The 288358-nt window shown below is 48.8% G+C and overlaps 3 protein-coding genes and 1 long non-coding RNA gene across 11 annotated transcripts; 1 reads left to right on the top strand and 3 right to left on the bottom strand.

Moving 5' to 3' along the window:
- Positions 1–20177: 20177 nt before the first annotated feature.
- RNF144A (ring finger protein 144A) lies at positions 20178–126950 on the bottom strand. 8 transcript variants are annotated; one of them, XM_072938248.1, is made up of 9 exons: positions 126782–126950; positions 101608–101757; positions 55848–55993; positions 42994–43098; positions 42798–42858; positions 37838–38045; positions 33816–33966; positions 28053–28142; positions 20178–22824 (listed from the first exon to the last, which is right to left on the bottom strand). In XM_072938248.1, exons 3-9 carry the CDS (start codon positions 55980–55982, stop codon positions 22693–22695), a joined length of 882 nt encoding a protein of 293 aa, XP_072794349.1. In that variant the 5' UTR covers positions 55983–55993; positions 101608–101757; positions 126782–126950; the 3' UTR covers positions 20178–22692. The 8 variants fall into 8 exon arrangements, with proteins under 8 accessions (XP_072794349.1, XP_072794348.1, XP_072794350.1 ...); XM_072938247.1 differs by having other exon boundaries at positions 101608–101800; XM_072938249.1 differs by lacking the exon at positions 101608–101757.
- Positions 126951–133274: 6324 nt separating this feature from the next.
- On the bottom strand, positions 133275–148858 carry RSAD2 (radical S-adenosyl methionine domain containing 2). Its single transcript, XM_072938254.1, has 6 exons — positions 148481–148858; positions 145903–146064; positions 144131–144360; positions 140431–140580; positions 137775–137807; positions 133275–135952 (listed from the first exon to the last, which is right to left on the bottom strand). Exons 1-6 carry the CDS (start codon positions 148824–148826, stop codon positions 135788–135790), a joined length of 1086 nt encoding a protein of 361 aa, XP_072794355.1. The 5' UTR covers positions 148827–148858; the 3' UTR covers positions 133275–135787.
- Positions 148859–156474: 7616 nt separating this feature from the next.
- Positions 156475–158385, bottom strand: LOC140685798 (uncharacterized). Its single transcript, XR_012059248.1, has 2 exons — positions 158170–158385; positions 156475–157095 (listed from the first exon to the last, which is right to left on the bottom strand). It is a non-coding gene; the product is annotated as an uncharacterized lncRNA (long non-coding RNA).
- CMPK2 (cytidine/uridine monophosphate kinase 2) lies at positions 157335–168800 on the top strand. Its single transcript, XM_072938255.1, has 5 exons — positions 157335–158072; positions 159483–159597; positions 160503–160704; positions 165404–165637; positions 167119–168800. Exons 1-5 carry the CDS (start codon positions 157395–157397, stop codon positions 167240–167242), a joined length of 1353 nt encoding a protein of 450 aa, XP_072794356.1. The 5' UTR covers positions 157335–157394; the 3' UTR covers positions 167243–168800.
- The last annotated feature ends 119558 nt before the right edge of the window (positions 168801–288358 follow it).

Genomic DNA, 288358 nt, shown 5'->3' on the forward strand with positions numbered 1-288358 from the left:
GGTCTCCTGGCATCTCCTCTGGCAGTATTCCTAAACGTCGTCCGGAGGCGACAGTTTATGAATCATCATCCCGCTTTCCAGACAAGGGCCGTTCGGCTAAATAAAGTAACTCGACCAAGGCCAAGCTCCTAACAGGTAATAGAGCCAGGAGTTGAGCTCAACTCAGAACAAACCTAAGGTTTATGCTCCAAATACCCTGGAAGCCACATTCATAAAGCAAGAACTGAAGACAGGACAAATAGAAGTACACCAGTGGCAGGATTTTAATTCACTTCCCTTGCGATGTAAAAGGTAAAAACAGACAAAAGACGTCACAGTAGGGACGTCTTAAATGAAATATTAATGAGGTGAGGTTAACCGATGCACGTCTGCCTATGTGCCAGGGAAACAGAAGGTATGCATTGTCAAGTGTCCCTGTAACCGCCCTTCAAAATGGACCTTTCATGAGGCCACAAGAAAAACCTCAACAAATTCTAAATGACTAGAAATGCTACATACCATGACAAAAAAAAAAAAACTTAGAAATTAAAAAAACAAAGTTAGAAAATATAGCAAATCCTAAAAGCCTCTCATAAGGAAATTTTAAAACCTTCCATTTAACAACACTGTGGTCAAAGAGAAAATCCAGACCTCAAAGCTGAAAATGTCTGGACATAAGGGCAACGAGAACACGAGATGTCAGAACCCGCAGAACACGGCCGACAGGTGCGCAGAGGGGGTCTCGGCTGTGCACACCTGTGTCCCTTAGCAAGTATAAATGGAAATGCATTACTTAATTATTTAACTCAAGAAATAAGAAAAAAACAAGAAAAATAAAATTAAAGGAGGCACAACAAAAGAACTAATAAAGGCAGAAATTATTTACTTAGAAACAAGAATAGCAGAGTTCATGAATAACTCCAAGAGTTGGTTTCTAAACATTAAAGAGTAATGATAACAAAAAAAGGGATGAACTATTCATAATAAGAACCATAGAGGTGGGGGAAGGTGAAAAAAGATACAGCATGCTTTGCTGGACTTCATGCAAATCAACGTGAAGCCCCGAGAGAGCACGTGTATTACCCGGCTGACTCCCGTGGAAAGAAAACTTCTAAATACGCCAATTAACCCGGACAGAATGAGCCTCCCTGTAAAAGAGCCCCGCGCCCAGCACATTCCCCGGTGAGGCCGCTGGGGACGAGCGAGGCTGAGTGACACCCGGAGAGACTGAGAGCAGGGCCAGGGCCCCCACCGAGGGGGATGTGTCTTTGGGGTTCCCTCTCATTCTGCTGAGGCGAAGGGAGCCTATGAGGAGAAATCGTTGGATAAGAATGAATCTCTTGCCCTTAAGAAAAAGAGAAAATGTCACGGAAGAACTTCCAAGGTGAAGGCTGATTTCTGTATCATCTTGAAAGGGGACCTTTTCAAACAGGTGTGTCCACCTGGGATGCGGGAGGAGGTGGCCCAGGTGCAGGGTGAAGGGGTACCTGTGCCCCGCCCGTCCTGGACCCCAGGCTTCCACTTAGCTGAGGTCCCTCCGGCTGAGACTAAGGACCCCGGGGCCAGGGCAGGGCAGTGGCCACGGAGGCGGGGCTCAGTCGGGGAGGTGCAGACGGGGCGGCTTGGCTGCGCGCGGTCCACACTGCCCTTCCTGAACCTGCGCCCTCCATTCCTCCTTCTTCGCTGCCCTTTGGGATGTGGGTTAATTTCAAGGGGGGAAAAGAAAGTATTCTGAAGGAAGCTGAAAGGAAGGCTGGAAGGGCAGGAGACAAGACGCAAAATTCACACTAACATGGAAAACAAAAACACCAAAATAAAAAAGTCACGAAGACCTGCTGAACGCACAGGCCCGGCCAGAACCTGAATAAATGGCGTGCTGCAGTGCCACCTTCTGGCCGTCTATGGGCACTGCATGCTTGTCAGCTTCTGAGAAACCAGGGATCTTTGAAACCCCAATGCCACAGACTGTGAGCGCCAGGCTACCCCCAGGTTTCCCTCTTGCAAACTCCTTTCAGCCTCAGTGGTCCCTCCTCCTCGGGTGAACCTTGGGCTTCCCTCCAGGCCAGTCCAGACCCCGCATCAGGTTATTCCGGCCAGCGTGCACACACACACATGTACACACACTTCCCTCACCTCAAGCACTTTGTGACGTTAATTAATGGCCAAGAAATGAGCGCATCAAGGAACGTCCCCTCCACCACCTCCCAGTCCTCTCTCTCCTCTTCCTGCGTCCATGTTTCTGGCAAGAACTAGCCAAGTCCTCTTCAGCCCTCTGTCATCGGTCATCCACCTCCTGGCGCTGTTTCCGTGGCAGGTGCACAAAGGTGGAGTGTGGCTAAGGAAACTGTGCAGCACAAATAAACCATTTGTTTTACTGAGTTGTATTACGGTGATTACGGAGCCGTTAATTCAGTGGGAAGGGACAGTCCCTCCCCATCCAGGGGCCCATGGCCAGGGCGACGGGCCCAGGGCAGGCACACCCTGGTTTCTCTGTACCCTGCTGGCTACCCACCCTGAGCCTGGCTCTGGAAGGAGACCGGCTTCTCTGCTGACTGTGGAAAGTGGGGAGACCGCTCCCCAGCCCTGCACTGGAGAGGATCGGGGTCTCAGGCCTGGATCCCCCGAGGGCAGGGCCTGTGTGCTGGCTTTCCCCATACCTAGCACCTGCCTCCACGCAGCACCAGCCCAGATGTGCTCAGACCAGCCTGGAGGCCTCTAACAGACATGCCCTCTGAGGCAGAACTTTAGAGAAAGAGTGGATGCTCTGCAGAGAAATAACAGTTCCACACTCTGGAGTGAGGACTCTGCGGTTTACCTCTCTGACACTTAGCGGGGCTTCTGGATAAACATAAGCCCCTGCACTGGGGTTCGAAGCTAACCCTCCACTCACTGTTCCCTGAGGAACCGATGGAAAGCTCTTCACAAGCACCGGATCGTTTCCCGGCTCACTTCCCCAACGTACAGAGTAATCTGTCAATGAACTGTCACCACCTGCCATCACCTTCCTTTGTCCGCCTGGCCAGCACCTCAGCCTTCGCATCACAGATGCTGTGTTTTCTACAAACTGGAAGCTTATAGCGACCCGCACGGCACAAGTCCAGCAGCGCCTTCTTCCCGGCAGTGTTGCTCACTTCACGTCTCTGTGTCGCACTTCGGTAAGTCTCTCAATATCTCAAACCCCCCACAAGCAGAGGGATTAATGCTTGCTGAAAGCTCAGAGGATGGTTAGCGATTTTAGCAATAGGGTAGTTGTAATTAAGATATATACATTTTTCAGACATGCTATTGAACATTTAATGGCCTACAGTATAAACATAATTTTTTGAAGTACGATTGATTTACAATATTATATTAGTTTCAGGCGTACAGCATAGTGATTCAATATATTTATAGATTATATCTACTTAAAGTTATCAAAATATATGTAAACACAGCCCAAAACAACGGCTATATTTACAGAACGTTTATATGCAACGGGAAGCCAAAAAAACAAACAATCCTGTGACTGCCTAAGTGGGATCCTCGCTCTATTACGTGGCCTGAAGCCGAGCCCTCAGTGTCTCTGAGGGGTGCCCGTCTAAGGCTGCTCCTTCTACGCGGAAGGTCGTTGTCTCGAGTCATCACCTTCAGGGATGCTCTGAGCTACATCGTCCAGAGAACTTGCTCCCGCTTCTGCGTCAGCGCGTGCCACGTCTCCTGCATTTTTATGTCATGGAGATGGCGTCCTTCTTTAACCCTCAGGGACCAACCTCTGCTAGTTTCGATCTTCTCTTCCGCAGCCTCCTCACCTCTCTCAGCCTCCACAGGACGGAGGAGAGCTGGGGCCTGGCTCCGGAGGAGGCTTTGGCTGGAGGGAAGGTGGTGGCTGGCTTGACCTTCTGTCCGACCACTCGGACTTGCTCCGCGTCCACAGTGAGGCTGCTTTGCTTCCGTACCATCCGTGTGTTCACCGGAGCAGCGCTTTAACTTCCTTCAGGGACTTCTCCTTCACGTTCACAACCTGGCCGTTTCATACGAGAGGCCTCACTTTGGGTCTGTCTTGGCTTTTGACCTGCCTTCCTCACTAAGCTTAATCATCTCTTGTTTTTTATTTAAAGTGAGAGATGTGAACTCTCAGGAAGTCATTGTAGTTATTGATTGGTCTATTTTCAATATTGTTGTGTCTCAGCAAAAGGGGCGATGACTAGAGGGACAGAGCTGGGGGCACAGCCAGTCAGTGGCACAGTCAGGACCCGCACATCTCTGTCAAGTTCACTGTCTTCTGAGGGTGCAGTTCATGCCACCCTGAAACGAGCCCAGCCGTAACATCGAAGACCAGCACGCTCAGTGTTCAAGAAATGTTCGCTTTTACTATTATCGCCATTACAGCCGAGAAAAAGTAACCGAGTTCCCTGCAGCACTAGACCCTGGACCGTGTCTTCCTTTTGAAATATTTTATTCGCCACCCATGTTCTCTCCCTCTGCCTCCCGGCCGCCTCCTCTGAATCTCCCTCTGTGGGCCGCTCTCCCCCCTGCTGTGCCGGGCCTCTCCTATGGTAACTCTCTCTCTGACATCTCTTTGGCTCCCATACCCTTACTGTCCACCTTTATAACAACGGTTCCAAAGTTAATCCCCTGCTCGGATCGCTCTCCTAAGCTTTGTTCCTTTATGCCCGCCCACCCTTGGACACTTCCATTGGGTGGTCACATGAGGGAGGGGATACGAGTGGACAGGCTTAACCTGTCCATCACCAAACCCACAGTCCCCGCCCCTCCCCATCCTGCTCCCACCCCGCTGAATTCATGATCCCAGGGCTCTCTGCACATTTGTCCAAGGTCTCGAGCTGACAATACCTCTGCCTTCTTCTGGTCACCTCCACACCACTACGCCGACGTAGCTGCCACGTTCTGCCCTACGAACGTCATTAAATCCATCCTCTTCTCTCCAACCCCACGGCCAGTGCCTCCATCAGGACCTTAGCATCTCCCGCCTGGATTACTGCCAAACCCAATTTTGTGTTCTCAGAGCTGGTGTCAGCGTTCCCTGCAGAGAGCTGTGCTGTTTCTAAGTCGAAAGCCAATCATGCGTCTCACCTGCTTACAACTTAACTACAGGATGAATGTTGAACGTTTTAGCTTTTCCGAATCTGCTCAGTACTTGGATCACAAAGGTTTCCAGTTGAATTGTTGTCATCGTCCTGGTGTAGTAGTAGTAGCAGTAGTAGTAGATATTTTGTTCCCCCAAAAGAAGAATTTCTAGAGGAAACAGGCGATCTGTCTGTACACAGGAGCTTTCCAGAAACTCTCCCAGCCTTAACGTGACCACCCTGATATGTGGCGTGATGGGACGTTCCGTGCTGGAGCCGGCTAAGGGTGACCTCACCACAGTCAGTCCTCTGGCCAGAGGAGAGGGCTCACCTCTAAGCCAGCAGAGACACAGAGGAAGAACGGTGCAGAGCCCTCGTCCCTCCTCCAGCCCCTCGCACACAGCGCCACGCGCTCCAGCACCCGTGTGCGCGAACCTTCCTCTTTCTTTGTTGAACTGACTCCCCACCTGAATTGTCTGCAATCAATGTGTCTTCACTTGGGGCCATCGCGTCCTCCCTACCATGGAGGCAGGGTCTTTCGCGGCCTCTCTTCGTTGAGATCGAAAGCGCCCTTGCTAACCTCTTCTTGCCCAGTTCCCCGCATCATTACAGGAACAGACCTGTGACCAGGCGTGCCCTTCACCTTCCATCCCCTTTGCAACGCGACTTCACGGCCACTCGCATCAAGAGGCAGAAGATATTTCCCTCCTTCTTAACTCTGGGACATTCTTGAGATTTGTTTTGGCATTAAAAAACAAAACAAACAAACAAACAAAACACCACCACCAAAAAAACACAACAGAATGAAAATGAAATTGTTCCACGCCAGACCTCCAGAGACACGCCTGCTTCTGCTCTTTGCTCAGCCTCAGGCCGGCCTGAGGACAACGCCCGCCAAACCTTCCAGCAACAAGAGGCCATGCAAAGCACAGCCACGTCAGACCGGTTGTCCCCACCAAGGCCCAGAACACACGAGGGGGCCTGGCTTCCGTCAGCAGGGCTGACCCTCCCCGTGACCGCCAGACTCCTGGGCAATAATAAATGCTTGCTGTTTTTAACCCTGGATTTGGGGATGATCAGCTAATTATCAGTAGCTAATTGGTGCGCCGTCTCTTGCCTTTTTTAATCCGTTACAGGGTGAAATGGGGAAATGCGTGTCATGTAGTTTGTATTTGATGGGCGATCCCATACTCGCCTCTGAAAGTCTAGAAACAGTTCTCATCGTTCTGTCGGGTAGTTGATGAACAGCTGTGGTGCCCGTACCAGAAGCAAGTGTGAGACGGAATCCCAGGCCTCAGCCTCTGGCCTGAATCATGGAGCCCCAAGAGCAGGCGTGCTCACCAACCGACCGAGTCCGCAGCGAGAGCCCTCCAGCCGGCTGCGAGGTGACGGAATTCCACCCTGGCCCACGGGGTGCGTGCAGGTCAGGACAGGAGATAAGCAGCTGTCGGGGGAGGACTTTGTGAGATCATTTTTTGCTTATCTGGGAAGAAAAAGCCACCACTAACCCCACCTCGCCGTGGGGCTTGGCTCCTGCTCTTTCCCCCCGAATATGACTCATTACTCTCTAAATAATGCACGTGTCCCAGGGACAACAGAACACTCATAAATATGCCACTGAAGCCTGGTGGGAAGGTTACACTCCCCTCAGGGCTCTGAGCTGACACTGGAAGCCAGACTCCAACTTGAGACACAGAACCATGCAGAAAAGTATTTCCATAGGCGAGCTCGGTATGAGCTGCTGGAGTGCCATGTCCTGCTTTTGCCTGGGTGTTGGGGATTAATCTGGCCCTGATAATGAAACTCAAGTTTGAAATGCTAGCGGCCTCATTTCTGTGACCAGCTCACAGGAAGGTCAGGGGTGAACGGAAGAGCGCTGGCTCCTCAGGCCCCCGTCTTAGGAGAGCCCAGGTCATCAAAACATTATTTTGTTTGTCTTTTGGTTCCATAGCTTCCACCCACCCTTTTAGAAATCATTTGGTGCCCACAAGCTAGACACTAGGAAAAACAAAGTGCAGACTCAGGCCCCGTGTCCTCCGTACAGACACATCAATCGGCCACTGCAATTCATCTCCAGCACCAGCTCGGCAATTTGACCAAATGCTAGAGGGGCCGAGGAGGAAGGAGGGGCACAGAAGCTGGTCGGGGATACTGGGGTGGGATGGAGGCTGAGCTGACAGGAAGGTCTTCATATAGGGTGGGACATCTTAGCAGGGCATCTTGGAAAAGGCTGAGGCTTCTTCCAGGTGAGAAGAGAGAGCAGAAAATTCCAGGCGTCTCTGGTGTGGTCTGGGAAAGAGTGGAATGCAGTGCAGCTGTGGTCTGGGAGCGTGAGCTGGAAAATGCAGAGCTAAGTCTGTAATAGGAATTTCGAGGCCCAGAAAACACATTGACTGCTTCATTGTTGGTTTATTCTGGCCGAAGTCTTTGCACGAGGGAGATTAGAGAGGGCATCGCAGTATTTGTCTGGCTGAATCCTTTGGAATTTGGGTGGGAACGACAGAAACAGCCAGCACCATGGGGTACCACGTGCTTCAAGCATGGCCACGTGTCGTACAGACACGCTCTCCCACTGGGGCCTCACCCACCTTCCTTTGTCGAGCTCCTCTCAGCTGTGGCCACCTCTCTGGGAGAGCAGAATGCCAGCGTAAGCCAACCGGAGGCCTTAAATCAATTCAGGTCCTCCCAGTTGTCTCAGGGTCAGCCCTTCACCCTTTGGTGTGCTCTGAGCTCCCCGGGGACAGAGCCCCGGGCGGGAAGGCCCTGAGGTCTCAGCTGTCAGCCTGCTCCTCATTATAGTGTCCTGGGACTTCCGTCCAAGCTCGTGATCTCTGGCACTGGTGGACGTATCTGCCCCTCTCCCCGGTCCCTAGTCTCCTGACTGCACTGGCCACTGTGTATCTTCATCAAAAGTCTCCTCTGAAACTTGAAAACTGACACTTGGCTCTTGTTTCCCTCTGCATGTTCGGTGTAATAACTCTACCTGGAAATCTGAGCATTGACACCGCCTCTCCCTGGCCGCCTGACTTAGGGGGTGTTGGGCTGTTGGGTGGTGCGGGAAGGATGGGGCAGAGAGAAACACTGACCAATAGACCCTCCGGTTAATAATTTACAGTATTATCCTGGTACATTCAGAACAACCTCCTCACACGCCCCTCATCTCATCTCTTCACCCACTTTACAACTCTCATTTTAAGTTCTTTAAATGCACCTCTAAGGCTACCCACCCAGTAAAAGGAAGGCAGAGGACGAGGAGCATGCTTATGGCACCATGGGGATGCAGTCAGTGAAGGCAGAGCATGGAGCTCTCTGTAGGAAACACGTACTATTTCTCCAACAGAAATAAGGCAAGGGACAATTAGAGGAGACAGAAAAATACAGAGTCGTAAGCACCAGGCTGGTGGGGGCTCCGAGGGTCAGATGCCGCAGTGCCAGGCGGGGAATGTGAGGGAATCTCAGCAGGCGGAGGCTCCCCGGAACCAAGACCCTGAGGTAAAGTTGCCCGAGTGCCATGCCGGGGAAGCAGGCTGACAGAGAGCCTGTCCCACACAGGTGCATCGTGGCCCTGAGTGCAACATGCTCCCGACAGCAATGGACGCAGAACCGAGATCAGCAGACAAGGAAGGGCCTGAAAGATTTCACCGAAGTAGGTATCGAGACGAGGGGCCCACAGGCAGGTGGGAAAAACTGATGGCCCCAAGGACAGGAAACAAGGTATGAGATGGCAATTCCCTAACAGGGGGTGGAGGTCGGGAGGTGCCCTGGGAAATGCTGCTGAGAGGATATTGAAGATAAAAGTGGAATTGGATTCAGAACTCGAATGATGTAGAAGAGACTTAGAGCCAAGACACCCTTAGGTGGACAATAGTGGGGTGGGTTGAGAGGGACAGCGGGCAGGTGGTGAAACCACAGAATGAGGGGTGAATCTGTACGTGGTTGTTGTATTGGTCAGCGAGAGCTACCGTAACAAAAGCACCCCTGGTGCAGGGGAAAGTCATGTCTCACAGCCCTGGAGGCTGGAAGTCCAAGACCGAGGTGTCAGCAGGGTTGGTTTCTCCGAAGGCCTCTGCCCTTGGCTTGTAGACGGCCACCGTCCACCCCTCTGTGTCCGCCTCTGTCCTGCTCTCCTCTTCTTCTTATTCCTGGGCCATCAGCCAGGTTAGAGGAGGGCCCCTCCCAGCAGGCTCATTCTCACCCAGTCATTTCTCTACAGGCCCTGCCTCCAAACACAGTCGTGTTCTGAGGTATTGGAGGTTAGGGTTTCAAAATAGGACTTTTAGGGAACACAATTCAGTCCATAATAGTCAGGATCTGGGAAAGGAGGAGATTTCCTGAGACACTGAGGAAAGTGCAGAATTGCTTGAGAAGCTGGTGGTGGATGCAAGGAGGAAGGAGGAGGGGACGAAGGACACAATCACAAAGTGTGCGGGACGGGGTGACATGAAGGAGGCCCAGCCTGGCGTGGAGATGCCCTCCAAGAAGCACCAGCAGCGAGCACGGAGCAGGGGGTGCAGTGAGAGCGGAACAGCCACCACAGGACTCCACGAACCACTCCACTGGTTAGTGACATTGATCTCGGGATTACTGGAAATCAGAATTGGAATTTTTAGGCTGGAAAGTGAAGACCCAATAAATGGTGCCCACTAGGGGATGAGAATCACCTGTGTAGAGATTCAAACAGGAATGGGTGTTGGCTTTGTTGAGAGTCATAGCCCTGTGGATGGTATGACAGAAGCACGCTTGGGAGATACTTAGAGGGTAGACTAGATGCGAGGATGATGGAGAGGGTAGTGTCAAGGGTGGCTTTGGGAAAGAACGATGGAGTGGATGGTGCTGCCTTTTTGAGTTGGGGAACTATGGAGAAATAGGCTAAAGGTGGGAAAATGACTTCAAATTGTGATTTGAGAAAGGCGTAACTTGAAGAACCTTTAAGATCAAGTCAAGAGGAGATGCTAACCATGAGTCATTTAGTACATGACACTGCAGGTCAGAGAAGAGGTCTGGGCTGAGAAGGGACAGGGGGCATCGTCAGGAGAGAAAGCTGAGTGAGAAGGGCCACAGGGCTCGGCCGTGAGGAGCTCCATCGTGTATCTTGTAAAAAGCTGGGAAAAGGAGGAAGAGCGTGACAGGAAGCTGAGAAAATGTGGGAAGGAAACTGGGAGAGCGAGAGACGCAGGAACACGAAGGGAGAAAGGAGGTGTCAGGAGGGAGCGTGAGCCTTGGCAGAGCTGACGAGAGGCCACGCAGGAAGCGCAAGCACTGGTGTGTGCGGAGTGGGTGGCAGAGAAGTCACTGGACATGGCAGCACGGGCTGTTCAGGCGGAGCAGTAGGTGCTGAAGCTGGTAAGGAGAGGAGGCGGACGTCCGCTGTGTCACTTGGGAAAAGTGGTTCAAATGCAAAACTTTAGGCCCTGTCACCTGGAGGATGTGGCAACAGATGAGATCTGATCATTGTTTCACAAATTCCTCTCTGCGTGGCAGGAAGACCCTAGCGCAGCACCTGTGCTCGCACCCTGTGTAACTCCCTCAGCTTGAGTAGGGCAAGACTTGCAACTTGTTTCTAATCAAGGCAAAGATGTCACTACTGTGGTTAATCCACACACACACAAACACACATGTGTACATATATGTAGATACATGCACTTACTCATACAAAGGCATATATACGCATACATGTACGTCCGTCTCGTGAGTGTACACTGGAGAGATTTTCTTAGCTGACTTGAAGTAGGCAGTCATGTCGAGGAAACCCATATGGTTAGGAATTGCAGGCAACCTCTAGGATCTGAGGAGGGTCAGCTGACAACAACAGGCACCCAGAAGAGAATGAACCCTGCTGAGACTGTAAATGAGAACAGGAGCGGCTCTTCCCCAGTCAAGGCTTCAGATGAGAACACAGCCCAGATGACACCTTTCTGGCCTTGTGAGGCTCTGAGCAGTGAACCCAGTCAAGCTTCCCACAATACACACACATAAAAACTGTCAGATAATCAAGATGTTTTAAGCTATTAAGTTTTTGCTAATTTGTTACCAGCTATAGAAAATTAATGCAATGTACTCACCAGTCACCTAGGGATCTTCCTAAAATCCAAATTCTAACTCAGTAGATCTGAGGTGGGGCCTGAGAGCCTGCATTCCTAACTGATTCCCAGGCAGTGTTAATGCTTCTGGTCTAAAACCACATTTTCAGTTTAAAGGAGGTAGATGCCTGCTGAGATTCCTTCCAAGTCTAGGAAGACACCGGCTGGAGAAGAAAATCACACGGGGATCAAAGAAAAGAAGTTATCGCCGTTTGCAAATATCTAAACTGACTTTTACGATTTCACCAAAAGCTGAAAAAGTATGCTGAGCAAGTTTAAATGCACATGGAAGTATTCCACCGAAGTTATGTTCAAGAAATACTTACAGCTCTGCAGGAGAAATGGAAAGACTAATGATGAAGTAAATGTTGGAAAGAGAAATTGCAGCGAACTGCTAGCTCTGACTAAATGCTACACGTGCAATGGCGTGTGTGGGGTCCCTGTGCAGAGTTACCCTGTTTTTCACACAAGCCAGGCATTATGGGGAAAGAGGAGGCTCTTCCCTCCTTCCCTTCCACTTCAGGCTCCCGACTGGTAGCTGCCCTGGGGTAGGCAAAGCCCGCGTCTCCTCATGTCACCAGCAGCCTCACCCACGAGTCTCCCAGTCTGGCCAAGCCTAGGGTCCCCGTCCACCTCTTCCCCTGCTCCTCCCCGTTCACGCCCACCTGCCCCCCACCCCCACCCAGCTAGGCTCTGTCCCTCAGGTCTGCTTCTGGGGCTCTGCTCACACAGGGGGTATGAAGAGGCACCCCTCCCTCCCCGTCTGTGCTCTGAGAACCCCTGTTTTCTCTGCCCAACCCCGTATCCCATCTCCTCCAGAAGCCTGCTCCGCCCTTCTGTGAGGGGTGCTCCCCTCTCTGCCCCTGGATGGGGTTTGGGCAGGTGCAACCCGCACATCTCTGCACCCACAGGGGCCGTGGCGCCCGCTGCACGCATTTTGGTCTGTGTGCAACATTCAGGAGCTGAGGGGGGAGGGGGAGACCGGCTGAGAAGGGGCCGTGGGCCAGTCTGCCTCCCTGGGCTCAGGAGATCAGGAGAACTGGCGATCTCTGAGGGGCCCTTCCAGCCCTGGGATTCTGGTGACTCCTCCCTGGGGAGCTTCCTTAGGGATCAACGTGTCTCTGAAATGTCGGTATTTGGGGTCTCAAGGCTTCCTCCCTCCAATGCGGTCCAAGGAGACGGCCAAGACTCTGTCAGGCCTTCAAAGGAAAGACCATCTGCGTTCCCTGACATCTCCGCCACACCGGAGCACTCCCGTTGCCGGGACACGTCTCAGAATTTTAACAGCATAAATAAGAAGCGGTGTGGGGGTCAAAACTTAATTCTTGAGAAATTAAAAATCCAAAAAAGTTAGAAAGGATAAGGTAACAAACACCCACGCACTTTAAAGCTAAATCCAAAAAAAAAAAAAGCAGCTGAACCCTATATAGCTCAGTTGTTTGGTGTGTGAAATACGCGTTACAGGTAAGGCTGAGACGTCTCTGATGGCCATTCCCAGCGCCGGCGTCCCCTCCCTCCCCTCGCCCTGCCCCCCTCGCTTTTCTAGGAAGTAACTGACCTCGTGGATCTGTTGGGCTCTGTCTCCGTTTGCAACCCTTTTACCAAATATATTGCAATAAACTATGCAGAGTGGTTTGTACAGTAAAAATAAATTGAAGACGGCCTGATGCTTTTAATTGTACCAAAAAAGAGATTCATATTTCCATCGCAGGGTTTGGGAATAAATAAGTAATGGGTACACAGAAAACAAACCAAGCCGAAACCTGAGGCAACTATCAAGTGCAGGGAAAACGAGAGGCTGCACAAGAAAGGAGACGTGGTTACAATCCATCACTCAGCTGTGGGCAGTGCGGGCAAAGGAGGAATAACGCAGACACTGAACTCTGATGCGAGGAACATGAGGAGACGGTGGAAGGAAAATCTGTGTGTGTGTGTGAGTGTGTGCGTGTGTGAGTGAGGGGCTACACGAGAGAGGACTCTCAGCCCCCACAGCAGAAAGTCAGTGGATAATTTCTTAATCTGCAGGCTCTTCTGAAATGTAAGTAAAAGCTATTCCGCATGGTTTATGGTAAACGGGGGGGGAGGGGAAGAAAGGAGAGAATTATTTTCTGTGGAACGTTGGGGAAAAGAGCACGGAGGTGCAGGGAGGGCTGGGGACACCATCAGCTGCCTCGCCCGCCTCCCTCCCCGCCTCCGCCCTCTGTCCTGCCCCACGTGACCCACCATCGCCGCAGGTCCTTCATCCACAGGTCCCCCCCTCACTCCTGCCCGGGAATGTGGATCTACGTGTGTGCCTCTCCGGGCGTGAGGAGGAAGCCTAGAAAAGGAGGAAGGGTCCAGTGGGGAGAGGGTTTGAGCTTTAATCACACAGGTCCTGGAGGGTCTTCAATGGTTTTTAGCAGAAGCATCACAAGAGGGAAAAGATGACATTCCAAGGACAGTGTCATGACTGGAGCAGAGGAGTGGGAGCAGAAAAGAGCCAGAGACTGAAGGGGGCCGGCCCAGCCGGAGGGGAGGGAGGGACTGACCTGTGACATCAGGACAGACAGTCTTCAAAGCAACATGTAGATTCCAAAGGGCAACCTAAGTGGAAAAGCGGAGATGGCTGTATGTTGCCCCAGGACCATTTTGCTCAGCACTCCCAGCCGGCATTTCCAGAACCCCTTGCCCTGGAGGCTCGCCCCCTAGGCTTGTGTCCGCCTCGCCCCGCCCCGGGGCCGCCCCACAGCTGCACCCCTGCAGGTATGTTTTCTGCAGGTGCATTTGCTCACATGTCGTAAAACAGAGGTTGGCTTTGTTGTAACTTTCCCTCTTTTGTGTCTGTCCCCATTGTCTGCTCTCCTAATTGGCGTTCACAGTAACTCCCAGCTTAGCATCATCTGCAGCTTTCATTAACATGCTGATTCAGCTTTGTCATTAATAAAAACGTTTAATTATTATCTAACGTTCATTGTGCACCAACGACTAAGTTAGGACTTGTGCAGAATAGAGAAGGAGATTCCACTCGGACTGCGGTCTTCTTCTCTTGTCCCCAAAAACCTCTCAAGTAGCTGCGTGTGGATCACAGGCAACCGGTTACAGGATGCTGGGTCCCTGGCAGAGCCAGCAAACTAAACCCCCAGGGCTTCGTTCTCCTAAGAGGGACATGACGTAGCCTGATCGGTTATTTCTCATCTATCACTCTTGTCATCGACTGAGGGTTTATATCCCGCCAACGTCCCCGCCAAGGATGGATATCCCCTGGACTTCAACCACATCAATGACTTACTCGCTCCTTCCGGCAACAGACATTAACTGAGCACCAGCTATGCTTAACCACCGCGCGGTCTGCCTGAAAACCCCTCACCCGCGCACTGGTTCTCACCCTGGCCTCCTCTGCCTGAGAGCCAGCCCCTCGCCCACAGCCCGCACGAAGCACTGCTAGCCGTCCAGCACCCAGGCTGGAGGGCCGGCTGGGTCCCTGAAGCGCCCAGGCCCTGCCTTCCCTCCACGTCCAGCGCTCACTCTGCCCCTCGGCGACCCCAGCGGGACGCGCGTGTCCTCTCCCGGGGACTGTGCTTTGTCCACCCTGTGATCCCTCTGGGCCCGCAACCCGGAGCACAGTGCTGAGGAGGCTCGGCTTCCGAGTGTTCTTGTCCTCACGGGCTTCTGCGGATCCCGGGACCAGTAAGGAACTGGGGACGCCAAGTCAGGTCAGCCTCATCTCAGCCTCGTCTGGGCGTCCACGCCGCGCCTCCCAGAGCCCCGTCTCCTCGCTGTGTTGTGGAGATGACAGTCCTTGCAGACGCGAGAGCATTCAGATCAACCCGCATACGGTAGTGAGCAAACTGGCCGATGTCACCCGCTCCTGACAGTATCTTTTTACACCTGGAGTGAGACTCTTGCTTCTAGACTGTACACCTCCAGTTCAAAGTGAATGGCTGATATTTTTTAACCGAATGACCCAAGAAATTCACTACCTTCCTCTACACACACACACACACACACACACACACACACACACACGGCAACACTTTAAGTCCCTCATTCGACAAGTGTCTAGTACGTGTCTATCGCGTGGCAGACAGCAGGAGGAGCCGGTGATGCAAACACGCAAAACCCATATTTACAATGTATTATAATTTCCAAAATCCCTGGAGAAAACTGACAGTCAAGTCCACTGTTGTGAAGCTTTTGAAATTTATTCCTTTTTAGATTCGGGGCCTTTCATAACGGTTGTGGTAAACAGTCTGAGAAGCGAGAACAGACTGTGCTCTCCTAGCTCGTTCTCGTGTGCGGAAAACCACGTTAAAGGCGTGGACATTCTGAGTGGGTTTTCTAAGACAATGAGAGCAAGACACAGAGTGAATGGAACTATGTATTGCAAAAGATAACTCCCTAGGGGAACGAGTGAGTGCCTTGGTTTTCCCACGTGTAGAAGTTTCACTCCGCTTCTCTCCCTGTGAGCCAGCGTCCGGCAGGGTCACCGCCAGCGCCCCGGCGGCGTGAGCTGTGATGCTGGCGGGGGGGTGTCAGACCCTGCGTGTCCCGCGGGTCCCGGAATGAGCACAGCGGCGGGGCTGTGGGGGAGGGGCCCTTCCGTGCGGAGTGGGAGGAGGGGAGTGACATTCTCGGTGGGACCATCGTCCACGTCAACGCCGGGATTCAGTAACGACTTGACATGTTGTCAGGCACCTTGCAATCTCCTTGCACTTCCTCATTTATCTTTAGAAAAATCCTTGGGGGGAAACAGAGAACCAACCAGCGGTTACCGGTGGGGGGCGGGTAGGGCCATCCCGGGGTTGGGGGAGTGGCGGATACAAGCCACCGGGTGTAAGACGGGCTCAGGATGTGCTGGACAACCCGGGGATGAGGCCAATGCTTTGTAATAATTGTAAGTGGAAAGTAACCTTTAAAACCTGTATAAAAATTAAAATAAATAAATATTGAAAAAAGCAAGTTAAAAAAGGCCCTGTGGGGCATTTTAACCCACATTTTCAAATGAGGAAAGGGGCACTCTGGGTAAGTCACATGCCTAAGAAATCACCCCCCTGGGACTTGTGTCCAGGGCGCCCTGACCGCAGGGGCCACAATCCTGGCCCCGAATCAGCGTTGGCCCATCCCTAAAAGGCACTCCTCGAGTGATGCTAGAAGGGAAGAGGGGGTTGTGAAAACCCAGTCAGGAGCAGGGGTGGCTGTTTTTAGATGGCTGGTCACTCACCGGCTTAGACAGAGCCCGGCTAATGCGGGCATCTGACGCTGTCTCAGGGTCTGGTCGCGTCAACAGCCACCTTCTCCCCGGGTAACGCCTGCACACGTGAGATCAACCCTCAGAACATCCTTCCGCCCACACACACGCACCAGTCAGCCCTGACACCCGCCTGCACCCCGCGATCTGGGTTCCCCAAGAGTCTTTGGTGTCAGTCAGTGCCGACACAGAGAGGAGTATTTTTGTGGGGAGAGTGAATACACGTGCCCGTGCAAACACCCAGGCAGACTTAGTTGGCTTAAAAGCACCTGTTTCTCAGCAGAGCATTCTCTGGGGCTATTGCCTCATTCCAGGTTAGCTCAAAGAACTGAGGTCCAGCCAGAGTGGGGGAGAGCTGTTTCAGGGGCGGGGGAGGCTCATCGACCCCCCGACACTTGGTTCTTATCCGCTTCCTCTGATTGGCTTCACTGGGTCCACCCATCACGGACCAGGCTCTCTCTTATGGGCTGAGCTGTGTCCCCCCAAAAGCTGTTGGAACCTTCACCCCAACACCTGTGAATGTGACCTGATTTGGAAATAGGGTCTTGGAAGACATCGAGCTAAGATGAGGCACACTGGACTGGGTGGGGGCTAATCCAATGACTGAAGTCCTCATAAAAAGAAGAAATTAGGGCACAGAGACAGATGGGCACAGGAGAGGACCACGTGAAGATGAAGAGAGACTGGACTGATGCGCAGACAAGCCAAGGAACGCCCGGGATGCCGGCCAACCTCCAGCAGCTGGGACAGAGGCTGGAACCGGGTCTCCCTTAGGGACCTCCGAAGGAGCCAGCCCTGCGACACGCTGATCTTGGCCCCCTGCCCTTCAGAAATCTGCGAGAGTAACTTTCTGTTGTTCAAGCCCCTCAGTGCGTGGTGCTTTGCTACGCAGCCCTAGAAAACGGACACGCACCCCACTGCTTTAGAAACAAGGTCGAGGCCCAGAGCTCTGGCACCTGCCCCTGAGGCTGAGCACTGACCGCCCAGCCCCGAGGGCCCCTCAGCCGAAACCCCTGCGCTTGCTGGGCCAGGCCACCCCCTTGAACACGCCAGCGCTCCTCTTTGCTTGGCGGATGCTTACTCGCATGCAAGACCCAGTTCACACGCCTCACCCTCCCAACAGCCTCCTCCGGCCCCCACCCTGGCTGAAGTGCGGTGCGCAGCCACCACCACACTGGTCACACCTCGCGCTGGTCGGCGGATCTGCCTCCCTCCTGACGAGGGGCCCCTAGTGAGCAGGGACACTGTGTCTGGCCACCAGCCCACAAAATGCACCTGCCCCCATCTGCACTTTGAGATTCTAAGGATGGTTTTCAAAATGTGAACCTATTCCTGATTTTTCTTTTCATGTTACAGGACGAGGTATATACGCACACTCTTCCATGAAGTTTAGATGAAGAAAATTAAGGGGAAACACTCAGCTATTATTTTTTCTCCTATTAAGCACACAGTATCCACTTACCCTTTTTCCCCACAGTGAAAGGATGTTCACTGACTTTCTCTGATGCTCCCAAAACCTTTGGCAGCTTTGCAAGTACTTGTCTCTGTGGATGGAGGGGGAGGTGCTCTCCGAAGCCGCTGTCCTGGGCTGGCTCCTTGAGGTGGGGGCAGGGAGGGTGGGAGTGGGCTCCCTCACTCCACACCCAGGATCGTTTGGGCTTCAAGGGAGTTGAGAACATTGGCAAGATGGGAAGCCTCAGAACACGGGGACGGACCCCGAGGATGACGTGCTAAGTGAACTAAGCCAGACGGTGAAAAACAAGGATCATACGGTTTCACTTCTATGTGGAATCAACAAAATAAAACAAACAAGCCAACAAAACATAACAGAACAGACTCACAGTTACAGAGAACCAACCAGGGGTTGCCAGAGGGGAGGGGGCAGGGGCTGCACAAAATGCGTGAAGGAGATTAAGAGATACAAACTTCCGCCGAGAAGGTAAGTAAGTCTGGGGATGTAATGCAACAGGGAATACAGTTCACACGACTGCAGCCGCTTTGGATGGGAGCTTTGCGCGGTAGCTGGTCTTAATGTGGTGACCATCGCATGATGTATAAAAATTCTGACTCACTACGCTGTACACCCGAAACAACATAATAGTATATATTAATCTTAACTTAATTTTAAAAAGCTGTTTTCCCAGCAGTGTAAGGCCCCCCTCCCGTCCACATCCAACCCTCACAACGTTTTCAATCTGCAAGCCAGCAGCCACCTAAGAATGTACAAAAGACAGAGCCAGACAGGATTTACAAAAGTAACCTGTATTCCAGCCAAAATAGCTTTAAAAAGAAATCCCTTCTAAAGGGGGGACAAACTACATAAGACGCAGTACACTTAAAATATGTATTGAAATTACAAATCAGACTTTTCCATATGATTCCCAAGTACAAAACACAACATTAAAAGGCATTCAAACAGCTCTATTATACATCACAGTGTTAGTGGCACAAAAATGTACTGACATTTCAAAAACAGAAATCAAACTTTTGTCTTTTTGTTGTTGTCTTTACCACCACTTGTCAAATACGTAATGCATACATGTGCATGACTCATTCATGCATATTTTTATACAAGATTAAAATACACCCACGGTAAAACGAGCGCGGAATGAAGGAAAGGTCGGGTCCCCACGCCTTCCTGACGGCTGCCGGAATCGCGGAAGACAGGATTATGCAAACCACGGGTGGGGGAGACCACGGGCTTCACACACCCAAAGGCAGGCTCTCCTGGTTAGGACGCACGCGTTCTCCTTCAATGCACCTCCTTCCTTCCCTCCGGCATTTTTGACAAGACCGGTCATAACTCTTTGCTTTGTTTATTTTCATGAAGTTTTGAGAGTTAATGAGAAGGAATACACAAGCTTTGGTGTTTTTTAAAAGAGACCTTCAGGAAGCTTTATACATGCAAAAGGGTTCCCTCGGTGACTTCACTGTGATTTATACACACGCACGGGGTGTTTGCTAACAAGCAAGAGTCTGAGAAACGCGCAAAAAGCCACCCTGGCTCCTTCCGAGCCTCTGGTTCTTGGAGATGGCCGAGGGAAAGTGCCCTCTTCTTCCCTGCTGAATGATTTCTAACCTTTGTGATGCGGGTGAGAAAGATAAAATCGCCCCGGAGTAACTTTTGCGTGTGTGATGACCCCTCCCCGTGGGCCACGCTCTAGTCAGGAGCTGGCCTGTCCTGAAACAGTCTGATGGAACAGTACTCTGTCAAGAGAACTTGCTCCCCTTTAAAAAGATGCCAGAGGTGGCAGGTCTTGGGTCCTCGGCCTGCGGCTACTGGAGGAAGCGCTGCTTTGGACAGCAGTCCGTCTACCGAAGGTTCTGTTTGTGCTCAAGTCCTAGGTCAGTCTCTGCCACGTGGATGTGTACAGTGATGCCCGTGACGATGGCAGAGCTTGGCTAAAGGAGGCACGCCAGAGCCCAGCCTAGAGGGCAGGCACAGCCGGTGAGACCGCCCAATGTGGTCAATTACCGAGGGACTAGACCACCTACCGGTCAGCGTGCCCTCTGGCAGCACCCCACCCAGACAGCGGCAGAGTCGGCCATGGTCCCTCTCCGGGTTCCTTCTCCCCTCCCCCCTGGGATTTAGAGGCCTCGAACTGAATAGACAGACACATGCTTCCAGAGGGTCAGCGTGAAAACCATCTTTAAACGTGTCATTTTCAAAGAAGACAAACCACGCTGAACAGCAGGAACAGGTCTGTCTCCTCAGCATCAAGCCCCCGGGTCTTCCTGGGACTGACAGGCAGGTCAAAACCCAAAACACGGGCCATCTTCCCACGTCCCGTTTACACCTTACATCAAGCCTGGTCCACATGCGTCCCCGTGAACTAAGGGGATGGTATTCCTCACGGAAAGAAAAGAAGTCAGATGGGGGACACGCAGGTTTATGTGCAGATCTCAGTGTGGTCCTACTGGTGTCCTTCCAGGGAACGGACAGTCTTACTTTGTCATCACAGAATCCAACTGAGCACGCCGGGCCATGTGTGATGCAAAAACTCAGGGCGAGCAGGCGCTCCTTCAGCCTCGCCTGGCCCCAGAATCTCGGTGGTCCCTACCTGGGTCAAACCACGTGCTGTGAAGGTGTCGGGGTGAAGGCACAGAGACGGTCGGTGCTGTGATGTGCATGATTGCCCATGGACTCCTCCAGGAGACGGACAGCCCAGCCACTAGGGATAAAGGGGTCTGAGCTCTGGCCCGACGGATGCAAGCTTTCCAAAGGCTCTGGTCCCCGCCCTGCAGGAAGGGGTACTGCTGTACGGACCTGGCAGTGGGCAGCAGCGAGTCCAGGCAGGATGGCCTGGGACAGGTGAAGGCCTGCCTTGTGGACCACTGGACACGGGCCACCAGCCTGCCGTCTTCCTTAGGAATTTTAAAAGACGCTGGGAGATACACGTACTCACAAGTCACAAATGAGGTCTCCAGCCTGGGCCATCGACCTCACCTTCTGACCTCACGGGGCTGTGACTCTCTCTAGAAAAGCCATCCTCCCTCCATCACATCCTCTGCAGCAACAGGGACTCAGGGCCTGGGGGCCATCCAGAAAGCTGGCCTCAGGCATGGTTTCCCTCAGTGGCCGAGCTTTTAAACTGCAACTATAAGGAAGATATTTTGCACAAAATTTGGACACAGACTGGCTTCCTAAATGGCTTCAGTTTCAAGGGGAAGAGTAGGGTGACCCTGATTCTCCTAACCTATTAAGTGTGAAGAAATAGAGACATTTCTATACGGGCAGGTTCACCAGGACCTGAGACGGATCCCCAAATGCAGACGTGGGAGACACAGAACAGCGCCACGCGGCACGAACGTGCTTGTAACACAGAACTGAGGCAGAAGCCAGGCGCTGTTTTCACTTCACTCCTCTGTGGAATGCTTAATAAGCTCTTCAAAAGTCCCACTGCAATACTACATCTACCCCACTCCCCTTTGTACTAGTTTTAGAAGTCGCAAGTTGGATGCAATCATTTTGCCCTTTAAAAGCACGTGTGGCTTTAAAAACCATATTAAAGTCAACTTTCTGTAAAGAACGCACTTTCCCCGCCTTTCAAAGTCGACTGATGGAGAACCATGTGCCTAATGAACCGGGCATCCTGTTGGCACGGTAACAGCCACACACAGCCTGTCCAAGGCCAAGAGGTTAAGACCCCAATCAACACAAATGAAATGGAAGTTGTTTTCCTTCCCCCCCAGCAGGGGTGACATGGTGAGCAACTAGACTGGGGGGTGTGTAGGACAGACGATTTCTCCACAGTAACTCAATCATTACAAAAACTGCGAAACCCAGAAGCTTCTCCCTCAGCCCCGGGGAGGCCCTGCCCCCCTGGCATCAACATCACTGCTCGCTGGGTAGCGTCCGCGGGCGGAGACTGACGCTACAGGCCAACAAACCAAAGTGAGTCTCAACAGAACTGTGTCCAAGTAAAACATTTAGCTTCTGAAGACATTAAAAAAAAATATTTGCGGATACCTGGATGAGAAGACAGGGAGCCCTGGGAGCTGAGCTGAATCACCAGAGAGAGAAAAACAAAAGGCAGATCTAAGGATGGAGATGTTTCTTTAAACACTCAGGATTCTCAAGGAGACGCAACGCTCCAGGAACCGCGTTTGTAGCAGTCCCACCACGGGCAGCGTCCAAAAAGTCTACAAGTTTCAAGAAAAACACAAAGAGCACATAAGGCTTTCTAAATCTCCTGGAAGGCGGCCGAGCCGGAAAGGCCATTTAACAACAGCTTCCCCCAAATACACGTTTCAAGAAAGGCATAGGATGGTTTAGACGCACCTTGTTGATTTTTCACTTCTCAGTTGGAAAAAAAAAAAAAAGATGCCTTCGAAAAAGGATTTTACTAAATGCCATTAGTAATAAAAAGAGCTGTCATATCCAGAGTGCTTTTCTCAAGTCAGAACACTCGGACTTGGTCTGAAGTGAGACGCGATCCTTAAAAGACTTCTTCTCTGGGCAACGTGGCGCCAGCGGGATGCCAAGGAGGAGACGGACCACGTTCTGCACAAGAAGCTCTCCGAAGCAGCCGCCACTGGGAGAAGACTGCCCGCGGTGCTCCGCACAGCACCTCCCTGCTTACGTCTGGAGAGACCGATTCTGTGGGGACGGGACGTGCCCCACCCACGCCAGCCTCGCCCTCCCCACGCCTGTGATGGCGTCCCGGGCCTGGGCAAACGGTCTGACATTGGTCCCTGAAATCACGGCATCCGGCGTGACACTGTGAAGCTCGATGGGGCACGTAAGGCAAGAAAGATGTTTGGTGAGCGGGGGCGGCGGGTGGGGGCGGGGAGGACCGCGCTTCCCGGAGCAGGGTCTCGTCCCAGTGTCGTGCCTCCTCTAGGTGGGCAGCGGGTCGTCGTCGCCTTTGCTGCACTTGCACTTGCAGCAAAGGACAAACGGGGTGGCCAGGAGCAGGAAGGGCGAGGCCACCAAGAGCAGGAGCCCAAATCCAGCAAAAATGCCCACGACCTGCAGGAAGGAAGCAGAGGAGTGTGAGGTGGCTGCCTGTGGGCTCCACAGCTGAAGTACAGCCACACAACCACCCACTCACCCATCTATCTGTCCATCATCGACCCACTGACATCCACCTAGACCCATCCGTCCGTTCCTCCATCCATTATACATGTAACATCCATGCATATTTCCATACATCTGTCATCTCTCCATCCACCTATCCTTCCATCCATCCCTCCATCATCTACCACCCATATCATCCATTCATCTCTCCATCCATCCACCCATCCTTCCATCCATCCATCCGTCATCTACCACCTATATCATCCATTCATCTCTCCATCTGTCCACCCATCCACCCATCCATCCATCATCTACCACCCATATCACCATCCGTTTATCCATCCACTCATCATCCATCCATCATCCATCCATCCATCCTCCACATATCCATCCATCCGTCCATCATCCATGCATCATCCACCTGCCATCCTTCCATCATCCAACCATCATCCACCTACCCATCCATCTACTCATATTTCCTTCCTTTCACTGCCTTCCATTTTTACCACCTTCCCTTTTTTCCCTTTCTTTTCTTCCTTTCCCTTCTCCCTCCCCTCCTTCCATCTATGTCCTCAAATATCCATCCAATTATACATCCAGTTAACCAACAAGCTGCCTCTGAGCCAAATGCCATACTAGGTGTTGCAAACACAGAGGCACATGAGATCTCGGCCCTCAACAATCACCCAGTCTGGTGGAAAGAGACCAAGATCAAAATGATAATAATGCATTTTACAAAAACTGCCATCAGGTTCCAGGGTGTAAAGAGAGCCCAGGAGCCAGACACCTACATTTGCAGGTGGGTTTGCAATGAGAGACGGCTGAGATTATAAGGATGAGGAGGTGGGTGGCAAACAAGGACTGGGATAAACCATTTCAGGTGGGAGAACAGAAAGGCACAAACACGGTGCATCAGAGAGTGACCAGACCTGTATTATTCCTGGAGTTTAAAACCCTACAATTACTGTCACACATTTTGATTTTGTTTAAAGACATAGGCTTACCCCTAGATATGACTAAATGCCGAAAGAGATGAGCCTCAGATGAGGACATGCTATCATCCAAGTCAGGCAGTGTGGACGGTCAAAGAAGCAGCGGGTTGCTCTGCAACTGGTCCCCTCCACCCTCCGCCAGAGCCCAGACCTGGAATCTGAAGGTGGAGTTAGCCCGCCACCTGGTGTTCAGAGCCATAAACACACGAACCTGAGGGGCTCCTGGTTCTACGTCTGACTCGGCGTGTGTTCCCCTCTCACTGGGCTTCAGTTTTCTCATTTATAAAATAAACAAATGAAGTAAAAGACCTCGGAGGGCTCTTATCAGTTCCGAAATACGACGCAATGTGACAGCATCACATCAGTGTGCGTTAAAGTACACCCTGACAGATTTTCCTGAAAACCATCACACGCACACAAGCACCTTGTTTATAAATTGGATGGTGCTGACGCTAAGAATCCATGTTTTCTGCCGGGCTGGCTAAGTCCATCCTTCTGGACATAACATCAACAGTGGAACTAATTGTGCTCCTACTGTCTCACTCTGCCTCGCAATCCTGTGAGCTCCCCCGAACCTGGCAGTGAAACAGGCTTGGTCATAGTTGAGTGACGATTAATATTTGTTGGGAGGAGGAAGCCAGGAGGCAGCAGCTGCCACAGGAGCCAGGACAAGAAAACAGGGCTCAGCCCCTTCCTCCTGACCCACCCGGAGAAAGCTCCCGTGTGTAGGCAGCAGCTGAAGGAGCAAGGATGCTGCTCCTCCAGGACCATCCACTTTGCAGAGGGAGCTGCAAGCCAGTCACGGGAAAAACCAACTGACCGACATGCTTGCACCCGAGTACGAGCTCAGAAGCGCCCTTCTGCCTCAGGCGCGGGCCCAGGGCGAAGTGGGTCCCAGCTGCCGAGGACAGGGTTTCTGTCACCAGAGATGAGACGCAGGTGTTCAAGAAGGGAAAGCGGGAATCGCAGTAACATGTGATGAGCGTCAGAAGACGTGTTCGAAGTCGGGGGGCACGGGAGGGAGCGCCCACCTCTGATCGGGAGAGACTTTGTGGAGGATGTGACCCCTGAGCTTGGCTGTCAGTGGCGCAGAATTTGGACGTGCCAGGCTGGGCATGGACCCGATCAGTGGAGGAAGGAGCAGGAGATGAAGACCAGGACAACGGCAGCGCCACAGCCCAGGGGCCGGGGAGAGCGACACAGCACAGCTGGGAGCTTCCGTGCCGGAGGCCAGTGAGTGAGGAGGAGAGACGGGGGGCGGGGGGGCTGCGGAGATCCAGTCAGGCCACCAAGCCAGGGTCCTGCCCGCCGCCCCGGGGCACCTGGACGTCAGAGCCCACCGTGACTCCTGGGCGCTCTGTGCACACGCAACACAGCTTTCCTGGGTGAGTGGATGGAAGCTCCGAGGCTGCCATAACCACAAGTGAAGCTCCGCTCGCAGGCCGATGATGAACACCCCAGCAAGAAGCCCGTCCCGGGGCTGAGGGAACAGAGGGCACCGAGCTGATGGAAAACCGGGAGACACGTGGGAAACGCAGACTTTCTAAGCTTCCACGCTGACGCTTTACCACTAGAAACAGACGACAAGGATGCAAGTTCCTTCCGGAAACGGGCGTTCTGCATCTTGTGTCGGGGGCGGTTCTAACTGTCAAAGCCAAAGGTTTAAGGGCAAGTCGGAGTTTCAATTGTTTGCACTGAGGTCTGCTCTGGGTGCGGCTGGTCCCCCAGGCAGTCCCTGGCCTCTGGCCTCTGCTTGTCAGCTTCTCCACCACACACGCTGCTAGTGAGTGTGACTCCTTCACTGTCCTAACACTGCTCACTCAGCTTTCACCCTTCATCCCAAATCCAACACTAACGCATGGACGTCCTCGGCCACTTTGTCTACAACCCTGCATGTCTCGGGGGCTCCTCGCATCCCAGGGAAGCGACCCCCACACCTGTGCACCTCTGTTCCATTCCACCAGCACCGAGAGGGGCCTGAGATCAGGGCTGCTTCCTTCGTCCACGTGGCCCCCGGGCATGGCTCAGAGCGGGCACGGAGGAGGTGTCCCGCAGGTGCGGACCCACCGAGGATGCCGCAAGGAGTGGTGGGAGGCGCTCCCGGCGCCCTCCTCAACAACTGTGGAGGCCCCGGACCCCCGTCCCGGTTTCTGCGTTTCTCAAGGGCCAGTTCTCTGAAGGACTGTTACCGGGAGCTCAGTGCTACCCAGGACCCCCAGGAACACGTGACTCACCCCCAGGAAACAAACAGGCACGGGGACAAGGTGTGACACCTGGCCCACGTTATCAGCCAGGGTGACAGTTCTCGCCTGCCTCTCACGCCCTCCTGGGGAGCTCGCCCATGGCCCCAGCCACCACGCTGTTAGGAGGCTCAGGCCACGCAGAGAGACACACGTTGGAGACCCAGACAGCTCCTTGTTTGGAAATGGGGCCTTTGTAGCGATCATTAAGTTAAAATGACATTACTAGGATGGGCCCTGATCCATTCTGACTAGTGTCTTTATCAAAAGGGAAGTCTGGACACAGAGCAGGTGCACAGAGGAAGGTGAGTGCTGGAGAGATGCGTCTGTGAGCCGAGAGCAAGGACAGCTGGGACCCGCCAGGAGCTGGAAGAGGCAGGTTTCCAGGGGAGCGCAGTCCTGCCCACACCTTGACTTCAGACTCCTGGCCGCCAGAACTGTGAGGGAGTCTGCTCCTGTTGTCTGGGGTACAGGGCAGAGGTGGGGGGCTGAGCCCTGGAGCGGGCCGTGCTGGTCAGGAGGACGAAATAAAACGCAGCTCAAATCGACTCTCCACCCCAAGGTCTGCAAACTGGCCCCTGGGCCAAGTCAGGTCCACAATGTGTTTTGTTTGGTTTTCTTCTGACAACTTTATGGGCCTGTAACCCATGTGCCTGACAACTCGCCCGTTTACGGTGCACAGTTTGACGGTTTTCAGTGCGCTTAGAGCTGTAGGCTACCACCTGACTTTGATGGGTGTTCCTGGAGTGCAGCCACGGGCCTTGGTTGACACAGTGTCCGCGGCGGCGGCTTCCCTGCCAGGCAGCGGGGAGCGCACGGCCTGCGGCGCCCCACCCGTGGGCGAGGACCTCAGCCGCCTGGCCACGCGGTCGGTCGGCAGTGAGGCTCCTCCAGGAAGCACAGTCACAGGTGAGCTCTTTCTGTTTCTACAAACTACCGGGGACTCAGTTCCTATGCCTCCCAGACGGGGCGACTGTCCCCCTCAGGGCCTGGTGAGAAGTGCAGGGAACGTGGTCAAGGCTCCCCACAGCACCCAGGAGCTCACACACACCCGAGGCCAACCAGCTGCCCCCTCCGTGGCTTCCCACTGCACCCAGAGCACATCCCGGACATCGTGCCCACGGGGTCCATGCTGATCATCTCTGACCAGTTCCGCCTCCCCTGCTCTGTCCACACGGACACTCACACCACGGTTCTGCCGGTCAGCCCATCTCCATCCCCCTGCCTGGACTCCCCGCCTCTGCTGGACGGTCCCCTCTGCCCTGTCCCACCGACGCCCATGGCCGGCTCTCCACCACTCAGTGCTTGGCCACAGACACCACCTCCAGGTCACACAATCTGGAAGGTCCCTCCCCAATCACATCTCCTCTAGAGCTGAAGTCACGCCACGCTCAGGCTGCTGCTTTATCATCGGTCCCGGGGTGGCAGGTGGGTTCCATGAGAGAAGGACGCACCTGTCTTGTTCACCGGAATATTTCCAGCTCCTACAACAGCGCCAGGCACACGGTGGGAGGTTAAAGCGTTTTGAAAGTGGGAATAACCCCACCGGCTACATGGACCTTGCTGCCCAGGGGTTTCCCTTCTCTGCCTGTCACGCTTCCCTGGGACTAACTCGCTCACCCCACGCCCCACGGAAAGCCCTTCCTCAAAGGCTGCGTGAGGGGCGACTACAAGCGGCTCCCTACCAAGATCACGGTGGGTGCAAGCAGCCGGAGTCTGATGCCGAGGACCCATCGCAGGCTAGACGCGGTCCACACTCACTCCAAGGCTGGGCCAGGCCCACGTGAGCATCACCTCAGTCCGGAGAAAACCCGGCGGGAACTGCACTCACTAGCTCTGTTTTCTGTGTAACAGATCTCTGATCAACCGGCACGCATTCCAGAAACCACGCACAGATGTGCTGGCTCCTCTCTCCCCGAGACCACAGTTCCAGGTGAGCAAGTCCTACCTGCGTCCGATGCCAGATGACAGACGCCCTGGAGTGGCCCAGCTTGTTCCTGCAGGGGCCTTTGTCGTAGTGGATCAGGAGGAAGTCATCCTGGGAAGGAAGACGAGAACAGAGGTGGATGGGAGATTCCTCTCCGTTTAGGGAACGGACCTGCCTGGTCCCAGGTTTTTCTTCTAATGCTCCAAATAGGGATGTGAGAAGCACAGGAGGACAACACAGGGGGAGCGTCCACTCGCCAGGGGGCTGCTGTCCCCCAGGCCCCTGCGTGCCCCCGGGGCCTCCATCCTCCATGGAGCATCCCAGGCGGACAGCTCCAGGCCACTAGAGGGAGCCCTGCTCCCGACCTCAGGCTCTGCCCAAGCTCAGCTCCCCTGGGCTCAGGGCGGCTCCAGATTTTGCAGGAAAGAGCGAATCTGCCCACTCAGGGCCTCTAACAAGTAGGTCAGAGGCTCCTGTTTCTCCACAGCCGCCCCGCGCCGTGCTGCGCTTCCCTCCCCGGAGGCCTCGGCCCGCACCTCCCTGCCGCCCTGGCAGGGCTGCTGGGGAATGAGATGACTTCCTTCACGTCTGGTCCGCCCTCCTCCGCTAGTGCCAGACTTCTCGCCCGGGAAACGCTTCCTCTCGGCTCAGACCATGAAAATGCTCTCAGCGCTCAGGCGCTGGCCGGAGACCCGCCCCCACCTCTGCCCCTCCAGCTGTCCCGACTCTCACGGCAACGACCTGCCCCCGAGTCCGTGTCCCCTGCCCCCCCCCCCGGTCTCCACCCACCTTCCCACGACGGCCTCACGGGGCTTTCAGGCTCTCGGGGCCCCCAGCCGACATCAGCCTCTGTCACCAGGGCCCTGGCTCAGGGCCTGGCGCCCAAACCCTGACTGAGGGGCGGGAATGGCTTTCCTGTACAAAACCATCTGCTCCTCCGTGAACCGGAGGTGCCCTTTTCTCTCCAATTGTCCGTAAACAGCACAAAGGAGAGGCCGAGGCTCTTTACTCATTTAACCGAGGGTGCAAGCAGAGTCTTCCAGAGAAAAGGGTAACACGCACAGGGCCCGGGGGTCCGAGGGCGGGAAGTCGGCCCTCCCAGAGCCAGGCAGAGCCGGCACGTGGCGTGGCCGGCCTGTAGGGCAGCGCCGCTGGGCGGATGCGGCCGGCCCGCCTTCCTCTCTCCAGTCAAATGGTTTCCGAGGTCGGCCTCCTGCAGCCTGAATGCACACGGGGGCATCATGAAACGCCAGTTTCGGGGGGACAAAAGGCACAAAGTCTTCAAGGGAGGTGGGAAGGCCCAGCCTGCCTCTCCCCCAGTCCCAGACCCTCATCTGGCCCAGGGAGCACGGGCCTGGATGGACGCAGGCCCCTCCTGGCCGGACCTCGTCCTCTCTGAAGCTGTCCTGCTGACCTCTGTCCACTGAGATCTCTCTCCTCCTTGCACTCCTGGTTATATTTTCTTTCACCCACATCGGCTGAGATGCACTTTTCGTTCGCAGTCCCACTCTCCCCGCCTGCCTCTCGCACAGTCTGGCTCTGGAGGCTCTCGGAGAGTCTTTGGATTTGTTTCCTGAAACACAGGCTGAATCGTGCCGCGCTGCCCAGCTGAAAAGTCTGCAGCGATCTCCACCAGCAAAGCTGGGCACCGCCGGCTGCACACAGTCACCTGGGCAGGGTGTGAAACGCAGATCCTGACTCGGGGTCCAGGAAGGGGCGCAGGTTCCAGACGCCCCATGTGGTCCTGATCAACTCACTGCTGGACCTGCGCTGGGCAGGCATGAGCACAGAGGCCCGCGCGCGTCAGGGCCCCTGCCTCGGCCAGGCCGGGGCCACGAACGGCCATGCCCTTTCTCGCCACGTCCTGTGCCCTGGAAGCAGCCCACCCCGCACACTCTGCTCTCCGCCTGTCACCTACCTCTCCATCAGCTGGGCCCGAGCCCCAGCCTTCTGGGATCCTGTGACCCACTCCGGAGAGGCTGTCAGGGACTCCACATCCATCGTCCTGAGGCACTGCTCACAAGGACCTATTACCAGTAGCAATAAAGCTTCCCAGCCGGGAGGTCACCAGCTCCTCAAGGTCACGGGCTTTGCCGGCCTCATCCCGGCAGCCCGGCCTCCAGGCATAGCAGAGCTGCCGACACTCACGGCGTACTTCCTGAACAGAACAAAGGCTCTCTTCCTGACAAAAGCACCCTGAGACACTTTGACAATATAGAAATGATTTCATCGTGACCTGAAGTTCATGGTGAAGCCCTTGGGTGGAAAGAACTACGGACGGCAGGGCCTGCCAGGAACGCAGGTGTGCGGCTGACAGCGAGTGTTTCCCGCACGTAGTTCCCAGAAGCCTCATCAGGCTCCCGGGAGGGGAGCAGGAGCAATGGAGCTGGCTCTGGAGGGTGTGCTGGGCCAGATGCGCGGAGGTAAGAACGGATTCCTCAGAGCGGCTCCACTAGGGATCCGTCAGGGCTTCCTGTCCGGCTCTTGGCCTGGTCCAGCCCAATCTGCTGGGTTTTAGAGTCTGAAAGACCAGAGAGTGGAAGCTGGGTCCGTTCCTCACCCTTCGGTGCTTTGGGGAAAGATTGTCAACCTTCCTGGACTTTTCTTTTTTTTAATTTTATTTTTGGGAGGAGGAGGTAATTAGGTATTTATTTATTTATTTTAATGGAGGTCCTGGGGACTGAACCCAGGACCTCGTGCAGGCTAAGCACATGCTCTACCACTGAGCCATCCTCTCCCCGCTGGACTTACTCTTTAAAAAAGGACATGATCACTCCAACTCTCACGGGAAGAGGGCACATATTAAATAACAGAGGTGTGCAGGGTAAAGCACAGAGGCTGGAGCATCACCATGACTTCATAAACGGGAATTACTATCCCCAAAAAATAAAAGAATGCGCGTGGGTCCCTTGCAGCAGGTGCAGCAGAGAAGCGGGAGAGAGTCCTGGGCGGGGGGGGGGGGGCACGGCCCCGCGGCAGAGCACATGCTCAGCATGCAGGAGGCCCTGGGTTCGCTCCCCAGCACCTCCTCTAACGTAAACAAACAAACAAACAAGCTTAATTCCCTTCTCCCTGAAAACAAACAAACAACCCACAGTCCCGAAAAAGAGAGCCCTGGGCCTCACCAGTGAGGCCTGGGGACGGGACCAGGCCAGGTGCGGAGGGCGGGAGAAAGAACAAGGAGGGAAGGGGACACCCTAAGATGACGGTAGCTCCCTGAGCTGCACGCGAGCAAGAGGTCGCACTTGAGGAGGAAACTTCCCGAGAGGCACGAAGAGGGACGGGTGAGGCCCGCCTCCAGCTCAGAAGCTCTGCTGCTTCCGACGTGCGTTCACGCACTTGTCTGAAGTCACGGCTGCCGTCCCTGGTCAACCGCCCAGAGCAGACGCCCCGCCCTGCAGGGTCGCCTTTCTGCGGCCACCGGGTCACTTTACAGCAGCTCGTCACCCGCAGAGAAAAGCAGACACTCTTGGCCACGAGGACGCCGACCTTCAGGAGGAAACTGCCCTGCGCTGCCTCTGTCCTTGGTCCGGGCGGAGCCGGAACACAAAGAGGTCTCTGGCCCACGGGAACCAGGCTTTAGAAGAGAGTCAGATGCTGGACAGATGGATAGACAGATGGATGGACAGGGACCAGAGAGAGAACAGCTTTGTGCTCAGAGGGTACAGACTGCGGGGCTGGCCTCCCACCCCTGTCACTCAAGGGAAGAGGGGAGGTCACAGCAGAAGCAGGGCTCCTGCCGGAAGCCAAACTTCTGGTCAGTCCATTTCTGATTCTCCCCAGAAAGAATCTACAAGGAGACTTGGTAACGCTGCTAAGGCTGGCATTTCACTTCCTTCCCCCTTTAGGAATAGTTGATAAGGAGTGAGAAATTGCAGGCCAGACATTAGACAGTGTAATGGAACCTAATGATCAGTTTTCAAAATAAAAAGAAACACAGAACATGTGAAATTATGTGTTTTATATGTATATACATATGCATAGACTACCCGCCTGCCATGTGAAGAGGCTGTGTGTACAGCCTACACGCAGGTAATTGTATATATGATTTATAGAGACTCTGAAGGACCTAAAGACTTCAATGTATGGGACATTCTAAACATCCCTTTCTCACCACAAAAAGTCAGGGAATGAAAACTTGTTTGGTTTTAAGCGAAAGAAAATTAATCTTGCCAAACTGATCTCCTAAACTTGCCTGGGGAAAGGAAGGTGAAGGTAATTAGTAATTAAAAGTTTCTGACGGGACAAAGGATTTTCAAAAGGAAAGCCCCCAAAGATGCAGTCTACCTGGTATTTGTAAAGGCGGCCTTTACTTCCAGGCCGGTCAGCTTATTTAAGACTCCATCTAGTAGAGACATTCATTTCCTTCTTAATCTCTTGGCCTGTCCTCTGTAAAGTGCTTGCACTTTGCACACCATTAGGGATTCTTTCTCCTTCACCTGCGCGGCCCAAGCAGGCCCTTCTCAGCCACGCCGCGCTAAGGTGACTCGCTCTGCGACGGCCCCTCAGTAGGGAGACTCCCGCAGAAGCGGTGCTTTGACTTTTCAGCGGTCCTCAGACAGGTGAGCCCCTATCAAGGTAAACGTAGGTCTGTTCTGACTCACCTTTAATTAGGTCTCAGTGGCTTCACACTCCTACGAGATGAGCTGGGCACACCATGCCTGCTGTCCAGACAGACTCGTGTAAATCCATCCCTTTGTGATGAGCCGTGACTCGCCTGGCTCTGCCTGTCACTAACCACCACGACTTTCACAGATGGTTAGTTCTGCTACTTGATTATAGCTTCAGAAACTGATGTACAAATAAACTCTTCTAAAGGGAACTCATAATGTCATCATTTTGCCAAGATGCCCACTCCCGAGGCGGGCGAGAAAACGGAACAGGAAGCTGAAAGGAGTTCGTTTGCATCGGGCCTAGAAGCTCCAGAAAAAGGCAGGTGATCGGAGAGGGGCGGGCCAGGCACCAGCAGCAGGGACTCTGCGTGTGCAGAGACGGCGCGGGGTACCCCAGGGAGGAGGCGGCCGTGTGAGGCCAGCAGCTCCCATCCTGCCAGCCAGCAGAGGGCTCATGAGTCCTTGTGCCCTGCAGGTGACGTGAGCTTCACCGCAGCAGCTGCCCCGCGCCCGGCATCCGCAGCGCGGTCTCCTGCCTCTGTCATCCTTGCTGTTCCACGAACGGTCCCTTCTCTGGACCATCTGTGTCCCCCCCAGATTCCTGTGTTGCAACCTGCAACATGATGGTCTTCGGAGGTGGGACCTTCAGGAGGTGACTGGATTCAGATGAGGTCTTGGGGCTGCGGCCCGCGTGATGAGATCAAGGTCCTTACGTGAAGAGGAAGACAGTCCAGAGCATCCTCGCCCCGGCAGGTGAGGCCACAGTGAGAAGGCGGCCGTCTGTGAGCCAGGAAGAGGGGCTCGTGGGAACCCGCCACGCAGCGCTGACCTCAGCTATCCGGTGTCCGGGACTGTGCGATCCAGGTCTGCAGTTCCAGCTCCCGGGTCTGCACTGTTATTCTGTCACAGCAGCCTGAGCTAAGACGTCCCCACTGACCAACCTAAGATCCTGAGATCCCATCCACCCCTTGACGCCCAGGCGGACCCTTCACTCCCAGAACCCCGGCCCGAAGTCCCACCCTCAGATACCGCTGCAGCCCGTGAGCGAGTAATTCCACAAGCACAGAATAAACACGTTCCTCCTGTGGCACGGGAACACCCCCTCGGCCACCGGGAAGCAGAGGCGCCCGCCTCCCAGCCAGCCCGGCCCGCAGCCGCAGCGCGTACTCACGTCCAGGGACTCCAGGCAGTACCAGCAGAAGGCGTGTTTGCAGTTCTTACACATCATCTGGGCGCAGCCTTCGTCCCGCTCGATGTGCACCTTGCACCTGGGGCAGCGCTTGATGGGCGCGTCGTCCCCCTCCAGCGTGAAGGCAGAGCTGCTGTGGGAGAGACTCCGTCAGGGCTTCGCTCTGAGGGGCCCGGGAGGGGCCTGCCTGCACCGGCTACGCTGGGCGCATCAGCCGCACTAGCGCGGCTGAGGTCGCGTGTTACTTAATGGAAAGTCGAAAGCAAAGAATCTCAATCACCAAAAACCTGTGCATCAGCCAGTCTGACTTAGGGAGGGGAAATCTAAAATCTACATTTAGATGCGCAAAGGAAATAGGGCAAAAGGCTTACAGTGGCGATCTCTGAGTGGTGGGATTACGGCCAAATCTTATGTCCTTATTCAATATTTGCATGCTTTCCAAAGGGTTGATAGTAAGTTATATGTTCTTTGCTATTATCAGAAAGGAAATGTTAAAACACACACACACACACACACACGTACCAATCGCTCAGTAAGACCTACATGGCTTGTCTTTACGAACTCATTTTCCCGAGAGGTCTGGGCAGGCCCCACTGTGCTGAGCGTGGCGGGGTTTAAGCCTGGGGTCAAGTGCTGGTGCGCACCGGCGTGGAGCAACCTCTCTGGGCCTCAGCCTCCCCGTCAGTGGGAGTGTGAAGGATGGTTCGGATGAAGAGCGCAGGGCAGTACCAGGCATGAGCCAAGTGCCAAATAAACGGTAGCAGTGATTCTCTGCGGCTCATGAAATGGTGACCTAGGCACCATTTTAGGTATGCCTGCAGAAGGACGTCCATCCCATGCTGTTAATTCTAAAGAGACAGCTAAAAATGTGCACGGAATCATCTGGAAGAAGCAGCGGTGAAGAGCAGTTATCGCTAATTATGGGGCACATTTGCTATGTTGTTTGAACTCACTGCATCCACTCAGTGTCTCCAGGAGAAAAATGACTTCCCATTGGGGTGAGCAGGCTTTTCAGAACCTCATGCATTCAAGAGTGTAAATTCACTGTGGCTGCCCCAACTCTGGCTTTTCGAGTGCATTCGGGCTGAAGGACCTTCCACAAGCGCCACAGTGAACGGAAGGGATAGACCCAGCACCCCTTTACACGCGTCATCTGAGCGCTAGAGGGCTTCCCGCCGACCACACCCCCGGGGTTCCCGGAGTGCCAGGCTCCGGCCCGCGAGGCGTGTGCCCCAGCTCGGCGGGGCTCTGTTGCGCTCTCCGGCACAAGGTGACCGGTTAAGACCCTGCAGTGCGGCCTCGGAGTTGGGGCGTCTGGAGTCAGACATGTGGGTCCAGGCCACGCTGCGTGCGTATTGTCAGCCTCCGTGTCCCCAGATACTAGGCAAACCGCGCCCGGCTCAGAGGGGCTATGAAAACAGCAGACAGCAGCGCGTGTGCAGGAATCACTCCCTAAGTGCTGGTCCTGACTGATGCTGTTACTGAAAGATTATAAAACTGTCTCTTGTTCAAACTCACCTCTAATTTAGCAGCAAACAGCAGGCCAGCCTGGCCGTACAGAATGTGATTTACAAGTCGGGGTTGTCACAACCCATGTAAGGTGTCTCCACAGGGAAGGGCACAAGGCCACTCCCCTACAGACACAAGCCATGTCCCCCTGAAAGGAGTCTGACCTCTAACAAGAGCCGAAGTCAGGAGGCACCAGTCCCGTGACTGAGGCCGACTATCAGGTTAGATAACATCGTTGTGGTTCGAAAGCCAGGTGGGACCTTAAAATAAGGAAACCAATTTTCCCACATGACTCACAAGCTAATTTTGAAGGAAAGGCCGTGAGCAGATGCAGCGGCAGTGGACAGTGAAAAGCGTCTGTCAGGGAGACTTTTCAAGCAGAGACAGTTAAAATATGGAAGTTCTGGTGCACTGTGGCATGAAATTTATATGGTAGAGACAATGGTTTTCAAACACTTCCTGGTACCTGGATTAAATTTCAAATGATGATTAGTAACAACTCTGTCAGCTCTAATTTGTGAAGGCAGGTAGGAGTCCTTTGACCATTTCATCACAACCTACAAGTTCTAACGTCTTTAAGGAGCAAATACACAACAGAAATGCATGAAGCTGGTCAGCTGAAGGGTGGAAACAGAGGTTAAGGGAAGATTTAACTTAGAGGAAAAACACTTACTGTATGATACTAGCTGAGGGTGCGCTCAGTTAGTTATAAGTGACACTGGACAGTCAGCCTCAGGACCAGGGAGACAAGAGGGAGTGGTGAGGACTGTGGCAAAATAAAGATGCAGAAAGCTCTTCTAAAAAGGGGGCTGCTGCCAGCTCCAGCCGACTGTCTGCAGGTGGGAACGCATCTCTGTGCAGCTGGATAAGCTAGAAATTCAGGATTTTTATGCCAAATCTTTTGTTTTTAAATTTTCACAAAATGAGATTTGTGAACTTGTACAGAAATTGCCCTTCTGTTTCTTAGCACACAACCTGATTTTTTTTTCATTTTGTTTGCTCTTGTTCTTTCTGAGGTGCATCACGGATGATTTAACCACGCGTACGTTATGACATAACTGCCGCCCTTGAGCAGGGACCTACATGAGGCCAGGACACCTTGGATGAAGAAATACTAACTCCCTAGGCACCAGCACGTAAGGTTTTATGGGTCCCTCCACCGTCCCACCCAGGAGTGGGACGCTGGCTCTTTCTGACTCCTAGCTTCCCTGTTTCTCAGCAGGTAGGAGCCCCTCCCTTGCTTCACGGGGGCTCCCCTTAGCAGTAACCCGACTGCTTCACAAGTGCTCCTGCCCCCGCCTGGAAACCCAGCCCTCCCAGTTATGTGTGACCCGACACACAGAGTGTGGTACTTCTCGCAAATTATGAAGGATCAAGACCCTGAGTATAAGTTAAGTGATCATTCTAGCATTTGAGCGCCTGCTGTACGCCCAGATCTGGGCTGTCAGTGTTCAAACACAGGAGCCCAGCCTGGTGGAGGAACCGGACACTTAACACCCCGCCAGGCTGGTGTCGGCGTCAACACAGGCGGTCTCCGGCGGGACACAGAGGGTGGGTCACCAGCCCGGCCCTGGGAACTGGGAAGCTTGACAAAGGCGGGGGCGTGAGCCACGTCTTCAAGGGCAAGGAGTCTCCAGGGAAAGCAGGAGGGCGGAGAAGGGACATTTCAGGCACAGGCACAAAGCCGGAACGAGAGGGAACAGGGATGTGTCCTGAGGTCTCCAAGAAGGTCCCTGTGCACAGGCTGAGCTGCAGGGAGTGGGGCGGGGGCAGCACGATGCGGGCAGAGGAGACAGGCTGCCGCGGGCGGCCCTTTGGGTGGGTGGTGGGAGGTCTTTTTCCAGGAATGTCACCTCAACAGGCGCTGGGACACCTCCGTCTAATTGAGCCAGACGCCCTGCAGATATTGTAGGACAGAAAAACTGAATATTACCAATTTCTTCAGCTCAACCTACCAAGTTTCAAGGCACCCAGAAGGATGCGCAGTGTTCACCTGGGCATCCAGCCTGAGGGTCTGGCAGGGAGACGGGGGGCGCAGTTGCTGCAGTGATTTCCCACAGCCTTCCTGACAGGTCCCCACCCGGCCTCAGGCCCCCGGGACCTGCGTCTGGCGATCCTCCTTGTGTTCTAACCACTGCCCACCTCCCCGGGTTCCTGCTCCTGCACCCCGATTCCAGATCACCTTCAACAGCCTTGGAAAACTCCACGCATCACAGGACTTACACCTGTGCATAGTAACTGACCGTTCGTACGTGGATCTTTCTCGATAGGCAGAGCGCACCCAGCTTCTTACGTATCTTTATGTTTCCAGAGCCTTGTACAGTGCCAGGCACATAATCAGTTCTCAAAAATAAATAACAAACAAACCAACCCAGGTCTGAATGAGGTTCAAGAGGAGAGCGTCTGCTGAGGCGGACGGAGGCACCTTTGGGGGTAGCCTGCTTCCTCTCCAGCCCTCAGCCCCGCCTCCGCGGCAGCCTGGGCGCTGAGCATACCTGGTCTCCCCGGGAAGGAAGGTGACTGGCATGGTCTCAGGGCAGCCTTGGCCGGGGTGCCAGCTGGCTTTGCAGGCGGAGCAGAATTCCGTGTCGCAGGCTTTGCACTGCACCAGCTGCGGGGTCTGCAGCCCCATCTCCTGCAGCTGGCACACGGCCTGGCAGGTGGACGCTGGGCACCAAGTCCGGCACGGGTCCAGGAGCACCTCTGGCACAAGGAGAAAAAATGGGCAGGTCAGACTGCAGGACAGGGTCTGGCAGGCTTCGGACTGACGGTCATGCGGGCGCACGGCTTCACATACTTAAGGGAGAACAGACCATCCAGACCAGACAAAGGACACCCGTGGGGACCTGGGGCCGCTGGGCTCTTTCCTCTGCTCCAGCCAGTCCCCACTGCCCGCCCCACCCAGGTCCCCAAACAGCCCCCGAGTCCTTGCGGCTCGCGCGCCCGCATCCTGGAGGCCTGGCGGTCCAGGCACTGCCTCCTGCCTCCTCGCCTGCCTGCCCTGGGCCGCAGCTCCGCGCGGTCGGGCCCATCTGCAGGCCTGGAGCCCCCCCACCGGGCCCGGGGCGGGGCAGCGGCGGGCGCTCCCAAACGTGCGTTAAGGATGGAAAGAGAAGAAGAACAGGGTGCCGGCTGTTCTCATCAGAGGTCTCGCCCGCCTACGACTGTCTCCCTCCCAAATTTAAATCTAAGCCCTGAACAGAGGACTGTGGGAAACTCATTCCTCAGCAGCAGGCTTTCCCTCTGAAGCGGGGCTTCCATTACTAAGAAGCCAGATTTAATGAAATTAGGAGGTTCATTCTGACTAACAGGATGCCATGACACTCCCACGCCTTCACATCTGCCTTCACGCCTCGCGTTTCTTTGAACAACGGTCCCGAGCTGCCCTTCTCGTGAGCCTGGTTACTGGCTCCGTGGACTCTCTTCCACGACAGGATTCTCAATGCTGGGCCACGGGCGGGAGAGACGGACAGGAAACCCCACGGGTGCTGACGTGGCCCCAGACCACGGTGGAGGCCAGAGGATCACGGGGTGTTCCAGGGGCATCCAAGCTGGCCGCTGAATCTACGCTGTTCAGCAGGGTCGCTCTTGAGAAGGAATCAGCTGCACCGCACCGGGAACTTGGAAGCCGTAAAAGATGCCGGCAGGCTTCTAGGCCCTGCGACAGCCAGGCTGGGTCGGCTCACCCGCGTGGAGATGGGCTTTGTAGGCACTGGGACCTCCAACAGGCTGGGGCTGCCACGGGCTGCCGTTGGGCCAGGCCACACCTCAACAGGCCCCATCAGAGGCGGAGTCAGACTCAGCCCTCTGCGAACCAGCTCGAATCAGGTACAACCTGACCAAAAGCATCTCCTCGTCTAGTCCAGGGGCTGACGGTGGGCACCTCAGCCTTTGAGGGCCATGAGGTCTCTGTCCAACTGCTCAGTCCCGCTGTCACGGCGCAAAGGCAGTGTGTTGACCTGTAAATGACTGTTCTCGTAAAACTTTATTTACAATGCCAGGCCGGGGGCCGGGCTGCCTGGCCCACTGGCCATGGTTGGCCAACTTCTGATCTAATCTCTTTTTAAGGCAAATTAATCAATAGCACAAAAGTATCAGAGTGGTGGATCTGGCAGAAGGTTTAGAAGACTTGAGAATACACAGGAAGTCTGGCATTCAGAAAAATCTGATACTTTCAAATTGACTTTCATGGTAGCAATCTAGAATCTTTCCCATGAGCCTAACGGAGAGTGAATGAGGAAAAGGAGTTCTTGTCCTGAGTCGAGAGTCACAGTGTTTGGTTTTCTGAGAATGTTCCTGGCTGTCAGACCCGAGGAGGTGGTTTTGTGGGAAAATGCAGCTGTGGCCTCAGAGGCACACGTGTGGGGACAGCTCCCTGTGGCTCCCCGAGCTGAGGGGGCAGGAGAAAGGCGGAGGGGGGCTGCAGGGGCGGCCGGGGCACGGGGTCCTTCCAGGGCACTGGGAAGAGCCCAGCGTTGGGAGGAAACGCCAGAGGCCGGTCCCCCGGCCGTCCTGTGCCTTTTCCCTGGCAGCCCTCCCCCTCCGCCATCTGCTTCTGCTCCTCAGGGGTTTCTCTGCTGGCCCTGCCTCCGGGCGGGTGTGCGAAGGGAGAGCCCGGCTGCGCCCCGGCTTCAGCAGGGCCCCAGTGTGCTCGGCACCCCGGGACGGCTCTGCAGGATGTGGGCGCTCGGCGTGCAAACAGGTGCGAGCCGTGCGGACACCCGCAGCAGGTCCGCTTCCTCACCAGCTGGACAGGGAGTTCAGCGCTCGTCCATCTGCACGCCTAACGGGACAGCCCTGCCCAGCTGAGACCCTTCCGTTCCCACTGCTCGCCCCCCTTCCTTCTGCACTGAGGAGCCTGTGACATCAGGAAAGGACCAGCTTTCCCAAGGCCCCCTCCTGCCTTTCCCAGGCCCAGCGCCGTCGCCCGTCCGCTCCTCCTAGAACAGCACGTGTAGCTGGTGGGCTGCCGACCGTGGGAGGCCCAATTTTGCAGCACAGGGCAGAGGAGACCTCGTTCAGGTCTCCACGGTAACGACCTAAACTGTGTGACCTGCGTCCTCGTGGAGCTGCTACGTGGCACCGCCCGTCCCCACGGGAGAGATCCCCCATGGGAGAGGCAGAGGGCAAAGCCTCCGGCCCACCCTTCTGCCAGCCCAGGACAGCCTCCCCCAGCTGCCCGCACATATCCCCCCCCCGCAGTTAACAGAGCCCGGGCGGTGCTCGAGGACGTCTTTAAGACTCCACAGCAGCACCCCGCTGCTGAATCCTGCCAGCTGGTGTGCAAGGCGGGACTCCGTCAATAAGAAAATCCACACCGGGCAACATCGGAGTTTTCCTTTCCAGGATGTACGTTTGCACATCTATCTCTGCCTGTCTGTCTGTCTGTCACGTATGTATCTTATACTACACATTAGGTACACTGTATCTTACACACTGTGATGTATTATAAGTATTGTATCTAGCATTCGTATATGCACATATTTGAATATATTTTCAAACAAGGCAGTGTTTCTGGGACACTAACCTTGGCTCCCACCTCCCAAAGATCTATTCACAGTAGATGAATGAAGCAGGGCCCTAACAGCCCTAGGTATCAAACAGCCCAGGACTCTTTAAAAAGGGCTTTTCTTTCTTAAACACGGTTGGTCCTTTGAGGAGCAAGTCAAAACATGCTTCAGTGATCCTGTCTCACAATTTGCTCCGTGACTAACTGAAATCAATGGCTGTGCTTCAGCTCTAACATTTTAACATTTCTTTGGTCTCATTAAAGTCTGAGTCCTATTTTGTGTTTTTTGTTGCTTTTAGCATAATGTTAGCAAAATGTTTTAAAGTGACAGGTTTGAGAGGTATTTTTTTAACCTAAGTCAAGTTGGCTTCATTATTATGCAAAAGAAAAAAAAAAACCTTCTTTGACTAAAGCCAAAGTACTGAAGAAATAACAAGTTAAAATCATTGGGTAAGAACATTTACCCAGCTGCATTTTTAAATTCAATGTCATAGAAAGTTCATTTTCTTGTAACCCAAATAACAGCCAGATTCTGTCAAGATTCTCTGTGGAAAATGTTTTCAGAAGAGGCTCAAAGTCTCAGAAATCCAAATTAATCAATTTTATAGCTCCACACACTGACTCTCCTATCACACGGTATCATATTTCAGCTACAAACTGCCCCAAACCAAATGATTTAGGGCATTTAAATAAATAAGCTCTTGAAAACAAATTCCAATGCCATAAAAAATCCTGTTTGATTTTTCTTTTTAAGTCGGCAATGCATTGCTTTTTTTTTTTTCCTGAGAAGTGAGCCTCAAGAGGAAATGCAGCTATCTTTAGCATTTCTTTTAAAAAAAAGAAAAAAAGAAAGAGAAAACTGAACATTCAGCTAAACCCAGAGTCTCTGGACCCTTTCCTCTGGTCTATTTCGCATTCCATCCCTACCCTGATGGGGTTTTCCTGTAAACACGCAGCCCAGGGTTGCACAGGGTTGCATGTCTGATAAATGCCAGACCCAGGGGAGTACTGAGAACCAGTCCGGGAAGAGGGGAGGGTAGACTTCAGTGATCACAAGGCAAGCTGAAAATTTTAGAATCCAGATGGAGTATCTTCACAAAACTTCCCACAAGGAGCATCATGTATGTGTGTTATTCTGCTTCCTTTCAGATGAGCCCACGGTCCAGAATGTATATGAGAACAAGGCCGGTCAGAATCCACAGACTCTTCCGACAGCCTGCTCCCGGCACACTTGGGAGAGCAGAGAGAGAGAGACCTGCCCGGGACAGTCCTCGGGTGCCAGTGCTCTGTGAGGCCGTCTTGACCGTGACGTCTGCAGTGCTCTGTGCACCTGGGAAATCAGGTGCGGGGGGCCCAGTCCACACCTCACCCCACCACCCACTAAAGATGGAGATCAGGGCGCACCAGTTAGCCTCTGCGGGTGTCAGGGTAATAGACTGTCGGGCTGTCACGAGTCTTAGTGAGCTGTGGGCTCAGCACCGCCTGGTCTAGGCCTGCTCGGGTGGACAGAGAGGGTAGCGGACATGCAGTCAGGATGGTGGGCATTGTCCACCAAGCTTGGCCTGGGAACCTCCACCATGCCTTTGAATCTTTCAAATTCTGTGAAGTCCTAAGAGCTAGTCCTCAAACTCTTAAGCCTCAACCTGGCCGATGAATAATCCCCAAGAGGGTCTCTTTAAACCACCCCCTAAGCCCAAATTCCAAACTCAACTTGTTTTATGCATCCTTCCTGCTACCCCGGGTCCCCAGCAGAGAGGCCTTCCAAACGGGCTCCGCAGAGAACTCGCGTGACAGCCCGACTTCAGAAGCCTAGTTTACATCGTTGTCTTCACTTCTGCTGTAGCCAAATGATGTGCAATCGTAGCCACCAAAAGCACTTGCCCAGGGGACTCGGATTCCGTCACAGGAACTGGAACCAGAACTGACTCCTACACCAGGTCACCTACCTCTTTCAAATTGTAGCTTTTTGTATCTTTGCATAATTTCGGCTGCAACCATGCACTCAATCTAAGGGGAAAAAATAGAAGAAAGGAGTATGAATCTCTGAGGGCAAGAACACCATGCCCAGTCACCCTGGGCAGACCCCACGACCCCCGACACCGCACGGGAGCACTCAAAGCCCACTCCTCCAGCGGCACGTGCCTCGTTCTCCTGCAGGTGGCCCTGCCTAGGGCAGGCGGCATCCGGGCAGCTGATTGCAGTCTCCAATCCTTCTTTGATCAAGAGCTCCACATACTGTTTCAGGCACTGGGGGAAAAAGAGAGAGAGAGAGAGAGAGAAAAAGAGAAGTATCTTTAAACATCTTTACTTCCTTAAGGCTGAAGGAGCAGTGATGCATTAAAAAAATTTTTTTAAAGTCAAATCAAGCACATTGTTCCAGTCTGGTTTTTGTATCTTTGCTGTGTAGCCATAGCAGCCCCCAAATTAGGGGTTTGATTCACTCAGCAAGTATTTGCGGGGTACCTCTTCTGCACCAGGACTAAAGATGTGGGTTGCATCCCTGAGCACGACCTCAGCCAACGCCAGGCCAGTGAGCCCAGCGGGACGCACAGAGCCCGCAGGGGAGGCCGGGAAGCCGTGCCCCTTGAACACGCAGCAGATGGTGGGCTCTGAACCCGGTCGTCTCCATTCCTCTGCTTCATGTGCTCCTTAAGACATTCTTGCAGGAAAGGACGATCATCCACATGTGAGAACTGGGTCACCACCAAGAAGGAACTTGCCAGCTGGCCCAGACAGCAAGGGTGGAGCCCAGATCCCAGGGCAGCCTCGCCTGACTCAGAGATGCCCCTGCATGCCGCACGCAGGACCCAGGTGCACACGCCCATCCCCTTCAGCGACCCCTCACTCACAAGGCAAACGCATACTCCCACCCTTCCCCCCCTGGGGACACGGCTGAACACCTGAAGTAACTCAGACAGATCCGTGGGAGACACAAAGCTGAGTTCACACCAAAGCGAGGCGGCCTTTCACACGGCCGACTTCACTGCCCACCAATCTTGGAAACCCTGTGCTTCCTTGAAACGCACACAGTAAACAAAGGAAAGAAAGGTGATGGCCTTTCCCAGGTACGCTCGCTCCCAAACCAGCCTGAGACAGACTCTGACATGCTCACGTCAGAACTCGAGGAGCACAGCAACCAGCCCTGCCCGTGAAAGGCCAGCGAAGTAAAACATCCCACCAGCATCTCTCAGCCCAGTTTCAGCCGCATCCCCCGCACACGCCGGGGTCACAACACCAACAGAATCGCCCTGCTGTAACCTGAGCGTCAGAACAACGCACCACGGAAAGCAGTGAGCTGTTTGCCAAGGCTCTTCAGCCCCCAAGATGCACAGCACATCTCATTATAAGAACGCACGGCGGTCAGGAGCGAGTGAGCCGGCGCCGAGCACAAGTCTGCCCCTCTCTCTGCCAGCCTCGCTCTCCCGATCTGCAGCTCAGGGAGGTTCTACGAACCGTCGGGTCCTACGAATGTTACACAAGAGGAAGAGTCTAGAAGACAACGTGGAAAATAGCGTACGCTCCACCTGTACATCACGACGCGATCTAAACGTGTAATTCTCACTGCTCTAGCAAACCAGGATATTTCATTCACTAAAGGCTCTAGACGGCAATTCCTTTAAAAAACAAAAACCAAGATCACCCTCAAACGGACCCATTTCCCATCGCTTTGTCAGGAGCACTGAACAGATGCTCCGACATCATGGGGCCCCCGGAGCGTCGGGGCCTCCGATCCGGGGCCCTGCCTGTACCCCTCTGTCCTGCCCAGGCTCCCGGTAACCACAGAGGCCCTGAACTTAGATCTTTCTCAGATCATCTGTGTGTCGTCAATGCCATGATGATGGAGTGAGCTCCAGAGAACCGAGCAAGGATGCCCCTTTAAGGCCTAAAATGACAGAGGTTTCAGAGGCAAACGTCAAAACCAACACGCCTGCTCCCCAGAACGAGGGAGGGGCAGAGGAAGAGCGGGGGTCGCACGGAGCCTCCATCAGGCCTGCACCCGCACACACGTCTGGGGAGTCAGTGCTGTGGATTAGTGGGGTGCTGTACCCTTTACAGTGAGTGACTGTCCTCAGCTGGGAGGTAACTGGAAATGGAAGTCCTGTTTGGGGCTGGGCGCAGCATGAGGAGGAGCCACACAGCCTCCTGGACCCTGCCCTCCGGGCAGAGGCGCCGGCCCGTTCCACGGTGAGACTGGGCCACAGCTCCCGCGACTGCAGAACAGAGGTGCCCATCTTGCTGGGGTTTTGCGACAGTAAGAAGCTACACGGAAGCACCTCGCGTGATTTCCAGCACACAGCACCAGCTCAGTAAGAGCCACTGTTGTTCCCGCCGTTTGCCTGTCTGGGTGATACGTGTCTTACAGCCAGTCACAGGTGTAAAAAGAAAAGAATCAAAACCTGAGCAACACAATCATTATTTTACTTTTTATAAAGGAGTTTGTCTAGACCGAGTCTCCGGAGGACACTGGAAAGCCATAAACTGATAAAATGCCAAAAACACATACTACTGTGCAGAGAAGCACTTGATGAGAGAGGATTTACAAAACACAATTAGAGCGGCTGTGACACACCCCCAGGGGACGTCCACGACTCTAAACATAACACCGCTTGCATCTATGAACCAGGACCCCGCACGTCTGGTGAGGGCCACCCAGGAGTGGACGTCCTATGCTGTAAGCAGGCCTCTGCGCGCATTTTGCAGAAGACTGTGTTCTGGGAGCATCCGTTTGTTTACTGTGTTAAAAGACATGAGAGCCCCAGTGTCTGACCGAGCACCCGCTGAACACAGGCCCGGTCTTCTTCCAGGTTAAAGTGGCCGTGACTCACAGGCCGTGTTTCTCAATCTAATAGCAAAAAGATGTCTTGAAATCAGCACACAAAAATGCCAGAGAAACCGCTGGAAAAATAAACACAGGGTACAAAGGCAGACGCTGACACATTCCTCACCATCCTGTTAATGCCAGCTAATCCCTGATCAGATGTCTCAGGACCCTGGGTTGATCACTAGCTAAGTCAGCCAGCTAGACCACCCCAAGAACCTCAAGAGGTGTCAGTCACTCCCATCGTACGGGGGAGAGAACACAGGCGCGGGGGCGTGAGGAACCGGCCCATCATCCGCGTCTGTAAGCAGAGGAGCTGGGGCTCAAACCCACGTGTGTCTGACTCCAAGGAGATGGGGCTTTCCGTTTCTTTAAACTTTGGTCTCTTTCTCCCCCATCAAGAACACTTTCATCAGCGATCATTTAGTGCTGATTTTCTGTTACCTCAAGTGTCTTTCATTAGCACGAAGAACTGAAAATGAGTATCTGTAGGTATGTGCATGACGGGGACGCTGTGCTGTGCACCAGAAATTCACACACTGTCACTGACTGTACTTCAATAAAAAAAAAAAATTAGGATGCCTCTTAAAGAGCTGACTGAACAACAAAGTTAATCATCACACAGTTTATATCTGACCAAGTAACTCAAGTTAAAAAAAAAAAAGAATTGTTTGCACTTTAAACTAGCGACGTCTGAGTCAACCCAGAGCGTGTCTTTCCCTGTCCCGGATTCCTGGATGCCAAGACCGTCCACGACATCAAGACCCCCACTGTGGGAAAAGAGGCGGGTGCAGATCCTGATGACACACTGTGCTGGCGCTCCGGGGGGTCCTCCTGGAAGGGGGGCGGGGCAGGCCAGGACGGCGCCCCAGAGCTGGAAAGCTGCCCAGAGGGACAAGGCACCGCAGGAAAGCGGCACCCACTGCACCAGGGGCAGGAGAAGGCAGGGAGGTGTCCAGAGCCGCAGAATGTTCCTGGCCTTCCATTTTCCATTTTGCCGTCCAACTCTTTGAAACCCGGGCCCGGAGATGCGGGGGCAGCACGGCTGGTCTGCCAAGGTAGCTCCGTTGTGTCGGAAGCTTCCTGCCAAGGAGAAGGGGGCCACGAGACACGGCTGCCTGCCGGAAAACAGCAGCAAGGCTGAATTTCGTGTTTTCTCCCCCGGAGGCCTGCCAGCTACTGATGATGCTAACAGCTGGAGAAACTTCCAGAAACTGTGCTCAGAGATGCCCGAGTCGCTCCCGCCTATCAGGGGTCCTCTGTTTACCACTGTTACGTGCAGGCAGGTCCAAACAACTGCGGAGGGACCCTGGGAGCAGCGTTCAAAGAGCAAGGAGCTGGAAGCGGGGCCCTGGGTCTGAATGTCAGCTTGCCTGCCTGCCAGATGTGTGGCGTGGACTTCCTGAACCAGATGTGCTGCCTGCACCTCTCTGAGCCCCCGCCCCCCACGGCGCGGGATGAGACAAGCCTGGCAGACGGTGCCGCCGCAACAGCTCGGTGCCCGGGGGCCACAGCGCTCCCCCCCCATTGTCACACCCACACCATGCGCTGCGTATGGCGTTCCCACAGCCTCAGTAACCCAGGTCTGCTTGCATTTCCCCTCGGTGAGACGGCAGACTCTTTGAAAGTAAGAACTGTTTATTTATCTTTCCAGTCCCTGTGCCTGACTGAGTGCTGGTAACCAGCAAGGGATTAACAGCACCGCAGGGAGAGACAGACGCCGCTGGCTGGGGAGCTGTGGGGGCGGCAGGCAGCACAAGCCGACCCCGCACGGACACGGGCACCCTGCCTCCCCGCAGAGGAGCGGAGGCCGCGTCCTGGGCCCCTCGGCAGGGGGGAGGCCGAGCCCTTCCTCGCTGAGCCGGCCGCTGGGATGCTGGAGCCGTGGGCGTGGGCGTCGCCTGGCGAGGATGCTTCACGCCAAGCCCGGGAGGCCGAGCAGGCCACCCAGCAAGCCCCGTGCTGCGCGCTGCCAGGGGCGCTCCTGCCCGGGCTGCGGGGACGTGACTTTACCCAGCGCTGGGAGTCCAAATCGTGAAGGCCTCTTTTGTAAACTTTTCCAAAGGAAAAAAAATTCCAAACTTTCTTTCTACCAAAAAAAAAAAAAAAAAAAGCTCTCATCTACATGTACTCGGTGCTCTGCCCTTGCTAAACCGCTGGATCGGATCCCCTGTCTCCTGGACTCACCTCCCCTGCACTCTCAGAGCCCAGGGCTTTGCTGAAGACCAGGAGCAGCAGGGAGACAGGAGGCCCCTCGGTCAGCCTTGCCCCCGGGAGCCTCGGCGCTCTGCTCCCCGAGAATCCTTGGGCCTTTCCCTCAAGGTCCTAAGACTGGAACCGAGTCACGCACAGCACAAGCACAATGACCTTCCTTGCAGGCAGTGTCCTTGCAGGAAGGATTAAATTGGACCCGTACAAAGCAGGGTCTCGGGGGAGGGTGCAGCTCAGTGGGGGAGCACGTGCTTATCATGCACGAGGTCCTGGGTTCCATCCCCAGTACCTCCTTTAAAAAATCAAAATAAAACAGTATTAAAAAAGTAAACAAAAATAAAACACAAAGTAGGTTCTCAATGGTACTAGTTCCGGCTGCTTCCACCCTACTGTGCCCATCAGCCCAATTCTGCCCACGTGGAAGTCCCGCCACCAAGACCCCTTCCAGCCTTGAGTTCAAACTGAGGCGGTCACAGGCCCTTGCTCGGGCAGGAGCCTCACCCCTTCCGTGGAACCCCTGACCTGCAGCCTCGTGTCTGATGCCCCGGAGAGAGCCAGTGCAGCCCTGACCCCACACGCTGACAGGGCAGAGGCGATGCCCCTCATAGTCTCTGTCGCCCGCAACGGCCCTCACCCAGGGGCTTGTGACTGCAGATGCACAGAAAGATGCGGGCTGAGTGGTCTGGTGTTCAAAGCTGTCCTTCAAGGTCACCAAGGGGGAAGTCCTCAGCTGTGAGTTTGCCACCTGCTTGGGATTTTCAAGTCAACTCAGCTGGTAGGCACTGATTTTGTGAGGAGGTGCGAGGCGGGTAGGACCTGGGGGGACCTCCCTTCACCACAATCAATGCAAAGAGACAGACGAGCCGGAGCTGGCTCCGGACGCTGCTTTCTCAGTCTCTTCCCACAGAGAGGAAGTTACCCATCCCGGTGCTGGGTCCACCCAAGGCAGAGAAACACCAGGAGACAGGGTGCGGGCTTGACAACACGTGATGTGTGGAGAAGCAGAGAACGTGGCGCTGACGGGCTGCAGACACCGAAGAGACCGGAAAGCACCCGGGGCCCAGCTGGGCAGCAGGCTGTCCTTCGCAGAGGGCTTGGGTTCACAGCGTGCCTGGAGTGGGTTTACATCATCAAAAGGGCTGCTTTACAAGAACTGGTCTCTGCATGTGTAGGTGGACCTGACGGAGCAGGAGACCAGTTAAATTATTCAAGACAACGGTTCCCAGTCAGGGCTCTGGGTCTTCCCGGCTTTGGGTGGGGAACTGGGCACGGCCTCCACGTGGCCAGCAGCTTCGCCAGGATCTAAAAAAAACTCAGCCTTGAAATGGACCTTTCCTGGAAAGCCCTGCCTGTGCGGTCACTCCCGCTGATAGAACGCAGGAGGACTGCTCTCTGTTCTTGAAGGAAATGCCCTGTTCTGAGAACCGGGCGGCGGTCAAGGTGACCAGCAGGATTTGATGATGACTGTACCGGGGAGCTGGGCGCAGTGGAAGGCCGGGAGGGGAACAGAAGACGAAAGTTAGGGAGCCCTGAAGGTGACTCAGGGCCCAGCTCTGGTGACCTGGGGAGCCCTCTGGGGACTGGGCTGGGCCTGCCCATGGGTCTGCCCGTCCGCAGCCCCACAGGAAGGGACTGAAGGTGATGCTATGCTTTCTGCTCCTCCCCAGGTCCTCCTGCTCCAGGGACCACCCGCCCCCTCCTCCCGAGCTGAGCTGCCTAGAAGGGGAGATTCGGGGAGAAGGCGCCGTCCTCTCCTCTGCAGGGAGGATGCGCTCCTCACCCTCGTGCTTCCAGACAAGCTGCCGGAGAACTGCCGTGTGGAGGACGGCCTCTCTGCTCCAAAGTCACGGAGGACCAAGCGTGAGCATTCAACCAAACCCCGCCTCACCACCAGCACCTCCCGACGAAAGGCAGGACAGAGGCGGTTGTGGCAGGAGGGGTTCACGCGCGGAGCCCGAGTGTCAGGTGTCAGGAACACGAGGGGCTTCTGCTGCATCCACTCAACAAACACGCACTCACTCCGCCCTGACAGTCTAGGGGACCAGAAGCAGAGGACCACGCATCCTGCGGAGGACTCTTCCTGGAGGTGGAATGTGTTTCTGTGTGGGCGTACGGCACCCGTGTGTGCGCAGAATTTACGAAGGAACGTGAGAGAAGGGGCTGCAAGTATTCGACGTGTGCAGGGTTTGGGGGTGACGAAGTGAGACGTGTGCGACTGCTCAGAATCGGGGACACTGCGGGTTCATGCTAACAGCCAGACACTGTCCCTCCAGCCTCCTCAGGCTGGGCTGTCTCCATCCCAACCCCTGCAGATCGTCCCGTCAAAGGGAGAATCCAAGACTTGCGTTTGCTTTTTATCTCATGATTGAGAAGGGGCCAGGGAAGCCGAGAAGACTACCTATCTGGGTATCCTGGCAAAATCGGGGCAGGGTTCCAGGACCCCGACTGCAGCAGGACCTAGAAGGGCCTCCTGGGAGAGAACAGGGAGGTCGGATTCAGAGTCCAGTGCATTGGGGAGGGTCTAGCTCAGTGGCAGAGCATGTGCTTAACATGCACGAGGTCCTGGGTTCAATCCCCAGTACCTCCACTAAAAAACAAAGGAAAAATAAAGTACGCAAAACAAGGAGAGAGGAAGAAGGTCCCTAGTGTCCTTCCTAGGTAGGAAGGTGCTGGGATCCGGGGGCGTGAGAAGGAAGCCTGGTGCCCGTGACCGAGGGCCTGACCTGCAAATGCCTCCCGGCCGCCCTTCAGCCCTTTGCTAAGTTTCTCAGCAGAGCTGACCCCAGGAATCAGTGTTTCCTTACACGTGGTTAAAAGAGAAGCATCAGGTTTCGTTGCAAAAACCAAGTGCACGGGAGTCGAGGCACACCCAGAGGATGCTCCAGAGCGCTCCTCCCCTTTCTGGGCTGCAGTGGCCCGTTTATGAGTCGGAGCCGCCTGCCCACTTCCCAGGATTTATGGAAAGCGAGGTAGCGTTGACGGGCGTCACTGCGTCACCGTCAATCAGCAGACACCGCTCTTTCACCACGAGGTGAAGCTTTACGGGGACCCTAAATCCAGGGATAAAAATGAAAAGCGTGTGGGTGGTGCCTGTGGGCAGCGCTGGTGGAGGACCTGAGGGGGGGCACCTTGGGGACACAGTAAAGACCTGACAACCCGGTCCCTACGCTGCTGTCACCGTGGCAGCTGGAGCCCAGCCCGGTGATGCGTTCTCAGCGCCGGACCTCAAGCCAGCCCCCCTGCAAGCCTGCCTTTCTCATCTAAGAAGCCCAGTGAAGGACACACACCTTCTAGACCCAAAGCTTTCTGCTCCTCGGGTGGCTCCGGCCTCACACAGGAGGCGCACGGCCCCAGGCCCTTCCCTCTGCACATCACCACTGAAGCACTGCTCCGTAGCCCCACCTTTCTGGCCTGGTGCCCTTCTGGTCCCTGCCAATTATGTCGCTGTGGGAACCTCAGCAAAACCCTCCCATTCCGGCCCCATCACACGGCACCCCCTCCTTTGCCTGCCCCACGCTGATGGCTCCATCCATCACGCTTTCTTCAAATGTCTCCCTAAAGCCTGCGGGTAGAATTCACGGCTCCTGTCTCCCGGCTGTCATCCCTCTGTTTATACTGTAAATACTGCTCTTTCCACCCCAAATACAGCCACCTAGACCCACCTCTCCCCTGCCTGGGGATCGGAGAGCAGAGACTGAAATCCTTCACCCCCCCACGAGGTGCCCAGGGCACTCGGCACAGACGGGCATCTGATAAGGGCCGGAGAACGGAAGTGACTAACATCCCCGCTGGGCTGTTTTACAAAATGCAAAGCTGACGGGGTTGAAAAGACAAGGAAGTGGAAGCCCATCTCCTCACCAGCAGAGTTTCTGGGTGAGAAAACATAACTAAGGTGAAGTTCTGGGTCTTGAAAAACAGACGTTTCACCCTCCTGATCCCTGGGGACCCATTTCTTGACGGGGGAGCCACAGTGCCTCACGTCTTTGAGCCCCAAGGCTCCTCAAACTTTGGAATCAGGAGATCCCTTCCAATGATGGGAGCTTCAGGCTGGACACTGCTTTGTCAGCAATAAAACCACATAAACATTTTAACGCTGCAGAATGCTTCAAGTACAGGGAGACCACGATGGCCTGGATATGTTTCAATTAAGCATAAAACATCTTGCACATTTCAGACTCTGGAGCACGGGGGACCTCCCAGGCCACCAGACACACGGGTCGTGTCACAGACTGACACACTGGAAATGGGACTGGCTCTCCCTGGAGGCACTCAGCTCACTTTGACATAAGTGCCAGCAACCCTTTCTCTCCTCCCAGTACTTCTGCAAAGAAGGTGTTGGTTGAATTTAACACTTTGTATTTTTGCACACAAATCTGCATGTTTAAATTCGGCCCTTTAAAGTTTTGTTTTCACTCTCAGCCAAAACTTGACTGTTGGCGCTACCAGCTAGCTGTCACACGCCCAGGCCCCTGAAACGTAGTGTCACACCTGGAACGCACACGGGGCTCGGAGGGTCCCTGCAGTCACGGAGACCCTCAGGCTGGGGCACCGCTCTCCCTCCCCGCTGACCCCAGTGCATGACCTCCATGACCTCTGAACTCACCCTAAAGCCACCAGGCGCCCAATAAGCAAGGGAAACGCCTCGGAACACGTGTCAGGATTTTGCCACATCAGTAATGATAGGCTGACATTTCTCACGCTCGAGTAATCTGGGGAGATGCAGGTGAAATCAGCGCTGTCCCCAGCGTGATTTCTTGGGGTTTTCTTCCTGCTCTTGGGCACCTGGAGGGCCCTGGTGGGGGTACAGAGAGGCCCATGGCATGCGGGGTTCAGCAAACCCACTGAACCACAAGGATCGTTTGAGTGCATCCTCGAGAACAAATGTCCCTCTGGATACACACCTGGGGAAGACTCCCCGAAGCTCTTTTTGGTTCCTGCGGCTCTGAGCCCAAAGGTAGAAGCAAGAGGAGAAGGGTCTGGGCCTGCACCACGCTGGCCACGTGGCATGTCCTTGTCACACACTGCTCCACGTGAACCTCGGGGTGAACCACATTTGGCTCCACGATCCACATGAGGCCCGGGAGGGCGGCCGGGTCGGCAACGGTGTCTCCTTCCCAGGTCTGACCCCAGGAAAAGGACAGTGGCGCTCTGTGGGCCCTGGGCCGTGCCTCTGCCCAGGCTGGGGGCCCCGAGGCCGACACGGAGGGGAGGCAGGAGACGGAAGCGCAGGGGCGCCCCCCCCGCCTGAACCCCACAGGTGTTTCCTGCGCTCCCCGCTGCTGCGAGCTACAGACGCAAGCAGCCCGGTCTCAACATCTCGCTTTTTAATAAATGGTTGTGAAAAAAGAATCCCACCTGCATCTGGAGCGCCCGGCCACCCCTCTTTGAGAAAACAGGGTCATTTTCCTCTTCACAGTCCCTGACTTAAATTAAGCGTTTGATCTGAACTGGCCATGCTTTACTTTTACTCCGATCCTCTAGAAATAGAAACCCAAACAAGGGCGACAGTAAACGAAAGGCTGCGTGAAGCCAGGCGGGGAAAGGACAAGTCCTGGTCTCGAGAGGCCACCCCTCCCCCGCGACAGCTCAGAGGGGACAGCGGGGAGTCAGCTCGCCCACAGGCACGTGAGGGAAAAGCCGGGCCGGCCTCCTAGTAAATCTAAGTGCAGCAAGTGTCGGATTACTGACCTGCGTTCTGCTGGGCTAACTCGTAAATCGAAGTTAGTAAGTGTCGGTTTGCTGATTCCCTGCTCATGTTTTTTTTGCAAGCCAGCTGGATTCTCGAAGAGACGTATCTGGCCTTGAAATGCTGGTTTGCTGCCTCCCGGCCTCCACTTTTGTGATGATGCTGCTGCTAAAGCTGTTCCATGCCTACTGGCCGAACACCCCAAGCTTGGACTTTACCCTATAAAACCTCATGCGCACGTCTTGGAGGTGCTCAGAGCTTCGGAGCAGAAGCCCCTCTGAGCCCGCCGGCGTAATACATCTGAGTACTCCAACCCTCCGAGTGGTGCTTGCTTCTTCCTGGCCTGTCACTTCCGTAACAGGCACACCTGTGGAAGGGAATCCATCCGCCTGGTTCACTGCAGGGAAACTTCCCTTCAGGCACGAAGGAGGCACTTTTGCACAATGGGAATTGTTTAATCCCGCCCCACATGCTAGACCATCCCGGCTCATCCTCTAGAACTGAGAAGCCCCACTGTGTGCACAGCGGCAGGCTCACCCGCCCACCACCCCTGGGGCTCTGTCCCTCCCATCCTTCCCCACCTCAGAAAATGCCCAAAGCCATGTCCTGTGCAGAGATCAAGCTGCTCTCCTGGGGCTTTAATGAGGCGCATTTCCTGGCTGCCAAGCCCGCTGCTGAGGCTGACCCAGCAGCCTTGACTGAGTATCTGTCATGGGTCCTGCAGTGAACCAGGTGTTTGGGGGACAGAATTCTGCCCTCGGAAAGCCGGAGTCTAGCATAAAGGGAGATGCAGACTTAAATGCCTGCAAAGCTCTGTCTCCTTATCTGATAAATGCAGATGAAGGTATGGGACGTGCCCACGTCCCAAGGAGACCAGGAGACAAGTAGAAAAAGGTTGCAAAGTTTGGGCAGGAAGGAAGAAGTCTCTGAAAATCAGGAGGAGACTGTCGGGGCACAGAACCTAATCAGACTCTGAACAACACACAGACAGGTCGTCCAGATGGTCCATTTATAACAACACTTCTATTCAGGAACAACTCTTTGAGTTTTTTATAGTTTGTGGAAAGTATTTTTTCCTGGACTTTTTTTGTATTCTTTGAATAGGAAGAAAAATCAAGTAAAACTAAATGAGGCAACCTTAAAATAAATCCTATACTCCCATTTTTTTTTTCTGATGGGTAAAATGTTGGGTCTGAGTTAGGCCTGATGCAAACAGAAGTCCCTCCCTGTACGCATGGAGAGCAGGTCATTTGGCCCCAGACAAATTCAAACATGATTTCAAGATGCATATTTTCCAGTTTAGCACCAAACCAGTGAACGCTAACATGGACTACAGGACAGTATGCGGTTAACACTCAGCCGTAATCGTTCAACTGAATTTAAAGTGAGTTGTTTCTAAGATAGGCATTACCATATACAAAACAGATAAACAATAAGGACCTACTGTGTCGCACAGAGAACTATATTCAATCTCTTATAATAATATATAATGGAAAAGAATCTGAAAATTGTGTGTGTGTGTATATATATATGCATATATACGTATAACTGAATAACTTTACTGTACACCTGAAACTAACATTGTAAATCAACTACACTTCAATAAAAAATAAAATTAAAAAAAATAAATAAGGAGGGTGAGGGTGTAGCTCAGTGGTAGAGTGCCCAGCATACTGAGGTCCTGCATTCAATCCCTCATACTTCCACTAAAACAAAAATGAATAATATAATTACCTCCCCCCAAAAAAGATAAATAATAAATAAAAATTAAAAATAAAATTGTTGCACAGAACAGTTAAAAATAAATAAATAAATAATAAAAATTAAAAATACACCACAACAGGAAACTATATTCAATTTCTTGTAATAACAGACAATGGAAAAGAATATTAAAAAATGCATGTAAATGTATAACTGAATTGCTTTGCTGCACACCTGCAACAAACATTGTAAATCAAGTATACTTCAATAAAAAGAATTTTTTAAATAAGTAAAATAAAAATCATCTTCCCCTAAAACGTGAGTTCTAAACTACGTTACTAACTTCCAAAATTCTGTTTAACTGATTACTTTTGCACCAAGAGCACCTGCAACAGAACCTGCCTGGGGAGCCTGACTGGCAAAGAGAATCCCTCCCATTACTGCGTACACGCATCACAAAGGGGCGCCCTCTCCAGGCAAGAGGGCGGGCGGAGGGTTGCGTGGTGTTGCCAAACGTGGCCGACCGCAAAGGGCTCATCCCGAAATCAGTTTAAACCGATGTTTTTCTCCAAGACCCACCAGGGTACAGAAGACGCACTGGCACTGGGCTATGGTCGTCATCTGCTCCACCGGGTACTCCCCGAGACACAGCTTGCAGGACACCAGCGGGTCGAGGGCCAGGTCCCACGTGGGCCGGTACCGCGCTGTGGTCATGGCAGAGCAGTCTGAAACGAGAGCAGCACAGGCCGTCAGCCCCCTCGTGGCCTCCACCACCACCCCGGCGGGGATCACCTCCGGCTGAAACTGGGGCCCTGGGGGAGGCCAAGTGACCCCCGAGGGGCCGGGGTCTTACGGTCCTCATCTGGATCCCCTGAGAAGTTCTGGCCAGAGGTCTCCGACCTGGGTCTGTGGGTGATGCCTTTCCCACACGGATGGTAATATTCATGTTCACACTCAGAATGGCCAGTAATCCACCGTCTACATCCTTCCCTCCACCCCTGTGATGAGGACGTGGAAGACGCCTCCCACCCACCGCGCACCCAGCTCGGGAACCTCAGCAACCCAGCAAGAGAAGCTTCTGTTAAAACAGTTACTGATCAGATCAAACTGGGGGTGGGGAGAGTACCTGCCACTCAGGAAGAGACTGTGCGGTGATTCTGAGAACACACAGAGGAGGGAAGACAGGATGACATGTGACCTGGGCATGTGAGTGGTGTGAGGGGGAGAACCGGACCTATCAGAGCTCACGCCAGGGAGGGAGTTATTGAATTTCAGCTGGAATTGACACTGGGGTGAAGGAAAGGGAAGCTGCGTTCGGGGCTGGGGCTGGGGCTGGGGGGTGAATCCAGCCCCCTCCCCGGCCAGTTAATGACTGAGCAACTTAGCCTAAAGCAAGTGCACTTTCTGCTGTTAGAAAACAACTGACACAAATTCAAGCAATTTTTGGATCGGTCGGAGCCTTCCAGACAATTTAAACAAGCACCATAAACTGACCTGAAGCCAAAGGGACCAGAACACTTCAGTGATTCAGGGGGTCACTCGGCGATCTGGGGTGCAGTGGAATCGACACTTCTCACCTCCCTGAGTCCATTTTCATTTGGAACACCTCCCTGCACCATGAATTCACCTTTATTATTATTATTCTAAATCTCTGCAGGGTTTTCTGGATCCTGGGCTCACGGGCCAAGACTTTTTTCCTTTATATTTCTCTGTACCTTTTTCTGTTTTAATCCTTAATAGCTCTTCAAGCTCACAGTACAGGGTGCTGACTGTGTTTTGATTAAGAATGGTAGCTAGGCCTCACAGGGATCACAAACCTTTACTGGAAGCATTGAGAAATCGCTTAAGGTTGGAAACGGCCCCAGGTGGGCAGAGGCTGCTCGACTGACCTCTCCGACCTGGAGAGCTGGGACCAGCGGCCGCGAGCACTGCCCGGAAAGCCTGTGCTCCAGACGCCGCGGGGCACCAAGCAGCAGAGGCCACGTTCTGTCACCAGCAGACCTGAGTTCAAACTCCCGTTCTCCCTCTTGGCCGTGTGATGCTGGAGAAATTACTCAGCCTCTATGAACTTGAGTATTTTCCGCTGTAAAACTTAGGCACCATGGCCTCCCATGGGCCCTTGTGAAATATGAGTGAGAAATAACATATTTAAAATCACCGGGCCATACTAGTTGCTTGGTAAGTAGAGGTCGTTATAATACGTCGGGTTTAAGAACCTGGACATTAACCCACATAGAGAGGGAAGAAAGAGAGGGGGAAAAGACAGGTGAAAAGTTGCTGAGCCCAGAGACGACGTGATGGATTCAGTCTCCTAGGAAATGCGCACCGACGGCCGTTATCTTTGGAAGAAGCAAACACCAAAACCTCAGAGGCCTCCTGCTTCATCATCCGCTGGGCAGTGCGCTCAGAGGCTGGGCATCACCCCAGACGTGCTGCAGAGTGGCAGAAGTCTGGGCTCGCCCCTTCAACACAGTCCTTGAAGCCTGAGCCCTGCCCTCACTGTCAGCTCCGGGCAGGGGACATCACCCCTCGCTCTTCTGCCCCCTCAGCCACTTCCTGCCTCTCACCTGGACCCCAGGCAATCCTCCCTCCTCCAGCTTCTAAGCTTGGCTCCCTTTCCTGTTTACAGCCTCTCCAAAGGCATGACCCTCGGCTCAGCCTGCAGGGCCTGACCTCTTGCTTCCTTTCTTCCTGGACCGTGATTTCCATTTGACTTCGAGACAGCGCTGCTTCCCGCTGGCCTGGGCGCAGGTCAGCCTCGGCCCCTCACCTCCCAGCCCCGTGAGCGAGCCTTGAAGCAGGTCAGACACGACTTCCTGGCATTTGTCAGTACTCTTCCTCTGCAGAGCAGACATTCTCGGAGGTGAGCTCACAGTCAGGATTCAGCGGTAAAAACAATAGGAGATACTTTACACAGTGCACATTGTCTAAGCCCACCACGACCTTCCCTACTCACAGGATGGGCCGGTTATGATTTTGCAAACACTGAGCAGCTGCAAACTTGAAATAGGAATTTGCTATGAGAATCACAATGCACAATAAGGGGGAAAAAACTGTCTATGTTTTCCTAACGTGAATGTCAAGTCAAATGAAACAGCAAACTATTTTAAGAACATCTGGTCAATGATAAGTATTATTCAATCTAGGCAACTCAAAATGTTTACAAGGCAAGTTACTTATTAAGCACGACCGGGTTATGCAAAGAGGGGGAACTGTGATGAAAGAGGTTTACAAGGATGAGAAAGAGCTGGAAGGGAAAGGAGTCCACTGAGGGAGATATTCTTAAGGGTGAGATGCGGTTGTCTAGCCAGAACCATCCCACCCCTGGGCCCTAGGGCTGTGCCTCCTGCAGGTCCCTATTCGCCACCTTCACCCCTTCAGAGCGAAGCAGGGAAGGGAAACCCAGCCAGGTGTCAGCCAGTCACCGCCCCCTTCCACTCTCAGGACTTCCCCCAACAAGCCCCTGCTGTCCCAAAAGGGCCAGGGCATGCCCGTGGGCCCTCCCCAGCCCAGCCCCCTCCCCTTGCTCCCCTCTTCTCCAAACCCTCCCGACCCGCCACTCCCAGCATCGTCCCAGTTTCTCCAAAACTCAACTCTCACCCCTTTCTTGGAGTCTCTGCTGCCTCCCCCAGAGGAGGCGATGCCTGCAGCTCAGTGGTAAAAACAACTGCTTTCAGCAGCTAGACTCCCAGGTGTTCACCCACCAATGTGACCCCTGCACGTGGGTGCGCATGGCAGCGTTATTCATGATCGCCAGAACACGGCAGCAGCCGAGACGTCCTTCAACAAGGAAATGGAAAAATAACCCGTGTTACATGCAGACCACAGAGTACCTTTCAGGGCTACAAAGAAATGAGCTATCAAGCCACGAAGAGACACAGAGGAATCTTCAGCACGTGTTACCAAGTGCAAGAAGCCAATCTGCAAGCCGCCAAACTGTGGGATTAAACCTCTGTGACATTCTGGAAAAGGCAAACTTAGGGAGACAGTAAGAAGATCAGTGGTCGCCGGACGGGGAGAAAAAGATAGACAGGCCTAGCACAGGGGAGACTTTAGGTCAGAGAAACCCATCAGCGTGAGGTTGTCACGGTGGAGGCGTGACATCAGACGTTTGCCAAAACCACAGAATGTACAGCACCAAGAGCGGACCCCAGGGCAGATGGCGCGGACAGCACTGTGTGCCCCTCCGAAGTCCACACGTTACAGCCCACCCTCGAGGTAACTGCATGTCCTGGCGAGGCGATTAAGGTCAGATGAGGTCCTAGGGGTGGGGCTGTGACCTTTTAAAAGAGGAAGATCTCAGTGTCTCTCTGCTACACGGGAGGATTAGGGTAGAAGACAGTCACCTATCAGCCACAATGACAGTCCTTACCGGAGCCTGAGGAGAACCCAACCCTGCGGGCACCCTGATCTCGGGCTTCTGGCCTCTAGAATTGTGGGAAAATAAAATTCTGTGCTTCAGTGCCCAGCCTGTGGCATGTCGTTATGGCCACCCGGCAATGCAGCGAACTACGGCTCCAAGTGAGGGCGATGCGTCAAGGCAGGGTCATCGAGGTGACAGACGCTCCCTGGCGGGGGGCGGGGGTCAGTGGGGGTGGGGACTGCCTGTGTGGGGATGGGGGCTATGGGGGGGAGCTCTGCACCTCCCCCTCAGCTTTGCCCTGAACCTGAAACTCGTCTGCATGGTAACGCCCTAGACTTTTTGCATCTTTCTGCTTCTTTCTGAGTTTTCTAAATCTCCATCCAAATCTGCTAACCTGTATCTCAACTGAAAACCAAATCTGTAAATCTAAATGTAAACTGCCCTTAGAGGGGAGGGTACAGCTCAGTGGTAGAGTGTGTGCCTAGCATACACGAGGTCCTGGGTTCAAACCCCAGCACCTCTGTTAAAAATAAATAGATAAATAAACCTAATTACTAACCACCCCCCCCAAAAAATAAAATAAACTGCTCTAAAATAAAAAATTTATTTGAAAAAATGTACTGTTTTCATGTAAACCCAAATAAGCCTGTTGAAATGCAGAGTCAACTGGAATCTTTCAAGAGTCTAAGATTTTAAGATTTTCATCTGTTTTAAGCCCAGGCTTTCCCTAAATAGTACTATTATTAAATGTGATACTAAAATCTGAGCAGTACTGGATTAAACATAGTTGAGCAGGTTTGTGCGTTTATTTTTTTTAACCATCAAACTCCGCATGGGTTTTCATATGCTAATGAACACAGCCACACTCCAAGAAGGGTGGACGGTATTGGTTCCCTCCACAGAGCAAACCCACCCCACTCCCTCTGCCCCTCCCAGTGCTCTGAGTCTGCACTTCTCTGGCCAGAAAAATGTCTGGGCTGCTGCGAGGCCAACAGAGTGAGACTTCCTGCAACAGGACCTGGCACCCCCACCACTGTCCGGGATGTGACCCCCCCGCACAATACAGAGATTCTGCTGAAAATGACCTTGGAGGAACGTCCAAGGTCAGCCGGTGCTACGGCCTTGAGACACTTCCTCCCCGGCCTGGGCGGGCTTGTGGCTCGTGGACTTGCTGCTGGGAGCTGCTTCCCTCACAGGCAGCTTGGCTTAGGAAACAAGGGGCTTTCATGGCAGAGAGCAAGCTCACTCCTTCCTTTCGAAGACTGATAAAATACTGTGCAGGCGAGCCTAAAATGTCCCCGCAGCTTCCACATCACAGGCTGCTTCCCCCAGACAGCCCAGACAAGCCTGGCTCTCTGACCAACGTCCAGGGATGAAATGCAGAGCAGGACACAGAGGGACTGTTACTCCAACCTGAACATCACACCCCAGCTGCCAGGGAGCGACTGCTTTAAAAATCAATCTTAAATTCATTATGTTTTGCTAAAAATAAGACTTACTATATGAACCAGCCATCCCACTCATGGGCATATATTCAGAGGGAACTCTAATTCAAAAAGACACATGCACCCCAATGTTCACAGCAGCACTATTTACAATAGCCAAGACGTGGAAGCAACCTAAATGTCCATCAACAGAGGACTGGATAAAGGAGATGTGGTATATTTATACAATGGAATATTACTCAGCCATAAAAAAGAAAGAAAGAAAGAATGCCATTTGCAGCAACATGGGTGGACCTGGAGATTGTCATACTAAGTGAAATAAGTCAGAATGGGAAAGAAAAACATCATATGATATCACTTATATGTGGAATCTAAAAAAAAAATAAAATAAAAACAAATGAACTTGGTTACAGAATAGAAACAGACTCACAGATACCAGGGGGGTAAGGGAGTAGGAAGGGATAAATTGAGAGTTTGAGATTTGCAGATACTAACTACTATACATAAACTAGATAAACAACAAGTTTCTTCCGTGTTGCACAGGGAGCTCTGTTCAATACCTTGTAGTGACCTAGAATGAAAAAGAACATGAAAACAAATACATGCATGTATCTGTGTGGATGAAACATGAAGTTGTACATCAGAAATTGACACAACATCGTAAACTGACTAAAAAGTCATGTCTTAAGGCTGAGGGGGGTCTTCAGGCTGTTTGTCCTTTTAGAGATGGTTTCCTTGCTCCCAGCTGTCTAGGGGTTTGCTAAGAGGCCCCACAGCGACTCCCCCAAACCTCACCACCACTGCCTTCTGCTTGATCATGAACCACCTAAATGTACTATTGCCAGACTTTGTCATGACACAGCTAGTCACTGCGTCCACTTTTTTTTTTTCTTTTTCAGGTAAGGACACAACACAAGAGCAACAGGATATGCCGTCTACGATAGAGCGTGAATAGCCGTGGGGCCCCCAGCTCCCTGTGCTGAAGGACCCGGATCACACTCTGCCAAGCCAGGAGCCGTCTGTGGGCACACGTGTCATCTGCATCCTCCAGCTCTCTCGTCAGTCCCGGTTGCTGGGAGCGCGCCCTGGCCAGCTCAGACGGGGGCAGGAGAGACACGCGGCTCTTTCCTCCTGGGAGACAAACAGAGGCCATGCTGCCAAGACAAGGAGCCTGGGAAATTCCTGGGTGTGGGGCTCGTCAGGCTCTGGAATTAACAGAACATGACGCAGTGGAGTGGGGAGCATGCAGTGGGGCGGACACAGGCCTCTGTGAAGAGTCCAGAAACCAGGGCTCCCCTGTCTGCACTGCTGCCCACCCACTGTGAGACCCTCAGGGCCTGTCCTGGACCTCCCTGGACCAGCGGCCTCGGCTGGCTCCCAGGATCCCCCAGGCTTCTGAACCCTCCCTCCTCCCACCCGCCTGGAAGGGTGTCACCCAGGTCTTAACGAGAGGCCTGGCTCTTGTCGCTGCAGCAGCTGAGAGGGGTTTTGGGGAGGTGGGAGATGCAGTTCAGAGAGAACGAGCTAGAGGATAAACCGTGCTTTCCAGCACGGAACCCTCCGCCACAGATCCATTTCAAGCCCAGGCACGCCTGTGGCCACGAGCCCTGCTCTGTCCATTAAATCATCTGAACACTCACCGCCCTTCCTTTCCAAGAACTCGCCGCAGCACCACCCCGAGAGTCCCTCCCATTCCTCTCCTGCATTTACACACCTGATCCTCCGCCTACTCAGGACCGGTAGCTGGCCAGCCGGCGTCAGGTTTCTGTAGTGATCTAACAGCTGTTCCAGACACCGATCACAAGAGCTGACAGTCAGAGGTGCCACCCACATCGCCCTGCACAAGGAAGTCTGCTAGCCCCTGATTTCAGGTCAGCACCCTTGATTCTATGTGTGGAGCCAGCTAGGATTCCTGGATGAGGCTCAGAAACAGTCAGGAAATTCCTGCAAGAAGTCAACCGGGAGAGCGGGTTCGAGGTCAGGACCAAGGCCAGGGTCTGACACCCCGCATCCTGGAAGCGTCACTTAAAGTATGCCTCACCTCAAGCAGCCCTCCCACATCTCCCGAGATTTGAAGACAGAGAGAGAGAGAGAGAGAGAGAGAGAGAGAGAGAGAGAGAGAGAGAGAGAACTAGAGGTTTGAGCCTTCTCTCCCACCACACATGACAGTGACGTGTGAGGGCCGGAGGCTGGATGCTGCCTGGACATGACAGCTCTGAGGGCCCTGTCCTTGGCGTCCAGCTCATCGAGACCCTCAGGCTTTTGAGAATTTGTTCTAGAAAGACCACAGCATGGGGCCAGTCAGAAGGTCCAGGGCACACATTCAGCATCCCGGACACTTCTTGTGGGAAAGCGAATCAAGGCCTTCAAACTCCCTTCCACCTGGAGCCTGCAATGTCAGCAGTTCACATGGGGACCAGACATGTGGGAAGGGCAATCGGCTCGTGGTCTGAGCCACACCCAGCCTCCACGTCTTTAGACCTGGAAGCAGTAACCTCTGACATCTGCCTGCACAGGCATGGGACGCGCAAGTCCCATCCGAAGAACAGGAGTGGTCCGCGTCCTGCCGTGGACACGGTAACACTTCTCCGATAAACATCTTCCCTATGCTAGCTCCACACGCGCATTTCTACCCCAGGCTATAATCAGAGCTCACTTTTAATCACCCACAGATGAGAACCCCCGCGCCACGAGTCAGGCAGAAGCCTTGTCATTCTACTCCACCGGGGCTCAACTATATTCTCAACGTGATAATGGTCTAAGAATTACTAAAGGATCCCCACCCCCGTGTTTAGAAAACGAAAGCTTGTACGGAGCCTAAAGAACCCCGTGTCACTCCATCGGGATGATGGTTGTGACAAGAAGGTCACTAGTCTTAATGTCCCCAAAGCACGGTTGCCCATGGTTCACCCATCTCCCACCTTCTTTCAGTCATCAGATCACCTGTATAAAACTGCCTGCACCCACCCCTCCACGCCCAGCCCCCTGCCCTCTTTATGCTCCCCCCAGGCTCCCCGACATACGCTACAAGCACGTCTTTATTTACTTACTGTTTTCTCCCCCTCAAGAAAGTAAGTTCCGTAAGAGTCAGTGTTACCAACCAACATTTTAAAAAAGACTCAAATTAAACATGGCCATCTTTTGTTCTTTCCTTTACTACCCAGTTAACGAGGTAGAAAAAACGTCGCCTCCACGGGGCACTGCCTGTCTCACCGGGACGAAGAGGGTACACCTGTTTTCTGATGAAGTAACGCTGGCGGGCATCTCGGGAGACCCTTGCGATCAGCTGCGATGTCTCCCCAAAGCCCCCTCTGCTGTGCAGCGGATCGATCAACACTGCAGAGACGGGAAGTCAGCTCAGTTGTCTTCACTGCATAGACTAAGAACGGAGGCTGAAGAAGGTAAACCAGTTGCCCAAAGTCTCAAGGTAACAAATGGCAAATCACAGATTCGCACCCAGTCTGCCGACTTCCCAGTCACGTTCTCTTCCTGCGTCAACGTTCCCACGATCCTCAGGTCCAGCAACTGGACCCTCTCACCGTGCCCACTGCTCAGATGGCTGGTGGGGCGGGCGGAGGCCTCCCTGGGGCTCAGAGAGGCCCCTTCCTTCACAAGAGCCCCGCTCACGGCCCCGTACCCCGTCCACTGCACACAAAAGCACAACTCCCCATCTGGCTGTTACACCTCTGGACTACTCGAGGGCACCCAATGAGGAAGAATAAAACAAACTGATGCTTTAAGTGAAGAATGTTGAAGGGGCCATGCTTTGCACCTAAAAATATCTTTTCATCACTGAGAGTCCCCCTTTATGAAATAAGGCACTTGACCTAATGATAGTAAAGACGGTCCATTTAGTTGGCTAAGAGGCTGAAATCCAGCACTCAGCCTCCCCAGTGAGAAGATGAATCATAATATCAACAAAAAAGCTCTGGTCTCCCCAAGGCCCGATGCTAGAGGTTGTGCTTTCTGGGGCTCAGAAAGAAAACCCATCGTCCTGCTGTGACTCCTAACCTCTCCGTGGGGAAGGCTGGGTCGTCAGGGTGCCCTGGTGTGACAGGGCTGAGGACCATGGGTGCGGGAGTGTGACCGAGACGCGGAGGTCAGGAAAGGTCCACCAGCGATCGCACGCAGTCCTGAGCCCACACGCCCAAGCCCCAGCCTCAGCCCTGCCCACTCGTCTAGACCTCCTACCCCAGTGGGGACGCAGAGACCACCACGCCGCTCCAGTCTCTCTTTTCTGACCCTGGCTGAGGAGACCCCCAGTGCAGGCGAGCCTACTGGACGGAGAGAGAGAAACCCAAACCACGACAGAGAAGAGGATCGTGGCGATGCCGCAGATCCTCCTCATCCCCCCTCATCCCAGTACCTCACCCGTCCCCACCCTGGAGAGTCTTTAACTAGACAACACTGGAGGTTCTCTTAGATATAAAACCCACGAAACTTACTCAAAATCAGCTCTGACATGGCAGCGACGATCCCCCCAGGGGCAGAAACAGCTTTAGTTTAGAGCAGATTCAGAGAGAGAAGGAAAGCCCCGGGGCTCTGACCGCAGAGCCCGACCCTCTGGCTCCTGCGCAGGAGGCTTTGTTGGAGGCCCACCCGGTGGGGAACTGGGTGGAATCAGAGACACTGACGCAACCTTTCCTGCAGGGAAACAGAACCGAACTCAAAAATTATTCCCGAGGAAACACCAGCAACCAAGGCGGGGCGCGTTCCCACTGGGAACTCCCATGATAACGCAAGTCTAGGAAGCGTATTCGCTTCCAGCCCAGGGTGGCAGGGTGGCAGGCTGGCGGGACGCCTAGGACCAGCGCCCGGCGCCCCTGGGCGGGGGCCTTCCTTCACGGAGAACAGACGTGGAGCAGTCTCGGAGGTCTGCTCTGGGGAAGGACCAAGTTGTTGACGTGATAATGAGTCTAATGGGACTCCGTTCTCTCAAGGATGTAAAACTCTGGTCACATGAGAATCGTTAGCACAGAATCACAGCGCCAAACAGAACAGAGCCACGTCCAGCCTCTGCTCTCCCTTTCCACAGGTTCTCCTCCAGGGCCGTCCACCAGTGTCCTGACATTCCAGAGAGCAGGCCCACGCGCTCCGGGGCTGTGGGCGACCACCGGCCGCCTCGTACCCCGGCGCCCAGGTCTCCTCTCCGGGTCTGCTGACCCCCGTGCACAGATGATGGTCGGGGGGTCTGGGGAGATTCTTCTCTGGTTCCCCAGCCAACCTCGTGTCTGCAAGACTCTACTTCATCCGATCTCTCCCACTTACAAACTTCCCACCACTCCCCAGTGGAGCAGGTTAAATGCAAACCCCTCCAGCCCCATGTGCACACACCCTTCGTCCTCTCTCCTCGCCAGCACTCCTCACTGTCTACAGCTGAACTTACCTTGTTTACTCTCTGCTGCCCTTTTCAAAACACACTCTCCCCCAGGAAACTGATTTTCATTGGCTTTGCTCACTCTTGGGTCCAAAGGCCCTGGCATGGAGGAGGTGCCCCATAAAAATGGGTCAGCACGATCTGACCCTCTGAACTCACGCCTGGGGAAAAGCCAGGGTGACCCTGCTCTGCTAAGCTAGAAGCTTCCCAGGAGCAGGGAGAGTCTCACGTCCACGTCACAGGGGCATCGGCAACCTGGGCGCACGTGCTGTGGGTGGAAAGTAAATGTTGGCCAAGCGGACGTCTCCATCACTATCAAATTAGCAACTAGACGTGCTTTTCTCTGTAGTGAAAGAAAATCGCTTATTTTGGCCAAATTAAACGTATGTGAAAATTGCCCAAAGAACCATGTCCAGTCACCTGTGCTTTGGTGTGAGCTCATGGACAAACGTGCCAGCATTCTCCTCCCAGGAACCAGGACACTGGCTGCAGGACACTGGACTCACTCTGATCCTGTCACATCTCCAAGGCTCATTGCACCCAAATGACAGGGCTCATTCTCCATCCATAAAATCAACTGCACTTTTTCTGAATTATAATAATTTGGTTAGAGTCCTGGAGCCAGGAATAACCAAGCCTGGCTAATGGTAATGAACAATGACAGAACACTACAGAGAGGCAGCCGGCAGTATTTAGCAAGGACCCTCAAAATGTTCAAATCCTTTGATCAAGTCACCCCAATTCTGGGTATTCATCCATAAGAAAAAAAAATTGAGGGCGTGAAAATGCTCTTCACAGCATTTCCCACAATATTAAAAAGGTTTTCAGTGCATAAATGTAACTTTTTTTAAAAAAGAAATATCAAACCAGTAAAAGCAGAATGGAAAAGTGGGGGCCACAGAAGGGTATATTCTGCAATTGTACACAATGACACAATGATTTTATGGTATAATTTCTTGGGTGGAAAGTGAACATAAAAACCATATGTTCACTGTGTGAATCTCTACAAACAAAGGCAGGACACACACTCACACAAGTAAAATCGTTGTTTGGCTAGAATGAGGAGCCGTTACGTTTCTTCCTGCAATGTTCCTTCATACGTGTAAGGTGCAAAAACTTCCGCAAAGCAAGTCAAAATAAATAACAAAATTAAAAAAAAAAAGCTCGCAGAATGTATCCCAAACAGTTAATCTCCTTCATACAGTTTTAGAAATTAAGAAATAAAGGAGCAACAGTTTAATAAAAAAAAATGATCAAAGAACAAGAGACAGTTCACAAAGAAAGACCAGCTCTCCTCAGGTGGGACACACTCAAGAGACAAGAGAATTCCCCACACAAGATGCCACTCCTCACCTCTCCCCAGGCAGACACTCAAACGCTGGGCCAAAGACTCTGTCCACATGGCTCTCGGTCAATAATCGCTCTCCTGCCCGAAAGGCTGGAGTTCAAGATGACACAACACATGAAAAGGGTTTTTTATCAAAATCTACCAATATTTTACCTACATTTACCCGATGATCCAGAAACCCCACTTCTGGGGCATGTGATCGGTGTGTGAAGCTTGTCACTGCGGTCTTGTTTGAAATATCAAAAGATTAAAAACGATCCAAGTAGGGGACGGGTTAAATACACGAGGAAATTAACCACGGAGTGGAATACGAGGCTGCTGAAGAAAGGAGGAGAAATATTCCATGTGTTAAAGTGGAGGATCTGCGCAATGTAGTTAATTAAAAAAGCCCAGAAGAGAACGTGCATATTATACAGTAAATGTTGGGTAAACTTTGTGTACATTTATGCTTGTTTGTATTTGCACAAAGAACCACTGGATGAATACCCCAACCCTAATTACAATGGTTACCTAACGAGGCGGGCTGGGCCGCAGGCTGGGGAGACCGGCCAGGCCCAGAGGCAAACAGGACTTCTCCAGTGTGACCTTCAGACAAACTGACTGTGAACTATATGGATAATCCTGTCTAAAGATGACAGAGAGTTTAATAAATAAACTTAAATATCATAATAATAGTAATTCAGAATAAATAGAGGGTCTCTCTTCTAGCCTGAATTCAATCAAGGCATAGTGCCTACCTCAAGTTAAAGGATGCTTTTCAATAATGTATAAACTAAGAGAAAACTTCCAAATGATATTTTAAACGTATTTTTCTTCTCTGAGCTAGCTCAGAGTTCCAAAAATGTCAGCGTATATCTATTCTCCTACACGTGTCTTCCAAATTTAAAATCTGGCATTAATTTCATTGTCAAAGGTTCAACATCCTCCGAGCAGCTGCCTGTCAGAGCTCAGGTTTTGGACAAGTGCCTGTCAGCTCACGGAGTCATAAGACTTTCACAGTGTCAGCCTTTAGGGGAAGGTTTTATTTTTCCTACAAGGAGGAAAAAAAGCAACGTTAATTCAAATAAGGACTAAGAAATAATAATCACAACTAACGTTTACTGAGAACTTGCTAGGTGTACGAATTCAGGAGCCACCTCATCAGCCGACAGCTCCGAGAAGCAGGACCCGCCATCATCCCTCGTCTGCAGGAGAAGCCTGGGCACCGGGAGGAGAAGGGGTGGAGACAGTGCGGGTCTCTGCTGGCCAGGACCCGTCCTGTTCTCCTACCCACAAGGCTGTGTGCTATTTTCTGAAAAGAAATAAGGCTTCGGGGAGCACCGGCTGTCGCAAGGCAGCTATCATTCTCAGCAATGAAGGACTAGGCTTCAATCACCCTCCTCGTGTCTTAAGAACCCGCTGCTGCTCAATTACGAGACTCCCGCGGAACTGATGTGAGTGAGTTTTCACACCCATTTTACAGACTATGAACGAGACGGAACGGGTGAATGAGCAAGCCACAATCTACAATAAATAAATGAGCACTAAAAGCAAAAATAAACAAACGGGACCTAGTTAAACTTAAAAGCTTTTGCACAGCAAAGGAAACCATCAAAAACAAAAAGACAACCTATGGACTGGGAGAAAATATTTGCAAATGATGTGACTAACAAGGGCTTAAATTCCAGAACATACAAACAGCTCATACAACTCAACAACTCAATCGAAAAATGAGTGAGAAGATCTTAACAGACATTTCTCCAATGAAGACATACAGATGGCCGATAGGCACATGAAAAGATGCTCAATATCACTAATTATCAGAGAAATGCAAGTCAAAATTACAGTGAGGTATCACCTCACACCGGTCAGAATGGCCATCATTCAAAAGTCCACAAATGACAAATGCTGGAGAGGCTGTGGAGAAAAGGGAGCCCTCCTACACTGCTGGTGGGAATATTATTTGGCACAGCCACTGTAGAAAATGGTATGGAGATTCCTAAAAAACTAAAAATACAGTTAACATGATCCAGCAACCCTACTCCTAGGCACATACCCGGAGAAAACGCTAATTCAAAAAGATACACACACCCCAACGTTCATAGCAGCACTGTTTACAATAGCCAAGACATGGAAGTGACCTAAATGTCCATCAACAGATGACTGGATAAAGAAGATGTGGTATATTTATACAATGGAATACTACTTAGCCATAAAAAAGAATGAAATAATGCCATTTACAGCAACATGGATGGATCTAGAGATTATCATACTAAGTAAGTCAGACAGAGAAAGACAAATACCATATGCTATAACTTTTATGTGGAATCTAAAACAATGATTCAAATGAACTTACAAAACAGAAAGAGACTCACAGACATAGAAAACAAACTTCTGGTTACTGACAGCAAAATGGGGGAGAGGGATAAATTGGGAGTTTGGGATTAGCAGATACTAACTACTGTACATAAAATAGATAAACAACAAGGACCTACTGTAGAGCACAGGGAACTATATTCAATAGCTTGTAATAACATATAATATAAAAGAAATTGAAAAGGAGTATACATATATATATATATATATATATATAAAATATATATATGTATAATTGAACCACTATGCTGTACACCAGTAACTAACATAACATTGTAAATCAACCACACTTCAATAAAGAAAAAAATAAAGAAAAAATAAATGAGCACTGACCATGGTCTAGAATGCCATGGAGTCCAGAATTCTTACCCAGTTGTAACTTCTACATCCTTTTTCCCACGAGTGAATAATGTGCTATTTTCAAGCCCAGTAAAGCTGTAGACTAGAGGCCAGCAGATGTTACCCATTAAGGGACAGACAGTTCCGGTTTCAGGCATGTGGGCCTCAGGGAGTCCCTGCAGCAGAGCAGCCAGAGGCAGCTCCTAAACCCTGGGGCAGGTTGTGTGCCAGCGAAACCGAGGACCACATCCTGACCCCGTCAGTGCAGGTGCCCTGGTGGAAAGCGCCCCCACCACTCTGCCCTCCCTACTTCTCTAAACAGTATTAAGTATTGTAACAAAGGTTTTGTTGCGTTTTTTTCATTTCCACTCCAATGCCTGAGCCTGGTGTGAAGACATTTCGCGATCTGACCCTCAGCCAATCACCGCCCGCCTGGCCTCACGCAGGATGCGGACCCAGTCGGTGTGGAGAGAGAACCTCCCCTTCAGGCCACGTGCTCGAGTGCTTCCTTCCTGAAGAAGCCCCAGCCTCCCCGTGGTACAGCCTCTGCCAGCTCTGTTCCCAGCGCAGGCGCCCACTCCTCTCCTCTGCCTGGTGACTCCATGCCCCTCATGGTCCTGCTCAATGGCATCTCCCGGGACCACGGCAGCCAAGGCTTCAGGACTCTCCCGTGAATCTCCCCACGTTTCAGGCACCCCAACCACAACTTAGACTCAGACACAGAATCTTATCTCCACTCCAGGTGGATAGGATGCTCAGGACAAAGCCGCGCCCTCTTGCCTCATGCCCTTGCCCCTGACGTAAGCGTCTGCATGGCAGGCTGACGGCGATACAGTGGCATTGCCGCCCCAAGGTGCACGGGAGAGGCCGAGGGGGTGCAGCACATTAACCTGGCTCGTCTGTGGCTGAAAGCCTAACGGCAGTTCTGGAAGGAGACCCAAAGTCCCTCCACCCCACGAGCCTAAGACACCACAGGGACCCAGGGTACTAGACCGTGCCTTTACTGCGAAGTGGACCATCCTCAGGGCCAGAGGCTGCTGGGTTTGAATCCCAATCACGGGACTGCGGCAAATCAGTTCGACTTAACCACAGCTCAGTTACCATGGCACCATCTCACACTGTGACAGATGCTTAGTGTTTCACTGAATACTTTCACCAATGGGGAAGCGTGCACTCTGAGCCCCATTTTATAGATCAGAAAACTGAGGCACTGAAGTTCCAACATTCAATGTCAGAGCCTAGTTCCAAATCGCGGTGATCTGGCTCCGGAATCCCACCCTTCCAACCATAAACCCTGTGGCCCTCTGGGCATCACCGGCGAGGGTGTCTGCTGTTACTGGTAACTCGATATGAATCTTCTATCGCCACTGGCAGGGGATGCACACCTCTCGAGCCAAGGTGGGTTGGAGAACCGACCTCACCAACTCTTTCCTGCCTCACCATTTCTGCTTTGCCAGCCACAAGCATCGGGAAGAGGTTTTCCTCTGGGAGTGTGTGCTAGACACTCCCAGAGTGTGGCACCCCGACCCCAGCCTCAGTAGTGTGCACAGTGCCCCCACCGAGGGGCAGACACACCCTGGAGACACAGCTGGCTGTCTTGTCAACCAAGGTCACAGAAACATTGTAGTGAGCAACTGAAGTCTCCGGTTAGATGGCTCATGAGCTGGAGAGGCCAGGAAGTGGGGGTGGGGGGAAACCTAGAAAGGGGAAGAGTTACCAAGGAGTCTGATCCCACGTTCCCACCCCGAGAAAAAGCAATTAACCCACAGAAGAAACCACCTGGGGCTGCTTCCGCTCGGCCCCGCCCACTGGAAAATTCTTCCAAAAGGAAAAAATCAGCTACAAACATATGAACACTTTCAGTTTAAGAAGATGGGGCGGTTGAGAGGCGGGGAGTGGACGTCAGAAGTTATGTAACATCCCTCTGGAGGCTGGGGGAGAGTTGTCTCCCCAAGTTTGACAAAGGAACAAAGAAATGTGGCAGCACTTCAGACTGTCACCCACTGACGTGCCCACAAGCAAGCGCGTCCCAAACCCCAGCTTGGGATGAAGAGGAGGAGGAGGAGGTGGGGAGGGGGCGGAAGACCGTGTAAAATTAGCACCTCTCAGCTGCGCGCTGTTGCCCGGGCTTCCAGGATGGTGGGTGGGTTCAGGTGGCTCCAGCCTGATTTGCGGTTACTTGCGTAAGGGTGTGGGCCCTGGGGGCAGGAGCGACTCCTCCCCGGGGGGCCCTGGCACAAAGAAATGAGGTTCCTCCTCCAGGGCCCACCGCCCACCCGCAACCAGGCCGCAGTCTCCACTGTGCGCAAACCGGTCAGAAAAGACCGGAAAGAAACCTGTGTAAAGTTCAAAAGAAGCAAACCAGGAATCTAGAAATGTGTGTTCTGCACTGTCTTTACCTACAGCAGAGAAGCACTGAAGGCTTCATTCAAAGGCAGAGTTGCAGTTAGGACACGGGAAGTTTAATCCACACGGTTTAATCCTTGCCGTAAATACGGTCAGAGCGTGGGGAAGCCTTGGGGATCACAGGGTCCAAGCTCTCTTCTGCATACGTCACTCAGGGACAAGCGACTTCCACAGCCACAGAGTAGGGGGCAGAAACTAACTGGAAGACAGGAACCCCTAATCCCCAGGTCACTGGAGCTGCCCCTGCACCATCCTGAGGTCTGAGGGCTGTCTGCGTTTAGAATAACGTGTTCACACAGCTGAAATGAGGGGCAGAAGGCATGAAGCCTGCAAGAAAAGGGCCAAGGGAAATCCTCAGTGGCCCTGACACTGTATCTTGTTCTTAGCCAGACCTGCCTAAGAAAGCACTCTGTTTTTCCATCTTAACCATCACATCACAGGGTTAGCTCCATATGTTAATTTTGCAACATGCACCATCTTCCTGGCACTGACGCCGAACAAGATCGGACTCTTGTGTATCAGGTGCCAATCAGCCAGACCTGCCCCCCAGCCATCCCCACCCCTGAGCCGTTCCCACCCCACATCCCCGGCTCACAGCCCCAAAGGAATCAGGCTGACGGGAGAAACCAGACAGCCGGAGGAATATTCAGACTGGTTCACGATGCTTCACAGACTCTTGGAAATCGGGGAATTAAGAAAACACTGAACACGGCCCCGCCCTCCCCAGAGGCCCCGCGTGGCTTCCGGGCTACAGGGAACCTCAAACCAGCTGGAGCTTCTGCAGTGAGGACGGCAGAAAAGGCCCCTGGGAAAACCAGTGACACCGGCGATCAAGTCGAATGAAGTGCTAATTGGTGTTTCTGTTTTTCTACATTTGCTGGATATTTGACAAAAATATATTTTATTCTTTATATGAAGAAAAACAAGTAAGAAAAATGTGGCGAAAGAGAAAAACGTTTAGGAAAGTAAGACAGAGCTGAGAGCAATTTTACTGCACAAAATTCAAATCCTCAAGATTTTCGTTTGTTTGTCCTTGTGTTGATTTGTTTAACAAATGTTTTCCTGCACTAAATTTTGTGCAGACTGTGCTTCAGGGGCAATAAATTAAGCTGAAAATTTTGAACAGGGATAAGGTCTCGAGAGAAAGGCAGGGAGCCCTGCGCCGCTGGAGAAGTCATTGCGGGGTCCGGAAACTCAGCCCCTGAGGTTACGCAGAAAGGCTCCATCGCCTGACCCCCGGGCCTGGGCGTGGAGAACACACGGTAGGAACCGGATGGCCCTGGGTCACTCACCCGCAGGGCCTGCCCTGGAGAACTGGGCAGGTGACTCCACCAGTCCAGCCTCAGTTTCCCATCTATACAATGAGGATAAGAAGACTTGCATGAATTAACTAAGGCTGCCTTCACCAAGGACCACAGACTAGCAGCTTGAACAACAGTAATTTGCCCTCTCACACCAGAGGCCGGAAGTCCAAGGTCAGGGTGGCAGCAGGATTGGTTCCTTCTGCAGCCTCTCTCCTGGGCACATAGACGGCCATCCTCTCCCCTCTATCTCTCCACAACACCGTCCCTTTTCATGTGTCTCTGCAAATGTCCCGTTTTGATGAGGACATCCATAATACTGGGTTAGGGTCTACCGTGATGACCTCATGTCAACTTAATTCCCACTGTAAAGACCCCATCTCCAGACATGTGCAATTCTGAGGTCCTTCCTGGCGGTTAGAGCTGGAACACGTGAATCTGGGGGACAGGGTCCTGCTCCCAACAGTCCGTATCTCAGTGTTGCAGTGAGGACTAAATACGTTAACAGATGTGACTCTGCTGAGGGGCCTGCACTCAGTCCGTGCCCTGCGGGGAATGACTGTCACTGTCCTCATCACGCCCGGAGCCCCATCCCTGACGATGTGCTGTCACCAAGGCCGCATCCAAGCCCTGGACCAGAGGCAGGAGGCAGGAGGCCCGAGGCACACCCCCCCATCCGTCCAACAGGACGAGTCACGCTCTGCCAGCATGACACTTTCTCTGCAGGGGACAGGGCAGCGCTCAGGGAGACAGCCAGGCCACCATCACCCTTTCTGATGCTGGAGGAAGATGATTTGTGGAGACGTTGCCAACGGCCCCATCGAGTTCAGAGTGCCTCCGTAGTCCTGAAAAAGAATTAATTTGCTTTCCTGGACGCTGTGGCTAAATTGATTTCTCAAACACAAATTTACAAGTAAGTCTGGGCGCTATTTTGGATGGTTGGAGAAAACGACCATTTCTGTCGAGCGTGTTTGTTTCTTGCGATGTGAGCAGGCTGACCCTGGCGCGGGAGACGCGTCTCCACCGCCAGGAGCCCTGCTGGTCAACCCGGGGCCCCTCGTTCCCGCCATTGCCGCAGGACACACTTCAGCTCCTGGGCTGGGCTCGCTCTGCTTTCCCAGAATAAACCACTGGCTGGCTGGCTATGGGGGGGAACAGAACTGGGCTCAGCCGGGCCTGCCAACCAGGGCGTGCTGCGGCGTCAATTCTGACCTGGCTTCCGCCTTGTGCCCTAAATGCTCACCGTCCTCCTCCTGTGACCAAAATAAAGTAACAATGTACTTTGCCAGCATATTTTCACTTGTGAGTCATCCTGGAGGGTACTGTCATTCTGTGTTTTCTGATGCAAAGAAGGAAAGCCAGAAGGCGCTAGAATGTCCCTCTGCCAGCCTTGGTGGGAGTGGCCCAGAGCGGAAGGGACTGGACAAAAGGGCCACAGTCGGGGCTGGCAGGGACCGGCTGGCGGGGACCGGCCGGCTGCCGACGGTCAGGTCGGAGCATCTGCCCCTGCAGAGCCGTCCCGGTGCACACCAGCCTGTCTTCACAGGAAAGCTCACTTTGCTCCAAGTCAGAGCACAAAGCGGGCGGGGCAGCAGGGGCAGTGCAGGTGGGGCACACGGCCGAAAGCAGCTGGCAACAAACCCCCAGACTAGGAGTCCCTTCAAGAGGGAACCACTCCTCTGACTCCATAGATGTGAGCAACTCCTGGCTGGCAGTGACCCATTTCTGAAAAACATCGTGTTTTCCTTGAAATGCTCATAGGAGCTCTGCCAACACACGGATTCCAAATTCACACAGGTCAGTGCTTTGAGTTTAGAAGTGCATTCATGTCCTTTAATTCATCGGACGCTCTCAGCACACTCTTGGGTTTCTCCTCGTTCCGCACACAGGAAAACAGAGTCTATGGAAGCATCTCAACTTGACTTCCCCAGAAGCAGAAGCAGTTTACCTGGGACGTGATCCCGGAGACAAATGTAGACGTGCACAGTGAGGCAGGCGAGGAAAGGCAGCCAGTTCAGGACTTGACCTCAAGCAGTCGCCGCTGTGGTGAGCGAGAGCTGAATCCCCAGGGGAGGTGGGGAGCCACAGTCACACCCGGTCGTCACCCCATCCTAGAAGCAGGCACTGGGCAGCTGTCTCCCTTCTGTCACCCATCGGCCGGGAGGTGGGGGCTCAAGTCCACACCTGCAGCCTCCAGGCAGGTCAGGCCGGGGGCTCCTCGGAGGAGGTTCTCAGGCAGGGAGGTGCAGGTGCCCGCGGCTGGGTGCTGGGCACTGCAGGGGGTGGGGGCAGGGACGGGCCACCACAGTCACAGCAGACCCGGTCTCCGTGCCCACACTGCAGCTCTTTGGGAAGATTTCCTGGGGCAGGTGACACACGAGCAGTATCCTTCTGTACATGAGGAATTACATGTTTCAGGTAACATTTTCAAAGCTTGATTTGGGGTAATTTGTCAGATAAATTAGACTCTAATTGGAGGCAGAACAACCTAAACGCACAGAGATGGGTTAGAACTGATTATAATACACGGATGAATAGATGGGAACCTGCATCCAGGGAGTGATGATGGGAAAATGATGAAGGAGCAAAGGATGGGTGGGACGTCAGGGAGGGAAGACGCCGCAGGAGTGCAGGGAAGGATATGGGGGGAGACAGAGAAGTTTCCCCCTTATGCCCCTCACAGGTCCTGAAGAAACCAGTGACACAGAAGTCAAGAAAGCAGGGGATTTGGGAACAAGAGTCCATGCAGGGCAGAAGCACGGACGCTCCCAGGATAGAACGGCTCCCAGGCGGACGCACCCGGGAGGTGGAACCCAGGTCTGGCAACGGGGAAGTGGGCAAATCACATACCGACCTGGGTACCCACAGCCCAGGGATCTCCTGACACGCAGAACCTTGCCCAGCGGCCGTAACTGCCGACTTCCGACCTGTCCTGCTCACAGAACAACCTCCCCCCGACTGTTCCACTAGACAGACTTGGGGTTCTTCAGATCAGCTCAAAATAGCTTCCCGACCGCTCACCCTCACAGATCAATATTTACTGTCCTCCCCAAATGCAGCTACTATTAGCCTGTACCCCAAAATATTCTTTTTATAACAGGCTTTCTTGGGATATTTTGGTGATGGGGGATTCCTCCAGTGGCAATTTACCCTTCTCCCAAAAAAACAAACCTCAGAGCACAGTCTTTCCAGGCTCTGGGAAGACCAAGCCCGCCGCCGTGGGGTGGTTTGGATGCTGCACCCCAGCCGGAAAGCGAAGCAGACGCCCAACATTGAGAGGACAGCCCCGATGCAAAACTGTTCCGGAGCTTTTCTGGCCAGTTTGTCTCGAGTAGACTCAATTAAATCACCTCTTTTCGTGCTAACTCTGTGGGTTAAGACACGAGGCAAACTCATGCCTCACAAGACCGGGCACAACTGCTTGCAGAGTGAGGACGTCCCTGATGCTGAACAAAGACGGGCTTTGGTTTTGGGGGAGGTTCCTTTTTCCTTCTCTTTTCTTTCCCCCTACCATTTTTTTCTTTAAAGTAACACTACACTTTTAACTCTCTCAAAACTAAAATGCAAATCCTGTTTAAAAACTGGAAACATTAGTATCCACACACCCTGAACTCCCAATTTGTATACAAAACAGTTGAACAACAAGGTCCCACTGTATAGCACAGGGAACTCTACTCAATACTTCATAATGGCTTTTAATGAAAAAGAATCTGAAAAAGAACATATATACTTATTTATGGAGAACTGAGTCACGATGCTGTGCACCAAAAACTAACACAACATTTTAAACTGATTATACTTCAATCAAAAAAAAATGGAAACGTAATCAATGAAAACCCCAATAAACACATACACCATTGGTTTAAACAGAAACTTCCTTCTATGTTACACAATTACTTACAAAAAAAAAAATGCTGTGCTCATTTCACTAGTTGCCTGGAAATGTTAGGGAAATGGCTTCATCTGTGAACCCCGAGGAGGGAATCCTACCACATTTTTCAAGAACTGGTGTCCCTGGCCTGTCAGCTCTGCACGTCTGTGCAGTCCCTGCACACGGAGCAGATATCCGAGCTCACATGTTACCTCCTTGTCCTAGACTTCGGGAGGTTCTCTCTCTATAAGACACTGGTCCCCAGAACTTTATAAAGGCCCTAACTGTACAGACCTTTCTATAACTGAGACAAAACTAACCTCTAGGGGGGCTGCCAGCACACAGCCCAGGGCCCGAAGCACTCTTGGCAGGTGCGGGAAGGGGCGGGGATGGCCAGCTGGGAGCCCAGCACGACCCCTCTGAGGACCTCAGCCTCCCCAGCAGAACCAGGAAACCTGCCATGCCGCCGCCTCAGACAGATCCTCCTTCACAGCCAAGGGCACATCCTCTCTTCCCACCGGCCTGTCCACAGCCCACTTGTCCGCACGGTTGACCTATCTCTTGCATCATCCTCACAACAGCCCAGCCAGCTAAGGCGAGGGAGACATTTCCCACCTGGGCGCCCCTGTCCGCATCCAGGTCCACACCAGCGCCCCACATAAACACGCACGCGGGCTGCAGGCCCCATTTTATGCAGAAATCCCTCTTTGCTACCTCATCTCCTTGCTGCCGCCTTGATCTCAAACCACAAGCTTTGTTTCGAAGGAGGAGGATTCGGGCTAGAAGCCAGTGCGCTCCCCTGCCCCTGTTTTTCGCTTGTCTTTTGAATCCCTGCTACTCCCACAATGGTCCTTCTTTAACCTCCCCGCTCAAAAGAGAAAACTGAGCCCCTTCATCAGTTCTTCTGCAGCTCTGCCTCCAGCTGAAGATGGGCCAGTCGGTGAGCGAGGAAGATCCTTGACTAGACGAACCATGTCCCAGCGCAGCTGCCAGTGATCCTCCTTCAGCGCAAAGCCGCGTTCCTGCGTGCAGACCGGGCGCCTCCACCGTCCTCTCAGGGGAGGATGCTCTGGACCAGGGACTGAATTACCTGCATCTCAGTGACCCCAGTTCCTCATCCAATGACTGCACATCAAGGCCACCTGAGCCAGAAGCTCTGAGTCTTATCCACAAATGTGTCATTAACCTGCTGGAAGATGTACTCATCAATTGGAAGGAAAGAAGGAGAGAAAGAAAGAGAGAGAAAGAGGGAGGGAGGAAGGGAGGGAGAGAAAAGGGGGTTATTGAAACCACGCGGTTTATCTGGTCCTTGTCTCTTGCAAAGTTCTCTCATTCTGTTACTTTCTTTTCAGATGTGGGGCTCAGGCAGATGACACCCAAGTGGACATCACATTTGACTCCACAGATTCACTCCGAGAAAGGGAATGAGGCAAGACAGGGGTTGGACCCAGGAGAACGAGGCACCGAGGGGCGGTGTGACAAGTGGAGGAGGGCGGAGGGGGCGCGGGACGGCCGCAGGACTCAGTCTGGGAAGTTGACGGAGCCAGCGCGGGGAGTTTACCTGATCCGAATGTGCTGCTGGTTAACTATGGGCACCCTCAGCACTGAGTGGAAATTCTTTTCTCTCTAAAATGCACAGGCAGAGTTCAACTCAAAGACGCCTGGCTTGGCCAGTGAGGGTGGAAACACGCTTGCCCAGAAGTCAGGCTTGCAGAGTCAGGCATTTCACGTGTTGTTATCCGAGAACTGGTGATGCTGCCCTGATCCCGTCTCCCCACACCCCAGGGCCTCTCTGTGGGAGATGCAGTTCAGAAAAAAATGTCCCCCCAGCCCTCCAACACGGGAAGCTGGGTCTCACGAACCAATCTGCTACTCCCCGACTTGCAAGCCTGCGTGCAGGCCACATATAGCTCTTCCCGGCCCTCTGCTTCTCTGGGCTAAGCATGCTTCCCTAATCCATCATCTTCTAGAATCACCATGACGATCATGTGGTCTCCCCTCCATGGCCAACCCTGCCACAGTCAAAGACCCCAAGGGTCACACTGACCTCGGGACGGCACAAAGCATAGAGAGGGCAGAGGGCAGAGGGCAGTCTGGTCATGAACTGAGGACCTCCTGTGTGTGAGGGTCAGTGCTGGGCACCAGGTGGGACAGCGCTGGTCTCAGGAAGTTCACGAGGATGCAGGTGATAAAGCCAGACCAGTGCCCAAATAACCACACGAAGCAGCAGGGGAAGTGGGACGTCTTGCTGGTTGCCCAGTAACTCCCAGGCGCTTTGCCTGTTTACACTGATTCAGCCATCAGCACAGTCCAGCGCAGTCTTTGTTACCCTGACTTTGCACGTGAGGAAACCGATCGTCAGAAAGTTACAGAGCTCTCATAAAATCTTATGGTGCTTCGTAAACGACGGGGAGGTGCCCACACGCCAATCAGACCCCGGGGCTAATGCTGCCTCCACAGCAGCGCCCGCCGCCGGGACCTCCCGGAGGAGACACGGCATTTCTGGGTGAACTCATCGTAAAGCCTCACGGAAGAGGCGCTGTGTGTGCCGGGCTGTAGGGCTGGTAGGACGCTGCTGTGTGAGAGGAAAGAGAGGCCAGGAGGGCCAGGCAGTGATGGAAAGTCACAAACCACGTGCTGGAAATGGAAGCACAACTCTGCCGGAGCCCCCCTGCGGTCAGATCCCCCTCAGGCGAGTCCCCGTTTCTTAGTGTCTCACGTCTCTTGAAACAAAGTATCAATGATGCCTTTATCAGGCTCGGCTCATCTCTCCAAACGCACAGAAATCTCTGCAAAGCTACATCTACGTCAAAAACCTTTGGATCCCAGAAGCTCTGCTCACAGAGTGTAGTCGACACTCGATGCAAATCTTAGCTGGACAGACCGTGTTTTGAGACACAGAGTGTACTTTTACATGAACGCAGCCGCAAAAATAAAATGCCTCCACCCCTGAGAAAGTAACTTGTTTGTTCCTGGTCAGATCTGTGCTGCCCATTATCACTTTAACATCTGAGAACAACTAAAGAAATAAAACGTAATCTAAATACAAATCAAAAATACCTATGAAGCAGCCGACCTTTTTTGCAATGCAGTAAGAGGCAGTGAGAAACCCACGGACTGATTTAACATCACGCTTAAACAAGAGAAAAGCATGTCATTGTTTCTTTTCCAGTTGCAAAAGCACCGCTTGATGTTGCAAAGGAGAAAATACAAGAAAGGGCATAAAGAAGACAAACGATAAAGCCACAAGCCAAGAGAGACATCAAAGGGGGCTGGGTTTATTTCAAACACTTAAGCCGGTTGTTTTAAAGCTTTCTCCAGTAACGCACACACACACACCCCCAAAACGGGCGTCACACTGACCAGTGACGACACACAATCCCTTCACTGCCAAGTTCAGAATAATAGGCAGACAGAACTTTCTTCTGTTCTTCCTTTCACGCTGAAGGAAGAAAACAAACCACTTGTGAATGTGAACCCAGCAGAGTTCCCGACACCCCGCCTGCAACATACGCACCCGCCCAGGGGACGGGAGTAAGTGCACACTCAGCCGCGTGCCAGGGCCCCGAGGGTTTCGACAGACACGAGCACCAGCACCTGCTCCTTTTATAGATGAGGAAGCTGAGGGCCGGTGAGAGGAAATAAACACCAGGCAGCGGGCAAGGGGACGGCCCCTCTCATTGGCAGCGACATGGATGCACCTAGAGACGGTTATACTGAGTGACGCAAGTCAAGTGGAGAGACAGATACCATGTGATATCACTTACAGGTGAAATCTAAAAAAAAAATTGATACACATGAACTTATTTGCAAAACAGAAACAGACTCATAGAAAACACACTTATGTTTCCAAAAGGAAAAGAAAGGGAAGGGATAAATTAGGAGTTTGGGATTAGCAAATACAAACTACTATATAATAAAATAAATAAACAGAAAGGTCCTGCTGCAGAGCTCAGGGGACTGTATTCAATACCTTGTCATTCAAAAGTCCACAAATGACAAGTGCTGGAGAGGCTGTGGGGAAAAGAGAACCCTCCTACACTGCTGGTGGGAATGCAGTTTGGTGCAGCCACTGTGGAAAACCGTATGGAGGTTCCTCAAAAGACTAGGAAGAGACTCACCATATGACCCAGGAATCCCGTTCCTGGGCATATACCCAGAAGGAACCCTACTTCAAAATGACACCTGCATCCCAATGTTCATAGCAGCACTATTTACAATAGCCAAGACATGGAGACAGCCTCAATGTCCATCAACAGATGACTGGATAAAGAAGATGTGGTATATTTATACAATGGAATACTACTCAGCCATAAAAACCGACAACATAACACCATTCGCAGCAACACGGATGCTCCTGGAGAATGTCATTCTAAGTGAAGTAAGCCAGAAAGAGAAAGAAAAATACCATATGAGATTGCTTACATGTGGAAACCCCCCCCAAAAAAAGAACATAAATACAAAACAGAGACAGACTCATAGACATAGAATACAAACTTGTGGTTCCCAAGGGGGAGAAGGGTGGGAAGGGACAGACTGGGATTTCAAAATCTGTAGATACTGACAGGCATATGCAGAATAGATAAACGAGATTATACTGCGTAGCACAGGGAAATATATACAAGATCTTGTGGTGGCTCACAGCGAAAAAAAAGTGACAATGAATATATATGTAGGTTCATGTATAACTGAAAAATTGTGCTGTACACTGGAATTTGACACATTGTAAAATGACTAAACTCAATAAAAAAAGTTAAAAAAATACCTTATCACAACCTATAATGAAGAATATATATATATGTGTGTGTGTATAACTGAATCACTGAAACTAACACAACTTGTAAAGTCAACTCTACTTGTATCAGAAAAAGCGATGACCGCTCCTCTGGCTCCCACACCCTCCCCTGCCCTCCAACACGCCCGAGTCATGACTGCATCTCTCCATGTTCAAGACCAGGTCAAGTGTCTCCAGCCCCACAGCGCATGCCTGGCCGCTCTCACTGCCAAGAAGAAAGAGCCGCGCAGGGAGACCCTGCTGGACCTGCGCCCCCTGCGCTGCTCTGGAAAAACAGAGGCAGAGGCTCCCTTCCCAGTGTGCCATCCGAGCCTCAGAGTAAACTCCTGTCAGGCTAAGCTTCAAAACATATGAACACGGGCCAGTGTTGACCTGGAAACCTCAGAGGGCTTGGCTCTGCGGTGAAGACCTCCTTGCAAAGGAACAAACGTCTCCAACAGGGCTGTCCATCCTCCCAACCCGTCCCAGGGGAGAAGGAGGAAGATAGAAAATTAAAGGGCTTCAATGAGCAAGAGACCGAAACAGAACGCAGTGTACTTTTCTACCTCCCTTGCTCCCATGTCATCTTCCAAAGTCCCCAGTGTCACAGAGCTTCCTCTCAAACACGAGGCCTTCTGTACTTTCCTAAAGAAAAATCAACTCTTAGAGTCACAGGGCTGGGGAGGCCTTAGGAAGCAAAGGGTCACATAAACACACCACATCCTAAGTGCACGTGTTTTTAAGAAGTGGTCCACAGGGCTGGTCACCCCTCACGGTCCCAGGTGCTGACAAAGTTAGCCCTTTTCAGCACAGGCAGCAGCTCTGGCCCAGGAGGAGAAAAGTGAAGCCTCAGCTCCCTGACAGCCTGAGGCCACCAGGACCCCAACACCTGGGCCACCGGCCGTGAAGGCGGCACAGAGCTGGTGACTGCTTGTGACCAAGCTGGGTGTATGGACCGCAGGCGGGAAGACAGCGGACTGGCCTTCCTCCTTCATGCTGCACTTACCCCCACGGGTGTCCGGACAGCCCGCCAGGCCCCTCGGGCCTCCGCCCCCCGAGTCTGCATGTCTGTCTGTCTGTCCGTCTGTGCATCTGTCCATCTGTGTGCCTGTGCAGGTAAGCAGGCTGGCCAGGACCAGGAAGGGGTCCCAGGGGCTGCCTGGGATTCAAGGTAGAAGGAAGAGGGTTCTGCATCCTCCAGTTCAGCTCAGATCACACACGGTATTTGGTCTGGGGGAAAAAAGTTCCACTGACAAAACAAAAGCGTTTTGTAGACAGGTGGCCTCTCTCCGTTGCCGCGGCCCCTGCGGGTCTGAGATCCTCCGACTTACCCTGAAGCTGTGGACAGGCCTTGGGCCTGGTAACGCCGCCTCCCCGACGGACAAAACCAAGGACCGAGAGGCTCCGTATTCCTCCAAATCCCGTATTTTCAGGCACGTGCACCCGGAACCTGGGGTCGGGACACGGGTATCCCTGTGCTGCCAAGCCACTCGCACATCCTGCCGAGGTCCCCGGGAAGGACTGGGAGGGAGCGGCCAGCCCGGGACCCCGTGGGAAGCCAACTGTGGTCACATGGATGTTCCCAGAATAGTGGACCCTGAGGCCCTGGCCTGGCACGAAAAGCCACATCAAAGTCCCACGAGCTTGCCGCTCTGATTCAGGAGAGAGGCCGCCGCAGAGCAGTTAAAGGTGCGAGTCACAGCCTGGCTATGCGACGCCCCGGCCCCGGAGCTCCCCAGGGCGCCTCGGGGAGGGGTCCCTGGGCCACCTTCACAAGGGCTGTGCTGAGGGGTCTACAGGGAGCTCAGGAACTTCCTTTGAAGGAGGCCACTCCACCTGTAACAGGACGTTTTACCCTCTCTAACCAGGTGATGGTTAAGGTGGGGAAGGAGCACGAGGGAGGCTGGTCCTTTCTGTCTGTCTGTCCATCCTGTCTCTGTCATGGCAGCTGGCAAGTTAGCTGGGGTCTATCCTTAAATTTTTCCATTTTACCTTCGGGACATTTCCCAGCCTCCACGGGAGCAGCAGGCTGGCAGGGTCTGGGGAGGGGTGGCCGGGCAGGGCGGAGAGGGATGAGCCCCAGCCTCCTGGGAACAGTGTGCCCGCGCCCAGCAGCCACACCCCAGACCGCTGGGTGTCCATCTGTCAGCTTCCCCACAGGACAGAGGCCCCCAGGGACCCATATGCTTCCCAGAACCTCCCCTGCCTCCCCCACCCTCCAGCCTGTCCCTGCCTGACTGGGCACAGCCGAGACGAGGTGGCCTCAGTCCAGGAGAAAAGCTGAGGACCCAGGATCGGGCGGCTGGAAACAGACAAGTCGGGACTGGGCGCTGGGGGAGCGGGGGGCACGGCCCCCACGGTGCCCCCAGGACAACACGGTTCAGAGACTGGGAAGGGTGGACACAGGGACATTTCTTTTACTGAAAATGAAAGCATTTGTAGTCAGTGCTCATTAAGTGTTCTCTAGGGTTTATGAGAGGCCCCAAACCAAAAGGGTTCAAAAAGTCTAAGTATTTAGAGAAATTACAGTGTTATTCAAGCCCATAAACACGTGGAAGCCAGCTCTGTGTCACAGCGCATCGCAGAGCTGCTCGGGACCACAGAGACCAACCACGGAGGGGCTCCCCCCACTCCCCACCCCGGCAGAGGCCACAGCATCCTCTGTGCATCGGGTACTTTGAGCAGGACCAAGGCCAAAGTGGACATCAGGTAGACCAGGCTCCCTCGGCGTCATCCCCTTGTCAAGCTCCCCCTTCTCCGTCACATCCTTCCAAATAGCCACACTTCACTCACACACGCATGCGCGCGCGCCAGAGAATTCAAAAGGGAATTTTTAAAAACGCAGTTCAGCAGGGAAGGGGCAGCTTAGTGCTAGAGCACATGCTTAGCACGCACGAGGTCCTGGGTTCAGTCCCTAGTACCTCCAAAACATAAATAAATGAATAAACCTGATTACCTTTCCCCGCAAAAAGTTTTAAAAACAGAATTCTATAGCTATCTTAAAAAAAAATGCAGTTAATTCTCGCAGCAAACATGTACAAAGTGCATGCACACCTCCAGGCGACCTCAAAGCCGGAGGAGATGCAGGGCTCCCGCACTGAGCTCGCAGTCCACTCACAGCGGGGCAAGTCTGTGACTACAGGCAGGAAGGCTGCGGGCTGCGGCCAGCCCAGGGCACAGGGAAGGGGCTCCCCCAGCTAACTGGCTCTCAGGACACGCTTCCTGAAGGCACGTGATCCTGGGAGGAACCACTGAGCCGTCAATCCTCGGACTCCGGGCAGGTGTGTGCTGAGGGCCTGAGTGTAGACGAGGCTGCGGTTGGCCAGGAGCTGCCTGGTGAGGTCAGATAAAGACTCTGAACTTGGCCCTGGAGGCTCTGGGAGCCACTGCTGGAGTCTGGAACAGAGAGCATGTTTGTCATTTGAGCACGACTACTCCACAGCACCAGGGGCAGAGGAAACAGTCAGAACCTTGCTGCAGATCAGCAGTTCAGGAGTGCCCGCCTCACCGTTTTCCATGGTGCACGTATGTAGTGAAACATGTAATGTACGAGGAACAGACTGTAAACCACCAAGCCTTCCAGGAGCCTTATGCTGAAGCTGAGCAGCGCTCCCAGGAGATGACAACGGAGCATTTTGAGGATATACCAGCAGAGAAATGGAAAGAATCCCTAAGAGTCAGGAGACCCGGACTCAAGACCCGACTGCATGTTAAATCCATGAGCTCCTGAATGATGCCACAAGCCCCTGGAAGCCTCTGTACCATCATCCTTCATTTGGGATTAATAACAGCTGCCCCACTCCTCCCAGGGCGGTCATGGGGACGGATGAGATCACTTACATACATGAAACACCAAGTCATCAGGGTGTATACGTGGGAGCAACAACGCGGGGGCTGACGCCTCCTCCTGCTCTCAGCATCTTGACTCTCCAGTTCCGCCAGTTCACAGCTATCTCAGGTGCATACATGTGCCAGACATGGAGGATACCAAGACAGTTAAGGAAGGCGCTGTCCTCGAAGAATTTACAGGAAAATAAATGACCATTACTGTGCATCCTGTCCCAGAAAACTAAAAACAAGAAAGGAATTTGCCAGTCCGCAGCCAAGACTCCTTGCTGTCAGATTCAATCCTCTGTGAATCAGACCCCGCTTGCCGTGTAATCTGGGCTATTTGGGGACAGCCATAAACCTTAAAAAGGTTCAGAGCCATCTCCTAGTTGTCAAAGGTCTCAGAGGACCCACAGCCACGTGATATTTTTATAGCTTCTTTCGGAGTCCAGAGCCACGTGGATTCTGGGCTCACTCTGAATTTAACTAGCATTTAAGTGTGCTGATTATAGCTGCAAACACACTTCTTATTCCAGCGTGTGGTTGGCGAGGTGGCCGGGAGAGAAGACTTGGAAATTTACAGCACAGAAATAGCATGCGGTCTGTCTGCTTGAAGGAATCGGTCCCTCTGTGACCAGCAGCGAAGGGCCTGAAGCAGACACAGGACAGAGAACAAAAGGAGGCTTTCTGTCCCCGTCCCTGTTACCGGCCACCTTTTCCACAGTCTGGGAAGACCCCCAGAGCAGGCAGCAGTCCCAGGGCTGGGGTTTAAGAAGAGATGGGACATGGCAAGTCTAGGTGGAAAACTGGGGTCACCCACACAAAACAACTAGATGTGGTCTGAATATAAAGGAAATAATACACATGGACATGTGGGACTCGCTTCCTAGTGACTTTGTACGAAGGAGCAGCTCTGCCTGGTTGTAAATGAACAATTGGTGGTGGGAGGGCCTAGAAGGGGCCGCAAAGACCGGAACTCTGGTCCAGCTGCCATCCAGCCTTGTGACCCACCGGAGCTTCCTGCTTCTCCTCTGCTGGACTGGGGGTTAAATGGAAAGGCCTTTTGTGTGGGTCCTGCAGTTCCTGGCTTTCCCTGGAGGGCCGGGGCAGCAGAGGGTAGGGGTACTTAGGTGGCAGGGCACAAGGACCCCAAGCTTGTTCCAGTCTGAGCCTATTTATTCTTAAAACATCAAGCTTCCACAAGACATCTCTGAAGAAAGGATTACTAAGCCACCTCAAATAATTTTGGAAACCGCTGTGCTACGTGAGCAACGTGGCTCCTTCCAAGCAGAACGTCCTGTGACTCTACATCCAGACACATCGGGGCTGCCTTGCAGGGACACAATCCAGAGAGGAGGAAGCTCTGACCTCGCCCTCCCAGGGTTGGGCATCGTGCCTTGGACACCAAGTACACACATCTGATAATGAAACCCTGGCATGTGTGTCCCAGAACTCCACGTCACCGAGAGAAACAAGCGACAGAGATTTCTTTTTTAAGAAACACACTCTTGGCCTCTTTTTTTTTTTTTTTTTTGAGGGGAGTTGGTGGGACTCTCTTTGTAAATGTTGAAACACTATAGAAAATAAGGGTAAATGAAATCATAGGAAATGTAAGTGTCTAGAACACCATGCTAATAAGAACTAATTTGAACACTGCTGTGTCCTTTCTATTCGTTTGCAGAATGCATGAAGGGGCCCCTCTACTTACATACAGGTTAAGCTGGGGCCAGCCATCCAGTCCACACTGACCAACAGATATTTCTTTACATCAGCACCTGCTGCGCCCACTTCGCTGACCATCTATGTAGGAGCCATGAGAACCTCCCTAGGGGCAGGGAAGGGTCATTGCCTTCTGCGATGCTGAATACTGAAATGGGCTTGGAAACTATCCGTATCTTCACTAGCAACGAAGATGTAATTACTTAAAAACAAAACTGGGACAGATCGACTTCTTTCAGTATGATGCATTAGAGTCTATAAAGGTCTCTCACCCTGAAAATAACTGAAGTCCGGTTAAAATATTGAACTAAAAATTAAAAAAATAAGCACATCTAGCTGATAAATTTCTAAGTCAATTACAAGTGTTCTAAGGCTTTTGTGTATTTTGAGAACAAAGGAGTTAAAACATTCATTTTAGACCTTAGGTATTCATGGTAAAATTTCAGCAGTATCCACTAAGAGAAGAGAAGTTAAATGTGTGGCCTCCCGATTGTACAAGGACAACCATGCACTTGAAAAAGAAGTTTTAAGAAGCAAGGAAGAAAATAGTATAAAGAAAGCAAGAAAGAAAATAGTATAAAAATAATTTAGAGGAAAAAATCCAACTCTATTAAATAGTATAAGAAAAAAACTGATTAAACTCAACAGTGAAAAGAAAGAAATGATAAAATTGAATTTTAAAAACAGAGATGCACACAAAACCATAAGAAACTGGAAAGATCGGAAGTCAAAGGATGGAGAAAGGTGATCCAGGAAAATGCAACCAGAAGAAAGTTGTCAGATAAAAGAGGATTTAAAGCAAAAATCGTAACTAGGGTAAAAGGCAACTTCATAATAATAAAAGATCCGATTCATTATGTGGCTATAATAATCCTAAATTTGTATATAGCAAATAGCCTCAAAATATAGAATGCAAAAATGATACAGTTTCTGAAAAAAAATGAAAAATCTGAAAAAAATGACATCACAGTGGGGAACTTCACTATATAGTTTAATTTAGCAACCAAAAAAAATGGGGAAAAATACAGAAGATATGGAAAGTGCTACTAACAGTCTAAGTTTAATGGACCTAGGTGACTCTCATAATCAGCAAACTGAAAATCCACAATCTTCTTAAAAATACATACAGTATTTACAAAAGTTGACATTACACAAGGACATAAAGAGTGAATCAGCACATTTCTGACAACTGGTATCATACGGATCAGTGCAGTTAAGACAGACACCAATAATGGAAAGATTCTCCATGCTGGAAAACTGTAGAAGACTAATCAAGAAACTCATGGGTTTGGAAGAAAACATAGAACTTTAAAAACATATCTAAACAATGCTGAGAATTTTATGTAACAAAACCTATGAGATGCCATTAAAGCAGTGCTGAGAGAGAAATTCATAAACTTAAATGCTTATGTTTTAAAAAGAAGTCTAAAAATTACTGAGCTGTCTCTAGCTTAAGAAGTTAGAAAAGCAACAGCAGAATAAACACAAAGCAAGCAGAAGGAAAGTCCTATTAACAGATAAAAACAAAAATAAATATAACACAAAATAAAGTTAAAATAAAGAGTCAAAAGTATTTTTCTTTGAAAATAATAATAAAGCATACACTATCTGGCAGGTTGGTCAAGGAAGAAAAAAGAGATATGGCCCAAGTAAACTATATTTTGTAATGAAACAGAGGAGGGATTTAAAGCTAAACAAATAATTTTATGCTTATTTTAACTTGAAAAAGAGGGAACTATGATTATACTCCTAGAAAAACATAATTTAAGAAAACTGAAAAAAATCAGTTAAAAAAGAAATGAGTTCAAATAATTTTATAAGCCTAGAAAAATTAGTTCTTGTTTTTAGCTGAGTACTACCAAAATTTCAAGAGCAGATAATTCAAATCATACACAAATCTTGCAAGAAATAGGAAAAAGAAGAAAAATAGGGCAGAAAAATCCTCTGAATCAGACAAAAGCAGTTAAAGGAAAAATATAGGCTAACCTCACTCATGAGTAAAGAAACAAAAATTTAAAAGAAAATAAGAGCAAATAGAATACAGATGTGCATCAGACATGTATTTAGGGGAAAAAAATTAAGTTGAACAGGCTAGATTTATCCTAGGAGCTGAACAGAGTCTACCATTAGACTAAGTCATATGTGTACTCTAACATAGTAAGAGGAAAATGGTAGAAATCATATGGCCGTCCTAACAGATGCAGAGCAGCCTTTGATAAAACTCAACATGCACTTAGAATAAAAAAGGAAAACAAAATTCTGCAAAACAGAAACATAAGGGAACATCCTTAACCAATAAAAGGTAACTGGAAAAAAGTGACAGCAAACATCATTCTTAACTAAATTAGAACATTCCTTATAAAGATCAGGAACAATGAAGAGCTATCCTCTATTGTTTCAATTCATTTTTGTACTGGAAGTCCTAACTCAAACAGGAAACACAGGAAAAAGAAAATGTGAGAACTGAAAAGGAATAAGCAATACTTTAATTACTGACAAATGACTTTTTACATATAGGAGGATCTATAGACAAAATGTTAGAAATACTGAAGTAACTGGATGCAAGATTAATCTTTAAATGTCAATGATGCTTTCATCCTCCAGCAAAGATGCCATCTCCAAAGGCATCCCAAAACTAACGTGGCTAGGAGCAAACCTATGTTATCTGTACCTAGGAGGACACAGAAAATGAGTAACATCTATCTACAGAAGAGGATAAACTTCCCCAAAAACATGTGGGGAAAGATAAATCTATAGTTGGTGATACAATGTTCATGGATAGGCAAACTCAATATCAAAAAGAGTCAATTCCTTCTCAAGTGAGCTACAGATTGAATGCAGTCCAAGTAAATGCCACACAAGTCTTGTTATTTTGATTATTGCTGTTGCTGTTGCTGTTCTATAAACTAACTCTAAAACTTCTATAGAAGGACAAAAGCCCAAGTAGAGCCAAACATTACCCCCTAAGAGGGAAACGGTGAAGGGACCAGATACGAAGAACGCAGAGAGCTGCAGAAAGTCAGAGCAGGCTGTGTGACACGGAAGCGGACAAATAAACCACGGCACAACTACAGAAGACACAGAAACAAACCCATGCACCCAGCAAACAGCACATTACAAGTGTGTTATCTCAGATCAATGGGAAAAAAAGGATTATTCAATAAATGGTATCAAGTGAATGATTATGCCTTGTGGATAAAAATAATATTGGATTCCCTCTCACACACAAAAATTAATTCCAAATAATTTAAAAGCTGATAAAAAGAAAGTTAAGGGAGTAACTTATAACCCTGGGATACAGAAAAGTATCTACAGAAAGACTAACTATAAATAAGCAAGGCTGATACACTAAATACATTGAAATCAAGACCTTCTATTCATCAAAAGTCACCTTGTGAAAATACATGGCACACACTAGAAGGTAATGTTTTTAGCACATGAAACCAACAATACAAGTCTTCAGAATATAAAGAGAATGCTTTCAGATCAATGGAGGAAAAATATGCAATCCACTGGAAAACTAGAAAAAGAGATACACACGCCTTTCACAGCAGGTGAAACGATGGCAATTAAAAATGTGGGAAGAAGCTCAAGATCGCTGGCACACTAAATTCGCTTCATTATTCATTTGACAAAAATCAAAAAGTCCAATAACACCAAGCGTTGGGGTAAGACCGGTGTGAATCTCAGAGGAAGCTGTCACGCACCGCTGACGACAACGTGGGTTGATGCAATCACTATGGACACTGTCTTCTAAAGCTGGTCATGGATCAGCCTTCCGTTGGGCCTCAATGCTCCTCCTAGGTACACAACCAAGAGGGAAAAACGCGTATGTGCAGCAGAGATAGGCACCCACGGGCAGGAGGAAGCAGGAATCGCCGGGGGTTAACCTTATCACATACTATGTAAGGGAGATGAATAATGCTAGCTACCCAGAACAAGCTGCTTAAACCTTAGACACAAGACACTGAGTGCACAAGTCTACCCCCCGCAGGACGCCATTTTTAACGAGTAATATGGTACATACTTTAGGGACACAGGCTACCAAGAATAGCAAGGGAAGATTAAATGATCGTGCGGAGGAACGGCAGTCAGATGAGGGAGAACCTCCACGTCCTCCCAGAGGAATGTCACAGTGTTGATGACGTTTCTGTTGAAGAGACATGTTCATGGACATGCATTCATTATGTTTCATAAAAAGGTTCCTACCTAATACATTTCTTCAAGAGCTCTGCTAAGAATGGCATTACAGCATAAATCTGGCTCAGATTTAAAATGGGTATCTTTTCATGTGCACTAGATTTTCTAGATGACTAAACTAACAAAAAAATTAAAAGTTAATAGTGGTTTTCTCTGGAGAGGACAAAGAGAGAAAGCATTTAAATTGGTATTTAAGAAAATAAATTCTCTATAGTTACAGTTTAACAATTTTACTATATGCACATGCATATTTAAAAAAAATTAAGGAACCAGCTTAATGGGTAAGCTTTAGGAACTCCAACTTGGAGGTGAAGAGTAGCAACAGCTCCTCCGTGGATCCAGAAAGCCCACTGTTGATTCACTGTTAATGAATTTAAAGACAACACGGATGTTCTGGCTGAGGTGGTGCTCAGATCTCTGAATGGAAGTCCTGGACGATGTCCATGCCCTCCCCACACTGCCATCTCCCTGGCCAGAGAGGCAGCTGTGGGCTCAAGAAGTCTAGATTCAATTCCAATACCTGCTCTTGAGGTCTATGGATTTTGTGATCCTTTTAATAAAGAGGACCACCTTTGTATCCTGTTCCATAAGAGAATAAGAACCTTCCTCAGACCGTGTACTTATGATTTCTCCTCTGCTCTGTTGGAAGCTTTCTGATTCCCTACAATAAAAGAAAAAAAAAGGAAGAAAAAGGACTATGAAATGCTTTCCCATGAAATCTCTTCAAAGATTATGAAATACGATTATTCCCCATCTTGGAACAATTTATAAACAAAACATCCTGTTAATCCTCACATTTAGTTCACTCACTCACACAGTGGAGAAACCGCAGTAAGCTCTCCATTCTGACTTTTCAAAACCCCAACTGCATTTGGTCTTCTTTCTGAGTGGCGTTGCTGGTAAGATGACACCCTCTGGTACTCACGTCGGCTTGCTCTACAGTGTTGAACCTGAACTGGGCAAAGGGATCCAGAATAAAATGACAAAGTACCTTGTGGTCATCTTGCGTGGCTAACACTTCCAGGGCTAGATGTCCCTGGCCCCCCGGCCTCTCCTCTCCCAACACCAACCCTGCCCATTAATGGACTTCACAGTGATGCTTCTGAACTCCGCAAATAATGCATCATATTTCAATTTACGCAGCCCCTCCCATAGCTGCGCAGTTACTATTCGCACTCGAGGCATCTTTAGAAGCCCATAAAGCACAGGTCAACCTCGCTTTATTAAAGGGGATCATTGTCTTCCAAAACGCCAACATCCAGGGATGACCACCCCATCCTGCTGCCACCGCCTCCTTGCCCACGGGGATCCTGTAGTTGTCTTGCAAACCTAAATGACGTTCATCCTGAACCAAGACTTCCGAATCCTCCCTGTTCTCCTGGTGCCAAGAGTCCATCTAAAACCTTCTTTATCAGCAGGAAGGTCAAGTGAGATCCGGAAGCTGGGCGTCCTGGGTTTGTTGCCCTCCATCAATTACCAGTTGCATCATCGTAAACAAGACACTTTCCAGGCTTAGTTTTCTCGACTGGACGATGGGCAAACAGCAGCTGTAACGCCGGGAGAGCTGAGTCAGCCGGCACAGCCGCAGTGCGCTCGGAGGTTCACGTACGGGCTCCAAAGCGACAGACCCAGGGCGGCTGGCGGCAGCCCCCGCTACTTCGTCTCCCCCTAGATCTTTGCACAGTGGCTTCAGGAGCCCGAGAGTAATGCAGATTCCTCCAAGGCTGTGGCTTCACCCTCCACGCTGTCGTGGAAAACATCCCTTAGCCAGATCCTCCAAATTCCCACAGCCTCCTGGTAATCAGGATGTCTCTCCTCAGAGAACAAAACGCTGGGCCCCCCTCGCAGCTGTGAGCAGCGTGCTTCCCGTCACCCTCCTGCGTCTTCTGCGGTTCCAAGGTTTGGCCACACGCACGCCCACATCCCCCTCACTGCGCCTTCCCTCGGGTCCCAGGAGAGCTGCAGGTGGTCATTTCATTTGCATCTGGTTCTCAGCCAGTAACTAACAGCTGGACATTGTTTACACATCATGAGAAACTTCCCCATCCTTCAGGCGCATCTGCTCCTCACGAAGGACTTCCAGAGAGGTGGGAAGCACCGCCGTGGTTCCTGTTCTACAGTGAAGGAATCCGGGCCCTGCGAAGTGAGTGCCTCTCCCAGGGCAGGAAGTGGTAAGGCTGGGCCGGACCTGCCTTCTCACTCCCCGTGTCTCTCCCTTCCCACTACACCACAGAGCCTTGAATTTGTTCTCTGTGGCCCAAAGCAGAGAACTTTTGGGTTTTTTATGTCTGGGCTACAGCCAAAAATAACTTTTTAAAAGTACGTAGGCCTTTAGCACACTCCTTAGTTGCCATTAAAAATTATAGAAGAATTTTAAATAGTTGCAGAAGATGTAACTTCTGACATACTGGAAATTCTGCCTTTTTAAAATAAAGCAACAATAGTTGAAAAAACGCAATGTCTAATATATCACTTATTTTTTAAAAATATGCATGAATAGTGGAAGCAATCCTGAGAAAGAACAAAGCTGAACACGTCCTGATCTCAAACTATATGACGAAACTACAGTAATCAGAGCAGTGCGATATTGGCATGAAAAGACACACAGATCAATGGAACATAATAAAAATCCCAGAAATAAACCCTTAAGTACATGATCAACTAATTTTAATCTTAAAAAAAGACTCATAGAAACAGAGAGTAGAACGGTGGTTGCCAGGGCAGGAGTGTGGGAGAAACAGAGAGAAGCTGGTAAGAGTGCAAACTTTCATTTATAAAATGAAGATCTCAGGGTCTAAAGTATAACATGCTGATTATAACTGATAACGCTGTACTGTATACATTTGCTAGGACAGTGGAACTTATGTGTTCTCACCCAAAAAAGGGCAAATATATGAGGTGATGGATACAGTAATTATATGATAATTAACTAGACTGCAGAAATCCTTTCATAATGTGTATCAAATTATTGCAATGCATGTTTTAAATATATTATAATTTTATTTGTCAATTATACTGCAATAAAACTAAAAAAAAATAAAGAAGGATTAACAGAACTAATTAGTAGATCTCAAAGCAAAAAAAAATTTGGTTTGGATTTTTTTCCCCTGGAGTCCGGGTATCCATAGATAAATATCACTTAGAGTCATAACAAGATCTAGTTCAAGGTCAGTTACATTCCAATTTCTCATTTTTATAGACATAATAACTTTACTGCCTGTTGACTTAAGTAGATAGATGAGAGCAGATGGTGTTTTATAAAAATGAAACTCAGCTCTTTGCACCTCTTCACATATATGCCAAAAGTCACATTGTCACCAAGTAAAAGCTAGTTTCAGTGATGAGGTGACAATTTAATCAGTGGGTCTTCCAACAAAAGAAAAGCGCTGGAAACCACCTGATCTGCAGCAGAATGAGTCACCAGGACACCGGACACTCAAGGCCCTGTTCTGAGAAGCACATCACACGACGGACTAGGATCTGGAAACCGCTCAGTTGGGTTTGTTACTTCTTCCCTTAGAGGCACCTTTTTAAACCAAGACAACTCTCAGAAAGAATCTGAGAAAGGATATATTCATTCAATGCACCGGGCAATAGAAAATACCTTAACACACGATTTTGACATAACTATGTTTCGACTACATGCTTGTCCACATTATTTGCATATTTTGCTCCTTCCAATAACTTACGAGATGAAGACAGTCTTTCTTGTCAAACCAGTGAGCCAATCAGAACTCCTTTTTATCAGAAAAGTTCTTACCTTATTTTTAATTTCAAGTAAGTGTATTGGTAGATAGACAGATCCATAGTCACTTGATAAACACTGAGAAATACATCATGGAACACACTCATAAAGTCAGTTACTAAAATAAGGAAAGTCAGGATTAAAATGAGATTGAAGCAAGTCAGTTCTGTCATCCAGCTGAAAGTAAACCATAATGACCCGATACCACTGGTCTCCTCATTGATATTTAATCAAGCAATGCAAATGCAGCCAAAGTCCTATGTATGGCAGGAGGCATCTTTCTTGGTCAATGTGTTGCTTGTGTTTGTGAAGCTCTGTTGTTAGGCCCTGGGGAATAACCACAGAAGCACTGTATTTTTTAAACGGCGGGGGAATTCCATTAATTTTGTGAAGTCACATGATCAAACTTTTCGACTCTTTTCTCTGCTTTCAATGTTTTCTTTGCATTGGAAGCACCACAGGGCCCAGTAAATCTGTCCAGGCCATTTTTCTTTTCTAACATCCTATCACTACCCTTCACAAACCCTAACGGTTCCCCAGGGGCCACAGGACAGAGTCTCACTCCAAATCTGCAGGGTCCAGCAGGAGTGGCCCGAGCACTCTTAACCAGCTTTCTCTCCACTCAGCGGTCTCGGCCGTGAGGGGTCCTGGTACTCAGCGCCCATTTCTCACAGCCTCAGTTCTGCTCTGCCCTAAGCTCATTTTGGGAGCCGGAGTTCCACCTCTTCTGCTTGTTAACATCAGTCAAGGAAAAACGCCAAAGCAGAGGCCCGCCCTGTGTCTCCTCTTCCATCCCTCCTGGACCAAGAACATGACCTTGCACATAACTGATGCTCATTAAGTGCCTGCTGCTTGGCCCTTCTGGAGAAACCCGCACTGTCCGCAGGAGCAGGTCCCCGTTTTTCCTGGACCAGCGGTCCCACTGCTGCCAGAACTCGGGATGTGGGAACACCAAGAACACTTATGGAGGCTGACCCAGGAAACAGACTGGCTGGACAGCATGGCCCAGAGGACAGCGAGCTCTCTAAACAAACAAAAACAAGAACAAAAAATAAAATGAAACAAAGAAACTGCAACTGAGATAAATGTGGGAAGTTGTTATGATTTAGCAGAACCTTCTGCCATAGAATCTCAGAGCAGCATCTTTATGTGTTTCTGCTTTTAAAAATATTGCTCGTGTAACCACCTCAGCCGCCCTGAAACCACAAGAACTAAAGCAGGGTATTGCTATCTGCGATTCTAGTTAGTGTTTTAAATGACCTTTGCCTTAAAGCCTCACTGCCCCGGAGAAGGGCTGCACCAAGCCCGGCCGCCAGCTGCAGCTCCCCGGGCCGGCCCTGCCCCGCGCTGAATGCGGGCCAAGGCACCGTTACAGCTTCTTAACAGAAGATTTCTTTTCTTACCGATGACATTCTCCACTTAAAAAAAAAAAGAAAGAAAAGAAAACTGTCTTTCAGATTTAGCTACTTCAATCACAGAAATGTGAATCGGGGCTGGTTTGCATTCTATGAAGGCTGCTTCGCTTTATAAATCCTAAACATTTAAAAATATCTTTGCTTGCTCTGGAATGTCATTTTCTGGTATTTTGGCTTCTTCAACATGAATCTTTTGTGCTTGTGAAGCCATTTCAGTTCTTGGAATTTGCTGGAGACAGATTCCCAAACAGACTGTCATGAGAGGTGACTGTGGGCAGATTCTGGGAGGAATGCACCATTCCCTGGCCTTGCCCTGCATTTTTCCAGGTGCTTTAATGTCTCCCTCAGACCTGAGGAGACTCGATATACCTCTGGACCAGGAAATGTACTGCAGAGAAAGATGCAAAAACTTTAAAATGTTTAAAAAACAAACAAACAAACAAACAAAAAAAACACAGCGTCCAAGGCATTTGGAGAAGAGGAGGAGCAGTTTCAAATCTCAGTTGTCACATTTCCTCTTTCCTACTGCACGGATGGGACGGCCGCAGACTTCCCTCTGCCTCAGCAAAGAAAGGTGTCAGTAAGATATCAGCGACAAATTGCCAGCATCACCGGAGGCGCACGTTGGTAATATTGGTATAGGGCTGGGGGTTCAATAAGATTTCTCAAGTAGGTCCTTTCAAAATGCAGGCAGTGAAAAGGCAAAGGGGGGTGATGAGGACCTGAGACTCAGGGGCAGGAACACTGGATTTAGGTTCCAAAAACGCCCAGACCTCCAGGTCCGCGCACATGTCAGCCCACTGCCTCCATCTCTCCAGCCACTTCCTCCAGTGTCCCCAGCCAGACAGCACCGGCCCTCCCCCTGCACCTCCAGTCAAACCCATCCATCGCCCAGCCCGACCTCCTCCTCCCGCCGGCATCCTCTCCGCACGTCACGGTGCTCATCTTCACGTGACCGAGTCATCCCTCCCCTGCAGACGCTGTCACTCGGGTTTCTCTCTATTCAGCCAAACTGGAATTCCATTCTGGAGCTACTGTGTGTGGGCCTTCAGCTCCCCAGCTGAGCTCTCTAGAAACACACAGTCTCACCGATGGGGGCTTTCAGCCTGTGGCCAAGAGCTTCAGCTGGACTCTTACCGCTACCAGGTGATCTGGCCGCTCTGCGCCCCCCTCTCTAGAGGACTCCTCACTCCTTGTCTCCCCAGGCTGACAAGCCCTCCAGCCGGTGATGGAACAGGGAGGAGCAAATCTGACCCCACACTGTGTCTGCTTCTTTGCCTTTAACCTTTGTGTCCTGCTATAAGGTAACCGCTAAAGGGATGTGGCCCATCTCTGGGAAGCCTGCCTCCCAGGGGATGAGTGCTAAGATAAAACACCTTTGCTGAGCTCCCAGGGAACAGCCTGCCCAGGCCCGGCTGTGAGCGGCTGCAGGCAGGAAGCCCTTGACACCTGCCCTTGGGAGGCTGACTGGAACAGGAAGTGTTTGACTTCACTCCCTCCCCTTTGGGTATAAAAGAAGCCTGAATTCTAGCTCAGGCAGGATGGCTCTTTGGGACACTAGTCCACCACCTCCTCGGTCTGCTGGCTTTCCAAACACAATCACTACTCCTTGTTCCAACAACTCACCTCTCGATTTACTGGCCTGCCGTGTGGCAAAAAGGACAAGCTGGGACTCGGTAACAGTGACTTTATTTCCTACTTCACAACGGAAACATAAGCAATCAGAAGAAAACTCCTTTTCTGAGCGCCGCCACCCAGGCACCCATGTATCTGTCACAAGTCTGTCCCCATCAGTAACTACATTTGCTCTTCCCAAAGCAAACAAGCCCACTTGTACACAAGCACACCTCTCTCACCCACTCAAGAAACGGTTCCAGCCACGCTCTGTCCAACATTACCAATTTTTACTCTCTGTTGAATCATTCCCATTGGCATATAAATAATGCTAATGCTTCCAACTACAAACTAATTCTCCTGGCCTGAATCGCCCACCAGACACCACCCACATCCTGCTCCCCTTTGCAGCAAAGCCTCTGTCCCAGGTCCGCTCCCCACACCGTTCCCTCCACACCCACTCCCACTGGGTTTGGTTGCCACAGCCGCAGGACCCACCTGATATTTTGCTGTTTTTACCAAAGCCACCAGTGACCTGCATGGTGCTGATCCAAGAGTCGGTTCTCAGTCCTCCCCCACCTGCGCATGCCCACACTGGACACAGCCCATCACTTCCTCCTTCTCAAGTGATTTCATGTGGCTCCCAAGATGCGCACCCCTGGTCCTCCCCTGCCCCCCTGGGGGTTGCCTTGAACTCCGTCACTGGCTTTTCCTCTTCCCTTGCTCCCCACATGGGAGGGAAGTCCCAGGGGCCGATCCTGAGCACTCTTCTCTCCCTGGGGCTCTCATCTGACCTTACTCCTTTAAATACCCATCACGAGCCAAGGATCCCACCGTATCTCCAGCTCGGATTACCACCTTCAACTACAGATCTGGGTATGCCTGCCCACCCAGCATCTCCGTGTGGGTATCTTATAACCTCTAGCTCAGTCTGCTCAGAACTGAGCTTCTCACCTCTTTCTGCACCAAACCCTCTCTGCCTGCAGACTTCTCCATCACAGTTGCTCACAACTCCCTCTAGGTACACATGCTGAAGTCCTCGCCTTCTAGGATGGACCTTCCCTTCTTCTCAAGTCCCACGGCCATTCTGCCTTCAGGGCTCTACCTCCAAAATATGCCCAGAATGGGAGCTCGCTTCACGACTTCCGCTGCCACCAGAGGAGCAAGACACCACGATCGCCTGTCTGAATTACCAACAACTCTGAGTGCTCTCCCGGTCCACACCCCCCATCCTGCACGCGCTGCATTCTGTCCACATCCATGCCAGCATGAGCCTATTACCATGGACCCTGTCCCTCCTCTGCTTAAAACCCTGCACTGATTTCCTACCACAAAACCTGGAATTCTACCCAAAGGTCCACAGAGCCAAGTGCACGGTCAGGTTTCTGTTACCTCCTGACCGCACCTCCCTGCTACCCTGTACCCTTGGTGTTTTTCCAAGATTCTGGGATGCACAGACCCGACTCTGGGCCTTCGCACCCACTTTCCCTTCTAACTACAGTTCTCTTGTCCCAGACTCTAAACGCCTAGTTCCCCTAGTGCCTTAAATCCATGTCCGGATGTCAGCTTTTTACTGAGATCTCCCGGAGCACTGGATTTCAAACTCCACCCGTCTACACTCAGTTGCTTTGTATCTTCTCTGCAACACTTACGCCTGGCAATCAAACATACCATTTCCCTGTGGCGTGTATGCAGTCTGTCTCTCGGTGCCGGTCCTTAACCTCCCCACTCACGTCCCCGCTAACCCAGAGTCACCACGAGAGCAGCCTGCGTCTGCCATGCTCACCCCGCGTCCCGAGTCAGAACAGCGCCTGGCACAGCGCAGGTGCCCCATCCACGTGTTCTGGGTGGATTCATGAATCCTAGGCCTTATGGACGTCACTGTGACCTTCCAAGCCCGTTTCCTGGACTACGAGCTGAGGCCAGCAACATCAACCCCACAGGGTTGCCATGGTCAGGAAATGAGGACCCGTGCGGAAATCTTTGTAAAATATTTTACAATTTTTGTAAAGTTATTAATAGTAAAATAATTACTATAATTGCTTAACCTAATGTGTTCAGGACCATCCTTAAAATTCTTTCAGAGGAGGCGAAGTAGGTAACTGCGTACATAGTGTGATTTAAGAGATACAGAGAAACCCATCCAGGAGGGTCTATGGTCTTCCCAGGCAATGGCTTGAGATTCCACTAAGACCTAAATGAGGGTTTTCGAGCCTTTGTTTTCCAAACTCAATGTTACCTCCGAGAAGTCCTGACGGGAGGAGAGGAACGGTCTTCTGGTCAAGTCCCGGGGTCCTGGGGGGCGTCCGTGCTCTCAGCTGGCTCCCCCGCTCATGGCCGGCCGCCCGTCGGGAGAAGCGCGGTCTCTGGCCCTGGGGTCCCTCCAGATCTGGGGGTGGGAAGGGTACCAGGCTCAGCGGGGTGCCGGGCACCTGGGAAACAGGAGAGGGTCACAGGAGCTCAGAGAGCAGGTCTGGGGGGAGGGCGGCTGAGACTGTCATGCAGACTTAGCACCCCCAGCCTGCGTCCCCCACGTCTCCAAGCCGGGAGGGGAAGCTGCTGATATAACCACTAGAAATTTTATCACATCTATGTTTGGAAAGCATCCCAGTTCACTGAGATTTATGGAATAAATAACCAAATTCCACCAAGAAGGTCACAGATAAACCCACCAACACAGACAAGTCTCAGGTGACAAAGTGCCCCTGGGTCTCCCTTTCTGTCCTCCTCCTCTTCCAACCACAGCTGTTCACGTTTGCCCCAATGGGACTCCTACAGGGAGAGGTTTAGGTCCAGGAAAAGCTTAAAAATAAGGCGAGATCACGCTAACTGTAATCCCCAGGGCAAGCACTAAGAAGATAACTGAAAAATGTATAAAACGATGAACAACAGCAGAATTACAATGGCACGCTCGTAAAAGAAAACAAAACAGAAGAATAAAGGATCACAAAAGACACAACACCCACGGGGGAAGAAAATAGCAAACTGGCAGACATACATTCTACCTGATCAGTAATTACACTGAAAGGTCTAAACACTCCAGTCAAAAGGCAGAAATCGGTACAATGGACAAAAAAATGTATGTTGTTAGAAGAAACCCACTTCAGAAAAGCATCAAAAAGAATAAAATGCTTATAAATAAATGTAAAAGGATACGCAAGACTTGTACGTTGAAGACTACCAAAACCTCATTACAAGAAATCAAAAACAATAAAGAGAAAGATATCCTGTGCTCATGGGCTGGAGGGCAGTATTGTTAAAAGGCAGCAATGCTCCCCTAATTGATCTGCAGACTCAATGCAATCTATATTAAAATCCTCACTTTCTTTTTTGCAGAAATTGACAAGCTGATCCTAAAATTCGTACAGAAAGCCAAGACAACGCATATAGCCAAAAGAACCCTGACAAAGAAAAGCAAAATTGGAGAATTCATACTTCCTACTGTCAAAAGAAACATTTAAAAAGCTATGCCTTCAAATTAGTGTAATATGGACATAAGCACAGACGTACAGAGCAACGGTTTAGACTCAACAGCCCAGAAATAAACCCAGACGTTTATGGTTAATTGATTCTTTTTTCCAAGAGTGCCAGAGTGTAAATGACAGCTTTTCAACAAACGGTACCAACATTCAAGAAATGAGTCTCTACACAGACCTTCCACCTTTCACAAAAATTAACTCGAAAATGAGTTATAGACCTAAATACCAGGGCGAAAATTATAAACCTCTTGGCAGGAAACACAGCAGTAAGTCCTTGTGACCTTAGATTAGGCACTAGTTTCTTGGACATGTTGTCCAAAGCACAAACAACAAAAGGAAAAAAGACAAACTGGGACTCCATCAAAATTTTAAAATTCTGTGTGTTATCATACACCACCAACAAAGTAAAACCAAACCAAAGAAGGGTAGAAAATATATACAAATCACATATTTGATAAGGACTTTGTATCCAGATTATATACAGAACACCTTCAAATCAGCAATAAAAAGACAACCCAAATTTTTTCAGTGGGCAAAAGATTTCAATAGACATTTCTCTAAAACAGTTATCCCAGTGTACAATAATCACATTCAAAAACGCTCAGCAGGGTGACTCGATTAGGGAAAGGCAAATCAAAACCATGACGAAGCACCACGCCCCCTGCGCCAGGATGACTAGAGTCCAAGACAGAGGATTAGACGTGCAGGTGCGGTGTGGAGGACGCTGAGCCTCACCATCACTGCTGGGACCCAGAGTGTTGCAGCGGCTCTGGGAGACTGTGTGGCAGCTCCTCCCAGCGTTGAACCTGGAGTCACAGACGACCCAGCGATTCCACACCCAGGCACACGCCCAAGAGGACGGGAAATAAATGTCCACACAGAAACCTGCGTGTGAATATGCACAGGGCAGCGTGGTTCCAAAGTGCCGAAAAGCAGAAGCAACCCTAATGCCCATCAACCGGCGACTGTGAAAACAAGACGCGGTGGGTCCCCATGGTGGGTTTGGAACAAAGCACTGAGGCATGACACGGTAAGGATGGACCACGGACACATCAAGCCAAGCAAAGCAGGTCAGACGCAGAAGGCCACACACTGCAGGAAAGTGTGCGTATGGAATGTCCACAACAGGCAACCCCACACACAGGCAGAAACAGGTCCGCGGGCTCCAGGGGTTCGGGAAAGAACTGAACACGTTCCGGAACTGGGTGGTGGTGATGCTCGTACGTGACGACACCCTGAAAACCGCAGGGTCATATATTTCAACATGGTGAATGTTATACTGTGTGAATTCTATCTCAGTGACATTATTATCAAAACATACACACATCCACGGGAGAAAATGTAAAGGCATAGTAACGCCAGAATTTCCCCGGCTCCCTCTGCGCAAGTGCAATATTTGCTCATCAGAAAAGCAATGCCAGCCTCTGAACCTGGCTTATTTTTAAGCATCTCTGGTCGGGAAGCAAAGAACAAAATCAATCCTGTCCTTCCAGTCACTTCAAAGTGGGGTATCTGAGAGCGGCAGATGTTTCCATCCGAGCAGACGTGAGACACATCCCAATGGAAAACTGCGCGCATCCCCTGGGTGGCTAGGCTCTCCTCGTGCGCCTTTACTAAAATGACAAGCTTTGCCTGCAGGCGGCCTGAGCAAGTGAGTTCTTCTCCTGCAAAGCTCAGGACCAGCTCCTGAAGTCCACGGCCTTGCACGTGGAGGCTGAGAGCTCCGAGTGACCTCGCCCCTGGCCCGGCCCCTGCCCGGAGCAGCCCTCTCCCCCTGCAGAAAGCGCCTCCTCCATCCCAAAGCATCAAGGTACCCACTCCAGAAAATGTGATCCTGGGTTTTGCACATCTTTTCTCTGCCTTTGCTTGGCAATACATTTTAATCCTTCAAACAAAAGATAATACCACACAGTCTCTTTTACTGTGTTTCGGCCATTGTCCCCAGGTCTGAAAAGCCAGTGAATAGAATTATAATCTGTAGCGAGAAAGAAAAGCTCTCCACGAGCTGGTACACTGACAGTAGTAGACCTTTTTAGCCGCATTATTGAAAGGTTTACAAGGAAAGGCTGCAGGCTGGGCCCCTCTGCGCAGAGCTGTGCTGTGAGCCTGTGCCTTTGCAGGCTGCCGGCAGCTTGCAAAGCCCCCCAGCCCACCTTCCAGAGCCCTGCCCAGGGGGCTGCTGTGCTCTGGCTTTGCCTGGGCACCACCAACAGGCATGAGTGAAAGCATTGAAGTTCTTCACTCGCACATTTACTACAAGCGGTGGCCGCCTCCAGCCAGGGCTCCGACCTCCGGGTGCTCAACTCCGCCCTCCCTGGGGCCCTGCTCACAGAGCTGCGCAGAGTGTGAGCGGTCAGTCCCCGCCCCACCTCCCCACGAGCCCAGCTAGTTTTAGTGCCTGACGCTGCAGAGAACCAGGGGTGCACGTGGTGGGTTTTAGCAGAAACACCTATAGTCAATGTTCATCTATTATTACCCTTTTTTTCTTTTTTGCATCCTTACCATCTGCTGAGATGCTGGGTAGGAATGAATGGATCTGACATGATCCTGCTCTCAGGGAGACCAGACTGGGTAGCAGTCTTTATGCCCACACATTACTCTCTGAGTGATTAAACATGAAAAAAAAAAAACCAACAAAAAAAACACTACTGTTTGTCCCCTGAAGCAAATGTGATGCACTGCAGCCTAGGACCAGGCTTCTTGTCTTCCAGACTTAAGCTCTTCTGGAATCCCAATTTCATTCTAATAGAATTGAATCAGTTCACCCCTTTATATGACCAGGGCTGCAACATCAGATTGTGAACAAAGGACTCAACTGTTTGGATACCCTCAGAGCCAAACTGGTGCAAAAATCTGCATTAAAGAAATTATTTCACTCATTTGCTTCTTTCACCAATTATACGTACTTCAATATATAAATGGATCTGATTAGTGAGTTATATGTAAGATTATTCCCTGTTAAATTAGTTCACCAAGCAAAGAACAGCTGGGATCACTAAAATAACAAGGTTTATGAGAAAAAACTGAGGTTAGAGATAATCACTCAAAACCTTTAGGGCTTTGTAAAATACAGACACAGACATACTATAGATATGTACACACACACACACACACACGTATGCTTAGATCCATACTGCAGGACTGCGGGGCCTGCTGAGAGAGCACTGTGGTCAGAACCAGGGCCAAGCACTCCCCCAGCCCCACAGAGCAGCTCGGGTGCAGGTGCACAACAGCAGGAAACTGGACTCAGCCAAAGCCGTGTTTTGTCCGGTGATTAGGAGAGTGGGAGAAAGGACTGCATTTCAGGAAAAAAAGGACTGAGGACATAAAGGTGGCAGGGAGCACTGAAAAGGAAGTAGGGCTGGCGATCCCGTGGGGATGAAGTATTTCTGAAGACCAGGAGCAAAAGGATTAGGGGCAATGAGGAAGGATGGTGATCAGAGTGGGTACTGGATGTCGGATGTCAGCATAACCGGGTATCGTTCTGGAACGTGTTGATGACAGAACACTGCGTAGCGTTCTTTGTAAAAGTGAAAACTGGAAAGTGACTTAAATGCCCATCAAGAGGGACACATTGAGTAAATAAGACTTGTCCTCCATACAAGTAAAGGACCTGGACCTCTAATTATTGGTATGAAGAGATGTCTAAGACATAACAGCAAATACAAAGGCGTAAAACAAGACATTGTATATATCCAAATTGTGAACATACATTTAAGTTATACACTCACACACACACACAATTTTTCTATAAGAATGTAGAAAAGAAAAAACCGGTAAATCTTCCGTATGTACTTAAAGAAATCTCACTCTTCATTTTAGTCCTAATTGAACATTTATTTTTAATTTCTGCATTTATAACTCTAAGTTTTTAGAACTGAAGATTTTTGATGTCGTATATTATCCATAAGATACTAAACACTGAGAGAAAGTAATCATTTTTCTTTGGCCTCACAAAAGGACCTCGTAAGTGGAACACACTGCAGACTCTGAATTACAGTCCTTCCAAAATGCCCCATTGCTTTGCGTTCCAGGTTCCTTGAAGCAAATCCTTAGAGCAGCCTGACTTGGGCACAAGGATTAGAATTAGTGGAGGCTCTTGCTTCTTCCTCTCTCTCCATAATGAATGGGGATTGAGACTCAGCTAATGAGCACAGACTCCAGCTCGCAGAGAGAGATCCTCCCACTTACCTGCAATTCCATACACACGAGGACACAAAAGAGGTCCGAGGGCAATCCTTCTACTCTCCCAAGCTTCCGATTTCCAAATCAAGAACTGTCTTTTGGTTGCTGCTGACCTTGCAAGTTCAAGAATTCAAATTCAGAAATTTTAATTCAAGAATCCATGTGGCTCTCTGTGCGTTTCAGCATTTGCAGCCACAGTAAGTGGAGGTTTTCGTGTGTGTGGCTGCTTGACTCTGCTATGAATAGAGGTCTTGTCCGGCTTCTATAAAGCCATCTCTGTCTACGGGCATTGTACGCTAACAGTCCTACACACTGGGGGCCAGAGGGACCCACAGTCATCCCTTTAGAGTTGTCCTGCAGCTAGTGATTTCACATTTGTCTTCTCTGGGGGAAAATAAAACACATTCTTCAGCAATGGAGATATCTGTCAGATTATAGCTATGGAACAGATTCATTGGCTCATTAACTATCAATTAATTAAATGAGTTTCCTTTTCAATTCTCTTGTTGTGATAAAAGGCATTTGGCTAATACCATCATCCTTGAGTCTAAGAAATGACTCATAAAAATGAAGCTAATTCTTAGGCTTAAACTTGCTCACAAAGAGCTGATTGATTTGCCTAACTGGATACTGAACTAGGCACAAATTAAGCAGCTTGTTATAGCAGAGGCATTACTGCAGGGGAAAAAAAATAGTTTATTTAGAAGGATGAGATAAAACACACCTCAACTTGAAAGAACTTAGAAATTAATTCCTTTGACTATGTAGCTTTGAAAAGGAATAAGGTAGATGTTTATGTGCTGATAAGGACAAAGCTCCAAATTAAGTAGGAAAAAAGAGCAATATGCAGCATTTTCCAAAAAAGGAGATGAGGGGACTGGTGTGAAAGTATATGTAAGAAACTGACAGCAGATGCCTCTGGTTCAGGAGACAAACAGCCTGGGGGCAGAGGGAAGAAGTGCTTTGTAATGTAAAAGTTTTTGCACTGCTAGGCTTTTGAATTTTTAATGTACTATATGTATTTTTTATTGAGGTGAAATTCACATAATACAAAATTACCCATTTTAAAATTCACAATTGAGTGCATTTAGTGCATTCACTATGCTGCGCAGGCAGAAATCTATGAAGTTGCAAGGGATTCCCATCGCCCCCAAATAAAACCATCTCCCACCAAGCAGCTGATCTCTACTCCCATCCGCTCTGTCCCTGGCAGCCAGAAATCTGCTTCGTGTCCCTGTGGTTTCACCTATTCTAGATATTTCATATAAATGAAATCATACAATCGGTGACCTTTTGTGTCTGAGTTCTTTCTTTTGTACTTCATTTTTAAAAAATATAATTTAAATAAAATATTTCCTGGAAAAATTCCATGCAAGTCATTCATTACATTTTTCAAAATTCTTTGAATGTCTAATACCTGTAAATCAATTATATCAAATCTCATAAATGACAGAAAGATGAAATTAGCCAAGAAAAGATTATCCAGCTGATGATGTTCTGCTTCATAAGGCAAAATCTTATCAGTCTATTGAAGGAAAGTTTGAACATCCACCTTATGCAGAATATCCTGCAAAGTGTCACAAGTAATTGAGAAGAAAGAGAAAGTTATCAGGCTCAAAGCTGGTAGGGAACACAGGCTTCGTTCACTTACAGGTTAGAAAGTCAAGGCCCAGACCCACAGAATCGCCCTGCTTCACACTGCAGGCACCTGTGTCTCCATCGGTGCCCTCTTCAGGACCACGGCAGACGCCTTCACAGGGTTTGTCATCGAGCAAAGGAGGGTGAGACAGAACAGCACAAACTTGAGGGTGGAGGCCTGAGGTCTCAGCTCTGACACACGAAGAGCCATCACTCCCATCCTCACAGGGAAGGGCTGCACAAACCCATCCTCAGCAACTTCTTGGCCCCAGCAGAAAACTGACGGCGCAGGACAAGCCAAGCCCCTGAAACCTGGGGAGGCGAGGTCCAACGGCCGCAGCCGAGGTCTGCTCGCCAGAAGAAGCCACTGGTCACCTGTGTGGTCACTATCGTCAACTGCTGGAGGCTGAGTATGAACCGGCCTGACTGAGAAAGAAACTGTGAGGGGCCATCGTCTTGAGGGGGGTGCACACTCTGGTGGCTCTGACCTCCAGGAACCCCACCAGGTTCTCACGGTGAAGGGCCAAGAACACGCATTCCTGGCTCTGGCCAGGGTGGCGGAAGAGGGAAGAGGAACCAATCGAAATGTGCCAGGACGGTCTGCACAACAGAGGCCCGTCCTGCAGGCCTCACCCAACCCAACAAAGGGCAAGGACCCCACTCCAGTCCCTCTCACCTCCCCGTCTCACACAAGGAGGATCAAAATCGCTAGGGAACTCTCATGAAGGCCAGAGCCCAGGTACACCAGCCTGCTTAAAGACTGAGGTTTAATCTTGAGAGTACAGAACGGTCCCCTGCCCCTCGACTCACAGCCTCGTTAGAGGGCCCCAGTGCGGTCACGGAGAGTTACAGCTGAGGGGGCAGCAGGAATCAGACACTCTCTAAGGGGGAGCTCCTAGGAAAGTTCTTAGGAAACTCCAAAGACAACAGGGGAAACAAAAAGTCACGAGAGGAATTTGAAGCCTCTGGCACCTACAGCTTCAGCACACATTAAACATAGCTCAGCTCCGACCAACAGCAACATAAAACCTCTCCCGAAAGGCCTTTTACCTCAGTTCCTACTAACAAGTACATCGCGTTCAGCTATCAAGGCAAGAGAATTCACAATCTGAAGAGACAGAACAAACATCAAAACCAGACTCAGACATGACCAGACACTGGGATGATCACACAGGGAACTAAACTAGCTATGGTTAATACATTAAAGGTTCTTTGAGGAAAAGGAGACAAATTGCAAGAGCCAATGGGTCATATAAGCAGAAAGATGGAATTTTTAAAAAAGAATCAAAGGAAACCCTAGAAAACAAAACCATCGTAAAAAATGAAGACTGTCGGTCAGGCTCATCAACAGAGTAAGCACAGCCGGGGGAAAAGCCAGTGAGCTTGAAGATGGGGCAACAGAAAGTTCTCATACTAAAGTGCAAACAGAAAAAACAAAATAAAAATTTAAAAACTCAGAACAGAACATCCAAGAACTGTAGGATACTTTCAAAATGTATGACATAAGCATAATTAGAATACCAGAGGGAGGAAACAAGAGAGAACAGAGCAGAAAAATATTTGAAGCAAGAATGGCTGAGAATTTTCCCAAATCACTTATGAAACCATAGATTCAGGAAGCTCAGAGAACATCAAGTACGACAAATACTAAAATACATACTCCTAGGCATATCATATTTGAAGGTAAAAATCAAAGGCCAAATAAGAATCTCAAAAGAAATCAGAAAGAAAAGAGAAAAAACACTGTACCTGCAGAGAAGCAAGAATAAGAAATTAGATCTAACTTTTCTTCAGAAACCAAACAAGCAAGAAGAGAGTGGAGTGAAATATTTAAAGTGTCAAAATTAAAATACCACCAAACTAAAATCCTATTTCCAGGAAAACTGTCCTTCAAAAGTGAAGGAAAAATAAACACCTTCTCAGATAAGCAAAAATTGAAGGAATCCGTTACCAGTTGTCCCACCTCAAAAACAACGCAAAGTTCTTCAGAGAGAAAAAAAAAATTATGTAAGTCAGAATCTCAAATCAGCATAAACACAGGAAAAGAGATTGAGAAGGAATCAATGAAGGCAAGATATAGTATTTCATTTTTCTTTTAATTGATCTAAAAGAAAATACTTAAAGCCAGAACAGTGACGATGTATTGGGTGACTACAGAATATGGATAAGGGAAGTGAGTAACAGCAGAGTCACAAAGGAAGAGAGGGGAGAATCAGGAATACTTTGCTAGGCACTTTTCCTACATATCAACTGGTATAGCGTTATTTGAAAGTGGATTTAGTTTAGTAAAATATATATATATGTATATATTGCAAATTCTGGAGCAACCACTGAAAGATGTTAAAAACTGTACTTGATATGCTAATAGAGGAGATAAAATAGAATTATACAAAATACTCAAAACCAGAGAAATCAGGAAAAGGAGGAGGGGAAAAAAAAGAACAGATGAATAGAAAACAATTTCAAATATGGTAAATATTAATCCAACTACATTAATAATCATTTTAAATGTACCTCATCTAAATACACCAGTCAAAAATTGGAGATTTTCAAAGTGGATAAAAAAGCAAGATTCAACTGTATGCTTTCTAAATAAACCCACTTCAAATAAAAAGATTCAAGTTAAAAACAAAGGGATGGAGAAAGATATTACTTGTTAATGCTAATAAAAAGGAAGCTAGAGTAGCTATGTTAATTTCAAACAAAACAGACTTCAGACCAAGGAAAATTATCAGGGATAAAGAGGAACATTATGCAGTCATAAAGGGGTCAATTCTCCGAGAAAACATAAAAAATACTAACGTGTGTGCACCTAACAACATAGTGTCAATATACAGAAGCAAAACCTGACAGACCTGTAAGGAGAAATAGACAAACCCACTATTATACTGCAGTTAGAGGTTTCACCACTCCCTTCAGTGACAGGCAGACTCAACAAGTACACAGTTGACCTGAAGAGCACTAAACAGTCAATCTGATTTACCTGACACATACAATATTCCATCCAACAACAGCTGAATACACACTCCTCTAGTTCACATGGAACACTCTAGGCCATAAAACACACTTGAACACATTGACAAAAACAAAAGGAATCGTACGAAGTACGCTCTCCCATCGCAATGGAATTAAACTGGAAGCCGGTAACAGCAAGATAGCTGGAAAATCCCCAACTATCTGGAGATTCAACAGCACATTTATAAATAACACATGGGCCAAAGAAGAAGTCTCAAGATGAAAATTAAAATATAACTTATCAAGATGAGCAGAATGTGGCAAATACAGTGCTTACAGGGAAATTTATAGCATTAATATATAATATAGCAAATATTCCAGAAGAAGTGAGGCTGCAGGGAAGGGGGCAGGGCACAGCCATTAAAGGAAGGACGCCGCAATGAGCACCAAGACGGCAGGAGATCCAACTCCCAGTGGACCTTGAGCTTCAATACGCCTTCATTGTCACACAAAGGCTGCTAAGTGGCACACCCACCGGTGCCATGACACTTTCAAGACTGACCATAAAAGGTCAAAAAGTGGGCAATGGCCCAATTCCAAAGGCCCAAAAAGTGGGAATACCCGCCCCTTCCCCACAGTAGTTGGAATAGTCCTCCCATTTGTTAGCATATGAAGTTACCGAGCCCATGAACGCTAGCAACCCCACACCTTGTGGCCAATCTCACTTTCCTAGGTGACCCCACTCTCTGAGGCCACCACCTCTAGCCTCTTGAGATGGCCCGGATTCTGCCTGTGGAATGTGTATCTCCTAGGCCTCTCGGTCGCGCTCTCCGTCCTTCGGAGACGCCTGCACTCTGTCTACGGGGTGCATCTCTGTAAGCAAACCCACCTTCACTCAACTGTGGCTCTCTCTTGAATCCTTTCCTGTGCACAGCCAAGGACCCTCACCTGGCGGGCGCATCCCAGGGACTCACACAAGACCTGACCCAAGTCCCAAGACGCGACCATTCTGCATCAGAAGAAAGATCTAAAATCAGTCATCCAAGCTTCCTCTTTAGAAAACCAGAGTAAGAGCAACTTGGCCTAAAACAAGCAGGAGAAAAGACGCAGTAAACACTGGGGCAGAAGTCAATGAACTCATAAACGGAAAAGCAACAGAGAAAAACAAAAACTCACGAGCTGATTCTTAAAAGACCAATGAGGCTGATAAACACCCAGTTGTGTTAGGCAGGTAGGTAAGTGTGGGCACCGGCAGACAGGGGGCGGAGAGGGAGGATGGCCCGGAAAATGACGTTCTGCCCCACCTCCAGCAAAAAGAAACTTCACTTCTTCTAAATGGGTCCCAGCAAGAAATCAGTTAAAACCCAACAGCCACAACTGACTTCACCGGACGCAACTCAATGTTCATGATATTTTAATTAAGTGAGGTTTAGCCCATTCCCCTTGGGTTTCTGTGTGTTCACCATGGGGGAGGACACGCACAAAGGGGGCGACTAAGCACTCCAGGGGCAAGAGCCGTCAATCAAAAGACCACCTCTAAGCGAGGCTCTCAGAGAAAGGGGAGATTTGGAAAACACCCCTTCTCCCCCCTTGGATCAGCCCGCCTCCCGTTCTTGAAGGCGTATTTTTCCTTTTCTAAGAGTCTTTTAAGATCTTTCGCTACACAACGCACCATCTCCCAAGTGTGAACATCCTTCAGGTATGACACGAACTGTGGTCTTCTCTTTTCCAGGGGGTAACAGGCTAAAATTGTGAAGGTTAAGATGAGCACATAAAACTGTGAACAAAAAAGACTGCAGACCGTGTCAGTAAACAAAGAATGCTGAAGCCATCAAGTCATCAGTGGCTGCCACCACCCCCCAGTGAAGACAAGCCTGCAACCCATCCCTGCAGCACGTCCTCTGCAGCCACTCACAGTGGTGCCCTCTGAGGGGACTCTGAATAAGAAAGGACAGGACACTGGCCCTAGATAGCTAGGTGCTTGTCAAAGGAATGAATTCAATGAGCCCAAGTGTTTGCTTCCTCCCACACATAGAAAAGCACTAAATTCTTTTAACCTGAGATGCCTGGTTTTCTTTAGTTAACAAGTAATCTTTTAGTGTTCCAACTCCCTGGTCTTCGTTGCAAGGCTCCTCTATATCCCAGCCCGTCCCCTACCTCTTCGGAGCAGTCCTTCAGAGCCATCTGAGAGGCTGTCATCTCGGGCTGAGTCCTCAGAATTGTCCACCGAATAAAACAACTCTCAGCTTTTAGGTTGTGCATTTATTTCAGCTGACAAAACATAAGGGTGTGAGCTTTCAGTAGGAAAGGCAGGTAGGACTAACCTCGGCCCAAAGCCTCGTATGTGCTGTATCTGCCAGCCCTGGGGTAGTCTGGGGCACTTTCACGGGACACTTAAAGGCAAAATAGCAATCAAAAGAGAAAAATAGGAGGGAGGGTATAGCTCAGTGGCAAAGTGTGTGCCTAGCATGCGTGAGGTCCTGGGCTCAACCCCTGGTACCGCCATCAAGAAAAATAAATAAATAAACCTAAATACCCCCCCCAATTAAAAAAAGAGAGAGAGAAATAAGGGAAGGAAGAAACATGGCACAGTTTCACTTAGGCTGTTCTAAACAGAAACAGCTGAAGAGCTAGAGACAATACCAGCCCTGATGGGTCTAATACTTCCCATTTTTGTGGACCAGGAAGGCAGTATTTTCTTCAAGTGGGATGTGCTTTTGAGATGGAATTTGAGCGCATTAGGCAGTATTTGTCCCAGTTCCCAGAGCCCTCACCTCTTCCTCACGCCTCACACCTGTCTGCCTCCCTCCCTGTGGAATTCCTTGAGAGTTATATGTGGATCTGCCCTCTGGCTAGGATTTAAATGTTTTTCTTTAAATGTTCTCTTTTGCGACGTAGGTCATCTTCAGAGGAGACCTGAAAAAGCAGCAGCCCTGGGAACATTTACAGCGAGGTTAAGGGTCTTTGCAGAGGTTTCTGATGGGACATGAAGTCCGGGGCAGGACTGTGGCTGCTGTCCCCGTGGCCCTGCTCCATGAGGCTCAGGTAGTGACCACAACCACAGGGGCACGGGGAGCCTGGACTTCGAGGGGCCACAGTGTCATGGTTACGACATCAACTGTCACTGCGCAGGTGCAGGGACGTGAGCTAGAAGCGGGCCTGAAAGAGCACCCCTGCAGGAAAAACGTCTGTGTTTGCACCTCTCTGTCTTGTTTAACTAACAGACAGGTGTTTCCTGATTGACCCTCATGTCTCTTCTAGCCCCTGCAGCAAATCATCCACTGGGGATGCAGGGTTATTTGCTAAATACCTATTTGTCGTGGAAGAAACAATCAAATGTGTTCTTGGAGGGGGCAGAATGTACAGTCAAACACATTTTTAACTGGATATAATTTATTTCACTATAAAATTATATAGCACCACAATTTTTAAAAATCAAAAATAGAAAAAAAAAGTCACAGTCCTTGTGAGTTACGATTCCTTTCCCCAGGATATTGTCCACATCTGTGCATATTTTGTGCATCCATTTCAGTCTCATAATTGAGACATTTTCCCACTTTCCCACTTTCTCCCATTTTTTCTTTTTTTTTTTAAATGAAAAAGTTCCCTGTAACGCCTCACCTCACCCAACACAAGAGTGATTTTCACTTTTACAAAGGGCTTTTAACACAATCTCCAAAAATCTTACTGAGTTAGAGCAGAATATTTACTTAACCACACTGAGATGTTTTCCTTTGGGCTGTTATTTAGAACAAACAAACAAACAAACGAAGAGGAGCATTTGTGCTACAAAGCACTTCTTTTCCCCTACATTTAGTATCGTGTCTTTGAGCAAAATTCTCCGAAGTGCAACCGTCTGAAGTAATCATGCAGTTGCAAATAAAAATCATGCATTTATCTCTAAGTCATCCCTTCCCCCAGCTCAGGCCTAAAAATTCATTCCTCCTGCTGAGGCAACATGATTTATATTTAAATACTTCCTGTTCTTCAACAAGGGCCCACTTCATCATCTGGGCGAACGTTCCTGGTAGCTAATTTCTCTAAGAAATTTTCTTTTAATTTGAAAAATTTTAAACCCAGACATTCTTTCTCTTACCACTCAAGGTATTTATTACCACCTAATGGTGGATGTACTATAACTAGACTGATTTCTAGATAAGCAGCGTGATGGGGTAAGATACACAGAATCCTCATCAGGAGAAATCCCTGGGGAATTTCAACTAAAATCACAGAAACTCCATTTGCAGCTTCCGGATGGGTTGTTTTTATTAGCAGCTCAGCTAAGGGTTTTTGTCATTTGGGGTCAGTTTATAAATGTCAGTGGTTTTAAAAACCACCATATGGTAGTGTTTCAGAAAAAAGAAAAAAAGAAAAGAAAAGAAGAGGGAAGGGAAGGGAAGGGGACGGAAGGGAAGGGGAGGGAAGGGAAGGGAAGGGAAGGGAAGGGGAGGGAAGGGAAGGGGAGGGGAGGGGAGGGGAGGGAAGGGAAGAAACCCTAAACCTTCAGGCAGGGGCGTCACGTCCTTTATTTATTTATTTTTTTTAATGTACTGAGTTCAGCTGAAAGTTTAACACACTGAAGCTGCCTGTACCAGGCGCCATGCAGGGAATTCAAAAATGGGTGACGAGTGACAGAAAAAAAAAAAAGTAGGGGGAGCATATAGCTCAGGCGTAGAGCATGTGCTTGGTGTACACGAGGTCCTGGTTTCAACCCTCAGTGCGTTCCTTGAGGGGGAAAAAACAAAAAGAAATGTCATAATCTCATTACGGGGGAGGGTAGAGCTCAGTGGGAGAGCACATGCTTAGCAAGAACGAGGTCCTGGGTTCAATCCCCAGTGCCTCCATTAACATAAGCAAACAAACAAACAAACAAGTAAATAAACCTAATTACCTCCCTCCAAGAGAAACAAAAAAGAAAAGAAAAATCTTGAAAGGCAGAGCTTAATTTAACTCAGGGATGTTTTACTTACGGAGAACTCACGGCAAATCATGCCAAACACTCAAAAGCACCGTCATTTCGGGTTGAATCTAATTTCTGTATAACTGTGCCTGACTCTCAGCTGACTAAGTGACAGTTATATTTTGTTGACTGACACGATCCATATGTTACTATCAATTCAGTTTTTTTTTTACTACATTAAAGCTAATACTTATTTCCAGGATTTTAAAATACTCAGTTTTGCAAAGCTCACAGTCCCCCGGGAGGCACCGTGCCTGCTGCGTCCAGGAGTAAAAGGATGCTGACTCAATTCCACGCCATCCACAAAATGCCAGGGCAGTTCAGGGACACGATGGGGTCTGAAGGGGCCACGAAGAGCTCCCAGGAACCGGCAGGAAGAAGAGCAGCAGGATGACCCCAGGAGAAGGCACGGTGCCCCGTCAGGAATGCGGCAATGCGCCTGGGATGCAGGAAGAAGCAAGTGATGCGGGGGCGGGGTACCCTGCGATGCCCTGTGATGGCAGGAAGTGCAGCCGGCCAGGGACAGCAGGCCAGAGAACAGAAAGGGCCCGAAAGAAACGCATCTAAAAATGCAGAAGAAAAGATTGGGCGGCTCTGACAGCAGGGATGCAAACAAGGAAGGCGCCTCAGCCAGGAACGAGGGGCACGGCGTTCAGGAGGTGAGCTGGAGAGGGACCCCTGGGGTGGGGCTGGACGGCCAGAGGAGATACCCTCCAGGATTCCTGGTCAAGACCTGCGGACTCAGGCCGGGGGCAGGTGGCAGGACTCCCAAAGCAGGGCACACGGGTGGGAGAGGATGCTCGCAACCCATCTCCCTCGGGCACCGGGCGGTGGAAGCCTGGTGGATGCACTTGACCTGATCCTTGATGAGGGGCAGTGAAAAGCCAGTGTTCGAGGGCAGACGGGGTGGACACCATGAGACAGGTGGACTTAGGAGGGCCTGCAGCAATTAACTGGAGGCACAGGTGAAACTCAGTGCAGATTCCAATGATCTAGGAGTTCTGTAAAGAAAAACGTTCAGTCACCCAAGCCAAGCCGAGCCCCTCATCTTACATATGAAACATCAAAGTCTGAGGACTTTTGCATCTGAGTTGATACAGAAAGGAGTCAGCAGGATGGTCGGATCTGAATGACACAAGCTGCAGAGAAGAGGCTGGCCAAGCTGGGCGGGGACGTCCAGCATCCACGACTGAACTCAAGTGGGAACCGCGCAGCGACCATGAACTCCGCACAAGTCGGGCCCAGCCCTGCTCCTGGGCGGCCCGCCGCGGGGCCGGGCTGCAGAAGGGGGCAGGGCTGGGCACAAGGCCTGTTAACCGCGAAACAAAGGCACCTCTCCAAGCCCCTTCAGACCAGCAGCCCGAGGAAGTAAAAGGGGAGATGCTTCTGTAATTTTACATCTTCAGGTGTCCACATTAAAAAAAAAAGAAAAAGAAGCAAGGGAAGTTAATTTTGTAACGTATTTTATTTAACTCAGTATAGCCAAACTGAAATCACTTCAACATGTAATCAACTTAAACATTATTAATTAATAATGCACTCGACTTTTCACACTAGATCTTGGACACCAGATGCTTTCCACACTCATGGCATCACTCACCTGGGACTGGCCCCAGTTCAAGGGCTCAACAGCCACAGGGGGTCAGGGGCTACCGCCCGCACAGCCCAGCCCTCCATCCCCACCGCCCTCGACCGGCCTGCATTTGGTTTGCAACTGGTGTACGGGGAAGAGGTCCTGCCCTCCCCAGGTGTGCTCGGCCCCAGAGAGAGAGGCCTTACCTGTGAGGCCTCAGGACACGGCCCAAGGCCTCTGCCCCGAGGCCCTCTTGGCCAGCAAACAAGGAAGGAAGGCTGGACCAGCCGCACGTGGCTGGGGACCGGGCGAAAACAAGGTCACTATCCAGGAAGTGTGGCTCTGGGCCAAAGGGGAAGAATCCTAGGAGCGATTAAAGTATTAACAGATAAGGACTGTTCCCCTGGCCACTCTGCCGCAGGAAGGGCACCTTGCTTTACAGATAAACTGAAAACATTTCCTTCTGAGGCTTACTTACACTTGCACATTCGAGGGCCCAGTACCTGGCCGAGGGCAGGGGCTCAGTATATATCAAAAAGCAGGCAGCTTAAGCTGGAGCTATTTCACAAGCAGGAGGAACGAAGAGCAAGCAGTGTTGCTGGATGGAAATTCCTGCGTGTCCCCACGGGTTGTTTTCACAAGAGTTTTTACTATAAACTTGCAAAAGTTTAAGTGGTTGGCACCTGTCCTGTTGATTACAGAACACCATATTACCTACCTGGTTCTAGAAAAGCCTCACCAGCCCCTCCCCGCCCTCTCTCCACGCCCTCCCCCTCACTGTCTACTCCTTAATCTGCCCTTGAACTGCCAGCACCAAAGAGGTTTTGCCAAGTGAATGAATGAAGTGAACCAAAAGGAAGAATGAATGAATGAGATTGTTTCTGGACTCGAATGTCTTTGAAGGGAAAGGGTGCCCGTTAAGTTTAATAACTATTTCCTGAGCACCTACTATGTGCCAGACAGGGTACAGAAATGAATGAGACAGGATGGTGATTCCCTGCCCTCACTGCACCCAAAACACAAGTATTCATGGGAGAGTCAGGTGTGTTGGCCCTGCACCCGTAAGACACCAAGGGCACTGGAGCCCAAGCCCATTGGTTTGGACGTCAACCTGTATGGAGTCTTGCCTTTCAAAGAAGAGCAGCTAAGAGAAGCAGATAATTCAACGCTCACGCAGGACGGGGCAGCTACAGTGGAGGCCCTGGCGTCTGAGAACAGCACGGAGCAGCTGAACCGAGGCCCCCACGCTGCGCCTTCTGTGCCCCGTCACTGAGGACACAGAGGCCATTCTGCTGCTGGCCGGACACACAGTAACATGCTAGCACACACAAACACACACCACGTGGCACTGGGAGACACGGGTCATGGGCTGAACTGTGAACTCCCAGCACCCAGTGTCTGGGAATGTGACCGTATCAGGGAGTCTGAGAGTGACCACGTCGTGATCCGCACAGCAGCTCACCCCGTATGACTGGTGACGAGTCACGTTCGCCTACCTTAACCCATCCAGACTTCCCTAACAAAAATTTCGTAGACTGGGGGGCTTATAAACAACAAACATGTATCTCTCACAGCTCTGGAGGCTGGGAGACTAAGACCAAGGTGTCTGGCGAGGGCGCTCCCTGGGGCCTGCTTTTTGAGGGCACTAGTCCCGTCTGCAAGGGCCCCGCCCTCAGGGCCTCATCTCACCCTGTCACCTCCACCCCCTAGCAACATCACACCGGGGTTAGGGCTCACCCCGTGACATCAGAGGGACGCAAACCCTGGGTGTATAGCATCGCCCCTCTGCCTGAGGACAAGAGAGACGTTAGGAGGGTGTCAGCGAGCAAGACTGGGACGAGGGAAGATACACCCTGAAAGAGAGGCAATTCCTTAGGGTCCCATGAGCCGAAAGAATAAAGATAGCTTTTTCTTCTTTCTACTCAATCCAGCCCACCCACCACTCTGCCTCCTACAGCCAGACCCTCAGTGCTCAGGGCCCCTGGCCAGTGCTTCACAGAGACATAAAGAAGAAACTGCCAACTGTGGCCCCGGCAGGGAGAGCCGGCTCTGCCTCGGCCACACCAGGATGGGGACCACCCCGCCCCTGCCACGTGATCAGGAAGAAATGCAGTTTTGCCAACAAGTCCGGGCCCCGAGGCGCCCGCTCTGCAGGTCTTCCCAGCCCTTCCCATCCCGTCGTCCTCACGCTGTAAGTGCTGAGCGGCAGTCGGGCTGTCAGGAAAAGTTAGTTTATGGGACTGTTTTGTTTCTCTTCCTTCTCCACGGCACAGCCAACGGCCAGCCTCCCAAGGGCCCTGCAAGCCTGTGCACTTCCCAGAGCAAAGCTGCTCCTGGAACACACGGCCCGCGAGACGCTTCTGAATGTGCGCTGCCACCGTGGGCCAGAGGAGGGGGTCAGGCAGTCAAGACAGACACCCCGAGGCAGAGCTCGCTCACCACCAGGGACTAGCCCTCACGCTGCTCAGAGCACCTCCAGCGGCGGCTGTGCTCCCTTGGCGATCGATGGCCCCCTCTGCGTGCCCCTGGCAAACGCTCCTTCCAGGACCTCCGACCACCTCCTTACCTGGAACACCTCTGTCTTTCATGAGAAAGAGCCAAACTCGAAAGGCAGACGGGGTCTAACGACCAGCCCTGGCTCCCCGGCACCCTCGAGAACAGATCCTCTGGGCCCAAATGTTCGCCCCCTTCTGCCAGCACAGAGCACCCTCCTCCCCACTGTCCCCCGTCTCCAGTGTCTACCCAGCTTCTCTCCAGTCTCCACCGGTCACTCCCTCACCTGGATGGGCACATGCTGGCCCTGGGGCATCACTATCCCCTCACAGAGCCTCCCTGCTGGACCGCGAGCACTGCCGGGTGAGGCCCACTTCTCAGGCCTCGTCCTCCCCCGCATCAGCGCTGACGCCACTGGGTCCCCCGAGGTAGCCCACGCAAGACTCACCACCGCCTGACTCTGGGCCTGGGCTGTCTGCCGTCTACACCGCCAGGGTCCCAAGACTGTCAAGCCCGCCCCACTACACCCCAAGCTGCCAGGCCCCCGTGCGGGGTCTTTCCTTCCAACACAAGCCAACACCCCCATCCACTTCTGCTCACAGTCCTGTGGTGACCAGCTCTGTAGCCTGACCTCCCCAAAGAGAGAGCACCCCTGGATTTGCTCAGATCTTGCTGGAGAACAGAATGCGAACCCTGATCCCATCTCCTCATTGATAACCTGCCCCAGGGTCCCTTCTGAACCAGGTTTCTCTACCTTGGATTCACTCGGGCAAAAATGCATTCAGAAAGAGCACGCTAGGTACTAAGGGAATGCAAAGAACGAAAAAGTTCCTCCCCTAGAAGGGCTTTTAATTTAGTATGAGAAATGACGTAGTTATGTCAAAATTAGAGAGGTTTCAGTGCAATTATAGATTCTGAAAAAAAAGTTGCAGTGGAAGCACGTGGTAGAGGAAAGGATCCCCAGCCCGTGGGTGAGAGCTCAGGGCTGGAAGGAGGGGGCCCGGCAGGAGGGGGCCCGGCTGGGGCCCTCGGGCTGCAGCTCTGTGCTCTCTGCTCCGTGCCTGCATTGCCTCATCCGTCAGAAGCCAGTGCTGGAAAAGTTGGCCTCCACACCCCTCCCACGTTAATGATCCCAGAGCTTTAAGAAAAAGTCAACATGTGTGCCGAGTCTGGAAGGATCATTAGGAACCTGGCACATGGAGGTGGTGGGAGAACGTTCTGGGGCTCATGTGTGGAGGCTGCAGAGAGATCAGAGCTGGAGAGACAGGGTGGAACCAAGTCAGGAAAAACCTGGAAAGCTCAGCTGGGGGCACACTCGTGACTTTACAGGCAACGGTGTCCCAGCAGGAAATGACAAGAGGTCAGTGGCGAGCAGGGGAGAGACACCACTGGGACCAACACAAAGTGTCCCAGGGAAGATACACAAGATCTCCATGATTCTCCTTAAGACACTGTTCAACTTGGGGTGGAAGAGGTCCCTAACACGAGGTCTGCACACTTCCCAACCACAAGCAGGGAGAGAAAACAGTCTCTCTGACCAGCAGGTCCTTCCTGCAGGAAGTGTGGGCAAGCCTCACTAGGGAGGCGGCGGCAGGGGGTGGCCAGCGGTGCTGTTCTGGAACACGGGAGAGCCTGCGGACAAGCCAACCACAGGGCGCAAGCAGACGGGACTCATATACCACCCGCCGCTGGCCAGGTAACAGGACCGGGAGGCAGGCAGGACATAAAGGGACAGCCACAGGCTGCCTGCATGGCTAGTGGGTCAGTGCAAGTCCAGACGCATTCTCTTCTCCTCTGATGTGGCGGGCACAGCCCCGCCTCCCTCCAGATAACCTTAAAACACTGCCACCCCAACATCAAATGTGCCCAGTTTCAAAGGACTGCTTGAAAACTGGCGCTTGGGAAGCCAACAAATGTCTCAGGAAAATCACGCTGCAGGAGGCGTTCGAGGACAGACATAAAGCCCTGTTTAACCAATAACCAGCCTGAGAGACAGAGTCAGTGTCTGCCGTCTGGGTTTGGAACCCTCTTCTGCCCGGCCAGGTCTGCCCGGGTTCCAGCCCACAGAGCCCTGCCATCCGTGCTGGGGCTCACTTCCAGCTCAGCTCGGAGGCTCCCCCCTGCCACCCAGCTGCGATCACCCAGGGCATCGCGGCAACCTTGCTCAGTGCCCCTGAAGTCATAGGACAGCAATCGTGGATCATAAAAACCGTGGTGGTTGCCGGGTTCCTCCTCATCTTCCCTGAACCCTCTCTCTTCCACCAAGCAAACTAGGGGTGGAGAGGGGAAAGGAGGGAAGATTTCTAGGACAGCGGCCCCAAAACCCAAGAATGAAAGTCACCACGTTGGCGGGACCATCTAGAAGATTCCAGAAATGGAAGCAACGTTCTATCTCTGGGAGGCTGGGTTGGAATGGCGTTCAGAGAGAGCCGGGCCACCCTCCAACACAACAGGGGCAGGCCTGGCCCAGACCCACAGTGCTGGCTGTCAGTTCCCAGGTCCCGAATTTGACCCTGACTGTCTAATTTGCCTGGATAACTGGGACACATCCTTCAAGTCCCAGTCCGGCATCACCGGATCCCGCGGGCAGGCTCCTCGCCATGCCCCGCTGCATGGCGCACACCAGCCCCAGTGCTAGAACAATTTGTGACTTTAGCCCCCAAGACCGTAGCCTCCTCCAGGTCACAGAATATCTCCTTTTCCACAGGATTCTGGGTCCCCGGCAGCTTCAACATGTGCCACGTGCCGGGCCTTGGACACCGTAACTGCTCTTCCTCTCCTCCTCTGTAGGTCGGGGACAGTACCGACGCCTGTCCTGGGGGCTGCATGAGAACTGGGTCCTCCGTAGCATGCACAGCACTTCCTCCCGGCACCTGGTGATGGGAAACGCTACCTGGGCACCCATTGCTTCCTGGCTCCCCAGAGCCGAAGTCCGGGAGACTACAATAAACACACAGGCTGGCACGCTTCCTATGCCATCCAGGAACTTATTCTTTGTAACACTGCAGCCAGCTTGTCAGCTTAGAGGAAGCCCTGCTCTCTGCGTCTGTGGGCCATTCAGGAAACACAATCCAGCTCAGGCTTTATATTCCAAGAAAGAAGGAAGATGCAGCTTTTATCACCCAGGAACCGCCCTTTTCAAAGCCTCATCTCTCATCATCTTTGAAGAAAGCCATTGTGAAAATTAAAAAAAAAAAATTCTTCTTGCAAATAGCCTTAAAAATGGTTGCACTGGTGAGCAGCCCTGCAGTATTGATTTTCCTGGAAAAGACCTTTAAAGCAGCACATTTTTCTTTCTGGATCTTGGAAACCACTTAGGCCAACACCTTAGTTTCGCTGTTGAAGGAACTGGGGCCACGTAAGGAGGTCAGGACACTTGCCCAAGGTCACAGAGCTGGGTCAGAGAGCTGCACAAGCTCTGTCCTCCCGCCCAAGTCCCCAGCAGGTCTGGGGACAGTTGCTTCAATCTACTTTCTCCATCTAATTAAGAAAAGGTATTCATGTGTGTCCATAATGCAGAAACCAAGGAGAGAGGAGACTGGCTCCAGAAATGATTACCTCAAATGACTTTTTTAGTCTTAAAGGAAAGAGAAGAGCCTCTAACTTAGTTCTCGGATCTCCCAGGCAGGAAACTACCCAAGTGAACACGGGGAGGTCCATCTCCCTCAGAGGCACTTCATTCTATTCACAGCCCCTCAGCTGCGGCTGCTATTCCACAGCCCAGGGGTCCAAGGGAGGTCCTTGCTGGGCCACATGCCCTGGAAGAGTTTGAGGCCTCCGCACATCACCGATCCCCAGGGCAGCTGACCCATCTCCATCCTCCCGAGTTCAAGTTTGGAGCAAGAGAACAGCAGACCGTCCAGAGAGCTGATGCCACAGCCTTCTGTGTGGCTGGGATCCCGGACCCTCCCCTTCGAGTCTACAATGTCCCAGTGTCCTCATAGTCCCAATGGGCAGGCTGGGCTAGGGATCCGTGATGCCATCCAGCTCTGTGGCTCTCAGCCTACGTGACAGACGGGCAGACCTCCTCCTGTCTCTGTACCAAAGGGAAAGGCTCCCAAGAGGGAAGGGAAATTTGAACAAAAGGCAGTGGGGCCAAATTATGAACCACAGTGGAAAAAACAGGCCACGTGCCTCCTAGCTCCAGGCCCTGCCGCTGTGTGGCTCTGGGCACGTTCAAGCGCTGGACGCCAGCAGCTTCAGCTGAAGGGTGTGAGGTCCCTTCCAAGTCCCAAAGCACACTGAGTCCCCGCGACAAGCCCTGAGCTCAAGTAAAGAGGTGGGGGCAGCAACTACACACGATCAAGCCGAGGGCACTGGAACACTTCTGTAAAACGCGGATGTGAAAGCGCTCTTGTGGTCTTCAGACCCCCAACTGCATGGCGCAGGGCGTCTGCACGATTCATCCCCTGGCTGAAGCTCCGCCCCCAGCACCTGAGTTCACCCTCATAGGTTCCCCTTCCCCTATCAGTGCCATCCGGGCAGTGACATTTGAACCAGAGTTTCTTCAAACAAACTTTCAAACTCCAATTTGCTGGATCTAGAAAACTCCCCTTCCGTTAAAATTAGGTCATTTGCATCGTGTTTTTTCTGAGGTTCTCCAGGCCTCAGATAAGGGGTCCAGGTGGGAGCCCCTGCTGGGGGCTGAAGACCACACACCTCACACTGGAACCCCTCAACGCAGCCTTCATCACTCTAAAGCAGGGCCCAGCTCACTTTCTTCCTCCAAAACCATCAACAGCTCCCACTGCCACAGGATCAAGACCTAAGTCGGCCTGGAATTCCAATTTTCAAGATCGACCCTCACCTGATCGTTCTAGTCATAATTCGTTTGCACTCTTTACAAAATAATGAAAACAAAAATCGAAAAGTTGCCAGGAAACTGCAGAATACCAGGTCCCCATTCTCCGGACCAGGGCAGGCGCACAGTCACTGGAGCACGTGGGCTGCAGGCCCGTGGGAAAGCTCAGAGCAGGCCCCTCGTGTCCCCTCCCCCTCCCTCTGCCCCGCTGCTCCCTCTGGCCTGGGCCCTTCCTGCCACCCTGCGCCTGCGCCACCTGCAAGCTTTGACTCAACATCCCTCCTCACACACCCGCCTCTCCTCTCTGGCCTCTCCCGCCGGGGAGCTCCCGCAGCTCCAAGGCTCTGGACCGCCTCACTTTCAGCCTCACACTTTACTTGTCAGCACAGCTCATCTGCGGGCTGCCCCTCCAGCCAGATTCACTGGAATGTGTCCTTGTTGGATCCCCAGGCCCCACTCCTAGGACAGGGCTTCCTGCCCACAGCTGTTCAGAACTAGGTGTGGGGTCGGTTTTCGGCGCAGGGACCAGGCTCCCCTCCACTTCCAGGGCAGGAGCCACCGGAACACCCCCTGGGGCCTTATTTAACTCTCTCCCTTACCCGGCCGGCGGCCGTAGGCCTGGCACAAAGCAAGCTTGGGATATCCGCTGAGGGGGCTTTTTAGTAGTAGTATGCACCGGGCAAAGGGCAGGGAGAAAGAACTTTGGAGAGACCACCTTGAGCTCTGTCTAGGGAGATTCTCAGGGTGCAGTTAAGTAACGCTTTCCTCCCCGTGACCCCGAGCCTCCAGGCTTGCCTGAACCATTAGAGCCGGGCTCCCAGGATGGTGCCCAGGAGCCGGGGAGCCACTGCTGGAAGATGGGTTGAGGAGACCCGCAAGGAACTTTCGGCGCGCCCCTCGGGAGGGGCAGGCGTGGAGGGAGGGAGGCGGGCGGTCGCAGTCGTCACTGGGCGCTGGGATGTGCATCGCAGAGGACCTGGGGCAGCGGCCCACCCGGCCGGGCTGACCTTCCCCCCGCCTCCCCGCGGCCCGGCGGGTCGCCCTTGCCAGACAACGTCCACCGCGACGGTCACACGGCCCCCAACCCGGAGCCGCCCCCGGCCACCCTACCGGCTGGAGCGCAGGGACGCGGCGCTGCGGACCCCTGGGGCCGCGGAAGCGGGCTCCGGATCCCCAAGGGGCCGCGGCACCGGAGCCACCGAGGCGCAGGGCCAGCGCGGCGACCTCGGCCGGACCCCGCCATCGCCCCCGCCCGACCCCACCCCCCTCGGGTGCCTCGGCCGCGCCCGGCTCCGGGGAGGCCGACACAAAGGGGCGCGCGTCACCCACCTGGTCCCGCGCGGCCGGGGCCCGGGGGCCGCCGCTGCTGCTCGCCGCGGGCGGGGCTCCGAGCGCGGCGCCGAGGTCCGCTGTGCCGGCCGGGGGTCCGCGCCGCGCGTCCGCCGCCCGCGCCGCCCCGCCCGGCGCCGCCCTCGATTCCCGGCCGCCCTCCAGCCGGGGCGCACCGCCCGCGGGGGGAGAGTGGGCGGCGGCGCCGAGCGGCACAAAGACGCGGGGCGCTGAGGCGCGGCCCGAGCGCAGCGCCCCCTGCCGCCCGCCCTCGGCCGCGCAGGCCCGCCGAGACGCCCGCTCACCCAGGGCCACCCGGACCTCACGCCGCGCAGCGGAGCACGAGGTGCCTCGTCGCGTGGCGGCCAGGAGACGGTCCCTGATGCCAACACTCTGCGGCTAAAAGCGCAGCAAGCTGGGGACGAAACGGTGACCCCAGAGCACGCTTAGCCAGCGCGCGGATGGAGGGCGCCCTGGGCTGGGCCAGCGGGGCCAGGGCTCACTCCAGCCACGGACCAGGCGTTGGGGGCGGGGGAGGCGGGCTTCCCGGAACCTCCGCTGGATGCCCTGCCGTGTGAGGACCTGGTGATGAAGGCTGAGGGCCCTTCCTCGCCAGCGTCACGTGAACTGCCTCTCCATCCCACTGCCTACCTGATGGCTTTGACGGATGGAAGCGAGGAGGCGACTTGTCTGATCCCTCTGTTCTGTGGATTCCCGAGATCCAGGCACACCCAGATACTTCCTATTCTTAGGGTTTCTAGCTTGTTAGAGTCAAAGATCTTTGAAGGTGGAATTTTCCTGTAAGAGTTATTTTGGCCACTCCTTCTGGGAGCTGGAAGTTAAACAAGTGTTAAATTATATGTCTCCGGCAGGCACAGCTGAACAAAACCTATTGGTATGTATGAAAGAATGCCTCCTTTAATGGACAGACTCTTTTCTTCAAAAGTGTGGGAAAACCCAACATCATATCTTTCCTCCTCAACACCAAGCCCTCCGCACTGTCTGCCCTGAATTCTAGTGCCGTCACCTACCAGCCCAGTGACCTTCAACAAGTTACTGAACTTCCCTGTGCTTCCGTTTTCTTATATGAAAAATGCAGATGGTCAGAGAGAGCTTGTTAGGGATTAAATAGGCAAATATACATAAAGCCATCTCAAAATAACTGCAAAGTTGTAAGGACTCCATAGTCTGGGCTCTTATTTGTTTCATTTTCCCCCAGTTAAACTAGAAGATTCTTAACTATTCTGGCAATCTGTATAATTTGTCTTTCCCCACTACATACACATATTAAAAAAAAACATAAATCTGTCTCATCCACATTGAGAAGCTATTCTGGTAAATATTTCCCCTCCCTAGATACGAATTCTGATGTCTCTGTCAAATTCTTTGTGCAAATGTCATCGTTCAAGAAAAAGGCACTACAGGAAAAACTCTCACAGCACTGCGTTGCTCAGCCTCTCACTGGAAGATGAAAATGGTTCCGAGTAAAGGCCTGAGCTTTGCAGCAAATATACTCTCGCCTCCCTCCTCTGCAGTGGTCGGGACGCCAGGGAAGTACTGGTGTGATGCTGCCTATGAATGAAGGGCTAAATGAATGAGGGATGGACGGCAGGAAGCACACAGGGAAGACGATGCGGGCGTTTCTGCGGTGAGCAGGGGCACAGGTTTGAAGCCAGCGGCTGGGGCGGAGGATCGGGGGCCGGCAGGGAGAGGGCTGAGGTACAAAACCAACGCCTCACCTCTTGCCCAGCTGTGGCACTGAGACCTATGAGTGCTTATGCAGTGACGCGCGTGTGACTTCATTCCTATGTTTGTTTTTGTTAATACGATTGTTGTGGGAGAGATGGGGAAAGAAGACCTCATCGCCGATAGTCCAGTTCGCGGCAGGCTGCACGACGTCGCTCTGTGCTCTGTGAAGTCCTCCTAACCCATCGCTGCTTTCCCCATTTCCAGATCTCTGAGGTTGTGCAATAGTGTGCCTCCACGCTGATGGTGGCATGTTACACTTCGTATTTTGGATATTTACTGTCTGATTATTAGGTCATAGGTTCTGTAGAAGAGCAGTGATGTAACTGTATGGAATTTCCCGTAAGGCCTTGAGCACACTTGGTGCTCAATAAATAAAGACTGGAATCATCTGCTCTGGGCTGGGCCACCAGGCAACCTTCCTGGTCTTCTCCAGTAAGCTGCCTGTGTCTCTCAAGGTCACATCCAACCCATCACTGGTTGGTGTTCAGTCCAGCCCTCTGCGCAGGTCATGGCTCTCAACCATCTCACCCAGTGGTTTGTCCTGTCAGGTTCATTTAAAAGCTACCCATTGTTCCTGAGTGTTTGTGCCCATGGACATGTGACATCGTTCACTTTCTGAACGAGCGTCTTTTTAATTACCTACTAAGGGCGAAACTCTGTGCTAGATGGTTATGGGCCAGGGCATCAGTGCTGCCGCAGTAAGTGGTCCCGAGGCTGGAGAAGTGGGAATCCACTCTGAAGTTCCTTCTCTAGACACAAAATTGAGGGAAGCTCTCAATTCACACTCGTGGCTTAAAATTAAAACTCTTTAGACAATGGAATTTGTATGAATTTGTAACCGGACATTCTGAATGCACAGAAAATTCACATTTCTTTAACTTTTAAAATTAACTTAAATTAAATGCCAGCTTTTGTAGGGGGGCGTAGAGCTCAGTGGTAGAGTGCATGCTTAGCATGCACAAGGCATGCACGAGGTCCTGAGTTCAACCCCCAGTACCTCTGTTTAAAAAGATGAAAATTTGAAGAAGCAGTGATTTCAAATTTCCCAAATGTGTTGAAAATAAAAATGTAATTCTACATACTACAACCTTCGGAGCAAACACTAAAACTATATAAAGAGAATTAGAGCAAAAGAAAAAATGGAAGAAGCAAGTTGAGTATTAAAAAAAAAAAAGATTAAATGTGGGTTATTTTTCTGATTGCCTCTCCCCAGAGACACGCGAGAATCTGGGGGACTTTGCAGTGCTGGGAAGTGGGATGTCACCTGTGATTCTTAGCCCATCGCCTGGTCCGCCGGCAGTCTCCTCCTCCAGGCACGCCATCCCTTTCAAGCAGCCATGCTCAGTTTCTCTTTCAGGGATGCAGGGATGCAGCTTCCAAAGGGGGCTGAGAAGCTGAGAGCTTCTGCATGTCCCAGGGCTATGCCAAGTCCCTGCCACTCTCAGGGCTTCTCAGGAAACCTTCCTCTGTCCACCTCCCACCTCCCTTCCTTCAAAGGCTGCCTGTCTTTCTCTCCCAGCTAGATGTCCCAAATAAGCTCTTCACGTAAGACAGAAATTCAGGGAGACTGCCTTCTGCTCCGCAAACACTCCTGGAGCTAGAAAAATTGCAAAGCTCAAGATATTTTCTCAGGACACCAGGAGAGAAAATGCAAAAAAGCAAACCTACCTCACTATCCAATAAAATATGTAGCCGAAATAGCAAAGCATATAACCATCAAATTGTGCGTCTGAAATATAAGTAGTTTACTGTACACAAATCACACCACAGTTAAGTTGTTTAAGGAAAAAAGGCATAACAGCTTAAGGAAGAAAAACGAAAGTTCAGGAAAGAAAGGGCAAGCGAAGGAGGAAATCCGTCCTTGCCGTCAGTCAACAACAGCACTGCTGGGGGTGTTGAATGGTGTCCCCCAGGTTCGTGTGTTGAAGTTCTAATCTCTACCACCTCCCCACATGACTTTTTGGAAATAGGGTCATTGCGGGTGTAACGAGTTCAGATGAAGTCACGCCGGAGCCGAGTGGGCCCTAACCCCATGTGACCGGTGTCTTCCTACAGAGGGTACGTTTGAAGACAGACGGCTGCCCGAGCTGACTGAGACAGGTCAGTTCAGCACAAACAGTGTTTGAGTAAAGGGACATCTGAGTTGTGATGTAAGGAGCAATGAGATTTCCCTCCCAAAAATACCCAGCTCCAACTTCACAGATACACACACAGGGGTCTCCTGGCTCCTCAGTAGCAGCTTGTGGGGAGAAGTTCTAGGAAACGTTGTTGCAGCACAAACGTCAAGAGAGAAGGGACAGAGGTCGCTCTAGTCAGGCGTGGCGCTAAGGGGGGTTCGGGGTGAGATATGGTGATTTTTTTCTTTAGTGGAGGTACTGGGGAGTGCACCCAGGGCTTCATGCGTGCTGAGCATGTGCTCTACCACTGAGCTAGACCCACCCCCACCGGGATATTATGATTTATAACAAAAAAATGTATTTTTGGCCCTTATCATTCCTGACACAAAGCTCCTAAAACACTTGCAATTTCTTTGGAGTGGGTGATGACACCAAAAAAGGTATCTTTTGCTATGTTATTGTGGGGACTTCTGGAGAGCCCCTAGGTCACTTACGGTGGGGCTGATTGCCAGGGCACCCAGCCATGTGATTGTAGGGTTAGAACTCTCGTTCCCACCCCTAAACTTCCAGGTGGGGGAGGGGGTTGAAGGTTGAGTCCAATCACCAAGCGTCAATAAGTTAACCAGTCATGCTCATGTAATGAAGCCTCCGTGAAACCCCCAAAGGACAGGAGTTCAGAGAGCTTCCGGGGTGGTGAACACCTGGGGATATGGAGAGACAGGTGCATCTGGAGACACTGGCGAACCGGGTACCAGTGCATCCTTTGCCCAGACCTCGTCCTGTGCATCTCTCCCATTGGCTGCTCCAAAACTGTATTTTTGGGTAATAAACCGGTAGTCTGCTAAGTGAAATTTTCTCTGAGTTCTATGAGCTGGTTCAGCAAAGTAACCCTGTCCTGGGAGGGGGTCCTTGGATCCTCGAGTACAGCTGATCAGTCAGAAGCCTGGGCAACAATGTGCACTTGTGATTGGCATCCCAGTTGGGGGTGATGGGGGCGGTCTTGTGGGACACAGCCCTTAATCTGTATAATCTGATACTCTTGCCAGGAAGAGTGTCAGAACTGAGTTGAACTGTAGGACAAACATCCAGCTGGTGTCGGAGAATTGCTTGGTGGTGCGGAAAAAGCTCACACATCAAATTGGGAGCAGAATCTGACAAGGACAAGTCAAGATGGCCCTGGGTGAAAAAAATACATCACTTTTGGGCAGTTCCCTCGGTCCCCCAGGAATGAGCCTGCAGAGAAGCTTTATTTTTATCATGATATATAGTTTTTTCCAGATAAAGTGAATTCCCAGAGCTCGAATTGTACTCATATCCATAAACAAATATGTAAACAATCCAAAAACCAAAGTTAGTGATTTTTTTCAACTTAACTATGGTTTTTAGAATGTCACTGAATCTCCTCTCATCTTTTAGTGTGAATTGTTAAGAACTGGCTGTTCTCATTAAAGTATAAGGACGCTAATTGGCTTTAAAAAGCCTTGAGAAGATACTGTGTGGAAAATAAAATACAGTATGAGTTGAGTTCCATTAAAAATATACACAGCTGGAAAGACGTGAAGTGAATTAACAGTTATCCCTGGGTGATACAACTATGAGTAATTCTTCTTCTCTTCATTTTGTTTTACTCTGTTTTTCATGTATTTCCAAATGCATTTCCTTCTGGAATCACGGGGAGAAGTGTGGTTAATCTTCTTCTGATCTTTCAAATCCATCTCAGTGGCATCTGAGTTGGACTTGCTATGTGGGTTTTCTGAGTAATTTCCCCTTCTTTTGCCCTGACTGGTAGGCACGCTCCGGCAGGGGCACGGCACTGGGTTGTGCAGCCCAGACGTGCTGGCTCTCCGCGGGCCGGCCACCGTGATCGCGGACCTGTGCTGCCCCTTGAGTCTCTTTCACTGTCTTCAAGCCCCTGGATCTGCCCCCTGCCCTGAGGGCTGGAGCCCAGGGTTGGGCTTATCCAGGATGGGGAAAGGCAGTGAGCCCATATCCTTCCTGTAGAAGTGAGTACTTGTAACCAGAGGTCAAGTGCAAGGATGTGCCAGGGAGAAGGCTGCATGTCCCGGGAAGACCGATCTGAGTCTGGAGGGCGTGAAGCAGTCACTGGAGCCAGGCATGCAGAGCGCTTGGCTCCGGGAGCCGGGAGAGGGATGACGGCGAAGAAGAGAGGCTGACGGTGGAAGCAGATACCAGGCTGGCCTGGTGCATCCAGGGTGTCAAGGACTGAGTGGGTGACTCAGAACTGGGGCTCTTGGGCTGAGACGCCCGCTGTTTGGATTGCTGATCGGGTCACACGGAGAACGGTGGTTCTCGGCCCACCCGTATGCTGGGCTGGTGCCCACCTGCTGCTGTCTGCAGCAACTCACTCCTTCTGAAAGGGCCGGGTTTGGGGCACTGGGTCCCCAGGATGCTGGCTTTCACTTTAGAACACAAGGAGTACTTTCCCCAGTGGCTCATCTCTGCCCCATCTTGCCGAGAAGGCTGTCTGAAATGTGTGTATTAATTATTGATAACCTTGTTGATTTTTAAAGTGTACTTGCCTTGAGCAATGGTGGTTTGTAAAAGCATGCAATTACCTTAAGCACACGCCAAGGAGAGACTTCACTACACTGACCCACTGAGAATGAAGGTAATCTACAAAAAATACTTTAATATGTTACAGCACCTTATAATACAAGAGACCAATAGTCAACAGCATCACATATGGAGAAAAAAAAATATATATATATATATTTCCTTAAAACTGAGGCCTATAAACACTCAAGACAAAGCTTTAAAATCTTAGTGAATTAAACAGTCCTTTCAACAGAGGGCGATGAATTATTGCCTAAAACAGCCTCACTGAGAATTTGTCCGCTTGTTTTAGGACCATGATTCTCTCTATTAACCCAGCAACCAGACTCCAAACTCGAGACAGTCAGACTAGGAGCCTCCATTTCTGATGAGTCAGCCACACGATCTCACTCATCTTCCAACTTAAAACAGGTGACTTTCATGTCATTTACCACTAAACAACAGAGGCGAGTCTTACTTTTTAAACCATATGCTATCACTAATGTCTGATCTCTGTTAGGTTTCGTAAGACAAGATTTCATCCATATTATTACAGCCTAAACTAAGCAAGAGTTGAAATCACCGCAGAATACTTGACCTTAACACCTAAGTTGAGATACCTCGGTTAAATTGCCCTTTGTTTTTCTAATGAAACGGAATCTATCTCATGAAGCTGACACTCATGTTTAAAAACCAGGAAGAAAAAAAATAGCACAAAATGTTATGTAATCCGAACTTGAATTTTACTCTAATGCTAAAAGTTCCTATTTCAGCCCCTTTGGAAAAAATGAACATTGGAATATTTGAAACATTAAGGCTATGAAAATCCTGACAGTGCATAAGGAAGGGGGCAGTGGTGTAAAAACACCTGGAAAATGTATTTAAATAGCTTATTTTTCAAGTGCAGTTTATTATTTATACTCCCATCTGAGGAAAGAGAAACGCAATTTCCCTCAGATCGAGTGAAACTGACTTCAGCTCAGGGGATCTGGGCTTCAGATCCAGGCTTTGTTTCAGATCATAATGATTGGACACCTACTGTATGCCAGACAGCATCTCTGTGCTTTCCCATACGTGCCCTTTCTCTGTTGAAAAACGTTGCCGATCAGCAAAGTACACTCATTCTAAGTTAAAAAAAAGGAACCTTATTATGTTTATACTGATTATATCAAGGTCATCATTACTTAGATATGCTCAAGAACCCGCAAGGGGAAAATGTATTCCAATTCTTTTTCTTTTCTTTCTTAAAAACATAAAATAAAATGAAAAATAGATGGCAATCATTCTTTTGCAGACAGGACACAATTCAGCTGAATTAGTGTGACTTAAAATTTGAAGTAGGAATATCTTTTCTGAGGGAAAAAAAAGAGGGAAAAACCAAACTTTCAAAGTCACCAAGTCTCAAAAATAGATTTTGAAGCAGAATTTCTGCTGGGGGCTCAACGGAATCAGGCAACATTCAAACGCCACCTAGTGACCAACGCTGGAATGGCAGCGGGATTAAAAATTCTTGAGTGAAAAATCATCCATGATACTGCTTTTTTAAAACCAGGACAGAGAATTATTATTTTTCTAAGCAATGGGATGCTATCTAGGTTACATAAATAATAAGTTGCAAGTGATATTTTCGCAAGGGAAGGATTTTGTTCCTTGACCCAGTTCAAGGGGCATTTTCCGTCCAGCTTTATCTTCTTGCGAGAACAGGCAGACACTGGATCCTCCCACACTGGCCGCGATAATAGGCGTGTCTCAGGCGATTCAGAGTTAATTGAGGAATGCTATATTGTGCCACGGCTTCGTTTACAGAAAAAATTCAGGCACACTCTACACTTTTCATCACGCTCTTTCCTCCACGTGTACCCCGTGCTTTTACAAAACAGCTCATGCCAATCCAGTAAGCTGCCCCTTTCCAGGGGCATGGGGACAACCATCTATGTGAATAAGCTTTCATGTTGTTGCTGGACAGATTCAGCAGACTCACACCACAATCCAAGCCCTGACTCCGTGGCCGCTTCATCATGAAACCTTGTTTTTGCTAAGAATCTCGGAAGAGAAAGGGGACAGTAGAGATCACTCACATTCCTGGGATAACCTGCACGGGCCGGGGCCCTGCAGAGCACCGGCAGGCAGGCTGTCTCCTCCTGGGTGCTCACTGAAGATGAGTAAGATTATCATCTCTCATTCCTTGAAACATCCGTGGACTATTTCTAAACTTCTGGGTAAAAAGTCCAAGATTGCAGCCATGTAAAGGCAGCTCCCAACAAGCAGAAGTCATTGGGGGAGAAAATTTGTACTTCTTCCAGATGTGCAAATAACTGAGTATCAGAGGAAGAGACTGGGGAAATGACTTCAAAATGGAAACACAGTAGCCCCAGGAAACACGACTCAAACGTCAAGCCCCGAATAAGCTGATTAACGAAGCCAGTGGGCTTGCACGACCTCGGGATTTCAATCATCCAAGTTATTTACGGGTTCAGTCACCACAGGCAACCAGATTCCACGTGCAACTGAAAATCGGATTTGGGGTCCCTGAGCAACGTTGGTGGGAGCGTGGGGTCCCAGGGGGTCCCCACAGAAGAGCTGGGCTTCACCAGTCCAGCTTCAGGTCCGCCTTGCTCCACACGTATTTCCCGCCTCGCTTCAGAAACATCTTCTCATCAAAGCCACTGAATTTGATGGCTTCTTCTACGCCAACATCCAGGATGGACTTGGAAGGATCCTTCCGCCCGTTTCTACAGTTCAGGAAGCGCATCTAGGAATTGATGACAGAAGGTGTGATATTTCTGTGTAATTTATCCTGTAAAACTCAATTTTGGGGACTAACACAAAATGATTTTTTTTTTTTAGTAGAGGTGCTGGGGATTGAACCCAGGACCTCTTACACCTTAAGCATGAACCCTACCACTGAGCTGTACCCTCCCTGCTCAGAATGAGTTTTGATATTCCAGTCATTTCAGCAAATGTTTCCCATGACCTGTGCACCATCTCTAGTGAGGATGCTGAATTCTGTGGACGTTCTCTCTGTACTCATCCAGCTGCCGTCACCGACATAAACACATCAGGCCAGGGAAGTGCATGACAAACACAATTATTCACTCATCACAGGACATGAATGTCCCTCCACTGGGGGCCGGGGGTGGGTAATCAGGAGAGGCTTTGGAACAATGTTGACATTCGAATTATATTCTGAAATTTTCAGCTGGAGAGAAGGGTATCGTAAAAGCCCAGAAGCACGTAATACCACAGTGTGTCTGGGAGACTGCGGGCAGATGATAATGCTGGGGTGAAAACTGTGTGCACAAATATGTAAGTGCAAATATTAATGAAAGCTTCTTTTAAGAAAGAGAGTAATAAGGAAAGAACTACAGAGGCAGACAGCCTCCCCATCACGAAGCGTCCCACATGCCCTGCTAAGGGCCTTGGTTTTTATCCTAAATTATGCATCTTACAGGTGGGAACCAGGTGCCCACACTCCCTATGCCCTACCATGGCACAGAACATTCTGCAGTCATACCTCTTGACTCAAAATGTTCTTAAATTGCCAAAAGTAAATTTTCTTTCCACTGTACTTACTCCAGCTGTACAGAGACCAGAGCGTTTGGGGAGGGACAGTAGTCAAAACTCCCAAAATGAATTCCCTTTGCCTCTTCCTCTCTGCCTTGCACCCACAAACTGAACATTCATGTTATCACCTTTCCCCCCATGCCCCCTAAAGAAAGTTCATATTGGAAAAAAAAATAAAATGATGGTGAAGCATCACTGATTAACTTGAAAATAGTAAAATATCAAAAGTCACAATAAGCATTTCTCGAAACACCAAATCCAGTGTAAATATGGAGAAGCCAATGTTCTTGTTGGAGCTCGTTTCTTAAAACCAGGTCTTTGAATGGAATTATTTGTCCTGTGCTAGAAATATTGGCAAAGATTTATGAATTTGGACCAAAAAAAAAAAGAAAAAAGAAAAAGAAAAGAAAAAGTGACAGGGCAAAGGAGAAGTGATTGTGTTTCAATTTTGAGAATGGCTGATTATCTTTGCCTTTGGAAGGCGGTGAGACAGAGACGTGTCAGTGGCTTTTGGAGAGGAACTGTAACCTCTTCTCTGCAAAGCCACGAGTTATCTGTCAGAGGACCAGCTGGCAGCATCTGAGGTGTTAAAGGCAGTAATGTGAAGTGCGGCATGCCCTTCCCACAGAGAGCCCTGGGCGCCCCGTGACCAGAGAACCCAGCCAAAGATGGCAGGACAGAGGAGTCTGCCTTGTGTGATGTCACCTCCATGTGACATCCATGCATCCATAGCCACATGGGAGACACCATCAAGTGTGTGTGTGTGTTGGGGGTGTCAGTGCAAACACAGGGACCGAGTCCAAGCCAATACCAGCCCAAACACTTAGCTCAGAGCTCGACACGGTGAAGTCTCCATGATATTAATGCTGCTCAGTGACAATACAAATATGAAATGCCGGCTCGGAAGAGCGAGTCCGGGCTGAATGGTTATGCTCATTAGAACTCAACGCTGGCATTGCTGCTTGGTCAGTTTTTAAGGGATCATTTTATAATTCATGAGAAATACTCACATATTCATCCAGGATGAGGTAGGAATCTCTCATCTGCAAAGGAGAAATTACACACAAATTTAGCGTCAAGCGTGCTTTTCAGGGCGTACGCTCAGCAGCCTGTCTGACAACGTTTGGGTTTGATTACTTCTGGATTCAGCGCTTCTCCTCTCTCCTGAGTATCCCTGGGTGTGTCCCTTACAAGCTGAGCCACCTGCCAGTGCCCCATCCCTGCCTCACACCCATCTCCAGGCGATCTTTTTGTGTCTATTCAGATTCTCACAGATCCGAGCAGGCTGGATTCTGCCCCATGCTGGACGGGGGACTCCAGAAGCATCTCTGACAATGAAATCCTCCGGCTGATTTCCCCATTTCCTCCGGCCCTGTCCCTCACTGTTCAATATCCCCCGTGTCCGCCACACCTCTGATGCCCACCTTGTTCAATGCATAAAGCAGAACTCCACTAATGCTGCTACCTCGGAGCTTGCCTGAGGATTTTAATATTGTGTTACTTGTAACTAGTTATGCCTTTTACAGAGGGCGTACCTACACATCTATAGGAGGGTATTCCTTCACTGCCTAACCCTATTCTGCCAAAGTTTTTCTGTAAAGGACCACATGGTAAATATTTTCAGCCTTGCTGTCCGTGTGGTCTCCATGGCAACGAACAGCCCCTGCAGGGATCGCCACTGCAGACAGCACTTGGAGAGCGGGCGTGGCCGTGTTCCACTGACACTTTCCTGATGGGCCTTGAAAATTGCATTTTGTATAATTTTCATTGGTCACAAATGCCACTCTTGTTTTGATTTTCTTTCCCCAATCATTCTTGGCTTGCATTCTGGATTTGTCCCACTGTCTGGAGTTCGCTAACTCTTGTGCACGGCTAGGTCGGGACTTTGCTTTCGAACATCTGAAGGTGGCCCGGTGGCATCAGCGTCACCTGGCAGCTTGTTAAAATTTTGAGTTATGGGTCCACCTCAGACCTGCTGGTTGGTTTGCAAACTCAGGAGTTCCCTGGGTGAAATCTGAAACCAGCCCCTCATACGTGGAGGGCAAGGAGAGACAGAGAAAGAGGCAGCCACTGCACATGGGCAGGCGGTGGGGTTAATAAGCCGGGGAACTTCCAGACAGGGCTTGTCTTGGGTGGCCTGCAAGACAAGGGGATCTCAGCCCTCTGCCAGAGTCTTAAAAGCTTACAGAGAAGCCTTAACTGGGTTCAGTTACATGTACCGTCCAGGTGGCCTCAACCACACACGCTCTCAAGGGTGCATCTCTGGAACAGATCCCAGTGTGGGAGCGGGGCAGGAGGTACGTGCCAAGGACAGCGGAGGAGCGAGGAGCCTCCAGTCGCCTGGGTTCAACTCTGGTCCATCCTCATCAGATAATTTCTCCTCCCACTGTGCTGAGTCAAAATCTGCATTTTAACAAGCGTCCTGGGGGTTCGTCTGCACAACGAAGTTGGAAATGAACTGACTAGTAAGTTTCCCAAGCTTTGGGGTCATCCAGATCCTCGTTTGCCCCCTGCTGGGCTCTAAGTGGGGTCACTGAACCTGCCTCTGATGGGGATGAGGTCAGCTCACTTGCCTCTGATCGGTGAGGTCAGCTAACACTACGGCTCAGCCTCAGTCTTTCTAAAATGGGGGTAATGACGTCTGGCTCAACAAGTAGCAATACTTACTATGATGTCTATTTTCTTTGATTTCACATTAATTACATAATTGAGACAAATTTTAAGAAGTCAAATTTGATAGTGCATTGATACGAGAATTCTCCTCTACCCTTTCTCCTCTTTTCCGGAGCTGCCCTGCCTCCCATTCAGAGATGCTCTGGTCAACATTACTCAGAAGTTCTAAAGTATAAAGAATGAATCTTTGTTCTGCAGTTCCTACTAGGATGTAAGCCTGTGAGGGAGAGACTTTGCTGCTAATGGGTTCTTTGGCGGAAGATGGGAAAAGCTTTTGATTTTTAAATGCTTTAAAAAACGATAATACAATTTATCTTAGGAAAATGTAAAGTCCAAACAGTTATCAAGGTAAACAGAAATTATTGGTTCTCCCAATACCCCAGGATGACCCTGGGACGTGTACTTACTTGCACACTAGGATTAAAGGTCATGACCAGAAAGTGACACATTGTAACTGACTACTGTACTTCAGTTTAAAAAAAAAAAGGTTAAATGAATTTTGCCTATTGTTCTTCATTTGCGCCTAAAAGATCATGGGGATTTAGCCTTCTCCCTAACAGCCTTTGGAATATGCTATTTGATCAGGATGACATTCCATGCTGTGAACACGAGTTTACCTGTTTTCTGGATGATAAATACCAGGAGACTTTTTACTACCATCCTTAACACTGCAGGAAGGTTGCTTTGAACAAGAAATTCTTTTTTTTCCTTAGCTTCTCAGAACACACCAATTATTTACCCTGCCTCTGGAAACACCTGGAAGCTCCGCAGTGTAGACATGCTCTGGCGAACATGGTTTGATCTACGTAATATATACATTTGGACCAGCAGGACTGACCCAACTCTTCACATTAGAAACCTAAAGATCCCTGAAACGCTGCTTCTGCCTCCGCCCTGAGGCTCCCCCCAGCTCTCTAGAGCCCTCTGAAGTAAGTTCCCTCTTTGGACAATCTACTTTGTGATGGGGAACAACGCAACTTTGCTTCGTACAACCTTCTGGTTAGACTCGGGCACCAGGCAGGGCACGTCTTTGTGGCGCTCCAGGAACCCTTCAAACTGTTCGTCGCTGATGACAAACCGCTCGGCTTCTCTCAGGGCGTCTTCTCCGGAATTCTCACCCTCAATCAGGAGGCACTGGAAGACCTGGAACACAAGCGTAGTGTTGGCTTCGTGAAACGCTTTCAATAAGTTTTTGCCCCAAATTTCACTTCCCCCAAACCAGGCTTCATCTTTCCAGAGCAAAAAAGATTCTCCCCTCTAAGGAACATGCTAGAAAGACGTTGCTCCAGGGAAACGAGATTGTGCCCCGAAATTTAGAGATATGATACTAGAAGCCCATTCCTAAAATACACGTTTTTAAAAACTGATCTAGATGGTGTTGATCCAGTCTGAGAAGCTATTTTTTCAGACTGCAAAACAATCGAAGGAAATATGAGCTATAGAAAGGCATCAAGAAAATAAATCAGTTTTCAGCCCTAAACCGAGAAATGAGTATTTTCAAAATGTTGTGTCTACTGATTTTTGACACAAGCTTATTAAGGCTGTTAGAACATGATTGTTTTTCAGGGAATAGGAAAGACAGCTTTCCAAAGCCATTAATAGCCTTTTCCAACACCCTTGTAAGTAAATCAGTTCGTGTGTGTAAGACGCATTGTTCCACCACAAGGGACACCTTGCACCTGAACAGAACTCAGCCCCAGGCACTTGTCCAAGGTGACAGTAGGTGGCGCTGTTGAAGGTCAGAGCCGCACAGAGCCCAGGTAACGGTTTCGTGCACAGAAGCATTTAATTCACACTGTGGTCGGCTTAGAAGTAATTTTAAGTGCCCTAAATATCGCCTTCTTTGCTCATTCTCTCCCCCACTCACCCCTTCTCTGCCCCCACCCCCTCTTTTGGCTCTGGCCACGTGATAGTTTTCCCATTTGCTTTCGTGGCTGTCTTCCTCGGCAGGCTGTCTTGGGAGGGGACACCACTCATTTTGTCCCCAAAGCACCCATCCCCAGTCCAGGCAGAGCGGGAGGAGAGAGGCCTGGCAGGGGTGGGACTTCCACGGGGGTCAGAATCCCACGCTCACTCCAGTGTCAGGCGGGGAAGACACACGTGGCATCTTCCCTGGGGAGGGGTCCAGGATCCACCTGCTGGAACGGAGGGCCTCTCGCGGAAAAACCCACGTCACCGGAGCGGGAAGGGGAGTGAGCGGGGCGGAGGGGTGGGGTGAGCGGGAGCGGCTGGGCGCCGCAAGCCTGAGTTGGTTGCTGCCCTCTTGCTGACGAATCCCGGCCTGCCGGACGCTGGGGTGCTGCTGGCTGTGGACGCAGCCTGCAAGCCCGGAGCCTCCCGCGGCGGGGGCTGCCTCCCGGGACCAGGTCCTGACGCACGTGGGTGATGGCGCACCTGATCCAGCTATAGGGCAGTTTGCAGCCCACAGACCTCAGCGGTCGGAGGAGAACACTGTTCCCCAGACAGACAGCAGCTAATCCTCTCCCTCCAAAGCAAGTCAGGGTTTTGAAAAGGCAATTCTGGAGTGAACCAGACAAGTGGAAGCCAGAGTGGGGGGGGGGGGGAGGGAAGATGGAAGAAAAAAAGCCATGAGGTAGAGAAGAGGGGACAAGGAGCCGTGAGCAGACCAAACTATGAGAAAAAATATATATAAGTACATTAATGTGTATATACATTATAGAAGTGGGCCAGAGGTGGGGAAGCAGGACAGGAGAGTGGTGTCTGGCCGGTGGTTCTAGAAGGAAAATCTAAGAGCCTGGAGCTCAGCCCCCTGGCTCTCACCCGTCCCTCCCAGCTGGGCCGTAGCCTGGGGTCCTCTTGTCACCCTCTTTCTGTCACTGTTTTCGGTTCCTCCTGGGCCTGGGAGAGTGCCAGCATGTAACCAGAGTTCAAGTTCAATATACTAATTACATTTTTTTTTAAAGGAAGAACCATTTCTAGCTTCCCCTAACGCATTTCCAAATATTACAGGATAACCTCAGGAAAATAACACAATAACCCCATTCCTCGTCTGCCCAGCCCTGCTCTGAACGCCTACGTGGGATTTACAGCACATCCTGGGCAGCTTTGACAGGGAAGATCTCCTTTGTGTCTGGACAGGACTCTCTTCCCTACCTGTGGAAATTTCGTCCACCTGCCAGAGCACAGCCAAACGCCACCTCCTATGTGAGGTCTTCATGGCGCTTTGGCAGAATTAAACCTGGCCTGTTTTGCCCTCCCACGGTATCCGAGCACACATAGCTTTATCTTACATGAGTTTTGCTCGCCTCTTTCCCTTGCTGGAATTGAAGTCTACATCTTCTCCTTACTTGCGTCTACTCTGGGGTCCAGGCACAGACTTTGGAGAGCCGCGTAACGATCGCTGGGGTAGCTTGTTAAGACCCCATATTCACCCAAGCTCTTGCGCTAATCTGTTTCAGGACAGTGGGTGTGGGATAAAGCCTAAGGAGCTGTTTTTAAATAGTCCCCTGAATTGATTCTGAAGGACAGTTGAGGTGGAAATCTTCAGTTTATAATTGTTTGCTAGAGGCTGCACATTGTAGATGCTGTAAAAACACCCTGGACTGGCTTACGTGGTATTTGAACTCTGTACGTTTTAGTAGCTGATAAAGGGGCCAAGTCTTAAAGCATGCAACTGGGTGAATGCATTTTGCTACAATTCGGAGATGTCCTTGCTCACAGTATCTTCTAGTGATTCAATGAAAAAAATAACTAACAATTTATGAAGAACATATATCCATTTATAAATAAGCCAAGATTTTTTGAGATGAAATCAGTCTTAGTATTTTAATGAGCATATCTGAGTTAGGCTTCCTATGAACATAACCTTCAGAGCATCTCCAAACACTTGGCGTATTTTTTTTTTAATATTTACTTTCACAGTGTTCCAGAAGGGAATCAGTTCCAGTTTGAACAAGGGTAGTTGAGGCAGAGAGAATGTAAGTGGTTAAAATTTAGCAGAGCTGAAAGACGGACCAAGTGAGGCAGGAAGCCCCATAAAAAGACGAGAAGGACCCCCAAACAGGGGGTCCTGTTACTACTCTCCTGCCAGCACCATCCAGTTCCTTGGCCCAGAGGCTCTGTCTCACTTTTTGCCTCTGAAATAGCTTACTTACACATAAAATTCTATTGATTCCCTGAGCTCACTCCTGATTGGTTCATTTCCTCCACTCCTGATTGGTTCATTTCCCTAACTTCTGATTGGTCCATTTTGTAGTACTTCATTTGCATGGAGCTCACTCCTGATTATTTCTGTCACTCCTGATTGGTTCACTTCCCTCACTCCTGATTGGTTGTTTCTCTCCCTCCTGATTGGGCCACTCCTACAAAGCTTGTTCTTAATTAGTCAATTTTCCTTATACCTCATTTACATATGATGTTGCAAAGTGTAAACTGGCAGCCTATAAAAGCCGGTGTAAACTTACAGACGGGGTCCAGAGGTTGGAGAGTTAACTCCTCTGGGCCCACTGTTGCAATAAACCTGAGTTCTCCAGCTCTCCATGTGCTGTTTGGTCTCTAGCCCAGATCCAGATTGCTGTCTCAACTGAGCTGTAACATATTTTTCCACAACACAAGGACCCACTTTCTTGACTGGCTCACCGTGTCCAGAGCTCTCTGTACCTTTAGTTTCACTCAAGCCAGTCTCTTCTGAATGTTCTCTTAACTACAATCAGAAAAGAGATATGGTGCTTACCTTCCAGCGGACAGGGTTCAGTTCTCTAATTTGTTCCCTCATATCCTCGTCTACGTTGAATCGATTGATGACAGAATTTATCTTGAAGGCCACTCTGTAATCCCTACACCAGGTCCTCAATTTTTGGAGATTTTCCACGTGGTTCTTCTTTCCTTGACCACGGCCAATAAGGACATTGACTTGCTCGTCAAAGCTGTCACAGGAGATGGCGAGAATGTCCAAATATTCACCTGAGGGAAAACGACCACTTTAGTCTTTTCCGTCCTAGGATCAGATATCAGGTCTTTAAGCCAGAGGATTAGGGACCACATAGGGACGCATCATCATGTTTGCTCCTCGTGACATCCGACAGTATTTCAGAACGTTTGCAAGTGTTCTTATTTGGGAGATTTAACACAGACTGTAGAGCTATTATGCGTCTTTAATAACGGGAGCGTATGGCAACGCCAACCCTGAACTCCGCTGTAGTGTGAAAATCGGTGGAAACTCACACCTGGCTGTCCGCGTGTCGGCTCTGAGTAGACCTCCCACTTCCGGATTGTCTCCCCACCACTAACGCTGGTTTTCCTTACGCACTTCCAAATTTGCTAACATGCACCACCTCTCCCATACAAGCATCTGAGCTTTTGACCCTCAGATACAGCAGTCCTCTGGCCCCCAGTCTTCACACCACACTGACAAGCGTGTGGACCCCATTTTGGAGGGAGAGTGGCGCCTGGGGACACAGCTGGCAAACCCAACTGATTATTCTCTGCTCACATTTCTCCCTAACCTGTCTTCTCTCTCTGAATACGGTTCCAAAGCTTCCTTTTAAACTTCTGAACCCCTCTTTGACTGAGTGACTCCCTTCCCAGATGGTTTGATGTTAACTAACTGCCTTCTGGTCTTCCTGTGAACCTTCATCCAATAGGATATGCTACCCACATCCACACCTGCCCTCTCCATCCTCCCACCTCCATTTCCTCACCATCTTCACCAGCAGAGATTTTCTGTGAACTTCCTCAACAGATCATAAATGCAACTCCCCTTTGAGTGATTTCAAGGCTCAAACAGCTCATACAAAGCAAGAACAGAACATTTTACTCTAAGAGTGAAGTAAGAAGTGTTTCCTAAAACAAGAGCAGTAATAATAGCTAACATTTTTCAAATACTTCCTAAGTTCCAGGTACTGCTCTCAGGATATTAGCATCGACCATGTAAAACTTAGCTGTCAGTGCCCTCTGCAACCTTAGGATCAGTGGTTCATGACCTGGCTGCGCAGTGGAACCCCCTGGAGGACCCCACATTGGTCTGTCCACATGCCACGATGTAATTAGCCTGGGGTTCAGACCCAACACAGATATTTTATTTAAAGTTTCTCAGCAGTCAAATATGTAGCCAGAGACAAGAACAACTGTTTTAGTCCAAGCAATTAATTTATACATGAGACTACCAAATACACTTATTTCCATAAATATTTTAAAAATTCAACATGAATAGCAAACAAACAATAAGGTCGGGGCTTGCAAAACTGTAAAGTGTGTTCATCTGCCCCGCTCGTGGTTCCGCTAAACACTTGCTCCATTGATAGCGGACATACTTGTTTACCCAGAGCCCTACAGAATGAAACCCACCAAAACCCCGTGCACAGCTTGCAAAGAGAAGAGAATAAGCACATTTGTCTTTCTGTCCCTCCTGATCCCCAGCAGGCCTGGCCGAAGGCCCAGGATGGAAGGAAAGAACGCACTGGACCACGGTAGCGGCCACAGTCCAGTGTCACACGCAGAGCTCACCGTAGTTCCTGAACCACCTCTCCCGGATCAGGCTCCCATTGCTCACGATGCTCACACTGGGCAGCTGCAGCTCCTCTTTGCAGAATCTCACCAGCTTGCCGAGATACTCGCCCCGGTCGTGGATAAAGGGCTCTCCACCCGAGAAGTTGATCTTCTCCATACCTGGGACAGACAGCACATGGATTTTCCTTCTCTTTTTCCACTTGGCCAACTTCCATTATTACTTTAATGGCAACAGAGAATGAGACTAGGGAAAAATGGGGCTGGGAGGTGTCCCTGATCTCCAAAGCCCTTGGTCTTTTGAGGTCTCGTCACCCTCTATCCTAGCTTCCCAGGGACGGTCCTGCTGTCCTGAGAACCACATCTCACCAGGCAGTCATCTCTAACACCCTCTTTTACTCTCAGATGTTTCTACAGTGGGACGGTGATACATTACATCACCTCACTATTCATCAGCTAACCTGCGAGGACGCAGCTTGTGTGACGATCATTATTATCAAATAAAAGCAGTGTCCCCTAAAAGTGTGCTTAAACAGGGGCAGGTAGCTGGAGAAGGTGAAACGGTGTATTGGCCAGTGGTGTAGCCAGTGATGAATCTGAGGGGCAGGTTTAGAGGGGATGGAAGAATGAGAGAATGGAAGGAACAGGATGTAGAGACATAGTTAAGAGCTTAGAAGGGTCAAATCGTTTGCAGATATCTTCTCCCATCCATCAGCTGTCTTTTCATTTTGTTGGTGGTTCCTACTGTGTGAAAGCTTTTACACTTATTAAAAGTGTCCACCAACAGGTGAATGGATAAAGAAGACATGGTATATATATAAATATATACTATAGAATACTATTCATTTATAAAAAATAATGAAGTTTTGCCATTTGCAGCAACATGGATGGATTTGGAAGGTATTATGCTAAGTGAAATAAGTCAGACAGAGAAAGACAGACACTGTGTGCTATCACTTATGTATGGAATCTAAAAAAGTACCACAAACTAGTGAATAAGCAAAAATGAAGCAGACTCCCGCCACTTACAGACCAGAGGTTACCAGTGGGGGGAGGGAAGGGGGAAGGTGGGGGGGGAAAGGTTTATAATGGGATTCTATGAAATCATATAGGTGAAACTTTTGAAAATTGAAAAGCATTAAAGAAGAGTCTTTCATTCAATTAAAAAAATAAAACCTGCTATAATATGCATTTGTAACAAGTGTCATGTGATCACAAATGACACAGAGAGGGATTCATCCTGCATGAAAAGGACCAGGAATAATTCTAAAGAGCTTGGAAAGTTCACCAGTGGAGACTGGGGTGATGGGCATCCCAGGAGGAGAGAACAGTGCTGTTACAGGCTTGATGGCTCAGGTTTTGGGGGGGATGGGTATGACATGACATGCCCACAGCATAGGACCCTTAAGTCATTGGGGCAGAGCGTGGCTGCACTGAGCCTGATGGCTGTGCTAATGAGTTTGGGCTTGGAAACCATGTAAGAGAGTTAAGTGGGGGAGTTAAGGCTTCAAAAACATATTTTAGTAAGGTAACGTGCTTTCAGTGGGGACGCAGACAGTGAGATGAATGCAGCAGACCTGGTGAGACCCTGAGCTAGACCCCTGGCAACTGCGAGACGGATCAGTCCTTGGCTGAGCTCTTGTGGGTGACTGAGCAGACATAAGGGGGAGCAAAATAAGTCAGATCCAATCAAGGGCAAACATGCGATTTCATTGTAGGAAGTACAAGACGGGGCCAAACTAGTCTGCATGTTAGAAGACAAGTGAGTGGTTCCCCGGGGAGGAAGGGCAGGGCGGGAAGTGAGCAGGCGCTCTGGGCACCCTGTTTTTTGTCTAGATCTCTGTGCTGTGCACCTGGGTGTGGTCCCTCTGTGAGATTCAGGATGTCTACAGGTCTCTGCCTGTGTGTTGTCTATCTTTTAAAAAGTTAAGCAAGTTGAGAAAAATCGGGCGATGTTGCTAGTTTAGGAGGGGCCCTAGGAAAGACAAGGGGAGAAGGAGGGACAGATGTGGAGTGGAAGATGCCACCTTAGAACTGAGGATGCCCAGCTCTCTCTGAGACACCTGCGCGTTACTGATGCGGCGACATTCAGTGAGCAGGTCTTGCGAGCAAAGTCTTTCCCTTGTTCGAGTTGTGAATAGTTTGACTGTCATAGTAAAAGCACGTAAATAATCCAAAATAAAAGACTCAAACATTGCGTTTCTTAAGACAAAGCATTTGTATTTGTTTAAAACTTTCCTCATTAACTGTTGCTGGAAAATCCCAGCCCCTTAATGCTTTGGACAGACCCAGCGCAGCAGAACTTCCCCCGACCTGGCTCATTCCACACGCAGGGCGGACAGACGCCCAGCAGGTGCAGGAGGATGGGTTTGCCCCACGGACCCGCCAGCCAGCCGGCTCTGCGGTTTAGGACGGTCCAGGCGCCCGTCCCCAAGCTCACCTTCCCGCCCTCCGGCAGGACGGCATCCTCACCGTGCCCCGGGGAACGGCTGACGTTGCGGGGAAGCTCTCCAGCGGCGCGCGCCCCCGGCCCCTCCCCGCAGCCCGGCGCGCGGCGGCCCGGGGGCTGCGGACTCACCCGCCTCCTTCAGCAGCAGCAGCCCGCGCTTGGCCTCCTCCAGGGGCAGCACGAAGGACGTCTTGGCCGTGTGGAAGCAGAAGCCGCACTTGTAGTTGCACTGCCGGGTGAAGTGGTAGTTGACGCTGGTGGGGGTGGCGGGCGGCTCGCTGTCCGCCTCGCCTCGCCCGCGGGTCTCCCCGCGCTCCCTCCGGGGCAGCGGCCGGGCGCCGCCGCCCCCCGCGCGCCGCAGCGCCGCCCGGAGCCAGAGCAGCAGGGGCCCCAGGCCGCTGCACAGGGAGCCCAGGGGCTGCACGAAGGCGCCCAGCGCTTTCAGGGCAAACGCGACGGGCGCGAGCGTCCACATGGTGGCCGGCGCCCTGAGGCTGCCGCGCGCCTCCCGCCTGCCTTTATAGGTGTCCCGGCAACCTGTCCCGGGCGACGGGGACGACGGACACGCCTCCTGTGACTCACTCTCAGCTGAGTACAGTTTCGATTTTCCTCTTCATGGAAATGAAAGTGGGAACAGGACCAAGGCTGAGGCTCAGCAGTGGGGCCGTCGGTCGTCGGCTGACCTCTGCCTGCCGGCGCAGACCGCAGCCATGCAGGTGGAGGGACTGACGCCTCATCCAGACCTCCACCGCAGGCAGCCCTGGGCCTGGCCGCGGCACAGCCACCTCTGAGCCGCTGTCACTCACGCATCACATCCGTGATGCAGCTGCTACCTCGCACCCTGAACACGAGGCCCTCGGGGGGAGTTTGTTAGGAAAGCGTGCCTGACCCCGTGCAGGACCCCCGTTCGGACCACAGTCAGAATGCACAGGATGATAATACTTCAATAAAAAATATATGCAATATACAAAAAATGCGTCGACGCATAATGACACGATGCCGGCATCTTTCTTTAGTTATCCTTGTCTTAATTTATGCACTGGCAGTGTTAAAATTTAGGCATTTATATTTTCCTGCAGGTCTATGGATTTCTGTATCACTTTTAATAGACAAGAGGGAAAATCAGATACTTTTCGAAGATGATGCTTTTTTTAAAATTGCAGTAAGGTTGATTTACAATGCTGTGTTAGTTTCAGACACACAGCACAGCGATTCAGTTGTATGTATTTACATATCTGTTCTTTTTCAGATTCTTCTCCATGATAGGTTATTACAAGACACTGAATATAGTTCCCTGTGTTATAGAGTAGGACCTTGTTTGTCTACTGCAAATATGGTAGGTAGTTTGTATCTGCTGATCCCAAACTCTTAACTTACCCCGCTCTTTCCCCTCTTTGGTAATCATAAGTCTGTTTTCTAGGTCTGTGAGTCTATTTCTGTTTTGTAAATAAATCTATTTTTATCTTTTTTTAATTTTTAATTTTTTATTGAAGTACAGTCAGTTGCAATGTGTCAGTCTCTGGTGTACAGCATAAATGTCCCAGTCATGCATATGCATACATATATTCGTTTTCATATTTTTTTCATTAGAGGTTATTACAAGATATTGAACATAGTTCCCTATACTATACAGAAGAAACTTTTTAAAAATCATTTTTATATAGAGTGGCTAACATTTGTAAATCTCACACTTCCAAATTTATCCCTTCCTTTTCCCTTTCCCTGGTAATCTTAAGATTGTTTACTAAGTCTGCAAGTCTGTTTCTGTTTTGTAGATAAGTTCACAGTGTCCTTTTTTTTCATTTTTATCCTTTTTTTAGATTCCACATATCATATATTCGTCTTTCTCTGTCTGACTTTCTTCACTTAGTTGAATAATCTCTAGGTCCATCCATGTTGCTGCAAATGGCATTATTTCATTCTTTTGTATGGCTATATGTATATAATACCACATCCATCTATCTATATATAGAGTACCACATCTTCTTTAGCCAGTCATCCATCGATGGACATTTAGGTTACTTCCATGTCTTGGCTGTTGTAAATAGTGCTGCTGTGAACATTCAGGTGAGTGTGTCTTTCTGAATTGGAGTTTTCTCTGGATGTGCGCCCAGTCATAGGATTGCTGAATTGTATGGTAACTCTATTTTAGTTTTTTAAGGAACCTCCATACTGTTCTCCACAGTGGCTGCACCAATTTACATCCCCACCAACAGTGTAGGAGGGTTCCCTTTTCTCCACATCCTCTCCAGCATTTATTGTTTGTTGACTTTTTGATGGTGGCCATTCCGACTCACGTGAGGTGAAACCTCATTGTTGTTTTGATATGTATTTCTCTAATAACTCAAGTGCTTCCTCAGTGGTAAGAATTACTGTGGCTTTTTATTTAATTATTTTTAGAGTTTTCCTAGAAAGTGTTGCTGCATTCCGTACTGAAATGCCCTCTCTCTTAGCCTCTCTAATCCGAATCGTGTTCGGTCTCGTGTGTCGTCTTAGGCTTCCATGAGACTTGCAGGAAGTTGGCATAGCCCTAGTGGTTAACCTTATGGAACCACAGCTTAGCTCATCACTTGCTAGCTGGGTGGCTGGGTAAGTTACTTCATTTCTCTGGATCTTCAATGCCTCATCTGTAAGTCCAGGTATCCCAGGGGATATTTGTGAAGACTGAAATTCTAATTAATGTGAAGCACTTAGAAGTGGTGCCTGGAAAATCACTCCGGTGGGGTTAGCTGTTGTTATTCTACTGCTGTTATATTTTGAATGGAAACCAAGATAACTTTCATTTCACTAAGAAGGAAACTGAAAGCAAATTCAGCAAAACAGCAAGTGTCTGCTTAATGATTACCGGTTCTGCAATGATGGAGATGGTCCAAGGCCTTGACATCTTAGCCCAAAGCATTATTACAAACTGACCTCAGTCTGGCTCAATTAAGAAATACTTTTTGTGTGCTTGATCACATGTGAATGAAGAAATGAAGACCAAATCAGTTTCCATTTCAAATCAAGTATCAAGTATGGCAGAGAGGGTGACCCTGCAGGCTTTTGAATCCAAACATTTTAAGAGTCTTGGCTGAATTGCCAATATTGTTTAATTTTGGGTAAATTTCTTTACCTGCCTGATTTTTTTTTGCCTGTATTATTTATTTATTTATTAGGTATGTATGTATGTATGTATGTATGTATGTATGTATTTAACCTGCTTGATCTTGTTATCACATCTCAGATATACAGGTATTAATGTCTAACTCACCCAGAGCATTTTAAGGATTAAACAACATGACATATATTCAGCACTGGAAGTAGTATGAGAAATATCTAGCAAACGTGCAGCATCGTGTGACAGGGACCGTGCTGTACTTTGCAGGCGTTAACTCATTTCACAGCTGGGGAAACATGTCACATCACACAGGGAGTGAGGGTTTGAACTGGGACTTAAACACCTGCAATACTGCTCAGTAATTGATAATTGCTAATAACTATTTTATTGTTACATCCTCAGTCTGTTCTATCCACGTCAGTTCTCATACTCATTCATTTGTTCATCCATCCATTTTACTCCTTCATTCATGCAGGGATTCTTTTTTTCCTTCCTTTCTTCTTTCCTTCAACAAAGATTTATTGAGAATGTCCCATGTATCAGATAAAATATGAATAAATATGAATCCAATTGAAATAAATAAGGGCAAGTCCCTTCTGGCAAAGATCTCACAAAAGTCAACAGTGCCTTTGGTATCCTTTGAAAATGTGCGTATTCCTTCAAAACTTGTCTTTCTCCACTCATCTAAGAATAAGGTTCAGCTGTGGTAGACTTTCTTCTTCAAAGTCCTGGCTGGCAAAGGTCAGGGAGGGATTTCTTCTTCCAACTGCTCAAGATCAGGGTAGGCTGGAGGGAGGTCAAGGCAGCCCCCTTATAGGTTTCTGCTCCTTGGGAGCTGGCTGTCTCTAAAGGTATCCAGACACAACTGGATGGCAGCCGAATGTCACCACCATTTTTATTTAGCCAGGGACTTTTTTGTCTGCCTGACTCAGTTCATTTACTAGGATAATCTCTAGGTCCATCCACGTTGTTGCAATGTCATTATTTCATCCTTTTTTATGGCTGAGTAATAGTCCACTCTGTGTGTGTGTGTGTGTGTGTGTGTGTGTGTGTGTGTGTGTGTGTATGTACACACCACGTGGGCTGCAGCCTCCAAACCACTTGTTTGTTCTGTGTATCTGGGAATCTGCTTCTTTTCTGCTTTATGCACTAGTTTGTTGTATTTTTTAGATTCCACATATAAGTAATACTATAGTCTTTGTCATTCTCTGATCAGAGATTTCTTGTGAGCTTCCTCAACAGATCATAAACGCAACTCCCCTTTGAGTGATTTCAAGGCTCAAACAGCTCATACAAAGCAAGAACAGAACATTTTACTCTAAGAGTGAAGTAAGAAGTGTTTCCTAAAACAAGAGCAGTAATAATAGCTAACATTTTTCAAATACTTCCCAAATTCCAGGTACTGCTCTCAGGATATTAGCATCGACCATGTAAAACTTAGCTGTCAGTGCCCTCTGCAACCTTAGGATCAGTGGTTCATGACCTGGCTGCGCAGTGGAACCCCCTGGAGGACCCCACATTGGTCTGTCCACATGCCACAATGTAATTAGCCTGGGGTTCAGACCCAACACAGATATTTTATTTAAAGTTTCTCAGCAGCCAAATATGTAGCCAGAGACAAGAATGGCTGTTTTAGTCCAAGCAATTAATTTACACATGAGGCTACCAAAATACACTTATTTCTGAAAAGTTTTAAAAACTCAACATGAATAGCAAATAGACAATAAGGCCGGGGCTTGCAAAACTGTAAACTGTGTTCATCTGCCCCGCGCATGGCTCCGCTAAGTACTCGCTCCATTGATAATGGGCAGAAGAGCCCTGGCGTTAACGTGCTCCGTTATCCGCCTGGCCATACTTGTTTACCAGCGCCCTGCAGAACGAAACCCACCAAAACTCATGGTTTCGAAAGAGATTAAGATAAGCACGCTTGTTTTTTCCTTCCTTCAGATCCCCAGCAGGTCTGGCCAAAGGCCCAGGATGGAAGGAAACAGCACAATAGACAGTGGTAGTGGCCACAGTCCAGTGTCACGCTAGGAGCTCCCCGTGGTTCCTGGACCACCTCCCCCGGGTCAGGTTGCTCCTGTTTTCTAAAACCACCCTCTAGGTTTGCCCGCTTTTGAAGTCCCTATGGATGGAATCCCACGGTATCTGCTTTTTTCTGTATAGCTGCTTTCACGCAATACGTGTAGATTTCTTTCCATTTTGTTGTGTTTAGCAGTACTTTCCATTTTCATAGCCATCTGGGAGTTCATTGGTTGAATATACCACAGTCCATTTGATCATCCTATTATGACGAGCATTTGGAGAATTCTGCTATTCTGCTGTACCTTTTCTCGTCCATGCCTTTTGGTCAACATAAGTATGCGTCTGCGTGGGGTGTACACCCAGAAGTGGGATCAGTGGTCCATACAGTATACACATGTCTCCCTTTAATACCTCCAAAGAGTTGTCCAGAGTGCCAGACCAAGTTCCACTCCAGCCAGAACAATGTCAGCATTCCAATTGCTCCACGTCTTCTTCCTCACTCGGGATTGTCCCTGAAAGACTTCTGTTTTGTCTGGTTTAATTTTAGTCATCTCAGTGGGTGTGGAGTTGGTCTCACTGTGGTTTTACTATCCGGTTTCCTGATGACGAATGATGTTAAGCACATTTTTTATATGTTTAATTAATAGCTATTTTGATAATCTCTTGGTGAAGTGCCTGTTTGAATCCCTTGCCCTCTTTTTTTTTATTGGGTTTTCTGCATTTTTATTATCGATCTGTAGGAATTTATTGCATAGCGTGTACTTCCTTGGTTATATGAATCACAAATATCTTCTTTAACTTTTTGTCTGTCCTGTTCACTCATTTACTGGTTGTAACTTAATTCATTTCATGTGTGTAATTTCACTAAATTTACTAATTTATAAAGAGCTGTCACTGTGCGCATGTGTATTTAAATAAATAAAATGGAAGATCAAAGTACTTCTTAGTAAGAGTTCCTTGAACATTTTATTAAATTTCCGTGTGTGTATGTGTGTGTGTGTATTGTGTTGTGTTTCAGGAGTCTCGGCACCACCCACAAGGACTTGTAGGACTTGGGAGCAGTTTACGCTCACAGCCAGGGTTTATTCCAGGGAGAGGATGCAGAGCAAGGACACCAGGGCAAAGAGGAACATCAAAGGAGTCTTGAGAGGTGGGCACAGACCTTTGACTCCGTCCCCATCTGGGGTTGCACTCTCTCTTTAGCAGTGCCCCCACCCCAGGACAGGTGTGGGATAGCTGGTCAGGGAAGCCCGCTTGCGTCTCAGGTCTGCCCTTATGTGGTGAGCTGGACATGTAGGCACATCCTGCTGTGACCAGTCGTGGTCATTTAATCCCAGGACACCACCTGTCAATGCAGTGCCCATCATCAGTCTTGATACTTGAGCAAAGCAATCCTGACAAGCTGGTGTGGTGTGTTCGATGCTCCAGGTGTATACACAGAACCACAGAAAGAAGGTTTTAAGGGCATATTTCTAGGATTTGGCCAGATTCGATCGTGACTCCAGGCTCCTGAGAGAGACGCCAGGATTGTAAGCACCTGCACCTGCTGTGTTAACTCTTCTCAAGTATCTACATAATCTGTATCTCGTAGTGAGATCAGCTCCACAATACAATAGCAACCCCTTCAAATCACAAACCCCCAAACGTGCCCAAAAGAGCTTTTATAAATGAGAAACAGAAGGCTTATATAGTAGAGTGTTTATCTATTCCTTGATAAAACAGTTACTTATAAAACTTGTCCAGTACTTTTCAGATCCTTCATCAATTACCGCCTTGAAACTTGGATTACAGAATCTATAACTCTTTCCTGGGTTTATTTTATTAAGTCTTATTTTCCAAGTTGATTATTTATTTTGTGATGTTTGGATTTATTGATGTAGAATTGTATGTAATACTCTCTCCTTTATCTGTCCATTTTACTCTGTAGTTCTTTCCTCTCTTGCATTACTATTATGCTGATTTTATTTCCTTTTTTTAATCCAGTTTTACCTACTCTGAAGCACATCTACTTAAGCAAGTTTTCAAAAACCAATCTTTTCCAAAATAAATACTATTTCTCATTGTATTGTTTATTATTAATTACGTTTATATTAGTTAATTCTCCCTTTCTGCTTTTTTTCCCTATGAGCAGAATGGCTAGAATATTTCATATTTCCCTATTTTTTACAGTATAGTTTTTTATTGTAGTATAGTCAGTTTACAATGTTGTGTCAATTTCTGGTGGACAGCATAATGTTTCAGTCATATATTATATATATACATGTATTCATTTTCAGGTTCTTTTTCATTATAGGTTACTACTTATTTTTTCCTGTTTGAGGCTGTAAATTGAATTCTGACTGAAGAACCTGGCTTTTTATGTGAATAAAGCTGTGTTGTTCTTTCATTGAAAGACTTCTTTGGAACGTCTTTCCAGCTCCCAGCTTCTCTCCTCCACACCCACAAGCGCAGGTTACTACAGGCAAGTTTATTCAATCTAAACATCGAGCCCAGCTGGGACTATCAGAGTCTCTGTTTTAGGAAATTATAATTGGAATTATAATTTTTTTCCTTTATGAATGAAAATATTTTATCTTCAGTCTTCAACATAGTTAAGACTGACTGAGCCTCGATCTTGCACTGCCATGAATTTCACAGTCTCCTTATAGCAAGGACGGGAGTGAAAACGGAGAGGGAAACTTAAAGTAAGAGCAGCCATAATGAGGAGGGGCCATGGGAAAAAAGGTCAAGAAAGGCTCACGGAAGGATACAATACTGTCCCAATGAACAAAAAGGAGCTTGTTTTTCTGTTATCTTTCGTGCCACACAGGTGACATCTCTGCTCCCTAGAAGGTCCAAATGTCAAATTGCTCATAGGGAATAAAAAACGACCCTCTTCTCAATGAGCTTAAAACATCCTAATCTCAGAATTACCCTTTCCCTGTTAACGCATACTTCAACCACATAGCTGTCACAGTTCACGGGTTTTCTTTCAGAATTAAACCTAATCTCACACTCAATGCACACTGATTAAATCATAAAGTTTATTTTCTTTCAGTGCATCTAATGTTTTCCATCTTCGTCTCAATTCTAAATTTTTTGGGTCTGCTTGACAATCATTTTCAAAGGTACCAATCAATGAGTAAAAACAAAATAAAACATCCAAATAATGTAACTGCTTTTACTCCTCGAAGGCCGCTGCTGCTGTCCGTGTGACGCCCGCTGCTGAAAGGCGCTGTCAGGCCGTCCAGCTGCTGTCTCCTTGGACCCGCAGGCACCGCTTTTATTTGGCCTTTGTAAGGCAAAGGAGAGGTGCCAGTCTGGTGACACCAGTTTGAGAGTCATTTAAAGGTGTGTGTGCGGGGTGGGGTGGGGTGGGGGGTAATCCCAAAAGAGGGAAAAGCACGTGCAAAGCCGAGTGAAAGCGATGCAGCAGCTCCTGGGACTCGAGTCCGGGCGAGGGCGCGGCGCTGAGGTCGGGGAGCGGCCGCCGGCTCTGCGGGACCCGCAAGTCAAGCTCAGGTGAGACGTCAGCGGAGCGCGAGGGCGATGGGGAGCCGGTGAGGGTGGTGGCGCCGGGGGGACACTCCGGTCTCAAAGGCAGAGGTCTCACGTACCGCCTCTGAGACAGGCACACCATACACTGGGCATAAGCAACACCAAGGGAATTATTCAAACCGTGGCCCGGGGCCACCTGCCCGCTTCCCATCGCAGCGCGGGCCCGGGTCCCCATCCGAGCCACTCTGCCGCCGGGCGCCCGCGGGCGTCCCCTCCCGGCGGCGCGACCTCGCCGCAAAGAGGAGGCGGAGGCCGAGATCGGGCAGGGCGCCCGGGTCTGGAGCCCCGCCCACCGCCGTCGCTTCACTTTCGGTTCCCCGCGGCGCCGCCCGCCGATCCCGGGGTTTCGTTTCCCGGCGCGCGGGGCGGGACCGGGAGGCGCCCATGGCCTTTGGCCGCCGCCCGCGCGCCCCGCTGCTGCTCGCGCGCCTCCCGGGACTGCGGCGCGGGGCCTGCGCTCGGGCCATGGCGCCGCCGCCGTGCTGCTTGGCGCTGGAGCTGCCCGGCTGCATCCTGGCTCACTTCGCCGTCGGCGACGAGGCCCCGGGCGCGCGCCCCGACCCCCGTGTGGCCGCGCTCCTGGGCCCCCCGGGCCGCAGCTTCTCGCTGAGCGTGCCGGTGGCGCCGGGCGGGGACTGCGCGGCCCGGGTGCGCGCGGCCCGGCTGCACCAGCGCCTGCTGCACCAGCTGCGCCGCGGCCCCTTCCAGCTGTGCCAGCTGCGCAGGCTGCTGTGCTACCGCCCGGGCGGCGAGGCGGGCGACCTGCAGCACGGCTTCCTGCTCCACGACCCGCGCGACAGCCCCGACACCCGGCGCGCGCTGCTGGCGCTGCTGGACGCTTACCCCGAGGCCCCGCGCCCGCGCCTGGCCGAGTTCGTGGGCGACCCGCTCAGCCAAGTGTGGCGGCGCCCGTGGGAGCTGCGGGACGGCCAGGGGTGGCGGCAGGTGGGCCGCGAGCGCGTCGTGCCCGCGCCGGAGCCCGAGCTGCACCCGGTGGTGCCCGACCTGCCTAGCTCCGGGGTCTTCCCCCACCGGGAGGCCGCCCGAGCCGTTTTGGAGGCGGTAAGAGTCGGCCCCTTCCCAGCGCTCAGCATGGACCGCTCCCCCCGCCCCCCCCCAGATCAGGGAAGTGGGTACAGTGTGCTCCCGGGGGTTCTACCTGTCCAGACCTCTCTTGTCCCGTAGTTGCTTCACTCCCCTCCGCAAATCCGGCAGTGAGGGCGGCCGGAGTGCCAGCCGCTGGTTAGACACCGTGGCTCTTAAGGGATTCTTGCCCGCCAGGAACCCCCAGCCTGATGTGCGAAACCGACGTGCCAGCAGGAGCAGTGGGGGGCCGGAGGTCCTGGCGGAGGGAGGGGGCCGCTGGGTGTGGGGGAAGACAGTGCCCTCTCTCGGAAGGGATGACCCCACCTGGGGAGGTCGGGATGTAGAGAGAAGAGCCTGAGTTTGGGGGTTTAAGAAACTTGGACTTAAGCAGTGCCTGCTACTTACTGGCTGCGACCCAGCCACTTAGCTGCTCTGCCTTTGTTTTGCTTCCTTTCTTCTGGAAAATACCTGTCCTGCAGCGTTAGGACCAGGAAACATGTGACACACAGCAGGTGCTCAGTGAAGAACAGCTAAGATTCTTTCTGCCTGCAGCCCAGGCTGGTCCTGAGGCTGGGCTGTGGCTCTTGGATAAATTGTGTGGGATAGGATTTCCGAGTGGTTAAGATTACAAGACCTGGCTTTGAATCCAAACTCTGACATTTATTACCTGTGTCACGTTCAGAAAGTTTCTTAAACATTCTTTGCCTCGGTTTCCTGAACCCATAGGTGGGGAAGATAGCTGCACGACTCTCACGGTGATCGTGAGCAGTGGCCAAGTTAATACTCTGAAAACGCTTAGAACATTGCCTTGCACAGCGCAAGCAAGTAAGAAAATCAATGCCGGGCCTCTCTGTAGAGATGCTGTGAGAGCACAGTGATGTCACACACGGTTAAGAACTTTGAATCCTCAGGAGCCCCTGCCCTGCTCACGTGGTAATGATGGGCAGTGCTTGGTGGTGGCCAGTGCTTGGTGCTCTTCTGAGCCCCGAGTGCTTAGGGAAAGACAGGATGCGGACTGCCCTCTTTGGTGTGGCTGATTTCCCACATCTGTGACACATGGCACCGGGCAGGTTTTGTGGCTCCACTGTCGCTCTGTGACACTGCTCCACATTTATGCATCTTTCCTGTCCTTCCTCGTCTCGGGGAAGCTGGTCGGTGAAAGTTGAAGGCTGGGTGATCCCGACAATTACTGCCTTTTTGAGCCTCAGCGATGCAGCATATCATAAAGCGATTCAGTCCTTGTCAGGTTCAAAATACTGTGTGTTCTGGCACGGTGCCAAACATAACACACCTGTTAGCATCGTGCAGTCTTGCTCCCAGCAATTAGGTGTGGCTTCTGCCGAGGTCCCGTTGCTTCACTGCTGACGCCTGGGTGTTGTGTTACAGTGTACAGCCTTCATTCCTGAAGCCCAAGCGGTGCTTGATCTGGCTGACCAGTGCCCAGAGCAGGTCCAGAAGGGAAGGTTCCCCGTTATTGTCATTGAAGGACTGGATGCCACAGGTAAGAGAAGTGTACCTTTTAGTTATAGGCAATGCAGTTAACCAACCAGCTGCATGAATAGTAGACAGGTCTTGACAAACAAAACTGTGTACAGGATTCAATCCATAAGCCTCCTATGAATCTCTAGTGTGTGCCAGGCGTGGAGGGAGGCTGGCCAGGAAGATGGATAATTTCTATGTAAGGTCATGGAGAGATGGGAGAGCTCAGGTGCCCTGGGAACACAGGAAGGCACAGGGTGCATCCTCGGTGTGAGAGACGAGGGGACGGAGGCACCGCGGGGAGAGCTTGAAAGGGTGGGCACCTGGATTGTTTTCAGCAGATAGGAGCTGCTCAAGAGAGGAAGGCAGGAGAGATGCTCCAAAAGAAGAAATAGCAGGGTGAAGTTGGAGATTGGAACCACCTGGTGTGTCCAGGAACTACAGGCAATGCAGAGGCCCCTTGTGGAAGCAAAATGTGGAAGAACTAGGGAGAGGCGGGCAGGAGCCTTTGGAACTGCCAAACGAGCATCAAAATCCAATGGATGTGCCCACATTTAGCCCAGAACACAATAGCAGAAGGGAGGCTCCGAGGGCAGCAGGGAATACCCAAGGACAGGGCGGATCTTGGACAACAACAGTGTCACATGTGTCAGCAGAGGAGTCAGAATCTGGGGGCCAATACAAAGTCTCTCATTAGTTTGTAAACAAGATGACTATTTTGTTTTTTCTCCCAAGCTTGTTAACACCCAACGGGGGAATCCTAAGTTCCTAAGGGTTGGCATCATTTTATAAAGAGTCATATTTAATCTGCTCCTTCAGTTGACAGGTGGAAATGTATGTCTTTGCTCTTTCTGAGTGAACAGTAACTTTGGGGAGTGATGTGTTGGCCATGGCTAAGATGTGCTCTACTTTGTATATGACCTGCAGGTAAAACCACGGTGACCCAGTCAGTTTCAGATTCACTCAAGGCTGTTCTCTTAAAGTCACCACCCTCTTGTATCAGCCAGTGGAGGAAAATTTTTGATGATGAACCAAATATCATTAGAAGAGCCTTTTACTCTTTGGGCAATTATATCGTGGCTTCTGAAATAGCTAAAGAATCTACCACATCACCTGTGATTGTGGACAGGTGGGTATAAAGGTGCCTTCAATTTGGCATTTTCTTCCTAACATATGAGTATGATTGTATGTGTGTGCATGTGTGTGTGTGCATATATATGTAAGGACACAGTGGTGTTTAAGTGAAACTGTATTATAATAGTAGGAATAATGTCTATGATTTGGCATTTGGCTAAGAGCATTACACATACTATACTAATATCTGGAATAATTATTGCTATGTGGACACTAAATTTACTGATGAGAATGTAGGTCTTAGAAAAGTCAAGTAACTTGTCACAATGGCAGAGCTGGACATAGCGTATTGGGGAGATTAATAAAAGTCTCTGCTTTGTAAGTCGAACTTTGACTTCGTTGGTTTAGTGGCTAATCCAGCAAACATTTATTGGGCATCTAACACTTGCCAAGGACTGCTCTCAATTTAGGGAATTTGATGGTAAATTCCCAGGGCTGGACAGTGCCCTGCTTTCATGGAGCAGACATTCTACTGAAGCAGAAGGGCGTAATCAAAAACGTGGACACATAAGATGATATCAGAGGAAGACAAATACTGTGAGGAGGGGAGATCAAGGTCACGTGGCTGAGGATGGCTAAGCCCCCACTAGATAGGGTTTAGGAAGACCTGAGTGAGGAGGTACCGTTGGCCTGAGCTCTGAATGACCACAGAGAGACACACGTGAAGATTCTGGAGTAACAGCAGTATGGGAGGGAGATCAGCAGAAACAAAGCCTAGACATGGGAAGAAGTGAACATATTCCAGGACCTGATTCCAAAAGGCAACTGGTCACTTGCGCACGCCCAGTTGCAGGGTTGCTGGTCCCAGCCAGTCCTAACCCGCTGGAGCTCCAGCTGGACAACAGCTGACTCCAGGTTCCTGCAGAACAGCTTGGGCAAGCATCTTAAGACTCCTGCATTGGAGATATTTCCTGTCTAGAGGTGGTGATGGGGTCTTGTCACTTCTTGTTTAGGCTACGTGGTGCTTATAGAATACGCAAGTTTTTGTAAAAACAATTAAAGTGAGCTTGATCAGTGAGGCAGTTAAAGTCCATTATTTATTAAGCAAGTTACAGTTTAATGGATCGAACTGCCGACTACCCGTGGGTTCGCGTGTGGACTCCCGGGAGTGGGACAGCAGGGCGTCGGGCTCACGAGTGCTCGCCCTGAGTGGGTGCTACAAAGAGTTTTCTAAAGTGGTTGAGACTGTTCACAGCGCCCTCTTCCACGCACATCCTGGTCAACATTTAGCTCCGCCAATCTTTCACTTCAACTTGTCTTGCTTTTCCGCTGTTCCCTGTGGGAAGGTCGGTCAGTTAAAAGCCAGTTGCTACACCTGGAAATAGAACTTCTAGCCCTGTCTTGAAATATCTTTCTGAAATACCCCATAGAGAGATACTCAAGAGTGTTTGTCGGGAATAAAGTGTGTGGTGGTGAAAGGGATGGGGGGTGGAGGGAGCAAGATGAAAATAGTAAACATTAGTTAGAAGGCCTGTGCTGTCATCTCAGCTTTAATGCCAGGGGGCCCTTTTAACTTTGGGGATGGCAAGGCAGTCATTTCAAAGCTGGCAAGTGGTACAGAATCTTAGAGGAAGGGGAGACACTGCCTTCCCTTGTGGGACTTCTTTACCTGTGGGATGTTTTCACCCTACTGTTAAAGTGCCTGCATTTGCCATATTGGCATCTTTTTTTGATCCAGTCCCCTTTATTTCAAGGAAGAAAACCTAAACTTGTCCTGATAAAGTGTGACTTCATCAGGCACATTCCTTTTTTTTTTAATTTTTATTGACATATAGTTGATACAATGTTAGTTTCAGGTGTACAGCAAAGTGATTCAGTTATGCACATACAGACACATATATTTTCTCTTCAAATTCTTTTATTGTATGTTACCACAAGATATTGAATATTGTTCCCTGTGCTATCCAGTAGTCCTTGTTGTTTATCTATTTTATATACAGTCATGTGTGTCTGTTAATCCCCAGCCCCTAATTTATCACTCCCCTGCCTTTTCCCCTTTGGTAACCATAGTTTGTTTTCTGTGTCCGTGAGTTTTTTTTTTTTTTCTAAAATGTCCAGAAGCCCTGGAGCGGCACTGGCTTCTGCATGCAGGTAGACACTTACCCTCTCCATCCCCGTCCCGGTCTGTTAAATGGGGGGAGTCCTCATTCCATCCCTGCTGCCCATCAAGACTTGTGATGAATGGCCCATTAGTTGGTACAGGTGGGACTACTTTGAAAACAGCAAATGGCTATTAAAATATAAAGCCTTATTATATAAGCTGTGTATAATGCATCAGCAAATTGTATTTGATTTGAACTAATGTGGTTTCCCTGATGGCAAGGAATGGAGACTTCAGAATAGTAAAGAGTCTAAAATTGATGGCCAGGGGGTATGATTATTTAAAATGAGCCCCAGTGTTGTCAGCGAGAGAACTCTGGCTTTGCAGAACGGGGCCCCCATTGTGCCCCGATTTTCCTTCTTTGTGCCTGTGAATTGCTTGCAGTTTTGTTCTTTAAAGAGATAATACTGCATCACCTTGTCAGATGAGAAGAAAAGAGCGGTTATTTGTTGTCTGAGTGGGTTTTGTTCATGTTTAAAGATTTTAACGAAGTCCGTTTTAGACAACACCATCATCTAGCTGAGAAAATAAAGGAGACAGAGTAATTTTTGATGGTGACTGCAGTTAAGGTTGGCAACTTAGTCACACTCATCACCTTAAAAGCCTGCTCTGGCTGACGGTTCTTCTGCGATCAAGGAGCCTTCTTACGTTTAGATGATCGCAGCCTCCGTATTCAGAGCTGAGCGTTTAGTTCAGTGAACGTGCAGCGTGTGTAAAACTGCAGTTCTGTTGCCACGAAAAAGATAGCCTGGACCCTGTGAGGATGTGTCCACCCGACAGAGAAGATGGAAGTACAAGTTTGTAAGTGGTTAGGAGTCCGGTAAGTGACCCGCACGTGTGGCCCGAGGCGGAATTCAGGGAGCTCGCAGGTCCCGCGGCCTGAGGATCTCAGAGCACGTTTGTGGGATGGAAAGGGGCTTTGAAGGATGAGCGATGTTAGAATTGGTCTCCTCCCAGATTCCCGTGTTCTTTTCAGACCTGTTTGTACTTTGTTATCATAACCTTAGTTATAACCTGTGTCCAATAAGAATTAAATTTTGCCTCATAATGACCGTGTGACACTTTTTTTTTTTAAACGCACTTGCTGTTTTGCAACAACTGTGGAAGGAAAACAAAGCTTTCATGATTTTCATTTTCCAGATGAGGAATTTGAGCCTAAACTTTGTCCACAAAGCAAGTAGGTGGCAGAAGGAAAAACAATACACGGCTTGGGTCACACTGTGGATTTATTTCGTAGATAAAGGACCAGCATGTCCTCTTCACTGTGGAAAGAAATTCAAATCTAAAAGGATTAAGAATTTAGGATTTTAAAATAGTGCAGACAGTAAATTGAAAACACAGACGTGGATGGAGCTTTGCGTATCTGTCTATATTGGGGTGTTTATAACTGTTTCATAAATATTTGTTGTAGCTGATAGACCTTTAACACTGGATTGGAGTTTTGCATTCAGTCACTTAGAATTGGAATATGATATGAACAGGGCAAACGTATAATCAATTACGCCGTTATAAAATAATTCTGTCATTCATTCATATACCCAGAGAACATTATTTATTGTGCACTTATTATGTGCCAGAAGCTGGTCTCAGGTTTTGGAATACAGAGATGACTCAAAAAGGAATTATCTACTGGAGGAGACAAAAGAGAGAAACTTGTAAACAGGTAGCTCCAAATTACAGTAAGTCCTTCCACAGAGTTGGGTGAGTGTGAAGAGCACTGAGGCTTGGGGGCTTCATCTGGGGGTGGGGGCGGGAAGGAAGAGGAGGCACTTTGCTGCCCGAGACCCTCACTCCAGCTGCAGGAGAATGTGGAGACAGACCCCCCTGGAGGAGGGTGCCCGGGTCCACGCTGGGAGGATGTTCTGTTCTTAGACGCAGGCTGAACGTTTTCTGGCAGGTGGCCAAAAGCCATCAGGCTTTTTGAGAAAGAGGGCAGATTTGACCTTCCTTGAGGGCTGTGATTTTCTTTCCTCTCCCTGAAATATCTTTAAGAACAGCCAGTTGAGCATGACCAACTTTGCTCAGGAAGGACATCCACAGATTCTCACAGATCGTGCGTGGGTTTATTTCCCTTCTTGATCGATAATGGATGCAGTTAGATAGATGACTGGGGAGCCGGGAAGGACAGAGGCCTCCTAGCCGGGGTTCCCAGAACGTGGATTTCGTCAGCAAAGTCAGTGTTAAAACCAGGCAGGAACTGAATGCACCTGCAGATTTTCATCGGACCAAGACACGGTGCTAAATGCAAACAGACTATTGAACAAAGCTACCACCCCTGCCGTCCTGCTGACCTGAAAGGAAACACCCTACAAGGCCAGGGCAGCAGAGGAGCCTCTCCATACACGTGGTTCCCGCAGAATACGTGATGCTCTGGGAAGTGCCCACTGCATTCTTATTGTGGTTGCTTTTAACTTATTTTTAGATTTTATAAATGCTTTTAAAGATGTGATTTAGTTTTCTCTCTTTACTGTATACAGTTCTAGGCCAAATGCAGCAGAGTCATCCCCAGTTTCCACCTCCTCAGCAGCTGATTTTCAGGTGTTCCCTTGACTTCCTCTGCAGACGGGGAGCTCACTACTCCTTTTTCCCGCAGGTACTGGCACAGCACGGCCACCTATGCCATAGCCACTGAGGTGAGTGGGGGCCTCCAGCACCTGCCCCCCGCCCATCACCCGATATACCAGTGGCCCAGGGACTTGCTCAAGCCCGACCTGGTGCTGCTGCTCACAGTGAGCCCCGAGGAGAGGATGCAGAGGCTCGAGGGCCGGGGCATGGAGCGGACCAGAGAGGAGGTGGAACTGGAGACCAACAACGTATTTCGTCAAAAGTAGGTGTCCTGACACGCGATGTGGGGGGCGGGTCCCTGGCCCTGGCGGTGACCCGGGATCCGCACTGACTTGAGTGGAGGAAGTGGTGTGGTTCCCACTTTCCAAACCCCAGAGGCTGGATCCCCCAAGTTAGTCCCGCTCCGTCCTGCGGGACTGTTGCCTGGCACTACAGCCTGCTTATTCTACAGCCACGGGGTGCCTGACCAGGGATCAGAGCTCCGTCCAGCGCCGGCTGTGCCAGGAGCAGCGAGAACAGAGTGGGACCACGTGCCTTTCTGGGGCTTGGCTTTCCCGGTCATGGTAGAATGGTCACGGGGACCGTCTGATGAGCTCACAGTGACCCTCACTTGTTAGGGCTTCCTGTGTGGCAGGCCTTTGGCTTCCGATGCTCTGTAATCCTTGTCAGACAATATTAACCATATTTTACAGTTTACAAAACGGAGGCTCAGAGGATGGAGTGACGTGTCTACACTTGCATAGCTCCCGAGCAGTAACACTGGGATTAAAATCAAGAGCTTTCTGATTTTGAGGCAGTCCTTTCATTTTCCTTAGAAAACCACAAATACAGTAGCAGGAACGTCTGGGCTGCGTTACTGCTTCATGGCTGAGGATGAACCAGTTCTGTGCGACTGGTTCAAAGAGCCAAAACAGAGTCGTTTATATAAATAAACAATGATTGCACTTTATCATGACTTAATGCTGTTGTGACATAAATAAAAAGCAACTCAGCTGTGTGCAAAGAAACCACGTCAAGGAGTTTGCTGGTACTAATTCAATTAAACCTCACAGCAAGGAAGGCATTATTTCCATCCCCTCACTTCACAGATGAGGAAACTGAGGCACAGAGGGGATGGGAAAGAAATGTGTCAGGTTCTCATAGCTGGGAAGTGGTCTAGCAGTGCTGTGGACCCAGACCATGGACTCCAGGCTCTTGTTTTAAGAGAATTACAGAATTCTAGTGCTTTGGTTATATGCTCAGCCCAGTCATTCCACACGCACCAAGGCTCCCTCACCCTGGAAGGAGATGTAAAATTCCGGGGAAGTTTTAGATGACGCCTAAACAAAAATACCGTATGTGCTAAGGGCCTCTGGCTGGTCTGAAATCCCTCAGGGCACAGGCTCTGCGGGATTCCTTAATCTCCTTGAGCCTCTGCTGCCTTCTCTGCCAAATGGGGATGGATGGTAGTGGTTCCCCACGTAAGGTTACTCTGACCATGAAACGAAAATGTGCAGAACGCTAACCCTTGGCAGACAGTAGGTGTTCAATAAATGCTGGCTATTGCCCATTATGTTTAATTTATCATTTATTAACTTAATGTACCAGATGTCTCCCATGGGCAGAGCAAACTGCGAAAGGGGCAGGGAAGTAAGCCAGATGGGGACCTCGCTTCAAGCAGTTTCTATGATGGAGGAAAATTACCTTCGCATGAAGAGCTGTGTTTGCAAACAGGCCAACTCTGTGCTCTCTGCTGGTCTGCAGGGTCGAGGTGTCCTACCAGCGGATGGAGAACCCTGGCTGCCACGTGGTTGACGCCAGCCCCTCAAGAGAGAAGGTCCTCCAGATGGTTTTACGCATAATCCGTAATCATTGTAGTGCGTTGTAGTTACGCCAGGCCGGGCGCCACATCTGACTAGACGGAATGCTGTTTGATCCACCCACAACAGGTTCTGAAATTTTCCCGGGATTCAATTGCATAAGCGTGTTGTGTGGCAGAAAATTGGAGACTAGACTTTCCAGTTTTACCTAAAACATTGTACTTGCTTCTGACCGATGGACCCGTTAAGACTGAGACTGGGCACCTTCCAGTGAGAGATGGTGACTGCTTTCTGCCAAGTACAACAAACGTTTTCTTGGAAAATATTTTTAGGCACATCCCCATAAAACCCCTGCAGGGTTTATCTCCTCTAGAAAGCGTGAGGGAGACAGAAGCAACCAAGAAGACCCTCCAAGTCAGTGGAAGAGTGACCAGCCTCTCCCATGCCTGCGCCGGCTCACTGATGACACCTTGATGTGCCCGCAGTTGACTTCCTGTCAGTTTTGCCTCACTCTGTCTTTGTGAGCTCGGTCCCGCACCTTAGAGCCCAGTGCTCCCAAAGATTGCGTCTGCGTGTCCCAGCTGCTGGAAGACTCTCCCACTGGCCCATCTCGTGGGGAGGAGGCACTTACCAAGAAGGCATCTGACTCGTGTTTGAGACCAACAGTCCCTGAGAGGGTCCTCTTGGTTAGCACTTTAAAGTCAAACACAGAAGAGGCCAACTCAGGGTGTTCTAAACACAGACACACCCACAGTCCTTGAATTCTGTTCTGATTATTTATATTTCTCTTCTTTCCTCTGAAAACATGGGTTTGGACAGAGCGAGTGTTTTGCACTAAAGGAGCTGCATGAATCGCAGCCAGTCCAGCAGTGTGTGTTTCTTGATGTTTACATCTTGTTTGTCCTCCGTGTCGGGGCTGGGCTTCACCAATCAAAACTGAAGCCAAGAAGCTGAGTGCAACGCTTGTTACATGTTTTCACTGGACAGATTTCATTTCTCCTGCTAAGGAAGCGCACTGGTTCCCGGAAGGGGATTTCTTAGCGTCTTGCTGTTGAAAGGCTTCTCATTACACATGAAATCAGCACTGAGAGCTGAGAAAAGAGAAAACTTAGTAGTTATTTGACCCTGGGTGAGTCACTTAACATTAATAGCCCATGTAACTTGATCTAAAAATTGATAATAATTCTTTGTCTTAAGGAGTTGGCTGAATCAGGTGATTACCTAAAATTCCTTCCAGTTCTAAGATAGATAAATCTGTAAATTATTTTAGGGGAATGTCTCGAGAAGACATTTCCCCGAGATAGTTAAATTTAAGGTGTTATCAGGTTTATCACGTGGAATCTTACAATAGAGCTTAGTATTAACTATATCATACTATTTTTCAAAAGAACTATAGGTAATGCATACATAATATATGTATGCATATAAATATGTCATTTGTCTCAGTTCAAAATATTTTTTAAGTCTGATAAATCACGTTCAGTTTCTTTAAGATGTGATATCTAACTATGCTATTGGAGTTACTTACTTTGAACATTCTGGAAAGTTTATGCTGGCAGCCTAGAAACACAGACATTTAAGTCATGACCCTTGCAAATGAATAAACTAACTGTAATTTTCTAATCTACGCTACTGTCACAGTGTGTTGATTTCTCTGAAGAGGCTCCCCCTGTGTGGCTCTTGTATAGGAAATTATTTGTGGTTAAGGAAGTGAGAATGGTTGAATTTGCAGTCAGAGTGCTTTCAGAGAAACGGGAGGGCATTTTTGTTTTGTTTTAAACATCATTTCAAGAAAGTGAAATCCCTTCCTCACTGCAGACATGACAGAGAATTTTTTTCAAATCCAGTAAGAAAACAGTCTTCATTCCCCTGGGCTCTTCCTACACTGACAGGTATATAAGATGTGTGACTATGCGGTAAGACAAGACCTGCCCAGAAACGGATGGCGCGGGATCATGTGCTTGGCTTTGATTCATTCACAGTCCAGGAGCACTTCCGTTCCTGTGATGGACCTTCAGTGTCCCTGGTGGTGGTTCTTCCTCTCCTCCACAGTAAAGGAGCTTTGAGCTCAACCAGGGCTGCCGGGAATGACATTTCCAAGGCTCCCTTGTAGCTGGAGGGACCCAGTGGCCACTTACAGGCTCTTCAGGTCATGTGTGAGCAGAAGTGACGTCAGGAACGTCAAGGGGGAAGGGCGTCCCCCTCCCCCTTTAACCCTTCACACTGCTTGGTATTCAGTGGTGGTGGTGAGGCATTTGGGGACCAAGAGACTAGGGTGACACTGTGTAGATGGAGAAGCAGCAGGATGAATGGAGACGACCTTCACTTATGAAAGATAAGGACTAGGAATGAAAATGTCAGTGTTCCACTGGAGGACGTGTCCACCTGGGGAAACTGCCATGATGCAGGCACAGCTGACACGCACAGCCTCAATTTCTTCCTTCCCTGTTTTCTTCTCCTCTTGGTGGCAGGTGTCTGGGTTGGTTGGTTTGTTGGTTTGTTTTCTACACCAATCTCCTTTTTCACTAACTCTTCTCTCCATGAAACTTCTCTCTTCTAACAGCAATTGTAAAGCATCTTAAAGATGTTTCCACCCTGAGCTCTTTTTGGAATATATACCAAGGAAATGATCAGAGATACACGTAGAAGTGTTTTATCATATCTGCATAGTGTACTTCGAGTAACTGGAATATATTTATATGCAGGCAGACCTTGCTTTATTGCCCTTCAGAGATACCGTGTCTACAAACTGGAAGTTTGTGGCAACCCTACATTGAGCATGTGTGTTGGCGCCATTTTTCCAACATTTGCTCACTTCATGTCTCTGTGTCACATTTTGGTAAATCTCTCAGTATTTCAAGCTTTTTCATTGTTATGCTATTTGTTCTAATGTTCTGTGATCAGTGATCTTTGGTGTTACCACTGTAACTGTTTTGGAGTGCCATGAGCCACACCCACGTCAGACAGTGAACTTAATCAACGGATGTCCTGTGTGTTCTGACTGCTCCACCAGCTAGCTGTTCCCCGTTTCTCTCCATCACCTTGGGCCTCCTGATTCCCGGAGACACCAGAATATTGAAATTAGGCTGATTAATAGCCCTACCGTGGCCTCTAAGTGTTCAAATTAAAGGAAGAGTCACATTATCTTCATTTTAAATCAAAAGCTAGGCATGATTAAGCTTGGTGAGGAAGGTGTGCCAGAAGGCTAGACGGGTTGACAACTAGGCCTTTTGCACCAAACAGCCAAGTTATGGATGCAAAAACAAAGTTCTTGAAGGAGGTTAAATCTGCTGCTCCAGTGAACACACAAATGATAAAAGAGTTAAACAGTCTTATTGCTGATGTGGAGGAAGTCTGGGCGGTTTGGATAGAAGATCAAACCAGCCACCACATTTCTTTAAACCAAAGTGTCATCCAGAGCAAAGCCGCAGCTCTCTTCAATTCTATGAAGGCTGAGAGAGGTGGGGAAGCTGGAGAAGAAAAGTGTGAAGCCGGCAGAGGTTGGGTCCCGAGGTTGAAGGAAGGAAGCCGTCTCCATGACATAAAAGTGCAGGTGAAGCGGCACGTGCTGATGCAGAAGCGGGAGCAAGTTCTCCAGATGATGCAGCTCAGAGCATCCATGAAGGTGGCGACACTGAACAGCAGATTTTCGAAGTAGATGAAACAGCCTTCTGTTGGTAGAAGATGCCATCTAGGGCTGTCATATCATAGCTGGAGAGGAGACGTCAATGCCTGGCTCCAAAGCTTCACAGGACAGGCTGACTCTCTTGTTAGGAGCTAATGCATCTGATGACTTGAAGTCAAAGCCAATGCTCATTTACCATCTGAAAATCCTAGGGCCCTTTAGAAGGATGCTAAATCTGTTCTGCTTGTGTTCTAGAAATGGGACGACAAACCCTGTGTACTGGGTATTCTAAGCCCACTGTTGAGACCTATTGCTCAGGAAGAAAATTCTTTCAAAATATTACTGCTCACTGACAATAAACCTGATCATCCAAGATCTCTGATGTAGATGGACAATGAGATGAATGCTGTTGTCATGCCTGCTGCCACAGCTTCCACAAACATACATATACACATACATACATACACATATATATTCCTTTTCATATTCAGCAATCCATGGATCAAGAAGTAATTTTGACTTTCAAGTCTTATTATTTAAGAAATATATTTTATAAGGTTATACTGCCATAGACAGTGATTCCTCTGCTGGATGTGGGCACAGTCAGCTGAAAACCTTGTGGAAAGACCTCACCATTCTCGATGCCGTTAAGAACGTTATTGAGCAAAGGGAAGTGGCAAAATATCCACATTCACAGAAGTTTGGAAGCAGCTGATCTCAACTCTCCTGGGTGACTTTGAGGGGGTTCAAGACTTCAGTGGAGGAAGTAACTGCACATGTGGTGGAAACAGCAAGAAAACTAGAATTACAAGTGGAGCCTGAGGACGGGACTGAATTGCTGCATCTCATGGTGCAGCTTGAATGGATGAGGAGTTGCTTCTGATGGATGAGCCAAGAAAGTGCTGTTCTGAGATGCAGTCTCCTCCTGGTGAAGAGGCTGTGAAGAGGGTTGAAATGATAACAAAGCGTTTGGAATGTGACATGAACTTAGCTGATACAGCAGCAGCAGCGTTTGAGAGGATGGACTCCAATTTTGAAAGAAGTTCTGCGGTGAGTGTAACACTGTCAAACAGCGCTGCCTGCTGCAGAGATGTCCTCTGTGAAAGGAAGACTCAATCCATGCGGCAGACTTCATTCTTGTCTCATTTTAAGCAACTTGCGCAGCCTCCCAGCTTCCAGCAACTACCACCCTGATCAGTCAGCAGCCATCAACAGACCCTCCACCAGCAAAAAGATTAGACTCACTGAAGGCTCAGGTGAGGGTGAGTGTTTCTATTTTTTAGCAATGAACTTCTTTTAAATTAAGGTCAGTATATTGTTTTTCAAAATATAATGCACTTTCAACAAACGACAATATAGTGTAAGCACACTTTTTATACCACTGGGAAACTGCAAACTTCATGTGACTGGCTTTATGGTGATATCTGCTTTATTGAGGTGTTCTGGAACCAAACCCACAATATCTCTAAGGTGTGCCTGTGTGTATAATGTGTGCTTGTGTAGAATATGTCCTGATTAAGTACATTAGGGTCAATCCTTTTAATGAAACGCTAAGCAGAATGCACCTAGGAAGGTGTGAATTACTAGAATCGCTTTTCTCTCAGTGATGGCCAGTGACTTAAATTTCAGCAAAAAATGAAGATAAAGCAAAATGCACCCCACCCCCTACTTTTAAATTGAAGTACAGTCAGTCTACAATGTTGTGTCAGTTCCCGGTGCGCAGCCCAGTGCTTCAGCCCCTTTGAACCACACACAAGGTCGGCGGACTGAGAACGCAAACTCCTCTTAGAACTGCAGGGTGGCTTTGGATGCGCAGACAGTCAAGAATGTTTTATGCCTTTGGTGGTCTTCATTTTCAAGCTGTTTTTCTTTAAATTCTGAACCCCGGAGCCAGACACTAAGCAGTGCTTCATGTTGGAGTATATAACCACTAGCAAATTTATTTAATCTTCAGGCTTCTGTAAATACAGCTTTGTTCATATACTGAATTTTCTTAGTATGAACAGGAAGAGGAGAAATGGGTGCCGGCCTTTTTTTTTCCCCCTTCACTTTAAAAGTGCAGCCATTTCATGAAATGCTTTCAGCCTACAGCTGTAATGTCCCTTTGTGTTGTTTATAAATAATCTGGTCTTTCTCATGAGCAGCATAACTGGTTAGTAGACATAAAAATATTCAGTCCTACCCGATTTAAAACTTAGTATAATTTGATCTTTTAACAGGCCCTTAAGGCAATGCATGCTCTTTTTTTTAGAGAGAAGCTCAGGGTTTCAGATTTCTCAGCCTTCAAAGGTCCACGCTGACTGGCCTCTCCCCAGGATGCCATCTGGGTGCCTGGGGCCAAAAGTGTCATTTAAGCATCCCTGGTGAGGAGGGGAGGAGGGTCTGCGGTCACATTGTTCCCTCTGACTGGGCATGGACTGCCTGCCTGTGTAGCCAGTTCCAGTCTGTTTTTTGTGGACATTTCTGACCAACTTGGGTCTCCTTGGTGCTCGGATCTCTCGAGTCTTTGTCTTCCATCCAGCCCCGCCCACTGTCCTTTTCGAGGCCAGCCCCAGTACCACGTCCACCCCTGGGGTCCACACACTCTTAGGGCATGTTCAAGTGTCAGGGAACTGAGAACAATCAAGAAAGCAGATGTCAAGACCTCCTTTCCTCATCATGCTGCCCAGGCACGTTTATTCTGGCTTGACCTGGCTCCAAGCTGGCTCAGAGTCACTCAAAATGCAGGGAGGGGTGCTGTCCTCCCCATCTCCGAACTGCTGCTCTTGGTTCCAGGGCAAAGCTTAGGGACCGGAAATGGCGGGGCATGTACCTCGCCATCTCACACTTCACTTTTTCCCTTAGGAAGCAAACAGTCTTCCATCTGCCTACCAGTTTCTGAATTTCACAACAGTGTAATTTGGGGGTCTGTTTCCATCCGTTTTTGCTGGATCCTTGGTGGGTCCTTTGAGTTTGGAAACTCAGGTCCTTGCACTGTTACAATTTTCTTGGGTTGTTTCCTGGATGAACTCTACTGCTCACTTTTTTCTTTTCTCTTTTTCTATGTTGTCTATTATTCCGATGTTGGACACATTAAACTGGTTTCCTAATTTCCTTAGCTTTCCTCTCACACATTACTTCTTTGTTTTGTTTTGTGTTCTTTTTTACTGAAGTATAGTTGTTTTACAGTGCTGTGTTAATTTCTGGTATACGGCACAGTGATTCAGTTACAAATATATATCCTTTGTCACTAGCTGTATCATTCTTTTTCATTATAGGCTATTACAAGGTACTCAGTATAGTTCCCTGTGATACACAGTAGAACCTTGTTGTGTATCTTTTTTGTCTATTGTAGTTAGTATTTGCAAATCCTGAACTCCCAATTTATCTCCCCCCTCCCTCCACTGGTAACTGTAAGTTTGTTTTCTGTCTGTGAGTCTGGTTCTGTTTTGTAAATAAGTTCATCTGTGCCATTTTTTTTAGATTCCACATATGAGCGATCTCATATGGTATTTTTCTTCTTCTTTCTGGCTTACTTCACTTAGTATGACAATCTCAGGCCCATCCATGTTGTTACAGATGGCATTATTTCACTTTTTAATGGCTAAATAATATTCCATTACATATATAATGTATGTATTATATATATTATAACGTTATTATTATTATATAATATTATAATGTTATATATTATAATTATATATATTATAATGTTATATATATATAATGTGTGTGTATATGTGTGTGTGTGTATATATATACACACACACACATATACACACATATACATACCACATATTCTTTATCCGGTCATCTGTTAATGGGCATTTAGGTTGCTTCCATGTCTTGGCTGCTGTACATAGTGATGCTCTGAACATGGGGGTGCAGGTATCTTTTTGAATTAGAACTTTCCTCAGATATATGCGCAGGAATGGGATTGCTGGATCATATGGTAAATCTATTTTCAGTTTTTTAAGGAACCCCCATACTGTTTTCCATAGTGGCTGCATCAAACTACATTCCCACCAACAGTTACAAGGGTTCCCTTTTCGCTACACCCTCTCCAGGATTTGTCATTTGTGGACGTTTTAATGATGGCCATTCTCACATATTTCCTATCTATTTATATACCTTTACTACATTTTATAATATTTTTTCAACTTTGTGTTTAAACTCTTCTACTAAGATTTTCATTTCTGCTATCAAGTTTCTAAGCTTCTCTTTCTGCCTCCCTTTTTCTTTCCTCTTTTCTTTGTCTTGTTACCTACACATTTTTAAAAATAGTATCTTTGCTTTTTCCTGGGATGCAATATCTTCACTTATTTTTCTGAGACTTCAACAATGGCTTTGTTTAAAGTTCTTCTTGCAAAGTCTTCATTTTCTCTAAGGGGGATTTTTTTAAACATTTTTTATTGATTTATAATCATTTTACAATGTTGTGTCAAATTCCAGTGTTCAGCACAATTTTTCAGTCATTCATGGACATATACACACTCATTGTCACATTTCTTTCTCTGAGTTATCATAACATTTTGTGTATATTTCCCTGTGCTATACAGTGTAATCTTGTCTATCTATTCTACAATTTTGAAATCCCAGTCTATCCCTTCCCACCCTCCACCCCCCCGGTAACCACAAGTCTGTATTCTCTGTCCTTGAGTCTATTTCTGTCCTGTATTTATGCTTTGTTTTTGTTTGTTTGTTTGTTTTTGTTTTTGTTTTTTAGATTCCACATATGAGCGATCTCATATGGTATGTTTCTTTCTCTTTCTGGCTTACTTCACTTAGAATGACATTCTCTAAGAGCATCCATGTTGCTGCAAATGGCATTATGTTGTCGGTTTTCATGGCTGAGTAGTATTCCATTGTATAAATATACCACTACTTCTTTATCCAGTCACCTGTTGATGGACATTTAGGCTGTTTCCATGTTTTGGCTATTGTAAATAGTGCTGCTATGAACATTGGGGTGCAGGTGTCATCCTGAAGTAGATTTCCTTCTGGATACAAGCCCAGGAGTGGGATTCCTGGGTCATATGGTAAGTCTATTCCTAGTCTTTTGAGGAATCTCCACACTGTTTTCCACAGTGGCTGTACCAAACTGCACTCCCACCAGCAGTGTAGGAGGGTTCCCCTTTCTCCACAGCCTCTCCAGCATTTGTCATTTGTGGATTTTTGAATGACGGCCATTCTGACTGGTGTGAGGTGATACCTCATTGTAGTTTTGATTTGCATTTCTCTGATAATTAGTGATATTGAGCATTTTTTCATGTGCTTTTAGATCATTTGTATGTCTTCCTTGGAAAATTGCTTGTTTAGGTCTTCTGTCCATTTTTGGATTGGGTTGTTTATTTTTTTCTTATTGAGTCGTATGAGCTGCTTATATATTCTGGAGATCAAGCCTTTGTCGGTTTCACTTGCAAAAATTTTCTCTGATTCCATAGGTTTTCTTCTTGTTTTACTTCTTGTTTCGTTTGCTGTGCAGAAGCTTGTAAGTTTCATTAGGTCCCATTTGTTTATTCTTGCTTTTATTTCTTCTAGGAGAAAATTTTTGAAATGTATGTCAGATAATGTTTTGCCTATGTTTTCCTCTAGGAGGTTTATTGTATCTTGTCTTATGTTTAAGTCTTTAATCCATTTTGAGTTGATTTTTGTATATGGTGTAAGGGTGTGTTCTAGCTTCATTGTTTTACATGCTGCTGTCCAGTTTTCCCAACACCATTTGCTGAAGAGACTGTCTTTATTCCATTGTATATTCTTGCCTCCTTTGTCGAAGATGAGTTGACCAAAAGTTTGTGGGTTCATTTCTGGGCTCTCTGTTCTGTTCCATTGGTCTATATGTCTGTTTTGGTACCAATACCATGCTGTCTTGATGACTGTCGCTCTATAGTATTGTCTGAAGTCTGGGAGAGTTATTCCTCCAGCCTCTTTCTTTCTCTTCAGTAATGCTTTGGCAATTCTAGGTCTTTGATGGTTCCATATAAATTTTATTATGATTTGTTCTAGTTCTGTGAAGTATGTCCTGGGTAATTGGATAGGGATTGCATTAAATCTGTGGATTGCCTTGGGCAGTGTGACCATTTTAACAATATTGATTCTTCCAATCTGGGAGCATGGAATATCTTTCCATTTTTTAAAGTCTTCTTTAATTTCCTTCATCAATGGTTTATAGTTTTCTGTGTATAATTCTTTCACCTCCTTGGTTAGATTTATTCCCAGATATTTTATTACTTTGGGTGCTATTTTAAAGGGGATTGTTTCTTTACTTTCTTTTTCTGTTGATTTATCATTAGTGTAAAGAAATGCAACTGATTTTTGAACATTAATTTTGTAACCTGCTACCTTGCTGAATTCTTCGATCAGCTCTAGTAGCTTTTGTGTGGACCTTTTAGGGTTTTCTATATATAGTAACATGTCATCAGCATATAATGACACTTTTACCTCTTCTTTTCCAATTTGGATCCCTTTTATTTCTTTCTCTTGCCTGACTGCTGTGGCTAGGACTTCCAGGACTATGTTGAATAGGAGTGGTGATATTGGCATCCTTGTCTTGTCCCAGATTTTAGTGGGAAGCTTTTGAGTTTTTCACCATTGAGTACTATGCTGGCTGTAGGTTTGTCATATACAGCTTTTATTATGTTGAGATATGTTCCCTCTATACCCACTTTGGCGAGAGTTTTTATCATAAATGGATGTTGAATTTTATCAAATGCTTTTCTGCATCGATTGAGACGATCATGTGGTTTTTGTCCTTTCTCTTGTTGATGTGATGTATTACATTGATTGATTTGCGTATGTTGAACCAGCCTTGTGTCCCTGGGATGAACCCCACTTGGTCATGATGTATAATCTTCTTTATGTGTTGTTGGATTCTATTTGCTAAAATTTTGGTGAGGATTTTGGCGTCTATGTTCATCAGTGATATTGGCCTATAATTCTCTTTTTTTGTAGTGTCTTTGCCTGGTTTTGGTATCAGGGTGATGGTGGCGTCTTAGAATGAGTTTGGGAGTATTCCCTCCTTTTCAATCATCTGGAAGAGTTTGAGAAGGACTGGTATGAGTTCTTCTTTGTATGTTTGGTAGAATTCCCCGGTGAAGCCATCCAGTCCTGGACTTTTATTTGTAGGGAGGTTTTTAATTGCTATTTCTATTTCCTTTCTAGTGATCGGATTGTTCGAGTGTTCAGTTTCTTCTTGATTCAGTTTTGGTGGACAGTATGTTTCCAGAAACTTGTCCATCTCCTCTAGGTTATCCAGTTTGGTTCCATATAGTTTTTCATAATATTCTCGTATGATATTCTGTATTTCTATTTTGTTTGTTGTAGTTTCTCCATTTTCCTTTCTTATTTTGCTAATTTGTGCTCTCTCTTTTTTCTTCTTTGTGAGTTTGGCCAGAGGTTTGTCGATTTTATTTACTTTTTCAAAAAACCAGCTTTTGGTTTGGTTGATTTTTTCTATGGTCTTGTTAATCTCTATTGTATTTAATTCCTCTCTGATCTTTATTATTTCCTTCCTTCTGCTGCTTTTTGGGGCTTTTTGTTTTTCTTTTTCTAATTCATTCAGGTGGTGGGTTAACTTGTTTATTTGAAATTGTTCTTCTTTTTTGAGGGAGGCCTGTATCGCTATAAACTTCCCTCTTAGCACTGCCTTTGCTGTGTCCCATAGGTTTTGAGTGGGGGATTTTTATTTGTTTCTTTTATTTGCACCTTCCAGGTAAGGTGCTGTCTTCAGATTCTGGTAACACTTAGCGGTGGCTCGTGATTGGTGTGAAAGATTACAAACTCTGTGTGTAGCTTTTTAAAAATTTTCTTTTTTTAAAGCTTTTGTCTTGGTGGGAGGGGGTAATTAAGTATTTATTTATTTATACGAAGGTACTGGGGATTGAACTCAGGACCTCATGTGTGCTAAGCACCTGCTCTACACTGAGCTACACCCTCCCTTCCTGTGTGTAGCTTTTGATCTCACTGAGTGAAGCTCTGTTCTCCCGGATCATCGCTGTGGACCCCAGCCGACCTCCGTGATGATCTTCCCTGTACCTGGTTCATTCTTTGCAGCGCAGACCTAACTGCAAATCTTCCCTGGGGAGAACCTCTCACCCCTCCCAGCACCAAATGGCTGTGGCTGGATAGGCTAGCAGGCTGAATTCAGCCAGCACAGTTATTTGACTTTACCTAAAAAACAAACAAAATAAACCCCACAAAAGCCTCACAAATTTTTAGCACAATAATTTTTACACAATTGAATGTGAGTGACATTGAAGTCACAGTCCCTCCAGCTGTGTCATAGCCCCCAGCACACTTGATTCCTCTTCAAACGTAAGAAGAGAAGACGCTCCCTTTAAGAGCTCACCGCCCAGGCAGAGAGGGGACATGCACACACACCATCATCTCCGGACTTTCTGTGGCTGGAGTAGGTGTTTACTTTGCCTGCGGTTTTGAGAAATGTTTCAAGGGGATGGAATCAGAAGATACTCACATAAAATACATGTCTACTATTACAATAGCCAAGAGATAGAAACAACCTAAATGTCCATTGACAGATGATTCGATAAAGAAGTTGTGGTATGTGTATGATACATACAATGGAATACTACTCAGCCATAAAAAAGAATAAAATAATGCTATTTGCAGCAACATGGGTGGACCTGGAGATTGTCAAACTAAGTGAAGTACGCCAGAAGGAGAAAGAAAAATTATTATATGACATCACTTATATGTGGAATCTAGAAAAATGACAAAAATGAACTTATTTGCAAAACAGAAACAGACTCACAGACATAGAAAACAAAACTGCAGTTACCAGGGAGGGACAGGGGTGGGGTGGAGGGATAAACTGGGAGTTTGGGATTTGGAGATACTATTATATGCAAAATTGATGGTAAGTTCCTATTGTACAGCACAGGAAACTGTACTCAATACCTTGTAATAGCCTATGAAGAAAAATAATATGAAAAGATATATATATGGATAAAGGTATATATATATATATATATATATATATATATATATATATATATATATATACACACACACATATGGATAACTGAATCACTATGCTATACACCAGAAATTAATGCAACATTATACACCGACTACACCTCAATAAAAAAATAAATGTGTCTAAATGTTAAACTGAATTGAAATGGACATTTCTTGCCAAAGCAATCTGTCTAGTAGCTCCCCTCGCTTAGCACTGTGTCCTTGTCCTGCTCAGTGACTGCCTGGACTCAAGAATTTCCATCAATGATCTGACTTTAACATTCTTGCGAGCATGAATTAAATACAGGACGTTAATTTGGACCTGCGTATTTCATCTGCAGGCCCTGATGCGTCTAAATCTACTTTGGAGGTTTTCATTGTTAATTTTGAAATTTTTTTTAACAAGTGAAATATTTAAGACATCTGTGTGGAGACCCTGTGCCACATGGCGCTTGGCTTGATCCCAGGTTGCGGCTCAGTCATGCTAACTCTTTTTCTATTTTGTTTGATGAAGACCTAAGTCAATTCCCTTTGGAGCAAATACATGATATTTCCACTAGAGGGCGGAGACGGGCTAATTTTAAACACTGAGGAGGGAGCTGTTCTTTCTGCGGAAATAATCGTCCCCCCCCCCCCCCCCATACTGTGCCTGGATAAGCAACGGTGTTTCCTTTCATTTTTATTTAAATCTCTGCTCTAATGGGAGAACAAAGGACCATGTGGAACGTTTCTAGGTCAAAGGAGAAAGTCTTTAAAAGTGGCTAATTTCTTGCTTCAGGAATTCTAAATACAGCCCTGGGGTCAGAAACATTTTCAAAGAAAGACCTTGGTGATCAGAGAACTCCATCTCTTTTCTTAATTGTTGTGGAAAATGAGGCCCAGAGATAGTCCTGCTCTGCTGAGGGTTGGAGGATTTGCTAGTAGCAGACACAAAAATAGAAACGTTGCCCAGTTCTTTCCCTCGGGCTCTTTATAATACAATGGATGGGGTCAGCATTTCTATATTTATGCACAGGTACATGTACGCATATGCTTTCCTCCCTCTGAGGTTTGTGATCTCAGCTCTGGCATTAAGACACATGGTGGAGCTTTCATGTGTCCTGGTTTATTTGCTCTTAAATCCTCCCCGCCCCAGCTCCCAGAGTATGGCTAATGGACTCAGCAACGTCCAAATCTTGTAATTACTGACCAATCACCGACATACCTTGGTTTACAAAACACATCATAAACCTTCCTGTGATGTCTCCAACATTTTTATTAACGTGCACGACCTCAGTGGCTGTGTTTATTCCGCCATAGCTGAGGGTGTGTCCCGTTTCTTTAGAATAATAAGGCATTTGAGGGAGCTCTCAAATGTCACTTCTGGCTGAAGCTGGTCTGTAAGCTCTTACAAATGTGATCCATTCTGCGCTCATCTTCGAGGTAGGGAAGATTGTTTTCTGAGTCTTGACTGAAAAAAAAAGCATACCCAAATCTTCTATTCTGAGATTGTTAAAAAAAGAAAAAAAAAAGCAATTAACCAATGTGTGCTCTTTGAAGCCGTGAAAGAATATTTCTTTCAACATTTTCTGTAGTCAGAACTTTCACTAAGGAGTTTCCCCTCTGTCTCTGAATAATCTGACAGCAGCCCTGGTCTATTTCCATCAGGAAAGCGCTTCGTCTAAAGTGAGCGTTAGGGTTAGTGTTAGGAAATGTGGGGATATATTTATAGGAACTGTCGTCATTCTGAGGAGGGAAGAATCAGACAAGGTACCCTTCCCCGCCGCCCCTGTAACATAGCTTGCTTCTGTTTGTGTAAACCGCTGCTTCCTGCAACAGTCGAGTGGAGACTTGCTGCACCTAAGCTGGAAAGTCCCAAATACCTGGAAGTGTTCCAAGTTTAAGAGACACTCAGATCCCAAGCTCGGAGCTCAGCCTTGGGAGGCGACTCCGCTGGGCCAGCGCCAGTGTGAATAAAACCAGTCTGTTCTGATCCTCTGTGTGCGTGTCTTCTGTCGCTTCCCGCCAGGCTCATTCTTCTGTTACATTTCTATTTTTTCCTTCCAGTTTTATTGAGATGTAATTGACACACAGGCAACGTGGAGATATATTTACAAGAACTGTGGTCATTCTATCATTTTCCTCCAGTTTTATTGAGATGTACTTGATACATAGCATGTATAAATGCAAGGTGTGTGCAGCATAACGATGTGACTTAATCCATCATGAAACGACTTCCACAGTAAGTTTAGTGAACATCCATCATCTCATATAGAGACAAAGTTAAAGAAATAGAAAAACAATTTTTCTTGTGATGAGAACTCTTAGGATTGACTCTCTTAACAACTTCCATCTCTAACATACAATGGTGTCGGTTCTGTTTATCATGTTGTGCATTACATCCCTAGTACTTATTTATCTTATACCTGGAAGTCTGTACTTTATGCTACCTTTATCCAGTTCCCCTCCCTTCAGCCCCTGTCTCTGGTAAGCGCAAATCTGATTGTGGCTATTCTTCTAATGGAAAAAATGTATCTTCTCTTGTATGTGCATAAATACAAAATAAGGAATGAAAGCTCTCTTGGCTGTAAGCAGATGTGTCATTCCCAACTGAGTGAGTCAGTTACCCTCTCTGTTTGCAAAACAAGACCGTCAGGCTGGGAGAGGACCCAAGGATCCTCCACTTACAGTGGCCATAGCTTCATAATCCTGTAATGAATGGAATTCACTTATAGCCCGAACTCCCTTATAATTTTTAGCAGGATCATAACACAGGGTGTGTTGTTTTTATATCATTTTGTTAATGTTTCAATAACTTGGGGTGATTATGGAGGGGCTATATAGTGTGATATCTTATGTGTTGATTCCTACAAAATCTTTACGTAAATTAGTCTTTTGTAAAAGAAAAAAAAAACAGCTTTAAATTCCTTAGGGGACTCTAGTGTGACATAATGTGACTAAGAAGGGAGCACTCCTCTGGCTGCCCCTCCCACACAGTGGAACCCCTAGCTTCCTCCCACCAACGCTTGAAATAATCTCATCACTGGTGTTTCCGCCGACACTCTACTGCCCCCTAGAGTCTGCTCTTTGCACAGCACCCAGCGTGATCCTGAAAAGTCACCTCCTGTTCCTCACACTCAGGGGTTTTCCTTCAAGGCTCTGGTTAGCGTTTGTCCCAAGAAAGGTCTTCCGCATTACTTGGTCTAAAATACCCTTCTTCATTCTCTTCCGTTTTGCGCTAACTCATGACTGTGTCTTCGTCTATATCCAGTATATTTACAGCCACGTCAGTAACTGTGTATCTCTGCCCGTAATTATACATTCATGTCCATGACTGCACCTCCATGCTCGTGACTGTGCCTTCATATCCATGACCACATCTGAATCCGCATCCATGTCCACATCTCCAGCTGCATCTCTGCAGCGTGTGCACGTGTACCTGCGCTTCTGCACCGGAATGTACTCCCCATGAAGGCAGGGGCTCTGTTTTTGCCGTGGCTTTAATCCCAGCCTCTAGAACAGTGCCTGGCCTATAATAGACACAAAATTAATATATGTCAGACGGACGAACGGATCTCCTGCCTGTCGGCCCCGGACTGGGCTTCGGGGTTTGGCTTTTCTAGCTCTGTGGACAAGGTACTCAACTTCGATGTGACTCTATGTTCTCACTTCTCCATCCAGGATGCCATCATTTCTCTCAAAGATCTGGTGTGAGAATGAAATTAGATCCTGTATGAAAGAGGAGCCCCAGTTCTGGCCCAGAAAAGGCACGGAGGTAAGGTTGGCTCCCTTCTTCCTCCATCTGCCTTGCTGAGCACATCTTGACGTTCAGAGGTCTCTGGGCTCAAAGGGAAACACATCTGTTAGTGTTCACTGCTGAGGCATTTTGAGTGTGGGCAAACTGAGGCTTCCCAGCTCCGGAAGGTTATAGACATAAATGCTATTTTCCGTGGGAGAGATCGCCGAAACACAGAGCTGATTTGCCCACGAGTTTAAGTGTGGTGATGGCAAATAAGTAAATAAATACATAAATAAGTAAATAAATACATTTTAAAGTCGAGAACAATGGCAGCTTATTATTTAATTTCATTCATAGACAAAAATTAAGAGTTAAGGTAACTTTTGTTACCTAAGTCACATGAGCTTAAGCATTTACCCTGTCACCCAACAGAAGAGATCGTATTTTATCAATGAAAAACTTTCAAGGCCTCCTTCCATTTGTATTTAAAACTCAAACACGTTTGCAAGAGAGAATTACCTCCCTTAGAAATAGAAGCCAATAGTCAATAATAACATTAGGCCCAAGCATCTGCTGAGAGTCTCACATGCCGTGTTGCACACATTGCTCACGTTCAGCCTATGAGTCAACTGCTCTTACAGTCTGATGCCTGGTTTGAAGGTACACAACCAGGCGGAGGTCACAGGACAAGCTAGCGGCGGAGCTGGAATCATGCTGTGTTCGTCTGCCCCTGGAGCTGCTGAGGACCCCCAGCCACTCTGCTTGGATGCCCAGGGGACAGCAAGCCAGTCCCAGTGACAGTTCAATCTAAGGATGTAAACAAATTAAGACTAAAAGTGAAAACTGAAACCCAAATATACCCAGGTTTGTGTAGCTTCCTCTTTACTGTTTACAAATGGTCCCTTTGCAAGTCATCTCCAGCCACCCTCTGAGGACTGGGTGAGACTTTGTATCACTTCACAGATGGGAGAGGGGACGTCGTATGACGTCACCGACTGCCCCAGTTAATCAGGAGTAGAGACCAGAGCTCCACCTTCCGCCTGTAGGTCTCCGTTCTTTCCACTTACCTGCCTGTCTAGGCGGAAAGCTTCTGGTCCAGAGTTAGAGTCTTATTTGTGCCTTTACAATTGTCTTCTAAGCGTCAGCGACTCTAATAGCGATTGTGAGTACACAGCTCTTAGAGAAACGCAGACACAATCCCTTCCAGCTGGAGGAGAGAGACAGATAGTAAACAGATAAACACACAAAATGTTAGTGCCACGGTGGTGTTAGTCCCACAGACAGAATGAAAAGATTGGGAGAACCATGTTGGGGAAAGGGTTGAGATTTTAAGTTGAGTGGAGCAGAGCTGCTCTGCTAAAGAGATATTTGAGCACCTGAAGGAAGTGAGAAAGCCAGCCACGTGGGTATCAGGAGAGACGGGGTTCTAGGCAGACACAACTGCAGGTGCAAAGGCCCTGAGGTGATGGGAGGGTTCTTTTTTTTTTTTTTTTTGACATATAGTCAGTTACAATGTGTCAATTTCCGGTGTGCAGCATAATGTTTCTGTCATACATGTACCTACATATATTCGTTTTCAGATTATTTCTCATTATGGGTTACTATAAGGTATTGAATATAGTTCCCTGTGCTCTGCAGAAGAAATTTGGTTTTTATTCATTTTATATATAGTAGCTAATATTTGCAAATCTCAAACTCCCAATTTGGGAGATTCTTGCTGAGCACAAGGAACAGGAAGGAGGGCACTGGGGCTGCATCAGCCAGGGTGCAGATCAGTCTACCACTCCAAGGGTCCTGTTGCCTACCGAGGAAGCTGAGGCCTGGCAAGTTCAGCAAATCCCGGGCTTTGGTGCTGACCGACAGGCACGTGGAGGTGGCCACACCCACAGCAGGCTGAGAAGGAGCCCTGGAGTAGCGGGCATCAGAAACGATTCAGGCAGCAATTATTCAGTCTCAGAAAAGTCTCTCTGGAAGGACCAGTTCTGTCCTGTAAACGTGAGGAGCATTCGCTGAGGTCGGGGCCCACGGGGGGCACGTCGGTTACGAGCATTTGAGGAACGCTCATCAGGAAATGGCCATCCTTCTCCACAGACTAAAACCTTCCTGGCAGAGACCACACATTTTGATCGTACTTCCCAGAAGGTCTCAGGTTCTCTGGGTCCATGTGTATGAATTATCTTGAGTGTGGTCAGATGTCGCCAAGTCACACGAGCCTCCCTAATTAACAGGGTTCGTAAGTGCTCACTGCGCGTCAGCGCTGCGGAACCAGCTTTTCCTCTGCTTGGCTTTTGTGTAGCTCCCTTTACCACTGCGGACAATCCGTTATTTTATTGTCACGACAAGACTGTGGAGAAGCTGAGTATGAGAGACAGCGCGTCTTTCTCTCTCTTTCTCCTTTCTTTCCTTCCTTCCTTCCCTCCTTGAGGAAATGGAATGTTAAACAGTGTTTGATATGATAGAAAGAGCTGGAATCCCAGCGACCCAGGCAGCCTCCTCTGTGTGGTCTGGTCAGACCCCTCCAGACAGGGACGTCGGCACCAGGTCCGGCTGCGCTGGTGTTGGGTGGGACAGCTGGGGGCTGTGTCCGGATCTGCAGACCCTCTGTGGGGTCCCGGTGCCTCCTGAGGACACGGTGGTGATGGAGGGAGAGCTCGGAGACTGGCGTCCAGGCCGGGGAGAGTCATTAACCAGCTGCGGAAACTTGGGGAAATCAGTTTCCGTCTCTAGCCTGCCGCGGTCTCATCTGGAAAGGAGAGACGTTACGTTTCGTTGATTTAAGCGATATTCCTACGGCTGCCATCTCCTGCTGGTGCTGGTTCTGAGCGCTGTACAAACATCAGCTCGTTTAATGCTCCAGACCGCCCTCCAAGGTAGGTAAGACTGTCCCCATTGTACTGATCAGGAAACGAAGACACAGGAAGGTGAAGCAGCCTGCTCAGGCCCAGGCCGGAGCTGGCAGAGCCACTGCAAGTCCAAGCAGGCGGGCTTTTAAGTTCCCCACGCCCCTGCCTCCCAGGGCGAGGTGTGTAAGTTCCCTCCTCGCTCACGCATCTGATGAGTGTGATTTTAGGCGGTGAGATTTCAGCCTGTCTGGAACACTCCTGCTCTAATCCATTAAATCAAACTGCACGCAGGCATTTATAATCCTGCCCCTACTTGGGGCAGAGCCCCCAACAGACGCAACCACTTGCGAGCTGGCCTGGACGCTGGCTTACACCCAGGGTGGAGAATGCACCTCTGTGTGCACTGATACCCCAGTGATTCATGGTTTTAAACTCCTGGAAAACTGTAGGTGCTCACGTAGGCGGGGTGGCTGGTCCTGAGCCCCCCTCTCTTCTCAAGAGTTCACCTGCTCCCCTGAAGGTTCCAGTCACCTCTGCTTGGATGACCCCAAACTGTCATTAGGTGAAGTTAGGTTAAGAAGGGGCCACAAGCACCTCTTCTCACCTGCTCCCCCGTTTCCCACCCCCTCCCTGGAGGCTGGAACTTCCCACAGCCCCCCCCGTACAGAGGTGGGGGCCCCTGTGTGTGAGCCCAGAACCCACCCTGAGGCCGCTGGGCTGGGGCTCCCCTCCAGCGCCTGGCTCACCACCTCTGGAGGGGCCCGTGGAAGCTCCTCTGGGGGACCTCTTGTCCCTGAGCCATTGTGTTTCCTACGTGCTCTCAGACTCCTCCCCCCCCCAGCTCGGACTCGAGCTAAACCACTTCCTCATCTCTCTCTAAGTCCATCTCAGGGGACTCAGGTCCACGGTTGGTGGCCCCTCTGTCCTCGGGGGCCTGGCTGCCTCGCCCCTGCGGTCGTGGCTCTCAGTCCTTGCTGTCCCCGACCTTCCTCCCCCGACGTGACCCTGTGTCTGTCTCCCACTCTCTGTCTGGTGTTTCCTGTCGGTGACCCTGACCCACGGAGCTGCAGTCCTCCTGTCAGTACGGGACCAACCTCCCGGAAAACGGCCTCGCCCGTTGAGAGCTCTCATCAAGTCCCTTTTCTTCGTCCATGCGTAAAAGAACTGTCCGTGCGCATATCTTCTGGGTTTGGTTTGGTTTTGCTAAAACACAGGGAAGCTTACAATGCATTTTTTTACACCTTGTTTTTCTGCTTAAAATTAGATCTTGTAATTTTTTCACACGAGACCAGAGATATCTACTTCCTGCTTTCATGTCTGTATAGTGTTTTATTATATACACAGATCGTAATTTATTTAACAGAGTCTTGACTGGTGGACAGTTGCTTCTGGTTATGAGCTGTAACAGCAGATGCTGCACATAAATGCCAGTGTGTCTGCACGTGTGTATATGTGCTTATGAATACATGTGTGTTTGCACACGTGTATACGTGTGTGAGTATGTGTGTACAACCTACATATGTTCGTGCATCTCTTTGAGTATATTTGTAGAATAAATACATGACAAAGTAACCCCTGAGGTGAGGAATACATTCATTTTATTCGTTTTTAATGTATTAAAATTGATTAATTTAGCATCCAAAAAAGTTGCGTTGATTTAGTCATAACAAAACTGTTTCATATTCCCTTTTAAATTGTTGCATGTTGGGTGGGTAAACAACCCCATCGCATCGTTTTAATTTGTATTTTTTAAATGTGAGTGAGTCTGAGGATCAGTTTGTATTTCTAAGCCTCTTGTGTTTCTTTGTCTGTCTGTTTACGTGCATCGGTGGGTGTTCTGTTGGGTCTTTGTCCTTTTAGGATTGACTCGTAAACTTTCTTTATGTTTTTAGGCATCAGTCTTATGTCATATGCATTGTAAGTATTTCCCCAGTTTTGTTTTATGCTACTTTTTTCCTGAAAATGTGTTCAATTTTTTATGTATTGAAATCTGTTCCTTAATGTCTTCTTTCTTTTGTCTTTTCTTTTCTTTTTTTTTTTTAAGACGTTATATATTTAGAGAAGTTTTTGGTTCCCAGCAAAATTGAGAGGAAGGTACAGAGGTTTCCCATATGACCCTCCTGCCCCAACTCCAGCGCCCCCTTTATCAGCATCCTTCACCAGGTGGTCCATTTGTTACAGTGATGTACCTCCATCAGCACATCATGATCACTCCAAGTCCACGGTTTGCATCAGGCTCGCTCTTGGTGCTGCACACGCCATCGGTTTGGACAGATGTACAATACGATGTACACACACCAGCGTAGGACTGGACGGTATAGTTCCCTTGCCATAAAAATCCTCTGTACTCTGCCTACTCCTCTCCACACCTTCCACCCTAACCCCTGGCAAACACTGATCTTTTTACTGTCTCCACACATTTGCCTTTTGCAGAACGCCATGTAGCTGGACTCACAGTGTGCAGTGTTTCCACACTGGCTCCTTTCACTTGGTAACATGCACTTCCGTTTCCTCCATGTCTTTTCATGGCTTGCTAGCTCATTTCTTTTTAGTGCTGAATAATAACTCACTGTCTGGATACACCACGGTGTATTTATCCGTTCACCTACTGAAGGACATCTGGGTTGCTTCCAAGTTTTTGTGATGACTAAAGCCGCTATAAATATCTGAGCGCTTCCAATTTTCTTGTTTTGCTTTGAAAGTTTGTCTCAGTTCCAAGATAAATTTAAAAAAAAATTTAGATCCTAATTTTCTTCTAGGTTGTGATTTTACTTTTTGCCCTTATTCTTTAATCCATTTGAAATTATTTTAGTGTTAGAATAGGTATTAATGTGTTTCTTCAGCTGACTTTGGACTTATTTTGATGGCAAGGGTTACATTCTGCTCTTCTTTGAAGTCTATCTAAGATGGAACAAAATGTATGGCATATATGGCACTAAGTACTCTACCTGTTAGCTGCCATGATACGTACTTGCTTTAATGAATATGTTGCCGTACCGCTAGCATGTAGGGACCATTAATGTAGTAATGACAGCTACCAATTATGTGCTGGGTAGACTCTGCAAATTTTAACCATTTTAGATCCAACAACCTTGTAAGGCCTGTTATACTGTCTCCACTTTATTGATAAGAGCATGGATGACCTCAAGATCACACATCGTCAGAGTGGCAACGCTGGGGCTCGAACACAAGTTGGTGTATCTTCAAAACACCAAGGTTCCCCACATCCACTACTGCTGCTCTCAGCGGCGAGAGGAGGTGAACGATGTGTGGAAATACGGAGTCACCTCTTTCCTGTCCACTAGCTGGAATTTACAGTTCTCACGGTTCAGTCTTCACATCAAATATTTTATTGAATTGGATTTAAACCTTTTTACCGGCTACTGAGCCCGATGAGGTAAGACTTAGTAAGTGCTGTGTGTTGGCTTCTGTCCCAGCGCAGCGGCTACAAGCACTTTGCAGTGATAATTTCCCCCTAATTGGTTGTCACTAATGCACTGCCATTCTGGAATTTGTCACTTACCGAAATGTGCCTTAGCAAATGGACCGTGCTCTCCACCTGAATGCACATTGACACACGCTGAAAGCAGCTCGGCGAGAGGCAAGCGGGATTAAGAAGAAGAAGATGACTTGCAGGATATGCTGGGTGGGCAGTAGGTGACCTAGTGGGTAGCCGCCTTCTACGAGATCTCTTTTTGGACGAGGGAGTATGGCTGGAAGAACAGGGACTGGGGATCAGGAGACTGGTGGAGAGACGGGGCTGGACCAAAGTCAGCGTTTGTCTCCAGGGTTCGTCTTCCTTCCTCAGAGACCCATTTTCTCAGAAGCAACACGGAGAGACTTGCTTGGATCTGTCGTTTCAGCCTGTGCTCTGCGGCTACTTGGGGTCATTGTGAGTAAGAAACCGGAGGGAGCCAGGAGGGGTCTGAGTCCCCTGCGCCAGCTCAACCTCACAGCCCCCTGCTTTGCCCATTTTCACATCTTACGTTTCCATGGTGAACGACATGCCGACCATCGGAAGGGAGGCTCCCCCAGGAGGGCTCCAGTGATGACATTCTGAGGTCTTACTCCTCGTATTCCATCTCCAGCAGCCCCCAGGGCGCGTGCTCCGATGAAGGTTAGCAGGACAAGCACAGCGCAGGCTGCACGTGTGGTTTCCCAGCAAATCCCACCGGCCAAGGTGAGACGGAGGTGCCAGGACGGTGGCACCAACGGGAAGCTGGTGGGAGTTACCCCGGTTGGTCTCCGCCCCAAGAGGAGCACATAAACACATGTGCGCCGGCTGCCAGACCGTCCCCCCGTGAAGGGAGTCAGTGTAGCAGAGGGTGGCTCGGGGCATCTGTGTCACCACGAAGAGCTGCCGGGCCTGGCAGGGCTGGGGACACACGGAGGCCCAGCTGCCCCAGCTGGCCGGCTCTGGGCAGTGCCGGCTGCAGCCAGGGGCAGCTTTCTTGGGCCAGGGAGACACCTGATTCTCAGAAGGGCAGGCCAGGAGCCTCGAGGAGAAGGCACACAAGACATTTCCAGGAATGGAGGTGACAAGAAGCCTTCAGATGAGGAGGCACTCTTAGCTTGCTTTCTGTTAAAGAACCAAACGATCAATGAACTTGTCTCTCTGTGTATCTCAGTCTCCCTGCCCCTGTCTCTCATCTATGTTCTACTGAGCTGTGACTTTCAGTACCCCAGGGACCTTACGGTTTCCACAACAGACACAGTAAAATTGCAGAAGAACAGTTGATGTCAGTGTGAATTCTCTTTGCCTGGGGGCCAGGCTGGAACCCACAAGCTTGGAAGAGCTGGACTTTGTAAGAGAAGCAGTTAGGGGAGAGAGAGAGGGAGAGAGAGAGAGAGAGGGAAAGAGAGAGAAAGGAAGGAAGGAAGGAAGGAAGGAAGGAAGGAAGGAAGGAAGGAAGGAAGGAAGGAAGAAAGAAAAAGAAAGAAAGAAAGAAAGAAAGAAAGAAAGAAAGAAAGAAAGAAAGAAAGAAAGAAAGGGAGAAAGAGAGAAAGAAAGAGAGGGAGAGAAATAGCGGAAGAACAGACGAATTCATAAAGATCCACAAGGGATCTCATTTCTGGCTTTTGCGAGCTGGTGGGAAATTAGCAAATGACTTAACCAGTCTAAATGTCATTTTGCACATCTGTTAAAAGGGGATTTCGATTAACTTTAGGTTCCGAGGGCTAATAGTGATACCTACCTTCCAAACCTGTTTTGAGGATTGTTAGAAGAGTGCTTGCCTCTCTAATATTTCCAGAACGTGCCCTGCAGGTAGCAGCTCTAGCTGTGCACAGGTGCACACCAGCTCCAAGGGCGTTACTTGCCTGTGGTGTCGCTGTGATCAGGACCGTGCTGTGTTCTGTCCCCTCTGGGCAGGCGGAACCCTCCCCCCCCCCGCACATGCTGTGCTGTGTCCGCTTGTCATGCTTGTTGAAAAGGTCAAAGGAGACCAATACACAAATTTGGAGAAAAAGTTAAAAGAGCCACTTAAGTCTGAAAAGGTAGTTTTCTTCAACTTCTTATCTCCTCTCACTTCCTTTTCCACCGAATTTCCAGCCTTTCCAGGAAGCCCTTCCCAATCAAGCAGAAGTCAGACGTTCGCGAGGGCAACCCCAGAACGCGAGGGCCACGCCGCCGCTCATTCCCTGCCTGGTTCCGGGCGCACCGCTCCACTTCCGGTCTGCACTGGCATCTCCTGTCCTGGAAGGCCGGCTTCCTGGACCTAATGGTTCTGAGTCCATTCAGTCCTGGGTAAGTTCTATGATTCTCTTCTGTCCTTCTTCAGACCACCATGGTTCCTACCCTAAAATGCAGAGGCCTGGTCTGGTAAGTCAGAGCACACGATGGATAAACGAAAAGAGGTCTTGGAAGCGGACACAGTTCTCGGCTGGCCCCTCTCGGAACCGTCCTGAAGATGCAAGACCCTGTTTCCAAGCCCACTGCAATGCCCTCAGTGACAGTTTGTGTTTTCTGTGTTGCATATTCTGCGTTTCTAACTTTCCAAATCCTCTTTCCTCTGGGCAGTGTGACCAACCTAGCCTAAGAAATTGGACTGGCTACCATTGTGGGTTCAAGAGAGACACCAGGCTCTGCTCACCATGGGCCAACTATGGACACAAATAACGTTAAGTGTTTCTGATAAAAATTCAATTTCACCTATCATATTCTTAGGATCCAAAGTTTAATTTTTTTTCTTTGAATGTCCCTCCCGCCCTTTATAAAATTTAAAAAAATTAAATTGCAGTGAAATATACACAACAGTTTACCATCCTGATCATTTATAAAGTGTGGAGTGTCCAGTATGTTCACAGTGGTATGCAACCCATCTCCAGAACTCTTTTCAACTTGCAAAACTCAGACTGTGTCCCCATTAAACAGTGACATTGATTCCTTTCTCCCCTCGGCTCCTGGAAATCCTGATTCTACTTTCTGCCTTTATGCCGAGCCCACGTCCTGATCCGGGCGAGTGGAGGGGTGTCTGTGTGGGTCTCGGACACTGAACGGGATCAGTCGTGGCTGAGCCAGCACGCCTCTTCCTCCTGCTCCCCGGTGAGGCCTCCGTAGAGTCTTGGAGAGGCTCCTTGGCCAGAAACACCAGCCAGGGGTGAGAGCTTGGAGAGCATCTTCCCCAATCCTCTGCCCTAGACTCGTAGACTTGGGGCAGATTCCCTTGAATACGCGTGAAAGGCGGCCTGTAAAAGACAGAGTGACAGGATGACTCTCTGGGCCTGGAGCCATGAAGAAGGAAAACCCACACTCACTTTTCCTAACAAGTGCCTGAGTGGGTCCAGACGTGGGTACAGAGACCCGTTCATTCATTCATTCATTCATTCATTCCCTTTGGGAGTTATTTTTAAGCGCTCACTGTGACAGGACCTAGAAATAAGTGAGTAAAAACATAAAAGACACAGCCCTGACCCCAGGAGCTGGCAAGCGGGGAGGCAGAAAGGCCAATGCTTCCTTAGAAGCAGATGGAAGAGCGGGGTTTGTGCTGCCTTGAGACTCAGACCGCGGAGCCAGGACTCTGTCCAGGAGGGGACGGGAAGACTCCTGGGCGGGGACTACTGAGTCTGAAGGAGCAGAGGCCTCAGGTGACGCAGCGCCCACATGGGGGAAGGGTGCAGCCTGTGAGGAGGCCAAGAGAGCAGACGGGAGCCGGATTCGGGGAGCCTCTGGACACTGCGCACAGGAGCACGTCCTCACCCCGGAAGAAGGACGTGAATGAGGGCTGGTGCCCGTGGATGAGCACTTCCTGCTGAGCACTAGGCGGCAGGGCAGTGATGCTCAGCACGGGCGGGCAGAGGCCCGTCGCGGGCGCGGGGGGAGCCGGCAAGGGCGGGCCGCACACACGCCCCACAGTGCAGACCGAGGGGGCTGAGTACAGACACTCTAGACCAGGCAACCACACACACATACCCCGCGACTCCACGCCCCGTCCTCAGCTTTGAAATTCGGATGTGTAGAGCAAACATTGTATCAAAAATGAAGAATATTTTCTAGTTTATATTTTCAGTCGGAAGCCCTTTGGCTCCAAGCATTGGAGGAAATGAAGGGCCGTGAGGCCGTCACCCACGTAGACCGCATGAAAATCTCATTAACTGAGAACACAAGGGACCAGACAAAGCAGATTTGGAATTAATTAGTCTGCAGTAAGTGAAGGCATTGATGAGAAATATAGGACATCTTGTTGGCTCAGAAATCCCCATTCACTATACCACTCGATGGAATGTTTCAAATAAAATGATAAATGACGATGATGTTTCCTTCATCCGGGGGCAAACGAGAGGTGGCTTGGGGAGCACATTATGCAGTTCTCGGGTATCTGCATGAGAATGAGCGGGTCCTGGCTGATCCGCGCACTTCCAGCCTGTATCCTGGTACCTATCGGTGCTGTTCTTTGGTAACTTTTTCCCTTCCCTGTGGATCCTGGGCAATCCGCTGCCTAACCAGACGTCCCACATTTTGTTCTAAATTAATTGATTCTTGAAGATTCAGTGTTACGTTCTTTTCCACTCTAAGATCTTCCTTTCTTCTTTCAGCCTGGCTCATACTCATCAGAAGGAAGAGGCGTGGCTTCTTCACCATGTGTTTTCAAGGACCTTCAGCTTTGTCTTCCATTTCCATCTCCGAGGCTCCCACGATGCTGGCCGCCTTGGCAGCCCCCGCAGCGCGGCTCATGGTGCATTTTGGTTGCCGTTTCGTGACTCAGTGTCGTGAGTTTCTCTCTTCGGACTGTCCTTCTAGAATCAGCAGGAAGAAGGAGAAGGTGACCAAGGCAGAATGGAAGGTGGTTGAACTTCTCTCTTTTTTTAAAAACACACAGGGATTGAAGAAATCTGAATAAGTGTGGAGGGTCAGGGCAAAGTCACTGAGGGAAAGAACAAGATAGGAGGTTTAAAGAAAGAGCAGAGGGATGAAGCAACGCCCTTAAAGTGGTGGAGACAGGGCGGGGTCAGAGTTCAGCTAGGAGGTGGGCGGGAGGGGTTCGGCTGGATGGGAAAGGTGTCCACTGTGTCCCACTGTTGAAAATTTAGCGGGAAAAGCCCCTCCCTCTCCAGCCCAGGGAAAAGCTGGGGAGGGTGTCCCATGGCAGAACACAGAGCCTGTTTGGAGAGGCACTAACCCAAAGCAAGAAAATAAGCAAAAATTTAAATAATTTTAAATGTCCAAAAGAGGGTGCATGAGAAATTAATTCAATGATAAATTGTCCTGGATTTTAAAATAAGATAAAGAAATATCAGCCTGACACAATTTATTTTTTTCTGAGCAATGATTTTTTTGTTGTTGTTCCTTCTGTCCCGACAAAATGGAACAGAGTGGACACCTTTCCCATCCAGCCAGATCCCTCCAGCATCCTCTCTCCCCCGCGTTTCTGCATCAGCGCGTGCGAACAGTCCCCAGGGGCGTTGCACTGTCCGTGCAGCAGCACCTGGGCAGCTCTGAAGTCCTCCACTCTGCAGAGTCCTCTGGGCTCCTTGAATATGAACAGGTTGTTTTCTGAACAAACCATTAGGAAACCTGGGCGGACAAGTTTACTTATGGGACAAAGGGGCAGACCATTTATAATTATGGGGTCTCCTGAGAAATCCTGAAATCTGGATGGATGGAGCAGAGCAACCTGCCCTCTGGAGGGAAGTGGGCTCCACACTTGGAAAACAGGCCAAGCTTGGCTGCGGGAAGCTCTCAGACAACGCCAAGGACACGGGCAAGAGGCAAGCTTCCTGCTACGTGCCAGATCCCGTAGGAGGAGCTTGTGTCTGTTAGCTGGTCTTCCTAAAACCATGGTATAGATATGATCATCTTCACGTGGAACTGGTAATTTCGCGTCTCTCTGGGATGGTTTGCCAAAACACCCACGGCCAGCAAAGGGTGCCACGTAATTCTAACCCAGCTGAGACAAGTTATGAAGCCAGCTCCTGTCCCACATGCCGGGACGTGTCCAGTCATCCCGACCCCTCTCCTGGTCCACGTCATCCCTTCTAGGGACTAGTGGCCTGATTCCAGTAAGAATAGGATTCAGATCGCTCAGCCTCGTCACAGCCAGATCGTTGACTCCTCCTGCCTTTGTCACCTGGGATCTCATCTGGAGTTCTGTCTCCAGATTTCCCTGACTTTGGGTCTGTGCTTTATCCTCTCCCTCAACTCTCTCTTATACCAGAGGACACATTTGCCTTCTTGGATCTGATGCTCTCTGACCCACCTCCATTAAGGTCTGAGCTCACCCTGGGGGCCTCTGGCTCCTGCTGACCCAGCCTGGTCCTGGGACCCAGCCTGTCACTGGACATCTTGACCCCCTGCACCTCCTCATCCTCCACCATACAGGATTCTGTGGTGTCGAGTGGCAGTTGGGTGTGCAGTGGGATTCCTCCAGGAGACACCTAGAAGAGGAAGAAGGTGAACTCAGAGCAGCCAGAGCTGTGCCTCAGGCCCCGAGGTCATGCACTGGCCATGGAGTGAGAGGAGAGGAGGTCTGTCACACGGTCCCCCCTGGGTAGCCTGCAGGAGGGTCCTCACCCTTACTGGGAAGGAGCCTGAGGCAGCTGGGCTGCAGAGTCTGCCTTTACTGGCTGCTGGACCCAGTGTTCCACATGGTCACCCACTGTCCTAGTCAGAGGCTGTCTGATATCTGACCTGCCCTTGTGGGCTGACTGTCCCGGCAGAGCCAGTGAGGTTATGAATGGCTCATGTCAAATCTGACCTCTTAAGTGCTGACTTCCAGCCTTTGTCATGTGCTTTGTAGAAGCAGAGCAGACCAGCTATTTCAGACTATGCCAATAAAATTGCTCATAGAGTGAAAGAACCACTGGCCTTTTTTGACTTACATCAACGCACAATGCTGTTTGTCAAATGGGCTTGGAGGTTCTCCCTTTGAAATTCCAAGCTGTAAATAAGACAGGCATCTTTGCCTAGGGGGTGCCCGCCTCCCTACACCCATTTTGATAAAGAGTCTAGTAAAATCAATGAGGTGGAAACTGACGGCCTGAGAAGAGTGAGGAAGGGTTTGACTTAACCTTGGCATATGTTGGATCAGGGGCTCTGAGGTGGCGAGGTAGAGGTGTTCTGATAGCTGTTTGTAACTAGCTGTTAAGTTATTCTTTTACGAAAAATATAGGGAGTACCCATGCTCTCTGTGGCTCCAAAGGGAAGAACTGAATCTCATGTTTGTGCAGTGGAGGGTACACGTTTCAGCTCCCTGTAAGCTCCATTTAGCGATGGAGAGCTCTATCTTGAAGTGACTTACCTACCACTGGATGGTCACGGCACGAGTACATAATGGGCTGTTGTGTTTGTATAAGAGGAACCCAAATGTCACTTTGAGATCCTATGACCATCTTCTAGACACATTCAACAGAAGCAAAAAGGACAAAAGGCAACGTGTGAGAAGGTATATTTCACTTTGTTTCCCCACAATTTTTATCAAGGAAAGCAGAACCACTCCGAGTAAGAAGAAAACAAAATTGAAAAAATATATATATAATGAATAAATTCATACCATAAATAAAAATGTAAAGTCTTCCATAATCTCATCACTGTCACATGACAACTTTTTCATTGCTCTGTATTCACAGAAAACATATAATTTTCAGGGTTTGTGATTTTTGCACAGTTGTAATCATGGTGCATAGAAGGTTGAATAAAAATCAAGTGTTTTGAGCTTCTCTTCAAATGATTAGGACTAGAAGCACTCTTTAGTCTTACTTTATGTGGGAATTAATAATACTAGATAGCATACTATTTATTAATAGATGTATATCAATAGTAGGCTTTTGTACACACCGTTATGAATAAATAACTTGCTTATTTCCTGCTGGCAATTCTTTTTGGTCTCATGTTACTTACTGCATATTTTTATAAACCAGGGGTCCATGGCCGGGCCTCAGGGGGACTGCAAACCATTAAATTACATATAAAAGTTTGCAGGATTGTCGGTGTGCTGTTTTTTTCTCTGGGGGAAAGACTGGGGTGTTTTCACCAGTCTCTCAAAGGTATGGAGGACCCCTTAAGCACCACTGCATCGGGAAGGAAGTCCAAGCTTCTTGGTACCTTTTAGGACGGACACCCGCCCCTCTCCCCCCGACTCCCCCCCCCCCCCCCACCCCGAGCGCCTCGCTCACGCCTGCTTTTATTTCTCATCTCCACTCCCCTTCCTCTGGCACCTGGGGCTACCGCCTTGGCAAAATTCTCTGTTCCCACGGAAGGTTAATCTCTTCATGGGAGGCATGCTTCATGCCCTTTAAACAAGCTGCTGCCTCTGCCTCGCAGACGCTTCCTCTGCTGAGATGCCGTCCTCACCTTCCCCAGGTAGAGGGCGGCTCTGCCTCGGCACCCCCAGGGGACCCGTTTGTGGGGCTCGGGTGGGTTCTGATCCTAGCGGGGCCACCCGGAATCTCCCACAGGGCGCTACGGGCTCCAGCTGCAGAATCAGTGTCGGCGGAAGAGAGCGCTGAGGCACCCAGACAGCCTGCGTGCCCCGGGCTTTCCCGGCGCGCCTAGGAAGTCAGCCAGGACGCACGTGGAAGCAAGGAGGTGGGGGCGGGGGGGGGGGGGCGGCCCGGACTCGCATCGCCGGGACCTGCCCGGGCCGAGGCGTGCTCCCTCCGGGGCCAAGCCGTGCTCCCTCCCGGGCCGAGCTGTGCTCCCTCCCGGCGCAGGGACATGGACCGGCCCGGGCGGCGCTCGCCTGCAAGCGCGGAGGGCAGCCCTGTGCTCGAGCCCCGCAGAGACGCCCCGCCAAGGTGCCGGTGGCTGCAGAAAGGCCTTTCGGCTCAGCTGGGTGTTTCCTCCTCATCAGACACGGCGCACGGGGATGTGCCAGTGGCGGCCTTCGGCGGGCCCGGCTGCCGAGAGCTGGCGGCTCTGCTGCCGGGCGCTTTGCGGCGTCAGAATCAGACAGGAGGGCTTCGGAAACAAGCGCCCAGGCCCCGCGCGGGGCTCCTGTGTGGGCTCGGGCAGGCGGTGGGGCGTCGTGCTGCGGAGCACGGCCCGTGGTGGCCGGGCTTTCGCTGGGTGTTCCGGGCACTGTGCAGACGGCCCCTGCGGGCGCTGACTCCCTTGTCCCCCGAGGCCCTTACCCCTGCGGAAGCCCCTCCAAGTTCACTCTCGGAGGGAGGAGAAGAGACAGGCACTAGTGATGGGCGCACGCGTGAGCCTTGACCAGGCTGCTTAACCGCTACGGGGGATCCTGAGAGGCTGGTGCCATTCTCAGCTCGTTACCAAGCAGGAGACCAAGACCCAGAAAGTCAGTTTGTCCAGAGCTGCAGATCCGGAGGCGGGAGAGACCACACTTGAGTGCTGCGCCTCGTTCATCACAAATCAAAGCCCTTTCACAGTCTACGAAACTCTCTTACTTGCCTCACAAGCAACTGGGTTTTAATAATAGATGAGATATATTGAGTCCTTACCGCGCACACTCACTGTGTGCCCCACAGCCCCTCAGTAATCCCACCAGGGAGGACCTACAAGCCACTAATGCAGCGCCTGCTCTGCTCCACAGCTGCATTAAGCCACTTGTTTAAGGCGCCAGCTACCAGTGGTGGACTCAGCATTTGAACTAGGGGACGGGGCCATCTTTATGTGCTATGCTGCGTAATCCCTATTTCTTTCTTAGATTTTTGTCTCAAACCTTCTTGGTCTGGTCACAAGTTGCATCTCTACTGAAGAGTTGAAGCAATTGTCTAGCGTTTCTGACCTGCACCCTTAACAATTCCTACAAAACTTTGGTCTGTTACTGAGCATAACCCTCTTGCCAGGTGGAAAATGAAGCAGGATCCATTCTTTAAAAGTATGATGCTCCAGGGAGCCAGTCTCAAATCTGTCCTTGCAGTAATCTCTGCAGGGCTTGAGGCCAGCGGGGACCCTGTTGATAAACCTTGTTCCCCTCATGCCTGCTGGAGACCCTGGTTGAATGGCTTTCCCGGGTGGACGTGACCCCTCTTTCACCGTTCCTCAAGTCAGACAGCGACAGAGGCGGCCAGAAGGAGCCTCATCTCATGTAATGTAGAAACAGAGAAAAAATGTGATAATGAGTGTGTATATGTCCATGAATGACTGAAAAATTGTGCTGAACACTGGAATTTGACACAACATTGTAAAATGGTTATAAATCAATAAAAAATGTTAAAAAAATAAAACAACCCCCCCCAAAAGAAACAGAGACCCTCTGAAGGGTTCGCTGAGTTAATCACAGGGTGTAAAAGCGGGGCTGGCTGACAGCCGCTGGGACCCCTGCTGGCTACATCCTTGTCTTCATCTCCTGAAATCAGGCCGACAGACCTCAGGGGAGTCTTGACAGGACAGTCGGAAGCAGACGCTTTCCTTCAACAGCCGGGGTGAATTCCAGGTAATTTTGGTGGAAACTTGCATCAAGATAACATGATCTCTCTTCCCGTCATTCCTCCTTCTTTTTTTCCTTCTATCCTCTCAAGGTGGTCAGTCTGCCAGCAGGAAGGTGAGGGGAACAGATGGTTTCTCTCGACCAGGTATTTCTGTGGACGCAGTCCCTCATTTACAGCCCGCTGCCTTCTGAGCAGGGCAGTGAGCAGTCCTACCGCCCACACCTGCAGACCTCACCTGTGCAGGAAGGACTGTGACGCCAGAAGGGGAACTGTGCCCTGGGTTGGCTGAGATGTCACCAGTTGAGTTTTTAGTTTGGTGGCTGGATGACCTGAAGATCTGACTCGTGATGGAAGCCTATGGTAATTTTATTTACTGTCCTTTAGTTTGGCCTTTCAATCACTGAAATACAGAAGCACAAGACTTCATTCCACCCTGGAAACCATAGCAGCCCCTCCTCCCACCCATGACCCTGCCCGCTCCCCTGACCTCACTAAGCGTCGCTGGACCACACACGCAGACCCCCCAGGGGCTGCCGGCCGGGTCCTCCCCACCCGCTCAGCCTGGTCTCCACTGGGGCTGGAGGATTCCCTCAGCAGCAACGGGACTCGTTCTCCAGTTTGAGCGGTTTGCCCACCAGGAGCGCACAGGTCTGCGGGTAACCTGTGGATCGGTGACTTCGTGGGCAAGGGGGGGCACTGCTGAAGGTGTCACCCGGGTCACCAGGGGAGAAGCACTGGGGTGACACAGCAGGAAAGGAGCTGTGACCATCACCAGGGCAGGCATCCTCATGTCTCCCGTTCTTTCCTGGCAGAACCTCAAGTGCAGCTGACCGACTCACTTCACTTCCTCCAGCTGCCTTCCTTCCCATCAACTTGAACCTGAGCGCGTAACCTTTCTCCTCTCCTCAGGCACAGGGGTCCACCTAGGCTGCCTCCCGAGGCTCAGTGGGGTCAGGTCCTGCGTAACCAGCCGCATCTCCTTCCTCCAGCCAAGCTGCCCTGATGCCATTCCTGTATGTCTCACCCTGTTGGCAGCTGGACCCTCCCTCCCTTCTGCCCTGAGGCGATGGTATCACAGCGGATGCATCCGAGGGTCCTCCCAGATGCTCTGCTCTCCTGTAGGATGCGCCCCCTTACCCTTCTCATTCTTCACTATGACACTAGACTCTTCCATCCTCCAAAACTCCTTGACCTTCTAACCCACAGCGCTTAACAAGACCACTGGCCGCCATGATCATTTTCTGCCCTCAGAGTAATGCTGTGATGTAAGGATTATTATTATTCCTACTTTTTGGATGAGACTATTGAGCTCAAAATGGCTATGAGTTGCCTACTTTCACGAGTCAGTAATAAAAAATAACGAGCATTCATCAAGGGTCTACCACATGCCCTGTGCCGAGCTCATTCCTCTCTTAATCCCTGAGAAAACCCATACAGTAGGCACTGTTTTAGCCCCATATTACAGATGAGAAAAGTGAGGCAAGAGGGAAGGCTAGGTGATCCCATAGCCGAGCCAGGATTTGAACTTTCATGATAACAGCCTAGCTGCTCACCCTGCTTTGTAGTCCATTTAGCAGGTATGCTAACACAGTTCAGTAACGGGCAGCTGTTGTCATTAAACAAAATGCTGTAGGTATTGGGGAAAACTCTACCTTCTCCCCAATCTGGCCCCAAGGCTTGTATCTTTCTTGCAAGGAAATCTGTGTAGACACAAGTCAGAGGAGGCAGGGTCAAATTTACAGCATTTCTCAGTGTAATGCGTATTCTGCACAGGTGAATTCAGATCCAGAGTTAACTATACAACAGTTAAAATGGAAAAAAATATGATTTGTCACACATTATGGTTGTTTAATTGCCCTGGTCCTCATGCGAAGATGCCGCTAGAAATGCAGCTTCCTCTGCCGTGTTTTGCATCTTTCTTCCCTGGTTCAGCTTTTTCTGCCCCTAAGTAGCTCTTACATACTTCAGTGCTTTAGAAATAGCTTTCTCCGAGCTAATGACATGAAAATAAGGAGTAATGTATACTCAATTGTACATAATAGGGTTGTAATTCCACGGAGAGATGCGTGAGTGCTTTGCTAATGTCATGAGAAATTCAGCACGGAATTCCAGGCTCCAGTTAGGACGGTTAGACTGGTTCGCCCACGAGGCGGTGTGAGCTGACTGCCTTGCAGGAAGCTGTCCTCAGCAGGGTCCCTCGAGAGAGCGCAGCCGGTGGAGGAACGGTGGTGACAGTGGGGTCTACCAGTCCCCACGCGGCATCAGCACGCTCTGCTCCTGACACAGCCCTGCCCCTGTTTCCTCCCATCCTGCCTGCGAAGAGCACCGCTCCAGGGACCTTGCCGGGGTGGAGTGCATTCAGCAGAGATTGACATCCCCCAGTAATAATAACACGGGGTTATTTTTAATATGTGTCATTTGCCAAGATTTCTATTAAGGATAAGATATCATGAGTGAGGCATTCATGCCTCTGCAGAACATCTTGCTCCAATTATTAAGAGCCTTCTTTTTCTGCCACAAGAGTATTCAGCAAATCCTAAGTGACTGTTTCATGCGAGAGTCCGTGCTCCGCTGCAGTGGATCTGTGGGTGGCCCCGTGGGCTAAGGGTACCTCAAAGCGAGCCCACTGTGAGTGTCCTGAGGGCAGGTTGGTCCGAGGTGGCAAGGCCAATGCTGCTGGGCAGTGGGATGAAAATCATTGTCAGAAGGAGCCAGGAGACCAACCAGAGCTTACATGGAGCCTGATGGGAGTCAGGAACGGAGCTGCAAGAACCCAGAGCAAGGACGGGGCAGAGATTTGGAACCAGGATGACTCGAGATGCCTTGACCGGCCAGGGAAAGTGGTTCAAGGCCAAGGATGAGGGTGGTGAATGAGTGTGCAGCCCTGCCTTGGGAGCACTTGGTGCAAGGAGCCACGTGAGAGCCAGGCAGTCAGAAAAAGCAGTGACTGAGAACAGTGATAATTTATATTTTATAAATGGCAACCTATTTTTCAATGCATGACTTCATGTAATTCTCAAAACCCAGTGACATCCAGGAATAGCGCTCTTGGTCACATAATCTACAGCAACATTTCTTAACCTGGGATCAAAAATCCCTTGAAGCTCCAGGTGGGTTTGAGGGCAGCACGATGTGGGTTAAGAGCCTGGTGTTTGAGGCAGGCTCAGGGGAGCCCTTCCTGGCTGTGTCTCTTAATGGCCATGTGACAACAGGGATGGATGTTGGGACCCAGGGTCTTGCTCAAGGTCATGCAGTAGGTCCTGGCCGGGGCCTCTGAGTCTCTGTCCAGTGCTCCTTTGTGCCCAGCAGATTGCATGAAGCTGGCTAGCAACAGAGATCACCTTGGTCAGGAAACGAGGAGAAGCTAAGTGCTCTATAAGAAGCCCGGGGCCTCTGAAGGACGGCACTTCTCATTAAGATGATATACAATGCGATTTTCATTCTAAAAAGCTGCCAGCTCCTGAATGATATTTGTGAAATGCTTGACCCTATGGGGATTCCTTCGGATATGCAGAAGAAGATACCATAAATCGTCTTGTCTTATTTTTTAAGTGGAAGATGTGAATTATGTCCTCACAAGGTGGGCCAAATTAAGTTCATGGGAAGCTGTACTTCCACTAGAAATTGTGATGAAAGAAGGAGTGGACTAACGAGGTGACTGTTCCTCTCTGCCCGCAGTTCCCTGCAGGAGGGAGACCCGGCTGGACCACTGGCCGAGGAAACTAATTTCAGGTGGTTTCTGAGTGGGACGTGCAGGTGCCTGTTGGCTGATGGGGTGTGTGCCCCGTGGGTGTAGAGGTTCCCGGACGCGCCAGCACGTACCTTCTGACCTATCAGATCAGCACATCCACGTCTGTGATCCACCAAGGAACAACAAGCAAAGAGAAGAAAGCACGTCGGAAGCTAAGCGCTTGGTGCATGTCAGAACCACGCAAAGGCGGAAGCAAGGGAGAGGCAAAGCAGACAGGCCCTGGGCTCCCTCCTGGGGCGCGGCCTTCACTGCATGCGGCGTGTCCAGTGGTCGTGGTGGAATTGGATGGCATCCCACGAGCTCAGGATCTGGGACAATCTGACCTTTGATGAGATGGGGCTCAGGTCTGTCTAGAACCTGCCCCCCTCCCCTTGCCCCCCTGCCCCATCAGAGCAGCCACTCCCACCCATGCACCCGGTCTGGTCAGTCCACTGCCAGACAACGTGGGCCCACGCGGCTGCTCACCAGGCCTTTCGGTCAGCCCCTCCTGTGAACCGTGAGGACACTGAGGCCCCCGTGGGCCCCTGCCTGATGTCACCCAGCCTGGAGGTAATGGAGCCGGAATCCAAACTCAGGCTGACTGAATTCCAGATTCTGCTCTTTTCATCACATCATATTGCCTAAAATAATGGCTTGGTTTGGGCAAGTGACTTAACCTCTTTGGGTTTCTGTTATTTTTCCTTCAAATGATCCTTCTCTAACAGCACATGATTCTCAGTTCTAAAAAGGGGCTCTTACTGTGTGAGCTGAGTCACAGCAAAGTGATGCGCCCGGAACCTTCTTATGAACTGTGCTCTAGAGGGGAGAGTGCACACGCACACCACACACAGACTATACTCACACACCCTGTGCACACACCACAGACACACACCATTCACACCCCCCACCATACACACCATACATGTACACACCATGCACCACACACACACCACACACACACACATATATCCATACACACACTCACATCATACACACACACTATGCACACACCATAAACACATACCATGCACACCATACATGTACACACACCACACACACACACCATACACCCATACACACACACACAATACACACACCATAAACACATACCATGCACACCATGCATACACACACACACACCACACACACACACCATAGACACACACTATACACACACCATAAACACATACCATGCACACCATACATACACACACACACCACACACACACACCATACACCCATACACACACACACAATACACACACCATAAACACATACCATGCACACCATGCATACACACACACACCACACACACACACCATAGACACACACTATACACACACCATAAACACATACCATGCACACCATACATACACACACACACCACACACACACACCATACACCCATACACACACACAATACACACACCATAAACACATACCATGCACACCATGCATACACACACACACACCACACACACACACCATAGACACACACTATACACACACCATAAACACATATCATGCACACCATACATATACACACACCACACACACACACCATACACCCATACACACACACACAATACACATACACTATACATACACCATGCACATCATACATATACACACACACCATATACACAGCACACTCACATACCATACACCCATATACACACACATACTATATATATACATACCACAAACACATACCATGTATACCATACATATACACACACCATACACACACACTATACACACACCATAAACACACACACTCATACCCATCCACCACACATCATACACGCACACACACCACGCACACACAAACATGAAAGGAGGAGAAGGGGGCTGTTATGGATTAACTGCCTTTTATGACCCCACGCCTTATATATCTTACCCCAGTGAACTGTTACAATGACGTTGAGAGGCACTGCATTGTCTGTAAGAAGAAACTGAAACTAAGAAAGCCAAAATGACTTCCTCAAATGTGCATGGCCAGTGCCTGCCACCATGTGGGAAGACGGCGCCAGTCTGGCCGGCAGCCAAGGACCGACATCTGTTTCAACCCAGAGGAAGCACCAGGCGCTGTGAGAGTCCTCGTCGGGGCCAGGTCTTGGAAGCAGCTGTTTCCAGGTGTTGTGGCCTCCCTTGGAGCGACCTCCGGGAGCCGCTTCTGGTGGAAGCCACCCTTGATAGTGACTGGCAGGCAGTCACACCAGGAAGAGCTGGTACCAGGAGTCTGTGAAACACTAAATAATTCCACCGGGAGCTGCCCCTTTCATGAACCTTCAGTGGAAATGTGCTTCTTACAGCCACCATTGGCCACCGCAGGGAGGCGCTCAGGGTGGGTAGGCCAGATGGCCCCTACGTCTTCATCTTGTCAAGCCTTCAGCTTTGCTGGTGGGTGTTTCCCTCTGTGGGCGAGGGGACAGCTCACTGGTCCTTCTGTGTACTTTTCTCTGAGGAGCCAGGACACAAGATTCCTATTAATACACCTGGCAGGTCAGAATTAGAGCCAGGACACTCTGTGGGCAACTGTGCCAGCTAAGCATGATGCAAGGATGGAGGGTACTGGTGTCTGACAGCTGCGAAAGATGCACCCCCATCAGTAAGCCTTTGGTGACTCAGGGCTCCTCTTGCTGCATCTAAAATGAGGGTCCGCACGTCTAGCTCACAGGACTGTTGTGCGGATCGGCTGAAATGATGCACAAAGGGCACCTGAAGGAACATCAGTGAGGCTTCTGTTTCCTTGGTCCTGAGCCCTCTTCCCACCCATCCTTCTGCCTTTAGCTTGGCCCACTTTCTCTGATAAGCTCTTTTAGACCCTTCTATCCCGTTTGGGTGCCTGAATATGTTAGGGATGCTTTTTGGCTGCAAGTTGATGGAAGAGACAAGAAAGAAGGGAATTAAGTTAGTTACGCAGTCAGTTCTGCTATAACAGAAGGCATCTCTCCCTAAAAGTCACCAAACTATGCAAAATCGGCAATCAACTGATCAGTTACAGGTTAAAGGTATCCAGGCGCCCAACACTCAAAGTTTTGTCAGCGACATGAAGAAGGATAAGAACCTCGTAAAGGCAGCCGTACAGCTCCGCCCTTACTGAGTGGTGAAGGCTCGCATCAACACTGCAGGGGACGTGGCACTTGAGGTGGGGAAAGGCCTGAGGTTGTTGAGGAGTCGGCTTGTGAGCTGTGCTGATGTGGAGGGAGGAGGGAGATGTGGAGCGGGAGGGAAAGTCCAGACGGTGGGTGTGGCTCACGACGCACCTGGTGATCTGCGGCACCCGGGAGACGATGGAGGGGCGCATGTCTGTGCACGTGTGTGCGTGTGTGCAAGCGAGTGTTCCTGGGCTCGGCTCAGCTGGGAGCAGCGCATTGCATTCGCCCGGTGTTTCCTGCAGGTGAAACCACACATCTGCGAACACAAGTCTGCCTTATTCCCGAACTGTTCCCTAATAGATCAGCCTCACTGCGCCTGCGCGCGCCGCCGCCCGGGCACCCGCGGCGCTGGCTCCGCGCGCATCGCACAGCGTCCCCGCGGGCAGAGGGTCGATGGCAGTGCCCCGCGCAGCCCTACGTGTTAGTGTTGTGAGCGACTGCAGTTTACTTACCTCTGGTCAAGGGCTTTTATTATAGATTATTTAACCCCGTTTTAGCTTTGCTAACCCCTCAAAGTGGTGAACACCGTAAAAGCATCCCTGCAAATCCCGTGGCTCGAGGCTGACGCGGATCCCGTGGGCACGGGAGGGCACGGAGGGGCCGAAGGGGCTGCCGAATGTCCTGGTCAGGATTCGAGTTCTCTGTCCCTCAAAAACAGGCTGAAAGGGTGGCGATCTAATAAAATCTTGAAATAGTGAACACAAATTCTAACGTTATAAAATTATCTGATACAGAGATTGAAGTCCGCTGTCGTTAACCGCGAACCTCACTTTTTGTGGGCCTAGAGCTCATGCCTTGACATGTTAACTAACAGAAGTGCAAATCCATCCCAACTGGGAAGACACCGAAGACTAAGAACACAAACGCGAAGATGAGCAGGCGTGGCTCTTCAGCCGTGCTAAAGTTTACGTTAGTTAATCCCATAATGTGCAAAATTCTACTGAACTCAATGCTAATTCCTTTGAAGTCTCTTTCAAGTTTTTTTTTTTTTGCCCCCTTAGGGGAAAAAGACGTAAAGCATATCAATTAATAAAATATTGTTAATATTTTGGATGAAAATGGCTGGAGCAACAGAGAAAATAATATGGTAGATACAAAATTGCATCCTTTGTCTTCAAGCGATTTGGGAAGATACATACAAATGTTACGGAGGACTGGAAGGAGCCAATGTGAGGTTAAATGACTGAGTCTGGGGGTTTTGCTCCACAGCTGGGCACAGCTGTTTCTAACACGTCCAACCTTCTGGTACTTGCTAAGTTCAGTTTCAATACTGAAATACACGAAGGACAACTTCTCTGTGATCTACTAAAGAAAGATGTATTAGAGAAGCTCTGTTCTGAGCAGCAGGTGATTCTGTTAACAAAACGACAGTTTATGGGGGAAAAATGATATTAACGCAACCAGGGACGCTCTATCTAATTGTCAAGAACCAAAGGAAGCTGGCACCCGTCATTCATTCACAGCATTATTCCTAGTAAGAGATACTTTAAAATGTTTGACCATAAATATAAAGATATAGGACATAAATATAAAAATCTTTAGTACACATTTACTGTTTACTACAAATCCTTAAGAGTTAAATGTGAAATAGACTTATGAAAATTATTTGTTCAATTCAAGTCATGCTTTGGGGGACTTTATGATAAAAGCTAGTTGTCATCCAATGCTGCCAACCAGATATTTTTTAATGAATAAATTGAAAATAACTAAACGAGTAATTCTAAGTCCATTCTTCAGTCCACAGGTAATTTCTAAACAATGAATGAGAAAGTAACTGCTTTTTGAGAGAAATGTATGCTGTAGAGAGCGAGCAACTTGGAATTAGAATCCAGAAGTGATGCTACCATGATGTAATTTTATTTTCAAAATATTATACATCAACAGTGACAACAAAATAGTACATTATGTATACCAAATACAATATATGTGTGAAATCTGTAGATTATCAAAACTTAACAAAAATATAATTTTAAAAAATTTTCTAAAATGAGGTGTTGTCCCTTGGATAAAATTTTACAAATGGCATAAATGTAAGCTCAAAAGAAAAACTGACATTCATAAAAAAGAAAATTGAGTACCTGAATTCTGACATCCACCATCACCACAAATCTCCAAATAATTGCTGAATGAGACTGGAACGTGGTGCCCAAATTTCAAAAGCACCACTGATGATTCATTTCTATTTGGATTTATGTACTTACGTGAAGTATAATTTTCAACCATGATAATAATTTAATGTAAGAAATAAACTGAACTTGGAGGTTCATTGTCTCACAAAGTGCCAAACCAACATACAAAATAATAAATCATATTTAACCATATTTCTTTCATTAAACTATTCTTTCTGATAAAATATTTCTTATGAAAATACAAGTTATTTATTTTAAATGAAAAATTAAAATTAATCCAAAACTTTGTTCATTTTTTCTTTCCTCATCCTGCACTGTACACATCTTCAGAGGTCCGTGTATATGATGAATGAGGGCATAAATATCAGATTATTACTAAATGAGTAGGTGATTAGACAAAACAAAACCGGACAATGGTAATCTAGATAAGGAGTGAGAGTTGTCAGAAGACCATCGAGAGGAAAAAGGCGACAGCACCCGGGAGGAGGCTTTCCAGGAGGAGGGCGGGTTGGAGGGGAGACCCTCAGGTCTGGGAAGAGGCGCAGGGACAAGATCGAAGGGGAGGCGGAGGAGGAAGAATGACATCAGGAACAGGGACAGGGATTCAGAGGAAGCGTAGTCACAGTAGGAACGCCCATCTGTGTTGGCTGCATCAGTTAGAATCACTGTCTGCACAGATGACCTGTTTCATAGATGACAACATTAACACACCAACAGTAAGGTGACTCACCTACGGTCATGAACCGTGTGCCATCTGCGTTGGGGCAAGTTTCTCCCGCACCTGCCTGACTCCCAGTTCCCTGGTATTTCTGCCCCTTCTTCCTGCTTTGGGGTGGGGGAGGTGCCCTACCCCGCCCTCCCACCAACCAGTGACGTTTCAGTTGTTTAGAGCTTTGAATTAGATTGTGGTATAGATCTACAAATTAATTCAGCAATTAAGTACATGTATTTAATTTTATTTCCTTGTGGAGGGTGTAATCACGAGGATAGCTATTCGGAAGAAAAAAAAATAACTCAAAAGCAAACAACTGCAAAAAAAAAAAATTCCTCAGCTCCGCGCACTGCCTTTTATGGGCCTTCTCAGATTTTCCCATCAAGGTGGCTTTGAATCAGTACCAGGCCTTCTTTCATGTGGATAACGACTTAAAGATGTGATGTTCAGGGCAACAGTTCATACAGCTCGTTTTCTCTCTGTCCCCCGGTTCGCGGAGACAGGGGACATGGCGAGGCGTGACCACTGGGTGGCGCCGTTGGTCCACGGAGGGCCGCCCGCGGCGCCCCGGGGACCGGGCCCCCCTTAGCACAAAAGGCGGCGTTCCCAAGGTGTGCGCGGTGGGTTTCTGCACAGATTTACCGCTTCGGCGGCCTTCTCCTTTCCAGGCGCCTCCCCCACCCCTCCCCGCTGGAGGCCTTTTTCCGACCGCGGTCTCCGTTGAGCCCCCGGGCCAGGGTGGGTGGAAGGAGGCCTCCCGGCGAAACAGGCCGGAAGAACCGACTTCACGTGTCACCGGGGCGGCAGCCCTTACGACATCACTTAGAAGATTAAAAATAAATTGAAGCACATGCCACTCGAGAGGGAGCACACAAAGGACACCGCAGGATCGGATGCGTTAACGAGGAGGAGCTGCTGGCTCGCGTCTGAAGGGGGTGGACAGAGAGGGGTTTGCAAAGCGATGCTTACACGTATTTTATTATTTAGATGAGGACGTGGGACCCTCTCCCGGTTCTGTACGTTCTTTCCCGGCTTTGACCTGGAAGATATGAATACGGTAGCCCAGGGAGGGAGGCTGGCGCCCCACACCACGCTGGAGGCCGCCCCAAGAAGTAAAAGAGGAAGGAGGGGAGGACGGGGGGCCCAGTTCCCGGGCCCGGATCAGTGGGGTCTGCAGGCCCCACATCCGTCCCTGGGCCAGGCCAGCTTCATCATCCAGGACCATCTGTGCAGTGAGGCCGCCCACCCCTGGAGGGGCCTCAGTCTGCAGACTCACCTAAGAGCCATCCATCTCCCGCTGGCCTTTTGTTTCCAAGACCCCTCTCCAGCAGCCCGCCCCTCCCGACGCTGAAATCCCAGCCTCCTGGCAGTCACTTCCTGGCTAATGGGGACTGAGCCCAATCATTCTCGTTTTTCATGCCTTGTCAGGAGGCCTGAATGCAGGGAGGGGGGCGGTGGGGGCAGCTCCGGAGGCGCGGAGCGTGGGCAGATGTCCTCATGAAAAATTTACAAGGAATAATCAGAGGCTCCCGCTTTCCCCCCTCTGGGCGAAGTCCCCCTGCAAGAAGACTGGAAAATGCCCCCGTCGTCCTGAGGAAAATCTGGCTCTGGGAGGCTGGTGCGTGGCATCTGATGCACTTGGCCGTCCCCCTGAGACCGGGTTGCAAATGCAGTTCAGGGGAAATTGATGAAGTATCGGTTAATCTGAGGCTGACAGTTGAGAGAGGTCACAGCTGCGAGGGGCGGCCAGGGTCTCGCAGGGGACGAGGAAGAAGAGTTAAAGAGACAGGGAGAGCCCAGTGGGGAGGAGGCCCTCCGGTCCTCCACGTGGGCGCCTCTCAGACCTTTGCGTGCTGCTGGGGCTCGCACGGACCCTCCCCCACAACAAGCAGCTCAAATCCAGACGCTCACACGGCCCCCTCCGCCCCCCGCCAAAACCCAGACGCACAGCCCCATGTCCCTCTCTCCTTAGGAAGGAAGGAGGCGAGAGCTGCGGCTCCCAATTGAAACAGGCAGTGAGACCTCCTAATGCAAATTTCCGTTTTTAATTGGAGCTCTGAGTCATGTCTGCCGGCCCCGCACTTCCTGCTACAGGAAGGTTTGTCTAGGTAACTGGCGTGTCCGCAGATGGTGGGCCAGGCACCGCTCAGAAGGAATTTTCTGGGAGTGGCATCGACTCTCTGGAAAGAGATAAGAGCAGATACAAGTCCCCGTTTGTCCGGAGTTGTTTTCCGTGTGAACACTGAGGGCTGCAGGACCTGGTAACCCACCACTCGGGGTGCAGGCCTCTGAGGGCCTTCCAAACGACAGGGTGGCTTTTAGGGCCAGACTCACCAATCACTGGGTTTTATGGGATATGAAACAGCAAGGGTTTGGGAATCCAACAGCCGCGGTTTGGACCCCGGCTCCCCGATGCTTTGAGAAAGGTTTCATCAATATCACTATTTGCTGGCAGAAAAATAGGGCAAGAGGTGATCATGGACTTCCTGTGATTAGACAGCTAAGCAGATTTCAGAGCTGGGCTTATAACCCATGCTTTTCGCCCTTCTCCATAGACGGCTTTCTTTTACTCATAAGAATTAACGTAGTAGCAGTCACAGTGACAGCAGCAGAGTAGCTGTCTCAGCGTTTGGGACGCGCAGGCTGTGCATGCATGACACAGGCAGGAACGCCTTTGTCCCATACTGCAAACCTGGGAGGCGGACACCATCCTGATCTTAGCGTTGGTATTATTATTAGCGTATCACCTCTTTTGAAAAGAAAGGGAAGTTGAGGTTTGGCAAGTGGACAGCACAATCCACTCCCTCTGTTTCTGTTTGGCTGGGAGCCCTCTCCTCTCCCTGGGGTGCGGTGGGCTGGGGTGGGGTTGTCCAGTGCCAGGGCTGCTGAGTCACACATCAGAAAGCACATGAACACGAGTGATGGTAGCCCGATTGAAAAGAACACTGTTTTTAGTCAGTAAGAAAATGTATATTTGTTTAACAAGAATGCAAGTACTGAAAAACAACAAAGATTTCTTACAATCAGCTATCATGGAAAAGAATCTGAAAATATATGTGTATATATATGTATATGTATGTATACGTCTAACTGAACCGGTTTGCTGCACACCTGAGACTAACATTGTGAATCAACTACACTTCAATAAAAATAAAATTTTAAAAAATGCAGTTATTTTTCTCTAAAATTACATGGGGAAATTGTACACCAAGAGAACAGACTTTGTAGAAAGGAGACGTTTTCTCTGAAACAGGAAATCGTTCCACGCACCATAAGCGTATTTCAAACGTGGGCCCCCCACTTTGAGGCGGGGGGCAGGGCTTGTCCTTCCTGTCTGCAGGGGGGCATCTCACGGGCTGGGGGACACCACCGTGCTGTGCACTGGACAGGAAGTGGTGATGTTGCGTCCATCACGGTCACACAAGATGTGTTGTTCTGAGACACCCGGGTCAGGAGCACTCCCATGCCCACCTGCTAGCTCTGGGAGGCGCCTTCCTGGATGCACTCGGGCAGCCACGGAGCAGGTGGCAGGCCCCCACTGTCCCCTCTCTGGAGCCTTGCACCGCCTGCCTGAGGGCCAGTGTCTGAAACTGTTGCTCCTGGTGTTTGGCTGGTTTCCAGCAGAAAGGTAAGTCCAGTCACTCTTGCTCCATCTCGGCCAGAAATGGAAGCCTCATGAATTTTGATTTAACCAAACAGAATCTCATGGAACCCCTTTGTATCATTTATAGCCACACACACGGAACGAAGCAGACACACGGCTCACAAATGTGCCTCCCATACATACCCTTTTGTAAGAGTTCCTTTTCACATGTAAAATACTTGCTATATATTAACTGCCTATTATTTGCCAAAGGGTAATTTAAATGGTTCTCAGCCTGGGAGGTTTTGCCCCTCAGACAGCATTTCGAAAAGTCAGGAGATGTTTTTGGTTGTCTCAGCTGTGACATCCTTCAGGGCATAAGGTCCCCCCTCCACACACACCAAAGACATTTTTGTCCCAAACGTCAATGGTGCCCAGATTCAGAAACCCTCATATAGGTTCACCGTAAGCAGAAAAGAGGAGCATCGCACAGAATGACTCAGAAGGAGCAGAACCAAGCCCAGCATTTCTGTGTCTTCCCTCCCAGGACACCGGACACCAGCCTGGCGTGCGGTGACACGGACTTCAGTCTGGCTCTGGAGCTGGGTTTTCTTTCCTGACGTTCGGAAAGGCTGTTAACTCTTTCGGCCTCAGTTTCCAGGTCTGTAAGAGAAATGTCTGGACTCCGTAGATGGATCGGCGTCACGAGGCAGAGATGGTACGTGCCGGCTGACAAAAAATGGAGGAAGAAGGGAGAAACTGATTTAGGGAGATCCTCTGTGCGGGGGCCCTGGGGGGGGGGCCCTCTGGGGGTTTGGTTGTCAGTCCGTCCCCTAAGGAGACAGGCCGGTCAGCTCCCTCCTCTCTGAGTCTCCCGGCCGGATCCCGGGGTGAGAGCCCCGTCTCACTAGCGGGGATGCCGGGGGGCAGACGGTGCAAATGATTAAATGAGATATTTCAGGGGGAGCCAACCGTCTTCAAAGCGCAGACGCCTCGCCCGCACCACCGCTGCCTCGCAGCACCCTTGCGTCCTTACCTGCAGGAAGGAAAGAACCTGAAATGACATCTCAAGTCATGTTTCTGAATGTTTGTGCTGACACGCGTGGCTGTCAGTGTGTCGCACGCGTGTTTCTGGTCCTGTGATGAACACATCAGTGCAGCTACCGGGAGCGTGAGGCCTTCCTGGATGGGAAACTGAGCCTCCCACGGGTGTGAGCAGCGGCCTCCTGCTCCGGCCGAGGAGAGCCCCACGCACGGCGTCACCGAGAGCATCACATGTGTCCCTGCCGGGCTTCCCGACGACCTCATGTGCTTCCCTTGGTGTGTCTGGGGATGGGGAGGGAGCCGTCCCTGCACACTTTGGTCACGTGAGACGTGGCCTTTGGAGAGCCCCCTGAGCCTCACAGTTGCTCCCAGTAGCGGCACTGAAGAAGGAGGACGCAGAGGAGGTTCACAGCGGCACTGCCTTTCTTCAGCTGAGTGTGGTTTGGGGACAGGGCCATGCTGTGTGACCGCGCCTGCTCCAGGCTGCCCGCCTGCCTGCCTGCCTGCCGTGGTATTCCTAAAACGGTGCCTGTTCATGGTAGAAGGTGCTTTGGGTCGGTAAAAACGCGTACAAACTTTGGGAACCTTACCTAGGTTTTAATTTTAGAGAACTCCCTTCAAAAAGGCGAAAAATCGAGAGCCCCTCCCCCGAGTGACTTCTAATGGCTTTAACTCAGTGTTAGCGTCCCGTACACACGTAATGCCAGTGGTTCTCACAGTGTGGGCCCGGGACCAGCAGCTCCACCTGTGAACTGGTCAGAAGTGCACACTCTTGGCCACATCCAGGCTGCTTTTCAATATTGTAACTTCTCCCACAGTTTTAACCTATAGGACACCTAGATTTCAGGTTTTGTTCTGCTTAATTTTTATAAGAATACAGACAGCAGGTCCAGGAGACACACAGAAGAAAGGCAGGGACTCTAATTATATTTCAAGGGGCTTAAAACTTGCAACTTGGCATCCACCACTGTCAGGACCCAGGTGTCCTTCTGGTTTTCCCTAAATGAGAGCAATGATCAGTTAGCATTGTGTAAGAGATGAACACTTAGAACACTCATAAAAGCCCTCATCTTGCGGATTTGTAAGTTGAGGCCACGAGAGGTCCTCGGGATTCTCCTGGATCCACAGGGAAAGCCAGTGGCAGGGGGGCCCAGGTCTCCTGATTGCCCTCCCAGAGCTGCTTTCTGTCACGGCCTCTCTCCTCTTCCTACCACAATTTTTAACGTTATTGAAATAGAAGGAATTAGACTCGAGGAATAGCGTCATACAGTATTTCCAGAGAAATCTCATAGACCCTGAAAGTCAGCGTTTGCTGTACTTCAGGTTAGAGAGATGTGCCCATTTTCCACAACGGATACATTTGTCTGCTTTCCTTATTGAAGACCTAGTTATCGTCAAGGTTTTTGTAGTAACTGATAAGGAAAAGGCATGTGAAAACGAATGTCTGTGTGTCCATGTATGACAGACATGATGCTGTTCACCAGCAACTGACACAGCGTGGTAAACTGACTGCACGTAAATAAAAAAAAAGAAATGAAAACAAGGATGATCAATAGATTTAAAGAAATGATTCTACACAGATGGTTTCTCTCTTAGCCCAGGTTCAATGGATACATAAACCGAGGCTGATGGAAACAGGCTTTGTAACTTTGTCGCAGGATGTCTTTTTGTAACTTTGTCGCAGAGCCATGAGGCTCCGCCGGATGCCGCCTTGAGGCGAGGACATTCTGAAACGGGAAAGGCAGGCAACTCGAGGTGGCAAGGACCACTTACCTGAGCTTAGGGGCTGCTTTCCTGCCCGAAGTCTGGGCCCTGGAAGGGAGTTCGGTCCAAGCCTCCTGGGGGCAGAGCTCTCGGAAGTGACAGGACTTGTGATGAGCACGACCTTACTCCCTTCATGGAACCAAATTTGTCATCATATTCTGTCTAATATGTGAGCCCTGAAACACGGATCTCCAGTGCCAGTCTTCTGAGAAGGACGGAAGCAGTGTCATTTGGGTGCCTGGTAAGGAAAAGCCTGCGGGGAGCACTGTCACCAGGGGTCCGTGTTGGCGGGACGGATTCTGCTCTCTGACACAAGGCTGGACTTCTAAGGCAGAAATCAGAGGCTCCCGACTCCAAAGACATCTTTAAGGCACTGAGCCCCTTTTAAAAGAAAGATAAATAGCTTCAAAATATACTTTACATGCGAATAAACTTGTCAAGCACATTAGCCTGCATTAGTAAGTTGGATTTGAGCATTTCCCATTGCAGGGAGTAAATTTTTAACATGTGTTCGGGGGTGATAAGAGCTGTGCCTGTTCACTGATTTCTCCGTGTACATCAATTACAGGATAGTCCGGTGTCGCGTGGAGATCCGGGACAGAGCAAACGCAGTCCCACCGCCGGCTCATTTGCACGTCAATGCCAGACCAGGGCTCTTCAATTACTTGGCTCTTGTCTGAGCTCCCAGAACAAGTGAAAAAAAAAAAAAAAGACATATTTGTGGATCTAGAATTTCTTTTGTCCACTTGTGTCTGTGTCTGCATGTGTATCTGTGTGTATGTGTATATGTATGTATATGTATACTTTTAGCTCATATTAATATAAGAATGTGAGGTTCTGGAATTTTTTATCCTTTTACTGTGCATTTGATGCAGTAGTAACTGTGATAGTGGTTTACCATTTGGATAAAAATGGACAGAATTGTTCATGAGGCTTCTGGCAGAATGTCTTAAATTTTATCTATCAGTTCTGAAGGAAAATGCCAGGACTATCTCAGCAGCACTGATGCTTTTCAAGCCAAATCTTCTGTCCCCACTGCCTCCCCCAATGAACTAACCCAAGAATAACCCCAACCCACGCTGTTTTCTCATATTAATGCCCCAGGAAGAGAGACTCTGTTTTTCAGCTGGACTAGTTGTCACTATTGAAATGTACTTGGTAGCAAGTGAGGAAACGGAACTGGCCTCTAATTGGACATGCATTTGCTGGCCGGCTGCAGGGGACAGCTGGGGTTCTGCTCTGCTCGCCACCCCTCCCTATCTTTTCCTGGAAAGAGCACCTCCTTCCTTTGAGGAACACGCCCTCCCCCTCTCCTCGGGTCGCCCCTTGTTCTCTGTTCTGGCCTGAGTGGTAAACACGGGGATGACACAGGCCCCAGGGAGACAACCCCGTGGATTTGCTACGTGGGCTCTGGGAGAAAGATGGCGTCCCTGGTCCAGACCCCGGAGGCCGAGATGATGGAAACCTGCATCCTTCAGGGTTCCCGCATCACAGGGAGGGCGGAGGATGACGGTGTCTGTCACTGGAAAATTGCGTCGGCCTGATGGAAGGACGGACACCGAGAGAAACAGGGAGAGAACGCTGATGACAGCATAACTGGAGTCCGCCAAGTCAGCCCCAGTCTTAAACTTCTCACTGAGTGTGACGGGACAAACGTGGATTTTGGCTTGAGCGACTCTGAATTGTGTCAGGCACTAGGTACTGAGAGCGTGCAGAACGAGAGACCACCCTCCCGTATCACTGACCTTTGTGTATATAACGTTTATGATACGATTATATTAAATCATTGCTTCTAGCACATTATGGAAACTTCTGGAAACCTCGAAAAGGCATTCATGGTAACTCTCCCCCACACTTTCTTTCTCCTTCCTCCTTTTTTCTTTTTCATGTTGGGCACCAGAATATTGTTTTTGAATGTTAAAATTTAGGGTATTTAAAGACAGTAAAGAGACTGACTTAACTAGTGTACGAAACAAAGCAGTCATTGACTCATCAATGTGAGACCTGTACAAATGCACACAGTAACATTTCCATGTTGTCAACTGGCCTATTTTAAGCTGTCGCCAGACACCTGAGTCCCAGCCTGGCCCAGACGCTGCACCACCCACAAGTCCCGGGGGGGCTCATGCCCCAGGGAGGTGAAGAGTGCACAGAACCCGTCAGGGTGAGCCAGCTCACTAGCAGCCGTCTTTAGCCCAGGAGCAGAGAAAACTGGGCTGGACAATGTGGAAGATTTTATTTTCCTTTCATTTGTTTAAGAAACACATATTTTTAAAGCAAGACTTGCATATTTACCCCTTGGAGTTTGTTGCTCTGCTAAGTTTAAAGCTGAGTGCTTTCACCTTGGATGATGTGAAATACAGGCTTTTGCAAGCACCTCCTCAACTGTGTTTCTGTTTAAACATAACATTTTCCCTTTGCATTCATACTTGATACATTCACACCAGTGCTGAGGGTGCTCACCAGGTTGTTTGTCTGTCAAACGGAATGACACTAAGTGTCTGTGCATTCATTGTGCACAGCTTCTTTCTCAATTACAAGGGGTGGGCCAGGGAGAGGCAACTGTGAACTACCTGGTGATTATCTGCATCCTTTGTTGTCAGGAGACAGATCTGTCCTTCCTTGATTTGTCATTTGGGTGCTGGACTCACTTCTGTGAATGTCGGGCAGGACTCCGGCTGCAACCCAGGGTCTCAGGTGTCTAGGAAGGCAAGAGCCTTCTGTGCTTGGAGTGGATGTGAAGACCCTGGACCCTACACGCTCGCAGGCAGAGCAGAAGGAGGCCTTCAGAGGAACTCGCTTCCCTCAGTGGGGGCCAGGCTGCTGAATCCCGCCTACCGCAGTCATGATGGGGAGCATCGGGCCTGACAGCGGAGGGCTGTTCACAAGTCTTGTGCAGGGGAAGGGGATTCTTGGAAACCACTGAGCTCTTGGACAAATCCATCCATCTTTGAGAAGGGTGCGGAGCTGCACCTGGCCTGCTTCCCAAGGCCTCATCAGCATCTCTGGGATAAGGGCATCGTCCCAGCCTGCAACCTGGCCTTTCAGGGCTGCCCTACTGTCAGGATACAGCCACTCCAGCAGGAGTCCGGGAATTAGAATAAAAGCTTGGTTTTTTTTTTTTTTTCCTTTTTCTGTAATCAATAAAACCAAATGCGTTCACAGTCACTGAAAAACTCTAATGGTGTTATTCATCAGCAGAGTAAAATCCCCATAGCAGACCTGGAGCTGAGAAGGACCTTAAATTGCAATATTATCCGTGGCAATGTGGACAAGCCCCGCAGCGGAACCCGAGAGCCCGGGATCTTTCAAAACGTGAAGACTTCACTGTGATGACACCATGTCTTCTCCCCCTTCTCTCCCAGTCCAGTGCCGTCCAGAGGGTCCTTTTCCTTCCTTGGAAGCTCCTCTCCATCTCCTTTGCTCTTTCCTCCTCTTTCCCTCCTTCCTGAGGGGCGGAGTCCCTCATCTCGGCCCTGGAGCCTCCTCCCATCCTTTCTTTTCGGCGATCCCATGCGAGACTGAAACTTTAATGGGCTGCAGTGCTGACACTTCGTGTCTCTTCCCACTTTGAACTCCAGGCTCCCGTCTCCAGCTGCCTTCTTGATCCCTTGACTGCCCCTGGAGTCTCCAAGGTCACCATGCAGCCTATCCCCCCAACCCCCCAAACCTGACAGTTAGTTACCTTAGAATTTCTCTTTTGTCACCATCATCTCCAGCCCAGAGCCAAGTTCTGCAAGTTTCACCATCAAGATGAATCCCACATTCAAAATGTACCTCCACGACCCCTGCTACCAGCATCCTTGTCAAAGCCACCATCGTCTCCTGCTTGGTGGCTGCAGTGCCGGGGTAACTGGTGTCCCTATTTTTATTTTGTTTCCACTCTTTCTCAGTCCCGACTGTCTGGACCCCATTTTCCTGGACGTATAAGATAAAATAATCGCTTTTCAAATTCAAAGAACCATGCGACACCACTTTGATCCAAGCCCTCCAGAGGCTTCCTTGTAATTAGACTGAAAACAAAATGCTCCACTGTGGTCTGTGGACAGTCTGCCTCCTTGGCCACTCTCCGTCTCCCTCCTAGTCTCCTGATCAGACTCCAGGACCCCTCTGTGGGCCAAGCTTGTTAGCATCCCAGGCCTTTAGAGGATGTGCTCCTGGCCCGAGAAGGTCTGCATCTGCGTTTTCTTCCAGTTCTCAGACCTGACATGTCCATTGCCAAGAGGGCGCCCTTGACCTATGCGCCCGCCCCCACTTCCCGGGTGAGCGAATGCGGTCTCCCCTGCAGAACTGTTACGCTTCCGTTTCTTTATTTCACTTGTCAACATGAGAAATGATCTTCTTGCTTTATTTTTGTATCAGTTAACTACTTGTTCTCCCACATAAGTGCCAGATCTGTTCACCCAGAATCCATGTCTGTCTTATTCACTGCGTGCCTTGGAGCCCTGCCTGCCACCAGGCTGGCTTTCACGCGCACGGGCGGATGAGCGAGCGAGGGGAGGGGATAAAGTTGTAGAGCTGGGTGATCTCTAAGCGCCTGCGCAGCGCACACACATGCACACACACACGCAGAGCTGTCATTTCTTCATTAAAATGAGAAGTTGTGTCTTCAGTTCGTTTCCTCCGTTCACACTGCTGCTGTGACAGCATCTAGAGGGGGTGCCTTCATCCCGCAGGATCCACTGACAGATTGGAGGGGGCTTAGAGAAGAACACGGGATGATGGGACCAAAGAGGTTGATTTATGAGCCAAATTACACATGCATCCAGCCTGCCTGGAGCGCTGAGAAGCCCAGGCGGGAGGTTCTGTGTAAATTTTGGGAAATGCCCAGTTAGGACAGAGATGAATTATTCAGCTCTGTGCTTGTGTCTGTCATTAGAGGCAGAACAGAGCCTGGGCTGTAGGCTGGGGACTTGTGCCCCGGGGACTGTCACGGCGGTCCTCGCATCACTGGACAGGGCATGGCACCAAGGAGAACATGAGGATCAGAGTGTGCTGCTCCCAGCACTTCCTAATGAGGCCAGGACTCCGCAAGTCTTTGAAAAAGAGGAAGAACACTTTGGAAAAGTGTCATCACTCTCTCTGTTCATTCTAATTCTTTAGCAATCAGCTGGCTCAAATTCAAATATGTATGAAGCTCAAAGTCAGCACACACGGTCCCAAGTTTCGACTAAATGAAGTTTTTCAGGGGATGAAGTGTGAGTGGGTGTTTCTCTGCTTGTGACACACATGCACGGATGTGTGCCATTGCTGCTGTAACACGTTACCACGGCCAGCAGCTCAACAACGCAGACTTGTTCCTTTAAATCCGTAGGGTAGAAACACAGCACGTCTCCCTGCGCTGAGACCAGTGGGTCGGCGGGACAATGTTCCTCTCCGGCTGGAGGTGAATGCTTTCCTCGCCTTTTCCAGCTGCTAGTGGCATCCCGAGTTCCTTGTCTGGTGGGACATCTTCAAAGCCACCAAGGTCGATCTTGCTTGCCTCTTCAGTGGTCTCATTTCCCTCGAGTTCCTCTCTTTGCCTCCCTCCTCCCCTTTGAAGAATCTTTGTGATGACACCTGGCTCATTTGGGTAATTCAGGATGAATCTCCCCGTTTTCAGGTCAGCTGATGAGCACCCTGGGGTCCACCTGCCACCACCCTTCTGCTCGGCCCCCTCTCACAGCACGTTTGCAGGTTCTGAGAATTAGGACGTGGGCGTCTTTGGGCAGTGAATCTGCTGACCATGCACATTACAGGAGTCTGTGGAGACGGCGGGGTTAGGGGATAGAGGCTGAAGGGGGTTCTCCAAAGCCTGGCTCTTCCACCTTAAACCCATGTGGAGCGACACTCATACATCTTTATTTGACACCCATGATGGAAGTACAAGACTATAAATAATGAAGTTCTGGTTTTGTCAACATTCCAAATCTGCAAGGCGACATTTAAACCTTGGTAGGGTTTAACGTTCTTCTTCCAGCTCATGGTAGGAGGGTATATTCCATAGCGAAAAGAAGATGGTGTGTTCCTGTGGCAGCAATCAGCTTTCTGCATATTTTATTTTGTTCTTGAGTCTGTTTGTTTCGATGAGAGGAGTTTCTAATAAGCCGTGTTTGATACGAATAGTGGAAGGGACAAATTCAACTTATCTTCTGCATTAAAGTTCTATATACGTGCTCTCTTGCCAACTGTATAAAGCCATTTAGGCACTTTCCTGGAGTAATCGATGAAATGAAATCTAAAAAAAAAAAAAAAAAGGATTACGAAGATGTCTTTGTTCAGTTGCTGTAGGCAGATGACTTCTCTCACAGAAAAGAGAACATTCCTGGAAACAGATTTCATTAATTTCAAACAGCAAGTGCATGTATTTTTCAAAAGGGAAAAAAAATAGCATTACTCACCCAAGCCAGCAACGCTACTGCACTAGGTTATTCATAAAACAGTGAATCTAGTTATTCCAATGAGCAGCACAAAATCTAATATAAGGTATTATTGCCACTTAAGTTATAAAAGGGGCATGTGGTATCATGTGTGGGAACTGTTTGAGGCTGTAAAATGTAAAATATCTGTTTCCTTTAAAAAAAAAGCACTTTCAATGCATCTTAAGATTTCAGAAGAATAAAATGCAAAAATGGCTCGTACTTGAAGGCGAAAGTCCTCTGTTGACTAAAGATGCTTTCATTTTTATTGCAATTGAGGTTCTTGCTTTTTTTTTTTGCTTTTTTTTTTCTTTTTGGTAAACTTTTTTCCATCATAAGCTGATGCATGGATATATTTATAGTTCAGTTTCATTTAACTATGTTCATTTGTACTGATCTGTGACAGATTTATATGATCATAGATTCTCGGTGTCACTGTTGTATTATTTATATTTCTATAAATTAAGGCCATTATTATCAAAGATGGCCCCTGACAATAGCGTGCGGTGGTTGGAAATAGCATTTAATATTTCCTTCGTCCTGATGAATTCTCTGTAGATTGCGCCCTGACGCGGGCTAAGAAATCATTGTCTTTGCTGAAGAAAGGGAGGTCTTGAGTAATAATAATAATAAGTCACTAATGAAAGGCAAAAAACTTCAGGACTATTTGTAGACGCAGGTTTTTAATCTTCCTAATGATAGCGCGGATGAGACGCAGATGGGAGCGGTAACACAGGGCTGATCACACCCGCAGGCCGGGCTCCTCTCCCCGCCCTGCGGGCGATTAGCCTCCAGGACGGATCCACGTCATGCGCTTTAAACCTCCCGCTCATCTCCGTGTTGGAGGGGACATCGCCACCAAACGGCTTGCAGGCGAGGGTTTTATGACAGACGAGGTAGCCAAGGCCCTTTCTCTCCCCAGCACCGATGACGCAATCAAGCTTAATCGGTGACTTCAGCGTGAAACAGTTGATTTCTGGCGGTAGGACACTGAATTAATAATCATGCGCAGAGGACGGGCGTGAAAAAGACAAGGGGGAAACGGCGGCCTCAGACTGTCTGAAAGGGCCCTTTATAGAACCAGCCAGGTTGTTCAGCTGCTTTTCTTTTAACTGAAGCAGGGTCGTTTTACAATGTTGCGTTAGTTTCTGGTGCACGGCCTTGTGACGCAGTTATTCGTATATGTTCCTTCCATGTTCTTCTCCATTATAGGCCATGACAAGGTGTTGAATACAGTCCCCTGTGCTGCACAGTAGGACCTGGCTGTTTATCTGTTTTGTATACAGTGGTTAGTGTCTTCTAGTCCCCAGCTCCCAGTTTATCCCTCCCCGCCCCTCCCCCGCCCCTCTTCTCCCCCTCCCCCCCCAGTAACCTCAGGTTTACTTTCTGCATTCGTGAACCTGTTTCTGTTAAGTACAGCTGCTTTTCTATCGTGAAGTTGAGGGGCTTACATGCAGTGAATTAAATTAATATAGGGTAAATTCAGATTGCTATAATATATACATCTGCCGTCTGTCTGGCACGCAGTAACATAATGAGCATTTATTACGTGCAAGTTAGGATATTCGACTAAGTGGAAGAGTTAGACCCGCCAGCGTGGACTTGGAGCGGGTTTGCTGCTGGGCACTCACACGGTCGCACCCTAGGGCAGGGATCTCTCTGTGTTATCCGCGCTGTTTTTTCCTGTTCAGGTCAAGCTACCTGAGCAGCAGCTCATTAACAGTCGGCAGCGCTCTCTGGTATCAGCACAGAAACCATCTCAACTCCAAAAATAAGGGGGGAAAGCAGTTTTATGCATTTAGTGTGCAGTAAAGTACCACAGACCATCAAGCGAGTCTCAGACCCAAGCGCCGTGCCCCACATGGGTCCAGCTGCTCAGAGTTGATGAAGCCAAGGTGATGCTGCCGCAGGTGCTGCTGGCTGAGTGGGTGTGAGGTGAGGGGACGGGGAACCTCGGGGCGGTGACATCAGAGGCAACTGCGTCTCGTCCCAGTTCCACTGCCTGCGCCCTGTGGCCTGGGAACCCTATTTAGCTTCTCCAAGCCTCCCTCTTCTCATTAGTGGTGTGGGGGCGGCGGTGGCCACCGGTGGAGGTCGAGGGGAGCACCCATGTGAGACCCCTCGTGCAGGCGCTCCAGCTCTCCGGAGACTCCCCTCCTCGCCCCATGACACTGCACCTGGAGAAGCTCTTGGACTGTGCAACAAAGGGGAACTATTAACTCACTGCAGTGGGCAGCAGCCAAGAGACAAGGGAGACTCCAGCGCCACCAGACCGTCGCCCGCATCTCACCCTCACCTGGTCTCAGACGTGGTCGCAGACTTTGTCTTCTCAGGGGTGTCACCCAGGGGTTCCCCAAGCTCAGAATGGAAAGCCTGATAGAAGGGGCAGTCTGAGCGATGTCTGCCTCTAAAGGGGTTCAGAGTCTCACTTAGGAATTAAGAGAGGAACTGGAACCTGTGTTGAGATGTACCCATCGTGGAAATGCGGACTCGCCCGCTGAGGCTGGGAACTGACTGAAACGGTGGTGGGAGGCGTGAGAGCCTCCGGTGGTGCCCTCCGTTCTGGCCTCTCAGCTGCACTCAGTGCTTCTGCACCACAGAGACGGCCGTTTCGTGCAGATGAGCTTCCGTCTGAAGGGTTAAAATGCCTTGCGAAATATTCCCTGTGGTTATCTCCCATCTTTAACTATGAAGTTTATTTTGCCTTATATTCGGCACAATTTAAGAGTTCCCTCCTTATTTGGTTGTGGGTCACAATCTGTGAAGGTTTAACCCTCTAGGGGACACATTAGAATTTAGAAGCAGAAGTTAGTAGGAAAAGTGTAAAGATGTCGTGAACTTGCATTTAAGAATTAGCTTCAGAAAACTTAAAATACATCAAAAGTTAAAAGGTAACTTCTATGTATTTTAAGGGTCGCATTCTGTGGTATAGGCTGACCGTTGTGTAACGTTTCTGCTTAAGAATTTATCCATAAGAATAGCTGATGTGGAATTTGCATTATAATTATCCTCAAGGCGTCACGGATCCCTGCAGGTTAACTGGAAATGCAAAGAGCACCTACTTAGCAAGGGCTTGGCGGCAAACCATCTGGCTTGCACCTATCTTGCTTAAAAATGTGATCTTGCAAAACACGTGTGCGATGTACTGTACCAGGCCACTGGGGAGGACAACCCGAGGTCCAGCCGAGGGTGCCGGGGTGATCTGGCGGGACGGATCTGATCATAGCACCCCTGCTGTACCACCTCGATTCTCTGTTTTAGACAGCTTCCAGTCGCGTCCTCACCAGGCATCCTGCTTGCTTCAGAAGCAGGCTTTGGACCGGATCCTGGGTGTCCATGGTGCATATTTTAACTACTTCAGTTTTGCATGATTTCTTTTTATTTAATCATCAGTTTTCCTAAGAGCGGAGAGTCAAATAAGATACAAGAACTTTTCCCTTAGGAGAAAACGACCCGGTAGGCTCCTGAGATGTTTGTGTGAGACGGGCCTTAGAGCTGAGCCCCTGCAGGGCGCCCAGCCCCAGGGCAGACGCCACACCACAGGCTCACGGGGAGCCGTGGCGCCGGGATGTCACGTGTTGTGTGGGTGAGACCCTCCCCACTCGCACCAGGCATCAGGTCCCCAGATTTCACTGGGATTTCAAAGCCACCTATGATCTGAAAAGTCTAAAAACCACTGATTCAAAACTTTGGACCTTTGGACACGGAGGCATTACGTGGATGCAGGACTGGGGTCTGTCACTGGCTTGTCACTGTGCCGTCATCCCGAGGACCTGTGCTCGAGTGTAGGGAGGTGGAGCCGTCCTTGCTCTGTCCCTCCACGTCAGCTGGTTCTGTTGGGCAAATTCACTGAAAAGCCCCAGCCCTCGTCTCCTTGCTCCATAAGTGAAGGTAGTAATGATGAACCCCCTTTAAAGGGCTGTTCTGGGGATCAAAAATAGAGTGTGTATGAAAGCCGACCACAACGAGCTTCTAATTCTCAAGGAAAGATTTAGGAATCATCTCGGTTTTCAGCCCCCCTTTAGATATGAGGAAACCGCGGTCAGAGGCTGCATAGCCAGACCCCTCGCCCTCTGACTTCTGACTGCGGGCATTCGCGGCCGCTCCCAGCTTCCCCTGATTACTTAATTCACTTCTGTTTCCTGAGAGCTTCCCTCGCTCACTTCATTAGGGAGCAGAGGAAGGATGCAGGCACACGGACCCTCTGTAACATGTGTTTTTCCTCTTATCTATTGACTCAACTCGCAGATAGCTCTGCCAGAAATGTCCAATGGCTCCTTTGTCTAAAGAAGATTTCATATTGATCTTAATCTAATTAGCTGGCTTGAACTATGGTTTGTGTCAGGATCCCTGTCTTGATCCAATTAGCTACTGCAGCTGAAGCAGCGTGGATCTGAAATCATAATTGCGGGTGTGCGGGAGCCTTTCCCGCTGGGGTCGGTGGGCTGGATAGAGACGTTTCTTAACACTGCAAACCACTGACAGCTTAACTATGTCTGCTAAGTTGGCTCCCAGTTCTAGAAATGCCGTTGGACTTGAAGCCAGAGGCACCCGTGGCCTCCCACCTGGCTCCCCACTCTCTAGCCGTGTGCCCTGAGGCTAGCCAATCTCTTTAAACCTCATTTTCCTTATCTGCAAAATAGGCCTGGTTCTGAGGACCAAGTGGCGAGGTGGCTGCTACAGACGGAGCTCTAGCCTCGTGCCTGGCACGTGGTCGGCCGAACCTTCTTCTGATTCCTTTCCTCACTGGCATGTTCTCCTCCAGGTTTGGCTGGGAAAACAGACTCCTCCCCTCCCTCCCTCCTCCCCTCCCTCCCATCCTCCCCTGGCTTCTTCCTTCTTGCAGCTTTCAATCTCACACACCCTGAAACATACTCAGCAACCACGGGCAGCGACGGCCACACAGGGCTGGACTCCCAGTAACATGTATGAGGACCGTCAAGGTGGGTGATGTTCCAGTCTGGGTGGAGTGAAAGCAAAGCCAGGGATTGTCTGGAGCCTGGACTTTGAAGAAACAGTAGAAAACATAAAGCCAAACGTGGGTGAGCTGATGAATCAGACTCAGCAGCTCCAGTGCGAGCAGGACCCGTGGGGGTTGACGACGCAGCTCCGGGCCACTGGGTCCCCCCGCACCTTCCCCACGGGCATCATTCTCCCCGGGGAGAATTTTAGTGACTTGTAACTTGGCTGGCTGGACAACTATCCCTTATTCGTTGCCATACACAGGGAGCATTTTACCTCAACTCATGTTCTTTCTTCCTGCCCTACTGTTCTGGCCTCGGCCTAGAGCCTTGTGGTTAATTAATGGTGAGTGGTGACCTTTGAAATTCAGATCAGCCTTCCAGCATGTTGCCTTTATAGAGGCAGAGAAAGCTTTCTCTTTTTCTTTCTTTCTTCCTTTATTTTTATCTTTGCTGCTTTATCATCAGGTCTTGAAAAACAGCAGGTCGGCATTTATTTTCCAGCTTTGGTTTTGAAACGTGGTTTACTTTTCCAAGGAGCCCTGAAGGTTCTGTGTGTGTGTGTGTGTATGTGTGTGTGTAGCCAGACCATGATGTTGTCCAACTGCAGGTTTTGAATTCTGGCAAGTTTGCTAACTGAGACCACATCTAGGAACTCATCATGGAAGCTCTCGCATTGAGAGAGCCCCGTCTTCTTCTTCTGTGAATATAGGAAGCCGTTAATCATATGATTTTTAGGAAATACAAGTGTTACTGGTTAAGATCATAATTAGGGTAAACATTAGTATCACTTTCATTAACCACTCTTATCCTTACCCTAAGATTGAAAAAAAAGAAAAGTTTGGTGTAGTTGAATTTATGAGATATAATCAGCTGCTAAAAACATAATCAAAGACATACACATTGACATTTTAAAAATTGTTAGGCATTTTACACACTGACGTCTAAAATCTTCAGAGCTAGAAAAGTTGTAGAACTAAAATCAAAAGCAGGCAGGAAAAAAACACACAAACTAAAAGCACAGGTATTCCAACATGCAGACTTGTCTTCTTTTCAGTAAGCTGTGTTACTTCTATTATGCCCACATATTGTCTACATGACTCATATGACATCTTCTAAAAAGCCTAATGTTAGTAGGGAGTGAAATTTTGGGAGGGAGGCACAGCTCACTTGCCTCAATGTACCTCCAGTGCATTAGAAATCACCACCATTAGTACCTTTCTTTGCGTTAATGCCCTGTCTCCAGGGGGCCCCAGGTATACTAACACATTAGAACCCAAGGACCATCCAATTACGTAGGAGACTGGATCAAGACGGGAGACAATACACATGGCCAACTCTCTCCCACTCTCCCACCCCAAACCTTTCAAAATAGCAAAAACGTGGTGTTTTAAAAATAATAGATTAGTGCTAAAAAGTAAGAAAGAATTGTCTTTCATTTTGGATTGCCCAGAAGTTTGAAGAACTCTACAAACTAAAAATCAGAAAGGGCTGGATTTACAGAGAAACAAGAGGCAGAAACCACAGTCCAAAGCACACGGCATGTGACATTTAGCATGCCTTATTGCAAATGCTGTGATTACAAGTGCTCCGAGTGCTTCCGTGCAAGCTCCTGGTGTAGGCTGTGTGCTCACTTCCCGCTGTGCCCTCTCTCCATGTCTGAACCCCTTATCTGGTGCCTTAGGTAACGCAGTGCTCCAAACGCATCTTCACTTTTTGCTCAAAGTTGCCCTGAGGACTAGCTCAGTCCTCTCTCCCTGGAAACTAACACACTGAGTTTCCCCCCAGCTCATCCTAGGTCTACAAGGGTCTCCTCATAAGTCTGAACTTCCTACTCTTTATTTATCTGCCTTCTCCCTGGATTGGCTGCTAGAACTTTGGGTGTGGGATTTCCTTTGGAATCCAAGAGCTAATAAGGTGGGACAATACAGAGCGCCTGCCAGAGTGGGGTTAATCTCACCCCGAAACAGGTATCAATAAGCTTCTCCATTCTGCGAACGAGCTGATGTGTTCCTTTGAATTCATGATCCTCAGTTAATTTTGCAAAGCGTGCTGCTGGTTTGTCCTTGGTCTGTGCTTGTGTACATCGTGTGGCAAGGCTGGTAACACACTGGCCAGACGGAAGTCCACTGCTGCGCAGTGAACACTGGTCTGCTCTGCAAGCGCAAAGGCTAGAAGTCCCACGGATGGTTCCACATCAGTGCAGCCCCTCGTGGTCTCAGCCAGCTCCAAGTTCAAGCGCCCCCTTGCCTCGCACACGCCTGCGTAGCCAGCCCTGCCCATCTGTCCTGCACTGCTGTGCTCAGGGGGCTTCATCCCAGCCCACCATCTGGCCGTCATCCTAGATTCTTCTCTCTGCCGTCGTCCTCTCCTCAACCAGTCTCCACACGGCTGGGGCTTGGCTGAACTCCTTCCCCTTCCCCTGTCTACCAGCACCCTAGGTCAGAGCACACTTCTCCAACCATTTGAAAGCCAGTTAATGGTTTTTCTGCCTGAAATCTGATTTGGGCAAGATGATTCTCCAGGACATTAGTCCCCCATCTCCTCGATCTGCTGGCTTTCTGAATAAAGTCGTTATTCCTTCCCCAAAACCTCATCCCTGATTTATTGGTCTGTCATGTGACATTCAGAATGAATCTGGACTCAGTACATGCTTAGGGAAAATCCTTAACAAGTTCATCCACATGATGAAGGCCAGTAAGTCTGATTGACCTTGAGTTACTCTATGGTTAATAAGCTCAAAAAAAAAAAAAAAAAAGATAGGTAACAACAGACAAGAAGCTGGCCAGCCAGGAGAAAATACATGCTCCAACTCCTCACACACAAGATCATTTCCCAGGGAATGTGGGAGCTAGCGCGGACAGGATGCTGTCCCTTCCCACTGACGGATTCCTCCCATAGGCAATAAATAATCTTTGCCAGGCATCTCGATAATATTTGAAGCATGTGGCATGTCATTATGCATATTGCCACTGGTCTCCAAGTGCCGGGATGGAAAGCGATGTGTAATTCCATTAATCAGGGATTTACTGGTGTCTGTGGTTTGGCGTCATTTATTATCTGAGCAGGGTTAGAACTGAGAAAAAGACATCTTTCCCATAATCAAAAAGCACTGAATTGAAGGCCAAGCTGTGCGTTGAACTACACCAGGGATGGGATGGGAGAGCTGAGTGAAAGAATACCTGTGATCTTTAGCTTAGGAACTGCCAGAGACCAGCATCACTAACCCAGGTGACTGTACATAGAAGTTATCAATAATAAAACACGCATTCTGAATACTGAATGCATTAGATAGCAATCCTGCATTCACGATACGCTTTAAAGAGGCTCGCTTTGAAAGCCTGGGGGATGTCCTGTAAATATTTAATGGAGATGCAAAGGGTATATACCTGGCAGTTTCCTCTGCAGGGTCTGGCATGTCTTAAGTAGACAGGGTACCTTTGCATTTACTCCCTCGCTGGACTCTCAGAACAGCATAACAGTCCTCAGATACAGGCAGGGCGTAGATCATGGGACTCTGGATCCCTTTTCTCAGATTATAAAAATAAAACCCTAGCAGTGGTTATTTGCCAAACCTGCAGAGAGTGGGTGATGGAGCTGTTTTGGGAACCATGACGTGTGTCTCTTCTCAGAGTACTTTTGCCGCCTCCGCAGGCTGCCTCCCACGAGGAGTAAGGTGCTCTCACGTACCTTGGTCAGCATGATGTCACAAAGGTCAGAGGTTTCTGAATTGTAGGGGATGCCCAGTGTGTTGTGGGGAGTGAGAAGCTTCAGGAAGGGTCCTCTTCCCGCTTCCACATGGAACCAACATGTCTCTGGCACCTCCAGGGATGGTCATTCTGGAGCCTTAGAGATGCCATCCTTGTTGGGGATGCGGGTTATGGACATCACGGGAGTTAGCTGTGGAGAGAACGTCTCCTTCTAGGAGCCCAAGCATCCTCAGACACCAGTTTAAGGGAATCAGAGGTGGGAGAAGTAACATGGCAGCCAGATGTGGGCAATGGTGCGGAGAAAGGCCACAGCCCCTAGACGCTAGATTATAACTATGACTATTTTCTCAAGAGTCTGATGCAGGAGAGATGTGTGGAAAGTGCCACCAGCCGGAGCTAGGTGGTACTAAGTCTCCTGTTTAAACCCATCAATCTCCTTTCATACCTGAGCATCACAAAAGAGCTCGCCACCACCACCCACCCCTTCCGGGAACTGCTTTCTAATCCAGAGGGAAAGAACTAAGCAAGCTTCAGAGAGGCAATTCAAAAGGAAGATCTATGACACAAATATAAAAATAGATTAAATATGTACTCGAAAACAAGGAATCTCACAATAGTCAGGAAAACTAAGGGACATACGGTGTTAAAGGGTTGTATTTGTTCAAGAAGTAAGCCATTATGATTTTTTGGGGTGGAGGAAAACTTTATTTTGCCTTTCAAAATATGTAGCACAAAGTCTATTGATTCTGAAATTTTGATTTTCCCACTAGTAACTATTGGCAACAGACTAGAATTTTTGTTTTGCTTTGTTTTACACCCCTGATATGACTCCGTAAAACCTGAAGGTCCTTAGAGAGGGCTGTTCCAGGAGACAGCCTGGGAGTGCCTGCAGTGCAGCAACATAAAGTTTGGTTAATCATTGTTGCTATGATTTTATTTGTGCTGATATGAAGTAAGGTTTTGGATCAAAAATAGACATGTACATGTATGTATATAAATATATACATATGTGTGTATGTTTATACACGCACAATATATAGTTTTATGTATCATTATATATATGCACATTAACACATACATGTATAAACTCACTTGGCTATATATTATACCTATATATATTATATGTGTGATAAATATATGTTATACTTTGTTTTATTTGAGAAATATTTGTATTATGTTTTTTAAACTTAATATTTCTAATACTGTCCAAACACCATCAAAAAATTCCAAAACACTTGAATATATGCCATAATCAATTTATATGTTTTTACTTCTGTCGCCTTATTTCATGTGGGTTTTTATGCATTCTTATTATTTCTACTATCCTATTTTCTGCTCTATCTAGTACATATTGTTTGTGTTACTTTACCTTGTAATTGAGAAGATTTAAATGTCATTTAAATTACTAATAGGAGTTACATTTAAATTTCCTTCCAATTTAAGAAGTTATATTTCTGTTGTTAGTGAAATCCAAAATTAATTTCTATTTCAAATTCCTTAGCAGTTAGATAAAGAATTGGGTATCCTCAGGATCCTTCTTCTTACAAGTTCTACTAAAAGAGTTTGGTATTTTGAACTTATGTTCCTGTTATTAGTTATTATTTTCATATATTTTGTAAGAATAAATTCTCAACAATTACAGTTACTTCTGTAACAATTCCACAACTCTTAGATTTATAGGTAACTATCTTCAGTGTTCATAAGAATTCTTATCGTTTTGCTTTTCCATTCCTAAGTCCTTAATTTGGGTACTTATCTTGTGACTAAAGCACGTCTTTAAGTCTTTTTAAAGACTAGTAGAGTATTGTGTATGTGAGCGCTGCGATAGTGTAATGTGTTTGTGATTTCCTGTCGCCTGGATATGTGATTTTCATTGTTCACAGTTAACCTGGATCTTAAAAGGTGAGAAGCTGGAACAGAGAGACCATCGAGGCAGAGGGAAGAATGTTTACAAAGTAAAAGCGGTGGTGAAGAATTATCTTGGGGACAACGGCAAGAGGCTGGTGTGAACAAATCCCTCCTGGGCACTCAGAAAGGAATGCGTTCACATGAGGACAGTGTCGTTTGTGGGGTTTTTCATGCAGGGTGAAAGGATTTGGACTTCAGCCTTTAAGTTTCCTTCACTTTAATTTCTGAGTCATTTTATAATGTATATTATATGTATGCAGTAGTAAATGTCGAATTAAGAAAAAGATATGTATGCATGTATTGAGTATGCATACTCAAAAATATTTTTAACAATAGTTAAATTTAGAAAATTTTAAAACACCATTGTAAACAATGGCGGTCAGGAACAAGAATTACACGACAAGCCTGTGAACTCCAGTGGCTCGCTGGACCACGAAATGGTCAGGGAGCAAGACCAGAGGCTGGGAGACACCCCAGGAGGGCTTTAGTGGGGAGTTACGGGTTCGCGTGATTTCCTTAGCAGGGCTGACTTACAGCTGAGTCGGTGCTGTTAAAGCATTTCAAAGAGAGTTAAGTATTAGCGCTGGAACACTGAAAAGAAACCCTCGGGCAGCCTCGTGGCACCTACAGAAGCCTGTCCCTCCCAGTGGCTGTCGCACAAGCCGGAGTGCATCTTCCTACCACTTCGCAGGGTGTCCTTGTGGAGGCTGCCCTCAGAGGAGATTCCGGAAGCCTGGTCCTGAGCAATGGCAATAAAAGTGAGCTGCAGCCCATGAGTTATGCGAAGTTCAAGGAAAGCCACGTAAAAGGCCATATCAGGCCACAGACCAGCCTGGCTTGCTCAGAGCGACCTGCTCCACTCTGGCCACCGCTGCCTTTTCCTGGTAAGGCCCTCTGGGGGGTGCAGCTCCAGCTGTTTTTCCCGCGGCCACGAGGCTGAACTGACCCGCCTGCAGTGCCTTCTGCCCGGTGCCTGCAGAAGTCTCCTTGCAGGGGGCTTGGCCAGCCGCTGCTGGAATGTGGCCGCCCCGTGCCCTGCCTGCCGCCCTGCTGGCAGTCACTGCTTTGGGATGATTTTAGCATCTCTTCCTGGGAGCTGAGTGCCGCTCCCCTGTGCTGCTGGCGGAGGCACAGATGATCTCCGTGGAAGTTTTTCAAAAGACAGAAGAAGTTGGACTACCTTTCTAGGACTGCCACAACGAGACAGACTAGGGGACTTATGCAATAAAAAACGCATTTCCTCATGGTTCTGGAGCCAGAAGTCCAGAATCAAGGTGTTGATGGGCCTGGTGTCCCCTGAGGCTCCTCTCCTTGGCCCGCACACAGCTGCGTTCCTCCTGTGACCTCACATGGTCTTCTGTGAGTGACAGTGTGTCCTAATCTCTTCTCCTTGTAAGAATTACCTTTTTAAAGACCAAAGAAAGTTACATTGGGGGTTAGTACTTCAACATAGCACGTGGGGACATAATCTAGCACCTATGAGTAGCCATTTAAAGCTTAAAGATATTCATAACATTTGACCAAGCAAGCTTACTTCTGGAGTTTCACTCTATGGATAAACCTAAAATTTAGACAAGCTTTTAGGCACAAGGATGCTAATAAAAGTGTCATTCATTTATTATATTGGAAGATTCACTAGCAGTCTAGTGGAAGAACCCATCTCAAGAAAATAGTCAATTTTAGGAGTTCCAACCTTCAGAGAGGGAAGATGAGGTGGCAAGATGGGAAAAAGCATTGGGAGGAGCAGGCTGGGCACTGAGACAACCATGGGGAGAGCAGATGGAGTTTCACCAGCCTTGTGAGTGCAGATTTTGAGTAAATAGAGAGCATCCTGGAGAAGTTATTTAGGAAGTCATGCTGTGCAATGTCCTATATAATTCTGTTGCCAAACTCGTAAGAAAGAAAGTCTTCCATAACAATCCATGTGATTCTTGAGGACTTTGGCCAATGTGCTCAGAGTCTTTTGTATGTGGTCATCAGCTGAAATTCATCATTGTGTGGCTCGGTCTTTTAACGTTTACATTTTAAAGTTTTATTTTTATTTTTTTTTAAATATAGTCAATTTACGATGTTGTGCTAATTTCTGGTGTACAGCAGAGTGATCGACTATGGTGAAAGATATATCATGCTAATACTGATCAAAAGAAATAAAGAGTAGCTGTATTAATTTCAGACAGGACAGACTCCAAAGTGAGGAGTTATCAGGAATAAAGTTATCACACGATAGAAAAGAAGTCAATTCTTCATGAAGACATGACAACTCTAAACATGTATACACCTAAAACAGAGGCAAATATTTGAGGCAAAAACTGATAGAACTTCAAGGGTAAATAGATGAATTTACTCGTAGTTGCAGATTTCAACATCCCTCTCTCAGAAATGGACAGATCCAACAAACAGGATTTGTGTAAGAACACAGGTGAATTTAGCACCAACATCAATCAACTGGATATAATTGACATCTATAGACTATTTCATCCAACAGCAGAATATGCATATTTCTGAACCTCACATAGAATATTAACCAAAACAGACAAAATTCTGGATCTTGAAACACATCTTAACAGAATTAAAAGAATAGAAATCATACAAGTCACTCTCAGACCACAGTGAAACTAGAAATCAATAACAGAAATATAATGCTAAAATCCCCAAATGTACTGAGATTAAAGAATACATTTCTAAATAAAACATGGGTGAAAGGAGATATCTCAAGAGGAATTAAAAGTAGTTTTTAACTAAATAAAAATAAAAACACAAATTATCAAAATTTGTGGGTTGCAGTAAAAAGCAGGGCTTAGGGGGAAAATCTGTAGTATTGAATGCACATGTTAGAAAAGAAAGATCTAAAATCAATAATCTAAGTTCCTTAGAAAACTAGAAAGTAAAAGAACAAATTAAACCTCATGTAAGCAGAAGAAAGGTAATGAGAACAATTAAAGCACAAATCAATGAAATTAAAAGCAGGAAATCAATAGAGAAAATAGCAAAACCAAAAGATGTTTCTTTGAAAAGGTCAATAAAATTGATAGGCCTCTAGCCAGGCTAACTAAGCAAAAGAGAGAGAAGACACAATTACTAATATCAGACATGAAAGAGGGGGCATCACCAAAGACCCCATAGCAATTAGAAGAATAATGATGGAATAATATAAAAACTCTATGCCCATAAATTTGATAACATAAATGGAATGGATCAACTTCTTGAAAGATGCAATCTGCAAATCTCACACAGGAATAAACAGATGATCTGAATATACCTATACCTATGAAATAAATTGTATCAATAACCAATGAAGTTTCAAAACAGAAAACACCAGGTCCAGATAGGTTTACAAGTTAATTCTACCGAATATGTAAGAAAGAAATTAAATCAATTCTCTGTCATCTCTTTAAGAAGGTAGCAGCAGAGGTAATACTTACTAATTTCTTCAATGAGATCAGCATCACACTAGCAGCAAAACCAGACAAAGACATTACAAGAAAAAATGTTATAGACCAATATGTCTCATGGAGATAGATGCAGAAATTCTTAACAAAATTTGGCATCAAATGCAAAGGCATAAAAAAATTGTACTCCCTGACAGTAGGATTCATCCCAGTTATACATGGATGGTACAACATTTGAAAAACAGTTGATGTAATTCATCATGTCAAAAGACAGAAAGAGAAGAATCACATGATCAAATCAATAAATGTATATAAAGCATTAAAAAAATCTAACACACAGTCATGATCAAAACTCAATACACTAAGAACAGAGGGGAACTTTCTCAACTTGCTAAAAACTATCTACAAAAAACCTACAGAGAACATTATACTTAATGGTGAAAATCTCAAGCTTTCCCACTAAGATCAGGTACAAGGCAAGGGCGTCCCCTCTCACCACTCCTTTTAACATCATGCTGTGAATCCTACCTACAGCAATAGGCAAGGAAAGGAAATAAAAGGTGTACAGGTTGGGAAGGAAACATAAAATTGTCTGTTCACAAATAATGTGATCATCTATGTAGAAAATCTGAAAAAGTCTCCTACAACAAATAAGGGATAATAGGAAGGCTGCAGAATAAAAAGTCAATATACAAATGTCGATTGCTTTCCTGTATAGCAACAACGAATAAGTGGAATTTGAAATGAAAAACATAACACCATTTACAGTACTACTCCTCTTAAATGAAATACTAAGGCATAAAACGTGTACAAGATCTATGTGATGAAAACTACAAAACTGTAATGAAATAAAATAGAACTAAACAAATAGATATTCCATGTTCATGGACAGGAAGACTTAACATTGTCTGTATATCAGTTCTTCTCAGCCAGTCCCAGACAAAATCTCAAGAAGTTATTTTATGGATATGAACAAACTAATTCTAAAGTTTAGATGGAGAGCCAGCAGACCCAGAATAACCAACACAGTGTTGAAGGAGAAGAACAAAGTTGGAGGACTGGCATTGCCTGACTTCAAGAAAAACGATAAAGCTACATGGTCAAGACAGCACAGCACTGGTGAACGAACAGAGGAATAGATCCATGGGACGGAGCAGAGAACCCCAGAATCGACCTCCTTAAACAGTCAGCACAACTTTGGCAAAGAAGCAAAGGCAAAACAAAGGAGGGAAGACAGTCTCTCCAGCAAGGTGCTGTAACACCTGGAGATCCACATGCAAAAAAGTAAACGTAGACACAGACATCACACCCTTTACAAAAATGAACTACAAATGAATCATGGCTCCAAAACCTCACATTATAAAACCCTCAAATACCATATAGTATCACTTTTATGTGTAATCCCCCCAAAATGACACAAATGAGCTTATTTACCAAAGAGAAACAGATTCACAGACACAGTCAACAAACTTACGGTTACCAGAGGGGAAGGCGGGCGTGGAGGGATGACGTTGGAGCCCAGGATTTGCAGATACACACTGCTATGCCTAAAACAGATGAACTGCAAGGTCCTACTGTGTCGCGCAGGGAACTGTATTCAATACCTTGGAACAGCTTACCATGAAAAAGAATATGAAAAGGAATATATATATATATTATAACTGAATCATTGAGCTGTGCATCAGAAATTAGCACAACTCTGTAAACTGACTATACTTCAATAAAAATAAATAGATAAAAATATTTTAAAATAATAAAACCCTTAGAAGTTCATATCAGATAAAGCCTCGATGACCTTGGGTATGGTTACGCTTTTTTAGATACAACTTACAAAAGACACAGTCCAGGAAAGAATTGATAAGTTGGACAATTAAAATCGAAAATGTCTGCTCTGTGAAAGACAATATCAAGAAAATTAGAAGACAAGCCACTTAGAAAACTGGGAGAAAATATTTGCAAAACACACAAAAGATAAGATGTTTTCATCCCAAACATACAAAGAACCCTTAAAATTTGACCATAAGAAAGCCAAAAACCTCATTACAAAATGGGACCAAGACCTTAACAGGCACCACACCAAAGAAAATATACAGATGGCAAACAAGCATGCCTCATATCCTACGTCCTCAGGGACATTCAAATTAGAACATCAGTGAGACATCACTGCGCACCTGTTAGAAAGGCCAAAACTCAGAGCAGCGACACCGCCAAGCAATGATGAGGGTGTGGAGCAGCAGGAACACTCATTCATTGCGGCGGGAATGCAAAATGATGCAGCCACTTTAGAAGACAGCTTGGCCATTTCTTACAAAACTGAAAATACTTTTACTATCCTTTCCAACAGCTGTGCTCCCTGGTACTTACTCAGAGGAGTGGAAAACTTACGTCCTCACAAAAAACTGCACATGGATGTTTATAGCAGCTTCACTCATAATTGCCAAACTTGGAAGCAACCAAGATGTCCTTCAGTAGGTGAATGGATCAATAAATCACGGTGCATCCAGACGGTGGAATATTATTCAGCACTAAGAAGAAATAAGCTATTAAGCCATGAAAAAATACAGGGAAACCTTAAATGCATTTTTTTAAGTGAAAGAAGTCAAGTTGAAAAGGCAACATTCTGTATGATTCCAACTCTATGACACTCTGGAAAAGTCAAAAGTACAGAGATGGTAAGAAGTTCAGTGATTGTTGAAATGCATTTCAAAAGATGAAAGGCAGAGTACAGGGGATTTTTTTAAAGCAGTGAAAATACCCTTTATGATATTGTAATGGTGGATACGTGCTGTTAGAAGCTTGCCAAGACCTACAGAGTGTACAACACCAAGAGTGAATAATAAGGTGGACTCCCGTTGTCTCAACCCCGTCATCCACGAGCATGTGAGTCAGCTCCCGGCTCCCATGGCTCTTCCTGTGCTAGTCCTTATGGTTAAGTGTGCTTCTCCCACTAGCCTCGCTAGTCCACGAGACAGTAGCATCCTTTCAACCCGAGATCAGGTAAAGTACCCTCCTGGGAGCTTTCCCTAGTCTCCCAGAGAGATGAATGCTCTTTTTGCAGCATGCGTCACACAATACGGTGATTTCTTGGCTAATGTTTTTGTCTGCCTTGTGACACAATCTCCCTAAAGAGTGGGGCAGGGAATCTCGACCCTAGCAAGGAGTCTGACCTCTCTGGCGTGCACTAGGATCTCAGCAGCGTCTGATGAAGACAGTGATACAACCAAAGGATATTTGGTCCTGGGTCTGCCATTATTTATTGGCTCTATGAATTCCGAAATCTTCAGAACATTCCTGAAATCTACTCTCTTCATTTGCAGAACAGAGATAACAACCATACCTTCCTGGCTAGTTATTCTGAGTATTAAGTTCATTGTTCTTTTTAAGAATGTTTTACAAATTATGTTTATTAAACATGCAATAACATTTTCAATGTTTCCTTTCTCAGCTGGGTTTGATAATTATATGATGCGAATGACACAGCCATGTCCCATGCAAATTTGTCCCAAATTACATGTGACATACTTACATTAAGTAAGTAAATGAAATTTATTTATTGTGTATTGGAAATTCAAAAAACAAACAAGCAAGAAAGGCTGACGGAGCCTAATGATTTTCCTTTTAAATGAATTTCCAGGCAGGATCTGTAAGAACGTGTCCACACGGCTGAAGGTCATTTTACACCGTTGGAAATTTTAGCAACATATTCCCCAGGAAGAAGTGTGTCCTTAGATAAAGTGGTAAATGGTGCTTGAAAGCAGAAAGATTAAGAAAGTGCCAGGGCCACGCAGCAATTATGATGTCTCCGCCTCATGTCAGCAGATGAGTCCTGATGTCTGTCAATCTAAAAGCCAGGAGTTCTGTCCCTGCATCTAAAACTCTGTGCTCTTTGAACACAACAAATATAGGAAAAGAAGCAAAAGTGTCAAAAAAAAAAAAGAAAAGAGAGAAAAACTATAGCTCGAAAAGCGTACAAAAGCATACAGTTCTTCTGCTGTCATAATCTGGCCAACAGGGTAAACAATTTGGATCCTCTAATCTCTCTGAAAGGTCTCATGATGAAGTATCTTTCTCTTTGTGTAGAAGTCACAATTCAAATCGTTTGGGACATCTGTGCCCCTTACAATAACACAGGTAATCATGTTGCACAAGCGGGGATCTGAAACGTGCATCCGAGCTAAATTCAGTGAGAGAGTTCTCAAGTGAGGGCGGTGTGTTTTATTTGCTGAATGCTGAAACTAGAGCTTTGAACCAGATGATGAAAGGGTTTTATTTAGAACAGGGCAGAGTGGATACCACACAGTCGTCAAGGGAAATATGCTTGAAGATTATCCCTGTGTTTGCCTCCAACGATTAGATTAAAACATAGTCATTACTAAAAGCGTTGGGATATATAGAATTTTTCAGTGTAAAATTGCCTAATATGACATATATCTGTCTATTACAGTTCTAGTCACCACCTAACGTTGGGCCAATCTAACAAGGTAATCTCTGCCCCACAGTCTCCCGCACGCGAGTCTCTGGATGCTGGAAGGGGAAGAGAATCCCGGCTGAAGAATGAAGCCCGGGGAAGGCACTGCGTCTGGAGCCCCGGCAATGGGGTCTAGGACGGGGGTGAGTGTCAGAGCGAAGTTGCCACGGCAACCTGGTTTCTTATGCGTTACCGTGGAGTAACTGGGATTCAAACTTAATGGGATTTATAGGTGGAAACCATCGCCTCATATTAACCCCTCAGCACAACGTAGGTGAGGCCGGCACTGCCCTCCAGAAGCCTGCGCTTCAGGCATAAGTGCGTCTCAAAACGAACCCTGCACGTTTGCCTCCCGGGATGGCTAGCAGCTCCAGCAGGCGCGGGGCGTGCGTGCCCCTCCTCACGCCCAGCAGCGGCTGCCCTTCGCTGAGTATGTCCAAGCTCTTCACAGACCCGCCCCTGCCCCCGCCTCTCACAGGAACCCCCGAGGATACTGTCGAGGAAACTGAGTCCCAGAATAGAAGCAACTTACCCAAGGCCACAGGGGCTCAAAGCCAGCTCTCCTTTTCAAGACATCGTGTTGCCTTGTCTCGCTGGTAAGACTTCCACCTCTGGGGATGTAAAGACAGGCCCAAGTTGGCTGGATCTCTGGGACCTCAGGGATGTGTTCATGTTCAGTAAAGCATCTGAGCTCGGCACCTGCTTGTATTGGGGTGCCTTCCTCCGTTTTTCTGAAAACTGCCAGGACTTTGAATCCCTCAGTTTCACCTTTCTCATCTTGTCACATTTCATTCTGTGCACGAGCTCCTGGCGTCACTCCTGCGAACTTGCCCCTGGGGACCCCCCGCACCCGGGACACAGAGCTGCCGCCTTCTCCAGGGGCCTCAGGGTCGCTAGGCGGAAAGGAAGGGTGCGCCTTCCCGTGGCCTTGTCTCAGGCACGGACGCAGACCCATCCTCTCGCTCTGCTCCACAAAGCTGGGATGCTACAATGATTAACAAAGCTGCACTTCATAGCTGGATTTTAAAAATTAAAAAATAAAAAATGAAAAAGCAAAATCTGTCGAGCATGCTCTTTCCTTGAGGGTCTCCAGGGGCTGACATCTGACATCCTTCTTGGCTACCAGTCTGCGGCTTGGATTCCTTCCTCAGAACAGAGACCCCATTCCTGCCTTCACTCTTTCCCTGGCTCCAGGTCCCTCATCCACCTTCTCTCACATATACCAGAGGAAGACAGGAAAATCGTTACAGACCAAAATAGAATCTCTGCAGTGATGTGTCTGTCCCCTCGCTCCTACCCCTCAGGAAAGAGTGATCTGTGCAATAATTGCTCTTTCTCTTTTCTTTTTTCTTCAGTTGCCTTCTATGCTTGGCTCAGTTACTTAAGATCTTTATATAACCAAAGGCCGTTAAAGTATTTTCCCAAATGAACGCTCAGTCCTCCCACTGAGATAAATTATGTTGTCACCCCTCACATGCAGACAGTGAAGCTGAAAAAATAGCTAGCTTTAAAGTAATGTTCCCAGAGTTCTGTAACATGTGTATCTGCCTCGAAAAATTATATTAACATCTTAAAGAATGAACTCAAGGGAACCACTGGAGGTTTTAGGCAAGGTTTTGAAAACGATGCGTCTACGTTCACCACATTTAAGAACTGGCACGTAGCGCTGGATTAGCTCTTACTTCGATACCATAGTGCTCTGGGTACACTCTCAGTTTGCATCTGAGATATTTGAGGCCCAACAATATTAAATATATCCCCAGGCCATAAAGTGGCCAATCTAGGTTCTAGAATCAGCTTCTGACTCCCAGTCCACTGGTCTTGCCACTGTATGAAGTTGGTGGCCAGAAGCCATCAATTGCCAAGGAAATCTAGACATCAGAGAAGACAGAAGTGCAGTACCTTCTGGGGAGTAATTAGGTGTGTGTGTGTGTGTGTGTATATGTATTTTTTAATGGAGGTCCTGGGGATCGAACACAGGACTTCTTGCATACTAAGCATGTGCGCTGCCACTGAGCCGTGCTCCGCCTCTGCAAGTGCAGTCATTTGAGGGTCTTCTGTTTCCCCAGTTATTAGTGGTGAGGTGGCTTCCCACCGAACCGCCCAGTGCTCCTAGGTGTTCTAGGTGTGTGGCGGTAAATGAATCAGAACCTTAGAGATCTTCGGGTCCTACCTTCAGCACACGCGGGATGCAGGAGCTGCTGGGGGATGTGTCTGGTTCCTGGTGAGGGACCAGGTGCCCAGGTTGTGTGGAACGTGAGCATCTCCAAAGAGCAGCCTGGGGGAGCGGAGAGCAGGCGAGCTGTTTCTTACTCTAAGAAACTCAGTGAATGTGGCACTGCTGGGGGACCGTGAGAAATGAGACTGAGAGGAGCCAAGGTCGTGACCAGAAAGAAACCGATAAACTCAGAATTTCGTGGGTAACATAGAAAACTTGACCTTGTTGTAGAGATAAGGGAAAATGAGGAAGACTAAACCGGCTACACGTCTGGGGCGTGACCTGGAGGGAGACTCAGGGTCCAGCTGCGCTGGTGGTCTGCAGCCGCAAGGGGACGAGGTCTTCCTGGGGCCCTGATTCTGCTGCCTGGGACACGGACCCACAGCACAGGTCTCCCCTTTAAAGCTTCTCACTGGGACTCCTTCATTTTCTGCCCTGGTTACAAAGTGCCAAGGTTTAGGCAGACGTCGTGAGGGCGGATTTGACTGATGCTCTGAATCGCTGTCAGCGTGACTGGACTCTAGGCTGGTGGCCACTCTGTGGACTGACGGCCTCCGGGTGGGGCGCCGGCCCGTCCTCAGGGCCGCGGCTGTGCGGGCACTCTCACACGGCGGGGCGCGCTGTGCGTCTGACGTCCTTCTCACGGGCTGTGCTCGCGGTCCTGGAGGAAGGTCGCAGCAGAGCGCCTGGCGCACCCCGTCAGGCTTGGGCAGTAAGCAAGGTGAGGCCAAAGGCAGGGAAGTGGCCAGCAAACCGCTTGCTGCTCACGCTCAGAGCAGAACAAACAGAAACCCAAGGGATGCGTCGGGCGAGTCACTCAGAGCCGAGTCCCAGCGCACTGTGCGCGGCGGTCACCGCCCCGGGATGCCCCACAGCACGGAACCACACTGGGTCTTGAACATCATGAGTTTTTATTCAATGCATCATGTGTTATCTTTTCCTTTTTAGCACAATGAGTGGATGAACAAAAGGCAGAGATTAACCTGCCTCAGTCCTCATTTATGAGAGAAGTGAACTTGTGTTCCAGGTGTGACCTACCCTGCTGGCATCTTTGAGGGCTGCCAGCTGGCTTCACTGTGGTGCCCAGCCCAGGGTCTACAATGACACTGTGGCAAATGTGGGCAGGACGGGGGCTGCTACCAATTTGTGTACACCTGAAACTCATTATCTTGGAACAAGCTTTCACTGAGCTGGGCGCTCTGGAAACAATCATTTGTCAAAGGAAATGTCACAAAACTCCCGCCTGCAATTCCCTTGTACTCTGAAGCATGTCGAGACAGTGGGGTTGACGACCGAGAATCAGGGGAAGACTCATTCACTATATGAATCAAGGGTCTAATGCTCTTAAAATGTGACTATAGAATCAAGTGGACTGGATGCCATAGTCCTGCCAATGAACAGGGATTAATGTCCTGCCTGCGCTGGCAAGTGTAGGCTGTCACACCCACAAGCTGTCTTGAATCACTTTTGGTATTTGATCCAAAGGGTTTTTTTTTTTTTTAATATTCCTCCCTCCCCTAGTTTTTCAAACAAGCAGTGCTAACGTAGTGCCTATAAAATACATGCCACATTCTCCTTATCCATTCAAATACAATGAAACATTCAGCCATGAAAAAGAAAGGAAATCCTGCCATCTGATACAACACAGGTGAAACCGAGGGGCATTATACTCAGTGAAATGGGCCAGAGAAAGAGAAATTACTGTATGTGTATAGGTGGAATTCAGAAAAAGCTGAGCTCAAAGAAACCGGGAGTGGAATGGTGGCTTCCAGGGGCTGGTGGGGAGGGTAGACGGGGAGATGTTGGTCAAAGGGAACAAATATAAGATTAATAAACTATAAGGATCTAACTTATAGCTTGATGGCTACAGTTAACAATACTCCATTATATACTTGAAATTTGCTAAGATGGTAGACCTGTGTTCTTACCCTGCAAAAAATGTAATGTGAGGTGATGAATGTGTTAAGTAACTTGATTGTGGTAATCATTCCACAATGTACACATGTATCAAAGCATCACATTGTACACTTTCAACATATACAGTGTATTTGTCAGTTAGACCTCAGCAAAGTTGAAGAGGAAAAAAAGAAAATAATCTGAGAGTTACATCCGATTTAGCTTGCCTGCATTGAAAAATCCCTCCACATTTTAACATGGATTTTTTAAATCCCTGTTTTACAATGAAGGAGAAGAACTAATGTTTTTGATCTACTGGTGTCCTACTGTGGATCTGGACCTCTGTGTGAGCCTTCTCTTTGAATCTGCTCAGGATCTATTTTACAAACTGGGGCGTGAGAGTGAGATCGCACAATTAGCGAACCAGGGAAAAAAACCAGACCTGTTTTTCTCCAGAGCCTGTAACCCTCCTACTGCAAAGCAACATTTCCTTTTAAAGAGAGTTGTGTATTGTTGAAACGACTATATTTTAAGGTGATATTAGCAAATTGGTCTTGATATGACTGAAAAAAGCAGCCTCATTGGATACATGCCCTCAGAAGCTCCTTGTAGGGTTAGCATCAGCTGCAGGCACACTTGCTGCTCACCTACAATACTCACCCCACCTTTCGTCCTTTGGCAACAGAGTCTGGAAGGGAGACTGGCTGTCCAGGACCTGAACTGCCTCCTAGGTTCTCCTGTAGCTGGAGCCGGCCGTGAACCTGGATAGCGGCCACTGAAATGGGAGCCGCCGTGACGCGAGCAACTTCCGCGCTGGCTCCTGAAGAAGACGGATGTGTCCCCCACAGGCAGCAGGCGCCCTTTTGAATTACCAGGCACTTTCTTGGCCATTGCTCTCCGTGTTTGATTGTGCTTCCCTCTAGGCCCAACCGACCGCCAATGAATAAGGAACTGAAAGGAGAGGGACCAGGAGCAGTGACAGTATCGTCCCTGGCAGTGCTAACAGCTCTGCGTCCAAGGTTTAATCGCGCCCCAAGCCATGAACTTATTTTGTACCTACTACGCACTAGGAACTTAACAACTGCCAGGGAAGCTACAAACCGAATAGCACGCAGATCTTTCCCTTCAGGAGTCTGTCTTCCCGTGAAGAGAGAGAGAGGAGGGAGGCGTGATAAATCCCGTATGGCTGGTCGCTGTGATTTCATGTAACGGACAAAGACAGGGCTATTTTCGCTCTTCCTGCTACTTAACAGTTGCATGACTAGGGAGAGCTGCGTAACTTTCCCAAACCTTGATTTTTCATGCATAACATACAAATGTTAACAGTGCTTCCTTCCACAGGGTTATTGTAAGGATGAAATAAGATAATCCACAGAAAGGAGTTGGCGTAGTGCCTGACGGCGGCAGAGCACTTGAAAAATGCAAATCACTTCCCCTATCTTTGCTTCTCTCTATTCTTACGTCAGCCAAGGCTGTGACTTACACGAAGCCTACCAGACTTCCAGATGCCCCTCCCTCCACGTCCCCCCTTGACAATGAGTCACCAAACACCACACGTCTCAGAAATCCCTGGCTCCTTCATTCCACGGCACGTCTCAGTCCCATCGGCACCATCAGCTGGGGGTAGGCCTGCTTGCCTCTGAGCCCTGCGCTTCCCCCTGAGCCCTGCCCTTCCCCAGTCCACGCTTCCAGGGCCGCCAGACTGACCCTCACAACTGAAACCGGAGCGTTTCCTTCTTGGGCTTTGAAACATCCCACCGCTCTCCATCGTGAGAGAATAATTTTCACATTCTGCAGCTTGGTAAACGTGTCCTCAATCCAGTTGCTGCCTGCTTTCCTAGCTAGACACCCTGTTACTTTTGTCCACACACCTGGTGAGTACATAGCATCACTTGGACCTGATGAGCACGGACAGGCTCTTAACTTGACAACTCAGCACACAGAGCCTCCTCTGGACTCTCACAGGGCAGAGTTTGTGGCTTCTCATTCTGTGATCACGTACCCTGCCCGGGTACAACGTGGAAACAAACATTCTCTATATCTCTTGCCATTTAGATTGTGAATCTTCTGAGACTGGAGAAAAGGTTTGTTTGTCTGTGATTCTTCAGTGTCTGACTCATGCTTGGTACTCATTAGATGCTCAAGGCATGCTGAATGAGTGGAAAATGAGAAAATGAATTCTATATCAAATGTTGTCATTAAAATTCCTAGGTCATCAACACCCCAGTACACTTAGGCAAACAGTCTGATTTCACACTGAGACACACATTGACCTCTGCCCCTGGTTCAGATTTTCCTTGGTTATAGAAACATCTTCACAGTCATCTGCTCTTCAAAAGTTTCCCAAGCACGTGAGCTCCTTAACCTGATGTTACATTTGTTTTCTCCGAAATCGTTGACTGTTGGTAACACGTACACACATCTTGGACAATGCAGCTCATAGAATTCCCAGGCCCCTGTGTTTAGCATCGTATTATGAAGTATATATGCTTTTTGACACACCCTTTTCAAGCACTTCCCTGCCTGTACCTAAATCACTAATTCAGAATCCATTCTATCTTTGACCTCTTTTAAGGTTCTAATCTAATCTCTTGGAAGAGCTGAAAAGAAAAATGGGCAGAGTGTTCCAGGAGATGACAAACAGCCTGGGTGTTCAGATGTCACTGCCAGAAAAAATGTCCAAACTGTTACCCACCCCTCCTTCCGCAGAGCAGGGAGGTAACCAAGCAGCCTGGGGTAGGTGGGATTTTGAGAGCAAACAAACAAAAATGATCGGGTTTTCTAACAATACGTTCATAAATTATCACCTACTCTCTGAAGATGTTAAAAAGAGGATTATTTCCTGGTTAAGCCTCAATAGCCCGAGGTTCCACTTGGCAGTGGAAATGTGTCTGATTTTTAGAATATCTCAGGGAGTTGGTGCGAAAAGAGCCACATGGCTGTGTTCCAACAGTGCCTTCCTGCAGGGACCAGGGCTCGGCCGTTCCCATGATTAATGTGTCTAGCATGCTTTCGGGAACTCATTGGATCCTCTGTAATCCTTTTACTTTGATAAGATGTTTTAATTGAATCCCTAACGTTACATCAAGCTCCCCAGTTCAATATTCATCTTCTTGTCATCTGAGCTATGCCCACGGATGCCCAGACTCTGGTGACTCCGCGTTATTACTCATGAAAATCACCTGTTACAGCCCAGCCATCTTTAGCTTATATCCGACACTGAGCCAGCTCTCCTTCCGAGCAAACAGCTTCATATTACTGAGAGCTTTTAGTTAAAGGGTCAGGCCCACTGAAAGCTCAGGAGTCCTTTTGGAGTCCACTGTTCACATCATCCATCATTCTCAGAAAGATGATCATCACTGACAGGTGCATCAGAGGAATGAGAATTACAGCCTGTCAATGTCCCTTGTCCAGACGAGTCAGCGGATGCAAGCACTTGTTTGGAAGGATAATGAGGAGAGAGCACTTAGCTTGTGCAGACAAGTCCACGGAGCTGCTGCAAGATGATTATCCACTTTGGGCACATTAGTGGTCAAAGACAGATACAGCCAATCCTCTTTCATCCGGCAGTTACTCACCTGGCCATCTGAACTGTCTGGAACACTGAGAGGAACCTTGGAAAGAGGAGGATCACCTCGTGAGACTCTGCACTATCTGAATCCATGCACTAATAATGCTTGTGCAACTTCCCTATAAGAGAACCCATTAGGCTGATACTGTTTACCTATTTGCTCTTACATTAAACGCCAAATTCTCAATTGTTCCTTAGCTCTCTCAGCTAAGCTGTTGTAAGAAGACATGGATGCAGGTAGCAGTTTGCTAGAAGCAAGCGCGATAATGAAATTCGAAGAGACAGCATATAACACGACGTTCACAGAGAAGATACAAACTCTCCCAAACAAATAATGAAAGGCCACAAATACGTATGTCCCAATAAGGGAAAACAGTCGTACTCATCTTAGCTTCGGTGCGATGCTGTGTTTTGCATAGGCCAATGCACGTATTTACCTTCATCCATCAAGAGATTAAGTCAGTAAAAAATAAAGAAAAACATTAGACTATTAAACTATTAGCAATGATATTCTAACTTACAGAAGGAGCATATGTAACACATTACAAAATTTTCTGCAAAAAATGTTTTAATTTGAAAAATAATTTTGGGAATATACAAAGATATTTTCTATTGTTTGTGAAATTATATTATGAAAGTGTTCCTGTATTTGGAAATACTGAATAAATGAGGAAGTCTACTGAAAAAGTAAATGAATTCTCTCGACTTCTGTAGCTAAAACATCAGTTTTGCTCCACTGGTGACACAATGAATGAAATTTTGATCTTTGGGATAAGAACAGGAATATAGGAAGAGAAGTAACTGTATCTGGGTCCAACATCTGAAAAACAATTAAGAATTGATACAGCAATATATTTGGAAATCTTGCTTTTGTGGGAAAATCACGTACGACAATTTTCAAGTTGTTCTGGAGTTACAAAACCGCCCATCTAATTTCCTTTTTTTTTCAAGTATAATCACAAAACAGAAGCGGACTCACAGACGTAGAAAACAGACTTCTGGTTACCAGGGGGAAACGGGGAGGAGGGATAAACTGGTAGTTTGAGATCTGCAGATACGCACTATGATACATAAAAGATAAACAACGAGGTCCCACTGCACAGCACAGGGAACTATATTCAATATCTCGGGGTAACCAACAATTTCTGATGACACAGTGACAAAGGTGTCAAGAAGAGGTCCGAGAGAAGAGAGGACCGCCACGTTGAGCGCTTCACAGGCGAGATGCTGCCGGGCTGGGGTGGGGGCGGGTCTCGGGCTCAGGCCGCCTCGCTTTGAGTCCCGGCCCCCCACGCACAGGTGCTACCTGGAGCAACTTCCTGTGCTCCCCACACCTGAGTCTCCACGTGTGTGAACTGGGGCAGTAGTAACAGCTCAGAGCCTCTGGGTTTTCGTGATGTGATGTGAGTTAGCGCACGTGTAACACTTAGTGCGGGGCCTGAAGCCCCGTACACACTCAATCAGCATTAGTGCTTGAGCTCTTAAAATAACCCGATCAAGCAGGCGTTGCTGCTCTACTTGACAAAGGAAGAAACGGAGATGCAAAGAGATTCGAGACCTTTCCCAGGATCGCAGTGCCCAGTGATGGGCTTTTACTGGGAGGGTCTGATAGAGCATCTGCATTATGCACGTCTGGAGAAACGTTATCCTATCTCTGCCAAAGTTTGTTTCAAAGACGTTTCTTACTCCGAGAGAAAAAGAAGGCCCGAATCAAAGAACACGTGCGGAAAAACCAATGGTACATTTTCACAAATGTCCCTCAGACGTCCACTGGTAAGAAGCCTGATGGCCAAGCTTCATACCTTGGCAGTGATGTGTTGAGAGACTGAGAAGCCACCTGATACTTGGTTCAGAACCTCACTGTATTTGCTTAAATGTTTTAAAAGCTCCAAAATAATGAATTTGGTTGTCAGTCTAAACTGTTAGCAGACAGATGTTAAATCTAATCTTTTCTGGGCTCTGATTGCTTTCTAGATCTGAAGTTACAAATGCAAATGATTTCTGGGTCAGAGCTGGTAAGCTAAAGGCAAGGTAGCCTAGTGGCAAGGTAATAGGGAGTTAGCTTGTGGCTAACTGCGTAAGCTGGCAGTGGCATGGTCAAAGCCACATTGCTCTGGACAGACTCAATCTTCAAGTGGTCCTACTGCAGCCCCTGGTCCAAAGGAATGACCCACAATGCTCCTTTTTAACTATATTGCACTCCTCACCTTCTCCCAGTCCTGAGGATGAGAAAAGTGCGTTTGCTTTTCCCTAATTCTTTTTTTTTTTTACCATTTTTTATTGATGTATAATAATTTTACAGTGTTGCTTCTCCCTAATTCTGTTTAGCAATAGATTCAGATTCAGCAAGCATTTATTTAGCACCTGTGAGCCACGAGGCCCTGGATTAGACCCCAAGAGCATTGCAAAGACGGATCCAGCAACAACAATAACAGAAGCATAAGAACCATCCCTCACCTGTGCAGTTTAGTTCTGCATTCAGATGTGCTCAGACATAACTGGATATTGCGTGGTAAGTACCGTAATATCAGTAAATGGTGGTGAGGGAATTTATGCAGAACATAAGTGCACTTTGAACCAAGAGCACTTGGAATTAGTATCTGTACTTAATCGACTCCAGGCTACGTTAGCTGGAGAGGGTTCTTATAACTCAGAGAAGTATTAACGTCGAGGATTCAGAGTTGAAACTTGTGTGGCATCACACATCAGCATGCTTCCCAAGCCTCTGCTCTTCCTGCCTCACTTTAGTATCAAATCCTTTCCATCCGCAGGGGCCAGCTCAGCCCTCCCCCGTAACGTGAAGTCTGCTCGGCCCAGACTGTAGATTTTAGAGCTGAGGAGGCATTGTGACGTCTTAAGCAAACCCCTCCTGTTCCGGTCGAGTGCGGCGAGGCCAGGGACAGAACGTTATTGCTCAGGATACATCAGGGTGAACATTGGAACTCCTTTTCCTATCTCAGGGTTCTTTCCCCCTGTTTTCAACATTAAACCTCCTAAAAATGTCATTATCTGAGTTACTCACTGTGTTACTATACATGCTGCTTTTTGCTGTTTAAAACCTTTCATTGAAAAATGCTTTTTGCATCATCACGTGAACTCACCGCTCATTCGAGCACGGAGGCCCTGGTCTGCGTCAGCTGTGCGTCTTTCCCCGGCCACCTGGCCTCCCCGCCTGCCTCGTGGGTGCTCCTAAGTCAGTTTTGGACCTTGAGGGTAACTTTGCATCTTCAATGATTTGAAGCAGCAATTCAAGGACATGTAGCCTCCAGATCAACACGTGCACATGAGGTGACAAAGCCATTTCAGTCCTTGCCGGGAAACTGATGAGAAATAAGGACCCAGAGGGGAGGGAGGGGATTAAACGTGGCGCCCTATGTAAATACACTCCGTAAGTCACAGCTCATTGCATGAGTGTCCGTGGGTGTGACAAGGCTGAGATGGTTTTAAATGAGTGACAATTCTGAGTATCTCTTGGGCTCTTTCTTGTCTCATGTGAGGAGGGGAGGCCAGGGCTGGCAGACGATGCTATGAAAGATCTTTAAGAACAAAAGGAAACCCTCCTCGCTGACCTAGTGACCTTTCAGGAGGAGGAAACCGTGAAGATCAGCACCTGACAATGACTCTGGTGGCTACGGCTCCAAGCCACCCGAACTGCACCCTCTTCAGCTCGCCTGCATCTGAGGAATCTGAGTTGATTCATTCAACACTCTGCCTTCTGGGGCCAGTCACATCCTCTGACCTTGAATTCGACAGACTCAAGGCCGTGATGCTCTGCCAGGGCTAAGCTTTAGCGTGTACTCAGAGTGTTAGAGAGAATGTGGTTGTGAAGGGAGCATTTACTTCTTTCTTTCCTGCCTCTCTGAATTTAAAAAGAAACGTTGGCCTAAGATTAGAGACCTGGTAATACGTTTTAGCTTAATTCTTCCACTTGTTAAAAAAAAATATGGAAACAGTTTTTGTTGCCTGATGAAATGAAAGAGACAGACCCCGGATTAGGTACAGCAGTGAGAAGTACCGCTCACAGAGGGGGCACTGAGGACCGTCAGAAGAGATCTGTCGTACTTCTCTCACCAGCAAAGCCTCGGTCTGATCTCATGGGTACGGAGGAAAGGAAGGAGCTGGCCCATGTGCACGCAGGGTGTACAGCCTAAGTCTGTCCCCAGCCAGGGTGCAGGCAGCACCCTGAGCTCTGCCGCCCGACTCGCGGGAGAAGACACTCATCGCCTTGCCAGCACACAGTGGGAGGACAGCCTTCCTTCTTTAGCATTAACAGTGTCATTACCAGGAAGAAGTGGGCATTGGTTTCAAGACACCAGTGCCCAGGCTCCACCCCTAGAACCTGACCTCATGTCTCCGGGGTGGGAACCCGGAATCGCCCAGACTGTCGCAGTTGCTCCCACTGGGCAGCCGAGGAGTGGAACCTAAGGCATCTCAACATTTCCTACCAGTAGGCGTCACCTTGTGATCGGTCCCTCATGCAGATTCTTATTCGCAGAACTGGGCATGTCTGCCTTTCCAGCAAGCGTCCAGTTGGGGCCAGAGCTGCTGGTCAGAGGCCCACGCTGGGGGAAGTGAGGACCTACACGCTGCTCTGTAGGAGCTGGGCTTCTGCTGTGCACATTTGGACGGGGTGGCTCATGTCTCCCCACTTTGCCTTAGCTAACACCCACTGCAGAATGACATGCATCTGGTTTCATCGCTTTATGTAATGATTATGAAAGCTTTTAAATAGGCTTGCTTCCACGGTTGGGGTACTTTAATTTGGTATTTCCAACGCTTTTGCTGATCATCGGAATCATCTGGGAGCCTTAAAAATCTGATGGGCCTTCTCCCCAACAGAGGTGGGTAGGCATGAGAGAAAGGAAATTCAGGTGGGTGGCTTGAAAGAGGAACTTTTAAGTTAAGATGACATGGTAATTCTGATGTCTTCACCCTGGAAGTTCATAAGCGTTTACAAAAGGTAATGGATGAAACAAAATCATCATTTCTTTCACTTTCAGTGTGTGTTAAAATAAAACATGCATCCCTCGAGTACGAATGTAGACTCCCTATGAAAACTAATAATTTAACTCCACAATTTGGTGGGAGGAGGGGAGGGGGGCGCTTACTGCCATCTTTCCTTCACGATCTTTTCTTTAGTCCCTTAAAAGTAAAATTTCGTGCCTGAGGAGAAAGCAGCTTAAAGGGTTCTTTTGAGGCACAATGCACTGTTCTTTGGGCTAATGTTTCAAAGAATAAACTCCAAGCCTTGAGAGAATGTGTTAATACAGCGAAAGAATCTCAGAGGGGAATTCTGAAGGTCTGTTTATATGTAAGACACAGACTTCAGAAAAACACTTTCATTTGGTCCTTTATTTAGTAAGCAGGATTTTCACAGCATTAAGTTTTTGTCTTCCTTTATTTTCACTTTGTTAACATGCTACTGAAGGCTTGGTGGTGCGTTTGTGGAGTGTGTTGACTGTGAGCACAGTGCGAAGAACCCTAAAGAAGAAAGAAGTCTGTGCATTCATGTCCTGTAAGCAAGGTGGCTCAGATGGTTTTGGACAAAAGTGTTTAATCCAGAATCTGAATTAAAGTGGTAACGCAGGACCCACTCAGTCCCGACATCTGCCTCAAATTGTGGGAACAGTGGAATTTTTAAATCTGAAGTTTAGAAACACAACTGAAAAATCAGGTACGAAAGGCTGGGCTCACCTTGCGGAGCGACGAGCTTCACGCAGCGGTCACGTGTCTCCCGTCCACTGGCCGGTGTGGGAAGTCAGGTCAGTCTCCTGAGCTCCAGGTTGAACGACTCAGTCTGCAAATGGAGAGCCTACTTTTCTTTTTTTCCCTCGAGTTCTCCCCTTCCTGAGAAAAGGACAAGTAAGAATTCAATCCAGAAATTCGGGGGGGGGGGGTGCCAGCACCTCAAAGAGGAAAATGAAAACCAAAAGGGGTAAGTTAGGAGTTGGGATCAACAGAGACACACGACTATGCATAAAATAAACAGCAAGGTCTTACTGCAGAGCACAGGGAACTATAGCAACATCTTGTAACAACCTCTAATGGAAAAGAACCCGAAAAAGAATCCGTGTATGTTTATGTGTAACCGAGTCACTCTGCTGCACGCCTGAAACTAACACAACACTCACTGTGAATCAACGAGACTTCAGTCAAAACCACCCAGACAAACACAGAAGCAAAAGGACAGCGGGGGGCGGGGAGGCCGGCCCTCCCGCGGGAGGGTCCCCGGGCTGCTACACCTGTCCCCCCCCACCCCGGAGCCCTCGCGCCGTCCCCGCGGGAGGGCTGCGGGAGCCCAGGTGGGCACCGCCTTGGGCAGGTGAGCAGGAAACCTCCAAGTTACTCTCGCGGTGTTTCCCGGGGGAGGAGAACGTCCCTCTTCCCGAAGTCAGTCTGAGCCCCCACGAGGCTGCTTTTTAAGGGTGCCCCAGACACCGCGCTCCCCAAGGCCTGTCCCCGGGAACCGAGGGCCGGCTCGGGTTCCCGCAAACATGGACACGCGTTCCTCTCCTATTTTCACGCTTACTACAGTCAGTCCGGGGGTGCGAGAGAGGAGGAGAGGGGTTCAGGTTAGTGGCCCTCCGAGCGTCTCCCTGTCTAGCCCCAGGCATCCCGTTCCGGCCGTGGTATCTGAATTTCCCCCGGAGAACGGCTGTCACTCTCAGCGCTGCGTTTTGGAGAGGACTCGGGTGGAGCAGTCAGCGCATCGCATTGCTGTGTCCACAGAGCGCGTTCAGGAGCAGGCGTGCAGCGCGTTCCGCGCGATGGCCTTCGTGCCCACGGCCTGCGCTTGAAGGGGTGCGTGTTTGGCGGGGGGCGGTGCTGGAGGAAGGGGCAGGTGGCCTGGAGCTGGCATCCGCCATCATGTCACCCGGCGGACCCTGAGAACAAAGACAGCGAACGCGGGCTAGATCTGAGAGGAGAGGAGAAACGCGGCTATGGGGACGTTTTTGTCCTGAGCCCCACTGGCCCTGTGGCCAGCAAAGCCAGTGCACCCTGGACTTTTCGGTTACATCATGTTGAAGTAGCTAAGCAGGAGGGGCTCCCGCGCCTCGGAGCTTATGAAGGCGAACGGAGACCCAGGCCACAGTCAGCACACTGGAACCCGAGACAGTGACGCCACCACACAGACGGCCGCGGGCGCTTCCCCGGCGAGGCAGCCGCCTCCTTGCTCTGCTTCCGGGGCTTCTCTGTAAAAAGCCGTCAGTGGAGCGTTCCCGACCACTTCGGGTTTGGCGCTGCCCGGTTCTAACCTAGGACTGCCCAGAGGGCCTTGAGCCTTTTAATGCACCTCGCTTCGCCGTCTTACGGTGATGCGATCGTGCCGTGGCAAGTAGCAGCCACGCTTCTTCCCTCCGGGGGCGCCCAGGCTGTGTGATAACCCTCTTTCACTGCTGAGCGTGGCGGGAGGAACGCACAGGGAGCCGTGCTCGCCTCTCCCCTCCCTGATTCATGAAATCCTCCTCTTGACACGCCCCCTCCCCCTCTGTCTGTCTGCCAGCCCGACCGCACTGGGGACTCCGAGGTCCTGCAGGAGGGCGACCACGTTGAAGGCTACCTGCCTACTAGTCCACTGGGGGCTTGGTGTGGGTGGGGAATAAATGTTTCTTGGGCTACACAACCCAACATTTGGGATTCCTTTAGTGACTTTTTAATAGGGACAGTGCTCCTTTTCTTTCTGTCATTTTCAACCAAAATTTAATGAACTGTTGGTTTTGTATCTTTCCCTCTGTTTTTAAATAGCAGCACCAAAGGGGGAAACAAACATGAATGACCTGGTCCCCATTTGGCGACATGTGAAGTTTGCACACAGACTTTAATTTGACTTTTCAATGTGACCCACGGACTTCACACACCATATAAAGGAAGCAGGCAAAAGAATAAATGATGACATTATTTCCTGGCTTCAAAGAAAACATTCTGCATGCCAAGAAAATTTACTGGTTCATCTGTAATTTGAAGACTTAAAAAGTCAGCTCCTGCTTCCTTTGGTATATGCTGGAATCACTACTATTTTTTAAGTGGTAATAAAAATAAAACTCTTCTTGATTCAATTATGTATCGTATTACTTTCTTCCATAACTTAAAAAATTTCAGCTTATTTTCATACTAACATCTCTGGGATGTAGGTAACAGAATGCTAGCCTCATTTTACAGATTGTGTAAATTCAGTCCCCCAAGGCAAGACATTTATCCATGCTTATTCCACAATTCGGATCTGTTTCCTAATCTGTGGTCTTTCAATTTTGCTGCTTATTTCTTAATGGTTTTAAATGATGCAACAATGTTAGCCCTTATATTTCTGTGGGTGAGAGATTAGAGGGCTGTTTGGGAGAGCTCTTAATGAGTCCACAGGAGAAGTCTCCAGATAAACGTGTTAAGTAGCTAATATTTCATTCCACTGGTACAACTGCCGCATGTTAAACCTGGAGGAGGCTTTCTGGTGAAAAAACTGTTACTAAATTCTACTCAATGGAACTTGTAAGTTCTTTCCACTCACCATACTAGAATTGTGAGAATTCAAAAACGCACCGCAAATTTTTAAGATGTTTTTATTGAAAGATTCCCATGGAGATTTCTGCTGTGGAGTACATGACACACTTAGATCACTAAGACGTTTTTACCACACACCCCACCCTGAGCTATTTCTGGATTTATAGCAGTCTATTTCTTTGACTTACCACCTGGTTTTAAATGATTGAGTTTGTTCACACATGAGTGGACACAGTCTTATTAGAGTAAGTATTTGCTTCCTTTCTTCTGGACAAAACTATGTGCCTCTCCCTCCTAGGTCATCCCAAAAGGTTTTTCTCCCCAAGATTTTATCAAAATCATAATTGTTAAAATACATAATTTTTTCAATTAGATTTTCTTTGTTCCATGTGTTCACACAAAATTTAATTCACTAATAACTTATTCCGTACCTACCTATGGCCAAGGAGTGAAGTGCCTGTGTAATTCGCTAATCTGCGTGTCAACAGTCATATTTGATCTTTTAACAATGCTTGTTAAGCAGTTTTATTGAGATATAATTGGCATATCATACAATCACCCCATTTAAAATGTAATAGTTCTTTTTTAGTATTTTCACAGTCAATTTCAGACTTTTTTTTTATTGATTTATAATCATTTTACAATGTTGTGTCAAATTCCAGCGTAGAGCACAATTTTTCAGTTCTACATGACCATACATATATTCATTGTCACATTTTTTTCTCTGTGAGCTACCATAAGATCTTGTGTATATTTCCCTGTGCTGTACAGTATAGTCTTGTTTATCTATTCTACAATTTTGAAATCCCATCTATCCCTTCCCACCCTTCGGCCCCTTGGCAACCACGAGTTTGGACTATTTTTATCACCTCAATAAGGGATCCATAGATTTTTGCTCTAACCTCCCATTCCCTTACCCCAGTCACCCCAGCCCTGAGCAATCACTGACCTACTCTCAGTTTCTCCAGACATTTCATACAAAGGGAATCGTGTAATAGGTGGTCTTTTATGACGGGCTCGTTTCACTTCATGTAGTGTTTTCCAAGTTCATCCGTGGTACGGCATCTGCCAGTGCTGTATGCGCCTGACCTTCCGGCAATTCTGAGTCCTGCTGCTGTAAGCAGGTGGGTGTGCATTCTGTGTAGACACGTTTTCATTTCTCTCGGGTACATGACTAGGTGTGAGATTTCTAAGTCATATGGTAACTGTATGTTTAACTATTTAGGGAAGGAGCTGCTGGACTGTTCTCCAGAGTGGTTGTCCCGCCTTGCGTTCCTGTCGGCAGTGTGTGTGGGTTCTGGTCTTTCCTCGTCCTCATCAACACTTGTTATTATGTTTTTTGTTTTTTGTTTTCAGTTGTTCAAGAGGATGTGAAGTGCTCTCTCATTCTGGATTTGATTTACATTTACCTGATGGCCAATGACCTTGAATATCTTTTCATCTGCTTACTGACCATTTGTATAACTTCCTGGGAGAATTACTTACTGAGATCTTTGTACATTTTCAATTGTGTTTTTTTTTCTTACTGAGGTATAAATAGTTTTTTAAAAATCCATTCTAGATAAAAGGACATTCTCAGGTGTATAATTTGTGAATATTTTCTCCCATTCTGTGGAGTGTTTTTTTTTTTACTTTTTAGGTAGTGTCCTTTGAAGCACAAATGTTGACAAAGTCCAATTTATCAACATTTTTCCTGTGTTACATAGGCTTTTGGTGTCATATCTAAAAACTCATGCCAAATCCAAGGTCATGAAGACTTACCCCAATTCTTTTTGTTCCCTGAGAGTTTAACTCTTACATTTAACTCTTTGATCTGTTTTGAGTTAGATTTCTATGTGGTACAGAGTAAGGGTCCAAGCTCATTCTTCTGTAGCTGGCTGTCCAGTTGTCCCAGTTACCACTTGGCATCCTTGTCAAAGGTCAACGGGCCATAGACGTGTCAGTTTATTTCTAGACTCTCAATTCTATTCGACTGCTGTATATGTCTGCCTCCGTGTAAGTATAGCGCTGTCTTGGTTACTGTAGTAAGTTTTGTCTGTCTTAATTACTGGAGTAAATCTAAGTAAGCTTTGAGATCAGTAAGTGTGAATTATCCAACTTTCTTCTTCTTTTTCAAGAATTTTTTTTAAGAGGCAGCTATTCTGGCCCTTGGCGGGTCCCACCCTTTTTCTCTCAGCTTCTGTAAGAGACATTAAATTACACACAAGTGACTCTCCAAGCCACAGCCCTGCAGCTGTGGGCAGGGACAATGACAGGGTCCCACTGAGTGACCCGCTTGAAAAGCTGAGCACTTTTCAAAATTGATGTTTTGTTTCTTGTTTTTTGTGTGTGTGCCTTTTTGGATCTACACCCAGGAGTGGAGCTGCTGGGTCATATGGTAGTTCTATTTTTACTTTTTTGAAAAGCTCGCATTTTGTTCCCCTTAGTGGCCGTGCCAGCTTGCGTCCTCACCAGTTTTCACTGGCCTGGGCTTGAGGGCCCTGTCGCTCCACCGTGCTGGAACTGGGACTCCCTAGCAAGTTGTTGGATGGTCCTTCTTGCTGAAGAGATGGGGAGGTTTTGGAACATGTCAGCCTTGCTGCATCTCAATTGTCACATTTGTTGTAACGATTAGATAAGATAATGCTTGAAAAAAGAGGTAAATGCTAAAATATCAAGCACACCCGTCCAGCGTACCCCTCACTGGCTACAGCGCGCTGAGGATGGCCGAGTTTCCAGCGCGCCCCTGGGCCTCCCGCCTCTGCGACCAGCCTGGTGTCGGGCACCTCTCATCGGGGGCACGGGCTCAACCCTGGGACCTGGCTTCCCAGTCTGTGTGGTGACTCGCTCAGTTTGCAGGTCAGACTGTTCAGTTCTGCCCATCTTCCCTCTGGTTCAGTCACCACTGGAAAACAGGAAGCCATTGCCCTCCTACCTGGGACCTGCTCTGAATGCGGGAGGGGGGGGGATGTGTGCGTTGCCCTCGCCGCTTCTGTCCCGGTTTCTCTCCTCAGGATGAAGACCCTTTGCCCTTCTGCTGTTTGAATGGCTGCTGTTTTCCAGGCCATTCTGCTAATTTGGGGAGGGACTGAAGACGATGTCTTAAGATTTGACTCTTGCTTTCCAGCAATTAACCATCTAGATCGGAAGGCAGACTCGCACAAGGTAAATAGGGTTTTCAAGCTGAATGAAGTGGAAAGAAAAAGAGATGCAGTAAGAGACCCATCAGGCAGAGGAAAGGAGTTAGTATCAGCGCTCAGGGAACCCTAACTCAGCTGTGGCTCCCAAAACCTGTGCTGGAAAAGAGCAGCGGCGACAGCAGGTGGGTTGGGGGGCTGCGAAGGGCTCGGACGGCCTGCATACGCCCAGGGAAGAGAGGCGGCCTCAGGGGTTTTTGAGCAAGTGAGGGACATGAGGCCGTCCTTACCTCCCATGTGAACTGTGGAGCTGTGTGAGCGAGGGAGTGGTGGGCCACGAGGGGTTGGAGGGGGCACAAATTAAAAACAATTCCTACTTTGTCCCCAACTGGTTGAGGGTTCCTTGCTTCCCTTTAGAGCATGACTTTGATAGGAAAGCACTGAAGTGGATGACAACCCAGGTCCTTTCCATCAGTTCTCCTGCTCTTTCTGGTCTCCCCGAGTCTCTCACCAATGTGACGTGGTCGTCCCCCTTCATTGTTTAACACTGATCTTAAACACATGCATCCTGGCTGTTAGATTTCTAAAATGCTGTGTCCAGGGCTACTGCCAAGCACATTTTCTTACGTCTAAGAGGTATTTGATATACTCAGGATGCTGGCGTTAAATGGTAACTATTTAAATGCAATCTTTTTTTAAGTTGCCCTGTTACATGTTAGCCGTTACCATAATTCATTAGCCCCACTGAGGGGCTCGATGGGTCAGTGGCAAGACGACAGTTGGGGTGCACCACCTTGTCGGCACTGCGGATTAGAGGCAGACCAGCCATGGAAGTGAGGATGTGGGTCACACAAACATGGCTTCAGGGGGGATGACTGAGGACGGAGCAGAGAGGCTTATCAGAGGCTGGCGGCAGCACCCCCGCCCGAGGAAGGCTGCAGAGACAATATCAAGATTTCTAAGGAAATGGTTCAGTAGTCATGGCAAAGCCAGAAATGGTGTTCTAAGCAAAGGCTTGATGTGAGATTGGCAGCTTGAAAAGAGCAAGGGATTTTTCCAATGGACAAAATGAACAGCGACCTTAATCATGACAAGAGGCACAGCTTGGGGAGGTAACAGCACGCGGAGACTCGGCGCCCTCCAGTGCCAATGGGCGTGATGTATCATCAAGTAATTGGGAAGGTGAAGGTGGTTCATAAAGAGTGCCTATCGAAGATAAATTTATTACTATCTTAATAACTGTGGTGAACCTCTGTTTCAGAGTTTATAGAACCATCTTCATCTCCAATACCCTGTAATCCTCCTACCCCAGTTCACACCTGTCAGACTATAAATCTCAGTTTTCTGTTGGAACAGTACAGCATGCGTGAGAGGCTAGGGGAAGTTTTGGGCGTGGAGTGAACTCAATGGATGGAAACACAACTTCAGTATAAAGGCAATGAATAATGGCTTTTGAAAATCAAATGATGTTAAAATCAGGAGGCAAAATTTGGGGTCCAAGTTTAAAAACACCCAATATGTGTATTATAAGGAAGAACGCACAAGGTAATGAACAGGTGTCTCTTAATGGTAAATTGTTTCGTACACACACATGCATGTATGTGCATACAGTCTGCATTCATTAAAAAGAGAGGAATTCGATTAAACCAGTAACCCGGAGTCACAGCATGTGGGTGGCCGTGTCTAGAACACTGCAAGGTCCCATGAACAGCTGAGGCCTCCAGGCCATCTTTCTGCTCCTAGCTCTTTTGTTGTTGAAGACAATTTCAGTGTCGGCTGAATAATCCAGCCAGCAGGTGGCTCCTAAGGGACAGCATGGATCACACGTCCCTGTTGTTTGCATGCCTCTTTTTTTTTTTTTATTAAAAAGTGGGCATCTTAGATAATATATTTTAACAACAGGGACATTGATTCCCACCCCACACCCTTCTCAGGGCTCGTCCTTGTCACTTGCTCATGTCTATGTCTTGTGACCTGAATAGGCGATTTCAGGGGAGCCTCTTTCCTAAGCCCTGTGAGGTGTCTGAGGTCACTGCCCTGCAGGCCCTGCCCCGGGCGTGTGTTCAGGACCGTCTCCCGGAGGTGACGGTGGTTTCCGTGGACTCCTCGTGACTGTCCCTTTCCCTGGTCTTTTTGTTAAGTTCACTGTCACTTTTGGTATCACACCCAGCTCTTGGGCTCCACCAATGCTGACTGCGTATTGTCTTCAACAATGTCCTGGGGCATGAATTACTCTGCCTTCTAATCTGACTAAGCCTGCGCCCTTTTTGCAGAGGTTTTTTTTGAGGGCAGTACTTGGGATTTGTTCTGAAACATCTTCCTGGCTTTCGTCTTGGCTGGTTCTTTCTGGTAAGTTGGCTGGACTACCATTTAGCTCTTCGCTCTCTTGGGGTTGCTGGCTTCTTAATTACTTACCGCCAGAATCTCCATTGTTTTTGAGAAAGTCTCTGGGCTTGAAACACACCATATTCTGTCCTGAATAAAGGCAATTTCTTTGGGGAGAACTGACCTCCATGTTATGTTGGCCTGTGTTTCTCTCTCCCCTTGAGCAAAGTCTCTGAGCCACTCCTCCAGAGCTGGGGACTGGAACAGTGGCCTGCTTCTCTTGGAATGCCATCCCAGCTCCATAAGGTGATCTCTGGGTGGAGGTGACAGTCTGCGGGCTTCTTGACCCTGGTATGGGACCTCTACCCTAAGGGGAACTGGAGCAATGGCTATTGGATTAACAGGTTTCTGCACCTGGGGTGGAGCCTCTGTCCCATGGGGCTAGGGTGAGGGAAAGAGTCCCCAGCCTCTTCCCAGCCTCTACAGGTTAGCAGGAATGGGGTGAGAAATGGTGCTCATCTTGTCTTTCAGTACTGTAAGCTGCTTCCCTTTGTCTCCTCCAAAAACTGAAACATTTTCTGCATGAGACAACGACTTGTTGCTAATGGTCTGTCAGGCAGGTGAACAAAAATGTCTAAGGCATAGTTATGTTCACGGCTTCAGCCTTGGCATTTAAGTTAATCTGGAAAACACTCGCTTTCCCAAGAGCTCTTACCTAACCGGGACCAGGGCTCAGCCACGGCTCACTGGCAGGCTTTGTGGTACTCATATTTCAGCCGGGAGTGTCACCTGACAACCGTGAACACGTTGCTTTGCCTTGTGTCTGCGGGAGGGGGAAGCTTCACAGAGCCTGGCGTTTGTCAGGTGAATCTGCTAGCAGAGGAATCTCATTTCAGGTCGTGTTCACAGCTCCGTAGTTCCGTTTTCACGGCTTTTCATTACTATTCTACCTTCTGTTTCCATAGAGGCGAGCTTAAGGATTGTTTCTTCAAACTGAGAAAATCGATGTGCTCCCTCAATATCAGCAGTATCGGGAAAGTCGACAATTCTTTCATTCACTTATTTACAAATGGTTTATTGAGTCTTTACTACATGAAAGTCATGTGCTGGGAGCTGGGGATCCAGTGGTGACCCAGTCCAGATCTGACCAGCACTCCAATGGAGCTTACAGTCTGGAGAGCAAAGTGGACATCAGTGAAAAATATCACACAGAAAACAGATCTTTCTGGAAATGCAGAGACTATGAGCGTTTACTGGTTTGCCATCTTCACACAAGACTTTTAGTTCCAACCACATCTTCTGTAATAGTGTAGGGGGATTTCAGATGACCACTCTTGGTTGCTGTTGCTAAGCCTCGGATGCTGCATTAAATTGCATATGGTAATATATGTAAGGTGCACACAGAATGCCTGGCGTTTAGTAGGTGAGCCACAGGCGTCAGTTTCCTTCCAAGTCCTGTTTTCTTTGCCAAAAGGGAAAGAAAAAAAAATCTGATGTTCTAGCCGAGATATTGCTTATCTCTGGCTATTAAAATGCTGCATTGTGTCCAGCCTTTCAACTTAGACTCTTTCAGCTTTGCCAAGAAGAGGCCAATGTGCAGTTTACATTTCTCACCATCTTGGAAATGCTGGATTGCTTCACTTCAATGGAATTAAGGCAGAAATCTTCTTGAGTCATGCTGTAAAAGATCCCCCAAACTGGAGTCTACACCTGAGGTTCAGTAGACGTATTTTATGGGGAGTCAGGAAGTCTTTACAAGAATTTCAAATTCTACACTGATATTATATCTGCCTGTGTCTCTGTCTATCTGTCCACCACCATCATCATCCTCGTCTGTCTATCATCTGTCTATCACTATGTACGTGCGTATATCTACACCCATCTCTCTGTATGTCCTCATATCCTAATCGTTCAGGTAACCTGCATTTGTGTTCATGATTACACTGATGTCAAAGGATCACAGAAACTGCTCACCTTTAACTTCTAATGCATTTTTTTCACCCAGAATCTATGGCTCTGTGAGCTTTTTCCACTTCTCTCTCCTTGCAACAATCTCCCTTTTATCTTGTTTTGTTAACTTCTTCTGTGTGGTAATATTACTACTTTTTAGGAAAGAGTGTGTGTGTGTGTGTGTGTGTGTGTGTGTGCTCGTGCACACTCTTGCCCGCATGCTTCCTGTGTGGATGTTAGTGAACACATGTTTGTTTGCTGGGGGGCTGTGAATGTCTTTGTTTTTTTCTATGCTGGAGAAACACAACTTGGCAGGCCAAAGACTGGACAATCTGGACTTTGGGACATAAACTCTTAAGATTGTCTGACTTGGTTGGTAGAGCAAACATCACACTGGCTCATTTTCTCCTAAATACCATGGGCGATCTTTCTGAGCCTGCTTTATCAAGGGCGGATGTTAATCCTGAAGCTTCTCTTGCGCAGAGGAGAGGATGAGGGTAGGAGAGGGGATGTGGGATGAGGGGAGAAATTTCCTTTTTTGGGGGGGCTGGCGGATCGTTAGGCAAGGCTCTAAGCCACAGAGATGCACGAGGGCATTTCTAAGAGCAGGGGGACACTTTTGTCCAGCTGTTTGGACAGAACCAAGAAGCCAATGCAAAAGGGACCTCCAGGGCTCTAGAGGAGGGCATAGTGACCATCACAACTGGCACATTCCATCAACCCAAAAGTTATGCATTCCCTTTGTAGTCAGTCCCCCTACCTTGACTCTGACCATCACTGATCTTCTTTTTATCTCTACATATTAGTTTTTTTCCTTAGAATTTTACAGAAGTGCGTTCATACAGAATGAACTACTGCATATCTTTTTTCTCTTGTTCAGTATAATGGTTTTGATACTTGTTCACGTTGCTGTGGACATTAGTAATTCAATTCTTTTTATTGCTGAATAATGTTCTATTGTATGATTGCAATTTAGCTGCTCAACTGCTGATGAACGCTTGGGTTGTTTCCCCATGTTTGTGATTATGCGAGAAGCTGGTACGATTTTTCTCATACGAATCCCGTGTGAACATGTTTTTATTTCGGGGGGATTGTTAGGTCATATGCTAGCTGTATATGAAATGTATATGAAATACGACACTGTCAAACTCTTTTCCAAAGTTGACCTACCATTTTGGAACCCCCCCAGCACTGGAGGAGAATTCAAGTCGTTTTCTATCTTTGCCAATACTTGACATTGTTGTCATTTTCAGTTCCTTTTTTTCTTTTTAAATTTATTGATTATTAATTTAATGGAGTCATTCTTGTGGACGTCCAGGGGTATTTTGCATTTCCCTGCAAATTTCTACCAGTTGAGCAGGCCAGTGGGGACTCCAAGTCATAATAATTTCAGGATGAAGAAAGGGCTGTTATCACTTTTTGTAATCAGAGGATGATGAAATGTGTGACATATGGAATACATAAAACAATGATGTTTCTCTTAAAAATCAAGACCAGGAACAATATGACGTGGAAAAGAGACTTCACAACCTCCTTTCCTTACTGCCAAGCACATGACTGAGGAGGAGCTGGAGCATTTTTGCCAAGAGAGAGTAACCGTGCATACTGTAAGGCTAACTCCGCTCCTCCTGGTCTTGGGATTCTGACACCAAAACTGGGGAAACTGCTATTCCTCTTGGTTGTCGCTGTCACTCTGGACTTAAACTGTGAGATCTTCCTGGACAGCGGTCCCCAGGGTGCTGGAATTACACACGTGCAGGCTCTGTAATTGCTGCACTTCTCATTAAGCAAGAATTTATTAGCAGAGAGAGTTGAAGGGATTTTTGGCTCCCTCAAAAGTGTATGTTTCTTGCCAGTATTTTGAGGGAAGACTCTTAGAGAATTATTAAACATTAATTGTTTGGATGTATTATTATTACTATTATGTAGGATTTTAGTTTAAATGAAAACCAGATTCTGTCACCTGTGTTTTTAGTTAGAGTAAATATGCATCCACTCTGCTCATCAATTCTTCTTTTTTTTTTTTCATCCAACACTGGTGGGAACTAAAATCTTAGAAAACAATGTTTGGTATAGCATTGCAAGTCTGACTTGGTTTAACGCACTGTAAGAAACCATTGTTCAAAATGAGAATCCTCAGTGACGCTTGCACTGTGAGGTTTCCCACGCCAGGTTAGATAGAACTCAGATTTTGCTGCGCCTTGCTCTTCTGATCTACATTCATGTGACTGGAAGCTTACCCCTCAATAGGTTTATATAATCAGCAACTGTGGGGTCTTGAGAGACAGTTCCATGCGAGCGGCATCACTTGCAGTCAGCCTCGTCCTTATCCTAATGAAATCTCACCGTGGAGAAATGAGCTGGCTCTCTCTGAAACAGGACCCCCACTCTCCAGCAGCAAGCTCACTTTCCAGAGCCCGGCTCGGTCAAGGCTGGAGACCTAGGGTAACAATAGGCAGAGGTTAGAGTGAGGAGGCGGGAGTGAGAACACTGAGTGAGCAGAACGGAAGCATGAGAAAGCATCTGAGTTTTCCACTATATTTTGAATAATCCTTTTGGCCTAAAGACAATTGGGTTAACAGGCAGGATGGTCCAGACCGGAACGGCAACAGGAATCAGGAAACCTGAGGGATTTACAGGGAAGAGTCAAAAGATCTGGGGATCTGTTTCTCTCTCTACTCCCCCTCTTCCCACTCCACCAGGCTCAGCTCCTAGCAAGCCTCGGACCCCTGAGCCCTGCTCTTTAGGAGACGGGGTGGGAGGGGGTGGGGTTCATTTTCCTTGAGATATCAAGATACAGCATCAGTCCCTCCCTTATTAGTTCTATGATTTAATTTCTCTGGGCCTTGCTTTCTTCACCAATAAAACAGATTATAATCACCAGTTGCTCTGAGGATCAAATAGGAATGAATGCAAAAGTGCTTTTTAAACCATGGAAGAAAGAACAAATATTAGTTACTACAGAGAGACACCAGTCAAATGAATCTTCGTAGGTACTCTGCTCACCAGCTTATCTCACAGATAAAGAGATCAAACACCTAGAAATGAAACGCTTTGTCCAACCTCCTTCCTCATGAAGATTGTCTTCCCTCCTGTATTTTGGCCTGTCCCTTGTTACTCTGGATCCTCTTTGCAACCCAATTTCTGTAATTAATTTATCTCCTCCCATGACTTTTAAGTATCACCGAGTTACTGGTAATGCCAAACTCTACCAGCACCACCAGCATCCTTCCTCTCGCCTCCTAGTTTCAGCAAATATCTTGGCAGGAGAGGGTGATGAGGCGGGACTAGGAAGTGGGCAGTCACGCTTACCGAAGAGGTCAGCTGCCCAAGCCGGAATGTTTCTGCAGCTCCTCCTGATGCCCACGCAGGGCCGTCAATCTCACTCCAGGGGCACTACCTCCAGACATCTCTTCCTGTGTAGTCAGTGACTGCCTACACTTGAGACAGGGTATCTAATGAAGGAGCTTAGACCCCCCGCCCCCACCCACCTGAATCTGCAGAGTCAAACTCAAGAAATAGAACCTTTTACGAGAGTTAAAATATAATTATTTTCATATTAATGACAACCCTAACAAAAGTTTTGCCAGTTGTAAAGGTAAAAGTTCCATCCTGAGCAGTCATTTTTAACTGAAAACTATTTTCCCGTAACACGGCTGCTTTCATATGAGCATGTTTTTTAAAACAGGCCCATGGAATCCTGAGGTCCATGAATATATTTCTAAGGGGTCTGAGAGAACTTCTTCTCTTTAAAATGATTATTTCCATTATTCAGATTTTAGAGACACTGTTAACACATCTGGGACTGTTTACTTCAGAATTTAGAAATAACAAAAATATCTTGCCTTACTATTATTATTATTTTAATTTTTACAGTGTGGTCCAAGTCTCTCTTCCCCAGAGCACCAATCATAGATTATAACTCTCCCCTGTGAAAACTCAGAACCCCTCTTTGATGAGTGGCAATTCCTTTGTAAACTGTAAAGGGCCCCATAAACATTTGGCGCAGGCAGAGCAAACCAGTTATTGAAGTTATGAGCCCCCAACACAAGTCTAAAATCTGGCTTAATTGCAGCGAGAATGTTCTGATTCATTTAATAGTTTGTGTAAGAAGTGCCCTGTGATGTTATTTCCTTTAAATCTAGTTCGATCAGACGCCAGGCCTCCACCGTGCTGAGATGAAGGGAACATAAAATGGAGCCGTCATTGGGCTCCCATCATATAGCTGGGCTTCCAGTACTGCACAGGTCTTGGGTCTACACAAGGCAGATCATTCCGGAAGGCCCTTCTGGGACCCCTCCACCTCCAGGTGTCACTGAGATGCTCTTGGTCCAAGAGGCCCGGACCCTTAAGCCTGGAAGCTCTGGCAGTTCTGTGTGGCTTACAGCACTGGAATATTCACGGTGACCTACAGCGCGTGGCCTGGCCTGGCCTGACAGTCACGAGCGCCACTTTCCTTGGCATCTTCTCAGCAAGGGGTGAGGGAGCCGACCGAGAAGCCTTCCTACCATGGCAAAGCTCACCGAGGGGCAGTCCTTCTGCGGCGAGACTGCAGCTCCTGCCAATCTCCCGTGCTTTTAGCCCGCAAAGCCCTTCTTCTTTCCCCTCCCTTTCTGAGATATGATGTGTATTCTCTTTAATCAGCTTCAAATCTTTGAAATTTAGAGGACTCAATTTAACATGTTTAATTTGATTAAATTCATTCAAACTCTGAGCATGAAGCCTGCTAGGGTGAATTTTGGGGATGATTGGGGTTCTTCCACTTTATTTGCATTGCAAAAGAACATGGCAGCCACCAAATTTTGGAAGAGTCTCTGATCTGTGGTCCATGGTGGTCACCATGGACATCTTGACCCAGGCCCCCTAGTTTCTTCCAATGAGGCAGCTCAGCTCTGTGGCTCTGTGGCTCTTGTACTGGGTTTGGGGCCGGGAACCCAGACCCAGCTACCTTCAGAGCACCATTGTCCATGCCATCACGCCATCACTTTTTTGGGTTCTGAGGGCAGAGCCAGCTACAGGGCCGTGTGACTCACAGGATCCCACGTCTATCCTCCTTCTGCGATCTGGAGATCCTTCCTCTTTCTCTCATTCCCTTCAGCAGATTTCATCTCTTTTCCTTTCCCCCGGTATAATTTGAGGCAATCTGCTTGGGATGGAGCGGAAAAAAAAGAAAGTAAAAATAAACAGTAATTAATATTTAGGGCAATTCTCCTGCTAGGAAATTCTATAGAGTGCTAGAGAGCTCAGAGGTTTGTTTTCATGCTGGAAATGTCAGGGTCAAGGTTGAAAATGGATCCCAGCAAATGCACATGAGGTGGTCTATTCATTTCATCACTTAACAAACAGGTATTGGGCAAAGACGGGAAGGAGCACAATGCCATGGGAGGCAGGTAAGGGAACATCAGGTTGTCATGTGAGCCGTGGTCTGCACAGTGGTAAAACCTGGACTCTGAAGCGGTTGTCCTGGGTTAGAACCCTGGCTCAGCTGCCTTCCAGGTGTGCGTCGCAGTACTTCCGGGTCAGGGTCACAGAGCCCACCGGTGTCGATGCCCGGCTCGTCGGAGTTCTCACGTACGTGAGTGCTCGTCTGCTACTGAGGGATCGAGACTTTAATTTTGTGACATATTTTCTCCCTCCTAGAAATGTATGAACAGACACTCTTTATATTCATGGTTTTATTATCATTATCTCATTAAACTTCTAAAACTTGTTTACTTTATGTTTCTAAATGCTCTTTCTCTAAAGCTGTTTGCAGGGGCCATCGAAGCTCATGGGTTTCTTCTTAGAGAAGAGAAGGAAGATCCAGGTGCTGAGTAACACAACTCTCCCCAGTTGTCGTTTCAGAAGTGACTTATGAGCAGGCCAAGCATGAGACGTGAAGCCCCCTCCTTTTCAGACATCACTATCTGATGAGGGAGTAGGGCGCACAGACACAGTGCAGCCCCCTCAGGTCAGCACCCAGCGGCCAGATCCGACGTAGGACCCGGGAGCTTCCTTGAACATACGCTGTTCCCTGTCCGCACAGCATCCCCAGCTGCCCCAGCCCCAGCCCGGCTCCAGTCTGTACCATCCAGGCTAGAGTCCAGGTCGGGAAGACCCGGATTCTTGACAATGGCTGCTTCTCCCTGTGTGTGTGTGTGTGTGTGTGTGTCTTTGTGTCTGTGTGTGTGTGTCCATGTGTGTGTCTGTGTGTATGTGTGTGTGTCTGTGTGTGTGTGTGTGTGTGTGTTTGGATCTTGCTCTTCTTGGCACCAAGTGCTATGTGAACTATTTGTTTTACTGTAAAATACATAAGTCAGTTCTTCCTTGGCAATTCCATAACATGTTTGGAGGCAACTGGAGATGCCCTAAGACATCATTCATTTGGGTGGAAAATAATCATCATTACATGACGATAGTAGCAATGAATTGAGTGCTGACTATGTGCTGGTTCAGGTCCAGACACTTTACAAACTCTTTTCCTAATCTCCGCCTCAGTCCTACAAGGGACCAACCTTACTGGCTTTCTTTTGTAGGTGAAGGGGTTGAGGCTTACGGAGATAAAGTAGTTTGTCCAAAGCCTTGTGTTTCTTCATTAGAGCCTCCTCAGTGAAATGTCTTCTGGCTTTGTCCTACTCTAACTGCTTCATTATTTTCCAGTTTTCGCTCCCTGTTCTATAAGAACTGGAATCGGAGAACATCTCTAATTGAAACACATACACAGTTATTGTCTAAAGTGCCTAGAAGAGGTGAGATGCTTGAAAAAGTTGGGAGGAACTAGCGACAGGACCCCTAACTTTGCATTGAACTCATTCTCACGTCTGTGGTGTTGGAAAGGCAGTTCCCAGGGCAGAGCTGCGTGAGGGCAGAGGGCAAGGTGCAGGTGAGCGTGCACCGTCTCCCTGCCTGCAGCGCCCTGTCTCCTCCAGCTTGCCTTATAAATTAGTCTTTTTAAAGTGTTACGTGTTCCCCACTCCCCGGATTTTGTCTTATTCCTCTCTGTACCCTCAACATACAATATAGCACCTGCTGGCATAACGGATATTAAAAGATCTTTGCTGACATTAAGGAAAAAACATGAGCTGAATATCACAAAATCTGTATTTTCTAATCAAAATGCTCCAGTATTTAGTGTATCTTTAGAACATATCTGTTATCACTTAGTCTTGCTCCTTTAGCCAAATCGATTAAAATCCGTTCTGTTCTCCTACTGATTCAGAGTTTGGGTAATTTTCTGCTTCATCTATTTCATAGAGTCCCTTTTGAGCAACTCCTGACAAAGCATCCACTGTGAAAAATGTCTTAAAATATACTTGGGTTACAAGGAGGAATTCCAGTTGCTGCTGCAATGTTATCTCAGTTCTTTGCCAGTGGGGAGGTGTCCTCAAACGTGTTTTTTGGCATCCTTGGAGGGTAGTTGAGGCTGGGTCTTCAACCTAGGCCTATCAGTGCCGTGCTGGTGGCCCGCGGCCAAGCCAGCAGTGGACAGAGTCGCTGAGGACTCTCACGGTGCAGAACCATCCACCCTCCCAGCCTCTGCCTCACTCCTCCCCCACGTGCATCCTTTGCCCTCCCCTCCCTGGACCACAGCATCTGACTCTGATTTTCCTTTTCTTCCTCACATAGTCAAAGTCTGATCATTCCTCAAGGTCCTAAGGTCTGATTCATAAGCCGTACCTTTAGAGAATTTTCTTTGATTTCTCAGCTAAAATTTCTCTATCCTTGGAACATCCCCCGAATCAGTTTCCACTTCCATTATTGTGCTTTTAGGTGGAATTATGTGTGCACCTTTCTTAATTAGAATATAAACTGTGTACGAAGGAGGGCACCGTGTCTAATTCTGACTCTCCTCCTCTCACTGTACCGCCTCCTCTTACACGTACAAGATGCTTAATGAACGATTCTGTAAGAATTAAAGAACGTGCGTACTTTGGCTCCCTGCGGGGGTGGCGGGTACAGTGGAAAGAAGGTGCACCCACATCCCCAGGAACTGGGCTCCGGTTTGACCATTCATAAGGAATCTTGGGCACACATACTTCAAAACTTCTTTTCATCTTTTTGGTCAGTGAGAGTAAAAAATGCCTGGGGGGACACTAACTCAGCCTTTTAGCTGCTGCGTCGCCGCGCGCAGGACTCAGGCTCGGGGAAGCTCCCTGCGGTCTCCCTTCTGCTCTTCTGTTTCCTTCCTGGTAACAGTAACGCATCCTTGACTTTGACCGCTTTTTTAATTGTCCTTTTCTTCTGATCAGAGACAGTGTCTCTCCTGTGTTTCTTGAATCACTGGTACCTAGTAAGATACATACACACACATCGTACTTTATATTTATGTGTATATATATTTGTAAAAAGGTTGGTCTGGTGGATGGATGCACAGAAACTCTGATATCCTGTTAATTGCTGCCAGTGACATTTGCTGCTGGGAAATGCTGGAAACTCCTTTTAAATCTTATCCCCCCCCCCCCGCAAAATGGAGCTCACAAAGTCTCCTCTCTCCTTTAGACATCATTTCCCTAATCAATATTTCCCAAAAGTGATTCCATAGAAGGAATCATGGGCACCAGTCAAAAAAAAAAAACAAACAAGGAAGAAGAAGAAGAAGAAAAAAGAAAAGATGCAAAGTCAAATAAGTCATTTGACCAATAAACTTATTATTTCTGACTTATATCTATTGATATCGAAGTTTAGAAGGCTCTCTTCGATATTTTGATCATCTCCCAGTATGTAGAAGTTCTTCTCATTTGAATATTTTCCTGAAAAACTCCCTAAAATACAGAAATTTTCGATATGAAAATTCCAGGTATGGGGGATAGCCTTGGCGTCCTTCCTCCTGATGGACGGAAACTCCTTGTGTGATGACGAATGGAAACAAAGTCAGTGACTGGGTGTTGCCATCCCTCAGATTCCGCTTCATGGGCCACTCCTTTCCAGCGCCGCTTTGGCATGGCACAGGTGAAGGGCCCCAAGAGGTTCGGAAGCCTTGTAACGGAACTAGTGACTCTTTCAAAGATATTCCTTAAGATATATTCAAATCCTGCAAAAAATAATAAATGAGGGAATAATCAGGGACATTTATTTCTCAGGGTTTAACTGTAATGCTGCCTCTCCACACGCACAATTTATGACGAGTGAGAATTTTTGGTGAGTGGAATGCTTATGCTAGGAGAAAAAATTAATGGCCATCTGTAAAAGAGGGGATGGCTGGCAAATCTGTTACGCATGTTGTAATAAAAATGGTTTATTGGGCTATCGTGGTCAGACACAGGAGCCAAATGCTGCAGACTCCTCTGCAGAACATGCTGGGACTTAATTCTGTTTTCCCTGACACTGGTACTACCACTCTCTGAAGCACTGCTCTTCTGGCCCATTCTGAAGGGTTTTTATAAAATGGGCTCTTTCTGGACTGCTGGGCTTGGACCCACAGGATCTGCTTTTGAGCCCCAGGATTCTAGCTGAAAACGAAAATTTGGCTCAGATAAACTCTAAGGTCCCATGCAAACAGTGCTTCTAGGATACGAAATCCCTTCTCGTGAATAAAGTCTAAAAAAACATCTAGTCAGCCTGCACTCAGCGCCACTTCAGTATGTGTAAGAATGATGTGCGCACCAGCTTTCAAAAACGCTACGTTCCGGGAAGTAAGGAAGTGCTCAGGGAACAAGGACCCATGTGAAAAGGCACAGGAGTCAGCCTGAGGGAGAGGCCGCTGGCCAAACAGGTGACATCGAGCATCAAAGACCCGGGAGCAATGGCAGAACAGCTGGCAGCACCCCTGGATCACATGAGCCCGCGCGGATGTGACTCAGTCAGCCGGGAATGCGAAGTGCAAACCCTTCCAGTCTCGACAATGCTGGCCGTGCTCGCCTGGCTAAGGTGGTGTCTGCCAGGTTTCTTCCTGCCAAGGTACTGTTCTTTTCCCCTGTGTTAAACATTGCTACCTTGGGTTGAGGTGCTTCTCATCAAAACCTCTCTGTTAGCACCTTCAGCGATTCCTTCCTGAGTAAGTCGTTACTGCGACGGCAGGACAGAGCGACTCTAATCTTACCGTGCTTCTGCATTCCTAACTCGGCATCCTGTTGTAAGTCAGAGCCCCACCCGCCCCTCCGTTTGTTATTTATTTGTTTGTTTATATCAGTGTGGACCCACAGACTCCACGTGGAGGTTATACAGAGATGCTTTACACTGTTCTCGCTGGTTTTCTGTGTCTGGAATTATTTTCAAATCTAATGTTTATGAAAATAGTACACACGTCCACCAGCAAATTGGAGATGAGTCTTCGGCCTCAGCTGCTTTCTTGACTCACACTGCCCCGGGCTGCCTTTGCTTTTGCAGTTGTCACCACCGTCTCCTCAGGACTCGGCAACGCACGAGCCCAGGCTGGCCGCCGGCGTGGTAACAGAGCAGCGCTTCTCGGCGACAGCCACGTCTCCCCCAGAAGCCCGGCCTTTCAGAGTCACCAGGGGAGCGCGAAGGCGACTCGCGTGGTTGTCTCGCGTCCCGTCCTGCCCTCCACGTGGAGCAGTGGGGCTCTCTGCACCCGGTGCACCCCGGGGTGCGAAATGCACCTGAGTCGAGTTCCTTGCTTGTTTTCATGGGCTTGCTCTTGGTTCCAGCAGGCACCATCCGTCTCCTTGAGACGGACACCCTTCATGCCCTTGTTCCTCTCCTGTTACGTGACCACAAGACGAGCCCGCTCGTACCCTCCGTGTCTTGCTGAGATTTTACTGCCCAGCTCTTCTCCTTCCTGAAGCTCGCGCACAGGATGCGGCAACGAGACGGAAATTAGAGGGCTCCCCGAGTGGTCCTCACCTCTCACCCAGCCCTGGGCCGGGGACCTGGCGTCAGCTATGTTCACTTAAACTCTCACTTGCCACAGATTTTCTCATTGTTTCCTGCTTAAAAATTCTTGGGAACCTCTCCTCCAATTCCCTCCACTAGACTAGCTCGTGCGGCTCTGCATTCTGTTCTTCTGGGAGGGTAGCAGTTTATGTCTGTTGTCCCCCTTCACTCACAAAAACGTCTCTGTGCCGACGACGTATTTATTATCGGTCAGCCTGTCCACAGGGGCAAAGTCTGGATTCAACCATACGCTGCTGCACATTGTCGGTTTTCCCTCCAAACTTCAGACCAGCTGGGTAGGAAGATTACGATTTCAGACCATACTAAGGGTTGCTCTGTGTGTGTGTGTGTCTGTGTGTGTCTGTGTGTGTCTGTGTGTCTGTGTGTCTGTGTGTTGCTGGTGGGGTTGAGGGACCTCTATCCCCATTTTGTTTTCATGGTTCTGCCTGAAGACAACCAACTAGGTAAGACGCTGAGTGAAGGAGAAGGCGTGAAGAAAGGTGTCCATAGGTAGATTTCTCTATGGCCGGACTAGGGCTTAGGATTTTAGAGAAAACAGACGTGCGGGGAGATCGTGGAGAGAAACGCGTATCCAGCCTACACCTCTGCGCAGCCCCACCCCGGTCAGGGCGCCACGCAGCCCGTGATGCTTACATGTGGCTGTGATTTAGGGAAAGGGTGGGGGATGTTAAGGCCCATGTGGAGAATCTAATTTAACACAGATGGAGATGCGTGCGGGGCCTAGGAGCAAACGCAGCCCTGGGGGAGCACAGAGGAAGGGCCACTGCAGCAACCAGAGGGCTGCCAGCTCGCGGCCCCGAGATGGGGGGCCTTCGAGCGCGTCTCCCGGGCGTGTGTGATGTGGGAGATGTTCCAGTGTGGCTGCGAGAACCAGAGTGCGCGGGGCCTTGAGAGTCAAGCCGGGGACAGGGCTCCACAGAGGCCAGACTGTGCATGGAATGGACAGCACCGTCTGTCACCTGAGGGTTAAAATGGGACTGTAGGAGGATAGACACGTCTTCCTAGACGTCTCAACGTGTCCGCTTCCCCATTGACCTCTGAGGAGCCCGTTCCTGCACACCGGGACTCCTGGTGGGTGATGGGCACCTGGGGGGACTTAGCCCGGGGGGGTGCTGCGCCGGGGGATGGGCGGGGCTGCAGTGGGGCTGGGACTCGGGGATTTGTCTCAGTTCAGAATGACAGAAAGTCGAGTTCATGGTTACCCCAGGCACGCGGGAGCCTAATCCCTTCCAGCTGTGTAGCCCTGACCTGTTTCTGAGCCTTTTTCCTCCTAACTCCTCAGGCACAAGGCCCTGGAGCAGGAATCAGCCCGGGCTTCTGATCTCAAGTCAGTGACTTATTCTGCAGCCTCAGAGGAGTCACTGACAGGAAGGGAAACTGACATTTCTGCGCATATACTGTGTGTTGGCCACAGCCGTTCACATCCATCGTGCACCCACATGCATGTCTGAACTGCCACCACGTGGCAGGCGTTGAGCTGGGTGCTGGGTCTACAGGCATCAGCACATCAGAAATGGGACGCTTAGGACTCACTCTGTCCCCTGGGGAGGTGGTATTTACCTCCATCAGCCAGTTGAGAACAGTGGCATACAGATAGGGTAAGTATCTTGCCCGAAGTCACACTGGAATACGGTAGACCAGAGACTGACGGACTGATCTTTCTGATATAAAGCCTCAATTTTTTCTCACTCACAAAAATATGATGGTTGACCTAGAGTTGCTTCTATGAGCCTTCATATCTCTAAAATTCTACATTCCAATTTTTTTTCTTTTTTTAATTCTACATAACAGCTTTGTATGATAGCGAGGCCAGTTGTTTATCCTTTCAACATCCAGATTCTCAGAAGCCATTGTACATCAGTTGTCCTGTTCACTTTCCAAGATACGATGTATCACTGGCAGGCCGAGACACGGTGCCAGGATGATTTCCATGTGATTAACCTTTTGAAGCTACATTGAGGACAGACCTCATTCTGTAAGTCAGAAAAATGGAAAACGCTGCTCCTCATCTTAAAGGCGGGTCTCTAGGGACTTGGTAAAGGAATGAGGGGGATGAGATCCGTGGTGTCTCCCAATACATAAGTGACGGATGAGGCATTGTGCCTTGGGTGAACCTTTGAAATGCTGCTGAGCATGACCAGGGAAAGCCCAGATAACCGACGGGAGAGTTTCAAGCAAATCTTCACGGATCCGATATGCGAACGTGTCATTGTGGGGAGTTGGCAGGGTGCAGAGATTCTGGGGTCCCTTTTGACTCACAAGCCATATCCGTGAGGATCCAGATGGGACTTCTTTGGCCTGAATAGATTTGAAACACGTATCTTTAGAAGGAATGCACATTTTTCTGCACCCTGCAGATTTTTTCTCCTCCTTATCGCCATATACCCAGCCACTCTGCCCCTGTGCTGACACTGGAGGGTCATCTGGGGGTGCCACCCCCCAGTGCGGCAGGAAGGGCCAGTGACAAGGAAGCAGGGTGGGAAGGACACAGGCGGCCTTGGTCCCAGGCACACTTTGGTCCTCATTGGCTTGTGTTCTTGGTCCATTTGGCTAATATTCTGGACGTTAACTGGTTCCCTTCTGACAAACTGAGCAAGACATTTGCAGGCTATCTCTGAGATTTAGAAGTAAGAAATGATGGGAAAGAACCCAACCTACGAGTCACTCATAGTTGCTGCTCCTTAAATGACGGCTGTCGCTTCCCTCTTCACCTGTTTGTTTCCACACTTAGTGATCACATAGCACGTGTTCTTGACCGCACCTGCTTCAGGGGCTACAATGAGAAGGAAGTGTTACTTGATTTTCAGGGAGTGAGGCAGTTCATCTCCTCACTCTGGTAACCGAGAACAGAAGGGGCTGGCTACAGGATCCCTCTGACCCCCTCCACTCTCTCGGTTCTGTGACCTCCACGGGAAGTGCCACTTTCCCCTGTAATGAAGAGACATCTTGGTTCACACCCTGCTCCCTGTCTGGATGGCACGTGCATAACTAGCTCATTGTCTTCTGAGGCTCTTTGTCTGAGAGGGGCGGGTGGATCTGTTAATTCAGTGGCTTGTGCAGAACTCTCGTCACACAGTCAATTACAGAAGTCTTTGAACAGCGTTGCTGAAAACGTGTTTGACTTAATCATTTCTGACAGCAGTGGGGACGGGGCTGCGAATCAGCATACTGCACACAGGAACGTCATTAGCGGACGGGTCTCAGGGCACCGATCTGCCCCTCTGTGTGTTCTCAGGGTGACTGTACCGATAAACGTCACCTCTTTATGACATACTCTGATCACCTCTACCAGCAGGTTAAAAATAATTGGCTATTTGATTTTTTGCCGGCCCAGGGAACTTCCTCTAATCCTTAACAACAGCAGGAACCACCACCACCACCAAACAGTGCAGAGGAAAGTAAACGGTAAGAGTGAGGCTCTGGGGTCGGATCACTGGGTTCAAACACCAGGGGTACCACCTACTGGCCCTGCGACTGGAGCCAATGAATTGACCCCTCTGTGCCTCAGTTTTCTCATCTGTAAAAGAGCGTAGGTGAAAGAACACTAGGAGCCATCTTACCAGTAGGGGAGAATACACGTAAAGCGCCTGGTCCAGCGCCTGGCACACTGTAAGCCCTTAATAAAGGTGAGGAACTGCATTCATTACCAAGGGCGGGCACACTGCCTACTGCTCTGTCCACATCAGTGCCAATGTGAGGCTCACCAGTGCTGAGCGCTTTTTCATGCCAAGCTCCACATGCTTTACATGTAGTAACTCATTTTGCCCTTCAGCACATTTGATAAATAAAAATATTTTTGTTTCAAAATGGAGGAATCTGAGTGCTAACAGAAACTGGATGTAAACCCCCGTTTATTTGATGAGGCAAGTGTACGCCTCAGATCAGGGCTCTGCAAATACTGTAGCTCTTAAACTGCTGGCTTGTCATCATATTCTGGACCAGTGACCTTATAACTCAGACATTTGGCTGTTCTTCTGGAAATTAGGGTGTTGGAGAAAGGGGGACAAAGGGGAAGATTTCCTTTTCACTCTTGTACAACACAGAGACTGTCAACAGAAATAATCAACAGACAATCTGTAATAGGAATAGAAAAGAGTTTTGGAGAGAAGCAAGGTGGCAGAGTAGAAGGAAGCCCGTAGCTCACCCACTCCCACAAATACACCAAACTCACATCTACGGACCCACTCAGCCAACCAGGGCACCTGCCGAACTCAGACAGAACATCGCCCTCTTTGAAAGACAAAGACGCCCAAAATTTGACAGAAGAGGAAAAAAGAAAGAAAAAAAAAGCAAAACAGTTCGGGACCAGTCCCGCGGGGAGGGAGCGGCAAAGGAGGACTGGTGCTCGTTCGCTGGGTCTCCCCCCTTCAACGGAGAGGCCAGTGGGGCGGAGGGGGAGCCTCCAGAGCTCAGATCTGCCCTGAGCACCCCTTGACTGACAGAACTGAGTTAAATGGGCACAGAGGGTCCCCATGACACCCAGCCCGAGATGCGGGCCAGCAGCTGGGGCCAGGCCAGGCCGTCCAAGCCGGGCAGAAGACAGGGGCAGATGCACTGAGGCAGCCCCGGGGGACTGCAGGGGGCTGCGCGCCGAGGCCAGGAGGGGATACAGAGCAGAGCAACCTCGGTCCCCCATAAATTGCGAAAAAAGGCGAAGCAACACGGCTGGTGTGCCCTGGGGGCAGGGGCGCCATAGCCTTTGTCTCCTCAGACCTGCACCGCCATTACTGGCACTTCTCATGAGAAGAGAGGCGGGCGCAGCCACAGCCGACACCTCCCCCTGTAAGAGCGCCCAGGCGGGGGTGGGGGCCGAGCCCTGAATCTGCACCTGGGGGCTCCACGGCCTCCTGGGCAGGACTGAGAATTGTTTACAGCCCTAGACAGATAGGATCCTTCTGCCCTGATACCTCAGAGAACTCGCGCCGTCAAGACAAACAAGGAGCTGAGATTTGGCATGGAGCAGAGGTGGAGCCATGCCGTGGTCTTCCCCAAGCCTGCCTTCGGAGCGCCGACTGGAGGCGGAGCGGGCAGCTGCACAGAGCAGCAGAGCTACCAGTGCTGGGAAAGGGCTGGTGGTCACCCGCCCTTGTGGCAGGAACGCAGCACCTGACCGCGATGCTGGGAGGGGGTGCGATCCGCCCACCTGCCTTGCCTGAGCACAGCATTTGAGGGGGAGTGACCCGCCCACCCACAGGATAAGAGCTCAGCACCTGACCCAGTGTTGGGAGGGGGCATGATCTGCTAGCTGACAGCCACTGGGAGCAGCACAGAAGAGAGTGCCAACAGAGGGCCTCTGGAAACAGCAAGCTGAGTTTGCAAAACAGGGCGAAGACACAAAGACCTCTCGATAAAATCATTAAGAGCACACCGTCTCCAGGATGACTAGATAACTGATACTCCTTAAGCCACAGTGCCAGAGAGATATGAGCAATATGAAGAAGCAGAGAAACCATTCCCAATTAAAAGATCAAGAGAAATCCCCTGAAAGCACGATCAAGGAAATAGACATTGATGGCCTACTAGATCAAGATTTCAAAAAAGGAGTGATCAAAGTACTGAAGGAACTAAAAGAAATAGTGTTTAGAGATATAAAATATGTCAAAAATGAAACAGAAGCTATAAAGAAGAACCAAGTAGAATTAGCAAACTCATTTGCTGAGATGAGAGCTGACCTAAAGGCTGTACAAAGCAGGCTAGATAATGCAGAGGAATGAATAAGTGACCTAGAAGACAGGACAACAGAAAGCACCCAATCTGAAGAGCTGAGAGAAAAGCAAATAAAAAACAATGAAAACAATATAAGGGACCTATGGGATAATATAAAGCCTGCCAATCTACGCATAATAGGGGTTCCAGAAGGGTAAGAAAAAGCAAAGGGGATTGAGAAGGTATTTGAAGAAATCATGACTGAAAACTTCTCAAACCTAAAGAAGGAATCAGATATCGATGTACAGGAGGCTCAGAGGGTCTCAAACAGGAAGAACCCAAATAGACCCATGCCAAGGCATATCATAATCAAGATGGCCAGAGTCAAGGATAAAGAAATGATCCTCAAGGTAGCAAGAGAAAAACAAAGAGTGAGTTACAAGGGAACCCCCATAAGGCTCTCAGCTGATTTCTATACACAAACACTACAGGCCAGAAGGGAGTGGCAAGATATATTCAAAGTCTGAATGAAAAAAAGATGCAGCCTAGGATACTCTATCCAGCAAGGCTATCCTTTAGAATAGAAGGAGAGATAAAGAAATTCACAGACAAGCAAAAACTAAAAGAATTTAGCAACACTAAACCCATGCTAAAAGAAATATTGACTGGTTTACTATAAATAGAAAAGCAGCAGGATGCTACAGAAATGATAAACTCACAACTGGAAAGGAGATAACTGCCATGAATTACAAAAAGAATAAACACAAAATTGTAAAGGAAGACATTTAAATCATTAAGAGTGGGAGAGAGAAGCAAGGAAAGCCACTGTGGAAAACAGTATGGAGATTCCTCAAAAGATTAGAAATAGACTTACCATATGACCCAGGAATCCCACTCCTGGGCATATATCCAGAAGGACCCCTACTTCAAAATGACACCTGCACCCCAGTGTTCATAGCAGCACTATTTACAATAGCCAAGACATGGAAACAGCCTAGATGTCCATCAGCAGATGACTGAGTAAAGAAGATGTGGTATATTTATACAGTGGAATATTATTCAGCCACAAAAACCGACAACGTAACGCCATTTGCAGCAACATGGATGCTCCTGGAGAAAGTCATTCTAAGTGAAGTAAGCCAGAAAGAGAAGGAAAAATACCATATGAGATCGCTCATATGAGGAATCTTAAAAAAACAAAAACAAAACATAAATACAAAACAGAAACAGACTCAGAGACATAGAATACAAACTTGTGGTTGCCAAGGGGGAGAAGGGTGAGAAGGGACAGACTGGGATTTTAAAATGCAGAATAGATAAACAAGATTATACTGTATAGCACAGGGAAATATAAACAAGATCTTGTGGTAGTCATAGAGAAAAAAAAATGTGACAATGAATATATATAGATTCATGTATAACTGAAAAATTGTGCTCTACACTAGAATTTGATACAACATTGTAAAATGACTATCACACAATAAAAAAAATGTAAAAAAAAAAAAGAGTTTTATTTGCACCACACTGAGAACTATAGCCTGGGAGACGCAGATTTAAGATGCGCTTGGACTGTGCTCTACCAGACTGCAGGATGGGGAGGGTTGTAAAGGCAAAACTCACAAAATTATGTAAGTTGTTTGTCAAGAATTGTAACCAGAGCTGGCAAGAAGTAAGGGTGCTTGTTAAGCAAGGATTGGTTGGGGTCTGAAATGGCTGCACAGTCACAAGGGGAGACCTTGAGACCATGGGGTTGCAGCAGGCAACTGCCAGCAGATGTTGTTTTGAGAATGGCTGGCGGTGTCTTCGAGTCTGATACAGCGCAAAAACGTTCGTAGGGCTCCCAGGGACGCGGGGATGTGTCTAAAACCACACCCACCACGACCACCCAGCTCCATTTTGAAAGCCTGAACAACAGTGACTCCATTTTGATTTTTAAATGCATTCTGTCCTTTAATGATTAAAGCAGGTGCACAGTGTGTGATTGATGGACAGTAAGACAGGCTGTTCTTCTTAGCATCAAGTTCAAGTTAAATGAAGTGTAAGCCAGGACGACTTCCCATACTTCAACATGCGAAAATTTCTTTCGTCAAGGCTAAGGCAGAATTTTGTATTTCCGTACAGTTTTCTGACACACACGTGAGAGGTCAGCTGCATGTAAACTGCTGGATGGACACGTGTGGTCTGGACACGGCGACGTGACAGGTGGGGCCTCTTCTTCTCTGGAGACATGACTGTTTCTCCTTCTCTTCCCTCTCCTCCTTATCCTTGCTCTTCTTCTTTCAAATCAGTGTCAGTGTTTATCCACCCCTCTCTCAGCTTTGCTCTGGCCATTCACCCTTTATGGTGAAACACTCGATGAGATCGTGCCATGTTGTAGAACCTCGCGACTCAAAGTGTACTCTGTAGACTGGCCACGTGGACGTCCCCCGGCTGCTTATTAGACATGTGGAACCTCAGGCTGCACCCCAGTCCTCCTGAGTCAGAGTCTGCATCTTAACAAGATCCACAGGGAACTATTTGCCTGTTAAAGTCGGAGAGCCTCTGGGCTAGAAGGAGCGCGGGCTTGGGCTCCTAGAAGAACTAGATCTGAATCCTGCACCCCCATTTATTATCTCTACTGCCTTGGAAAAATGCATAACCCTCCTGAAGCTGTTTTCTGAGCCATAAAATAAGCTTAATAATATCTTGCAAGATTGTTGTAGGAATTGGTGATAGTAAAAGTAACTACATTTATTGCTCTGTACCTGCTACTGTATGAAGTGTCTGACAACCATATTCTTTCTTATTTCATCTTTCAAAAAAACGATTAAATAGGAGCTCGCTATATCTCTGGGTGCAAATGAGGAGGCTCAGTTTAAGAAGGGGAAGTGCCATGCTCAGAGGTGCAAGTCACTAGGTGGTAAAATCGGCACTTATCAGAGCTTTGCGTCCCCAAAGGCGGGAGGGAGTAATTATCATTACTCCAAAGAGAATGGAAAGACACCTGCATGTTTACTTTTCTGTTTCTTTAATCCCTGCATGCCCTGCCATTATTCAAGTAACATGATTTATTTCATTCAACTGGTGTTATGCAATGTTTATAACGTCATGGCTTCAATGCCTGTAAAGCAATATCCTTTCTAATGAGCAAAGCATGCTTCTCCAAAGCAATATGGCTGCTAGGGGTCAATATAGGCTGAACACCTAACAGAAGTCTTCAAGGGTATGCTTCTCCCCCTGGGCAGCTGGGGTGCAGCTTCCTCTGCTCCTCTGAGGTCTGACTCTTTTGGCTAAAGCCAGGGTCTCTCCTTTTTCACTCCCAGGTGACCTTCAGACAGAGCCCTGAATGCAGCCTTCTCCTCAGCTGTGCCCCATCTCAGCCTGTCCCGTCCACGGGGCCCCTTTTAAGATGTGTGTAAGTGAGGAAGGACCATGACCACCCTCTCGACAGCCTGTCCAAGAGGGAGCCTTCCTGGAAGATGGACATGAAGTGGTTTTTCTTGCAATTCCCTTAAAAGAAGCTTTGTCGATGTGTTACTAGGGTGAAGACACTCTAAGAAATATTATACTTACACAGGTTATAAATCCTCGCCAGGAGGAGTGAATAGCACCATTTCTTTAATCTTTAATATCTAATTTCTAATAATCTCTTTTTCAGAAATAAAGATGATCCTGGTACTTCCTATTAAGGGCGTGCTGAGTGGGTTATGAGTGTGGGAAATTTTGGGGTCCGTTAGAGCCATGGATGAGCAAGTGGAGGAGGCTCTCACCAGAGGAGCCGGATCAGTGCCGCGTGATCAGAAGCAGGCACCACCAGATTTTGGTAAAGAAACATAATGAAGTGATGTGAGGACTCACACTTCAATCTTGCTTTCCAAAGGGAGCTCGTTGCCCCAAGTCCTTCTGCCTGTCTCTATGAAGTTTCTGCAGAATGGCTGTGAGTAGTTGGTGAGGAAGAGCGTGACCTCCAGGCTTTGCAGAGTGTGCTTCTGAGGGATGCAAGAGGAATAGGAGGGAGGGACTGAGGTTTGGGAGGTGGATTTTGACACTGAATGTAAGCTTGCTCTGCTCTGGGCTCTCTGAGTGAGTCCTGAGAGGTGGCTGCTGTGGGGTGCTATGTGTCTGGTCCTCGGGTTTCCACGTATGCTGAGCACCTGCTTAATTCATGTGTGTTTGTCTGTGCTCCTTCAAAATGATTCTGCATTTTTGGTTTAGTTGAGTTCCAAATCTCCGAGGCAGGAAATTAGCCCACTTGGAAAGAGGAAAAAATATGTATGATATTCATGCATTTGAAATTTCAACAAAGACCCCTTTGGCTGAATTTAAGAGATCTCAGTAAGATGTCAGATCTAGCGTTTGGTGGGCTTCCATAATGCCCTGGCACTGGATTCGTTGCTTCCGACCGCAAGGGACATGAGAGCAAAGCTCATCTTCTCCAGCAGCCTGGGGAAGAGCCATGCTGACCATGCAGGTGGAGCAAGGGCTCCTTCCCTCCAGAGCCTCTCCTGCAGCTCTGTGGGGGGTCCTTCTGCTCCCTTGCATTGATGGGAAGCCTGACTCACAAGGTTAAATGCCTTTCACATGGCATTGAAGTATAGTCAGCTTACAATGCTGTGCCAATCTCCGGTGTCCAGCATAATGTTCAGTCATACATATACACACACATATACTCTTTCTCATTTTTTTCATTATAGGTCACCTCAGTTATTGAATATAGTTTCCTGTGCTATACAGAAGAAACTTGTATTTTTAATCTGTTTTATATGTAGTAGTTAATATTTGCAAATCTCAAACTCCCAATTTATCCCTTCCCACCCCCTTACTCCCCAGTAACCATAAGATTGTTTATTATGTCTGTATCTGTTTCTGTTTTGTAGATGAGTTCATTAGTGTCTTCTCTTTTCTTTTAGATTCCACATGTGAGTGATATCATATGGCATTTTTCTTTCTCTTTCTGGTTTACTTCATTTGGAGTGATGATCTCCAAGTCCCTCCATGTTGCTGCACATGGCATTATTTCATTCTTTTTTATGGCTGAGTAGTATTCCACTGTATAAATACATCACAACTTCTTTATTCTGTCATCGGTTGATGGACACTTAGGTTGTTTCCATGTCTTGGTTGTTGTGAATAGTGCTGCTATGAACACTGGGGTGCATGTATCTTTTCAAATTAGAGTTCCCTCTGGATGTATATGTGGGCTTTTTGAAATCACACCTGAAATGTTTGATCTCTCTAGTGATTTCAGCTTGTACCATTGTCCAAAGGGTCTCTTGTTATGATGTTGACAATAAAAACATGGCTTCTTAATAATACTTTTCCAGGTTAGGAGGGAAATTCATTCCTGGTATTTTTAACTTGGTGGGACAACATGGCTCAGATCAACCTAGGGGTTTGGAGAGTCACCACAGTCTCTGCTGGGAGACGTTCTCACTCAGCTGCACCTCTGAGCACTGAGATGCGTGTCATCTGCAAAGAGCCCTGTGACCATTTGCACAGTTGACTGACTCGGTTTTTTTTTTTTGGCATGACACTTTTATAAACATTATTCTAAACATTTTTAAAGCGGCCACTCATATATCTTACTGCCTAAAGTGTTATGGGAACTTAGGTGACTTTCATAGATTGCCAAGAAAATTGGTCCTCTGGCTGCATGGTACCTGTGGCCAAATCATCTAAGAAAACATAGAGATGGTTACACACAGCTGTCTCTTTCGATGTCAGAGTCTTCCTCGGGTGTCTAAGAAAGGGCTCAGAACGAATATGAAGTTCAGAGCCCCAACCTTTGTATGAGAAAAGAGTGTTTTCTTCTCTTTTTTAACAAGAGCTTTTCATTTTTTTAAGAATGATATGAAACTACAAAAAAATCTGCAAACTACAAGTAAACATACTAACAGTGATAGGAATAGAGATGCAACCGTGACGCCTGTGTGAAGAGCTAGTCCCGCCACCCAGCGAGGGAACAACGGAGTCTCCTCCCCAGCACTGCCCAGCCCAGCGCGGTCTGCAATTCCAAACACGGACCTTCATGCCCCTGCTGGCTTCGCTCCCCACTGTTTCCCCTGTGATAATTCCTCTACCACAGAGGCCGGCCCGTCTTTTCTGTAACAGGCCAGACGGTGACTGCCCCAGGCTCTGATACAGCTCTGCGCACTGCCTGAGCACGAACGGAGCCTTAGAATGGAGGTAAGGGGCAGGCCCGGCTGTGTTTCCAAAATCTTCATTTACTGTCATGTCACATCAGGTAGCCGTCCCTTTTTGGTTTTTTTTCCAACCACTTAAAAATGTAAAAAGCTTTCACATCTCGGGAGCGATGCACAAGCCTGGGGCAGATTTGGGTCGCAGGCTGTTCTTTGCCCACCCTGCTGTACTCCGTCTTCTTGAGTGACAGTGTGCTCTGTACCCTTCTTACTTATGCAATTTCTTGATATTAGGCACATCTATCTTCATTTTATTTTTTACTCTTTTAAGTTAAAAAAAATTTTAACTTAAATGTAGTCGCTTTGCAGTGTTAGTTTCAGGGGATATTGAGACAGGAAGGGGGCAGGGCACAGCCATTCAAAGACTGATACAGCAATTAACATCAAAATGGTGGAAGATTCAACTCCCAGTAGGCCCTGGGGCTCAGGATGGTGGGAGATCTGAGCCTCATTGTGCGCCCCTTGTAATATAGCAGCTTGGTGAATGACATGCCCCCCAGGCACCATGGCAGTCCCAAGGCTGGCCACAAAAGGTCAAAGTGGGAAATGGCCGACTTCCTGGGAATCCCGGCCCCTTCCCCAGGCTAGTTGAACTGGCCCTTCCACTTATTAGCCTGTAAAAACTGGCAACATGGTGCCTCGCGGCCACCCCGCCCTCTCTCTCTCCCTCTTTGGAGAAGGCCCACATTCTGTCTATAGAGCGTGTACCTACTTTTAATTTAATCTGAGCACGCACACCCCGCACCTTGTGGCCTTTCTCTTGCCTTTCAATGTATCTCTCAGAATAAATCTACCTTTACTCAACTGTGGCTCGCTCTTGGATTCTTTCCTGCATGAGGCCAAGGACCCACATCTGGTGCGGCACGTCCCAGGGGCTCAACCCTAGCCTGGGGCATAGCCCTTCTCACGCCCCACATCCATTTTTCCTGCATCAACATCATCTGGACCAATTACATCAAAAATGAGCCTCTTTTCAAATAAGGTCACATTCTGCGGCACGGGGGACCTTAGACATGTGAAGAGTAT

The sequence above is a fragment of the Vicugna pacos genome, chromosome 15 (genome assembly GCF_048564905.1).
Source record: "Vicugna pacos chromosome 15, VicPac4, whole genome shotgun sequence".
NCBI lineage: Eukaryota > Metazoa > Chordata > Mammalia > Artiodactyla > Camelidae > Vicugna > Vicugna pacos.

Coding starts and splice junctions, on each gene's coding strand:
- RNF144A (XM_072938245.1), bottom strand. CDS start 56,214: ATGAATATTACCATCCGTGTGGGAAAGGCATCACCCACAGACCCAG. Junction 55,994..56,168: donor GGCATCACCCACAGACCCAG/GTCGGAGACCTC, acceptor CTCTCGTTTCAG/ACTGCTCTGCCATGACCACA. Junction 43,099..55,847: donor AGTGCGTCTTCTGTACCCTG/GTGGGTCTTGGA, acceptor TTTTTCCCCCAG/TGCCTGAAACAGTATGTGGA.
- RSAD2 (XM_072938254.1), bottom strand. CDS start 148,826: ATGTGGACGCTCGCGCCCGTCGCGTTTGCCCTGAAAGCGCTGGGCGCC. Junction 144,361..145,902: donor GAGGTGGTTCAGGAACTACG/GTGAGCTCTGCG, acceptor GTTTTCCCTCAG/GTGAATATTTGGACATTCTC. Junction 135,953..137,774: donor ACCTCATCCTGGATGAATAT/GTGAGTATTTCT, acceptor ATCAATTCCTAG/ATGCGCTTCCTGAACTGTAG.
- CMPK2 (XM_072938255.1), top strand. CDS start 157,395: ATGGCCTTTGGCCGCCGCCCGCGCGCCCCGCTGCTGCTCGCGCGCCTC. Junction 159,598..160,502: donor TGAAGGACTGGATGCCACAG/GTAAGAGAAGTG, acceptor TATGACCTGCAG/GTAAAACCACGGTGACCCAG. Junction 165,638..167,118: donor AACAACGTATTTCGTCAAAA/GTAGGTGTCCTG, acceptor GCTGGTCTGCAG/GGTCGAGGTGTCCTACCAGC.